This window comes from Cyprinus carpio, chromosome A23, assembly GCF_018340385.1.
Source record: "Cyprinus carpio isolate SPL01 chromosome A23, ASM1834038v1, whole genome shotgun sequence".
In the NCBI taxonomy this organism is placed as follows: Eukaryota; Metazoa; Chordata; class Actinopteri; order Cypriniformes; family Cyprinidae; genus Cyprinus; species Cyprinus carpio.
The window spans coordinates 11165771-11454128 of NC_056594.1; the positions used below are offsets into that span (position 1 = coordinate 11165771).

The 288358-nt window shown below is 36.2% G+C and overlaps 9 protein-coding genes and 1 long non-coding RNA gene across 45 annotated transcripts in view; 7 read left to right on the forward strand and 3 right to left on the reverse strand.

Annotated features, from left to right (window-relative positions):
• The first annotated feature begins 2817 nt into the window (after positions 1–2817).
• On the forward strand, positions 2818–8502 carry LOC109055097 (putative beta-lactamase-like 1). The gene is made up of 7 exons (XM_019072334.2): positions 2818–2988; positions 3152–3290; positions 3850–3959; positions 4105–4262; positions 5004–5242; positions 6344–6449; positions 6598–8502. Exons 2-7 carry the CDS (start codon positions 3185–3187, stop codon positions 7574–7576), a joined length of 1698 nt encoding a protein of 565 aa, XP_018927879.1. The 5' UTR covers positions 2818–2988; positions 3152–3184; the 3' UTR covers positions 7577–8502.
• Positions 8503–9735: 1233 nt separating this feature from the next.
• On the forward strand, positions 9736–46919 carry LOC109085048 (eukaryotic translation initiation factor 4 gamma 3-like). Of its 9 annotated transcripts, none has more exons than XM_042713106.1 (35): positions 9736–10479; positions 14746–14833; positions 18558–18731; positions 21346–21438; positions 21734–21766; positions 22987–23007; positions 27746–27925; positions 28121–28235; positions 29039–29142; positions 29368–29493; positions 34041–34170; positions 35235–36005; positions 36088–36167; positions 37034–37253; positions 37343–37467; positions 37803–37922; positions 38313–38468; positions 38638–38835; positions 39032–39178; positions 40536–40772; positions 41336–41440; positions 41899–42037; positions 42155–42243; positions 43289–43385; positions 43536–43653; positions 44141–44352; positions 44457–44575; positions 44695–44867; positions 45177–45302; positions 45385–45466; positions 45544–45642; positions 45750–45896; positions 45977–46058; positions 46156–46302; positions 46466–46919. In XM_042713106.1, exons 1-35 carry the CDS (start codon positions 10316–10318, stop codon positions 46645–46647), a joined length of 5199 nt encoding a protein of 1732 aa, XP_042569040.1. In that variant the 5' UTR covers positions 9736–10315; the 3' UTR covers positions 46648–46919. The 9 variants fall into 9 exon arrangements, with proteins under 9 accessions (XP_042569040.1, XP_042569039.1, XP_042569046.1 ...); XM_042713105.1 differs by having other exon boundaries at positions 9737–10479; positions 37340–37467; XM_042713112.1 differs by having other exon boundaries at positions 9737–10479; positions 18558–18665; positions 37340–37467.
• A 3374-nt stretch (positions 46920–50293) lies between these two features.
• phc2a (polyhomeotic homolog 2a (Drosophila)) lies at positions 50294–86329 on the reverse strand. Of its 7 annotated transcripts, none has more exons than XM_042713115.1 (15): positions 86179–86329; positions 69494–69722; positions 67866–68009; positions 66156–66233; positions 65754–65915; positions 64619–64771; positions 64203–64515; positions 57799–58160; positions 57549–57681; positions 53540–53739; positions 52577–52706; positions 52003–52117; positions 51788–51911; positions 51420–51693; positions 50294–51338 (listed from the first exon to the last, which is right to left on the reverse strand). In XM_042713115.1, exons 2-15 carry the CDS (start codon positions 69656–69658, stop codon positions 51184–51186), a joined length of 2508 nt encoding a protein of 835 aa, XP_042569049.1. In that variant the 5' UTR covers positions 69659–69722; positions 86179–86329; the 3' UTR covers positions 50294–51183. The 7 variants fall into 7 exon arrangements, with proteins under 7 accessions (XP_042569049.1, XP_042569050.1, XP_042569051.1 ...); XM_042713116.1 differs by lacking the exon at positions 86179–86329 and adding an exon at positions 76134–76266; XM_042713117.1 differs by lacking the exon at positions 66156–66233.
• A 7244-nt stretch (positions 86330–93573) lies between these two features.
• LOC122135085 (solute carrier family 2, facilitated glucose transporter member 1-like) lies at positions 93574–108354 on the forward strand. Of its 2 annotated transcripts, none has more exons than XM_042713119.1 (10): positions 93574–93660; positions 103372–103467; positions 104417–104577; positions 104671–104911; positions 105043–105205; positions 105279–105466; positions 106639–106743; positions 106839–106940; positions 107030–107233; positions 107328–108354. In XM_042713119.1, the coding sequence occupies exons 1-10, from the start codon at positions 93589–93591 to the stop codon at positions 107514–107516; spliced, it is 1521 nt and encodes a 506-aa protein (XP_042569053.1). In that variant the 5' UTR covers positions 93574–93588; the 3' UTR covers positions 107517–108354. The 2 variants fall into 2 exon arrangements, with proteins under 2 accessions (XP_042569053.1, XP_042569055.1); XM_042713121.1 differs by lacking the exon at positions 93574–93660 and adding an exon at positions 101064–101289.
• Positions 95039–100413, reverse strand: LOC109096127 (hereditary hemochromatosis protein homolog). Of its 4 annotated transcripts, none has more exons than XM_042713124.1 (6): positions 100208–100413; positions 97759–97804; positions 97355–97606; positions 96156–96428; positions 95719–95976; positions 95039–95575 (listed from the first exon to the last, which is right to left on the reverse strand). In XM_042713124.1, the coding sequence occupies exons 1-6, from the start codon at positions 100223–100225 to the stop codon at positions 95433–95435; spliced, it is 990 nt and encodes a 329-aa protein (XP_042569058.1). In that variant the 5' UTR covers positions 100226–100413; the 3' UTR covers positions 95039–95432. The 4 variants fall into 4 exon arrangements, with proteins under 4 accessions (XP_042569058.1, XP_042569057.1, XP_042569056.1 ...); XM_042713123.1 differs by lacking the exon at positions 100208–100413 and adding an exon at positions 98624–99340; XM_042713122.1 differs by lacking the exon at positions 100208–100413 and adding an exon at positions 98615–99339.
• Positions 108355–117842: 9488 nt separating the features above from the next.
• On the forward strand, positions 117843–206976 carry LOC109110193 (rap1 GTPase-activating protein 1-like). Of its 14 annotated transcripts, none has more exons than XR_006153309.1 (27): positions 135011–135180; positions 145526–145561; positions 164784–164877; positions 172761–172796; positions 174424–174471; positions 174908–174946; positions 175072–175257; positions 176272–176375; positions 178613–178691; positions 178918–178971; positions 179976–180059; positions 181024–181124; positions 182284–182413; positions 184449–184604; positions 184694–184765; positions 185504–185590; positions 185803–185940; positions 188689–188832; positions 196493–196570; positions 198258–198367; positions 199010–199105; positions 199547–199666; positions 201195–201327; positions 201555–201711; positions 201796–201890; positions 203156–203203; positions 204235–206976. XR_006153309.1 is itself a non-coding variant. In XM_042713127.1 (27 exons), the coding sequence occupies exons 1-26, from the start codon at positions 135137–135139 to the stop codon at positions 203162–203164; spliced, it is 2385 nt and encodes a 794-aa protein (XP_042569061.1). In that variant the 5' UTR covers positions 135014–135136; the 3' UTR covers positions 203165–203203; positions 204235–206976. The 14 variants fall into 14 exon arrangements, 13 of the variants coding, with proteins under 13 accessions (XP_042569071.1, XP_042569060.1, XP_042569065.1 ...); XM_042713127.1 differs by having other exon boundaries at positions 135014–135180; positions 201555–201666; XM_042713137.1 differs by lacking the exons at positions 135011–135180; positions 203156–203203 and adding an exon at positions 117843–118022 and having other exon boundaries at positions 201555–201666.
• Positions 206977–234306: 27330 nt separating this feature from the next.
• LOC109070489 (SPRY domain-containing SOCS box protein 1-like) lies at positions 234307–250210 on the reverse strand. 4 transcript variants are annotated; one of them, XM_042713143.1, is made up of 4 exons: positions 250002–250210; positions 243341–243389; positions 239882–240758; positions 234307–235327 (listed from the first exon to the last, which is right to left on the reverse strand). In XM_042713143.1, the coding sequence occupies exons 3-4, from the start codon at positions 240573–240575 to the stop codon at positions 235200–235202; spliced, it is 822 nt and encodes a 273-aa protein (XP_042569077.1). In that variant the 5' UTR covers positions 240576–240758; positions 243341–243389; positions 250002–250210; the 3' UTR covers positions 234307–235199. The 4 variants fall into 4 exon arrangements, with proteins under 4 accessions (XP_042569077.1, XP_042569078.1, XP_042569076.1 ...); XM_042713144.1 differs by having other exon boundaries at positions 249985–250210; XM_042713142.1 differs by lacking the exon at positions 243341–243389.
• A 13295-nt stretch (positions 250211–263505) lies between these two features.
• On the forward strand, positions 263506–275274 carry LOC109056833. 2 transcript variants are annotated; one of them, XR_006153311.1, is made up of 5 exons: positions 263506–263875; positions 267757–267965; positions 269059–269146; positions 270300–270351; positions 274549–275274. It is a non-coding gene; the product is annotated as an uncharacterized LOC109056833 (long non-coding RNA). The 2 variants fall into 2 exon arrangements; XR_006153310.1 differs by having other exon boundaries at positions 263508–263860.
• Positions 275275–278778: 3504 nt separating this feature from the next.
• On the forward strand, positions 278779–284373 carry LOC109056834 (G-protein coupled receptor 157-like). The gene is given in 4 exon segments (XM_042713145.1): positions 278779–279617; positions 281900–282143; positions 283088–283282; positions 283447–284373. Coding segments are annotated over 4 exon segments (1002 nt in total). The 5' UTR covers positions 278779–279270; the 3' UTR covers positions 283663–284373.
• A 3734-nt stretch (positions 284374–288107) lies between these two features.
• LOC109056847 (solute carrier family 2, facilitated glucose transporter member 5-like) overlaps positions 288108–288358 on the forward strand; it is a gene marked incomplete at its 5' end in the record, with an annotated part of 6292 nt that continues 6041 nt past the window's right edge. The window contains 1 exon segment of the mRNA XM_042713147.1: positions 288108–288152. Within this exon segment, the coding sequence (XP_042569081.1) occupies positions 288108–288152 (45 nt within the window).

The following is a 288358-nucleotide window of genomic DNA, read 5'->3' on the forward strand; positions in this document are numbered from 1 at the left end:
AAGAATATGGAACTGACATAAAGGAATCTAGGATAATTCAGCCTCAAGATGAGTGAGCACTGCAAAACAGCAGACTAGAAAATCCAGGGGTCGTTTCCATGGAAACCTTTGCCCAGGGAGATTGGCGACCCTCATGTCTACTAATGCTAGCAGAGCGCAGATTGTAGGTCACATATGGCACCAACAACCCAGTCAGGTCTAATCTGTCTTGACTTGTGGGTCATGAATTGAACCATGAAACTGGTTTTTACTCTGGCTCATATCACTGACTGTTATATATATATGTATCGCTTTTATTAATACAAGACCCTGAAAGACCAAGGTTAAACCAATAGGGGGAATATTGATTATACTACAGTTTTAAATTGCATTCAGGTGTGTTTTTAATAAGAGAACAAAAGCTCCTCATTTAAGCTAACAAAGATATAGAAGAGAGCACTGGCATCATAGTGGTGACTAAAATGGTTCATTCTGCTTAAAAATTTGAATTAATTACATCTCAATGGGCTTTATGGAAATTTTCATTTCATTTTTTCTTTTCTTTTTTGTCACTTGGAAACATGCCTACAGTATCTTCTCTTCACTTCCACTCATCTGTGTGTCAGTGATGACTGGGTTATTTTGGGAAGTGACCATGTGTCTGTCAGGCTCCAGTGTTCAATCAAAATGTTTATAATTAAATATTTTTAAATATTTCAAATGTAATCATATTAACTTAAAAAATACAAATATATTTAATATAATAATATAAATATATAAATATATTTATTTATAAAATATTCAGTAATGCATGCACACACACACACACACATTTAATAACATTAAAGACGTTAATATAAATACAATATCTGATCAAAATATTTAATAATACCTGTACAAATGTAAAGTTCTGAATAATAATACTATCACATTACTGTTTGTATCCGTGATTCAGCACTAAAGTCTGAAACTAAACAAGCTCAAAGAAGTCTTATTCCAAACTCTCCGATGAGAGCACAGACCCACAAAATACTCTCTTTTGTGAGTGTAGAAACCAACATGACACCCCACTGTGCCATTTTGATGGCTTCTGATTATAACGCGCACTGATACTGGTCTGGCTTTCTAATCCTGCTGCTCTAAATTGGAAAAATTGACCTTGCTCACAGAGGTGACTCAGAGTTTTCTGTTAAGAATCTGAACAAGGCCTGGAGGATGAGCAAATATTTCATGAGTAATTTAATATCTGGAGCATGCACATGGTCTTCTGTGAATTAGGCTCTGAAAATAGTCAGAGGGTATCAGTTGACAGCACCCCAAGTCTTCAATATTGGGGAAAGTCATCAAGGAGTGGGCTCAAAGAATGTATGAAAGAAAGAAAGAAAAAGAATAAGCAAATGGAGTAATGAAAGTAATATAATGGTCTGGTAGCTAACAGGTAGTGCATAAACTCCCTATCTCATGCTACTACATTTTGGTGTCACATAATTGATTTTGTCAGGTATAAATTAGCAGGTTGACATATGTTTATGTTATTAGATATGGGATCGTGTGGGCACAATAAAACCACCATCAAGCAGTTACAGCTTGTGCAGACAGGCTGATGGTATTGATCTCACTATCGGTTTAGACATGCACCCCGAGGGCAGGGATTTGAAGAGCAGCTCTCTGCCATGCTTCAAAAACAGGAGGACAAGATCAAATAAGTAGTTCAGTCAAGCAAATGGCTGCCAGTCAATAATTCTCTTTTTACGACACTGATATCCACTTCATGCCTGAATCATTATTGAACTGGCTCCCAGGCACACAAGCAATGCTTGATATTATGTCAGCAAGGCGATTAAATTACTTTTATAAAGACATATGCAATGAGTTATTTTTTATTTTTTTTTGCAAATATTTCTTTTGAATCGTTATTCTGACTGTTGCCGGTCATGCTCTAGTTGGGATTTAGGGTTAAACAAGACAGATATTAAATAATAAAATAGAGTTTGCTGCCCTCTTGTGACAACTGTTGAAAAAAAAAAAAAAAAAAAAAGATTATCTGCATGTTCAGCCATTAACTCATATTCTGCTTCATGAAACAAAATACCTTTGGCATGTAACAAATGTTTTTTGTATGAAATAATGTGATGATATATGAAATATCTAAAACTACTTTTCTCAAAATAACATTTTTTCATTAAGACAAATAGATATTGTCCAAATGGTGTTCTGCGTAATTGGCTAACAGCTTACATTTTTTAATATTTATATAACACTATAATATTAAGAATTAAAAAATATATAAACTAAAAGAATTACAACATTATTATATTATATTATGGTATTATTATATTATTATATTATATTATATTATATTATATTATATTATATTATATTATATTATATTATATTATATTATATTATATTATTCAGTCAATCACTAAATAATTAACAGAAAGGATTTTTAGGATTTTTTTAAGTTTAAACAGAAATGTTATACATGTTAGGATTAAAGTTAGTAAATATGATTTACAATCTAACATTAAACATCTGATTTAAAAATTAAACTAAATAATAAAATAATTCTGACATTATATCATACTGAATAAATAAACAAATAAATAAAGTTTAGGATTATTGAGAAGTTTAAACTAATAAAATTTATGAGTTAAAATTCTAACATATATATAAAATAAAGAACATAAAATATAAAGTTTAAACTGAATGAACAGAATGGATGTGTAAAGATCAGAAGTGAGGCTTTAAAGAAGGATATCTTCAGATTATGACGTGCAGGCCTGCAGTTGGCCGAGAGGATGCTGAGAAGTCAGTGCATGGGTTAATAGTTAAGATTAAAGCATGGCTGCTGAGTGGTTGGTAAGCTCTGGTTATGTCTCTATGTTATCAGCTTTAATGGAATTCCACTTTGAATGTTTTTTTAAAAACAAGCCTCTGCGTGGATAGGAACAGTTGTGGCAGGATCATACGGAACTCTGATTTTGTCTTAAAGGAGTAAACCCTGGGGTAAGACATCTTATTATTTATCCTGAGAATATTACACCATTATTATGATTTTTGTTAAAGATTAAATATACATTATGTATGTGCAATATATGTGATGTGGCTAGCCCATATAATATATAACATTCAGAAGGTTGTGTCTGTGAAACTGTCCTTTCTAATTAAGCTTGCCAGAAACGGAGTCCACCAGACTGCAGAGATGAAAGTGAAATGGACAAAGTTAGGAATGGTTTTCTTTCTGCTTCTCTCCTTTGTAATGACGGGCTGTTTCATTTGGCAGTACAGCCTTCCCAAAGCAAAACCAGGTAAAATGAACCAAATTAAAAGGTCTACTGTACTGTAGAAAGATTCAGGAAGTGGCCATCAAACCTAAATGAATGGATGCCAAATGTATACTTAGAATAAAAGATGCGTTTTACTCTCACAAATAGAAAATCTTGTTCTGGGTCTATTTTTATTTTTATTTTTTAGAAATGCCTAGATAGCACTTACAGCATCAGGGAACATCCTTACATTTGGCTTTTCGATCTCCTTGTGTCTATGGATTACCCAGAGCTTGACATAGTAGCTTGTAGATTACTGTGTGCTGTAAAGCCTGATTATGACTGGGGGGAAGGGAAAAACAACTTTGTGTAAAATACATGATTATGGACCGAACACCCGCCCCCATGCACCATTATATGTCAAATGCACTATATTATAAAATGATAAATGTCATATGAGTGATCTTATTTTATGTTCAGCCTCAATGTTTTGTGCCACCTTTAACTCAAAGTAGTTCATATTTTTTGTTGTTGTGTCAATCTGGCAGTATATGTTTACACATATTAGTCATTGCCTACATATGATCTTTTTACTTTACAGTGGATATAAGATTTGCAAAAGAAGTAAAAGTGGAGAAGATGTGCCCACGTTTCCCTGAGCCTGTGCCATTGGAGCATCCGATTCCTGTTCTTATGGAAGCTTTGGACAAGGTCAGACCGCTGAAGTCAAATGATGCATAGAAAATTAAAGTAATTTACAAGTTCTTTCTGTCTAGATCCCTTAGACAATTCTGATTAGAACTGTCTGATACTGAAAAATATGTTTGACAGCTATTACAAATATGATTTACTCCAGGTAGATGTGCTTTTGAGGACCAGCATTGATGCCACAAAACTGCCAGCCATCTCTGCCATTGTAATATTTAATGATTCTGTATTGTGGAATGGGAACTTTGGCAGAAGGAATGGAAGTGACCCCACGTCTCCCCCAACAAATGAGTTCACAGTTTACCGGTGGGTTATAGTGGCTTTGCACAGTTATGATTTGATGATTACTCTCTACCTTCTCATGCTTCTGGGCTTAGGGCTGATTCACAACTAATTAAAGCTTAAATCGATCCATCACGAAAATTGTTGTTTTGTTTAAATGTCTTTCCTGCTAACAGGAAACATTCTCAGAACTGACAACGTTCTGGCAAGGTTTTCTCAATGTTTGTTAATAGAATGTTCGTTCAAAGATATTAATTGGTCCTTAATAAAAATAGTTAAAATAGTTGAATGCTCATCTAAATTCTTTAAACGTTAAACCATAGTTGGTTCAAAGAACATTCAAAAGTAACTTTCTCATAATGTTTGCAAAATGATAACATGGAACGTTTAATGCTTTCTCTAACATTTACATAACAATGAAAGAAACATTAAAAAATTGACGATTTGAATGTTTGGTTAACATTCAGAAACAATGTTTTCGAAACTTAATGGGAATGTTAGCAAAATTTTCTTAGAGCATATTTTTGTTAGCAAATGCATTTGAATGGTTAGCTAACTATGCTATAAGAGTGCAATGCAAAAATTTATTAAATTAATTTCATATAGTGACAATAAATTTTATTTAAAAGTTGATGCTCACCCCCTTAGAAATTCAAATATAGATATACTGTACATATTTACATTTATAAATATTTAGCATTATACACATATGCTCCTATGTGCTTCTTTTTATGTTTTTTTTTTTTAATGGTTTTACCACCAAAGAATTGCAAGCCTGTCTAAAATCTTCCCCACCTTGATGCTGTACAAACTTTGGGAGGATGGAAAAGTGGATTCCTTGGATGACCCTCTGGGGAAGTATGTTAAGAACTTCTCCATAAAAAACCCTCTGGGGAAAAGAATGGATCATGACCTCAAGTCCGTCTCTGATGGCATGAGCAGTAGAGAGGCTCAAGTCCATGTCTCCTCAGTTACCCTGAGAAGGATGGCCAGTCAGCTGTCAGGTGAGGACCACAGTATCTCTAACTGACCTCAACATGGTGTTTAGATCAGTAAGAGATTATTAGCATGTACATAATTAGGGCTGTAAAAATAAAGGTCAAACCTGTAATTAGATCAACTGTTTTTAGGAGTTTCCATGGCTACCCTAATCAGCTCTATTACCTGACATGACTAAGTGGGTTTTCCTCTAGTCTAGGATTAAACACGAAGGATTGGCACTAACATACTGGACTCAGCTTACCCCATGCATGCTGATGTTCATATAATGTGCCAAAAAAAAGTGGTGCTGATTATTTTGGTATAACTGCATTCAGAAATAGCATAAGTTGATTTGACAGGAAATTTACATTGGAATATTTTTCTGGCATTAAAAACCAGTATGTAATGAAAAACCACCTGCCTTTGAGATATATAGCTATTATGTATCTATCTATCTATCTATCTATCTATCTATCTGTCTGTCTGTCTATCTATCTATATATAAATATATATATATATATATATTATATTATATTATATGAAGCAAACCACACATTTTAAGGTTGTACAGTATAATTCATCAGCACCAAAACAATTAGTATCTGATATATATATTGTTTGGTTTGTTTGTTTGCATTATTCAATACTGGACACATCAACCTACTGTATATTTGATATTAAATTGAACATGCTTATTTCCCCTTCCATTTACCTTACTTTTGCTGTTCACTTAATCTTTAAACACATTTAGAATTTAATGACACTTTTAAATGTGATATTTATCAAATATATACATTTTTCATAATGCACATTATTGTAGTAATGTAGCACTCAAAATGACAGATTTTTCATTTTTAGTGTTTTCATTTTTTATTTAATTGAGACAAAATAGTAGCTATGTATTTTTAATATCTGACATTTTTGGGTTATCAGCCATAACATGAAAACAATGAGCTTGAAAATGAATATTAATGCCTCAATCATATTAGATCCTCAATCATTTTACTTTTGAATGGAAAACTTCAGAATATGAGAATATGTTTGATAATGACTCTTTGATAAGGTTGATATGGTAACACCATATCAAATAAATTAATATATTTCGGATTTATTATTGACTATAGGTTTACCCAGGCGGCTCAGGGCAACTACTTTACTGTGGAAAGGCAACACTCAGGCTGCTGTGGATTTATTACAAGATGATGTTCTTGTGGCTGACCCTGGAACAAAGTAAGCTAGTACAAGTATATTTCCCTCTTCAAACTTGTATTGAGAGGATGTTTAATGAATGAAAGGAGGTGTAAATAATTGATGATGCAATGAATGCACTTGTGGATTCTCCCTGGAGGAGGTAATTCTAGTCCTCTGCTGTCCTCAGATGCCACTACAGCAACCTGGCCTTCTCCCTGCTGGCCCACGTGATGGCAGAGAAGGTAGCGGGGATGGATTATCAGCGATGGGTGTCTGAAAATATCCTACAGCCGCTTTCAATGGAGGACACTGGATTTGAAATCACCTCTCAAATAGAGAACCAGATGGCGATAGGAGTTTACCCAAGTGGGCGCCCTGCACCCCTCTATGACCTTGGCTGGTATAGACCATCAGGGCAAATGTACTCCACACCTGCTGACATGGCCAAACTGGTGATGATGCTTCTGGGCGCATACTACCGCCCGGTTCTCCAGCCTGACACCCTCAAAATCATGTTAACTCCTCTGTTTCGCTGTGAAAATAGTTACTTTGCAGATCAAACTGGCACACCGTGGGAGGTAAAAGAACAGTTGGACTATGACGTAATCCGCAAAGATGGAGATCTAGATGGTTATTCGGCCTCACTCTCCCTTGTTCCTCGCTTGAAGCTCGGGTTGGTCCTCCTAATGGCTGGAACCAAACCTGAAGATGAGGATCTTGTGGCTAAAGTCTACAGTTCACTCATCCCTGCCATGGAAAATGCCTTCAGAGATGCACCTCCTGTTCTCATCCCTCCTCCGGACCCTGTTCCCTACATAGGTTACTTTAGTTATAGCAACATAACGTTCTATGAGATCAAAGCAGATGCAGATGGAGTGCTGTCTCTGGAGCAGACTGGACCTCAAGTCGACGCCATGGTTCCCATGAAGTACAGAATTTTGAAACTCAGTTATCTGCAGGATAGGGTGTTCAGGGTGGTGTTTGAGAAGGAGTACCCCTGTCAGCTGAAAGTTAACGCTGCTTCTGTGTCTCTTGAATCTCAGGATGGGCAGCTTTTTAACTTTTACATCTTTAACAAAAAGGGGCTCTCACCAGGTTTTGATGTTCCAGGGTTAAACACTTATAAAGTCACACGGATACCTCGCAAACCGATTTTCAGCGGATGAAGAAATCAGTTGATCATGCTTTTGAGTCGTTAAGCTAAAAAGTACTCTCTTTGAAGAAAGTGTCAAATTCTTAGGAACTTCAACCTCTGCTTAAGTACATTTTACTAAACATGTGTCTCAAGATAAGAGCTGAACGTATATGTAGAATACTTTTTTCTTATTTTTATTTTGACTATTTTGAAAATGTTATTTTTTATGTACAGTATCTCTTGCTGCTTGATTGTTTTCCCTTTTTTTTCAGAGGAATATCACGGCATCAACCGTCCTTTATGTGTGTTTCTGAGAAGCTCGAATTGCATGTCTTAATTAAAAGTAAAGTGTGTGCCTTTCCTAAGCATTTGCACCTGTGCATCAGTTTCCAAAGTATCCAATTTTGTGTGACCTTGATTAGCACATTGCTGTGTTTTTTAGCTAGAGGTGAGTTTAGCTAGAGGTGGTTTCAGCATATTCAACTCTAATACTGATACGTTGGTTTAAACATATTATTTGACTTAAAATACAAACCACTGTAAAGGCCTGTTCACACCAAGGATGATAATTATAACAATAATTATAAAGTTTTTAAGCATTCTAATTCTAGGAGAAAAGGGGAATCCATAACACACACACAAAGATATTGACACAGACAAACAATATCATTGGAATCACTTTCAGAACTATTTTTGCCAGCGGATGAACACTAAAAACATAGACAACCAATCAGAATCCACCTGACTCTATCATTTAAAGGGGCAGATGACAAAACTGCAGCGTGTGATTAATAGAATGTTATTGTGAGTTGATGTGGATGCTAATACAGTTATATTTTTCTTTATAGTTATCGTTCTTAGTGTGAACAGGCCTCATATTGGCACCTTGATTTTTATCAATAATATAAATGTTGCTTTTTTAAATCTATATACTCTTACACAGTCCTGTATATGCACTAACCTAAACAAATAAAATACATATATTTAACAATATATATTAGAAAAGTAAAAAAAAAAAAAAAAAAATAAATATATATATATATATATATATATAGATATATATATATATATATATATATATATATATATATATATATATATAAGAGAACATTTTGAAAAAAATAATCTATATAATATATATAAATGTGGGACGCTACATGTGTTTTGATTGTACCAGTAAGTTTGTATTCTCCAAAAACTGAGATGTTAATGTAATAATAACCAAATATCTTTTAAGAGAACATTTTGATAATGTTTCATAACTTAATGGGGACATTACCAAAACATTATTAGAATATAGAATCATTGTTGCACTGTACGATGTAGGAAAACAGGATATACTTTAAAAATGAATTGTGACTTACCAACTGAAAATGCATTTAGTTGTGCACACAAAGTCCATCAAAGGCCTGAACATATGGTCTTGCTGAGATTAACACTAGCTCTAATCCGCTGGCATTGCTGTGTTGTTTCTTGGGAATCAAGTCTTGAGGATACTGAAAATCAAGCTGTACATCACTGTTGACCTACAAATCTCCAAAAAACAATAAGTTAGAGGACAGTTCTCAAGTAACCATTAACTGAGCAACTGAAAAATATGTGACTTGTAATATTGTATTTCGTCTTTCTGTTGTCCAGGCAGCACAATAAAAGTATATCAAATTGTAAATCATCTTACAATTTATTATAACGAAGGATGCAGTGTCACTTTTAAAATCTTTCAAAACAGGGTGAAAAGAAAAGAAACAAACACTTTAGACTGGGCACAGAAGTTCATTCAATGATTAAAATGTATTGGAAAAAAAAAACATTGTTACCAGTCATTCTCCTCCTTATCTTCTCTTAGGATGTTCATGTGAATGTTTTTCATCTTGTTTCTGGAATCCTCCAGCAATTACATGTACCATGCAAGATTCTGCAAAATTAAAGAATAGCTTTAACTTTAATACATTTATACTAATAGATAGGCTACTAAATGATCTATATGGAGTCAATCAGGCTATTCCTTTTATGAATAGAAATGTGTTGAAAGTGTGTGTGTGGTTATAAGAAAGCATTTTTAATTTATAAATTATTACTACATTATGATAATTATACTGCATATGGAGGCTAGGCTTTAAGTCAGTCTGGAGTTTTTCTCTTGAGCTTGAACTGAACTGCGTGTTTAGCTGTAGACGCAAGATGTCACTGTAACAGCACAAATCGGGGCCAAACTGCTCCACAATTCCGGATAGCGCATTCCGTACACACTCGTCGCAAATTCCACACGCCGAGGAGACACGAAAACACCCGAAGTAAACCGAAAGCTCGGTCCCGTAGGACTGCCGGAGGCGGCCACAGCGCCATGTTGAACGGAATCATCACACTCCGTGGAGATACTCTCGTCAAAGAGCAGTTGTAAACAAAGTGTTCTTCATTTTCCAAAGGGGGCTCACCTGTCAAGATCGCCCTGGCAAGAAGAGGCCAACTAGATCCTCGGAAACCCCGGCCGGGGAGGGGGAACAGCCCCCCAACCTTCAGCAATGAAGATAAACCACAATAAGCGCTAGCTGGCTAACTTTAGCCTGCTATTCTATCAATAAGCTAGCTAGCCTGTTAGCTCAAGCTTTTCTATCCGCTCAGACACCGGCAACCTGCTCCTAAAAGGCCCGGTGTTGACGTATCTCGCCAGCAATATTTTTTTTTACGTGCACAGTTTAGCCGCTAGCTAATTTATTATTGTAAATATCTGTAAAGCCGTGCGTTTGTTTTGTTTTTGTTTTTATTTGCGATGAGTTTGCCGCCGAAAGTGGTGCCGAAACCAGCCGCTGCCGCCGCCGCTGGAACTGGACCTGGAACCGGGACGTCACCCTCGAGTCAGCTGCGGGCCACCCTGACCCCAGTCCCGCTAACGTTACCGCCGGGAACACCGGTGGCTCAGCAGCCGCCGACACAGTATCCTTCTCTGAAAGCATCTTCCTCCATTACAAATCTGTATCTGTGGTTGTGTTTCAAAACCTGGTGAGCTGCCTACCTGGACAGCATTTTTAAACACCATAGGCATTTTGATTAGGTGTGCAAGGCGGTCCACTAGCTTTGGACCACTGTGTACCGGCTCCGCAGAACTATATGTTTGATTTGGTGTGGTTGTGGCTTAAGTCTCGTTTTGTTTCTTAACATGGAGATGCTATTAGTGTAGTAACAGTGTTTATGTGGCTGTCAAAAGCCGAGCTGTCAACCAGCAGCCGGTTTGCGTGACAGTGCCAAAGCTAGCTCTCTTTTTCTGTCTCTCTTGAGAAGTCAGATTTAAGCATTTAAATAACTGTGTCAGGATTTACTCACTCTTTATGTTGTTATAAACCAGTGACTGAATTTCCACAGCGAAACACGTAAGAAATGTTAGTCAGAATGATATCTTCAGTCACCATTCACTTTTATTGCATCGGTTTCAACACACTGACAGTGAATGGTGACTGAAGACGCCATTCTGACTAAAAATCTCATGAGGGTTAGTAAATTATGACACATTTATAATTTTTTTTTATTGTATTTTATTTTTTTGTTGAACTATCCCTTTAATCCAAGACAATGTGAATTGGGTAAACTAGATATCACCATACTTACATTGTTTATTAATTACAGTGTATTAAGAAGACACAGTACATGTTTGGTTTTACAAGTTTTCATTATGCAGATGAGGCATTTAATTAAAGCCAAGATCAAAATTCTTGTTTCATTTTGTTAACATATTAGAAGGTGTTTGGGGTATCTCTTATCACTCACAAAATAAATTAGACAGTCCATGTTATATAAATCAGCCAAATGATATACAAACTCCTCTATAAGACCCTTCAGAATATAGATAGGATTAGAACTGTGAAGTTTGGTGTGTGTAAAGTAAGTGCTCCTGAAGTGTAGATTTGATGAGGTTATTTATTTATTTTTATTTTTTTGAGAATGCTGCCTTTAAATATCATTATGCATTTAAATGCGTGCTATTATGCGTATTTAGTGCAATTTGGATGAAGTGTATACTCAAATGTTTATTTTGGAGTTTTTTTTTTCTCCATTAGTCTCAAAGAAGACACGTTATGTAAGCAAAATATTCCAAAATCTCAAACTTGACAAGTGCATAAAAAACATCGGCCTGTAGTGTCGTGCCTTAAAGGGGTCCTTCACCCAAAAAAATTAAATTCTGACATCATTTACTCTCAAGTTGTTCAAATACTATGGAATTCAATGGTTACCACCATCAACTGTTTGATTACCAACATTTCTCAGCATGTCGTCTTTTGTGTTCAACAGAAGACAGACACTCATACAGATTTGGAACAACTTGAGGGTGAGAAAATTATGACATAATTTCCATTTTTGGGTGAACTAAAACATTTAAGATTATTTCACATCTTGGTAAGCTGTATGAATTCAATGCTGCCCACATATACCACTTACATCTCTTCCTGACAGTAAGGTAGAGTGGACTAAACAGTGTTCAGTTTATGTTTTCTCACAGAGATGAACTGTCATACTTTGTCTTGTTGATATGTCTTAATGGCATTAAAAAGCTTAACGCCCTTCTGTCGTAACTGTCCGTGCCCCTCTGTCAACATCTTGGTTGCTGGAAAAACAAGCTGTTGTTTGACTGTGTGGGTTTAAAGGGTAGTTTTTGCATATCTGACTTCTATAATTTCCACTTGTCATCACAAGCAAGGAAATAACTTGACATGTTGGTCTGGTATTTGCAGTGAGTCACTTAAATCTATCAATTTTTTTTGGGGGGGGGGTTGAAATAACAGAGCTAAAGACTAAATTAGACTGTGTACATGGGAAAATAGTGCTAACAATGCATAATAATACAGTCAGAGACAATGATGGCTTTCTCTAGGTTTTTTTTTTAATTATTGTGTGAGATTCCCCAAATGCATTTACAGTTAATGCTTTCTGTTTCTGTTTTTGTGACTATATAAAAAAAAATGCATCCCCACTGGACTGGTTTCATTTACTTGTTCACTGACAGGAAATCTATTTTCAATATTTCCTAGATGAGAATTATCTGCTGCAAACTCTTGCATGAGATCAACCTAAGCATTCTTACATGCTTCTTACAACAACATGTTGGTTAATATTTGGATTTATTTTTATTTTTATTCATATAGCGCTCTGATTTAGGCAGGAGGTGTATTTAGACCATGATGCACTGCATAGCTTTTTAGAGTGTTTAAAGTAATTGAGGATCATTTTGAAGCGGAACACAGCGAAAACAACTGTGACACTGCAAATGTCTATCTTAGTAAATGAGACTGGAGCACTCAAAATAATCTGTAACCTACAAACCAGTCGAAACTGTGACTGTAAAAGGATGACATGGTTTTAAGCTTGAGATTACTGTGAACGTTTCATGGCAGGGCGCCAAAGGAAAGTTAAAATGAGTAACTAAAAGCTGTTGTTTTACCCCGGTTACTGTAAACTGTACATTATCTCTGTTTGAACTCTCTCTGCGTGTATGTGCCTGTGGTGCAGTGGAGGAGGAAGGGTTTCCCCGCCCTCTTAACAGTAGCCTGGTTGTAGAGACAGAACTGAGGTGGCACGGCTCTGCTGCTGGGCTGGAGATGGAAGACGCATCTCTATCCTCTGTACTCCAGCAGCATGTTAATACACAATCAGCTTCTCGTGTATGACAGCCTTGTTGAAACGGATGACGTTTTTCACTTGTGGGAGAACCTAATTTCTTTGAGGAATGGCACAGTATGGCTCCATCATTCAAAAGACACTGTATATTCAGTAATGTGAAGTAGGTTGATACATGGAGGAATTTTGAGGACAGTTTTGAGCACAGTTATGTAAAGTTTGCATTGTTTTTTCCGGTGTGGCTGGAAGTTGTTAACGCTGATGGGAGCTGGCATGTCTTGACAACAATATGAATTCTAGTTTGTGCCACTCAGCCCCTGTGTGCCGGACCCCACGACTGCTTATTAGCAACAGGGAAACACTGCAAAATGAGTTAGAGTAGAAAAAATACAAGTTTCTTTCAGAATGTTCCCTTCTTTTTAAAGACACGGGTGGAAAGGAGAGCAGGGCTTGATAATAAGTGTTTCACAGGGCCAGTTTCAGGTCAGATGATGGCTAGATATTGGGCCCAGAACTGGTTGTCATTAGGTTTGTTGATTGTGTATGTGTTTTTTTTTTTAAGTCTTGCAAACCTAAATGTTTGTACTTCTGTGATATATTGAATATTGTAGTTTAAGATATTTAAAAGGTACACATTTTATTAGTTCATGCTTTCCTTAAGAATTACACCTGTGTCCTTGGTGTTGCTAGCAAAATGGTTTACTGTTTGGGCAACAGGAATGTGTCACTTAAACTAATTTAAATATCAAAACATATTTAAATCAGCAAAATTAAATCATGCTAAATAATTTGAGTAAAATATATATATATATTTTATTGATATTATGTGTTCATTAAAAGTATATTTAAAAAGCATATAATCAGCATATTTAAATAAAACATCTATCTGTATAGATGGTTTGTGATAGCTATCATTTAGAATGGGTTGAAAGTGAAAAAAGTCATCTTTCTGTAAAGTGTAACTATATTTCTAGCTGTTTGTGCTTAAAATTGTTTTAAATTGCTGTAACGTTTTGTAAAGAAAATTTTAATGTGTATTTTTTATGATATATACACAACAGTTCAAATGTTTTATAGAAGGATCTAATACTTTTATTCTGTAAGGATGCATTAAATTGATTAAAAATGACTAAGAACATTAACATTGTTACAAAAAAAATATATATAATATATATATATATATATATATATATATATATATATATATATATATATATATATATATATATATATATATATATATATATATATATATATATATAAGTAAATGCTGTTCTTCAGAACTTTCTGTTTGTCAATGTAGAGCAAATGCTGCTGAAATAATCAAAACTTTCTTCAAAATACAAAATAAAAAAAAAACACAATTTAAAATTGAAAAAAAAATCAAAAACATTTTGCACCAAATCAGCATATTAGAATGATTTCTGATGCTGACGACTGGAGTACTGATGCTAAAAACTCAAAAATTGTAAAAAAGAAAACAATTATTTTAAACCGTAATAATATTTTGCAATATTACAATATTTCCTTCATGCATCATGTGTGTTTTCCCACCTTGTTGCTGTGTTTGGCCTTAAGTACTTTCTGCCCCAGAGTTTTCCTTAATATCCCTTCTAGGAACCCAAGAGTGCCCCTGGATGATCGACTCTTGCCCTCACAACCCGGCACTGCTGTCTTCACTGTGAGTTGAACGCTCCATTCTCTTCGCTGACTTTCACATCTAGATAAAAATCTGTCATCATGGTGGCTTCACTTGAGGACTGCCCCTTTTGCTATAATCATTTTAAAGGGGTTATGATGACATGCGTATACAAACATGTTGTTTTTCCACATGTATATCGTCTGCCTGGCATCGCAATCTTTATTGTAAACAACTAGCGACTCCTTCAGACCCACTCGCTGCATGTCGACTGGACACCTGTAGGTGTGACAACGATGCAATGATGCAAAAATAGGCATAGTTTGGCGGTCATATGCAAACAACTGTGCCCAGGTCACCCCACCTTGTCCCTCTGATCCAAAACGAGACGTTTTCTGAGGGTTATTACATAAACGCTTTTTTATTGATGATGAGGACATTTTAAGTTTTGATACTTGCAGGATGTTATTAAGTATACAAAGACCTCTTCTATGTCGAAAGATCAAGGGAAATTTCGTTTCTCATGTCATGATCCCTTTAAAGAATATAACAGGTTCTTTAAAGCATGTTATATAGAAATAACGCAGTTCTCATACATTGTATGATTGCTTTGACTCAAACTTGGGATCAGACCACTTTTCTGTCCCTCAGATGTCTTATAACATTGAATTATCTGACTCCTAACCACAGTGCATTTCAGTCATCAACATGAGGACCACCTTATGTACGGGTGGAAGCTGTTTACTGCTGTAGCTGAGTAATGGTTCAGGAGAGCAGGATTCATTTTTTCTTTAGACCACAGACATTTGAATGGTAGTGTATATTCTGCCACTGGAAGTGGAGAAAAAGCATGACATTAGTTATAATTAAAAAAAAATGTATGCAGTTTTGAGAGCACTAATAATAAGTATATTGTTTTTTTATATATAACAAAGTACTTTATATATTTTAGATGTCCAGTGTTTCATTTGTATACGATTGCGTTTTGAGAGTGAAAAAAAACATAAGTCGTGTCTCACGTCGCATTTTATTAGCCCTATTACTTTTCGAAACAATGAAGGCTAAAATGCCTGTAGGCTAAAGCAAAATGTTTACAAACATTATAAAAACAGTTATTAGCTTCTCTCCAAAACAAATCCTCTAAAGTTTAGGCTATAAAAACCTCAATCCAAAAACAAATTAATTTAAGGTGAAGCTGACTTCTCTCATTCGGCACGAATCCAAATGTTTCCATGTTCCCGATGTATCTTGATGCTAAAATATTATTTATTATACAGTGTTTGTACTTTCATCGACTTAAAACATCATCCTTCACATCAGCTTTATCAGCACAGTGAGGCGCGGTCACGCTGAACGCAACAAATTTTGTACAACGGAGCAGTGTAACATTTTTATTTGTTTCTTTAACTCTATTTAATTTTGATAATGAACAAGCTTCAATATAGCAAAATTATGTTGTGTGTGTGCGTAAGGCGTTGGTGGGATGGTCATACCAACCCTGGTTGGTGATACAGAAGCAAGACGTTATTCAAAGCTGTCAAGCTTTTACAAAATAATTCAAACTGCAAAGCTTTTGCAAAATAAAGAAAACTACTCTCTGCTGTTTCGTTTTTCCTTTCCGAAACTTTGGAACGTGTCACAATGAACCGTAATTTAGCACATTTTTTCTTTCGCTTCGTTAATCTGTCAATATGATTTAAGTGCAATATAGTGTATATGCCTATATTCCTTTTTATGTAAGCCTGTAGTTTTTCTGTTTTCTCCATTCACAGAAGCGCTGCAGGTGCGTGTGATCTGTTGAATTCATCTTACACTATCCTCAGATAAACTCTAAGAGTGACTTGCCTATGATGAGTTCACAGCTGAGCGGACATTTCACTCGTTGGCTTCAGCGTCACATTTGCATAGACAGTACTACTGGAATTCATGATTCGGTGACAGCCAATTTCAAATATTAAATGGAACGATATAATAATGTTATTAACCGGTTAATGGCCATTTCACATTTTTGATTTGTTCGGAACTATAATTTCGTTTATTTCCAGTTTTCGTTCCTTGAACCGGTTCAGATCCCTGTTTTATTTCCAGTTTTCGTTCCTTGAACCGGTTCAGATCCCTGTTTCAGATGCTGAAAAATTTAAGTTAAATTTAAACAAACTTTAAGTTAAATTCAAACCAACTGCACTACAATAAATCTTTAAAATTTATTGTCAATAAATCTTCAAAAAGTCAGGCATGGATACAGTGTGGTTACAAAAATTGGCCAAATTGTAGTTTTCTTAAATTTTCCTAAGTTATGTATTTAATATTTTTTCTTAATATTGTATTCTTGGCCAATCTATTATATTTGAATATTTAATTTTAAAAAATATTTGACACAAATAGAGGGCATGCAAAGTGTTTTATATTGTTAGAAATTTGCCCCAGAAGGCAAATATTACCCGTTAATAAGAAAATAGCTTTCTGACAGCAAGCTGGACTGACATGAGGTTGAGTGAGCAGGACTGATGATGTCTGAACAGTACTGTAGTGAGGGAAGTGGAAGGGTGGGGTGCTTTTTTCTGCTGAGTTGGTCTTTCTCCTGTTCCTGCTTCCTGTGTTTGGTCAGAAAGCCCCTCGTTCTGGGAGCCATAGGGCTGCGTGTGTGATCTCACTCACCCCTTCTTAGCACAGAAGCACCCCACCCTGGAAAAGCCCAGGCTGCTGGGTAAGCTGCGTAATCTCTGCAAATAAGTGGGTCATTCTCCACCTGCTGATGTTGCCTGGGAAAGCCAGGAAGCCAGTCATGCGAAATTTCAGGTGTTTAGATCAGACTAACTGATTGTCCTTGAATACATGTGTTGTACGACCAAGGCAGAGATGTTTGTTTTACTGTAAGCTTCCAGATGAACACGTGTGGCTTGCAGATGCCCTCACAGTAGGTAAAAACAGGCCGCTCTCTGTTTGAAGCCTTTGATCTGCGAGGAAGACGACAGGACTGCAGGTTTCTTGTTTTCTTTAATGAGTTATGGAATAGCTCGGGCTGCAGTCTCTTCCGTGCAACCACCAAGTTAATCTCATTATCAGTTTCTGGCCCGCATTTGCAATTTTTAATTACAGCAGCAACTTTAAAAATCCAGGGAGAACTGACAATGACACTGCAGTCTCTCATATGCCTGTATAAGCAACGATAACGGACTATAACTGCTGTTGCTGCTGCTGTAATGAGTATTCAGGAGAGTTTTATGCGGTGGCTGATTGCTATTTACATGTAAGCAGAGCTTGTTTGTTGTAATAGAAAGAACCGGTTTATTAGATGTAGTTCAGAGTACACAGGATAAAGCTTAATATCTATTGTTTAACACTATTTCGGATTTGTTCACAGTTAATTTGACCATGAAGAAAGCTGCCTCAAATGATGGCGTTTAAATTCAATGCATTTAAAAGGATTTGCTTCCTTAATGCATGTTTCTGGTATTACTGAGCATGATTCATCAGTTTTTGTCTTTCATCAAAATGTAATATAATCTGAAACGAGGTAAAGCCTCATACTCCACTTCATGGTCACAAGTTGTGTGGGAGAGCTAGTCCTCTAGACTAACTTTTTGGTCCCTTCTGGTATTTATGGCTCAGTCACTTCCAGTGCACCCCCTATTTTCATATTGTTACCAAATAAAACATTATTCAACATTTAGCATTACAAAAATAATTGTTAATGTCATTTCATATTGACTTTAAAAACAGTAATTTTTTAAATGTTGACGCAGTTTTCCCTTTGTTTTCTCAGGTACAGAGACCCCCTGGCCCCCTATATACAACACATGAAATCAACAAGGGACACCCTAACCTAGCGGCCACACCGCCGGGTCATGCCTCCTCCCCTGGACTCTCTCAGGTATCAGTTTCAACAATATCCACTGCGCATCTGTATCACCCTAAAGGCTGGGAGGCAGGAGGAGGGGTGAGTGCACCCGCACAACTGCCTGAGTCTTTCTGTCTGTCTAAATGTGTCTTTTTATGTGTTTGTATGCCTGGTAGGGCTGGGCAATATATTGAACATTTGTAATATTGTTATAGTGTAAATAAAAGTAGCCAACATTGTGACCACTGCAGAGATTTTATTGCAACTTTAATTTGATAGTTAAGTTTTTAAAGAGGTGAAAAATGAAAAAACAATTTTTTAAAGAAACCTGAGAGATTTCTGTACTTCCATTAAAAGTCCATTCCACCAAAAATACTACATAAAAAAAAAACAAATGCATAGCTGTTGTGATATGTAATGAATATTGTCAAAAGGCTCAAAATACTGAGAAACAAAATATTACATTTTAGCTATATTGGTCAGCCCTAATGCCTGCCACCGTTAACCAGCACATCAGTGTTTGGTTGTCATGTTTTTTCTCACAGATGCATTACACACAGATAGAGGGTCTTTAGAGGTCAGATGGAAGGTATTTCACATAATTAGATGCATATGCCAAAAATTTCCTATGACACACATGATATAAATAATTGATTTCTGTGGTAAATCATTTCTGATCTGTAGTAACACTGATTTCTTAGACAGGATGTCAAGCCTAGTGTGTTCGCTTGAGTTAAGACGGATTTGATCGTGTTTTTTGCACTCAGCAAATATTTGTTTGAGACCTGAGCAGATAGGATTGTAAGTTTACATAATCTTTGGGAACCTGCTGTGCTGGCTGTCAAACAGAAAGCAGTGCATCTTACTGTGATAATTAAATAAAGCTAGCAAACTAAGAAGATGCTTGACGTATAGTCGTACCTGTTCGCTAGAATCCTCTCTCTGATGTGAAGTGCTTTGCAATGGTCTGTATTGTTAATATTTGATAGAGACCTGGCATATCTGGGTATGCCGGATGTTCTCTATCATAATTAGCCTGCAGGTAAGATTTTAAGTGTGTGTGTCATTGTGTAAGTATGCCCATTACCAGTGTCCATGGGTGTATAGAGGTCCTCCGAGCTCATGCCTTGTCACGCAACCACACACGCAGCCACTCACGCACATGCACACTGTGCCCGGCTGACTCTGCCACAGGAATAGAAAGACTGTCAGGGTGACTCAGCTGTTCTCAAGCTTGTTATCTGTCTGAGATCAGGGCTCACATTCCCACTCTACGCCTGCACCACACTGCCAGCGCAACCGCCTATTAATAGGCTAAGAGTGTTTCAAAGGCTAAACCTTAATTACGCATCTACACTTTCCTCTATCAAAACCTGTGCATGTGAATGTAGAGGAAGAATCAGTGAGGTCTGTGGATGTCAGAGTTGGAGAGAGATATATCGGCTTCTATGTAGTGGTTTGAGGTCTGATTACTGTTAACTGCTTTTGTAACTGGATATTGAAAAATGAACACAGATGAGGTTTTTCCATGTGGGTGGCAGTGACTCCAGAGAACAAGCATGCAACACTCAAAAGGTGGAATAAAAGACTCTTAGCATTAAATCTTGTTATGATGCAATCAATTAATCATTGAACACAATCATAATTGTTCTGGCTGCATGCAAAAACAAACAGACAGCTTGATCAGTGTAGTCTGATTTATGAATGAATGACTCTGAGCTGGCTCTTTTCATGATTCGGTTAAAACACTCACAGACTTCCGTTTTGTTGGTTGGTAAATCCACCAATTCAGTGAAATTAAACAAGAAGTACAATTAAAGAAACTTCTAGAGTTATGCATATGCAAAATTGTTAAAAATGTTGAAAATGTATCAGAATCAAATCAGAAATCATTCTAATATGCTGATATGGTCACGCTGTCAGTGCAGTGCAGCAATGCATCAACTGATAAAATGAAAAGCTTGAATGCAATTTAAGTCACTTTGGAAAACCGTCTACCAGATGCATAGATGTAAAGTGAATGTAGCCCCCCCACACCTCACCTCTATCACACTAAACTCCCCCTCTACATACTGTCCTCTCTCTCCCACTTCGCTTCCTGTCTACATACTGTCCTATGTAAAAGGCAAAAACAAATCCATTAAAAAATCCACTATTTATAATATTTATTATATATATATATATATATATATATAAATTGCTTTTGGCCAATCATTTTTGAATCCTTTCAGGAAAACCGAAAGGTTTTAGGTTTCAACCCCACACTGGACAGCTCTCAGGCCATCACCATTCTTCCCCTTGAGCAAGGTCGACTGACGGTGAAATAAATGTACTGTAAGTTGTTTTGAATGAAAGCAACTGTTCTGTCATCCTGTATAGTTCAATATATCCCAAACCCAGTGGCACACAAATGCTCCGTTTGCGCCCGCTCACGTCTGCTCAGGACTACGCCTCTATTTCTCTCTCCCTTTCTCTGCCTTGAAGGCAGCGTTGAGGAGATGGCAGATTTGTCAGTGTCAGCAGACCGCAGTGTTTGCAGCGGCAGGGAGTGGACACACTCACTCTGTCACCCACACTCACATAGCACATGCTCACTCAGCTGTAGGGATTTTATCAGAGAGGATAATACTCACATCCATCCTAACTAGCTGTTTCTCTTTCTCTGCCGGTGGTCGTTCCTCCTCGACCTCACTGGGACCCCGTGACTCTGCAGTCTCCGTACACACTAGGGCAGAATGCCGGCACAACCCCTCTGGTCTACTCTTCACCAACCCAACCAATGAACGCACAGCCTCAGAGCCGCCCGGTGAGTGCCTGTAATTCCATGTCATCTTTTCAGATCAGAATTCTGTTAGAAATGCTTCCATTCTGCTGAGCGCTATGCTGTTGTTTATGGTGTGGTTTGTGGTCATTAGTAGGTGCTGTGTATATATGGTACATATAACATGCCTTGTGACATAGCTTCCTCTCAGGAAGTGCACTACATATTCCATGCACAGTTTGTGGTTTATGTGTTTGTGGGTGATCATACTTACCTCTCGCTTCTTTCTCTCTCTCTCTGATTCTCCCCCTCTGCCATGCCACTCTTTGTCTTCAATCAGTTTGCCCCTGGGCCTCGTCCTACCCATCACCAGGTAATGTACGCAAATGCATGGCCTCCTTTCTCACACCTCACAACTTTCTTAGACTAACATAACACATTGATCCTGTTCATTGCGATTATTTGGAGAGATTGTTTACAGCTCCAATACATTTAGGAACGAGAAATGTTGTCTTTCCAACATCAATCCATCATAAAAAGTGCTCCACACGGCTCTGGGGGCAGGGGGGGGGGGGTCAATAATGCGTTTGTGTAAGAAATATATCCTGGACAATATAAACATAAAAAACCATAATCTATAAAGTTGCAAATACATATATAAACAGAGAGATTAGGGGTTATAAAGTTGCAAATATGGATATTTTTCTTACACAAACGCATCTATTAGCTTTAGAAGGCCTTTATTGGTGTCTGTAGTGGTCCATTGTAAGCTTGACTAGCTACATGATCTACTACATTCAGGGATCAGCCTTTCTGGCTCTTTAAGCAGTTCTGACACACAGACAGAAACACATAATAATAAAATAAATGTCTGGGAACACACTGTTTACTAACATATGCATTTTAGAATCGTTTGTATAATTTGATTGAACTTTGAAGCTCACTGGGAATTATTGGATGTATAATTCTGCGTCCTGACTCCACAGTAATGGCCTTTTCATTGAAATCTGACCCTAAAGGCCATGTAAACATTAAGTTAAAGTCAAAAGGTTATTTTTCACTGTGTCAAATGAACATTCACTGTGTAATACGATGAATCCCAACTCTCTTTTTTTTTTTGTATAACCCACTATGACCTAAATGATTTATTTGAAGTACCCGCTGTGGTTCTAAAGAGATCCAAAATCCAAAAATGAATATTCATGTCATTTCAATCCTATATGGCTTGCTTTCTTCCATGAATCACCTAGAGAGAAATTTTGGAGTATATTGTCAAAGGAACTCAATTCTGTTTGAGACTATTTATCTTCCATCTAATTTTATCAGTTAATTGTGAGCATCTGTGAGAGTTAGTGTATTTCAGATCCCATTTCTTGAGTGCCGCCACATAAAGATGATGTCATTTGGCTACCTAAAAAGGAGAGCATAGTGCCCTCTTGTTTTGTAAATGGCTTTCCCTGAAGGAAGGGCTCTTTGCATGCTCTGTACTGCAGATCTCTCCTTAAGTATGTGTGTTAGTCTCTCTCTATCCCTCCATACCAGTTAGTGCATTATCCCATTAGCTTCTCTCTCTTTCCCGCTTCAATATTCAAGGGAGGATTCAGAACCATTCAGGTAATTTGCAGTTTTGAGGAAAATGCATGGCATGAAGTCCTCTGTTTCTCTTTCAACGTCATCTTCTCGCTTCCCTGCCCACTCAACAGCACTGTAGCCACCCACCCTAAAGACAGCAGAATCCTCCATTTCAGTTTACCTCTCCTCTGTATTATGTTCATGTTGGTCTGATTGGTTTTAAAGTGCTTGCTGTATTTGTATTTTGTTCGGTTTGCATGTTGACTGGATTCTTTGCATTCTTTCTATATGCATTGATTGCTTCCTGTTGGAAAGGGCTGCAACTAACGATTATTTTGCGATTAATCGGTCGATTATTTTTACGATTAATCGATGAATCGGTTTATGTAACTTATATTTTAGTTTTGCCCATTTTTCCCCAAGTAAATTATTAACAAAGGGTTTATCATTCAACTCTGACTTTTTAGAGATTTTAACCATTTGGCATTGTCATATCCTCATCAAAAACATACCTGGAGTTGTGTTTTATTATGTGTTCTTTATCCTTTGTCGAACTCTTCTGCAATCAAAACACTGACTATACATACTCTAGCAAATTTCACAAGGAGATTTCAAATAATGACCATGGCAATCCTTAGGGCTCCTAAAGTAGTTTAACATCCCGAACAAAGCTTATTAAGGAATATTTCAGAATTATTTAAAACATGCAGTAAATTGCATTTATTATTTTTTTTTTCCTGTAAACACACACCTTCCCTGGGAAACAGCTGTTATAGCATTGTAAACATCCTTCCAATAAAGTGCCAATGGCATGAAACCTGAATGGAACTCACATTTTAAAGTAAAATGTAAAGTAAAATCCATCAGAAGGTTGTCCAGAAAAAAAATTGGACACACAAAAAACCTGCTGTGTGAAAAAGTGAATGCTTAGAAAAAAGTGCATTTTTCAAATCATTTAAACATTAACCTGGGTCAGTCAGTCATAATTATGCTGCATAACTGAATTATGAACTGCGACAAAGCTTTAAATGTTAATTGTTAAAAAGCAATGTTATCAGCTTTAAATACTAAACATTTGCAAAAACATTGTACTGCAGAATCTGCACAAATAAAAGTCTTTGCACACTGTGATTTTCCATCGGATTTAAATATGTAGTGGTCCTTATAACAGTGCAAAATTCAAAAATGTAAATAAAGCGATAAATTTAGCTTATGCCTGAACTGACAGGAATTCGACTACCTGTGGGAAATGAGGCAGCAGAACACTATTCACTCATTATTTGAGATGAAAAACATTGCAGTGCAAAAAGGTCAACATGTCCCAAATGTTCAGGGCTTAACAGTTATTTTGGATGAATACTTCCGCTTTTTTTTTTTTTTTCTTACTCGAGCTTACTTTCACTGCCGCCTGCCTCAAAATCACGCTGAATGCTGCAGACAGAGAGACGCTGTGCGGGAAGCACGTGACATAAAACGAGGCCAGCTATTCAAATAAGTAAAGTATGTTGAGTATGGTCACCGCAAGATTTAAAAAATTTTAAAATGAGCTGGAGCGTAAAACCTAGGGGCTCATTACTGCCTACACTTTACGGCAATAAAAATGAGCCGCTTATTTAGCAAACGAATCGATTACTAAATTAGTTGACAACTATTTTAATAATCGATTTTATCGATTAAATCGATTAGTTGTTTCAGCTCTACATTGATACTGCTAATGTCGACGGGTGGATTCACTGCTCTGCAATGTTGAAATACTCTAGGAAACATTACTGCTAAAATGCAGACATTGAGACTCTGTGTGACTGTTATAGGATGATTTTTCATGCTTCATTCTGTAATCATTCATTCACTACAGCACATAAATACTATACAAAAAGAAGAAATAAAATTTACACTAGAAGACATAATTATTATAAAAAAAGAATAAGATAAATATAAAACATTCCATACAACAACAAGAAAACAAACATTTACCAACAACAGAAAAAATGTCAAAAAAATAATAAAATAATTATAATATTAACAAGCAATTATAATCTCAAAATATATAACACTATCGTTCAAAAGCTGGGGAAAAGGTAACAAAATATATAACACTATCGTTCAAAAGCTGGGGAAAAGGTAAGACTTTTAAAATGTTTTTTAAGGAAGTCTCTTATGCTCACCAATGCTGCATTTATTTGATCTAAAATACAAAAATACAGTAAAAGTATTAAACAACATAAAAACAAAAAAACAAAATATATAATATATATTTCAAAATGTAAAAGATAATCTTCAGTGTCTAAAGATCTTTCAGAAATCATAATATGCTGACTCAAGAAACATGTCTTATTGTCAATGTTCAAAATATTTGCACTTCTTAATATTTTTGTAGCCCAGCACATGTGAAACATTACTGTGGTTTTACTTTGGACTCATGGTTCTGTCGATCCTGAATGTGACACTGTGGTGTGTTTAGGTATTATTTATGAATTATAAACTGCTGTTACAAGCTGTCACTCATGACCCAAGAACCAAAGTTTCATTAACCATATTTTAACATAAAAGGAATAAATTATGAAGTAATTTAATGATGTGATGAAAGAGTATTGCATTAATATGCCGATTGTTGTCTAAAACTTGACAGCATCATTTGATTAAAACAGATTTTAGTCTTCTCATTAAAAAGCATCATTGTCTCTGTTTATGATAGACCGGTCAGAAGAAGATCTGTTCCACTTTGTCCTTACAATTTATGTAAAAAAATAAAAATAAAAAATAAGCCGCTTAGCAGAGTGATATTAAAATAATCTCTAAGCTTGTAATGTTAACTTAATAATGCGATGTGGCATTGAGACTGTCAGGAACTCATTCTTCTGAGTAAAATGGATGGACTGCAGAACTATTATGTTAAAAGTAGTTTCAGGCCAGGGATGGAAATTCAGTTCAAAAGCAGTCAAAAAGAGGCAAATTATTACATTCACACTAAGAACATCAGTTCTTAAATTACAGCTTGTTTTGTAACTTTCATAGACTTTCATAACATGTTTTGTGTTAAGCATTGTGCTTCAGACTTCTGCTGCAGGTACTTACTGAGATAGATCAGTGAAGCCCCCCCCCCCCATTTTCATTGGAAGTGTGCCTATGATGCCTTGAAATGCTGCCTCTGTAGGTAGAGCTGCTGGCTCCCGATCATCTGTGGCAGATAGAGTAATGATGCATCTGCAGATAGTACAGCTACTGTCTGTGTTCAAAGAGCTGCATGCTGACTGTCCTTAAGGGAACTCTGCTCTATTGGCCACACCCACATTCTCCAATTACTGCGTGTTTTGGTCTACTGTCAGCATTAGAGAGTTCAAGACTGTTTGCCTATGACAGGCTTCTCCCAACTGCTTAATAATTAAAATCCTTTTCTCGTCACTGCAATTCACTGTACTTTAGGGTATGCTGGTTCAGACATTGTAAATGTTTGGTATTTTTTTAATTAAGGGTTTCTGTTGGATCAGTCAGTCTCCATGTGCTCTATATTTGGTCTAATATAGTATAATCTAATAAAAATTATTATATGTCTAAATATATGACATGATAAACATATAGCAACAATTTAGCACACGGCTGTAAATTTTTTATGGTCTGTTTTTAAAAAGGGTGTTAATGTGTTCAAACATTTGGGGTAGGTAAGATTTTTTCGAAAGATTTCTCTTATTCTCACCAAGACTGTTTTTATACAGTAAAAATATTTTGAAACAATTACAGTGGTTTTCTATTTGAATATATTTTATAATGTGTGATGTTTCTAATGTTTCTGTGATGGTAAAGCTAAATTTTCAGCATCATTTCTCCAGTCTTCAGTGTCACATGATCCTTCAGAAATCATTCTTATATCCTGATTTGGTGCTCATAAAACTTTTCATGTTGTTGCTTCTTAATAAATACTTTTTTAATGATTCTTTGTCAAACATAAAGTTCAAAAGAACAGCATTTATTTGAAATAGAAATCTTTATTGTCACTTTTGATCAATGAATGCATTTTTTTTCTTTCTTATTGACCCCAAACTTTTAAATAGTAATGTTTTTTTTTTAATCAAAAATAGCTAAACTTAAAATTACAATATGGAACGAACAAGCATTTTCTGGAATGACTTCTGTTTTCCATATACACACACAATGACAATTGTTTAAATGTGGCTGTCCCTTCTAAAATGTTACAGTGTGACCTTTGTGTACAAAACATAATTAAGCACCCAGAATAGGAGTGACACCCGTATTTAACCGCAGTGTGTACATGGCTCTTATGACTCACATATTTCCTCAACAGTTAATACACTGATTCAGTGGGAAGCCAGTTGTATGGATGAAAAACAATAATTCACTGTTGTTGTCTGGGAATCGGTACACAGTCGCAAGAGTGAGATGCTTGTGTCAACAGGTATATTTGAGGGATTTATAAAAATAAATTTCTCTTTATAGTATAGCAAAGAAGCTGATTTATTTTACTGGTGGTGTTCGGACTTGAAAAGAAAAAGCTCAAACACCCTGATGTGATCTGTTGTGAAACCATTGTAACAGAAGTCTTAGTACCTCGGTTTTGTTTTAAGTGCATGTTACTTAGGATGATGTGTTCTGTGTTTGTTTCTTGCATGCTTTTACATAAAGAGTTGTACAAATATGTTTACTTCTTCAGTGGACGTCTTCAGATGCCTTCTTAGATACACAACATGGCTGAAATGTTGCACTTACCAGTTTGCCAGCCTTCCCAAAGGTAAACCACATAACTGTTCTATCTCTCTCCTCACAGTTTTTCCAGAGGACGCAGATGCAAGCGGGGCGGTCCACCATTCCAAGCAACAACCCTTCTATTCGGCCCACATCTCAGACCCCCACAGCAGCCGTCTACCCCCCCAATCAGCCCATCATGATGACCATGGCCCCCATGCCCTTCCATTCCCCACAGACAGCGCAGTACTACATCCCTCAGGTCAGACAGCACAAGACTGCAGACAGGAATCACATTACACTTACTATATCTGGACCATGTGTTTACATCAGGATGTTTTAATGTACTAGACTTTGTTGTGTTGTTTACTAGAGTTTTGTCCAGTTGATGTGTTATTTGCAATTATATATATGTGTTGAATTGTCACTCATTTGTTTGTCATGTGTGACTCTACAGTACCGTCACAGTGCTCCTCAGTATGTGGGGCCTCCTCAACAGTTCCCAGTCCAGCCCACTGGACCCAGTACCTTCTATGCTGGACCCAGTCCAGGGGACTTCCCAGCACCTTATGGTGAGTTTAGCAACCGCCTTCCTGACTGGTCGGCCCCCTGTGGATTGCAGTTGACTTTCTCATGTTGTCTGCTGACTTACCTTGTTTCACTGTTTTAATGTAGTGCAGTAAGTCTAAATTTTTAGAATGAAAAACAATATTTTAAGATTAATCATCCTGCTGTGTTGGTTTATTTATTTATTTTTTTTCAGTTGTGAAATGGTTTCACAATTTTGGTAGCTGACAAATTTGTAAAAAAAGACATACAAATAAAAAATTATATATATAAGAGAAAAGGGAATGAATTTAATTGCACTAAAAGTGCAGAAAAGGGAAATAGCAAAAAAAAAAAACTATATATATATATATATATATATATATATATATATATATATATTGTTTTGTTTTTTTTGCTATTTCCCTTTTCTGCACCAACTATATAAAATACAGTTTTAAAATAAAATGTAAAAGAAAAATTGATGATAGTAGGCAACAGATTTCATTATCGAATTGCAAACATTTTTTGGTTTTATACATTTTTAATGGGAAGTTATATAATTAAATAAAAAGGGTTATTATATTTACAAAACAATTGTGCACAAACTGCATGGCATAGCCTATTCATGCATTTATATTTGTATTCATAGCCTTTAATTTTATTGAACATTAGGCAGAACATTGAAATTATGTTTTTCAGCTTGTACAGAAAATAAAATTAGGCTTTCTTATCGGATAAATCAATTAATCAGAAATAATCAACAAAATAATTTCTTTTGGTGTGAATGAGTCTAAGGAACTTGTTGTCTTGTGCGGTTTGTGAGCAGCAGGAACTTCCTACTATCCTGGGCAGTCCATCTACACACCATCTCCACCCATCATAGTGCCTACACCACAACAACCTCCACCTGCTAAGAGGGAAAAGAAAACAGTGAGTGTCATCATTGCATACACTGAGTATCTTAATACCAGAAAAAATACTTATATAAAAAAAATAATGCTTCAAATGATAAAACATTGAAAAATAAAATTTGTATGTAATTATCAAGGCTTGAGAAATGCTGAAGAGGAAGTAGATGATGCTTCTGATGTTTTATCATTTAATTCTCAGACTCTTTATTGTCTAAGATTGTTTAAGTATTGTTGTATTGTTTAAATCCGTATCCGAGACCCCAACCAGGGTGGCAAGGATGTGACAGAAGAGATATTATCAGGGGTGGGCGGAAGTCGGAACCCAACCCCACCGGTGGGACGGCCCTCCTCTACTCCTACACCTCCACAAGTAAGACAGCCAATCACAGAGACCAAATCAAACACAAAAACCCATATGCTCACATACAGATTTAGCTGGATATCACTCCCATTCTAATTTCTGCACCTTGGGAATGAGTTCTTTTGACTTGAGCCAGTAAGCGATCACTCAGAACACCCTAGCAACTGCATATTTATCTTCTTATCTAAAGCCACAGCTTATGTCCGTGGGTCAGCACCTTTACTTAAGAGTTTGATCTTTTACCCAGAGGGCCACCAATTTTATGCTATGCATTTTTAATGCAGAACTTTGTCACGCGTGTTGTAGCTCTGCCTCATGATTGTTTGTGTCATCCTGATCCCTGTGTGTTCCCTTTACAGTGACTCCTCATCTACACACTCTAGAATATCTCTAGTCCTCACTGTGCCTAATCTAAAAAGGGGTTTTCAAACTGGGGTCTATGGGCCACAAGGTGTCCTTGTCAAAAGTGATATAAAAATGTTTTAACAAATATAAATAAACAATTATAAAAAAAATCACATAGTATTGTAAAAAATAAAATCTTTTAGATCTTTTAGAATATAGATTTTTACTATATTTTTATCTTTATTTTTTAAAGAAAGTAATACTTTGATTCAGCAAGGACACATTAAAATTGATCAAAAGTCTTAATAAAGACATTTACATTATTACATAAAAAAACTTTATGCATCAAAGAATCCTGGAAAAAAAAGTCATGGTTTCCACAAAAATATTTAGCAGCACAGCTGTTTTCAACATAGATAAAAGTGAATAATGACCACCAAATCAGCATATTGAAATGATTTCTGAGTGATCATGTGAAACTGTTTTACTGTATATTTGATCAAATAAATGCAGCCTTGGTGAGCATAACAGATTTTTTTTTCAACATTTTAAAAAATCTTACCAACTTATATATATAATTTGTGTTGTATCTTCTTAGGGATTTTTTTCTTATTATTATTAACTTTATCTTGTGTTGTATCTTCTTAGGGATTTTTTTCTTATTATTATTAACTTTAGCTTGCTCATTACTTGATTTGTAACAATATTTATTATGCAAAGTGCTACACAAATATGAATTAAATAATTCCAACCGTGTATATGAAGGATATGTTTTATACATTAAGTTAATATTTATGTTAAGTAAGTAGTTTACAGATAAAACCCAGTCATTTCTTTTAATTTTAGTCAAATCTATGTATGTGTGTGTGTGTGTGTGTGTGTGTGTGTGTGTGTGTATTAAACACTCACCTAAAGTATATATATATATATACATATATATATATACACACATACATACATACATACATACATACATACATCAGGGCTTGACATTAAGCCTTGACGTGCTTGTCCTTCCGACAAGTAAATCGTTCATTCACTTGTCCGAGTAAAAAAGTGAAAAAAAAGTTTTTGTTTGGCGTAAATATAATCTATTCTGAAGCAATAGTCTCATCCCTGCTTTATGAGGTCTTATTTAAATTAGCATTTTTGAGATATTTGCCTTAAATTGATTTCTACGACACTTGGTTGTTACCATTCAAATGAAATCAGAATCAACAAACTCCATCTTTCCACTGCGGAGGAAACTGAAGCTGTATCGAAAGTGGCATTTAGATGCATTTACTCAGACTTTTAAATGCATTTACACAGTAAAATTGCAAATGCATGAATAATGTTATAAGAATAAATGTTTCACTTTTTTAACATAAAAATACGAAATGTTGGAAAAATGAAATAATACTTTTAAATATGAAACCAAACCACCAGTAGGTGGCAGCAAGTCACTGTCTTAATGAGTGAGTCACTGATTCAATCAGTTCATTTAAACGGCTAATTCATTCAATAAATAAAGCAAGTGACTGTCTTTATGAATGGCTCACTGAATCATTGACTCACCCGATTCACTCAAAATGCTGAATCATTTAGTGATGAAACACCTCTGTGTGTTGCTCGGAGATGCGCGACTGTTCTGTTGTAGCTTTGCTACAGTCAATAATGTGTTTAAAATGTAAGTCAGTTAACATTAACTACTTGTTTATTTTACTACTGTTGTAATAATATCAATAATGTCACACTTGCAATCGTGCTGGTGCTTGGTCGTGTGATGTTGCTTACCTGTATCATATGTTATATAGAATAAGTATCTTTTTTCTACCGCAGTATGTTTGTTCATGCTTGTTTCTTTGTTTGTGTTGTTGCGCCTATTAGTTTGGATTTTTCCGTGAGTCAGACAGACAGGTGCACGAGCCTCAACTGACGCAACCTTGATACTGTCAATACATTATTCATCATCAGTCACCGCTTACACTAAAAGTAATAAAATCAGAATTGTTCTTACCAAAGTTTCAGTGCTGTCCTAGTTATTGTTTGTTATTGATGTTTTAATCAGGTTACTTGTCCGGACGGGCAAGTCAAGTCAGGGCCATAACCACCATAGACATTGAGGGGGACAAGTCCCCCCCAATAATTAAAAATGGCCAATCTGTCCTCCCAAATATTTGAAACTCTCGCATTGATCCACTGCACTACAGAGCAATCTGTTTTTAATGATGACAAAAAGGTTTAAAAGTTACATTGTCAGCCTGCTGAAAGAGAGCAAGGTGAGATGGAATGTCACAATAATTGAGGTGGCCAATCTAATCAAAGTAGGCGGGGAATACCAAACAAAAAAGCAGAGTGCGAATTCCAGAGCGAAGTGTCAGTTTAACGGTGAAAGAGAGTGAGGTGAGATGGAAGCTGCAAATCATTTAATATTAGTCAACTGTTTTTCCATACAAATGTTTAATGATCACTATATGATGCCCTAATGAAACAAACTACATGATTTATTCCCTTAAATATGGCCATTTTGAGAGCGAGAGGATAAAAATTGTGTATGTGAATTTTCTGTTCGTCTCAGTTATTTCATGAAACACCTCGTAGCTGTTGAGTAATGTCTTGAAACTTTTTTATTATTAAAAGGCGAGGGATAGTGTTGACAACATTTGTGCTGGCTTCTTAGGGCTCTGAGCTTACTTTTTTTTTTAGGAGCACTCGTAGATCTAAAAATACTTAGGAGCACAGTCAAAAAATTAAGGAGCCTTATCATTACGAGGTGACATCTGACTCCTTAAAGTGATTTACAGTAAGGGCATTTTTCTAATTTTATTACAAGTACCCTAGGCTATGTCAGCTATTATGTCAAATTCAAATGTGTATAAGCTTTTTAAAGTCCATTTAAACCAATAGAATAACAAGTAAGTATAAGTTAGCAATCATATTTAAACATTATTAATGATAATTTGTAGGCTACTAGGTGGCACAGAAGAAGACAAGAAGTGAATTCTAGGTGTGTAATGAGGCTCAGAAGTGGCATGAGTGCAATTCAATTCATAAATTTATGTTGAGATTAATGTTTTAAATATAACAATTTTAATAGGCTATGGAAATATTCAGTGATTGAAATGACTGAAATTATACTTTAAAAATGAAACTAAAACTGCTAGTAGTGGCGGCAGGTCACTAAATTTATCATTGAATGATTATATCAACTGATTAGTTCGAATGGCTGATTCGTACAGGAATGAAGCAATTATGAATGGCTAATCACTAGTTTAAAAACGCATGTTCTTTCATAAACAAAACACCGCTGTGTTTGCTTTTAGAGATGTGCAGCTTCTCAGCTGTGACTTTGTTTCAAACTATTTTTGTTGACAAAATCAAGCAATAGTGTTATAGTCAGACAATGCAAGTCACTTAATATTTCGTTTAGTGAATTGTTGTTTTAAATCAATATCACATTTCAAACTCCCTTAATATTTAATAAAAGCAGCCACTCCCCATAGTTCATCGCGATCTCACAAAGTTCCATTATAATCAATAGCCTACACGTGCAAAAACACGTTTTAAGTAGAAACCATAGACTCTCCCCTGATTACAAACACAAATATGCTGATCGGGTCAGTCGCACTGGTGCTCCTAAACATTTTTTGCATAGTCACACGCAGTAGTTTTTAGTCACAAAATATAGGATATATATATATATATATAAATTAGTCGGTTCCCCCCAATGTTAAAGACATGGTTACTGCCTTGAGTCAAATTCTCTTTCACTTGCCCCTTCACAAAATCGTTAATGTCGACCTGTGTGTGTGTGTGTTTGTGTATGTATATGTATAATTGTAAATTTTTAAATTTAATTTATTAACATTTAATTTTGATATGAACTTTTCACATGCACAATAAATTAGTCTCTGTACAAGAAAAGATATAGTTCTTATAATTTAGGACAGGGATAATTTTTTGAAGATCTTGGCATAAAATGGTTTAAAAACCCCTAATCTAAGGCACTGTCCCTGTAGATGGAGCACTCACTATGTTTTGACACTTCCTCTGTCTTCTCTCCCTGAACGTTAACAGTGTTTGTCTCTCCTCTGCTTTCTTTCCCCTTTTCCTCCCCATGTTTCTTCATTTCTGCCCCTCTCTCTCTTCTCCATTCTCTGTTTTTCTGTTTTTCCCGCTCTGTCTGTGTGCTGCATATGCGCTTGTGCCTTGTGTCTCTCTGTTGCTAGTTTTTATGTCCATACCCTCATTATCTACACTTTTTGTTCTTCAAATCCCAGCAGCTGAACTGCCAGGTAGCGAATCACGGGCACGTGGACAGCACGCAGCTCCTTTCTACACCCATCGACTTGAAAGCAGGTCAGGCTTCGCAGCAGTTGCCACCACCTCCTTCTTCTTGTTTTTAAAACCATGAAAGTATAGTATTTGCATTTCATGTCCAATGTCAAATCTGGGTTCTGAAGCAAAACTAGTTGAGAACCACTGATCACTTCTTCAGCCTTTTAATGTTTCTGAGGTTATGTAAAAGGTCACATTAAAAGCACACAGTATACTACACAAATAAAAAAAATTATTTATTTATTTATTTTGTAGATAATAAAAAGCTAAATTAATTTTCATGATTTAATAATTTTATATAGCCAACAAAATCACTGCAGATACTTTATATATTAAGTTATTTATTCATGCATGAATTTATTCATTGAAGCATGTATGTATTTATTTATATTTTAAATAAATAATATTAAATATGATTTGTTTGTTTCATTTTATTATATTTTATTATTTAATTACTGAGATGAATACAAGTACACTGTTATTTAATTATTAATTCATTTATTTATAGTTTAGTATTTAATTAACTAATACATTAAAAGTTTAAGATCAACACTTTCTGCAATTTTTTCTTAACTTTATATTGCCAACAAAATCACTGCAGATACATTGTATGTTATTTATTTATTAATATATTTATGTGGGTTTTGTTTATATTCTACTATTTAAATTGGTTTTACTTTTTTAACAAGAGCAGCACTTTCATGATGTTGCTTACTTCATATTGCCAACAAAATCAGTGCAAATATATTGTTTATATTATTAATGAATTCATTTTTTATATTTAGTGTATATTCTACTGTTTAGTTTTTAATGATTTATCAATCACATAGAAAAGCCTAACATCACTTTATAACTGTTGCTTTCTTTTATATTGCCAACAAAAACACTGCAGGCACATTGTAAATGTTTAATATATCACTTTGATATTATTTTTTATATGATTTTTGTCGCCAAAACCAAACTGGGAGAAAAATTTCTGTATTCTCAAAATATAATTTCTATATATATAACACAATATATTTTGTTTGTTTGTTTTTGTTTTATTTACCCTACTCTGCATTTCCTTGTTTACTTTATGGCTATAGATGACAAGCCAAAACTAGAGTTTGCCTCGCAAAGGTTTGCATCTCCAGGATTGCGGCCGCCAGAGACTCCATTGGAAAGAAGAGATCCTAGCAGCCCAGTCCAAGCGCCCTCTCCCCCACAGAAAACTGAGCTTCCCCCCTCCGGCCCAGAATCGGCCTCAAGTGTAGCAATAGCCCCAACTCCTTCCATACCTGCCTCAACAGTGGAGTCAGCTGATGCTCCGAGCCCATCAGCTGAGCCCGGCCCCACTAAAGCTATCACACCAGAACCTGAAAGCTCTGAGCCGGAGAAATCCTCCTCAGAGCAGCCCTCACCTCAGAGCCTGTCTACGTCCCTTGCCCAGCCTGAAAAGGTCATCAATGGGCTGACGGACACCGATGCTGCTCCCTTGAGTGAAGACTTGGAATCCCAACCCAGGGAAGTCTCTCCATTGCTGCCTACTTCCAGCGTGCCCCTGTGCCCCAGCTCGGAGCCCAGGCCCATCACACCGGCACTGGAGGCCGAGTCTGCGGCGGGAACGGCGGATACTCCCTCGCCTCCTGCTGAGGACAGCACTGGATGTCCTGTCACCCAATCCACCTCCGCTACTGCTGCTATCTCCACCACACCTGCTCCTCCTCCAGGCTTCACACACCCAAGTCAGGTTTCTGGAGGATCAGCCAAGAGACCCTCTACAGGAGCAGAGCTCAAAGAAACAGGGAAGGAGACGGAGCCCTTGCCGGACGAGAGAGTCGAGCCCTTCTTGCAGTCCACAAAAAGTTCAAGTCAAGGTGAGCAGTCGAAGTATACACCTAAGATGGATTGCCATGATGTGGGGGTCGTTCAAATAACACACTTCTTTTCTTTGTGCAGCTACATCTAGTGCACCAAAGACCTGGAAGAATCCAAAAGAGGACATGCCTGTAGGGCAAGATCAGTGTCCAGACAAAGAGGTAAAATTATTTCGCATATGTGCTTTTTGGGTCCATCATATTAATACAGCTTTTATTATATTTATCTATTATAAATTAATTAATTATAATTAATCACAACAAACAGGTATTTTTCATTGAATTTACAATCTTTTAAGTATTTCTATTGTTTTAATTATTTTATATTTATAAATGGATAATATATTTGTATTTTATATTATTACTTTATAATATAAAATTGATATTTAATAAAATATAACAAGGGCTGTCAAATGATTAATCACGATTAATCACATCCAAAATAAAAGTTTTGTTTACATAATATATGTGTGTATACTGTGTATATTTATTATGTATATATAAATACACACACATGCATGTATATATTTAAGAAGAATATGTTATGTTTATATATTAAATATATTTATATATAATATAAAATATAAGAATATAATATATATATACATGTAAATATTTTCTAAATATATAATTTATGTGTGTGTATTTATATATACATAATAAATATACCCTGTACACATACATATATTATGTAAACAAAACTTTTATTTTGGATGTGATTAATTGTGATTGAAAATTTCAAAAACCCAATTATTACTTTATAATATAAAATTGTTATGTTATAATATTTAATATAACAGCGTTTATATTACTATATTATTATTTCAAACTTGCAAAAATTCATAATCATGACCAACTTTTGTTTCTGTTTTGTCTCTAAATGCCAGGCATATGTGCAGCTTTGAAGTTTTCCAAGAATTTGAATGTGATTTGCCAAATCCAGCTGCTTATATTCAGATTAGTTTAAGATAGGCTTAAAGTCATTCATCAGCCCTCTATGGAACCGTGTGTGTGTGTGTGTATGGTAGGAGGACATGGATCAGCCCTCTATGGAACCTGCTGCAGAGAGCCCCAGTCCGCCTCCTGTGGAGGTGGAGAGGGTCCCATCAGCAGGAGCTGTGCTTGAGGAGAACGGAGAACAGGAAGTAGAGCCTCTGAGAAATGGTGCTGAACACACCTCTGAAACTGAAAGCAATGACAGCATCCACCCGCCTGCAGTCAAAGAGCCGCTGATCAAAGCAGTGCCACGTAAGGCCATCTCTCTACAGCGTTCTCTAGTTTCCCACATGTGTATCTGCCAGGTTTTTACCACTGAATGTCTTTCTGCTCTTCAGCAGAGCCTGTAGAGAAGAATGGAAAGAAGCAGTACGACAGAGACTTCCTGTTGGGCTTCCAGTTCATGCCTGCATGTGTGCAGAAACCAGAGGGGCTTCCTCCCATTTCTGATGTTGTTCTAGATAAGGTTAGCCAATATTACACAGACAGTTCATTAAACAGCCTTTCTACTTATACTATACTGTATAAACACATTAAATTGACAGCCTTTGTTTGAACATACATATCATGCTTTTCAAAGTAACGTCTATTAAAATAATAATTGAAAATTCCCATAGAAATTTCTCTTGTACCAGAATTAATTTGCACCGGATCATTAAATGGACTACTATGGGAATAAAGGGTTATTGTAACCTGATTATGGCCTTCTGTTAAATCCTTGTAAAACTCATTACTGCTCTTGTACAGAGCGTTAAGTTGTTCTTTAAGTGAAGCCTAATGTGTTTCTGCCTCACTGAACAGATTAACCAAAATAAGCTGCCCATGCGGTCGGTAGACCCACGTGTGATTTCCAGAGGCCCAGACTTCACGCCAGCATTTGCAGATTTTGGCAGACAGATTCCAGGAGGCAGGGGTGCACCGGTTCGTCCCAACTTATTCTCACACTCATACAAAAAAAATACATAATTTAATTTAAATGTATTACTTCACCCATGAATTAAAGCATTTTCAATTTACATTCCCTGGAGCACACTCTTACAAAAATGTACATATAGTTATTGTACTTGAATCTATATCCAATATTGTGCGTAAGTACACATACAAAAATCATTATTTATTAAAAAATTAAATAATATAAAAAAAATACTATAACTACAATAAGTCATTTATAATGCTCTCTGTCTTAAATGTAAATAAATTCTAATACATCACTTATGAATAAAAGCCATTTAAATTGATAAGACTTTAGATAAGCTCTTAGAAACACCTGTTATTCTTGCCTGTACTACATGATTATTTCTGTTCCATCAGCTGCTGAATGTTAGCCTGCGTCGACCACCTGGACGCAAGATCATCACAAACGTGTCGGTGAACGATGAGGTGCAGCTGAGGACAACAGAGAATGCCTGGAAACCTGGCATGAAGCGGGAAAATGTCATTGAAGATCCAGAGACCCTGACAACTCAGGTCCTTATTTTGCTATACAAAGAAAGCATGCTGTGGTATCCAGATGTTCAGCTATGATCAAATAATTTATCACATCATTACTTTCTCTAACATGGAGAGGAAATGGTGCTTGGGATTTATTGTTGCCTTGGAGGACATTCAGTAAAATGTTCATTAATATTTCTTACAGGAGCTTTTCCGAAAAGTGCGTAGTATTCTCAACAAATTAACGCCGCAGATGTTCAACCAGCTGATGAAGCAGGTGACTGACCTCACCATCGACACTGAGGAGCGGCTCAAGGGTGTCATAGACCTGGTTTTTGAGAAAGCCATTGATGAACCCAGCTTCTCTGTGGCCTATGGCAATATGTGCAGCTGTCTGGCCATGGTGAGTCAGACCTTTCATTAAAACTGAGGTCTGTTCAAAATGACCAATGATATACAAGTTTAGTAGATCACTGATTTATTAAGGAAATGTTTATTTGTGATTTTTGGCACAAATGGAGATTGGAAACTAAGTGTGTTTAGCTTGGAATACAGCATGGTGAGTGCAAGTCTAAATCAGTCACGTGCTGTGTTTGTAGTTAAAAGTGCCCATGACGGATAAACCCAGCAGCACTGTGAATTTCCGGAAGCTGCTTCTAAATCGCTGTCAGAAGGAGTTTGAGAAGGACAAGGTGGATGACGATGTCTTCGAGAAGAAACACAGGGAGCTGGAGGCAGCTACCTCGGTAAGCTCATAATAACAAAAAATATGAAAAAAACTACTTAAATGGATCACAGGCCATTCAGATTGCCTAGAAGTAATTGCTTAGAATAACATATACTATGAGAAGGTTGATTACATTTTCTTATTTAAATATCATACAAAAAATATCCATTAAATATAAAAATGCATTTTCTTTTTTACTGATGATACAGTAAATCAAAAAAAAAAAAGTATTGCTAATATTTATTGTACATAAGTACAGATGCAAAAATGAATCATCCATTAAATATAAAATGATCATTTAAACTTATTGAATACATTATTTTTTATAATTATGTGCTTAAGAACAGTTACACAATTACTGTCATCAACCATCGTGTTACTCTCGTATGATTTTTACCATAAAAGCAGTCAATATGAGTGCTGTTTTAGTCTTTTAGAATCATCCGATAGTTTTGTGTGATGCTGTGATTATCTGAAAATCTAGGTGGCATGACACAATAATTCACCTGACCTATTTTCTAAATGCGTGTTATTTTATCATACTGTGAATGATTCTTCCATACATGTTTGATTTTTTTTGACCTTGTAATTTTAAAATTCTCAAAAAATAATTTTTCGGCCAAAATAGATTTGAGTGCCGTAATATTTGACCGAAACATGATGCATGACACGCTTTGACTTTTATTTCATGCATACAACATGGAAATGCTATAACAGGTAAACGTTGTGGACACACTTCATTAAAAATAATGCTTGAGTAGCAATATGTAAAAAATTTAGATTTTGAGAGAAACTTACTACTATTTAATTAATCACCTGATGACACGACACTATAAACTGTGTACCAAGTTCAGTAAACCAAATTTTATTACTGAAACCTTGTTTCCGGATTCAGTTTAAGATAATGAAACTTTAATTTTGGTTTTAGTGTTTCAGTGCATCACCGCTTCTCTCTGGTGACATATGCTGGATTTCTCCAATCATTTAGTCTGCTTAAACCCTACTCTTTTCTGACAGTTCACTGCTAGCTTGCATTTATAGTAGATCTCCTTTTATCCAATTAGCAACTGATGAATTGAACCAAGTCCTCCCCTTAAATTTTTTGCTTTTTCGATAATCTTCCACTCTGATATACTGTACATCTCAACACATCTATCTCTTCAGTTAAATCACAAATAAATATGAAACAAATTCCAAATTGCAGTATTAAATTTTTTGCAATTAATAAAATAAAGACTGAAAGCTCATTTAATGTTGAAAATTACTATAAAGGCTTCTGAATAATCTCCAGTTGTAGTCTGGATGCCGATTTTACTGCAGCAGGCACAAAGTGATCATTTCTGACACGTCTTCTTCTCTTTCGCTCTTACTCTCAGGCTAGCGAGCGGGAGAGGCTGCAGGAGGAACTGGAAGAGGCGAAAGATAAGGCCCGCAGACGCTCCATCGGCAATATAAAGTTTATCGGCGAGCTCTTCAAGCTGCGGATGCTGACAGAGGCCATCATGCACGACTGCGTGGTGAAGTTGCTGAAAAACCATGATGAGGAGTCACTGGAGTGCCTGTGCAGGCTGCTCACAACTATTGGCAAGGACCTGGACTTTGAGAAAGCTAAGGTCAGTGGTTTGTCCTAATCGGAAGGATGTCCTCTATAATGGGCTTTAAGAATAATGTCCTCCTAATTCTGTTAATTGCTGCTGCAGTCCATATAAATGCACAATGACTGTTGCTCATTTCAATGCAAATATGCAAAGAAATAAAAGTGTTGGCCACTATTTGCACTGCAGTGGTGGAGCTCTGCATAAACTAGTATTCTTTGGCCTCTTGCATCCAGAAAGCCTGGTTTATGTCCTCTCTGCTGCTGCCATGTGCTGTTTGGAAACAAATCCCGAATGAGTCATTTTAATGTGCTCTGGTTCCAAAATTCACTTTGGATTCAGCTGAGAACATGACTGTGAGAGTGGTGCCTAATGCACTTGAATGGATAGTTCATCCAAAAAATAGAATTCTGTCATTATTTACTCAGCCTCATGTCAAATTTTTTTAAATTTTTTAATTAAAGAAAAATGTCAGTTCATGTCAGGCAAAAAAATATATTGGATATGGTGGTCTGTTAATGTTTTCAGGTCTTTTTTGAAGCTTGTGAATCTTGCCGATGGTTCTTCTTGTTCCTTTTTAGCCACGAATGGATCAGTACTTTAACCAGATGGAGAAGATAGTAAAGGAGAGAAAGACGTCTTCACGCATTCGGTTCATGTTGCAGGACGTTATTGACCTGCGGTTGGTGAGTTTTGTGTTATTTGTTTGATGTTCATGTTTTCAAGATGTGATCAAGGGAACGTTTTCAACTACAAAAGTACAAGTTTTGATCTGAATCTCAAAAAATATATGTGATTAAGATCTATTTGCGTAAGGGAATGAATTAACTACTTCTCATAAAAGCTTCTTCATTCATTCTTCATTCTAATATGCTGAATTAAGATTTTTTTTTTAATTTTTTTAACTGAATTTCAGAATTTTTTAGTCATTGACTGATTTGTAGGTAGGGATGTGGGGGACATGATCCTTCTGTTAACCGGCCAAGTAGACACTGTAATCTCAAAATAGCGAAATATTGGTTTAAACCTATTTTTTTTTTATAATTCAGTATTGTTAATAATATTTTGAACCCTGTTGTCGTATCGTATTTGGCAGTCATGCTGGTATTTTCAGGTCATATTTTGTGTTCTTCCCTCATCTCAGCACAATTGGGTGTCTCGGAGAGCTGACCTGGGCCCCAAGACCATTGAGCAGATCCATAAAGAGGCAAAGTTGGAGGAGCAGGAGGAACAGAGGAAGGTCCACCAGCAACTTTTATCCAAAGACAACAAGAGGAGACCAGGTCAGAAAGAGACTTCTGCTATAGGCTAATCCTCTTTACAGCTTACTCGGTCCTGTGGACCTCCTTTACTTTTTTCACTGTCTGATGAAGTAGCTGTACTTTCTCTTCGTGTTGCAGTGGTGCAGAGAGAGGAGACCTGGAGCACTGTGCCTATGACTAAGAACAGCCGAACAATAGACCCCGCTAAGATTCCCAAGATCTCAAAGGTATAGTCCAGAAGTCAAACTAAAAACACATTTTCTGTCTAGTCACATCTTAAGATAGATAGCATAACTGAGTTTTAGAAAAAGACATTCTATGTCTGCTATTCTGCATTTTTTCCATACTCCCCCCATGATCTGTTTGGAAGTAAGGAAGCTGCATTTTCATGTAAACAATTGATCTTATCAGCTGAATCACACTTATGGAGGTTGTGCAAACTACACCTTGCTACATGTAATCTACTTCTCTAAATAATTTCACTCAAAAAAAAAATACACATAAAAAAAATAAAATAAAAAAAATATATATATATATATTTTTACATTTTATATTAAAAAGAATGAATGACAAATGAGTGATCAATTTTCCAGTTATTTATATATATATCTTTTTTTTCTTCTTCTGCATCTGAATGTGCTAAACAAAATATTTTCATATGTTTTAAAGGACTATTCTACTAATTGGTTTTAATTGGAGGCCCTGTATAACTAACTAGGCTTGATTTTACTATGCAAACTGTCTGACAGCTGAAGCACAGCATAAGCACAATTAAAACACTACCGCAAAACACATTCAGACCAAAACAAAAAAGATCTGGATGAATTTTCTAGCTCTATTGACAAATCTCTTGTAAGCATTAATATTACAATATTTAGTGTGGCGTAATGGTATTAAAATATTTCTAACAGGAAACAAATCAAAATATTAAGGATTTATTTTTTTGTAGTGTTTGTTAATATGCCAATTAACTGTTTGACTCAACAGCCCCACCTGATGGTTTTTCTGTTTGCTTGTGTGGTCGCATCTTAGTATCTCATTGACTCTTAATTGATCTGGGGATCTGCAGTTCTGCCTATTTTGTACCTTTTCTTACAGACCAAGTTGATGAAGCTCTGCTGATTTGATTCAAATGTGGTAAATAAGGGAGGGATGCAAAGTGTACAGTGCTGCAGGTCCCCAGGACCAGGATTAAGAACTACAGATCTATATGAATGCATGAGAAAATGTAATATGATCTTGCTAAAACCAGTTTTGTGTGTTTTTCTTCAGCCAACAATAGATGAGAAGATTCAGCTGGGACCAAGAGCTCAGGTGAACTGGATGAAGGGCAGCAGTGGAGGGGCTGGAGCCAAGGCCAGTGAGTCAGGTGAAGTAAGACCGATGCAGTCAGACTGGGCTACTGGCTCTGTCAGCTTCGGCTGTTTTATAGTTTATGCAGGATTTTCTGGCTTACTTTGTTTACTAATGCGAAATATCCTCCCTTTTTTCCCCCTGTCCTGCACCCTTTTTCTTTTAGATGTCTCTCGTCCCAGCGCTAGTTTGAACCGTTACTCACCCCTGCAACCCTCAGCGCCCCTGGCCTCCTCTTTACCCTCTACATCCCCAGATTTTGATGCCAGGAGAGTTCTCAGCAGGTACTGTACATATGTATAGTATAGTCACAGAGAAAGGGAACATACCTTTTCATTCTTACATTTTGTCTGAGGTGTTTAGCAATATTTTATATACATCTCAGACGTAGTTCTGTTATTATTACAAATTATAAGTATTTATATTTAATTATAATTATACTTTTACTTTATAGTTATTTAATTATATAATACATTTTGATTATAGAATTAATTAAATAATAAATGTATTTTTTACATTTTTATTTTATATTCGAATGACAACTATATTCATATGATTATCTAATTATATAATACATTGAAACAAGTTATTTTTCGAATGACAACTATATTCATATGATTATCTAATTATATAATACATTGAAACAAGTTATTTTTTTTTTTTATAATTTTACATTTTATTATTATTTTTCATTTGTAATGAATTGAAGGAAACACTTTTACATTTGGAAATTCAGGAATGTCTGTATTTGTGTGTTTGTGAATTTCTCAGTCGAGGAAGCTCAGGTCGAGAACGCATTGACAGACCATTGAGTGCGGGTCCCGCTCGGACAGGGCCCATCTCATTGGGTAGCAATAAGGAGGCTCCTGAGGAGTCGGTCCAGGAAGTGTCCCGCAGAGACTCGAATGCCTCAGACACGCCCAAGCCGCACGCCAGCACTGCAGACAAATGCAGACTGGAGCGTAGCCAATCCAGGGAGTCTGGTGAGCCGCATGGATACCCTCACACACATTGTAATGTTGCTGGTTACATTATGGTGAAATACATAAAATGAAAATCCAAGATTTAAGGCTGTCTCTCATTGCAGCTGTTAAACTTGAAGTACTGTCAGGACCCTCTCCAGATAAGCCTACATTAACAGAAGAGGACATGGAGAGGCGGTCCAAGTCCATTATTGATGAGTTTTTGCACATTAATGATTACAAGGTTTGTACCCATTTTTTTTAAATCGCCAAAATTGCTATTTTATGCACTACATAAAGCTGTATCTCCTAGTCCACAATAGCAGTAGAGGAATTTCTAAGCGTAGTATACTTGTGCTGCAGGAGGCAGTGCAGTGTGTGGAGGAACTAGAGCAACCTGCCATGCTCTATGTGTTTGTGCGGGTGGGTGTGGAGTCCACGCTGGAGAGGAGTCAGATCACGCGAGACCATATGGGTCAGCTGCTCTACCAGCTCCTGCAGGCTGGAATCCTCCACAAACTTCAGTTCTTTAAAGGGTGAGATTGCAGTGCTTGCAGAAATACAGAAGAAAGTTATAATCTCTGCATTAGCAATGTTATGTGTGCTTTTGTGTACTGTTGCAAAATGTAGTAAGCAACCTCGCTATCCATTATCTACAAAGGTAGCATGAAAAAAGTAGGGATAGGTGATACCAACCTTTTTTATTTCAGTATAATAATGATACGAATACTTTTTGTTACAGTTTTAACAATACTGATACTGATTGTTTCTTAAATGGGTATATGAATTTTTTTTAATAATGCTTCAAAATAATATAATCTTGCCAAATCAACTCCTTCCCCCAGGTTCTCTGAAACTCTTGAATTAGCAGATGATATGGCCATTGATATTCCCCATATATGGCTGTACCTTGCGGAGCTGGTGACCCCTGTGCTTCGAGAGGGGGGAATCTCTATGAGAGAATTATTTAGGTGAGGTGTTATTAGATTCATACGACTCAACAGCTTTAGTAATTGCCTTTACATGTTTTATTTGCTCATATTGTGTCTACAGTGAATTTAGCAAACCATTACTCCCTGTGGGAAGAGCTGGGATATTATTTTCTGAAATATTGCACCTTCTATGCAAACAAATGGTAAGCTGAAACATTGGAATCAAACATTTTTTAGTGTGAGAATAGTGAAAAAAAATGAATGCATTGTGTGTTTGCAGAGCCATAGGAAAGTAGGATCATTATGGAGGGACTCTGGGTTGAGCTGGGCAGATTTTCTTCCTGAAACGGAAGATGTGCACAGCTTCATCACAGAACATGTGAGCCTCGATCTACATTCTCTTAGATATCTAATATATGCTAACCATCAAAACATTCACCGGTTAATCCGCTGTCCCATTACATTTATGATTTGACCTTCCAACAGAAACTAGAATTCACACTTTCTGACGGCTCAAACCTGACCGAGGCTGTCTCTAAGAGAACACTCTCGCCTGAGGAACTGAACAAGCAACTTGAAAAACTACTACTTGAGGACATGGCTGGTGATGAGCGAATCTTTGACTGGGTTGAGGTACATTTACGTCCAGCTCCTTATACTTGTTTTATCAAAGGATGTGAATGATCTTGTCATTGATGTGTGATGTATTACAGGCCAATCTAGATGAATCAGAAATGAGTTCACCTCCTTTCCTCAGAGCTTTAATGACTGCTGTGTGCAAGGCGGCAGTGAAATGTAAGTGAAAAGTTGAAGCTTGTGTTTTTATTTTTATGTGGTACAGTTTCAACCGTCAGAATGTCAAATACTCCAATCTTGTGTCTTCTGTCTGCAGCCGAGGGCTCCTCATACAAAGTGGACTTGTCCATCATCCAGAGGAGATTGCCTGTATTACACAAGTACCTTAACTCAGACACAGAGAGACAGTTGCAAGCACTTTACGCACTTCAAGCATTGATAGTAAAACTGGACCAGCCTGCTAGTGAGTAAAACCTTTCACATTCCCATTTATAAACTCTCACCGCATGGGATATTTGTGTTAAAAACGCTATTCTACAACAAATGCTATTTTTTTTTTTTTATGTCGATATTTCGAGTAATCACCAAGAGATTAAAATAATTTTATTTTCTTAATATTTTTGCAGATTTGCTCCGGATGTTCTTTGATTGTTTGTATGATGAGGATGTGATATCTGAAGATGCATTCTATAAGTGGGAGGTCAGTAAAGACCCCGCTGAACAGCAAGGCAAAGGTGTTGCCCTGAAGTCAGTCACCGCCTTCTTCACGTGGCTGCGCGAGGCAGAGGAGGAGTCAGAGGACAATTGACGAGGGGACAAACGGACACATTTGCCAACTAGTTCTGAAGAGACAATAGTCACTGAAACAATAACTGCATCAAATTAAAAAGTAACATAACAAGCAACACATTATGCATCAGGATGGATGGAGCGCAGTGAGATTTGGAATGGTACGGTTCACTGACATGCAGTGACCCTATGATGACTTGCAATTGCTGGAGCACTAAAAAATTTATTATTTATAGAAATCTTGCATTTAATTTTTTTTTTTTTTTTTACTTTTTAAGAGGACTTTAATAATACAGACATGCAACAATGAAACAAAACATACGTTCAGACTCGTTAATTTATTTTTTTTAAGAACAGCATACACAAAAGGGTATTTAACATTTGCAGAGTCACAACAGGCGGTTATTGGTGGATAGAGAAATAATGATAATTTTATTATTAATATAATTACAGTAACTAATTAAACAACTTCCGTGATTTTAAAATTGTTTAAAAAATTCTTTAGCTTGCTCACAGAGAAAAATTTAATATCTCTTAGTACATCAGTACTGAAGTGTTTAGTACATCTTTAAGGTTATTATCTCAATAACCGTACCAAATGTTCCTCTGCTTTAGCTTGCTCTTTGTGAAACATTTAATCTGGCGGAAACTTGCAGGAACTATGCATTCAGGGACTGCTGGGATGACATGACGAGAGCTCAGAATGGAGCAGCAGATGGTGACGTGTACAAAACCACTAAGGAGATGTTGCTGAACCTAAAGTGCTTGTTATTCTTCATACTGATAGAGCGAATTTAAAGCTTGTAAATAAATGAAAGACAAAAAAGATTCATAAAAGTACAAAACCTGGTGATGGTGTGCATTTTCTACAGTGTTGTCAGTTAGGGCCTCGCTGGTTTTGTGTTACAGCAGTCCAATCAATCTTATTCAGGCAACAAATACACTAATGTTCAAAAGTTTGGGGTTGGTAAGATTTTTAAAAAACTAAATAAAACAATTATCCTAACCAAACAAAGGACTGCATTTATTTGATCATACAAACAGTAACACAATATTGTGATAGAAAATGTATTATAATGTATTATGTGTCAATACATTTTAAAATGTTACTTATTCCTGTGATGGCAAAGCTTAATTTTTCAGCAGCCATTACTTGGGTCTTTAGAGTCACATGATCCTTCAGAAATGTTTCTAATATGCTGATTTGCTGCTCCAGAAACTTTTTTAACTATTATCAGTTGAAAATTATCTTAATCTTTTGATTAATTTAATGCATCCTTGCTGAATATAAGTACTTCTTTTAAAACTGAAAAGAACGGTAGTGTATAAGTAAATTATTGCAAAAAGGGGGGGGGGGTTTGTTAACATTAGAAATGAACTAAGAATTATGAACTAAAACACTTTAACAGCATTTATTAGTCTAGGTTAGTTCATTTATAAATGTACTATTGTTCAGTAATTCATGTTTAATGTATTATGATCAATGTTAATTCATACCACCTTAAACGTCAAGGTTATGTTGTTCATTGTTCATGATAACTAATGCATTGAATTAATGCACATGGCAACTGAATGGAAGCTGACATACGGTGCTTTAAATGATTCCAGCTGATTTCATTTTCTAATTTAAAAATTCTTTGTGCCAATGTAATATTTTTTACACTGCAGATCCCGTTCATATGATATGATGATTTTCTAATAGTCTTCTTTAATGATGTATGGTGCGGGTGGCCCTTCATCGTATTTCGCCATGTTGAAATAATGGGACCTGGGGTGTAAACATCAAGAGAATCTGAACGCTCATTGGCTGCCACATAGGCTTGTAGCATAGTGAAGTTTGGTGAAAAATGTGAAAATGGAACAAACTTATTATTGTGTTTTACCAGCTGAGACAGAGAGCGAACCAAAAAAGGGCAGAAGCCAAAAGAAAAAAAAATTGTTAAAATCCACACGGCACACACAATGTGGCAAGATTTGACAACACAACATCCTGACTGGTGATACCCTGGGGGCATCGTTTTGTTGGACAGGTTGGGGATTAATTTTTGTGTGAACCGCTCTCTAAAACTACCATCAAAGTAATTTACATAAAATAAGTAACAGTTCGTAACCCTGGTTCTCTGAAACAGCGAATGAAACACAGAAATGAGACATCAATACACAGATCCAAACAACTGCTTTTTAAGCTGCTTATTCGGCAGGTTTGCTCATTTGTGGTACAATTTTTTTATGTTTTGGGAAACACATGGGCCAAAGCCTTTATTGAACTTGAGAGAGATGAGCGAGGGGAGCTGTATGGTGACACTGCTTGTGGACCACCTCAAAGAGAGGAGCCGTCGAGAAGGCCTGCATTGTCCTCGTCCCTGGAGCTGGGTGGCCCATCGGTGAAATGGGAATCAGCAAACAAAATATCCTCAAAGGGAGACAGGTCAAATTGATTGACCCAGCTCAGAGAGGCAGCACCACGGGAGGCCCCCAGGAGCACGCCGGTGTCAACTTTTTCCCCATCAGAGTCAGACAATCCCAAGTCGATGCTCTGAGTAGCGGCCACCTTGAGCCTTCGATGCAGGAGCTTCTTAGGGAGCACCAAGCAATGGCTACAGTTCTCTAGGAAACTGATGGGTTCTTGAACGTGTTTAAGACCCATGCAAACAATGCAAAAGGGATGGGGATCCCTAGCGGCTATTAGGGCACCGTACGCATCTGGGCAGGCTGGCGACTGGTTGTTCACGGGTGCAGCCGGATTCCATTAAAAAAAAAGCCATGAGTAGCAGACAGTAGATGGAGTGAGGAAAAGACGAGGTAAGAGGCGGGCAACCTAGTAAAAAGTGCGAACATGGACGGCTTGCAGAATAAAACAGCTGACCTGGTAAAAAATGACAAACCCATCTGGCAGAGGCTGATCCAAAGATGTGTCGTCCTGTAGACAATAGTGAAGTCAAAAAAAAAAAAAAAAGCTGTGAGTAAATTTCCAGAGGCCATGAGAAGCAGATATCAACTGAGGAAAGGTAGCATGTGCAGGGGCTTGGTTAATGGTCCTTTACCTGCCATTGTGCACACACTCCTGTCTTCTGCAGAGGTCAGGCATGGATGGCCTTCCCATAGGTGGATCTCGAACACGAAATGATGAAAGAGAACTATAATTCTAACCAAGGTTAGGTGGTAGTGCAGTGTCTATGGTGCGTTCAAGTCATGTCAGAAAGATCATATTTACGAGTTGAACACACATGAACACCACCATGTCGAATTGGAAAATATTCCCAAATTGTGAGCTTGCCAATTTGAAGAAATTATCAATTTGAAGAAAATGTACAAATACAATAAAATACATATACATTCATTTTACAAAAAACTTAATTGAATTAAATTAAAAAAAAAAAAAAAGCCTTTAGAGAATTTCTCCGCCATCTTGATGGTAAATACAGACTTTCCAAGAGGAATTAAACGCACAATAACACTGTTGGTATCTGCACTTAAATTACATGTAGAACAGTAATGCTTAACGTGGCTAGTTACTTAACTTCCGAATGCAGTTAGGAAAACATCCAGTAATCAGTTTTAACCACTTAACAGTACAGTTAGAAATAAAATCTTATTCATCCACTTGCTCTTTGATACGAGGATCTGTGAGGTTTTGACTCGTTGGAAACTTTAATGTTGACAACTTTAATGTTTTCTGAGTTTTATTTTCAAATATAAAACAGAATCAGAGACTTGCTCTCAATAAATACAGAAATTTGATCAAATGATGAATGTAAAATGAGTTCACACATTAATGCTCGGGATAACAGTGATTTATGAAAAATGATCCCAGTTCATCATATCATACCAAGATGGGTTTTGAACTTAAATGTAGTGATATTACTGGCAGTCCTTGAACTTGAATACTGGGAAATGGGTTTTGGAAATGCTGCTTTCACTTGAACTAAAAACATGACAATTGTGTAATCTTTGGGCTATTTAGAAAATATTAGGCACATCTTGGAGAGTCAAAGTTTTAATTCCTGTTATCCCCGTGTCAAAAAAAATGCCACATTTGACTACAAAATCTGATGTGATTTGAGGAACATCCTGTGAGATGAAGAAACCTGAACAGTTTACTACCTACAAATAATGGCACACTGCAAGGCTAAAGGTACAAAATTTTCCTTAGCTAACCAAACATCACACGTTGCTGTGACAATGAGAACCAGAACTACGACAGATAAATCACAAAGTCCAGTTCAAAACAGTTAAGAAACCGTAAACCTGTTTCCATGCTACCATAAGATGAACATTTGTTTGCACAAATGGTAAAGTACTTGTGCTTGTCTTCCTGACATGATGGATTGTCGCCCCCTCCCAGGCCTGGCACAGCTGAATACACGAGAAATTCTTAATCAAGTCACATCATCATGCTTTAGGGATGAAACCATTTGACTGTGAAGAGAACTATACACAAGTTTGTGGTTTTGAGGAGCAGCAATCCCCAGGACCCAAAGCCACAATGGGATGAGGAAACCAGTGCAGAGATGTTAGGGTGTCCTTTCCAAGCTATGTAAGGCTGTGGGAAAGGCTATGAGTCCTTGAGCATACTGATGCGGGCAAAGATTTTCAGTGCTGGGCCCAGTTTGATGTTCATGGTGCTCATGAGATGATCCTCTTTGAGGAGCATCAAGGCCTGGCCATCGATCTCCTGAGAGCGAAACTCTTCGGCGATCTCCTGGCAGCCTGATGCAAAACAGAGATTTTTAGTGACTTAAATTATTTGTAACACAAAAAAAAAAACAACAGGAACATTATAGTAGCTACCAGGCAGAGAGCAGATGAATTCATAGACGTCCTCGACGTTCCACTTGGTCGGGTCGCTGGCCAGGAAGTGCTGCGTAAGGAGAGGGAGCTCTCTGCTGTGATCGAATCTTTCCTCGTTCTGAAGCCTTTGGGCTCCAAAGCTGGAGTTGGACAGTGGCGAAATGGGCTCTTCGAAGCTGGACATGTCTGAGCACTGGCTGGACTCACCGTGACTTGGATGAGAGGGGTGTGGGGATAACAAAGATGCTCCCATGGTTGTCTGAGTGCTTGGATTCTATGAGAGAACACAAGTGGGACAAGTAAGCACATTTCTGCATAGACAAACCCAATGGGACACTGCAATGAGACAGGAAGAAAACAGCGATTACCCGTTTCCTGACATCCGTGCTGCTGTTATGATGATTGGTGTTAGAGGCTTTCTGTTTCTTTGGGTTCTCCGTGGTGGATTTTCTTGGGAAAAGTCCCATTCGCTTTGTGCATCCAACATTATACCTAGTAGAAAAGAAAATCAAGTCACACAACCATACAAGCAAGTGTTGATACAAAAACTTAATGTATATGCTACAGAAGATCTCCCACATACCTCTTTGCACACACCGTAGAACAAAACCTCTTGGATCTCTTGAAGTTATATGCAAAGTCTACATTCCCACAGAATTCACATGACAGCATTGGCTCGGCATTCTGATTATTCAGCTCTATGAAAGAATTTACACGGCTGATTGGACAACAGTCAGAACATCAGTGATCCATCAAGTGTGTAACTAAAGGCTGGAACACATTACACGACACTACACAATCTGAACAGATTTTAAAACACTAGACATCATATATTTGGTGACTTTGTAAATGGTTTCATCGAAAGCAGGCATCAGACCCTAAACGACACACACTATCAGACTTTCAAGTCAATCCGAACACAACGAACTCACACTGAAACATTAGACTGTTGTTAGTAGACACATGACAGATGAAAATAATAGGTGTTCAAAATAAACACTTCTGTTATTGTCCCACTGAATAGAATTATGAGTCTGTGAAACCTGTCAGCCCATTGGCAGACTAGCTCTAACTTTAGGCAACTAGCGGCATCTCGTCCAAACTGTAAATCGTGACAAAAGTCTTGTGGTGTAATTCAGCCTTAAAGTGACCTTTACCTTGCTGTGAAAAATCCTCCATCTCAGAGTCTGCGTTTTGAAAGGTCTGAGACCGCTTGTCTAGGTCTGAATAAGCCTGATGCTGCTTCTGCTTCTTCAGATTCTCCATCAACAAGGATGGACGTTCAACCTGGATAGATCCACAATTTTATGTTGCATAAAAACATTTTTCATTACACAAGGACATATACTGCTCAAATGTACCCATGTACAGGATACGTGCTTGCTCACTGCTATTGAAACTTCTACCAAAGTCTGCAGATGTAAATAATGACTGTGGTATATTGTCCACTAGAGGGAAGTGTGCCTCTTTTAATAAACAAGGACTTAAAATGAATTTAATTTATTTTAAAGCAATGGTTTACCCAAAACTCATGTGACTTTCTTTTCTGTGGAAGCCAGAATATATCTTTTTAAGAATATTAATTGTATGAGGACTAGGGCTGCCACCCTCCAAAATGACAGAAAAAGTGATATAATTTTTCTATAAAACACTACATTCCAATTATTTTTGCTGTATTATTTGACAGTGGTGCTTTTATTGAAGCTTGACAACTTAAGTCCTCGATTCATTGTAATTAAATGCAAAAGGAACTACCAGCACATTATTCAAAACTTTTCAAAGTCAAAAATGTTACTAGCAAGCGGAGTGACTTAAGCTGGACATGTTTAAAATACCACAGATTTACTATTGTAACACTGACTGCAGGAACTTTAATATTTAGGCTTTTGCAGCTGTAGCTGTTTCTAACACAAATAAGTTCGTTTTACAAGTGACATTTATTTAAATATAATAATGAAAATTAAACATAATAATGAAAACCACCTCAATAAATATAGTTAAAACACTATAGTTTTATTAAATACATTACAAACTGTGATAAATTATCATGAGAGGACCCGAAACAGAAAAGGGCAAACGTAAACACCCTGACGGGATGGACTGAAATAAACAGCACTCACGGGAAACGGCTCGGCTCCCTCCTGAATCACGAATCCCTCGATGACATGCGTGAGGATGTGGGGCTTCACTACCGCCTGTGGCGGCGGTTTACTCTCGCCGTTTTGCGGAGCGCTGCCGGTCACCGTGGGCGCATTGTTGCCGCTGCCCGAGGTCATGGCTGGAGGTGAGCCCACACCTGCCTTCACATTCACTCTGCCTGCTGAACACGAGCACAACAGCATTGATTAGAAACACCATAATACGGACGGCAAGTCCGACTCATTTCTGCGAATCGGTTCTTTCGAACAGCTCGTTTCAAAGATCCGGTTCAGTGATAATTCCGTCATCGTGCGCCCCGTGACATCTCACCGTTGCATTTTAACACCGTTCCAGAAGCCGTATGTGGAGGTATATATCGCTGTTTAGTTTACTACGTTTCAATACTTATGAAGTTTATAGTGATTTCGTGTGTCATTCCATTTTGTTGTTGCGATGATTTCATAATTTCGACACTAAATACGATAAACAATGGTGAAATAAATTTACATTTCTTTGCCAAATACATTAAAAAATTTAATTTTTTTATTAAAACTAACCCCATTTCGCGCATGTTCATAAAACTGTCACACGATCGCCTAATAAACATTTTCAGTGTGCTTTATCTTATTCGTTACTGGTTATTAGAGAACCGCACCGAACGCTTCAATACTGTTCGTGGTCACAAACCGTTCAGAACGGATTTATACCCGACTCAAAAGAACGACCCATTCACGCGGATCCATGACACTCTCATAGTGGTGACCAGTGTGTTTATAAACCGTGCAAAAGGTCAGCGTTAACACGCACTGTGATATGTATATTCATGAAACATTTTTAAACTACTCTCGCATTATTTGCACACATGCAGTTGTGTGATACTCAACTATATGTGTGTGTGTGTATAAAACACGTTCACGCCACCTTGCAACCACTTGCTTATTTCTCCAGCTTCTTCCATCTGATCTGTAACGTCTGCACACAGCAATCTGATTTATGAAGAGCTATGCGACTATTATTATATACCATCTAAAAAGTTCCAGATAAAAAAAAAAACAGAAGTTTCTCAGTATTACCCATTTTGAAAAACTGCCAAATATTACGCTTGTACTGTAGCAGCTCTATTCCCATGCTTCCTGGAGACGGTTCAAAACACTCACACTCGCATTCAAAAAACATATCGGCAAAGACCAGTCGCACCCCTCCGTCCCAGAACAAGTGGAGAGGAACTTTGTAACTTTCTAACTTTATATAGCGAACATTTGTCAGGGTTTCACACTGCCGACAAACGCTCACGCTCAGGCGTCCTGGTGATTGTCAACAGCACACGCCTTTGTTCCGCTCACGCACTCTTTACTTACACTTTCAAGCGCCAAAAGAGGAAAACACTAAAGTGAATTTAGCATTCCAACGCTTCCGAGTACACCTCCATAATCCACTGGTGTTATATACAAAGCAGTACAGCAAATGATCCGATCTAAACTTGTTGTGCGCGTAGATTTGTTTGTTCTCACCGATTCCCTCAGTGCGAGCAGCGGGGCCGCACACTCTCTAATCCTCTTTGTATGGGGGAACTGAATAGGAAACATTGCGTAGCTACGATTGGTCCCACACGCTTGGAATTCTGTCCAATAGCAGGTCGCATTTAGAACAGAGCCGTTCCGTGATTGGTTAAAACTTGTGAGCGGCTCCATGACAGAGGCTCACGTAGGCAGAAAAAGAGCATCTAATAGTCCTTGGCTATCTTTGGAATAGCATACTAGCATACTACTCATACTATTTTAGCAGCATGGAATGCCACCTTGCAGTACGTTGGACTTTCTGATTAATAGTTTTATGAATAAGCAGGAAGCAATATCTAAATCTAAATGTTTTTATAGTATAAAAACAGTGAATTAAACTTCAGAAAATAAAATGTGTTGTAAATAAGGTTCTCTCATTAACTAATTCATCTATATTCTACACTACTGTATATGTCCAATACATCAACTGAAAAACAAGTAACTTTAAAAAAAAAATATATATATATATATATATATATATATATATATATATATATAATATATATATATATATATATATTTTAAAAGCTGCTTTAGCTCTACTCTGTATTAGTTGCAAGATTATATCGGATTGAGAGCAGACACAAATGTTTGATAAGAGGGGTCTAGGGTTCCTTAGGGACAAAGGAAGACCCAGGGTAACCCAGGTGCATGGATAGTGAGTTTATCGCTCGTAAGATATACAATACCACTCATGTGCCACACTCAGCAGCTGGGAGTCGAACACAATGGAGTATCATAAGCTAAACCCAGACATGTCTCACACTGCAATGTCAATGTCTGAAGCCATTATATTTTATAGATTGCAAGCTATTGAAATGTAGTAATTGATCAGGTATAACCATAACAATTATTTCCAGCTAACATGGAACATTCTCAGAACATTCACTCAGAAACATTCTTGCAAAAGTTCTCTCAAAATTATGAACATACATTCTTCCTGGAATATTAATAGAACCTCAGTTCAAAGTTTCCTGGTCTTTAATAACGTTTTTAAAGCGTTAGCACAAAACCTCATCTATACATTGTTAATTGAATGATTTTCAGAACATTTTTGATTGGACTTTCGTCTAAGTTTTTTTTATTATTATTAATATTAGAGTTAGATGGTTCACAGAACATTTAAAAGTTACTTTCCCATAATGTTTGCAAAATGACAAAATGGATCATTCCCTTCATGTTTCCTCTAACGTTCACATAACCAATAATTTTTTTTAAACACTAAAAACAAAAACTACACATTTTGAACATTCAGAAATAATGTTGTCATTTCTTAATGAAACGTTAGCAAAATGTTATTACTACAACATATTTTTGTTTCCTGGATTGTTGTCTGCTATAAAAAGAAGACTTATCCCACTTTGATCAATTCAGCTCTATACTAGCATAGAAATACTCAGTTAAAGTATATGCTTTTTAATCCCACACATGAAAAAACACGAAATGTGTTTGATCTAAAACAAAAGATGCATTAAAACTTTTATGAATGCACCATATTAATTGAAATTATCTGATGCCATTTCCGTTCAAGAGCAGTTTATAATCATTCAAAATTTAACTTCTGAGGTTAAGCTTCCGACACACCTGCCAGACAGCCAGAGTGTGTCCACATTTATTCTCACGGCTCAACTGAAAAGAACAGAGCTCAGACCCTCACCCCTAATTATAGCAGAAGCTGTCACACTATCACAAGTGCAGCGAACAGACAGTAGACATTTCGGGTGTGACAGACTTACTCTTCCACTTGAGGGGAGAGCTCGCGTTGACGGCCTTTATGTTTTGTGACTGGCAAACCTACAGATAGTGGTAACATAGTAGGCACTCTGTGTCTGGCTAGGTCAAGATTGCTGCAGGAGTCTTTCACTCTTGCTTTTGCAGTCGGTATAGCTGGATGTGACCTGGATGTTTTGATGTTTCATGCCTTTTTTAAAAGATTTAGCATTGTACTGTATTTTATAGTGTGATATATTTGTGATATCTAAATCTATAATAAAGTGTTTAAGATGAAAAAATTTAATGGTTGATGTGACATTCTCTTTTGAGTTTCAGAGAAACAGAGTATGATAAATCAGCTACACTGAAGAAAAAAAAAAGTTGGCGTAGAAACAATTTTCACTCAGAACTCAGACTCCACAAAACCCCCATTATCTGCATCCTGGTATTTGAAATTATTCAAAAGTTTGATTTTCAACTGTTCAAGCTGTTTATATTGTGGCTTTGGTGTACTAAATATATTCATCCATTATTCATTGTGATTACATTAAAACAGAGAGAGCCAACTTGGCTTATATATGTATTAATCAAAACATGAACAATGCTTGGAGGGATTGTTCAATTAAAAAACAGTATACAACCCTTACCCTTTTTGAGCTAACAAACTAAATAAATGGAAGATGAAGATGAAGCAATGTAACAACAAAATAATCAATACCTTCTGCGTCTGTCATTTGACTTTGTTGAGATTGTTTGACGTGGGTTGGCACATGCATTGATATGGACAGCATCTGCGGTTCGAGAGGAACAGGGGTGTCCTTATCAGACACATCCTGCGTGGCTACTCCCAACTGGAATTAATGTCAGAAGAGGACATGGTCAGAATAGAAGCAAATAAGTGAAACTAATACAATTAGGATACATACAAATCAAGAAACGGACAAATGCATGATGTTCAATCCACTTACTTGAGTCTGAACTGGATGGATCTGGACATTAACTGCAGTAAGCTGTAGAGGTGCTGCTTTGCTCTGGCTAATGGGTGGCTGTCCATTCTGGTCAAGTGCCTGCTGACTCACAGTAGCAGAATGGAAGATGGTCGCTTGTTGGCAGGTAACAGGCACTTTGGGTACCAGAGGAATAGGGCACTGTTGAGGCTGAACTGGCAGGGCAGGTTGAATGGCTACAGCTTGCACTGTGTGAGGATGAATGGTGGTGGCCTCTAAGAGCTGCGCGTGACCTCTCTGCAGTATCTGAGGCTGCTGCTGCTGTATCACAAACTGCTGCTTGTGCTGCTGGAGCAGCTGATGGGTCTGAATTTGGGTATATGCTGGAATAAATATAACAAAAAAAACAACAACTGTATTTAATGGCTGATGTTTCAGTTTCAGAGAAACATGCAGTATGATAAACCAGCTATACTACAGTAGATAGACTATACACTCTTAAAAATAATGGATTCCAAAAGAGGGGTTTCATAGAGATGCAACAAGGGCCATTTTGGATTCTCCAAAGAAAAAAAATCAGCGAACAATTCTTAAAAGATTTTTTGTGAATAATGTATGAATAATCTAAAGAATTAGATTTTGTGCAATGTAAATCAATTTTCCAAGGATGTTAAAGGTTCTCCATGGAACCATTGATGCCAATAAAGAACCTTTATTTTTAAGTGCATGAAAAATAAGTACATAAAAATATGTTCTGCATCAAACTATCCACATAACTGGTATTTTATTCAAGCTTGCACCATCAGCTGTTGGTTGGGTTATTGTGTATAAGGAATTTCCACTAAGTAAATTAATCTGACAACAGAGAATTCACAACTGGGTTCAAATTCTGACCCACCATATATACTTTATGTTCATTTATATCACCTACGACCCATAGGACAATCAATTTGGAGATTGGATGTGTATGTACTTATTATAAAACATTTTGTTTGGTTGATTTTATATATAAAATTGCCCCAATCTAAGTCCCAATATACAGTATAATATATATATATATATATATATATATATATATATATATATATATATATATATATATATATATATATATATATATATACAGAAAAGTCTCAAAAAAATACCTGAATTCACCCCATATACATTATACATTCATAAGGTAAAATAATGTTTCACTGTAAGATTTAAGACTATAGCACTACATTCTAAATGTTATGCCTGTGAGAGTCTCGGAGGGGTTTTCATTGTTCGAGCAGGTTTGTCTTGCTGACTTGAGGTTAATGGGTTCATTTGGCTGGATTCAGCTTTCTGATCTAGAATGTCAAATGTAAGGTGTATAAAGCATAGCTCTACTCATCCTCTTGCGAAGCACCATATGACCTGGATGAATCAGATGGCTCCAAGTAACCTTCAGCTAGACATACTCTGACAGCCTGTGCTGTGGTAACTCAGAGGAATGTCAGCCTAATTTGTGCAGGACCTTAAATGTGCTGTGAGTCATTTCAAAATGTTGAAACTTTCTGATCCAGTCCTGAAGAGCGTAAACAATGTGGCACTTTTAATATTACTCTGTTTGGCTCAACCAATTGTTTAATTTGGGTGGCGAACAATGGAAGACAGTTGTTTTGCACTGTTTGACATAATTGCACAATTTCACTTGATCTTAAGCCTTCCACACTCTATATTAAAAGACTACATTTGTGTTACTAAGTACTGTTGAGACCGATAAGCATTATTACTCCAGAAAATTAGATTCTCATGGCATGCTTTGCCTCAAAGAATAAACTTCTGATAAGGCAAGCGATCAAACGTAATGGTCTTGATATCAAAATCTTCCATACAAACAGAGAGTCTGTTCAAAGGTAGTGCATAGGCAAGACTAGGAGGGACTGCTGCTAGAGGGCCATGGCAGCTAATTCAAACAATCCAAAAAATATGAATACTAGACCTTGAGGAAATCAAACTGGGAATGGATTTATTAGAGGCAGAGTTGACAAAAGAATATATTGGAACTAAATATGAACAATACATACAAGTTTTCACAGACACATCTAAGGATCCACAGAATGACCAGGTGGAGGTAGCGTACATCATCCCAAGAGAGTTGCCAGCAATTATGATAGCAATGAATAAAATAATTGAAATGGGGCTAAACAAAACTCTAAAATGCTCAGATTCAAGTTTGGCCTTATTATACCTGGATGCTCAACAGTCAGAAACTAGACAAGATATTGCCATGGAGATACTTCTGATATTATATATGTTGCAAGTTGCAACAGACAAATAAGATAACTTCGTTTGTGGGCTCCAGCACATACTGGAGTGGCAGGAAATGAGGAAGCAGACAAATGAGCAAAACATATGATGACAAGGGAAAACATAGATATGCAAATTTTGTATAGTAAAGGAGAACTCAAATCAATAATAAAAAGGGAGATTAATAAAAAATGTCAATCTTATTGGGATAATGAGCAAAAGGGCAGGCACCTACATTTAATACAAACAATGGTAGGAGAGGAAGGAAGATTGTATTCTTATTCAGTGTAATAGATATACAGAGGAAATAAGTATACTAATTGACGAACTTAAGGAGAAAGGTAAACAGCAATTACATTACACCTTTTACGCTCTTTAACCAGATGCAGATTGTGTGCCACCTCTGCATTGCAAACACAAATTTTGTTGATACTGATTTCATTTGACTGGTAACAGGCTACAGCCCTATAGAGTCTTAGTATTTGAATTTACTGATTAAATGTAAGAATTTGACACAAAAGATGATGCATATATTTAATTAGTTTAGACAAAAATTATAAAGGTAAAAATGCCCATAAAGGGTAAAAATCTATTTAAACTTATTGGAAAAGTTAATTTATGTTACTCCTGCAAACTAACCACCACACAGGATATGAAGAATATCAAAATAATATATATATAATATAATATAATTTTTTTGTCATTATCATACACACCTAAGTGGGAGTGTGTTTTGTATCATCTATGTGCTATTCTGATAGTTTCAGAATGAACATATTATTAGATAGTGAGCCATATTCACACAATCCTCTGGCAGCCTGTTAAGTTCAACACATTCATAGAATAACAACAGATGCAGGCCTTTCTTTGAGCACCGAATACCACACTCTGGTTTAAGTTCCACCTATGTTGATAAATAATTAACTGTTGCCCTTTCACAGCCCAGTTTAATATGACAAAAAAGAAACTTCCTGGCCTTTGAGGCGTAAGTGCTAAAGACTAGCATTTCCCTGCACTTCAATACTGAGTGCTACTTCAAACACAAGTAAAAACTAAAAGAATTCCATTTATGTCTGTAGCAACATATACAGTTTTCTTTTCTTGTAAATATGCACTAGACAAGTGTTTTTGATGCTTTTAGTGTATTGCACATACTGGCCTTTTCAAGACGTGTTGATATTCAGCTCGAGTCAATTCAGTTAAATAAGAGTATTGATGTTCATCAATTATAAAATGTTAATCAATTATAAAATGAATTTGATTCAGCTAAAGCAGCTCTACAGAAGACACAGACTCTTTAGTTAACTTCACGCTGCCAAAGTTGCTTTTCGCGCTAAAGGGAAATCGTCAAAAACATCAGTTTGCAGCAGAGTTCCTACAACCGGCCCTGGGTTTAGCTCAAACCCTGATCAAACTGACCTACTTGTAATTTTCTAGTAACTATGAAGAGTTTTATTAGCTAGGGTTGAAGCTGAACTCTGCAGGACAGTGGCCCTCCAGGGCTGGATTTGAGGAATCCTGGTTTAGACAAAAGGGTTGGTTTGTCCTGAGTGTGACGTGTTGCTATTAATACATAAACAATTTGAAAACAGCACAGGTTTTTTTCTCTCTCTCTCTCACTGACTATTGATTTTAGTCCCGAAGTGAAGGCAGAGTTCCTCTGTTCATATACAGACGTTATTGGTCTCTGAAGGAAAAGCTCTCCCAACCATTGTTCATTACAGCTGATTAAAGAATCTGTGGGTCCACAATCTCAACCTTGATCAAAATGCTTCATAGAGACCCAACACTTCAATTCTGGAGTGATAATTCCAAGAAATCTGAGTCTGGTCTTACTTTGGTTTCTCTCAAGTCATGGTCCAAATACTTTCCTGCCAGTTTCATGCTCCTGGCTATATGCTTTTCTAGTTTAATGAATTCCTTATGAAGAAAACATGGGCAATGGGAGAGTAAGCCATTCAACACACCATTTACATTTAGCAATTGGTTTTTCCATAGACTTTTCCTCTCTAAATATTGTATTTCCACCAAGATTTACCATAATAACAGGTTTTCTTTTTAGGAACTACTAGAACTGGGCAGATGTTTAACACATCATAATGCTATTTGTAGGTACATGAAACTCATTTAAGCAACAAGTGTGTAAAGCAAAATATACAGATGGCTGGTGTTGCCAGTAAGTACTGACCCTTCTCTTGGCTCCAGTGGTTTCTCTGGGTTTGTCTCTATCATTTCTGTGTGTATACTGGGGCTTTAACCCTCTCTGTCAAGCTTTCATGACAGGAAATGGTCAGGTCTTACCACATGCACAGAAACCCACAGAAACCCACACCCACAAATACATAACACATAAACCCGCTTGTGGTTGCCTTTTGTATCGAACTGGAGTGGTCTGAAGGGTTGGTTTGTCCTGAGTGTGGCGTGTTGCTATTAATACGTCTGTGACAGATGATGTGTTATGAGATTAACGGACAAGAAATTCAAGAAAAAAAAGTGAAATATCTTGAAATATCTTTGAAAAGTATCTTTCTTAGGAGCCGTTTACACAGGACATTTCCTTGGTTTCGAAAAAGGACTAGAATAAAACAGAGAACAGTGGATTTCAAGGTGCATATTTTATAAGTTTATCTGGTTTTTATTTGACGTGCTGTCTTAAACCCTGCATTTGTTTCATTCCATGACATCGTCTCACATTTTTAAGTGAAAAAAATGCAATGAAAATCAGGATGAGAATGGGTGAGCTTCTAAAAGTCTATGGTTAAAAACATTATATTAATATGACATTCATAAAATATTATACTATTTAGTCTAAATAAATGATAATCAAAACACTAAAAAAATTGTCATGACAATTCATTAGCTCCACCCCATTATTAGCCTTGTTAACCTGTGTATACAGTATATACCCCTGTGTTTGCCTTGTTCAGTGTCAGTCATTGTTGCTTTCCCGTAGATGCTCACGTCTTGGTTCCCTGGTCTTTGTTTCTGTTCTGTGTTCCTGATTTACTCGTGTTTGTTTCTTTATTTAATCCGTAAACCTTGCTTGCATGTGGATCCGCCTCATCTCACTTTCCTTCGACCCTTCATTAAACTGATATTCTGATATAAATTATTAGTGTTTTAGAAGATTAAAGGTGCTGTAAGTTTTTGACTAAAGCATAAAAATACCATAATATGTTTGCAGATATTTAAGAAACATGCTAAGTTAACATACTTGTTTATTTGAAAAAAAATGCTTCAGTCAGTTATTCTCCTTTGAAAATGTGTGTTCCGGGCTGGAATATCGATCTTTGTTTTGGTTTATAAAACTCGCCCACTGCCAGTTTACCCAATTGTATTTCGGCACCCCGGGTTGCCAGTTGGCGGGAAACACAATGTATTTCATTTCAGTCATCGTCAAGTGCACTCGTTCGTGTTTGTGTCGTCAATCTGGCAACCTGCATGTGGGTCAAGTCTGAGGAGGAAGGGCCGGGTGAAAAAAACCCTCTCCAATATTTTGAATTTGGACTGCAATACCTAGTTCAACCATTCTTTGTCAATCCTACATACAGCACCTTTAACTCTAAGTAAGTGTTAGATGACAGCAAGCAATTGCCATCTAAATGTAAATTTAAAAATGTAATTAAATTACAAAAATAAAAATCTCTAATATCAGATGATAACTGATATGACACCAATATGTTGTGCATCCACGGGTATAATGACTCACTAATTGTTTATATTAAATATATTGTTGATGTATATCACTAATGGAGTGTCAGTAATTTGGGAGTCACTTTATGAGCATCTCACTTTTTGGAAAATTGTGCTGCTGCACCAAAAAGGCTATGAATCTGTCACTGATAAAGGATATCATTTCAGAGAAGCCTGGCTTTGGGGGGCTCAAACAAATAGAGAAACCCACCAGCCACAAATACACACATAGCAGGTGTGTTATCATGAAACACTGCCACCCAGTGTGCTCCTCAAGACCTCTGGCACAGCAACCCGACACCCCGTTTAACGCTCAAGGCCAGATGTCCCTCACACTTGAGCTTTCCTTGTTGCTTTCACTCCTCCATTAGGAAGACAATTGAGACGCTACACTTTCACTACATCTGCCCCTGCTGTATGCACGTTAAGACAGCAACCGGGCAGTGATGGCTCACCTGTGCTGATGAGAGGATGGCCCGCCACCGAGGTCACATTGGGACACACGTTAAGTTCCCTTGTTGTGAGGTCACTGGTTTTGTAGTTTTTTCCCACAGTATCTGAGGATGTTTCTGCAGGACTGCCCTTTGCAGAAGCTCCTTGAGAGTTCAGCTCCGCTCCAGGACTCTTCAGTTGGGCTACTGGTTGACTAGTCACAGAGAGATGCGCTGATACCCCAGGGGACTGATTCACACTCAGGCTCTGTAACTGAGACTGAGAGTTGGATGAAGTCAGCGCCCCCTGCTGGCCACGAAGAGCCAAGTTTTGCATCTAGGTAGAGAAAGACAGAAATGACTTTGGTGGGGCATCCAAAAAAAAAAAAACAGCATATATTGGTATAGATGTAAGTCAGGCTGGTGTATGTCAGGGTTACCTGTCCGTTGGTGGGTGGCGTGTTTATTGACAATGCAGAGGCCTCCGGCTGAACTGCTGTGACTGAGGCAGTTGGGGTGAAAATAAGCTGAGAGGACAAAGGAACTGCTCGGCCAAGGCTCCTTGCTACTTGCACAAGATTGGTTTGCTGTGCCTGGAAATCACACCAAAAATGACTGCTTTATCCGAATGTATGAGTCACATAACAAATGCTAGGCTATAAGATTTGACATCAGAGAGAGCACTTGAGCCATTTCAGCTGTTAAAGTGCTGAAAGGACTGCATTTCAAATTTTGGCAGATCTCAAACAGCTCATTTACTGCTAATCAGTTCCTAGCCAAAACTGTATTTGAAAAAACAGAGTTGATGTGCCAGTGAAAACATTTTGGTCAGCATCCTTAATGGGTTTTTTGAAAGAGCTGCAGCTGTGCCAATTTTACTATCCAAGGCCAGATGAAAAAGATGTTGTAAGATGGCAAGTATGAATACAAAACACACACACACACACACACACACACACACACACACACACACACACACACACACACACACACACACACACAGACAATACAGGAGAAGTAAAAGCAGACCACTGTAAGTGCCAATTATTTTTCCATTTTCAAGGAAATTACTATTTATTCATGAGGAAATCTTGAAGAAGACTGTCTAGTAGCATTTTTGTATAACCCACACTACAGTCACTGCTGCCATTAGGGAACCGTTTATATGTAGGATTTAAAATGGGACCACTCCACAATTCCACACAGTGTGTTTGGGTTTACTTGACTATATTTTGCCTCCATAAGTTGGCAAAATATGGCAAAACCTTCTTTTGGGCTAATTTAGGGACATTATTGTTTGAAAAATACTTTATTACATTATAGTAATATAGATATTTGCAATGTTCACTTAACATCCTTTAGCAATATTCCTTTCACTAGTTTGTTAGTGACATTATCCTCCAGGACAAGTAAAGTAAAATAAAATTATGTTTAATAAAATAAAATGAGTCATGTTTAATCTGTGCTCATTATAATAAGCATTATGTACAAAAGAATAGAAGTCTATGGTATGTCTCTTTATTTAGCACATTTGTATAACATGTGGTTGTGTTGTGTGTGTGTAAGAGGATTTACCATCTGAGCTTGTAAATACATCTGTGCTTGGCTGGCGGTGAGTGTGGGTGTGGAGGAGTTTCCCAGCAGCACGGCCTGTTGGGCAATGCAGACTGGAACGGAGCTCCCGCTATGGGCTCGACTGATCAAATGAGCTGCCGCTGGGGATGTGGCAAGGTTTATCTGTTTCAACAAGGAAAAATCTTAACAACATATGCTTTTTACTTTCTGAAATCTATGTAGTCAAAATAATTCATCATAATCTTGACCAAAACATTACAATTATCTCAATCAGCTAAAAATTAAGGAACCTGCCAGGTAAAAAAAGCGGTTTCCTATACAGTAAGTAATACCCACTGGCATTTTATCTAGTACTGGAGACTTGTAGAGTGAGATATCAATGTCAGGTTTAATAATACTTACAGTGGTTTGGGAGGCCACAGTCTGCTGAGATGTAGTGCCATTCTGACTACAGCTTTGTCTTCCTGCCACTATACTAGCCTATGGGGAATGAATGAATGCCAGAGAAAGAGAGAGAGATGGTAAAAGAAGGAAAGACATAGAGACAGGTCACAAGTCAAACCCAGCACTCATTATTCAATAACAACAGCACCGAGCAAGAGAGAAGGGAAGAAAGAGAGAGAAGCAGGAAACAGATCTCTCATTCCCATAGCAGAGTGTGAACAGCCTGCCACTCAACGCTACAACCACACAATACATTCAACCCTACTTTACTCCCCAAAAGTGATTTCCATTTTGTGATCCAAAAAAGTTTAAATCTCTAAATATACATTTCTTAAAAAGAAAACTAATTGAATATAGGTGTGAGTTTTAAATCGTTTAGCTAGTTTTGGTTTGAGTGAATAGCTATTCCTATTTTTACCATGTGCACTTCTAACTAACTAACAAACATGAATAACTGGCAATTTATTAAGAAATATTAAAGGTTTTCTTCTTTTTTTCCAATTTCTTTATTTAAAATGTTTTAAACAAAAAATGCTTTCTTTGAAGTATAGTTCAGGTAATAATTTTTATACTCCAGTGTTCTCAATCCCACTTTTCATCCTTGAGCAATATTCCTTTAACTAGTTTCTTAATGCATCCAGGAAGTAACATCATTCTGATGTGAAAATAACAGCACAAACCTCAATACTGGCAAAGTATTTGAAGAATTCTAAGATGTTTAGTTTTCATTTAATGAAATGTGTATGATATTATGAAAATTTGAAAAGCTGGTTTAAAATATAAAAATGATTTTAAACGTCAGTTACTTGCTTAGCAATGGCTTAGCTGACTTTAGCGCTTTATTTCTGCCTGTTAATCTAATTCACAGCAATATCCATTGAACAAACAATACAAACTTGACATGCTGGCCAAAAATATAAATCAACTCGTTCCTTAGGTGTTAAAAAATGCTTGTTCCCCTTGGTTTTCTCAAATATCCACAGGATGTGGCTCTGCCAGAGCTGATTTTTGTTAAATGTTGCAAAACATGCCTCTGGGCATTGCAAAGAATCCCACATCAATACTTGTCAAAGAGATGAATGACCCTGTACATGAGTTACTGACTGCACAATTCATAAAGAGCCCTGAGTGATTTTTGTTAGACCTTATCTGCTTTTATCGTCACACAGTATTGTATTTAAACCACTACCTCACTATCTTCACACACAGTGAAGCACTACCTGATTCAGAGCATGCTTTTCTGTTTGCATTTCTGTTTAATTAGCATGTTGAGTGATCGCTGAACAAACTATTTATCTCTTCTTCTGACTGAAGCATTTTAAAAAGAGACAAACATGAAAAATCTTGTCTGAGCTGATCAAATATTAGAACAAGAATTAGTTTGTTAGATCAGAGAATCATTTTGAGTAAATATAAAGTACCAGCATTGCCTGTGAGCTTGAGCAAGCATTTAACAGATGCATATGCTGATGTATGGGGTCCAAAAGTCTAATTCCAAATCTAAGAATCAAAAGAATCAAGATCCTTTGTGCATCATGCTGGAGAACATGATCATCATCAGGATTTACACAAATGTGAGGAGTTCTTGCAGCTTAAGTGCAGCCTAGAGCAAATCAGTTTTAATAGCTTTTGGATTCTACTGTATATGTCTATGACATGTGTGCCCACCTGCTGCACAGCAGCCAGACTCAGGTGCTGTTGCTGTAGTGCTGCTGTCTGTAGCATGAGGTGTTGTTGTTGAGCTGCATACATCTGCTGTAGATACTGAGCTGCCGCTGTGCTGGGCTGCCTGTTCAAGGCCTGCTGGATGACCTGAGTAAGATGAGATGGGATAGAATTATTAAATGAACGTGAATATTATTCTGCTCCTAGTCTACTAAGTCCTTTAGGGCATATATTATTCATGGTGTATTTCACACCACAGAGGTGTAAAGAAAAACATTTTGTGTTGTATAATGTGTAACCAGCACATAACATTCCATGCAGAAAGAAGACCAGAGCAATTCCTTTGTAAACACAGTGGGTTGCTGGGTGCACTGATATGGCATGTGGGGTCACTGCCATCCATCACAGCAGCCTGACAGCATTCCCTTCATAGCTATAGTATCCCACCTAACATGATCTTTACACACTGTCCTTTAGGTGCAATCACTTGACTGTAAACCACTGAATATCTTAGAATACACTTGAAAAATAACAGAACCACTGCTTTTAAAAGCTATCACTCGTGGTGAAATTATTTGCATTTGCTAATCATTTTGATAAAAGCATCTGATAACCAAAACTAACAAATACTTCTACCACATTTCTTAATCTTAGCTTTTTGTAATTTTAACACTTAATAAAACATATCTAAAATCAAGTTTTATCTTTTAGCATTAGTTAGTGCACCGTGAACTAACATTAACAATTGTTTTTCTATTAACTAACATAAAGATTAATAAATGCTGTAAAAATATATTGCTGACTGTTAGTTTACATTAGCTAATGCATTGACTAATGTTAACAAGTGGGACCTTATTTATTATTTATTAAGTGTTACTGTAATAATTATATTACTTTTTATACAGTAAATCTATTAATACTAAGTAATATATACCAATTTTGATTGCAGCAGTGTAACCATTTTAACTTGACAGACATCTTGCTGAGGAAATAAGCACTAAAATGGAGAAGGAACTGATTTTCCTTATATCAGATTAGGGATAGATATCTATAAAACAAACCTACAAAAGAAAATAATCAAAAAGTTCACATTCTTATTAAGAAACAAGATTACATGTCTCACAGTCTCTTATATAATATCAGCATGTTTAACAATGTACATACTGCCAAAAGAAAAGCGATTTTACCCTGTGAAGGACCAAAAGTTGAGCTCTCTTGAATAAATCCAGCTGGATCCTTACTGACCATGTGCTCAGTGTTAACCATATACTACCATTCAAATTCTGCTGACATCAGAGATCTTGTTTTGTGCAGCCAATCACTGGTGGTCAACTGTTGACTCATTCTGATTCACAGAGAACTTCTGGACTATCATTCAGGATAGTTAAGGATCTATTTTATGGCAATAACACTTATATTTATTTTAAAATACTGTGTTACTAAATAAACAACACTAAATGCACGTGACTAAAAAAAGATCACCACATTAATGATGAATGAGACCCTCATGCTGATTAATTTTAGAAGTACTTGCTCCACATGGCCTGTAGATGGTACCAGAGGATAATGCAAATCTATGTGGCACAGTAAAGAACTTGCAATTGACTGACTGTGGATATTTATTTCTCTACCTGAACGGCCTGTCTGTCTGTGATTCCTCCATAGACTGATATCTGAGGCACAGCCTGCTGTCTGCTGGAGCAGTTTGTTGTAGTGTTGCTGCCGGTGGAGGCTGAGGTGGTGCTAGGGGTGGTGACACTGGCACTGGAGGCCACGCTGCCCTGCTCCTTCTCCATGGGGGGCCTCCGCCTGCCTGTGCCCGATCCACGGTTACTGTCGATCCTTCACACTCCCCTCCAGCTGAGAAAGACAGAGCAGCAACATTTCCATCATTGAAAGCCTTTCTTTACATTGCTGACAGTGAGTAGTACGTCATTAGAATAATCCCAAATAGTGCACTCACACACCACAAAACAAAACAAAGCAACATAAAAAATTCAAGTAGTGTGTTCACACTGAAAATTCCAAAAAGAAAAAATGCAATTTAAATACCCGGATGATGCACTTAAATAACCGAAAACACATAGTGTGGAATGTTGGACACTTCATCCACTCACCTGTCAAAGCTTTAATTACATAGTGAAGGGGGAGGGGCTATCAGACTGACAAGAATGACAACCTTATATAATTCATACTCTACATGGTTGAGTACATAGTGCATAAGAACACAGTGTATAAGTGCACAGTGTATAGTCATTTGGGACTGAGTTATTGTGAAAAGGTTTGGAACTTGGCAGCATCTTTTTTTTTTTTTTTTTTTTTGACAAAGTAAATTTTGTCACTGCTGCTCATAAAAGTAAATATTTTGTAAAAAGTACTTTTTTTTTTGGTGAACTATCCCTTTAAAACTAAAAACCATATTCTGCTACTATGTGAAAATGGCCTGCTTGTGTAAACATGTATAAGTATTTGAAAAAAAATTCCATCACCAATTATATCATTAGCATAATAGTTATTTTTCATTAGCATTGGCTGCTAACTTCTATTTTTTGGTCAAACTGACAAAGATGTTAATTATTTTCAAAATATGGCTGCTAACTTCTATTGTATTTTGTCTAAATGTATTAAAAATAAAACACTAAAAACTAAAACCAACTAATCAGGTGAATTTAGGCATATTGTAATGTTGAGACTTGCTAAAGATTACATTTTACAGTATTATTAAATTGATGGTTTTAACAGATTAGGGTTAGACTGCACCTAAATATTATCTTTCAGTGAGCGTTAGATGATGACAAAGGTCCTATAAATTTAAACATATGAGCATGATAATTAAACCCACCAGCGGTTTCACATGCTACAGTACTTCCAAAGCTACGAACAGTTTCATTCAGATTATTTGCAATTAGCCAAGCTTTCTGCTACCCTCAGGGGAGTCCAGGGCTAAATCAGTCACAGACTTTCACATGTCAGTCTCACATTGAGTTCCATCTAACAGGATCATGATTTAATCCATCCATAGGCACTTAAGTATCTTTTGTTTTCCTTGTTACATACTCTCCTTTTTGCCCTCTCTATTCCACATCTATCATGTGTTTCCAATACATTCCTGTTGTCTCTCAACAATGCTCTAACATCAAACACAGACGGCAATGCAATCTTACTAACCTGCGTCCTATCTGCACCTCTTCTACTGCACCTCTCTCTGGAATTGTCAGTCAGCCGTCAACAAAGCAGACTACATTCCTGCAATTGCTTCTCAGTCTACTCTTAGTATCTTGGGCTTGACTGAGACCTGGATTCGTCCAGAAGACTCAGTAACCCCTGCTGCTCTCTTTAAAAACTTCTCTTTAGCCCCTTTCACACTGCACGTTGGTCACGGAAAATTGCTGGAAAATTGCTGGAGTGCCTTCTGTGTGAATGCAGACATGTCCTGGGATTGATTCCGGGATCGATCCCGGGTTGGGGACCTAGTAACATGCCCGTGTTCAGTCCTGGACCGAGCTCTGTGTGAACAAAAGCCAGAACCAATGCCGTAAAGGGTGTATCGTAGTGATGACGCACGTTATCGTGCGACTGTTTTACTGAGTGTTTTGTGACATTTTACTGGGTGTTCTGGAGCTGAGATTGTTCGCCAGCTTTAGTGATACAGAACGCGTCACATTACATGTCACATCGTAATATCATGTGTCTTTATGGGATCTTTACAGGATGTGTGTGAACGTACACACAGATTCCAGAAAATCACTGGCCGTGTGAATGAACCACAATCAAACGATCCTGGGACACATTATCCATGTATTTACCGGAATATCTGTGTGAAAGAGGCTTTTCTCTCACACCCCCCGTCAGGTTGGGAGGGTTGGGGGTACTGGTATCCTCGTCCCAAAAAACTTGAAAAACTCAAACAACTCTATAGCATCTGCTAAAAAGGTCATCTATATATTATGTTATTACCGTAACAGCTCCTATAAATGTTGTCCATGTTGTAGTAATTTATTGCTTCTGGTCAACTGGGCACCTTTATAGAGGAGTCTGATGGGCTTCTGTCCTCATTCCCTGAGGATGGCAGTCCACTTGTAGTCTTTGGCGAGTTCAACATCTATCTGGAGAAGCCTTACGCTCCCTTTCACCCTCCTATCTTTTCTCTGAAGTGTCTTGCTCTCTTCCCTCACCCACCCATTTCTCATCTCTGGATAAAAATGCAGCAACTGATACTTCATGCTCCACTTTAACTTCTTGTCTGGACTACAGTATATATGTCCTCTCTCCTCCAGGCCAGCATGTGTTACTTCTTACCCCTGGCTATCCGATGTTCTTCATGAGCATCGATCCAAACTCAGGGCAGCAGAGAGAAAATGGCGCAAATTAAAAGAACTGTCGGACCTGAGTATGTATCAGTCGTTGCTTTCATCTTTCTCGCTTCTCGTCTTCCCTGCCACTCTGACTCTACAGCATGATTTCACCATCCAGCTAGGTTTATCAACAATTACCCGATCAAATTCGGTAAGATCTTGGTGTAATCTTTGATGGCCAGCTGACTTTCAAAGACCACATTGCAAAAACCGCTCGATCATGCAGGTTTGCATCGCACAACAACAGAAAGATCAGGTCCTTCCTAATGGAGCATGCTGCAAAACTTCTTGTTCAGGCCCTTGTCAGTTCTAGGCTGGACTACTGCAATTCTCTCCTGGCTGGACTTCCATCACGCGCAATCAAGCCTCTACAAATGATTCAGAATGCAGCAGCACGACCGGTCTTCAAAAAACCCAAAAGGGCCCACGTCACACCACTCTTTATCTCCCTGCACTGGCTACTGGTTGCGGCTCACATCAAGTTCACAACATTAATGCTTGTGTATAAAACAGCCACGGGCTCAGCACCCTCCTTCTTCCACTCACTCTTATGAATTTACATCCCCTCGAGAAGCCTGAGATCTACAAGTAAGCGACCATACATTTTCATCCACTGTTCCCGGTTAATGGAATGATCTTCCCAACCCTATCCGGAATGCTGAATGCCTGACAATTTTCTAGCAACAGTTGAAAACTCATCTATTTTGTCAACACTTGACTGCACCTAAATATTAAAAAAACCTTTGCTTCTCTTTACTTAATCCTTCCCTGTCTAGTTTGTACTAATCTGAACAATGTTTGAAATTTTGTATTACAAGTGCTCCCTGTGTTTATTTGCCTCTAAATGATGAATCACTTGTTGTTTTCCTCAATTGTAAGTCGCTTTGGATAAAAACATCTGCAAAAATGCAAATGTAAAGACTGATCTGCTGGAACAACATAACGCAGTCATAACAACAGCACCGGAGACAGCCCCAGGCTTTGATCCATTTGGGGATCTCATAGACCATAAGAGATATATCAACAGGCTCTATAACATGCTGAAAGCGTGATTAATGCTTTGATTTCCACTCAGGTAAAACTGCTTTTGTGTCTTTGGAATGCAGTTGATAATGTCACACTTGAAATGGTGATTTTTTCTCATTTAGAAGTAATCAAACATGACAAGATGCATACTAGGCCAAAACATTTGCACTTGGAATGACAGAAAGAATACATTCTCAGAACTGTGGCTAATGTTCTGTAAAGGTTCTTTCAAAATGATAAACGAACCATTCTTGCAGTTCACTCTCAGAAAAAATGGTACAAAAGCTGTCACTGGGGAAGTATCCTTTCAAAAGATAGTAATATGTTCCATATAGGTACTAATATTTAAACTTCTGGCACTAAAATAAACCCTTTAGGGCAAAATTGTTCCTTTTGAAAAGGTACTGCCCCACTTACAGCTTTCTTACCTTTTTTTCTGAGAGTGTACATTCTTTCAGTGTTAACAGAGGCTTTAAAAATATTATTATTAGGGGCCAAGCCCCAAAGGGCTTGTTAGTTTTCTTCACTTAATATTCTTCTTCTTCTTCTTCTTTTTTTTGAATGGGGCGTCTATGGCAGCCCTATGAACCGTAAGTAGGAAAATGATGAAATTTGCCACACTTGTAGTGATGGCCATGTATAGTGATCTGACCAACTTTGGGGTCTCTAGAACCAACTCAATAATGCCACCACCAGTTCAAAAATTCAACATTCAAATGTTTATAACTTTTTAACTCTTTGTTCTAGAAAAATGAAATTTAGTTCATCTAATTCTTCCTAAAATTGGCTCAGCTGATCTTTGGACCGAAGAGCAAAGAAATGACTGAACAGATTTTTGATATTCATTCATCTTTGTTCAAAAGTCTCATACTTAAAGTTGACCAAAATTTGGTTCCGAGACTGTATCTCGGCCAAACTTTGATCAATCGAAACAAAACTTGGAACACTTAATCAACCATATTCTGAGGGTTCATGCCTAATTTGGCAACAGCGCCACCTATGGATCATGAGACATGAAAAATGGCTATATTTGCTAATAACTTTTGAACAGTTAGTCAGAAAATCATAATCTTCTATGGATTCTTTGGGTCATGCCGAATTTGTGGATGTCAATTTTGCCAGGATTAGACAATGGCCTGTTTGAAAATTGTCATAAATTGCAATATCTTTTGAACCATTTGACATATTTGCAAATTTGGTAGGGAAGTATCTGAGAAGTTTGAACACAGCACCACTGTTCCAGAAATGTAAAATTTTTTGCTAAAACACTTAAAACATTTGAAAACATTGTCCAAATTGTGTTATTTGTGTATCCTTTCATTCTGTGGGTTATGCAGATTCTGACGATATCTCATTTGTCATGTTCCATTAATGTGCTTGCCTGCCATATTAAAATGAATGAAAAAAAGTTTTTTCAGTACTCCTCCTACAAAATTTGTCCAATTTTGTCAAAAATCAGATCGGATGATATTTGGACCGAGCCGCAAAGAAATTACTGAACAGATTTTTAATATTTGCTACCATTCCCAAGAAATACCTCTCCAAAGTAGACCGTGGATGTGTTTGTTGACTTATGGTAGTTAGCTTAGCATACTAAATTGGTTAACATCTTTTGGTTGCCATTCTTTCTAAAGGCTGATTTATACTTCTGCGTTGGACCTATGCCGTAGCCTTTACGCCGTAGGCTATGCGTCAGTTTTCATTTATACATCTGTGTCGTTGTCCACGTCGATGTGCAGTGCACATGCAGACCGCTAGTCTGCATTGTCCATGGGCATGTTGCTGGTGTAACCTACAGAACCATGACAAAAGCCGAAGAAGAAGCGGCTCGTCAGAGAAGCATTATAGCCGTGATGGCGGCAAATAAATATCAATCATTAAATCATCTTTGTGAACTTCTATCTTCCCAGTGGCGCAACAAGATGAATCTTCTTGGATTAGAAATAAATGTATTTTTATTCATGCTGTGTTCATTTTCATTTGAACTTCTGTTCATTCAAGTTAATTATCCTCTATAATTCTGAAACGGCTGTTTTTTCACTTTCTACTGTTTTTGCTCTTCCTGCTCTGCACTGCGCCATATTGTATATTGCAATGCTTGCAGCTATATTGTTATTTTTTAACAGCATGCTTAAGTTTGTTATAGAAACAACCACATCTATGAGTTAATGAACCACCTGCAGTTAAAGGACTGAAATTTCTTTACAATGTCCTTAAATTTCACCCTTTATATATATATATATATATGCACAATGCATTTAAAAATGGAAAGAAAAAAGAAAAACAGAACAAATATATATATATATATATATAGATAGATAGATAGATAGATAGATAGATATATGCACAATGCATTTAAAAATGGAAAGAAAAAAGAAAAACAGAACAATATTATTGGTTGATATTTTTGATAACATTCATGACATCAGAAAATAATGGTAATTTTAGAAGCAGAGAAACAGATTAAAGTCTCATTTTTAAAAAATGTAACATCTTTTATCGTTTTTAGAATGCTGTCATCAGAATCTGAATCTTTATTTGTCATTATACAAAAAGTACAACGAAATTATATGCAATCCTATTCAGTGCAAAATCAATCTCAGTCTACCACCTTACAACCAATTATCCTATATGCAAAATAAATAAATAAAAAAATCCTATATACTAAATATAAAATATATAAATGCATGATACACTGCAAAAGATGGGAGACGAGAGCACATAAAATTGTTAGCTGAGAAAATTCCACAAATGTTTTAACTGCAGCTAATTCATTAATTCATGTATGTAGAGCATAAAATTACTAGCAGGGTACTCTCTAAAGTCAAACTTTAAAATGTTGTTAAAAACAGTTCACAAGCCAAAACCCAGTCAGTAGCACTGTACTCACTCAGACAGTTTGACAGCTTCCACCACAACTTATGACAGGATACAACTGGCAGCAAGGAGAATCCAAACTCTGACTCTCCTGAAACTCCTCCCATCACAGATGACTGGGACCCAATAAAGTCATTAAACAAACACACATCAAAGGCTGCTGCCGTGGGAAATGAGCTGGGGTTTTCTTCTTGGGGGCTGGGAGGACACTTGTTGATCAAAATAGACCCAGACCCACTTCCTGTACTTAGCAGAGGAACAGCTAGACCAACAGTGCGGCCACTGAACCAAATGGGAGAGATCCTCTTCTATAGTGCAATACACCTGCTGTAATGTGTCTAACACATTCAGACAGACCTAAAATGTTGAGTTATTTGTGTTTGTTTGGGTGCACATAAAGAGAAAAAGAGACATACGGTACTAAAGTGAGATTTTCTATTATAATTCTAGATATTGAAGTCATCAGAATACATTTGTGGAATTTGTTTGATCCCACTTAACCTTCCATTAAATGTGGAATCCTTCAAGGACATAAAAGCTTAATACAGTCCATTCTCCATTACCTTGAAAGGGAGACTTGTCCTCTCTTTGTAGTTCTCTCTCTCTCTCTCTCTCTCTCTTTCTCTCCTCTCATCCCACTATCAAACCATCAAAAAAAACACCAAAAAAACAACTCAAACAAAATTCCACTCAATTCTCCATCAAATACACACCACACAGCACCACACAGCTCTGTAGCTAACTGAACGTCCAGTGACATCATCATCCGAGTATCCTCCCGCAAAACCCTCTCACAGTCAGTCAATAAATTCAGTTACACTCATTGAACACCAAAGTGCTTTTTGTGTACCAACCAGGATGCGAAGTCTGCACTGAGAGATACAAACAGGATTAGCATGAGTAAGCTGGAGCTGTAAAAGTTTGTTTCAAGGCGTTCAGGTAGAGATGGGTTATCAGCACAATGCAGAGGCCACATCAAACAATCAGGGCTAAACCCTTAGGGTGAATGACTGCAGATGGATGAGACACCCAATCTGAGCCTGTCTGGACAGGCCATAGCCAGGTTAAACCAGTCCGCTATAGGATCACAGCAACCTGGCCATCAAAAGATGTTGAGTAACCGCTAAAACCAGTTGTGTGTCTTGTCAGGCATTTGTCATGTCATAAACTGACAGCTTGACTGAAAAGAATGATTAATGGTCAGTCACTGTTCTGAGTACTGTGTATTCACATGTCTTGCAGTGTTACATTCTAAACTTGTATTTTAAACAGTATTTTGATATATATATATATATATAGTGTGTGTGTTTATATAAATATATATGATAGATAAAATAATAGAAAATATAATAAATATATTAGTGATTATAATAAATTATATATTAATTATTAAATTAATATAAATTAACTATTAGTTAATGCAAAATAAAAAAATTACAAAATATAAATTATACTAATATAATTTAAAACAAAATTAACTTCATACAGTAACATATATTGTACATATAGTCTGATATATTGTGACATATTTTAATATTAATAATAACTGACTATTGGTTAATGCAAAATTAAAAATGATTATAAAAACATAAAATCCAAAATTTGTTATTACGAATTATGAATGTTCATGAATTTACAATGAACAAAAGTATATTTCTAAATAAACATTACTTAGATTAAGAAATGCTGTGGAAAATTATTAATTGTTAGTTCAAGATAACCAATGTGTTAAATAATGTTATTAATGTATAATTTATTTTTTTTGTGTGTAATATTGTTTTGTTAGATTGTTTATAACATTATGAATTGATAAAGCACAGTGGTAAGATTTATTATTATAATGGTCCATTAAAATGATCTCACATGTATTGTAAACATTTAATCTAAAATTAGATCTGAAATTAGCATTTCATGCTTACCACTCTGCTAGTTAAACTAACAGTCTCTCAGGAAATTAGCTTCATCACAGGATTTTTGCTGTTAGTTTTGGCACCTTTGGCCAAGTGTGAGTAAACAGTCAAGCAATTAGGAGTTTCTACAGTTAATGGATACGTCAGACATGGTGTCACCTCGAGAACTGACACTTTGGAAATTCATTCTGTCAGATTCAGTGGTGCTCAGTAGCACAAGAGCGTATATCACTCAGAAAGATTTCACTGCAGCGAAGGACCTTGACAAAACGTGCACTTAACAATGTGCCTGTTGAGCATACATCAATGCTTGTCGTAAATCAGAGACGTGGAGAGCTGGAAAAAATAGAGAACACAGATGGAACCTCTAGCATGCGTGAATCAGTAACATTCTCTTCTATTATCATCACCTATCTCAAACACATGCAATGACTCAACAGAGCAATTCTTCAGTACTTCAGATGAAGTTCTCCTCCTTGAGTTGCTCACCAAACTAGTTACCGCAAAACAGTTCAAAGTGAGAAATTTATCTTAACCTTGACAAGCCATTGTTCTGTCCTGCCAGAACTCTCTCTTCTCTGGTATCCATCATTCTCCACATTAGCACATTCCCCCTATGTGGCAACCAGGCAGAGGAGATTTGTGGCCCTCATTTCCTTAAGATCCACCATAAAACTGCCGGCTTTGTCTGCAAGGGCCACATCGTTGTTCAACTGAGAAAGCATGAAATATGACCCCCAGTCGCCTTGGTATCAGTGTGAAGAGCCCAACAGAAGGGGGTTTCTCTGTCTGGCAGCTATCACGAGTGTTTTTAGAGGTACTGTAGTTTGCATGACCCACCTTTAAAAAATAAAGGTTCTTTATTGGCATTGATGGTTCCATGAAGAACATTTAGCATCCATGGAAACTCTCCATTGCATAAAATTTTCTTTATACTGGAAAAGGTTTCATTAGATTGTTAAAATGTTCTTCACACTAAGAAATTTTTTTTATGTTATTTAAAAAAAATTATCACTGAAAAGTTCTTTGGGAGACCCAAAACTGTTGTTCTGTGGCATCGCTGCGAAAACCCCCTGAGTTTATGAGATGACACAATAATGTCAGATAGGATTTGAACATAAAAGCCAGACAGAATTTTCCACATGCAAATATTCAGGCAGCTGAAAAAAATCAGGGCGCCCACGTTGCATGTAAATGGAAGGGGAAATGAATATGCAGACTGTGTGTTTGCATATTTAAATATTCCAGTTTAAATATAGAGCTAGCTTATCATCAGCGACTGAACGGGAATGCCAAGTATGTGGTGCAATTTCACAATGATTCGGGATTCTGTGCATTCAAAGCTATCATTTAAGATGGAGCCATTACCATATAAATTAGGTGCTCACAGAGCCAGATAAATTGGAACAGTAGCATGGTTTTGGCTATTTTGCTGTTGTTTTATTCAGCCGAGTGCACACAAACCAGATGTGTATCATTTCTAATTATCACATGGAGTCCAAGCGTGAAATAACCTGAATTCAACATCAGTTTCCTCACTATAACAACGCAGGCCTCCCGGGCACACAGTCGTTAGCACCATCTCATTAATATGTTTCAATCAAAAAAATAATGCCTTTAGTTGCACAAAACCATTTAAAAACATTTAAACAGCGTTCTTGGGAGGCCTGAGCTGTTCTTAAGGCATGCCTGAAACTGATAGCTGACTGTAGCACATTAAATTTCTGCTTTACTTAGGATTACGAGAAGAGTCGGTGTAATAATATATCAAAATATTCATGCTGCTGATATGGAAATAGACAAGCATTTTGGCTTTGAAAGGATAGTTCACCCAGAAATAAAACAAATCAGTCATTATTTCGTCTTCATATTGTTCAAAACCTGCATGACTTTCTTTTGTGGAATACAAAAAATGGATAGGGAGATTAGTCATAAAAATGTAATTTGACAACTATGGTCACTCTTCACTCTCACTCGATGGAAAAAAGAAACAGAAAAAAAAATCATACAGAAATTTAAAAGACATGAGTAAATGAGAGAGATGAGAAAATCTGGGGTGAACTATCCTTTTAAATGAAACATGAAATGATTGGTTTGTGTTAAAAAAGTCACTAATCCAGCTCATAGATGCTCTCACACTGGGACTATAAATTACCGTCTTCCTGCTAAAAGAGTGAGAGCTTTTTGACTGTATTCTTCCCTTTTGTCTCAACATAAAAAGACTGCAGCCAGCACAGCAGCACACAACACAATCTAAAAAAACTACATTACCACAGGGAAGGAATCAGATACACAGATGCCCCAGAGACCACTCAGTTTACAAAGCACCTCAAAGCCTTCCAGCCTATGAGTTATTACTGACAGAACCTGAAGAACACAGGTGAAAGTCAGTTTGTACTTTTTCTTTGAGTGCCAAAATTTAAAGCTGAATTGTGTCATTTATGATACCAGCATGACCAGAAATTATTGTTGCAAACAGGTTTCTCAAACTCAAAAATGTTGGGTTTTGGAAGAAAAAAAAAACATTTTCCAATTCCATTTCATTTTCTCAATAAGGGAATTGATTTTTAACAATAAACCATTAAAGACAGACCTAATGTGAGATATGAGACTGTTAATAGTATATGGTATAATAGAGTCAAATACCCTCTATTTTGCAAAAAAAATTACACATTTCAGTTTTAAATGTGCAGTTTTTTAACTTTTTCCCATTTTGAAGAAGCATATCAAATATTTTTAGTGGATGTTATGTTTCATAGCAAATGGTGACTGGTAGTTTTCCAGTTGCACACATGGCTAAAACACCTGAGCAAACCATGTTCTTGTGAAACACAACCACCTGTCATAGCCACATGTCATAGCGTGAAGCTGTCGGACAGTACTTAGCAAACGGGGAGGAAAAGATGACAGATCCTGTATGTAATTTAAGCCCTCAGAGTTAAACTGCCTCTCTGATCTTTGATTTACTTCAGTCCTGAGGTGAAAAGTCTAGAGCATAACGTAAGAATTGAAAAGTGACTGTAAATATTGAAAACCTCAGAACTATGAAGCTTTCACGTCTTAAGAAGCTTTGTAACTCTAATTTGTCTAACAATGTCTAGAGATGTAACACTCAAAAAATCCATTAGCCCTTGAGTGGTAAAACCTCAAAATTTGATAAGAACTGACAACATCTATGTTAATTAAAAGACTCTTGAATGACAAATGTGCCACTATAAAGTTTTCCTTCTTTGTAAGAGATTTAGAAGTCATAGAAAAATTAATATTGTGGTATTTTTTATCGAACACACCTTTAAACATTCCTCTGACTTTCTGCACCTGACCAGCAGATTATTTTGTTATATGTGACAGTGTACATCTTTATATTATTATAATAAACTGTGATTTTTAGTATGTTGTTGTTGTATCCCTTTATCTTTTTTTCTCTCTCTCTCTGGAATGCTTGATTCTGACTGGTCGGTCAAAGCATTCATCTGTAATTATTTTATATAAAGACCATTATATAAAGACAAAAAATGTATATTTGATCATTGTCCCAAAAAAATGTTTTAACTGAGATGTTATTTTCCAGTACTGACCTACTGACTTATATCTTATTTTAGATATGCAGAGGGGGAAATGTGACTGTATTTCAGCATTTTTTGGAAATCCCAAAGTCAGGAGTCATGACATCCACAGAAGTGAAATATTTAAATGTGGATGTTTTTACGCATATAACCCTAGCAATATGAGACAGTCAAGTGTTTGGAATATGGGCCAAATATCAGTGGTTGCTGCCCTTGCTGATGAGGAACCAAATCAGTAATGCCCTAAGCTTTGCTTCTCCAAAAAAAAAAAGAAAAAAAAGAAAAAGGAGATTTATGTCAAGCAGCTGTGTAGCTGTCGGCTGCTGAGCCGTAGAGCTGAGTGAGAGGGAGAGGAGGACAGAGAACACCTGGGCATGGAGCTCAGAGGCAGGGAAGAATCACTTTCATCTGCCCAGGCAGCAGTGGAGGGAGAGAGAGAGTTGTCTGCACTCACTTTATACACTCTCAAACAGTCACTACAGGCTGTCAGCAGCTCTCACACATTCTCATTCAGACCCTGGTCGGCTTTACTCTTGGAAAAAATAGTCCCCTCTGCCAGGAAAACGAGATCTGTGCATTTTGAGAAAACTGTTTTACTCATTATACATTAGTCAGTTCCGGCTCTCAAATTTTATTGGTCAAGAAATGTTACAAGAGTGCTGATCACTGTGAGTTTTTGCTGTTTGTATCACACTGCTTGTCTGTGTTAGTGGGTTCTGATGAACAGTCTGTGTCCGCAAGTTTCATTGTTGCACCAGTAGGTGGCGACAAATGACTGTTGTTAGGAGTGAGGCATTTATTCATTAATTTCATTCATTTAACCGATTTGATCAAACACACTGATTCATTCAGGATCTAAACAATTGCCTGTTGTTATGAGTGAGTCATTGAATAATTCACTAAACTGATTAATTCAAATAAATTATGTATTCCAAACCCAAATATGTAAAAAGGATCCACAGCCAGCCATGTTATGCTAAAAATGAAGGTTACTCAATATTTATTTCTTGTTTATTGAACTGTTGTTTGAAATCTATATCACACTCATAATCATGCTGTTGCTACAGCACTCTTGATGGTATTAAATTTCTTATAAAATATGGAATAGGAAATACAACAAAATGTATTCAATTAAAAGTAACTAAAAAAAGTTACCTCTCCATGATAACTAGGCATGATCAAATGCTTGTTGTTGCAAATATTGCCAAATTTAGTGGTGCTGACCTACTGAACTCAGTGACTGAGAATTATCAGTTAGTTATGCTGATGCAGCACTCAAGTTGATTAATCACTTTCAGGGGTTTTGACACTTGAACCAGGTCATCCCAAGCATACACGCATTCTGCAATTTCTCTAAGGGCAAAACTTGTCATTCTCAGGAAAGACAGGAAAGAGAAGAGCAGTGAACATATCTAAAGGTCGGATAAGTATCAGAAACTGTCAGAAAAGAAAGAGAGAGCCCTGACATGAGTTTGTGTAAATGGTTGAGTCACACGGGAGCATCATCAGGCATGACAGAAGAATGTCATGGTGAATGCTAAGGTGAATGCGTTCACTTGCTGGGTCTGCATCTCATCTTCACGAGGGCTTGGACAGCGCTGTATGAAAACATCTTGGCTCATCTGTTACTGTTTCTTACCGCTTTCATCGCTGGAGATGGATTTCACCATTAGATTCCACATAGCACATATTGTTGAGTCCTGTATAGCTCATTAGAGATCAAGGGGTTACTGCATGTGCTCAAAAACAGACCTCTTTCTTCAAAAGAACCATCACCAGCGTGTGATATATGGCCTAAACTGGACTGCTGTCTGTTAAAAATAAAAGCAATTGTCTACTGGTGTTGGTATTTGGTCTACTGAAGAAGATGGAAAAAATGTATTGTCAACTGGACTTAATAAATTTAATCAATCAAAATTTCTCTAAAACATGGTAGTGATACTTCATCACAATAATAAAGAATACAAATACCCATATTTATAATCAAAATCTAAATACACCTTAAATTTAACAGAACTACAGACAAAAATCAACCCCAGAATTTTCAAATAAATGGAAGTAGTGACAGATCTTTTCTTCTGTATTGTGACATATATCCGTATGTAGCAGATTTTCAAAAAAGTAAAACATGTGGGCCGGTAAATTGGTACTATGCCTCAGTTGTTAATTGTATTTTAGCATGTGAGCACTACATGAATGTGAAAATGTATGAGGTTTTGCAGTTAATTGTAAGGGGCAGAGTTTAAATGAAACTAAATAATTTGAGAAAGCTGTAATTTTCACTGGAAGTTTGAGTTATGACAGTTTGATTAAAAATTAGAAGTTCAAAAAAGAAAAAAAAAAACTTTAAATTTAAATACATGCATATCTAACATCTATAACATGAATTAAAGGAATTGTTCACCCAAAAAATTTAAGTTCTTCTATCAAAAATCATTTACTGACCCTCTAATTTTCATTTTTGGGTGAACTATAGATATGGTTTGAGGGTGAGTAAATAATAGAAGAACGTTAATTTTTCATTTTTTTCTAACTGTTTCTAATTTTCATTTTTGGGTGAACTATAGATATGGTGATTTTTTTCATTTCAACATTAGACACTTCTGTAAATACTTCCAAAAGCAACTCAGTCTGCAATTGCCCATATTTATAGGTAACTTTATAGAGAAAAAAGCTAAAAATCACTTATAATAAGTGAACAAGGCAGCACTAATAAACTTCTACCTATATTTTTTATTTTCCTGACTACATTAAAGGCATTTTTATGAACTACCTGAGTGCACTCAAGTATCTAATCACTTATTGCAACATTTGTTTCTTCCACAGAAAATATCAGTCTTTGAGAGAGAATAATAAAGGAAAAACTTTGCATGAGTGATAATTTCATTCTATCTGTTCTCTTTGACTACAGGAGCCTCTTGCACTACTCAACAAGCCCCTCATTTCCTGGTGCTTCAAGGGGGACCGGAGTTGTGTCCCTCATGTTTGATTGATTATTAGAGTGACCTGAGGGTGAGGGTGAACTACTCAAGCTCATTGTGAGGCCCATGACACAGGAAAGGCAAGTGTAAAACATGAGGGTCTTACCCCAATTACCGTACAGAAGTGACCTGCCCATTGGCGCTTTGAGAGCAACAAGCGGTAACACTTTATAATAAGGTTCCATTAGTAGTTAATGTATTAACTAACATGAACAATGAACAACACATTAATTACAGTATTTATTAATCTTTATTAATGTTAGTTTATGAAAATACCCATCATCATTAGTAAATCACAATTCACAAACCACAAAATAATGTTAGTAAATGTTAAAATTTAAATTATATCTAAGATTAATAAATGCTGTAGAAGTATTGTTCATGCTTAGTTCATTAACTAAATTAAAATAACTATTGTTAACTAATGAACCTTATTGTAAAGTGTTACCCAACAAGCTTTGCTTGATTCATCTACGAAAACCTAGAAGTAGGTCACCTTAGTAATACACAACACACAACATGAAATGATGAACTATAAACTATTGCTTCCTTCACTCTACAGCACAATTGCAAAATAAACCATAGCATATAATTCTATAAAACACATATCACATATAAAGCTACCACACAACAATTAACTATTAAAAGTGTCCAGATGTTCAGTGTCAAATTCATAAGATGACACTGGCGAGATTACACACAAGCGTCACTCCGCTTGGCTTTGTTTACAGAGCACTGGGTCACACTAGCATGTACCAAAAGAGTGCAGATGGTCTTGTTATTTGAGAGGCGATAGGTTAAATGAACTGTATCAGCACTAGCTGTCAGTCAGTCAGTCTACTAGCGCAACACTCCCCTGTCCGGGAACGCATTGTCTCCATTTAGACTTACGAGAGGTCTAAAAGCTTCTTGTGTACATGTGTGCTGAGCAAACTCATTGTGCATCCATAAAACATTGCAAGTGATGTGACGCATGTCTACATAAATCACTCACCTTCAGCTTTGGCAGAAATACTACAGTCATAGTACTTGTCTTATTGATAATATTGAGTAATCATCTTGACACATAAAAGGGATAATTCACCCAAATATGTCTCACACTCTAAACATCCTGAAGAATGTTTCAACATCAAAGTCAGTGGGGTCCAAAACAACACTGGACCCCACTGACTTTAATTTGAATTGACAAAACAACATGATTATGAAAGAAACTCATACAGGAGGGTGGGTAAATAATGACAGAATGTTATATATAGTATAATTTGAAAGAAGGGTCTCAAGTTCCTCAAGCCCACCTAGATAATATCTATCAGTCTTTGCCGCTTTCTCTGATGTTAATAACCGTAATGAAAGCAGTGGAGACATGTGGTGGAATTCTCCAAAGTAAACAGCTTTCATTGTGCCGAGACGGACATGCACAGGCATACGCACATTTATGCACTCTATTTAACATACAGACCACACATACTGTTGATATAAGGCACTAAGCCTAAAGAGACATATAAATATAAGTATTGCACAATATAATCCCTGCACAAGTGACATTTACAGTCACATATGAAGCCAAAAACAACAGCACATCTTAATAAAGCTCTACGTACCCTCAACACAGGCCTCGTCTCAACTTCAATCGCTTGTTCCTTTCCTGATATCCTACACCATGTCTGAGGTCTGCTCTATCCGACAGGCACAGACTACACCAAGCACAGAGGAGGAGAAAAAATACAGCATGAATTAGCATTCCAAAAGCAATCATGTGACTTCAAAACACCAATAGGCCACACTGGATTCAGTATGATCCACCTCTAGCTCCTCCCTTCTCTTCTCTCGTTTCGCTCTCTTATAGAAACCCTTTGACAGGATTGTGATACATGTGGTCTGTTGATGCACCTATTTTTGCTATCAAACACTGAAAATCAGATACTCACTATGCATAATGCAACAAACATGTACAGTATATAGAAGAGTATAGAATAATAGTATAATCAAAAGACCACATTTAGGGTTGTAAATACTGTAATATGTGAATGAAATCCAAAAATGATGTCACAAAGAGGGTTTAAATGCAAAAAGTGTGAAGCAACAGTTTCTTTTTGCTATCAGAATTCTAATATTGAGAATCAGACCCTCAGTTTGCATACTGAAAGTTAATATATACAATATAGAGAATAATAAAAATCACATATTTAGTGTGTTCTATGTGAATGAAAGTGCAAAAATTAATTCACAAAAAAGGTGGAAATGCAAAAAGTGTGAAGCAGCAATGCATGTCCCTTGTCATAGATGCTTTGAGAAAGCAGTTCAGCCTCAGTGGGGAACAGAGGGAGGAATTGCAGTCTAACAACAGCTTGCTAATGTCCTGTCTGCAGGTATGCTCTATCCTCCATCTTATTAAGTCTCTGTGTCTCATTAGAGCCGGTGGGGGGTGAAAGCCTACAACACACCTCTGTTGCTTGACCATGACTTTTACGAGCCCACCTCAACAAAGAGCATTAAACAGCAATCATGGCTGGATGCTAAACACCTCAAGTACATGATTGGACTGGTCTCGCTCAAGGGTGATTCAAACAGTATAGGTTTTTTTGGTTGTGGCATGAGGCAATAAAATGGCTGGATGTGGAACAGGATGCTGCGATACTAAAAGCCGTTAAGTGATGGGAGGTGTAATAGTCTGGGACACACAGGTGCATAAGCAGCTTTGGCACAATTAAACAGGTCAAAGGACAGCCGGGAGAATGAAGGGGGTGATTGTTCTATATTCTGCTCTGATAATATGTTCCTTATGCTTCTGTTATGTCTGTCTGTATGTGTGTGTGTGTGTGTGTGTGTGTGTGTGTGTGAGAGAGAGAGAGAGAGAGAGAGAGAGAGAGAGAGAGAGAGAAGACCGTTATCCCGTAATGAGCCTATACAGTGTTTTATGTTTTAGAAGTTAGAGCAATTTAAACCAGGGAAATATATCAGTGTTTTTAACTCAGATAACATAAATGATCAGTTTTATTTGTCATTGTAGCAAAATAAATGACTAGAATATTATTTGAAAAATATTTGCTTATTTTAATTTAATTTCACAAGTTCACACTTACATATAATAGAACTGAGTAAAGGGTTATGTGTATTTGGCCTGCTGTCTGGGGAGAGGGCTTCGAGCTCGGTATTTACTCCCGAGCCCGGGGTACTCTCCCTGCCTGGGGACGGGAGGCCGAGCTCGGCGTTTAGCCCAGACCCAAGCGCTCCTCCCCACCGAGTGTTCCTCCCTGTGCTGGGTAAGGAACGGGCTGAAGGTGAGGAGTCAGAGTGGTGGAGGGATGCTGAAAGACAAGAGATAATGAAGGTAGGACTGCTTTGATTATTTATAGGGGTTCTCTCTTGCACTGATTGGATAGATGGATGTGATTACTAATGATGAATTGGCCATGTTAATTATCTGCGCGTGCTCCTCCTGAAATTTGTTAATAAAACATCACTTCTATGTTTACGCTGTCATATATAAATAATACATTTTTCAACCCAGTGTTTGAATTTGAATACAATTTTCAATTCAAATGTATTTGCATAGTAATTTTAATAACATATGGTTTCAAAGCAGCTATAATATAAGAGAAAACAGAAAATAGTTGTTCAACTAGTGAGCATGCTACAGGTGACAGCTGGAATAAAAAATAAAAAAATGAAACATACTGTATATGCATACATAGTTTTTGCTTTTTAAAATTTCATGAATAGCAGTCTCTTGCCCTGGACCCCAGTTTGAAAACCTTGGATTTAGTTCATTTGTGGTTGGGGGAGTGTACAGTATACAGTACACTACAAGTCTTGTTGATATGATTCTTAGTATAAGGTCTAGCCTTTGTACTTGATTTGTATTAGCAACTACTGTAGCTAATAACTAGTACAGCTATATGAGTATCCACTTTGGTAGGAAAACATCTGCCAACACCATAAGAAAAATGGAAATCCAAGATATTTTAGAGTGTATTAAAGGGGAATACAGGAATTCAACCCAGATATTTTAGCTCCTAACATACATGTAAATCAGACGAGAGTTCCTTGTGGTTCGATGTGGCAATACATTGATTGAGGTTTTCCAACACATTTTACTTAGGCAACTGAGTTTGCATGACCAAACCATCCAGATAGAAATTAATCAGGTGTGGTCACAGTTGTGTATTATGTCTGTTTTATTAATATTTTATGCAATAGTTTTATTTGTTGAATTTTTGTTTTGACCATGAGATGATTTTAGTGAAACTCTTTGGAAACTAATGATCCCTGGGTCAACTATGTTTTAAATGTGAAAATCAAGTTTACAACAAGCAAGCCAGCAGGACCGCGATTTCCGCTCACAAGACGGGAGCATCTTTGTCCAGCACAGAGGTGAACGTATGCCCCTGAACTTGGGAGGACGCTGGACGAACTGAATCCCATAGCCGAGTCTGATGGTTCTCGTGAGCCAGCGAGATGGTCTGGGGAGCACTAGCCAGGCCACCAGAGACCGAACAAGTGGAACTAGGGGAACCACTGATGTACCCGTGGTGGGGCAGCGAGGCGGAACATATGGACCTGACCCGGAAGGCACAGCATCCCGGAGTGGGGTCTGAGTGAGTGGTGTGACTCTTACCTGGCTCCCCGATTGGGCAGGGGGCGTGTGAGAAAGCAGAGCGTCCTCAAATCGGGCCCTGCTGCCCACTGGCAAAAAGAGAGGGGGACGGGAGTGTTAAGGCTGCGCCTCGTGAACGGCCATCCTGGCCCTCTTGAGACACAGAGAAACAGGAAACTGCTCTTTCATTGAATGTTTGGGCACCACTGGCTGGGGAGCCAGTGGCGGAAAAAAAACCAAAAGGAAACAAAAGATTCTCCACCCGGCCCTTCTCCGGGGGAAGGAGCGGTGCCCTCACCATCTCCAGAAGAGCAGGATCCTGATACTACAGGTCGATCGTCTCAGGGGCGCTGCTTGCCCTGCCACTTTACGGGCCGGGGCAGAGACGGCTGCACCGCTTGGTGGCCTTGAAGGCTGCTGCTGAGGCCAGGCTGGAGCGTTGGTGGAGGCAGCAGGAGGGTGCCCTCTGTGATGAGCAGGCGGAGGGGCTGCGGCCAGCGGCGAGGTGTGGGCCGCCGGGGCAGGATGTGTTTAATCGCCTCCGTCTGCTTCTGTGTGGCATAGGACTGTTGGGCGAAGCTCTCCACTGCATCGCCGTAGAGGTAAGCCTGGGAGATCGGAGAGTCCAAGAAACTGTGCTTGTCAGACACCCTCATATCTGCCAGGGTAGGCCAAAGGTGGCGTGCCTGGAGCACTAACGCAGAGATCGTCTGACCCAGGGACTGTGCCGTGACTTTCATTGCCAGTAGGGCAAGGACCGTCGCAGTGCGCAGCTCCTGCATCACACCTGGGTCAGAACTACCCTGGTGCAGCTGCTTTAACGCCTTGGCCTGGTAGACCTGCAGGAGGGCCATGACGTGCAGGGTGGAGGCGGCCTGTCCAGCAGCTCCATAAGCCTTGGCCGTCGTGGTGGACAAGAACTTACAAGCCCTGGACGGGAGGCGCGGATTACCCCGCCACACACAAACCCTCATCACAAAAACGTGCTCAGCTGGGGGGATCTCCAGTTACCCCTTAGCCACCCTGCCGTTGAGGGTAGTGAGGACGGAGGAGGCACTAGATCTGTTTCGGGTAGAAAAAGGTGCCCTCCAGGACATAGTAACCTCCTCATGCACTTCCGAGAAGAATGGAACCGGAGGTGGCTGCCAGCGATCGGCACGCGGCACCCCAGGAACCAATCATCCAGCCTTGAGCATTTGGGAGATGGAGGGGCCTTCCATGCCTCCATGTGCTCGAGGCCCAGGCACACGATGCAGCAATCGTGACCATCAGATGGAGCCGGAAAGCGACCACATACAGAAAGGCACGAGTGGAAAGACATTTTTAAAAAGATGCCGCGTCACTTGTGGGGCTCTTTTAGTAAATTGCTCTTTTATGAAAACACCGAAGTGTTGAAGCGCCCAGGAGGAGTTGCAGCGTGACCGCAGAATGGGAAGCTCCAGCACGACGAGATCAAAGCAGCAGCACTGGCAACCCCCGCTGTGGCACAGTAACACCAACACTTGTAAGAGAAGGCTGTCTTGACGACACTATTACTTGGTAGCTGAATGCCTTGGCTCCGAAGCGAAAAGCTGAATGTGCGACTGCACGTGCTCTCCTTATATACCCGCATTGTGGGGCAGGGTGCACGATCCAAATCTTGCACGCCAACATTCATTGTCTTGTTTTGTTAACACTCAAAGGTGATTTGTCTCTCTAGCGAGATCCCAGTTCGACAGTCACTGACGTAACGTCGAACGTGACTGACTGAAAGGGAACATATATTGCAATGCAAGGATGATTCAGAGATGTACGAATAAATGTTTCTCAAAAGCCTGAGGTATCATATTTGATATGCATATCTCATGGTTTTTCTGAAAATTTATGTACGGATAATGAAGTAAACCTATCTATCTATCTATCTATCTATCTATCTATCTATCTATCTATCTAAAGCATGGATAAACTCAACAGCATTTCTTGTAAGACTCAGAAATTGAGCTGAAAAGACTAGTTTAGATTGTAATGAAGTTGTTCTGATTACCAATATCATAAGTTCAGTCAAATTAAAGTGGCGCGGTTTGTCATATAATTTTATTCTAGATGTCACTGATGCAATAGGAAATTGTTATTAATAAATCCTGTACGGATTAAAGAGCGTAGGCCAATGCAGTGACCTGAATCCACTTTATATGGCTAATATGAACCAACATGAACGGCGCTGACATCATTGCTGCCACCACACAGGCACATTCCTTCTCAAAATTACCAACAAAGACACTGATAGATGATTGGTAATTTTCATAGGAATTCACCCGACCAGCCAAGACAGTGAAGTTTCACAATGTTGCAAGATTCCCTCAAGAAAACAGTGAAGGGAGCATTAAATTGAGAAGCGGTTGAGTCACACATCTGTGTATCCGGTTAATGAGAACATCCCATTTCAATTTCCAGAACAGGAAATACTGACACTGGATTAGCAGAATCCATCACACTTTACAAAGCTGTTGTTGAGGTGAAAAAGAGCTAACCCCTACTCAGTGCTGTTCCTTATCAGCAGTAGCCTAAACGCCCCAGCGTCACTGTAATTGCCCCCATATATACAAGACACCCACCCCTTTCCATCCATCTCCCTTGTGTTGAGCTGTAAATCACTCACCTCCTCTGAATGGGGGCAGACTGCTGCCTGTCCATCCGCACACAGGCCATGGACAGCCTACTACCTATAGACATTCACATTTGTAATAGCAGGACTGATTTTTTATTTTTACTAATTTAACTTATATTTTTCATGGTTTCATATGGTGCAGTGTCTTTTATAGGTTATCTGTGGTTAATGCGGTCAGTCTGGCATGCACTGGCGAAAAACAAAAACAAAAAACATTTTCATTTCCTGCAGTGAACACCACAAAGGTTCAGATGTCATAATCAATGTTTACATGACATCACACACAATTACCGTCAACATGATCCATTATGCAAGGCTTTCCCTCTGAAATATTAATGATAAGTACAGGAATATCCCTGAGGTATTTGCTCTACTTCTTTAGAATAATTTTTAATTAATGCAAATATACACTGTATAGAAAGTAATAAGTGAGTAGAATTTACCTTTTGAAAGCCGTTCTTAATGTCCATCAGACACAGTATACTGTAAATACAGAAAATAGACATTTCAACCTTAGTATTTTACTACTGCCATCTACTGGCGAGTTGGTGAAAGTTCACTTCATTGTACAGCATGTTAGATGCATCTCTGCACATATTACAGTCTTTAGCCTTTGTAGATATTTACAAGTGTGTTTAAAATGATGGACTATTTCACAAATGATTCTGTACATAACCCTTTTAAAAATAAAAAGGTTATTTCAGTGTAGGGATGGCCTGCCATTATATTTGGTTTATTTACACTCAGTCAGAGGTTTTCAGACTTTTTTATGCCACTGACCCCCAAAGTATTCCTTCAATAGAATATAATAATCTTTTGATTTTAGAAAATAAATTGCAGTATTAATATCATTTGGTAAAAATCTAGGTTATTTATTTTATTATATTAAAATTACTACTACTATTTTTTAGATTACAAATTATAGAATTGTTTTTTTTTTTGTATTATTATGTAGTACTTTTAGTGAAAAGTTTTTGTTTGTTTGTTTGTTTACCATTCAAATGTTTAATGTCAGAGATTTTAAAAACAAAAATGAACACTATTATTTATCAAGGATGCATTAAATTTAATTATAATAAAAATAAATTTATTGATTATCAAATCATCATATTAGAATGATTTCTGAAGGATCATGTGACATTCAAGTAATGGAGTACTTCAGCAATGGTAGTAGTAGTAGTGCTGAAAATTCAGCTTTGCCAACACAGGAATAAATGACATTTTAAAGTATATTCAAACTATTCCAATTATTTTTATTATTATAATAATCATATACAAACTGTTGAATAGTACCGTATTTTGAATTATGCATACCATTATGTAGTGTTTTAGGGTTGAAAGAAATGTCTGGAAAACACTAGTAATATTTTCCTTCAGATTTATTTATTTATTTGTTTCTTACAGTGTACTGTACATGAAGATGACTTTGTTGTCATGGTAACCTGTGATCAGAACAGGCAAGGTGCAGAAACTTCCAGTAGCTTGACTGAATTAAACAGTGTGTATAGGAATACTGTGTAATGTATGTCTGAACAATGAGTAAGCCTTTCCAGTGTGATTTGTTCAAATGGTGGTCAAAAGCTGATGACATGGATATTTACTCAGTTGCTGAATGAGGCATCAGGTGATGAGAAGCATGTAATGGGGGTGTTTTCATGTATGTGATGAATGATATGTGGGTTGTGGCTTGTGTTTTCTTTTGTGCTGGAGAAGCAGACAGCTGCTTCTCATTCTGTGTTCTGGTCTCTCTTTTTCTCTCTCATCAGCATGACCACCACAAACAAGACCAAACTTAACGAGACCACCAGCTTGGTTAGGCCGAGTGATGACAGCAAACAGGTAAGTCTCATTTTCAGCGTCTTAGTATTTTGATGAAAAGCTAATTTAATTATGAACAACATTTTGATTCAGAACTGTTTGCATAAAACATTTACACTAATTATGTGCTAATGGTTTATATATATATATTTATGGATATATTTTTGTTGTATACTGGATTATACAGAGGCCTCAAAAAGTAAGACACATAAAAATGAAGGATATATTTTTGTTGTATACTGGATTATACAGAGGCCTCAAAAAGTAAGACACATAAAAATGAACAAATTTCATTTTCAATTCCAAATACTGTATGCAGCAATTCAGAGTTAAAGCTAATGAGATAATTAGGTGATTAATTAAGTGATGATTGACCTTTATTGAAGACACCTGATGTTAACAAGCAAAATCACCAAAGGAGAAAAAAAAAAAAGTCACCATTATTGTGGTTAGTGTTTGCTTTAATTGGGATCTTGACCCTTAAATTTCTAACATTAGATTTTGTTTGGTTGTTGTAACTGTGTTATAACAGCCAGACAAACCAGATGAAACGTGATCATGTGGTGCTGATTATGCTTTGAAATAATCATCATGTAGAGACCAGAATAACTGAGTTAGGTTTTTTTTTTATTGATTACGCCAACATTGTGAACAATATCAGATCTGGCATTTTTGGTATAATCAGTATAATCAATAAGTTTTTAAAGCTTACTTTGATCAAAAACTTCAAAAAATACTTTAACTTAGACACAGACATCAAGAATTAGCGTGAGAATCACAACAACGGTATATAAAAGCATAAACAGATTATTCCAACAGATGCTTTTGAACATTTGTAGTGTTTTTAACTCAGCAGAGAAGCTGATTTGGGCAGGGTTTCCCCTTCCATTTGTGTTGAGTGTGCTGAAGTGGTCTGGACAGAAGTGGTGCTTGAGGTTTAATCAGATTATTAGATGGGACTGCATGTGCCTTGTAGCTCTTAAATGCCAGGCCAACCTGTTATCATAATATTTCCATGCAGTTTTCAATTCTGTGGTCTTTGGTTGAAACATGATCAGTGCTTGGCATCACACATCAATTAATGTTCACATTTCTATCCCAGAAATGATATCAAATCACAAACCTTTCATGCATATTCTTGTAATGTAGTAGTGACACTGCAATTAATGGAACAAACTAATTTGATATGCTTTGTTATGTAATACAGTCAGGGACAGAAGATACTCTGATAGGCTAACTTTAATATAAACGTTAGATTAAATCTTAAACTTAATTTTAACAAAATCTTAACCTAATTTTAATTTATTGGAAACTTTTGTCTCAAAACAGAAAATTAAGCTTAACATAAAATCTAATTCGGTTTAGTGAATCAATGTAATTCAATAATTAACATGTGACCTCTGAGCAATATATTTAATAAGCTTTTTGGCTGAATTTTGGACAAGTGTGGATCTGTTTCATCTCTCAATAATTAACATGTAAAATCCATAATTCTAGCTAATAAGATCCAATTTCCCTATTTTACAAATATAAAAATCAAAGTAATAAAACAAATGTTAAGGAAGACAGTCAACATGAATCTCATATAACATAAAACAACAATAAATTAACAAAACAATATAATAAATTAGAAACCAAAAAAATTAATTTATAAATATAAAGTTTATCATATAAATACCATATTTATTTATAAGAGTTTTATACAGCAAGCCTTTAGGATGACAGTGAAAAAAATATAATATTTAGAAAATAATATATAATATACTTAAAAATTACCCTACAATTATATTACATTACAAATATACATTTTTATTCCAAATTACACGCTTCAATATGAAACAAATAAGAACTACTATAAGTGTAAGCATTGTGATAAGTCCTGCAATTAAACCAATGTGCAGAGACGTTTTTTCATCAGTCATAATTGAGGAAGCATCTGTTTATGAGGGAAAGCAAGAAAGATCAAGTCATACTGATGTCAATCATGTCATAACATACTGCATACTTATTTTATATTAAATAATATATATATATTTTAAATAGTGTATTATCATAGGAATGTTTGTGATCTATTCTTACCCCATGTAAGGACCATCGGTTCTTGAAGACTGCTGTGCTTTATTTGACAGGAGTAGTTTTGTGTAGCGTCAGATAACAGAATTGTCACCTGAATTTGGTATGTTTGGTCATGATTTGGCAGGAGGCCTGTTGATATCCCATCTAAGGCTGGCTGTCCATTAACCATCCACTCTACAGTGATTTCTTTAGGGTAAAATCCCGTCACCACACAGTTCAGAGCTCCAGCACGCTTATGACTGATCACAGCTTTAGGGCGAACTGTAAGCGCAGATGAAACACAAACAATCAACAAGATTATAAAAATACATTAAGCTGAGTACAATGTGTTTTTGTTAAACGTAAAACCAGTTTATCAAGCTGTATGTAACCTGGTTGGATGCATGAATATCTATAATCAACAACACTGGATACATTTAAACACGCACAAACACACTTGCCTTTCTGGTCAAGTATTGTTCTGCTGTGTTCATAGAACTTCTTGAGCCGAGGAACACAATCACGATGAATGTATATGAGATTATTGTGATTCCAGAGCTCAAACCTGTTTAGAATGTTCTTAATGTCCAGATCCTGTGGCAAATATGAGTACCATTGAGGGCTGTCCATATCCATAGAGAGACTATACTCTCCATCGGCTGAAAAATGATACAGTCCACTTGATGTTCCATTATGGCTCAGCTGACAGCCATACATTAACTGCAAGAGTGGACCTAAAAATACAAAATCATCATTTAATTAGAACTGGAACCATTTTTAGGAATCTTTTTCATTCCTACTATGCAATAAAATATTAGTGGAGGACCAATTTGCTGCAACGTTGCGGAATATTGGTCTCTATTGAAAAGGCAGACAAAAGCTATTGTGATTTTGAGCGTAGTAACTCTCTTCCCATTACATAGTCTTGGATTAATGTAATATTTGCAGTTATTAAATCTACAACTCTGTGTGCAGAAGCTGATAAATTTGATGAATTCTTGTATGACAACCATACTGTAAGCCTAAACACAGTTATTTTATTTCTGCAAACATACCCAACTAAAAGTTTTAAATTTACTGTTGAATATTGTGAAGGTTATGCAAGTTAAAACTCTTTTTCCTTTTCTTTTTTATAAACAAGTGACTTTGATTTTGTTTGTACAATCATAGTGTGAAAACCTTTCTTCAACATAAATTTCTGTCCTCTTTTTCCTTACATAATCATTTTGTCATTTTATTAATATTACTACAAAAGTGTTTCAAGATATAACAAGACAAAATTAAATGAGTAAAATTTCTTATTTAATCCCAAAAGCTGCCAGATCAGATTGGTGCTGTCTCACAAGGCCACTACGCCACCTACTGTTTAAAACATGTTTAAATTTACATAGTTCTTGATGGGATAGATGACTGAAGTTACAAACTGTTAGTCATCTATAGAGATTATGTGGAAAATGGTTGTTTATTGGCAATAAACTGTACCTACAGCATATCAATATTATATCATTTATTAAAACACCCTCATACAATGCACATTTTTGTCAGTCAAAATGTGTATAATATTATACTAAAATTATTTAGTATAACAAGTATTCATATATTTATTTTCTTCTGGTTGATAGTGAAAGAGATTAACAAAACTACCAGTAACAAAACCTACCTTTCAACCCCAAGGTTAAATTTGAATATCTTGAAAACAGGTTGAAATAGCCCGTTTTAAAGTTCGTGCAATCCCTAAGATCTCTCCAGACAGTGGACAGAGATTCCAGTTGGCCAAAGGGATGTGAAAATACATCAGTGGTGCTGTCATAAGTAAATACTCTGTAATCGTCAAGCATGCCATATGATGAGTATTTAGGTAGATATTGATGACCGGGAGCAAATGTCACATATATGATCAAACTGTGATGTCCTGTGGGGGGAAAAAAGACAAGAAAAAAATTATACATTGCTCATGTGACAAGTATTTTATAAATACTTTGCAGTGCTTATGAACTTTTGTGAAGCTTTGTATATTGATGATTATCTCACGTTGACTGCTTTAATCATAAATGTACAACCCACCAGAATATTCTGCATGCAAAGCCACCAGGGAGGACAGCAACAAAAACTGCAATAATATTCAGGAAAATATGTAAACAGAAAGAAAGAACTATTGAGGCAAATATGTAAACAAAGAATGCAAAGCCACCAGGGAGGACAGCAACAAAAACTGCAATAATATTCAGGAAAATATGTAAACAGAAAGAAAATTGTATTGAAAATGAATATATTAATATAGTACTGTTGAAGTGTTCATCTTGTTGGTAGGCTAATTGTTCGGTTCATTGTTATAATAATTTTTTTCTTCTTAGAGGAAGCTAATAATATACAGCCTAACATTAAAACAGTCCACATTTAAGCTCAAATCAATGTCATTATGTCCATGTATTTATTTCTTTGGTAAGTAGCCAAAGAAAAACTAACTATCGAGATCGAACATTTAAGACTAAACTTCGAAAAATCGAAAGGCTATAATAATGGAACGGTAAAAAAAAAATCTTGGAGCAACAAAAGGTGGAAAAACTAGATAAGAAAAGATAAGATAACCGCTTAGATTGAAGGTTGTTTTTAAATGTAACATGAAAAAGTTAATAATTCAACGGTTTCAGAGCAGGAACCCATCATGATTTACTCGAGGTAGGTTTGCACAGATGCTGTCAGTGTCATGTGATCTGAAACAGGACGACAGTAGGTTGTTCAGACACGGGAATAAGCTATCAAGTTCCAAACAGCACAATAGCTTATAAATCTGATGACATTTTGTCATGTTATATGCCTACTTATAAATGCTAATACAAAACATTTGAGCAAGTATTTTAGTGGATTTGCAAAAAGACTACATGATATTTAATTATTTAGGTAACTTAAGTTGCCAAACCTGTCTTACTCGTGTTGACATCGTGTCGTAACATCCAGTGATAGCGCAGTACAGATACTTTTGTTTTCGACGCCCCAGTTTACAGAACACAAACGGCAAATTTACCAGTCCATAATCTGGTTGAGACACTCCCACTGATAATCGCTCTGATGTCGATGCACTGTTTGCACTGTCTAAACTTGTTGAAGCAGCTTCCAACAGATAACCAGCATATACAATATCACAAATCCATCCTGAGATGTTGCTACGATACAAGGTGCGGTTAGCAGCCAGCGTCAACATTTGCTGAAATCCTATTGGTCAAACGCTCTCCATATTTGGGTAATTGACGTGACATCATGGCTTTACTGTCAACCACGATTAATTTCAAGATACTCTGATATTGATGATTTATGTTCCTTTTGTGAAAGTAAGAGAGACCTGTTGACTCATTTGTTCTTTGAATGTAAAATTGTCCAAAACTTTTGGATGGGATTGGCAAAATTTAATTATAATTTAGTAAAGGTTAATTACATTTTTACATTAAAAGATATTATTGTGCATTATGAAAACAAAACTAACAAATGTCTTGAATACATTGTTAATTTATTTATATTGCTGGCAAAATTTTATAAGCAGAAAAAGTTTAAATGAATCCCCTTTGTTTGTTGTTTATTGTTCAGTTTGATTATTTTATGTCTTCTTTGAAACTGATAAAAAAAATCAATTAATATGTTTAAAATATTATGATGATATTTTTGGATCCCGTTACCACTTAGACTATTATTTAATGCTATGCTTTGTTCGGTACTTGTTTCTCCCTTAAATAATAATAATAATGATAATAATAATAATAATAAATAAAAATATAACTAAATACTTTACAATTTATCAAATTTTTCCATTAGTGTTTTTTAATTTAGCTGCATCAAGCGACATAGTTTCCATGGGCTCAAATTAAAAGATTAATTAATTAATAAGAAAATAAAATAAAATATTTTATATTTAAGCTTTTCCAAAAATCATTGTATTTAACATATAAACAAATTATGTTATATGTATGTACAGACGTCTGTGCCACGTGCAGTCTTGTCTTTAATGTTTAACTGGAATCTGTTTGGTGTTGGGTTACTGATACGATGACAAATTCGGCTGTATAAATAAGGCAAAATTGCTTTGCATCATTGCGCAAAAAAGGAAGTTCTGTTTTAGGACATTTCAAAGTAATCATGTGATTACTGCTCAAGTGAAAACAGAGAAATCAGCTCGTATGACTCAATACTTGATTACTACAAATGATCTCTGTTACAACTATTTAAGGTATTTATTATCTGAGAATTGTATGAGAATTGTTTCTTCGTTAAGTATTTTATTTTACCATGAAAAAAAAAAAAAAATAGAAAAAACTCGGACCTTTGAATCTTTACTAACTACCCACTCCAACAAATTCTTAGCAGTACACATCCAGTTCACCAGAGGGCAGAATTACACAGTGCTAAATAAGTACAGTCACCTATCATTACCTACTTAGTACTGTCTTTTTGTGCCTGAGTTAGTCATAGAAAGATTTCTTAGTCTATTATGATGTGAGTTTATTTTTCCATTTTTGCTTACCAAGAGGAAGAACAACATTGCCTTGTTGTCACCAGTTATTCACCAGGATCGTGGGGAGTCGTGACATCTCTGAGTCCAGTTTTGTTGTCGATTTGTTCTCTATTCCCTCCCCTCAGCAGGGTTCTTATAGAAAATATTATTCCTTATGAATAAGAGCCTGAAGCTCAGTGACTAGACCGGAGAGACTCTCTCTGTAAAAATAGATAGTGGAGACGTAATCTGTCCCTTATTGCATACTTCCTTCGTCAAACAGTCCCACCCAGATGAAAAAAAAAACAAACAAAAATAAAAAAAAACCGGTAGGTGGAACTTTTACTTAACATCTTTTAATTATGCAATGCACTTATTCATTTCTTGCATCATTTGTCTTTTAATGCTTTTATGTAATCCTATATGCCACCTGCGCCTTAATCTATTATTAATAAGTCTCAGTTAATTAAGGATAAATTTGCATGAGTGATAATTATTAATAATTTAAAAAATATATATTTTTCCTTTAGAGTGGGTATAGCGTTGTCACACGTAACTTTTAATGCCTGTCTCTTACATTTATTAATTATACACACACACACACACACACACACACACACACACAAATTTGCGTCACCTTTTTGAATAATATAGGCCTATATATCATGTAGATGCTCAAGTTAGATTGTTTGTGTCCAGTGTCTAGATTACAACGATTAAAAGTCGACGCATTTGCGTCACCTTTTTGAATACGTGCAGTCAATCGGGACCCGTTTCGTATCATGCGTGTACACATCGTCATTCGGACAGCGGTAACTAAGCAACAGCCAATCAGAGCCTGTGAGAGAGTTTATAATAAGCGCTTTACTCCACTGATGGCAGTTCTCTGAGCGCACCTGACAGACTCAAAGACGATAAAAGATCGACTAACAGAAGACATGATGACGAATTGAATGATACATTGTGGATTTTAAATTGTAATTTATTCGCTTTTTTGTTAAGTGGATTTTGGTACTGCAGTTTTACACCACAACGAAAAGAAGAAAATAATTATCCCGTCTTTTTTTTTTTTTTTTATTTTTTTACCTGCCACAATGGAGTCTAATAAAAAGGTAATGTTATATTGCCTGCCTTACAACACTAGTGTAGTGATAGTTTGCCAGTAGTAGACTACCAGAGGAATATGATTAGATGGGAGAGAGTTTCAGTAAATACATCCAAGAAAGAAAAACTAGATTTGTCTTATTCTGTCATTTTAAAAAAGAAATAGAAAAAAAAGAAAGAAAATGAAAGCACACTTCATTTTGACTGACAGAACTGATAAATCTCTTTAACGCTCATTTATATTTTTGAGTTGAGGTTTGTATGCGTCTGTACCTAGACAAATAGTAAAACTTTATTATTTTTTTTATCAATCAAACAAATCCTGTTTTTGTCTCCAGCAACAAAGATTTCATGTCATTAGATTTAAACCCTTAAGTAATGGAAATGCGTAGTAAAGCCTTCTAAGACCTCTCAAACCACAGACTTAGAGGAGAAACAGATGAATTACATCAGCCTTTTGTGTCATTGATATAAGACTCATTTATCTTGTTTGCCAGGAAAAGTAAAGTGATGAAAATACTTTGTAATTGATTAATGTATATACAAAAACAAAAAAATTAACAAATAACAATAAAACAATGACAATCATAACTTATCAAAACTAAACTAAAAGAAAATAGAACATAAATTCTCTTAAAAAGTTATTAAGTGTTAAAGAAGAAGTGCTGCTGTAAACCCTTTGAAGTCTAAACCCCTTTGATTCAGTGGCTTAGTGGGGCTTGCATTGCTTATTTTCTATATGTTTATTTATTTCATCAAGAATGTTAAGCTTCTAAGGACTTGAGGATAATGTTAGTCAGTAAACATTGGCAAATGCACATCAGTTTAGTTGTTTTTATGCATGCAAATTATTGCAACTGCAATTAATTTCATGTATTAACCTGTGGTTACATAATATTTAACAAGCTTTAAGTGTTACTTGTAAACACAGGCGCTTCAGTCTGTGGTCGAGTCAGAACTGTACCGAGCATGAAAGCCAGGGGGCGCAATTCTCCAACAGTAAACCTGCCATGACCGTGATTTTCTATTACAAGAAACACAGCGTTTCTGCAGTAGGCAGGGGACAGATTAAAATACTATTACAAGGCTACTGATGTAACCTTCTTAAGCTTGAGAATAACTAGTGTTTTCTACATATGACAGGTAGAGGGCTGGATTCCCAGAATAATATTCAGGCCTATATTCTCAACATTTTTAGTTGAAGGGTTTTTGCTTTTTAATACACAATTGTAGAGTGTTACTCCAGTTGAGAACAGAACTGTTATTTAGGGTAAGAATGCTTAGGAGCATGTTTGAAATCACAATGCCGGGTTTAGCAGTATTTTATATTGTTAATCCAACCCACGATGAAGTCATTGTCTTTGAAGGCCTGTTGAGCCTGTTATGTAAAGACCTGTGGTTGTTGGAGTGAATTGGAATAAGAGGCTGGAGTTGTTGGGGTACGTGTGCGTGAGTTGGTTCAGGTGCTGCCGGATCTGTAACAGGATCATAATCAACAGGGTTTCCCTCATTCAACATCTTGCATGTTGCTGCTTAGTGGGTTCTCGGTTCTGTGGAATAAACCATTGTTCACGTGTAGGTTAAAATAATAATAATAATAAAAATTTGAACAGTTAAATTTTTTATTTATTTATATTCTTTACCCAAACAGCAAAGCTGTGAAAGGAATGGAAGGGGGTCCGTGTAACGCTTCACAATTCAATTTTCAGACCACATGGTGCAAATGCAAAAATGCAAAAATGAAGAATTCTGTAAAACAGAATTCTGTTTTACAGTTTACATCTCACAATTTTTATTTTGTTTCTGCCACAGATTTTTTTTCTCACTATTGTGAGTTTATAACTTGCAATTAAGATTTTTCTTCTTAGAATTGCAAGTTTATATCTATTATATATATACCATTTTTATTCAGTGGCAGAAATATGCTTCCATATTTTAGTAGTATAATGCTATAAACAGGAAAATTCTCTATATTGTTCATTAAAAATCAGCAGGATTAAATTGTTAATTGCGAACCAAATTAAAATATTTCTGTATAGTTTAACTGAAATGCTGAAATTAACTGAACTGAAATTCTTCTACCTTTATAGCAGTTGACTCTTCAGCTGCTGATGGCTGTTGGGACTGCTGTGATTGGCTCCTTGCAGTTTGGCTACAACACAGGAGTCATCAATGCCCCTCAGAAGGTGAACAATTTTAAACGTTTAACTACAGACATGACACATAATTTGTCATATAAGCACTTAGGTATCAGCATATGGCTATTTGACAAATAGATATTTGGGTATGTTCCCCTATATTCATTTTTTGTAGTATTGTTGCTGTTTGTATGTTAGTGTTATTATGTAATACATCTAATTTTAGATAAGCTGCAGACTGTATGCTGTATTAGTCTTCCTTCCAGCATAGCCTATTAAGATATGCTGATTCACACGTGCAGAGCGTTCTAATAATAGACCAGCATTACCGAAGTAGTAGGCAAATAGATTTCTCTTTCAAAGATACTTTTATGTGCATGACGTAATAAAAAGTTATTAGATTTCCCTTTAGTTTGCAACAAATATGTTAGTTTTTTAACCATGAACGATGAATGAATAAATGTAAAAAAATTAAAAAAATTTATGCATCCTTGCTTAATAATTCTATTTATTTATTTATTTATTTATTTTTCAAATAAATCTGACCCCAAACTTTTAAATGGTAGTTCACATGTTCAGTGTAATAGCATGCAGGAAATGTTTAGTAGTGAAGAGTTTTGACTATTCTTTTGTATGTTTTATTTTTTTCTTGTTTCATATTTATTGAGGAAGAAACTGTTAGGTCGCAACAATAAGCCGATGTTTAATCTAGATCATAAGCCTGTTTTTACAGTTTTGTATGTTTGATGATTAACTTAATCAAGCTTAATTAAGCAGCTTCTTATGCAGTCTGTTCTGACGCTGTAGTCAGTAAGTACTGCTCCCTTTGCTGACTCTAATGTAGAACTGCTGGAGCAAATGACTGTTGACTGAAGTTGCAATGTCAAAAAAATCCAATTTATTTAATAACAGAGTGTAATTCTTACTTATTCAAGTGAAATTTTGCATTGAAATGAAATATCAAATAATCACCCTACCTAATGATTTTCCGTTTTAGATCATCGAGACTTTCTACAATGAGACGTGGCATAAAAGGTATTCAGAGTACATGCTGTCAACCACTCTAACTACACTCTGGTCCGTATCAGTGGCCATTTTCTCAGTAGGTGGCATTTTCGGCTCCTTCTCAGTTGGGCTGTTTGTAAACCGCTTTGGCAGGTAACTTGACTATCCAACCAGAACTTTACAAATACTTCACTTTTATCCAGAATTCATGTGTCTTTAAACTCTCTCTTTCTGATCTTTCAACAGGAGGAACTCAATGCTCATTGTTAATGTTCTGGCCTTCATAGCTGCTGCGTTAATGGGCTTTTCCAAGCTGGCTGAATCCTGGGAGATGCTTATTATTGGACGCTTTATAGTGGGCCTTTACTCTGGCCTGTCCACAGGCTTTGTACCAATGTATGTCGGAGAAATTGCCCCAACTTCATTACGTGGGGCACTGGGCACACTTCATCAGCTTGGCATTGTCATTGGCATCCTCATAGCACAGGTTAATTAAATAATTTATTTTATTTTGAGAACACCTTTAGCAATCATTGAGACTTTTACATTGTATAGATAGATAGGACCTTTGTGCTTTCTTGTGTACTTCATTAGAAACACTCCTGCTTTGTTCTGTAGATCTTTGGTATGAAAGAAATCATGGGGACCCCTACAATGTGGCCCTTCCTATTTGGCTTTACTTTCATCCCAGCCTTACTCCAGTGTGCCCTGCTGCCTTTCTGCCCCGAGAGCCCACGCTACCTCCTCATCAACCAGAACGAGGAGGCCAAAGCCAAGACTGGTGAGTTTTTAATACTCAAATTAAGATGTTTCCTAGGGTTTCTCCAGTCAGCCTAACACACTGATTTCCACAGTGCTGAAGAAGCTCCTTGGCACTGAAGATGTGGATGCAGACATGCAGGAGATGAGGGAAGAGAGCAGGCAGATGATGAGGGAGAAGAAGGTCACCATCCCTGAGCTGTTCCGCTCATCGCTCTACCGCCAGCCCATCTTCATTGCCATCATGCTGCAGCTCTCTCAGCAGCTCTCTGGTATCAATGCTGTACGTTTTCCTGTTTATTTCTTTATCTAGGATTCATCTGTAGTTCCATCTATCTACCTTTCAATTAAATTCTATTGCTTGTTGTATTAGAAATACCAGCTACTGAAAAATGATAAATCCAAGTTTACCAATATGCCAGTTAATGCAATAAATAAATAAATAAATAAATAAATATAAATATATAAGGCAAAATAAAACAATAAACACACATAATTTGATATGTAGTAGTATTGTTAAGTACTAATAAATATATAATATAAACCCATTATCAGTCAAAAGTTTGGAATAATTGAGATTTTTGAATGTTTTTGAAAGTGCGTATTAGAATGATTTATGATAATGTGACACTGAAGACTGGAGTAATGGCTGCTAAAAATTCAGCTTTGCCATCAAAACTAAGTATACATTACATTTTCATTTTAATATATGTGTCTTAAGTCACTGGGGTATATTTGTAGCAATAGCCAAAAAAACATTGTATGGGTCAAAATTATCAATTTTTCTTTTATGCCAAAAATCATTAGGATATTAAGTAAAGATCATGTTCCATGAAGATATTTTGTAAATTGCCTACCGTAAATATATCAAAACTTTGATTAGTAATATGCATTGTTAAGAATTCATTTGGACAATTTCTAAGGCGATTTTCTCAGTATTTTTATTTTTTTTGCACCCTCAGATTCCAGATTTTCAAACAGTATCTCAGCCAAATATTGTCCGATCCTAATAAACCTTACATCAATGGAAAGCTTATTTATTCAGCTTTCAGATAATATATGAATCTCAATTTCGACTCAATTTTTGTGGTCTAGGGTCACATATATTCTAATTCTAAATTGTAATACGTAATATGTAATATGTCACAATTTTATTGTTTTTATTGTATTTTTTCATCAAACAATTGCAGTAACATGAAACATATGTTTGTTTGTTTACAAATCATTTATTCCAACCAATTAAAATAAATAAAAAAAAACACATGAACTTGCATGAGATGTTTGTTTGTTCATCTACCAGTAATTTGTCCCAGCTAATATAAATAAATAATATTACAGCGAATTACAATGCTAGTTAGTTGGCCATTGGTGCACCTATTAATATTCAGCTATAGCTGTCAAGTCTCTACATTTACAGTGATTTGCATGTTAAGTGCATGTAATTGTGTTTTTCAGGTTTTTTATTTCTCCACTGGTATTTTTGAGAAAGCAGGGGTGTCTGAGCCGGTCTATGCCACCATTGGTACTGGAGTTGTTAACACAGCATTCACAGTTGTATCTGTAAGTTAGTAACAACATGATTCCTGTGATTTGTCCTTTGTTGAGGCTCATGACAGTGTTTTGGTTGAAAACGATTGTATTCCTCTCTAATTTAGCTGTTCATAGTGGAGCGAGTTGGTCGAAGGTCATTACATCTTATTGGGCTGATGGGAATGGCTGTGTCTTCTGTTCTCATGACCATAGCTATGGCGCTACTAGTATGTACATGCTTACATTGATGTACTATATTCCTGTTAATGTGTACACTGGTGTTTAATGGTGTTTATTCGCTAACCGTCCTTTGCAGGATCAAGTGAAATGGATGTCGTATGTCAGCATCATAGCCATCTTCAGTTTTGTGGCATTTTTCGAGATCGGACCAGGCCCAATCCCATGGTTCATTGTGGCAGAACTCTTCAGTCAAGGTCCCCGGCCTTCTGCCATCGCTGTTGCTGGTTTCTCCAACTGGTTTGCTAACTTTTTGGTGGGAATGTGCTTCCAGTATGTTGAGGTATGGAAACATGAACACAGTTATAGTCTTTCTTTTCTCGTTGTTCTCACATTTCTTTAAATGCTCAGGTTTTTTTTTCTTTTTCTGTTGATAGGAACTGACAGGCCCGTACGTTTTCATCATCTTCACTATCTTCCTGCTGATATTCTTCGTCTTCACCTACTTTAAAGTTCCTGAGACCAAAGGCCGGACATTTGAAGAGATCTCTGCGAGCTTCCGCTCAGGGGCAGAGAAATATACCCAAGATGATCTGAACACACTGGGGGCAGATGCCCAGCTCTGAGTGCTACGTCACGTTTATACAGTAATGTTATAAACCAAGTGAGTGTCCTCGGCTATAGCATTATGGGTATGTTCAAAATGGCAAAGTACTATATTACTTCTAATAGGAATGCAGTAGGTTATGAAGTGTTTACTATGCACTAGTGATGTCACGATACTGAAATTTCTAACTTTAATACGATACCTTGAAAACATCAATATACAAAACCATTTTTGATATCACAGGGAAAAACTGCATAAAATTTGAGATTTTTATTAAAAGATAATATGACAAGGCTAGAACATGACAATTATGTATATTCTTGCATTAATGAAATCTTCTTGAGGTGGTAAAACACTGGAGAAAAACTTACACTGTACACTGGAAACAAGCTTATGGATTTACATATGTTTACTTCCTTTTTTATGAGAAGTATTATTTTTGGTATTTTGTTACCCAGAATAGGGTGGTGTGAGCATTATGGAGTGCTATAAACACATGTAATGCAAGCATTTAATACAGTATAAAATACTGTAAAATGATATATTTTCTGCCCCATTCTGTGATGTGAAGTGAGTTTGGAGTTGGTATCGGTGTATCGATACTGTGGAAAAAGAGTTTTAAAACCGTCTTATGATTGAAATCGTTTCAGATATTTCAGTATTGATATGTATCGAAAAATACTACTATTATGCAGATTTTCTGATTACATTGAATGCTCATATGACTTTACTACATTTGACAAACTGTGCAATATTTGACCAGTATACACTGCCTTTCAGTAGTTGCTCATTATTTTACTGGACTGACAAAAGTATGAATATTTGTTTACAAAATTGTATTAAACATTGCAAAATTACCATATTTATTTCTGAGATTGTAACCAAAAACCTCTCTCTAACGTAAAATATCCGACATTGTGACAACAGTGTACCATACTACAGTTAAATTTTTTTTTTTACATACCATACTATTATATTTTTACATATCATACTGTAAAAATAATATGTAGCATACAGTATGGTTTAGCATGCAGTATGCAGGATTTTAGTATTCCATTCATAACTTTCCCACTGTCTTCAGATACAGTGGCACAGGAAGTCCTACTTTTTTGCTCACACCAACTGTTTTCTTAATTGTTTATTTTCTCATACTGAAATGGAGAATATTATCTAAAAATAATAATCACAATTACCACATGAATATGAATAAGAAGATTAGTGTACATTTGTGTGCTATTAGATCATTTGAATGATTCAGTTCACACAATTCATCTTATATATGTATATTGTAACATATATATATATATATATATATATATATATATTATAGTATTAATTTAGAATTTTAGATTTGTTTTGCTATTGTCCAGTCAACAGTTGAACTGTAGCTTTACAAATGAGTATCAAGAGCTTAACTACAAAAATAATTCAATCTCAAAACATCTACATCTACATTGCTGTCCTTCTGCTTTTCAGAAGTGTCAATTAGGGTTTCCAATACGATGAGGTTTAATATCTTTTCAAATCGGACCAATCTTATTTTGACCTCCAGTAAATTAACTCAACTAATATTTTTGAAAATTATATTTCAGATTTGTGCATAGTGTTTGATGTCTGTGTGATGAGGAGGATTTAGTATATTGTTTATTTTTCAGAAGTGCAATAATTGTTCACGTCCTGTCTATTTATTCCACATATTGCTAAGCATTATGAATGAAACAGACTTCTAATATGTCTTATGTAAAAAAAATATATATATATTTTTTTGTATAAGAGTGGTTTCACTTAACATGGCATAGACTGACAGAGCCATTCATCCAGAGGATGAAAATATGTTCAGGTTTACTAAAGCATATTTTTTTAAATAGATGTGCTTAGTATTTTAAATTTTCTAAACTTCCTAAAAGATGCGATAGGGTTTTGTTCGGTATGTCAATGAAATTGTATTAGAAATCCAAGACAAATGTGCCAAGACATTTTTGTTAAGTTTCTGTTTGGTTCAGTGCTTAGCAAAAATGTCACATAAAGGTGTTTAAAACATTAAAATGCATAAAGCCACAATTATGCTCAAGACCAAAAGATGGCAGCATTTCTCACTGCAATAGTCCTGGCTTTTGATTGTGGGATGTATAAGAAACATTTGGTTCTTCAAAGGAACTGATTTGGAGAAATTTGACATTACAGCACTTGCACCAACGGATCTTCTGCAGTCAATGGGTGCCATCAGAATGAGAGAAAATGTGCATTTGGACCTACTGTAGTTAGAGTTTAGTGTCCAGTCTGTCGATTGCTAGCAAAATCCTCTTAACATAATGGACAGAGACAACACCATCGGGTGTCTTGTGATTTTGTTATAAAGCGACAGATTGCAGCATCCTGCCAGAATAAATAAAGGCTTTTACTATGTGTTGATGGGATATCAACAATTCTAGTGGGAACTAAAATATTGTAGCACTCAACACTGGCATAAATGTTTACACTATAAAATCCAACAGTTATCATTGTACCATGAATTTCCTCAGGGACAAAATCAATGAGAAACAGAAAAACTGATGTCCATTCTATGCCATATTAAAGATAAAACAAAGCTTTAAAATGCAGACACTGCAGATTGAATGCTGACATAGTGTACATAACCTGAATTGATTTTTCAAAATAAAATAAAATAAAAAAACGGGAAGAAGAAATCCATTAGTCTGCATGCTGTGCAGTCATGCAGACACAGTCTCCTGAAGAGATTATTAATTGCTTTTTCTCTCCAGCTCCTGTTCTCATTTTCAGCTCCACTCCTTTTCAAATCAGAGCATCATAGCCAAAATCCCACCACATTACAGTTTCATAGCAGCGGAAAATATTTTCTCAACCCCTTTCAAGATTAGAGGAACAAACAAACAAAATCCTTAAGTAAATAATTTACCTTAAGTAAAGGCTATGCCTTGAGGCAGAACTAGGCCACAGAATGCATTGCGTATAATGAATCTAGTGAGAGAGTTGTAGTATGACTTCGCTTTGCAGTCCGCTAATTAAATTTACTCCTTAGTTGGATGTACAGCTCGAGACATGGTCCTACTTTTAACAATAACCTAACCTATTAACAACAAACCATAAAACCCATAAAAGACAGACTATAAAACCTAAGAGAGAACACAGAGACTGAATTGTGAATTGCATTGTGCTTTATATTACAGCATTTTCTCAATTTCAACTTTTGCTTCAATGTATAGTTTTTATGTATTATTTATTTTTTGAATTTATGATTTTGTGAATTAGTTCAATGTATTATGTCTAAACATGTACATAAACATCTACAGTACACACACACTGAAATATTATTTGGTTTAAAATGACATTCTTTTACATCTTTTAGTTTGCCTTTTATATTGTAAATTAATATTCACATGGAACATATTTTAATCATTTTATTTGCAGCTGAAATTATTTAGAGAACCTTTAATATTTCTGTTTGTTATACCACTCCCTTAATTGAGAATTGGGAGAATTCTTTTAAATATTATATATAAATATGTGTCAGAATGTGGAAAACAAGGTGTGACAAATTAAAGTAAATAAAAATATATTTTCTTCATATTGGTATGTTGCTGTGTACTGTCTAAATATGGAATCAATCAATTTAACTTTGTTACTGACTGGCATAATGAGAGATTTAATGCTGGATTTAAGTGCTAGGCTGCTGACTGGTGATCTGAAAGATAGACATTAAAGGGCTTTTTTGTTTAAGTGCTTTCCTACGAATATCCTCCAGCCATGTGAAATTCCCACAAACCACTTCAGATCGCACTTCATGTAATGCCACAATGAGATTGCTTCTTGATTCAAATAAATAATATCATATGCCATCTACTGATCTTCATGTGATCTTCAAGGTGAAATTATTGAAATAAAATGTGAAATTACGAAAATGTTGCAGGTGTTGAATTCATATTTTTTAGACTGAAGAGTGGAGTGTTTTGATACATTGGTGCTTATAATACTATTAAACTTTGAATACAAAACTCAAGTACAAATACTAAAACTGTTCAATGAGTCAAACAAGATTAAAGCTGCTTTGTTTTAGGCACCATGATTGACTTGAAACAGAGTATTGTGGTTACTTTATTCAATCTCTCAGAAAGAATATAAGATTATTCTGATAAGTTGTTAAAATCAAACTGCAGCCATGACTTAAATATAAACAGCTATCTTTGCTGGAGATAACTTTGATCATTTTACTCTGAGAGCTTCATTTGCATATGAGGAGAGGTTCGTTGCATCTTCACAGAGCTGGTGGGGCACATGGATGATGCACTTTCTCTTGACCAGATGCCTTTTTAGTTGTTCTTTATATTGAGACCAATGTCAGATTCCAGAGATATGTTTTTGCATGAGCATCCACGTATGTGTTGGGCATTTAAATATTTCATGGTGTTTTCATTATTTATGAAACTGCAAGAACAGTGTGTGCTTCCCGCTCTGCATTTCAGCTAAAGGAACTCATGCTAAGTTGCTTTTATGTAATCGTTCTCTCTAGCTGTTCATTTCATTCACTGTGTGAATTTATTCTCTATGATTTCACCCTATAACAACAAAAGGCATACTGAACATTACAGGAATCCAAAAACGTTGTAGTGTGAAAAATTTCAAATGTGCTTAAATAACTGAAATGACACAAAGAGACATTGGAAAAAACACTAAACTACGCTTCACTTGAGTTCATTTTATAAATAACAGCAAAGGAGAATGCTATATATCGAATTAATACATATACTTATTTATTTTGATGTTGTTTACTAAAATTAACTGTTTTATATAATGTTTTATACATATTTTCAGCTCTATAGCCAGGCACAGTTGGATGGAAAAATGGATGGAAATTATTTAAAAGGACAACAACAGTCAGGAAAAGAAACAAAATTGAAATATATACCTAATCACAGATACATTATACATCAGCACCAAAAGCTATTTAATGACTAATGTACTTGTGGTGCAAATGAACTCACTCCTTTCTTTTCCAGCATCAACAATTCATAGCGCAAGTGCCTTTTCCATCAAATATACATTAAAATAGGCCAGCCTGTCTTGGATTGCTTCCTCCCAGGAAGATCTGGGTTGAGGATGAATGATGTCCAAAGTTGGTAGAATAGGAATGCTCAAAACACCCTGCAATACAGATACATACAGTAAAATAATAAATAAAATAATACAGAAAAACTCCTCAGTTCTTTATTCATGCATGAGGAACCAAATAAAGTCAGATTTGTTGCCTTCGCACAATTGCACTTGTTCAGGAAGGCAGTCTTGACACTGACGGCGCTGTAATTATTTCCTGATAATTACAGGGTACGGTTAAAAAAAAAGAAAAAGAAAAAGATTTTCCAACTCTCTGGATGGCAGCAATTATAAGAGCAATTTGTATCATGTCCTCCAGTCCCTGCCATGCAACAAAGAGCTTTGACATTATTGTCTGGTACTCCTCCGCTTCTCTACGGCTCCAACGAGGAAAAAAGCTCTGAATTTCATTAAGGCAAAGATAATGACTATGTATAAGACTGGTTCAGGGCATGAGAGGTGTGATTAGCTTTCTCTCTCCAAATACTGAGCCGTAGGGCTGGGCTGAAGGAACTGGGGGAGGGCACATGTGTTAGAAGGTTTGGTTGTTCTCTATTATGGGCTGAAAAGCACTCCTGAGGGGCCGTCTTTGATGTGTGTTGTGGAGGTCAGAGAGTCAGCCAGGGATGATGTGAAGGGATTAGAATTGAGATAAACACATGAAAAAAAATTCAATGACTTTCACTGTACAAGCCCATCCACTGCTGTGGGTGGAGTGGAACTGTTAGATTGCTTCAAGCAGAAGCGTGTCCCCCACATGTCCCCTCAGATTTCAGAGTCAAGTGGATTTTAGTTCAGTGATGCATCTTATGAGTACAAATAGTGAAAAAATGCATTTATTCACCTTCATGTTGTTTCACAACTGTATGACTTTCTTCTGTGGAACACAAAAGAAAATACTGTCTCTGAAAATAGTGTTTTTTGTCCATACAATGTTGCTTTAACCTTTGAGAAAAAAATTCTTCAAAATATCTTCTTTTGAGTTTTGCAAAAGAAGTCTTACAGGTTTGAAATGACATAACCGTGAGTACAATAACAGAATTTTCATTTTGGGTTAAATTACCCCTTTAACCCTTATATTATGTTCTAGGTCAATTTGACTCAAACTCATTTTAAATTGTCAGAAATACTGGTTAAACCAGAATGCCTTTTTCTGTCTTTGTGGAATCTGCAAATTAATTTGACCTGCAAATGTCATGGTTAAAAAAAAACCCATTTGAGGATATTTATATTAGCATTTATGATTTTGGTAGATACTTTTAATTAAAGAAATGAATGTTGTGTTGAAGGCATAAATTTGTATCAGTTCATGCATGTGAATTTGGCTGGGATTAAAATCTATGATATTGGTGTTGCATGCGCTATACTATTTGAGCTTCAGGAAAGCACATGCACAAAGCATTCTAAAGTTTAACTTTAAAATGAAATTTTAAAATACTGTTATCAATATTTCTTTTTTTTTAAATCATGGTTTCATTTAACGTGTGAGAAGTATTAATGTTAAAGGTTTACTGTTTTTTTTTATTTATTTTTTTTTTTATAAATAATAGTGTGATTATTAGAGAATTGTATTAGGGTCAATTTAACCTGTAACATAATGATCATACCTATAATTTTAAGATAATACAGCAAAGACATAAATGAAAACTATGTTTAAAAAGCTCCCACACTCACCTCAGTCCACCATAACACTGTAACCAGTGTGATCTCTCGTGCATAAAGGCAAGGTCTGTGCACTGTATTTGACAGGAGCCTGTGTGTCTATGGATACAGATGTGCATTTCAAAAGGAAAACCATCCTATTATTTCCATTTGTGATATGCTGCACATGAATTTAAAATTGACGAATGCCAAATAATAAATAACTCATCACCTAAAATAACAAAAAACAAAAAAGAAAATTGAAAAAAAATTGATAAAGAATGCATGTGTAGTCATATTGTACATGTGATCTAGCTGGCGGCAATAGAGTGAATACGTCATGTTATTGAGCATCATAATGTAATAAAGAATGATTATCCAAAGATGATGAATGATGATCAACTAATTTAAAAATATATATTCTAATCAGAAGCACTGTCCATTTTTACCATTAAGACCAAAACATACTCTTCACAATACTTGAACACAGTCACATCTTGCTATACAAGATCCTTTTTGAGTGCAAAATGTGTCAGAGGCCAAATTAGTCCACTTCCAAAATCGCATAGTCTCAGAGTAGGTACTTATTTTGAATAATTAAAAAAAATAAAACAATAAAAGTAGGTATATATAGTATGATTGTGTGTAATATGAATGTAATCTGGACATACTACATTCGCCATATTGTCATCGTCATGTGACCTACCAGTATTAGTTGTGTCCACATATGTAATAGATATATTAAAAAAAGCACCCAACATGGCAACATGGCAGATGTAGTATGTATCGGATGTAGTTTGTTCGAATTTCATTCATACTGCCCATATTCGTACAATATAGAACATACTTTTTTAAAAGATGTGAAGTAGGTTTCAAAACAAATGTAGTAACTACTAGACAGCATAAGCGATTTCAGGCAGATTTTTTTTTTCAGGTCACCTACTGCCATGGAACAGCAATAGTTTGAAGAGAATCTTGCTATGCAAATTTGTATTGTTTACGCAACTTACAGGCTCAAAACAACAGTGATCATTCAATGGCTGCTGCATGATTAAGCTCTGGTGAGGCCTTGGACAATTATGTGATAAACTGAACAATCCACAACTCTGATGGCAAATATGTGGGCATAGCTGTATGGAAAAAGAAGACATGATTTTGCAAATATGGCATAGCAAACTTAAAAGAAAGGAAAACAAACCTTTCTGCAAAAATATGAAGTGACTGCATTAGCCAATGACTTCTGTTCCCCACTTTTGACCTAGCAGTACGCACATTCATTTTTCCCTGGTGAAGTTTATATATCTTTTAAGCTTGTTAAATAACTTTTTCTCAATCATTTGTCAAGAGCAAGAAACAAAGAATTAGCTGCTTCTTTTTACATTCAAAGAATTGTCAGAAACATAGCCTACTGTGGAGACAGTTACTGCCATTTCAGAGAATAATGCAATTTTCCTGGAAAAGTAAATCATATCTAATATCACCACCTTAATCGCAAGTCATAAAGCATGCAGCATTAACTCTTCACCTTGTTTTTGTTGGTACCACTGATCATTAAATAAAATGTCAGAGTTACTTAGGGGTTTAGTGGGTCATTTCTCCAGCTCAGCACTCACCTCAAAACTGCAAAAGATGCAACGCCTTGACATCTGAAATGTCAGCGGCAGTGGTGATGTCATGTGGTTGCAGCTTGGGTCAGGAAATTTTATAATAACATACCTGAGGATTTTTAAAAGAAGAGAGCAATCAAGGATGCATTATTTCACTCATGGATACAAATTGGTTACATTTGATAAGTTAGAAAAAACAAGTAAAAAGTAAAAGTCTGAAATTCAGAGCCAAAAGCACTTTGTAGTGCAAGTGTATGTCCCATTTATATATGGACTAAACTGTAGTACTTAAACTCATGAAAAATAGCTGTGTTTCAAAAAACAATACGCTCACATAAGTGCTCAAAAAGGTCTCTTCAATATGACAGATAAATAAAATAATGTTAAGTAAAATTTAAAAAATCAAAGGCTTCTTGCACTAGCTGTGCTGGTTTCGGCCTCATTGCTGGCTGCAGTAATGTCCTCATCTCGTACAAAACACCAGCGATTAACAGCTACCTGCTAATGCACTCGCATTCACATAAAGAAGCCTTATTGACAAGTTTTGGTGAGTAAGAGCGAAATACAAAAGATATAGTACCTGTAATGCCGTGTAGATGGCAATATTGCTTTATTTGTAGCAGAAATAAACTGCTGCATTAAAAGCTAGGTGTGATGCAAAATGTAAAGAGAATTGCATGACTCATTACAAATGTAGTGGCGTAAAGAGTACATATAGCCTACCTCTTAAAAAAAGAGTAAAAGTTGCTAAAACCTTTGATACTCTGTAAAACTACAAAGTAGCCAAAAAGATACTCAAGTACAGTAAATAATTACATTTACTTAAACACTTTACATCACTGAATGGTGCAGGAATATTCAATTTCCACGATCATGACATCCAGATGTTCTCCTACAATGCTCAGTTGATAATACAAGTCTCAAGAAAGTCGATGCATAGTGTAGTAAAGTACATGTTTACCTTATATAATATACTCCAAAAAAAAAACATAAAATTCAGTATTGTAGTATTTCAGTTGCCTTATGTTGTGTCTGTGTAGGTCTATAGGCTAGTTCCACCTTTATTTGTTCCTCATAGAACGTTATTCGGGTAAACTATGCTCACAGGTGTTCTGCAGGCTCCTTTGTAATCCAGAATGATGGAGAACAGAGACGCCGCTGACGTGGACATCCGAAATATTTTGTTTACACAACCATTGAAAGCCCAGTATTGCATGTTTTGAACACTTCTTGAAATTCACCACGAAACTAGAGCCTACAGTATATGCATCCTGAATTTACAATTAATGGCTTCATAAAAACACATTTTAGGTTGAATCCCAATATCCAAAATCACATTTTTTGGTTTGCAGAGCCCTTGCACATCACAGCAGATCAGACACTAGATCTGTGAGGATAATTTGTTTTGAACAGGTTTCTGACCTTTTCCACTTTATGCTATTTTGCAAAATGCTCTTATGTCCTTCATGGAAAATTGTAAAAGGGTTGTTAAAATGGATGCCACCCATTCACAACAATGACAATATGGAGTTAAAAAACTAATTCAAACAAAACCAAAAAAATCAAACTCTAAAATGGGAATCTGGTGGTTAAAATCTCATTCCATCACATACATACACACACACACACACACACACACACACACACACACACACACACACACACACCACACACACACACACACACACACACACACATATATATATATATATATATATATATATATATATATATATATATATATATATACTGTATACACACACACCGTATATAATGTATATTATAATATAAACCGTGCATAGTAAAATTGAAGGGATTGGAAGTCTCCAGGGTTGATCACTATTTAAGTATATTATTCTGACAGCAGGACAATCTAAAATGTCAGTGGGTCGAACTCGGATCAGGGCTGTCAAATGTAGATGTCTCTACTCTACGGTGTCAATCTGAGAAGGAGTAGCCTACAGTTGTATGTGAGGAAGAGGAGAGCTCTGTATAATTCAGTAGCTACATCGCTGAACCGTCCTGCTACACCATCATACTGTAGCAGAGCATAAATGGACCTTTCCGTTGCTTGTGTTCTTACAGATGGTCTAGTTTAAGCGCAAAGTGAAGTCACCAGACTTCACATTGGTGACAACAAGAGAAGTAATCAAAAAAGACAGAACAAGGTAAGCCGACATACTTTTTATGCTTTACTATAATGTGAAGTGAGATATGGAAAAAATAAGGCAGAGAAATACAGCTTACGCGAGAGCATTGGCTTCTTTTTAAGCTTTATCTGTAATAATACAAAAAAAAATCTTGATAGCCTATCGGTGTTACATAGTTTTATTCGTATGACTATGATTAAAATATAGTAAGCTGCTTACATAGACCGTGTATTTTTTGAATGATTAGAGATATTCGTGCGTTTACTGATTTGGTAACCATAGCCTACTTCAAGCGCTCAAACATGCTGTCTTAGTTTTGAGAGACCGTCTAAATTCGAGTGCGTAGACTGTTATAGAATTATCGTGGATGTTTCTAATGACAGCGTGGCAGATGAATTTGGGTTATGAGGGTAGACTCTACCTGAGGCTGGTTTAATTTGATTATTGTCTCATTTTGACTTACAGGGTTAAGGCATGACATAAACACTGAGTTTCAGATGCTTAAGCCGTTTGTTGACTCATGCAGTGTACTATACAATACTACACAGTTATAGTGCGTGCTGTTGTGTGGATTGTCTCAAACAATCTATAATATTTTTCAGTGGTCTACTATTAACTGCCATCTTAATTTAGGATGAATTTACTTTTTTTTCCTAAAAGGACCAACTTTATTTTATGTGTGATATTTACTATTTACTAATATTTATTGTGGATAAAATGCACTTATTGTGTACATACACGTTTTTATGTTGTACTTATATTTAAAAATATATGTGCATGTAATTACATCTAATTAATTACACTGTTGACCCTACACCTTAACCCACCCATGAAACTAACCTAAACTGTATCCCACCTCGGTAGAAACTAAAGTGTTTTTTTTCCAGTCAATACAAACATATTCTACAATGACTTGTACATGCAAGTACACCGAATATAAAGTGGGACCATTTAAAATATTATTTAATATAGGCTATGAATCATCCTGACTGTTGGTTTGCATCATTTTTAAGGAATGGTTTGTCATTATTACTCATCTTTGTCTTTTTTCAAAAACATCTGACTTTTTATGCAGAATGCAAAAGGTTATTTTTCTAAAAAATATCCTGGTTGCTATGTTTAGTATAAAGAAACTGAGTGAGGACTGGGGCTGTCATGCTCCAAAAATAAAAAATCAAATAACTGTAGTGCATCCAAAAAGTAGTTCATATGACTCCTATATTTCAAGTCTCCTAAAGGATCAGCAGACTTTGTGTGAGGAACAGGCTGAAATGATGGTCGTTTACTGATAATCTTCGTCTACAGAGAGATATTTACTTTAGAACCGCTGTGGCTGGAGCATCTCAAGAACCTGATCAGTTGCAATGGAGAATGAATCATTTAGCCTGTATAACGGTATAAACCTTGCCTGTTTCTACATGAAACTATTACATGACTTCAGAAGGAGTTTTTTTGGCATCCTTTTTCAAGCTTGGTACGCTTCAGGGTTCTGAATGACATGAAGGTGAATAAATAATGACAGAATATTTCTATTTTTGAGTAAAATATTTATTTCAACTCAGTTCAGGTAGCAGTGTAATTTTCCAGTGTAAGTGCTAAGGAGATTATTGTAGCTGTCAGTCCACAAACACGCTACTTCTGTTGAACTAAGTTTGCTCCTTTTTAAAGATTTCTGAATTTCTGTGCTTTCATGGAGAGTTTGTAGTGAGTGTTTCTGAGCCTTTCTGTTTGATGCTGTATTCCTCTCATCTCAGTCACTACACAGAGAGCAGAGCTGCCTTTTGCTTGTCAGTGGTATTTCATAGGGGAAAAGGCACACTCTTATATTTTTCCATTCCCTAAACCATCTCAGCTGAAAGAATGATGGAAAATTAGAAGGTCTGTGGGTTACTTTCCATTTGCCTGAATATCAAAATATAGCCTATGGGGCATGTCAGTATGTTTGTTGTTGTTGTTGTTGAGAAAAAAAGATTCCATTTCTAATTAGCTAAAATCGATTTTAGAATGGATTTAATTCAGTCAAGTAGTGGTTGGTAGCAAGGACAGAAACTTTCTCTTTGATTAAAATAAAGCTTACAAGAATGAATTCTTTCAAGATGTGAAATATTCAACCTGGAACTCCCTTGAGAGATGTTGCTTTGTGGATACTGAATCTACAGTACATTATATCTATATGCAAATGCTGTTAAGACAAAGATACACACATCAAGTTGTTGTGTGGAGTAGAGAATTGTGAGACTGTTTGATTGGAGACTGTGGATTGAGGGAAGTGTACTCTTCTCTTGCTCTGATGCTCAAGTTTTAGCCTTGAGCTTTGCTGGTTTTCCAGAAGCCACACGAAAAAGGTTGAGTAGTCGAGATACAATTTTATATAAAATGTATAAATAAAATATTGTTTATCAAATTTATAAAGTATATATGTAATTAATTATATATAAATTATTAATACAATTAATAATTTATATTAATATAATTTTTATATTTATATTAATAATATAATTGATATAATTAATAATTAATATAATGTACTGAATAAGTTAATATTATAATAAAAAAAAAAAAAAAAAAAAAAAAAAAAATAAAAATAACACAAAGGGTTACATTAAAAGAAAAACTTTCAAATGTATCTGATTTTTTTTAACAAAAAAATATATTGTAATAATAAATATAAATATATATAAATATAGTGTATTTATAAAATATATTCATAAAAATATGCATGTAATTATTTAATTGTTATATTTATTATTATTATTATAGATATTTGAATGAATAAGATTGCTATGAAATTGCTCATGATTTCAATAGACTCATCTCACCCCCATGTTTCACAGTCCAGAAATAATCATCTATTTAATTAAAAAACCTTTGTAGACTCCCTAATTAGCTCTTTTTATTCCAAGCATTCATAATTTCGACAGGGACAGAATTAAATTTCACTCAGGGTCAGTGTAGATTACATCCCTCTGCTCTTCTGTTTGCTTAACATTTAGAAATTAATCTCTGGCATATTCAGCATAATGCTTGTCCCTCAGATATTTATAGGCAGCAGAATGTAGCAGAATCAGTAGACCCTGTGTTGTAAAGATGGCTGAATTTGGACAACTGAACAAGCTGTAACTTTATGTGATTCAGTGGAATAGACTGTCAGGCACATATCTAAGATGTCCACACTCTTTGTACATAAGATGGAGGCTGCATCTTTAGTTACTATTTCTGTGGTGAAAGTGGATATCACATGGTGTAGGACATCTGCTTCCCTGCCTGTTGCGCTCAGCTGTGATTCTGATCCGGCTTCAACGGTAGCAGAGGATCTTAAACAGTGTGGCTCATCAACAGATAGTCTGACATTCTACCTCATATGAACTTGTGTTTTCCAGTGACTCAGACAGGAAAAATTATTCAAATATTATTTCTTGAACTGCTTGCTACTCCTTTTATCTCTTTGGTTTTGAAACTGCAGCCCTTTCAAGTACGAAGAAGAGCATTTAAAGTCTATTTTAGCAGTTTTTGAAAAAAAAAAAAAATAACACCAAGACTCCATTTATTTGATCCAAAATACACAAAAACACTAATACCGTGAAATATTATTACAATTTAATAATACACTGTTCCACCGCTGAGGGTGAGCTGAGGCAGGACCCTGAGGATTTAATAGACTTTTATTCAGTTATCCCCAGTCTTCCATCTTATTCTGAAATATCTGCCTGTCCTGTTACGGCCAGTGAGGCCATTTATGAACTCCCTGTAAAGTCTGAAATGACCATGGAGGTCTGTTTTGAACTGTTTGTCTGCCTGGAACTATCTGCCTGTCCTTTCACGATCATGTGGAAACTGGCAGACCCGCAGTGAACCCACATCTCTGATAGTGGGCTGAGGGTGACAGTGGGGCTTACAGGAGACAGGACAGGGGTCATTTTCATTTTTGGTTGCCCTATCCCTTTAACTTTGAGCTTTCATTTAGTGAAGAGTGATTTTTTTTACTAGAATAATAGCAGAGTAAGAACCAAGCAAGAGCCAGCAAAAGCTTTGAAAAGAGTGACCGTTTATCTCAGAGAGTAAGATGCATCCTGCAGAAGTGACATGCATGGCTGTTGTCCACACTGGAACTGCCTACTGTAGCCAAAGCACAACAAACTCATTTAACCTTTTCCAAGGCCCATATTAACAAAGTATAGACTTCTGAGAATTCATACTTTGGTCTCATGAGACCAAGTCAATCATTTTGCATTTTACAGCATCCAAAAAGTTATGGTGTTGCTGGAGGAGTACAGTGAGAGTCTTGAGCACCTGTGGTGGATTCTGTAGAGATAAGTTGAGTAACACTCCCCATTAGTTTAAGGAGTTTAAGGGTGTATAAACACACCACAATATATTAATTAAACAAAACATATTTAAGGGTGTTTAAGGAGATCATCATTTAGGAGTTAAACAGGACAGATGTGACAATTTGTCATGAGCTTGTATACTCAGTGCCAAGCAGGGTCAGAGCAGTATACTTAAAATAATGGAGGTCATACTAAGTACTAGAATATTATTTATTCAAGAAATATATAAAATGAGTAGGCCTACTCATTTATTTTTGCTGTGCACTGTGTGTCTATATATGATTTTTTTTAAAAAATCACAATTTTTTTTTTGTTGTCTCAGACAACTTGTCTGAAATCAATAATTGTATTTTATATATAACCCTAAATAATGCATTCATATATACACATATACATATACACACACTGAAATATTTCCATGGGAAGAGACATTGCTGTGTCCCTTTTGACTGCCCAGCATGTCATCAAATAAAATGCTTGTCTGCCATACAGTGCACTCAGCACTCTGCCATGTTTGTACACTCATCTAAGAGACAAGACCTCCAATTCCTCAGATTCCCAGGCTCTGTTAGGACAGCTGGATGAATAGTGCTGCTGTAGGTGGTGTATGAGTTTGCAGTAGCTTGCTCTTCATCAGAGCTGAACTTTAAGCAGGAACAGATCTGTCACCCTGGATCCTGTCTGAGATGCATCAAGCTGCCTCAGGGCTTCAGCTAATTGGCTGCTGGATCTCTCCAGAGGGACCTAAAGTGGTACGCTGGAACCTGAAGGAAACGCTTTTGAATGAAAGAACAGCGCACACATACTGTAGCCTTAACTGACTCTTATCTACTATTCAGTTGGTCCCAGAGTTATTTCAAAATAATGTCTCTTGTGATAATGTAGTGTACAAATCCCGGCCATTAACACTTTAAATTTGAAAAATGGACGTACTGTACAGTACACTATTCAAGTGTCCAGCAGGCTGATGGTTAACATCCTTATCGTTATTTTCAGGCCATACATCTGTTTCTCTGTATTGCAGTGATTTATTGTGCTTTCTGAGAACACTTGCTCCCTCTGTGATAAATGTTGTCTTTTTTGTTCATGGCACCTTGCCAGTTTCTTCTAGATGCTTAACATCTGGAATGAGCTCTATAAATCAGTGTCTGATAAGAAAACTGCTGTAGAGGTTGTTAGTTGAAATATTATAGCTGTTTGTTACAAGAGGAGATTTAAACACTTTCAAAGTTACTTCTTAATTGCTTATTCAGATTTGAAGCATATCGTAGTTGGCTTTTAATTGGAATATTTGGAAGTCTTTTTGTTCCTGTTTTTAATTCTCCCTTTTACAAACCCTGAAAAACTTATGTGGCACAACAGGTCGTTTATTCCATAAAAATTCCATTTTCTAAAGGAAACCTAACATTCATTTGAAGAACTAGAATTTTGATTTGTTGGTTGATGGTTGGCAAAATTTTCTCTGTAAAGAGAATAAACTGTATAAGGGATAACACAAATGAAAAAATCAAATATGGAGTATGGCTTTCAGCTGTAAACTTTACTTTTAGCAGATCTGAGCCTCTAGATTGAACAGGAAGTGTCTTAACAGCAACAACTTGCTGTTTGTTGATGGAGAATTGATTTTGTGGTTTTGTGTTTTGTTTTAAAGCACATTGTCATTCAATGTGTGTATATGGTCATTCAAGCTTAGAATGAAATACTGCAGCCTTAGTTTTTTTTCCCACATGTTTTGATCAATGTTAGTAATTATGTTCTATGATTCTACATATACACTACCATTCAAAAGTTTGGGGTCAGTAAGAAATATTTTTTGAACATATTAGAATAATTTCTGTGGGATCATGTGACACTGAAGACTAACATAATGGCTGCTGAAAATTCAGCTTTGCCATGACAGGGATCAATAACTTTTAAAATGCATTATAATAGAAAACAGTTATTTTAAATTGTAATATTTCACTGTGTGTTTTATTAAAGGGGTCTAGAACTGAGAAATCAAATTTCCCTTGATATTTTGACATAACAAAATATAATGTACTATAAAAACATCCTGTAAGCTTCAAAACTCGAAACTTTAAACTTTAAACTTTAAACTCGTTAGTTTAAAAACAGCTTTTATTGAAACCAAGCTCAGAAAACGACTAATTTTGGAATGTGCCACTTTATGATGTAATAGTGTGGCTGAGCCCCACCTCCGCAGGAGAAGATCAATAGCCCCGCCCACTGATATTAGGAAATACTAGAGACGCAAACACAGGATTCATCAACAGAGCCATACAGATGACATTACAAGATTACAAGATACTGTGTAGTGCAAGCTGTGAAAAATAGTCTTTGAATTGCCTTTCTTGTGTTCCTAACACCTTTTTCACATTTCCGGGTTTCTCAGAAACAGAAGTCGTCATAGTAGGGTAAAATTCTATAGCAGTGAATAGGAGACTATCACAAATTTTTGCATTCCCATTTGCTCAAATTGCAAAAGAAAAACTATGTGATAGTGTTTCATGACTTTCAAAAAAAGGAAAAAAATAGAGACTGATCATGGCGGTCAGTAGAGAGAACAATGTCAAATTTACTGTCACTCCCATAGACGCTATTAGAAACACTCTTGCATTAGCATGAACTAGTTTTTGTAATTTGATACAAGTGTAATATAATATAAAATATAGTGTTATAAATGTACATAGATTTAAAAAAAATGAAGATACAAAACTCTTTGGAGGATTTACGATGCTGATGACTATTGAAATGCATCATCACAGTCTTGTGAAAAGGGTCCATTTCCAGCACTTTGAATATTGTGGAGTGCCTATTTTTCCTCAGATGAAAGTTATAAATTTTCATTTTTATATCGTTCTCTAAAAGCTACCCTAGTCTAAAAATTTGGATGATAAGCCCTTAAAAATCAGTTAAAGTAATTTACTGTTTTGATTTGCATACTGACACAATCTATTAGAGCATGTTTATTATGTTCTTGATTATGAAGTGTGCAGTTCAGAAGCTTCTTCATCTGTATTTATGGATTCTAGCAGTGATGTGCTGCCAATTTCAGTTAGCAGCTTGGCTCATTGTGGATCCCCACCGTAATGTCACTAGTGTAAGCTATGCCATTTGCACTTCATTTCTTCGGCTCTTTGAAACTGCAGAGAAAAATTAAGTCAGCATTCATGTCATCTCTGTCTGCGGCATGAGTAGAGTGAGCAGATGGGATTGGAGTCTATTATTATTGGTAGTATTTAATTTTCAATATTTAGTTCGCAGATCTCATTCTGTTTTAAGTAAGATTTAATCCTGTCGCTTAGATTTTAAAAGAGACACATGACCCCACGTCCCAGCATGACCCCACGTAAGTGAGTCTTTAATGAAGAGCTAGGGAGGTTTGAAGGAGTAAAGGTCTCATCCCTTTCTCCTTCACCCTGAGAGATGTTGAGTTCTCTTTAAGTGGAATATTTCATTCAGCATTTTTACTTTGCAGGCTGGCAAACAAACAGGGTGCTTCTATGTAGCTTTGGCATTTTAAGAAATTAAATTGCCCATCTAATTGCCAGTAAAGCACTTTGTTTGCGATGTGATGTTTTCCTGGTTAAAAATGCCAAATGCTTCATTAATAGAATGGGTTTGTTGGCTGTAGAATGCCTGTTGACATATGCTCAGTGCAAAAGCTTATTCTGTTTATTTACTTAAGTGGCCAGTGGGACCACTAATTCATCATTGATGTCAACTTCATTCTTTTGGAAAATAAACCAATCTGACATTCTGTTGTGATTGCTTGGAGGCGGGACCTCCAATAATAATTAGAAATGGCCAAGTAAAAGTTGTTTGAAATTCTTGCATTGATCTGCTGCACTTCCTTAAGCAGCACTCTTGTTTTTAGGATGACAAAACCTTTAAAAGTTACACTTTTAACCTGGTCTGGCCCAGCGGTCTAACAGCAATCTTCAATATCAAAATGACTGAGATGGCCAATTAAATCAAAGTAGCGGGGTTTACTGTTCACAGAAGCAGAGCACAAATTCCAACACGTCAGTTTAATGTTGAAATAAAAAAACATAAAAATTAATCAACAAATCAATAAAATAAATTAACTATTTAAAAATAAGTGACTGACAGCTATATGCAGTGATGCAAACTACTTTACCTTTTTCTCAAATATGGCCTTTTGAGAGAGAGAGATGAAAGTTGTGTGTGTGAATTACCTGCGTCTGCATGTCTCTCATTGCAAACAATGAATCTGTGAGTTTAGTTACTTCAAAAACAGTGACTTTACCCCCTTGTTGCTGAGAAATATAATGTAGTGATTCAGTATTCGAAACCATTTTATTAAGCAAAGTTGTGGGGCAGCTTTGACAATAAGTTTCTGTGCTCCTGGATGTGTCTGTGTTTGCGCAGCATGATCTTAATCTCTGTGTGCAAGTGAGGTGTGTGTGTCTGCCAATGAAAGCAGCACATTATCGTAGAACGTTACTGTTTTGCCACCACAAAACAGTATTGCAAACCATTTTACTTGCATTATTTGATGTTTTACTAAGTGGAACAGATGTTTAGAGGGGATGAAAAGACCTTGATGTTCTTTTGAAATATTGTGCACCAATAAACCATTCACAGTAAACCCCAAAACATATGCTAAAAAGTAATAACTTTAAAGATATTCATTGTGGGTAACTACATTTCTGAACTTTTTGAAGATTAAGATTTGAGATGAATTAGCGTGTGCTAGCATTTCATATATAATTGATTTAATTTGAGTAGCAGGGAATATGAGATATTGTAAATGTGAGATATTTGCTTGTTTTGTTTTCACTGCTCAGCTACTGTCATCTGTTATGTTTAAAGTCACCACAAAACAGCACTGCAACCCATTTTTCTTGTATTATTGTTTTTCCGACTGGAACAGGTGTTTGGAGGAGATTAAAGAACTTGAAATATTGTGCACCAATGAACAATTCACAGTAAGTCCCAAAACATATGGTGAAAAGTAAAAACTTTAAAGATATGGATAATATTCATGGTGGGTACCTACAGTAAATTTGTGCACTTTTTTTTAAAAAAATAGCATTTACTGGCATTTGATTCTCTGTCTATATAACTGATCAAAATTTAGTGAAGTTTCCATTCCTGTGTCCTTTAAATTCATAAGATGAACAGGCAGTATGAGTGTGTGCTTTCATCTTCATGAAGTTATCAGAATGCAATAAAAGAACAGTGCTCCAAGCCGTCAGAGCTCTGAGAAAAATTATGTCATTTTATTTTGGAAAACTTCCCAGGCAGAAAAGCCACAGTAGGTGAGGAAAAGCTGGGTAAACCGGATGGCCTTCGGAGAGTGACAACCTAACTGAAAATAGAATGGACAGACTGCGGCTGACAGATAGCTTCTACTTAATGCCCTGTCCTCTTGCTGAGCTGAAGAGCCTGCTTTCACTGAATGATTCATTAAGATGACACTTACACGGGAGCCAAAACCTACTGGCAGGCTTCAGTGATGGACAGTCCAGCATTCACTTTCTTTGGCTTTTTACACTTGGCTGTGTCTTGTCTTAGACTCTCCTGAACCCTACAGAATTATTTCCTGTCTCATTTTGTTCAGGTTATACAATTTTTTAAATGTTATTGGTTTTATATCCTTCAAAGTAGAGCAGAGAGAATACTGAATTCACAGAGGGCAAGTTGGGACATCCTTCTAGACTGTAATAAGAGCAAGCAATATTTAAGTTTCAAAACATATTTTTAAATATATAATTAAATGCACAAAATTAATCTTTTTATTTTTCACATATTTATGTCAAAAATGATTTATGTCAAAATTTTCATTTTGGGATGGAGTATCCCTTTAAAACAAAAACAAACAAACATTTGTTTGGAAACAGGCAAGCAGACTTTATGTGATAATTTTAAATATTAGATATTTGCTATTTTATTGTGCATTCTTAATTTTACATTTATACATATTAGCATTATTTATTTTGTTATTTTAACATCATTTTATATACCATTAGAATATTTATTAATATTTAAATTAGCTTCATTTTTTGAGGTGCTTTTATATATATATATATATATATATATATATATATATATGTGTGTGTGTGTGTGTGTGTGTGTGTGTGTGTGTGTGTGTGTGTGTGTGTGTGTGTGTGTGTGTGTGTGTGTGTGTGTGTGTGTGTGTGGTGTGTGTGTATGTGTTTAAAACATGTTAATGTAATTAATTATTTATGAAAAAAAAAACACGTTAAAATTTTTTAAACACAGTTAAACACATTCATTCTGCCCCACGTATGTCATGATTTGAAGACCGATCTGTGTTTGACATCGGAGTACGGCAAGAGCAATTCCAAAGCATGCAGAGCAGTTTGCTCTCTATAGCTCTCGTGGTACTTTGATGTCAAACAGCGATCAGTGTGTGCGCAGTGCCGCTTCAAGTCGAACACACTACAGTTGACTGGTGACGAACATGATGCGGAGCAAAAACTCACTGTGTGATGGAGCCTATAGAATGTAGTTATCAGGGTTACCGCAGGTCTTTTGTATGGTATTAATTTTATTTGTTAAAAAGCGGAGTTAAAAAGTCTTAAATTTGATCTTTAAAATCCTGCAGATATCCTGAGTTATATGCCCCCAAAATTCAAGAGAATGGGGCAAAAATGCCCCGTATGAGTTTTTGTCTCATATATAGGCTATAGCTCTATCATACGGTAGAGTTAAGCAATATGACACGAGTGCTGTTTTTGTCCCAAATAGCGTGAGTGCAAATGTGATATTGATTTAAAGCTAAAGCAGAACTGTGCATCTCCGAGCAACATACACCCTGTGTCCGAAATTACCCCCAAACACTTAAATAGAGCACTATTTGAGGGGACAGGCATTTTTAGTGGTCTTCGAAACCTTAGTGGACATTATTGAGTGCACTTATTCACTCCCACAATGCACCGCAAAACCGAGTGTACAGCTGATGAATGCTCAAGGCTAGAGAATACCCATAATTGGATGAATACCATAATCATAATTGGATTACCCTTAAAGGGTTACTCCACCCCAAAATGAAAGTATTGTCATTAATCACTTAAACATGGGATGGAGTATCCAACAAAAAAAAAAACAAACAAACTTTATGTCAAAATTTTCATTTTGGGATGGAGTATCCCTTTAAAACAAAAACAAACAAACAAATAAAATAGTGGTCCATACAACTTACATATGCGCTATATTTCAAGTCATTCAAAACCAGACAGAATTTACTGTGAATAATGACTTACACCAGTTATTCATTTGGAATATTATTGTAATGTATCACTAAAAGTTGCATTTATTTTCCACATGCTCTCAGAACTGAATGTTCTTCTGTTAAAATGTTGTGTCCATGTATCTCAGAGGATTCATCCACATACTATGTGATCATGCACAAACAGCATAGCACTTGGCAGTCATGGCCGCTTGGGTCTGTGAGTCAGAGACTACAATTTAGTGCACATGCATACTCCCTCATCACTTTTCCCTGTAGTTTCATGATCTGCCAGTAGGTGCCAGTGTTGCCCTGAACAGACTATACTGACACTTTTTCAAATCTGTGTACAAACGTAAATGCATTGATATAGGAGGCATATATCTGTGTAAAAGAGATGGATTGCACTATCAGCCTCAAAAGAGAGAGAGATGAACTCTGGTTGTGCTTTAGCCTTTGGCTGTAGGTCTGGTCTAGCTGGCATAGGAGTATCGTGGCACCAAGCATCCATTATTACTATAATAGATGTTCTCTTCATAACAAAGAAATCGATGGGCATGGGAGATGTGATGAATTCTGAATCTGTTTTAGAGAATGCCTCTTCTTAGCATTCTAACAGTACACTTGACAGAAATTGTGTAATGTGTGTGTGTAATGTCTGTGTGTACTTTATACATGAGAGGATCATCGAGGTGTGTTTTGGCAAAATTCAGACGAGCCTTAATGTTCTTCTGTGTTGGCAGTGGTTTTTGCTTCACCACTCTTTCATGGATGCCATTTTTGGTGAGTGTCTTTTGGCTAGTGGATTCATGAACAGTGACCTTTACTGCTGCAAACAGAGGCCTGCAGTTCCTTCGATGTCATCCTTTGGTCTATTGTGAATTCTTGGATGAGTGGTCGCTGTGCTCTTGGAAGAATTTTGGAAGGTCGGCATGCAACTTCTGCAAGGTTTGTTTAGTTTTATCCATTTGGAGATAATGGCTCTCACTGTGGTTTTTTTGAAACCCAAGAGCCTTTGAAATACTGTAGCTTTGTAATCCTTCCCAGACTGGTGTATTTCAGTCACCTTACTCATCATTTCTGGAATCTCCTTCATGTCTGGCCCAGTGTGTTAATATGTAAGATTTTTAACCAACTTCATGCTGTTGAATAAGTTCTATTTAAATGTTGATTTAATTGAAAAGGGTTGGCACTTGGCAGTAACCAGACCAGCTGAACCACATTTTGAATGCAGTTTCATAGGCTGTGTCCAAAAGCTGAGAAATGATGCCTCCACAGGCAGTAAACGGAGGTAGGAAGGCATCAAGGCATGTCACATCCTGTCTACTGAGATACCTGCATCTGATCGATTTTTGAAGGCAGCATAGATGTATCATTTGCTGCCTTTAATATCCCACAATCTTGTGCATTCAATTCTGTGACAGTTGAGCTAAAAAAATTAAGATTGCATCTGAAATTTATGGTTGATTGTCAATGTTTGTGTAAAGGTTTTTTTTTTTTTTAGCAGTTTTTCCACTTTTGATAATCATTTCTGGCAAGAAATTAGTATTAATTTCAAGAGGTACCTTCATGTGAAAATGCTGTCTGCAAAGCCATTGCCTTACTGGACAGCAACAAGTCTTCTGCCTAAGCTTTCAGACGCAACCTTAGATTTGGGAATTATAAACTATGGAGGCACTTACAGGTCCAGTTTGTTTTAGATAACTTTGTTGCTTCGATAAGTAACATTATCATTTAAAAACTATATTTTGGGTTTACTCAGGTTGCCTTTATGTTATGTTAAAAGGATGGCGGCAAACACTTTTTCAAAGCACTGTACATTTTTTTTATTATATTCTAAACAGAATATGTTTCATATCTGTTAAGTTGCTTGTTTTTTTTTTAATAACTCATTTCCATGTGTGTCCAGTTTTTCTATGTAAGCTTATGGTGTGCTTGAACAACCGTTTCTTTCTCAGTGTGTCTGCAGTAGTACACAGAGCTCCAGTGAAAGAGCGCAGTGTGCAGGAGGCCATGTCTGCTTCCGTTGCTGGGACGTGGGGTCATGTGGACACTTCTAAACATCTAGTACATCTACGGCCTCTTTAAACATCACAAGCCCATGACTGCCTGTGAAAAGAATTTCTGTTTAATTTTTTCCATCTGAAACAAGCTCCAGACACAAATAGAGTTTTATGAGTAAAGTTTTACAGAAAGTCATCTTCTTTTAGAGTGACTGACTTGCAGTGTGAAAGTCTGATAAAAATGAAATGCAGGCGAAGATAAGCTGTAGTTTATTTCCAGAACAATTACCTTTTATACCTGCCCCCATTAAATCATCTCTTCTCCATTTGAAATATAGTATTAGCCTCGGTCGAACCTTTTTTATATGCTGTGGCCATAAGCAAGGTGTTTATCATGAGACAAAGTAAGTGTTATGGTGTAATTAAACCTCCCGTCTGAAGGAAAGCAAGCTTAACCTTTTCACGTTGCAGGATCAACAGCTCATAAACAACTACACCACTGTCTACACTTTTTCATTTGAGCTGAAAGCAGATCTTTGATGGAGCTGTACTTTCAGAGCCTCTTTGTAATTACAGGAGTTTTCAGACTACAACCTATGAATTTTCACCTCAGAATTTTGGTCTTCACCAACATGTTATAAGTTCAAACCTCATATTAATGCCTTGGTCTCACTGCTGAAAATCCCATTTGCTCAGGTGCTGTAAAGGACATGAGGGTTTATTGGCTTTTGAATAGGACCTGCCACGTTCATTTGTTTGAGATGTGACTGATATGGCCTCTGTTTGCCCCTCAAACAATAATCATTCTCTGTGGAGCATCTGGGTCTGTCTCAAGCCTTGAACAGTGGTGGTCCGAAGCAAAAAACATAAGAGCTGCGTAAACAGTATTGTCGTTTGATCAATGTCTACCTGGCAGTTTATTCCCTAAGAGCAAATGTCTTTCAGTTGAGAGCAGCCATCTGAGTCAGTGATGACAGCCGTTCCACTCTGCAGACGGATTGTCAATATATCATGGCACATGTCAGGGCTTTCATTTAGAGGAACTTTCTTTAGGTGGATAAATCCATTTCATTTGGTTAGCCAGTCAGTCACCAGAAAGTTAGATTTGAATTGAAGACTTTGCCCTGTTTCACACTGAATGTATAAGCAGTACATAAGCAGCTGCAAGTATATTTATATGTGTGTGATATAAACATATGTAATGTTGTATTGATACACATAATATTATATATATAAAAAATTTAATAATAATTAAAAATGTCATTTGAAATGCTATATATAATATATAAAAATACAGAATGTAATAGTATAAATATAATTATATACTAAAATATAATGAATAACTATTTAAAAACATTAAGAATATATTTAAGTATTAAGATAATAATTAAAAATATTTTTATATATAAATATATATATATATATAGAGAGAGAGAGAGAGAGAGAGAGAGAGAGAGAGATCTTATATAAGTATAATATAAAGCTCAACGTGTGTCTTTTTTTAAACAGTGGGTGAGTAGTTTGTTGTATTTTATATAGCTTTTAAAGTCTATTCTGCTAAAAAAAAGTTTAAAAGGTTGACAGTAAGTTTTTCTGCTGATTTCAGCACACTTTACACAACCAAAAAAATAAACGATACAAAAAAAACAAAAACAAACGATATGTGCTACAATTCTGCTATCTAGCACTTTAGTGTGTATGCACACAATGTTAACATGTTGTACCTGTACGGATGCCACATAGGCATAAATATGAGCTGTTTACGTGTGCGGTGTGAAACAGGCCCATGTCTTTGTGTGCATGAGTTTCATCTTACAGATCTTTGAGTCAGTGGAAAAGTGCCAAGTAGTCATTTTATCAAACTTGTTGTCATAAACCTGTATTTTACCCATGAATCAGCAGTTTTACACTCTTTTGTCTGTGTGATTTCAGTCGCTGGCTAGGTGTGTCAGACCGTTTGGGTTTGAGAGCAGCATGTCAGGTTCAATAACGACTATCTGAGGAGATCTCAGCTTTTGTCCAAGTCCATTTGCCATCCACTCCCGATAAAGGACAAAACCATGTACCATGTACCAGCAAGAGTAGAAGAAGATAAACCAGATAAATCCTGAAACTCAACCATGGTGAGCAAATGTGTTTCGCTCAGTAATCAGAGAGACATTATTGCCAGACTCAGACTTTACTGTCCCATAAGACCTTTTGTGCAAAATCTCTTAATGACTGAATTATAGATACACTTCTCCTTTGACTCTGTCCAAGGCCCTTTTTTTATAAATGCTCACAACAGAGGAAGTAGGTATGTGCAGTTAGGTAAATAGTTAAGTGACTTTTAAAAAGAACACAAGTCTGTGTCAACAGGTGGCACAACGCTTTTGTTTGAGCAGCTGTTATTATGAACGGCATGATCCCTAGTGTTTTTCTCCAATAGCATTACCAATAATTATAGATAAACATTAAAAAAAAATGTATATATATAAAAAAAAAAAATAAAATTAAAATTAAATAAAATATTATTTAGAAAAAATGTATATATATATATAAATATAATATAATTATATTTAAATTATATAAAATATAATTTATATATATATATAATAGTCACATATATATATATATATATATATATATATATAATATATATATATATATATATATATATATACCCCCGTTAATTTTATTTTTAATGTTGGCCATTGAGTGGTTATTGCCCATAACAAAAAATTATAATCATCTATAAAATCATTATTGGCTTTTCTGTATTAGCCAGAATTTTAATATTGATGCATCCCTAACTGATTGTTTTGAAACAGGTTTGCAAAACACACCCCACGTCTGCAACTGATCAATCAAACTGATAGTCTTGCCCCAAAATGTGTGTGTATGTGTGTGTGTGTGTGTGTAAAATTAATATTATATATTTATTATAATATAATATTATATAATAATTATAATATTATATAATATTACATTTTACAAGAATATATAATTACATAAAAATATAAAAATAATTGTTTTAATGAATCAAACATTTACATTTTGTATATGGTGTATACATGATCCATTAAACCAATAGTCATGCCATTGTTTAAATGCAATGTTGCTGTTATGGGCTGGATAGGTGAAAAAAATTTGCTTTTAATTTTTTTTTTATTGCAGAGTCTATTTAGTGATTGTTTTGCAAACCTCTACCTGAAATCTCATTCAGATGTAATGAGTGTATTTTAAAAGACATTATGAAGACATTAGGTACTGCTCCATTTCTGCCTGTTTACAATAGCGCTGATATGAATAAGAAGTGGGGAGCGGTTACCGGGGCGACTGAAAGTGGACAGAGCCAGCGTCTCAGTCCCTTATTTGCCAAGGAGGCGTGAGAGAGAGGTAGCCAGGGAAGTGGAAAGGAAGGACAGCGTGCTGCATGTGTACAGTTACACACACACACACACACACACACACACACACACACACACACACACACACACACATTCACACACATACCCAGTCAGTCCAGGGAGACAGAGGCAGTGCTGGTGTCTCTGTAGAGTTCTGTCTCTCTGTTTTTCACAGCTGTATGCATTAGCCAAGATGCCGCAGAGAAAGAGGAGTTTCACTTTTGGAGCATACGGCGGGTAAGAGCAAACGCTGTTTACCAAAACATTTCACATTCACTTTTCTTACTCTGTGCTGTTAAGAGTGATTATAAATGATCTGTTGGGTTATCAGCAACTGTGGTTACGGTCTTAGTAGAGATATATGATATCAGAGTGTCTGAATGCTAATGCATTGTAAAAGCGGAGTGTTATGGCTACAAGCAGACTTGATTTCATCACTGGTATATATTTGAATGACGGGACTAGTTTCTCGGAGTGCAGTGCATTACGGCGGCTCTGGTGTACTGCTCTCCTGCAAGTAAACCCTGTTATTAAAGGCCATTATCCAGAGAGGGTAATTGAGTTTGGATTGAATTAGACACTGCAGTTGACTGAAGCAGACACACATCTAGGCAGAAACCTTGCATCTGAGAAGCGCCAAGGGAGGTTAACGTAATAATGGGCTGTTTACTCTATCAATCCGGCCTTGAGGATTCGATTAAGCCCGCTTTAAGTTATCTGTTGATTCAGTAGGGAGGAATTCAAACCCGAGAATTTGTTTGACTGAATACCCACAGACTCCAGTGAGATTCCTCTGTTAAGGGATCCTGTCTGCTCAACAGGTGCAGGGCTGCCATATTTCAGCTCTGTGTTGTCAAGGACAAGTGTTATCTGTGTCTGCATGGTCACTGATCTGATCTGATCTGATCACAGGAGTGCTGCAAAAGACACATTTAACCTGTCCCACCAGAACTGTCCTTAAATAGATGTATTACCAGTCAAAAGTTTGGACACATTTCACTGAATTAGTTTTTCTTGGTCTGTTGATGTAAAAGCTTATGCTTAAATGATTGAAAATTGTTGAGGACAACAATATAAATTGTGCCTACATATGAATTCCTTTAAAAAAAAAAAAAAAAAAAAAAATTAAAAAAAAAAAGTATACTGTTACACTTAAGACCAGTTCCTGGATGGAAACAGTTATCAATTTATTAAGTCATGAATAAAAAATATGATTGAATAAAAAACTTTTCAAACTGACAAATAGGTATTTTTAATTTATGTATCAGTGAAATTATATGTAAAGCAAATCAGATGTAGCCTAGCAGTAAAATAATTTAATCTCTTTTCATATTGACAAAAAACTTTAAAGTCCTGTTTAAATATTGAAAAGTGATTAACATTTTTATGTTTTTCAATTAAATAATACACTTATTATTAATATGTTTGTTTAAATAATTATTACATTTGTTACTGTGTGAATCTCTCTCTGTGTGTGTGTGTGTGTGTGTGTGTGTGTGTGTGCGCGCGCGCAACACCAGTGTGTTTATTGTCAGGCTCCTTGAACATACAAAAATATCACTGGATTATTACAATGAATGGCAAAAGGAATGTGTGGTAGTGTAAACTGATAATTCCTACTGACATTAATGCAAAAGATAAAGAACCAATTTTTTAAAAACCATTTTTTGTTGGTGAAAATACTAGTGGCCTAAGACTTTTTGTACAGTTTTGTGTGTGTGTGTGTGTGTGTGTGTGTGTCTATACAAAAAATAAACAATATATACATATATTTAATTCATTATTTTTTGTTCACAACATAATATTTATTTGCATAATACTATATTATTTTGTTGACTTAAAATGTATACAAAATATTAAAATAATAATATTTAAAAATAATTGTAAAGAGTTTGACTGGTAGTGTATATAACACTTTAAAGGGCAACTTGTACTTTTACACATTTGCTTCATTGACTTTGATGGAAGGAAATGATCCGTATTGATCCTTTTTCTCGTTTTGCTCAGTAAATTGTCTTTGGCTGTGTTTTGACAGTTGCTTGGTCCTGAAGATTGTGACATCTAAAAGCCATCATCAAAAATTGCTCCAGGTGTAGATAACAAGTGATCAGATTTGCTTTGTAGGTGATTGGTGATTACATGGCCTCATGAACATGCACCTGTTTACAGAACCTAGACAAACACTGTATAACTCAATGTGATGTAAATGCCTTAGTATCTCTTTGAGATGTTTATGTATTTGCCTTTGATGACAGTCCCATGTACAATTACTCATTTGGCACATAATTCATGGTGGCTTCGGTTTCCAACCAAGATATTAAAGCCACAGCCATCTCCATCCCAAAGAAGCAAAGATTTAGCCTCTGTAAGAATGAAAATCTCATTATCCAGGTTCAGAATACAGTTCTGCATGTAGATGGTCCCCTCAGGTGACCTCAGAATGAAATACGGAGTCATTTTATAAATGAAGACTGGTGATGCTATGTTAGTCCATCTCTCTGGCCTCATGAACTCTTAATAGAGTCAAATGAAATAAACAGCAGGTCTAGGCTTTGCCCCAGATCATGAAATGCTTTTGCTTTTTGTCTTTCTTTCTTTCCTTTAGTCTGGCACCTGGGTTGATTCATAGGACTCTGAGTGGTCCCTGTTCAGAAACAACCATGAGGAAAAGCTACTTGTTTGCAAGCAGTGGTGCTGATCATTGTTTTTTGGAGGTCAGCAGATTTTTTTATGCCCAATTTCAATGTTCCAGTGGGGCAAAGAATGGGACAGGGAGCAAACCGAGAAGAAGTGCAAAAAAAAAAAAAAAAAAAAAAAATTGGTGTTAAAAACCATTTTCACTCAATTGCTAGTCAATTTCACAAATTGTTACAAAGAAATGGCAAGTAACACATTGCATTAAAAGTGAAACATACTCCAATAATTTTTATTTTACCTCAAAAACTCATTTTTACAGTCTAGTTGGTATGAAAGATTGACTCGAGGACAGGAAATCATTGATTACTGATTCACGCCATTTTCCTTTGGTTCTACCATGTTGGTTTGTACATATTGTTTTCCATTAACACAGATTTAGTTAAATGACAAAGATTAAAGGTGCTTGTCAGCATTAGTTTTTCTAATCCTGTTTGTTTACTGAGTGGCATTTTAAAGAGTCAGCTGAACCGTTTTCATTAGGATTTGCTTTGCATTACAAAGACCATGTGTGCACCTCTCAAGGATCTGTGATCACTCATCCACCTCTCTCAGGAAGGTCGCTAACCCCTCTGTCCTTCATCTGAATTTACAGTCACGTTCACATTCAGTGGCTGTATCGAAGACGTGATTGAAGATGGCTGGATTAATTTTAGTGTTATTTGAGGAGACAAAGACTGTTGATTAGTTCTGAAGGGCAGCTGGTAGACACTTCCTGTACTCACATAGATGGCTGTAATGCCACATAACTCATTTTAAGCAGGGGGGAATTTGCTAAGAATGAATTGCACCCAATAATAGTTTTTTTTTGTTTTGTTTTGCTTTGTTTTTGCTGGCTTGTTTTAGCACTTGATTCACTAAGGTGAAAATGTATCTGGCTTATGCCATTTACTATCACATCATCATGATTTGATCAGTTGCTGTTATTCAGATTGGTAGATAGAAAATACACAAACATTTTTATGATATTGTGTTTTTGTGAATTTAGAAATGAATGTATAATATTGATATATGTATTATAATATTGGTCAGTATTGGATATTACATTTTTTTTGCCATAATCTGACAATGACTAAATCAAATGTAATGTTTAAAAACAGAAAAACATTGATAAATGTAATCTTTTCTCAAAATGAATATCAATTCCATACTGTACATTAAATCTGTGATAAGAATGTAAAATGTAAGCAAATGCTTAATGCTTTTTTTTATTAAAAACTTTTTTAAAATAAATCTGTTGTTTATTTAGCAAGGATGCATTAAATTGATCACAAGTGAGAGTAAAGACATTTATAATATTATCTGAAGGATAAAACAAGCAAAATTTTGCTTTGACATCACAGAAATAAATTACATTTTTTAAATATATATATAAAAAAACATTATTTTCAATTGTAATAATATTTCACAATATTGCTATTTTTTCTTCAAATAAATGCAACCTTGGTGAGCATTAAAGACGTCTTTCAAAACAAAAAAATCGTACAGTAGTTTGAGAAAACAGCATAGAACTTTAATATCGCCTGTTTGTCGGTTATCTGCCACAACAAACAAATAATTTTCAGCTTATCTGTATTTAAAGTATTTTCATTTTGCTGCTTTCTTAATCACTACTCAGCCTAATTTACATTTATTTAGTGAACTTACCCCAGGTCAAATTTCTAAACGCTGTCACACGTTGGATACATTCCAGCCCTCTGTGTCACATGACAGGTGCTGCTGCTGTTTTAATGGGTCTCTGCACCTGTGCTGTTGTGTAACAACAAATGTGGACATTACAGCTAGGAGACACACTTCTGCTGAAACCTGAAGAGCTGCGAGACAGTCTGCATGTGTTAAGACACCCGCGTGCATTCATCTGGCTGTCACATTGTAGACTCGCGGCTGGTACCACTGTGTCTCACTACATCCACTGTACTGTTACTCTTTACTGTATTTCAGTGGCTGCTTTCAGATGTTGAATGTTGTGCTGGATATTGATGCCTGCTTCGCTTCACACTTTGTGGTTTTCATTTGATGTATATCACTTGAACATTATTCATTATTTCACAAGAAGACAGACACTAAAACATGTGCTGTTTATACACATGGTCTTTTTGCTGGGGTATTGTTCCTCTATGTTCCAGAGTCATGAAAAATTGATGGGTGTTTATGTAAGTTTCTTGTTATGGTACACAGTGTATTGACAGTGACTAGAGGGCTGTTCTCTTGGTAAACTTCTGTTCCCAAGACAGCAGGTGTAACTTCTTCCTCCTTAAATACTCACATACTAAAACATTAAAGTATCTGTCAACAGTGACATACTGTTTTCCCACAAGTCCCTTGCATCATTTCTTAAAACACAACAGTATTCATAGTCTGAAAAAAACAAACATCTTTCTTTCTGATGTGATATATCAGGAATGTCTTATGTTTACTCTATTGAAAGATTATTGGCTGTACAGTGTGCTTGCTGTACTGTACATTCCTGTATATTCTTTCTAGGTATACAATTTTTCCTGTCAGATACCTGAAACCTACATAACATTTATTTCTGCATGAAGCACAGTATTCAAGAGGAAGGAAGCCACCTGATGTTGTCAAGATAAAGTTCAGTGTGAACCGTTGTCACATTTTTAATTAATTTATAAGTGCAGATATTTCATTTAGAATATTTGCAAAAGAATTGTGATGTCAAAAGATCATTCATATTTTCAAGCAAATATTTGGTTTAGTGTGTGTTTAATACATCTGTTAATTTTAGCCATCTAATTATTTAAGTCTATCATGCATGCTGTTGAGCCGTAATCCTCTGCGGATATTTTGGCTCAGTCAAAGCTTGGCTTCAGAGTTTTACCACACCCAGACTCAATTTCCCCTTTATGAGGATTCTGTGTAACAGGAGAGGAGGTGAACGTGAGTCCAAGGATGAAAAAATATCAAGTTTTATGATTCTCCTGTGGGCTGCTAACACATGACTGGAGTTCTGATCTTTTGTTGGCAGTGCTGATTTGTGACCATTTGACAACTTCATAAACGTCATAAATCTTAGCGCTCGTGAATAGCAAACAATAAAATGTTTTGATCTGTCAAGGCATCATTTACATACAGGTTGATGGCACCATAGTTTGAATCTCTCGTGGTCTTTTGGGCATGTTTGAGTGATGTGCCGTTTATGTGTTTGAGCAACTGGGGCTTTTACTGTTTATTTGTGGATATGATGCGAAGCTAATTAAACTGGAGAGACTGAGCGTCCTCACAGTACAGACATCAGAACTGACAGTAATTATGTTTTTTAATCCACACTAGGGATATGACGGTATCAAATTTTCATGTTGCGATTAATTGCTAATGCTTTTATCACGGTATATGTGAAATTGAAACGTGGTATTGAAATTTAGTTTAAAAAAGTGGTCATAATACAGTATAACAGATTTAATAACTTTTTTTTTTATAACAAAAATAACTGAACATCTAAATACAATAAAGCAATACAGAAAAAGATATAAAATATATAAATTATATAAATTATATATATAATTATATAATTATATAAAATATATAAATTTAAAAGTTTTACACTTTACAATAAGTCCTCATTAGTTAACCATTAACATTCACAATAAGCAATAGCTACATTTGCTATAAAAGTTATTAATCTTTGTTAAAAAAAATACAAGTCTTCGTTCATGTTAGCTCATTAAATAACACAGTTGCAACTTTCGGTTTTAACAACATGTTATTAAATATTGGAATACCTAAGATTAATGAATGTTCAGAAGAATTTATCGTTGGCAGTCCATGAAAGGTATGAAAGTCGACGTCAGAATACTCCATCTGCCATCAGACGTGCAATCTGGGTTATATGAAGTGACGGCAACACATTTTGTAAGCGAAGAAAACAAAAATAACTTTATTCAATAATTCCTTTGTCAGCGATCTCCTCTGTGTCTCTCCATATTGCCGTATGATGTGTATGCTCTTCTGTATCATCCGCGCCACAAGGATGTGCTGTTTCTACTTGTATTTAGCTTTGATTTAAAATAAAAGAGTGCATCCTTGTGGCACAGATGACACAAAAGAGCATACACAGCATACGGTTATAGGAAGAGACACAGATGGCAGACGGAGTATTCTGACAACGACTTTCGTACCTTTTATGGACCTTGACACTGTTATTTACTTGGCAGTCTATGGGACAGTCTCAAGCCTCCAGGTTTTCATCCAAAATATCTTAAATTGTGTTCCGAAGACGAATGGAGCATTTACGGGTTTGGAATAACTTGGGGGTAAGTGATTAATGACAAAATTTTCATTTTGGGATAGAGTATCCCTTTAAATCTATTTAAATATGTTTCAGAAAGTAGCAGCTGCTTTATTTATGGGGTTTCCAGGCTGCATTTTCTGCAGTTTAGCGCCATCTGCTGTCAGAGAGTGAATGTGCTTTCATTCAGCTCATCTCTCACGTGTTACCCCATGTGGTTCTCATGCATGATTGTTTACATCAGAGCGCACACACGTCTTTCAAGCAGCATACAGCGGTGTTGTGCATTTTGACCAGTTGATGGGAAAAGTATACTTAAAATGCATTCCAAATTCTGAATAATTTGTAATATATAATTATTTACGGTATTTAGAATAGAATAACAATATCGTGCATATTCATTACAGTGATATATCACATTACCTAATACACAGGAACTCTGTCTCTTTTTGTCAAACCGATTGTGTGGATTGTTTGAAGTTTGTGGACTGTTCTTATAAATGTATCAAACTATAAAATAAAAACCCACCAGCACACACACACAAATCAATAAAAACAGCTAAGTTGCTCGAGGTCTAGTTTAGAATACTTGTGTATGCTTGAAAGAACTTAAAGTAGTATACCCCAAAATTAAAATGTAAAAAATAAAATGCTATTGTTTTTTTTTCTTTGTTGATAATCTCATTTGAGATTTTTGCAATGTGTTTCTGTTTCAAATAAATGCTGTTCTTTTGAACTCTTTGGTTATCAAAGAATGAAAAATTGTATGACAGTTTCAATAAAAATATTAACCAACACAACTGTTTTCAGCATTGCTAATAATAAGAAATGTTTCTTGAGCATCAAACCAGCATATTAGAATGATTTCTGAAGGATCATGTGAAAATGAAGACTGGAGTAATGGCTGCTTTGCCAGAGGAATAAATACATTTTTTAAATTATATAAACAGAAAACATTTAATTTAAATAGTAATATTTCACAATAGTACTGTTAAATTATATATAAATAAATGCATGCTTGGTGAACATGTTCAAAAAAACATATCAACCCCAATTTTTGAACAGTAGTGTACATTGAAGAGGGAGATTTATTTAAAAATCCATTTATTTGTTTTGCAAACATGTTGTATCAGGTCATGAGGGTGAATAAATGATCTTTTAACTTTAGTGAAATGTGAACCGAAGGCACATACTTAAGGCTTGGTGCCTAAAAGCAACAGAGATTTAAGCCAAGGCTTCACTGTACTTTAGGTCACCTACAATCAATAGAAAAATTAATAGAAATAGAAAACCTAATGTATTTCAGTTCGGCTGAGGGTTAATTACTGAACCTACTGATCTTTTATCAGTGTTTGCTTTTGTTCCATTAATGAAACAGCGAAACAAAACCTCTCTTTAATAGAGAGATGGATCTTTTATCAGACTTTTCAAATGACTTGGTTTAGGAAGCCATCTTTTGTCTCCCTTTGTAATACACAAACAATGCCAGACAAAAAACAAGCCATGAGTCAGAGTGAAGCTGTGAATGAAATGAAGCTGTGGCAGTATATATGACTCTTTCTCCTAAACAAAATACTTTGCTGATTTTAGGCCGCCTAGAGAACTCATGAGAACTGTGACTACGATCTTGTGATTGGCCTTTATTAATTTTGAATAGTAAATCACAAGTGTAAACAGATACAGATTTGTGGCACATTATCATTGCTAGCAAAGCTAAGTAGTGTATATTGCCTGTAAAATAAAAAAAGGAAACTATGATCTCCCTTTTTGAAACCCCACACTGCCTCTGCTCTCTCAGTGCCATCAAACATGTATGGACTTGCAGTGAGGATATACTATAAATAACAGGTAACATAGTTTTCTTTTAACACTATACCTTTATAGAAACACCCGTTGATGTACTTGACTCTGAATGCCACTAAAGGTGTCAGCGTTTAACATCAGCTGTCTTATTGGAAATGAGAGGCTGTCAGAGGAAAATCAACATCCGTGACCTCGATGGTCCTCTTGTCTATTATGAGGAGGTGAGGCGGGATAGTGAATTCAAAGTCCACTGTATAGCAGCTGTCAACAAAACACACACACACACACACACACACACACACACACACACACACACACACGCACTCACGCACACACACACACACACACACACACACACACACACACACACACACACACACACTGATACTTTCAGTCAATTTACATTGTGCTAGTGCTAAGAGCTAGAGTCTCAGAGCAACAACTCTATTTCATCTATTTCTGGCTCTAGGTCTGGAATACCACAGATGAAAGACAGGTTCCTTGAAAGATGGATTGCCGTAAAGCTGTGCACTCTACCGCCTGTCTGACTTAACAGGGAGATGTGCACTTTGAGTAAATCACACTGGAAATATGAGAGTATCTAAACAGCAGCAGGGGAAACACATACAGAACAACTGATACTGTATGTCTGGAAAAAAAATTAACAGTTGCCGAGCATATTGCTTATTTTAGTTTACTGTTTTAATGTATGTCCCATGTGTTATGCAATATAAGTTGGTAAGCAGTTTTAATCTTCTGTGTTACAGTGATGCATGTAAGAAGTGCAAGGTTTTACATTATAATTCTTCAGTTGATAAATTGAATGTTGCATCACAACACCATCTGCTGGTGTCTAGGATCATGCCTGAGTCAACATTTTCTCCACACAATGTGTTTTGGCAGATTTTTTATATAGTATAAGGAAAAAATAAATTATTTAAATATTAACATCTGTTTCAGTCACTGCTAGCTGTTTTTTGTGTTTTTAGTGGAGATAGATTGCTTATAAATGTCAGCCGAGAACAAATGGTTCTACTTTAGAAACAAATTGCTCAAATGATTTTATTTATTTTATATGTTGTTTTATTCTGCGTGGGAAAGGTCACCCCCTTAGGATGACTGCCATGTTGAGATCACGTATCCTCCCTCCACCCCACCCCAGTATCACTTCCCCTATTACAAGAAAATACATTTTTAAATACAGAATAAATGATAAATTATGACTATGCCTGCAGAATTCTCTTTATTTCTAAAGGGGCATTGGTAACCAAAAAGCTATGTGTTTTCAATGAAGGGATGCTGATGTGTTTATTTGTATATTTATGCTCACAATTTTGGACTATATTGTTAAAATGTCTTTTTTTTAGGATAGTCCCTAAAAAGTTTTGAAATTAATTACCATACAAACAACTGTGATGCCAGGGCAGTATTTTATTTATTTTTACATTTACATTTACTCATTTAGCAGACAATGTTTTATCAAAAGTGACTTACAAATGAGAACAATAGAAGCAATCAGACCAATGAGAGAACAACAACAGTATATAGGTCCCATGACAAGTCTCAGTTAGTCTAGCAGGTGTTTTTTGTTTTGATATATATATATATATATATATATTATATATATATATATAGTATATATACATATATACATACATATATATAAGTGCTAGTATTAGTTGGTCAAGTGAAAATGAGTAAAGACTCAGCTGTTCGAATTGAGATTGGGTTACAATTAAGAGATTGAGATTTTTGCGATTGGTTGTACTATGTAGAGACAAAACAGGTGCACGGAATTGTCTTTAACTAAATTTTTTTTTTTTTTTTTTTTTTTTATTTCAGAGTTGACAAGACATTTTCCAGAGCCAGGAGTTTGTGGTAAGTGCTGTCTTTTTCATGTAACTTAGCCATAGCCTGAAAGAGCCGTTCCAGCAACCACAAGCTTTTATGTTGTTTTGCTCAAGGGTATCGGTCTGGACACAGTTACAGAGGAAAGACAATTTTCTGTCTGCTGTAAGTGACTTGGAAGGAAACCATTCAAAGGCCCTTGGTGTTGTAGCTGCTTTTTCCTTCATTATACCATTTATCATTTACCAGCTTATTGCCATTTTAAAGCTGCTTTTAAAAAACCTTCCTGGTTGCAGGGATGTGCACCATTCAGAATTGAATTAAGATTTAAATTTTAATTTAGTTCCCGAGTTTTAATTAGGTCAGAAATATCAAAGAGTATACAGAATTGCTTTACAAATAAAAAAAATGAATGAATTTAATTAATTTAAAATTAATTGAAATTCAAAGAGATTCATATAACTCTAATTTGTTTTTATCATTTTTTTCTCAAGGAAAGATTTAAATATTGGCATAAGCATTGAAATAAGCATTGAATTTTAGAGATGGCCTAATGGCTGGCTGGGTGGGTGGACAGACAGACATAGATAGACAGACAGACAGACATAGATAGATAGATAGACAGACATAGATAGATAGATAGATAGATAGATAGATAGATAGATAGATAGATAGATAGATAGATAGATAGATAGACAGGCAGTCAGTTGAATAAACCGATAGATGGATAGGCAGATATATAGAAGGATGGATAGACAGACAGATAGATTGATAGCTAGATGGATAAAATTAATAGACAGATAGACAGACAGATACAATATATAGTGAGAAAAACAGATAGATGGATAGATTCAAATTCCAGCTCATGAAATGATAGATTTTTAAATTTTAGCTTGTGTACTGTTGGTTGTAACTCCTAAAATCTTAAATGTCAAGATGTGGGATTGTTTGACTCTGCTCAGGGAGTGTCACAAAGCCGTACAGAGCGAGGACAGACATATTAAATGTTTTTGATTCAGTCAGAGGTTTTGGGATGAGAATGGTCCGGAGCGCAAGAGGACACACTGCAGTCCTGCTGCCTTGTTGCCACAGCGACGGAAGACAGCTCTGCAGTGTTGGCAGGACAAACTGGCTGAGGTGCACATGCGACACTCTCACGCCCCTGTCTCTGTGACTGAGAGTGTATGTGTGTGTGTGCTGGCAAGCCGTGTGTAAAGGCCTTCTTAGGATGTCAGACGTAGATGGACAGCAGCCTGAAGGTCAGTCCTAACGAACCCATGGGATAAACCAGATTCCCAGCACCAATGGCATCCGTCCCTCCACGTGTAACCTCAGGACCCTGCCTGCATTAGTCTCCGCCTCTGTAGCAAACAGCCTGCAGGAAGAGAGACCTACCGCGTCCATCCTTCTACACTGTTATCTTCTGAAGGCACAGAGCAGTTGAGGACACTTTGAGGATTTCTTCAGATTTATGGCACTGATTTTTGATGGCGATCGCAGCCTTTAACATCACACTTCAGTGGCTTTGTGATGGGACTTTGATAGCTAGTCCATTGCTGGAATTGCGGTTTGTTTATATATTTTGGAACTTGTGCAAACAGGATATAAAATATGATCTATTGTCAAATATACCAAAGTAAGATAGAGAACTTACAATTATAGAAAATGTATCTTTTTTAAATTTTTAATGGTGAATATATAGTGGTAATTCATCAGAAATATATGCAAATACATGTATGATACTTATTTTGAGTCTTTGAAAGAGTCTGTGAGGAAGAAGACACTTAAAGGAGGAAGATTCATTAGCTTGTCAGAGTGAGACAGGATCTGACTACTGTGATCCAGAATTAGGCCATAATCCCGTCTGTAGGCCTCTTGTAAGTGACTGCCTGAGACCTTTAGTAAGGATAACAGATCTCAATTAGTCTGACAGATCCACAATGCCTTGCTCTCCCTTCCGAATCAGGAGGTCGAAGAAGTTCTGGTGAGTTTGAATTCGAGAAGGTCTTTCAATGGTCAATCTGAATATGAAAAGAATGTAAATTTTTCGGCAGCGGTGCAATGAGTGTTTGTTCAGTGGTCATTACATGTGGATTGTGCTCTTGGATGTGGCCTACATTAGCATGAATGGATTTAGATTGGTTTGCTTAATGAATGCACCTTGCTCAGCGTCACAAAGCAATCTTTGCGCAGATCCAGCAGGAATGCTTCAATATTCTGCAGTGATGCTGCATTAGAGGAATGGTCCTGCTTACTGAGTGTGAATCAAGACACTTTTATCTGTTGGTAAGGCATCTTTATCTCCCTGTCTCTTTCACTCATGCTTTCTCTATCTCTCACATTCAGACTATTTTTCTTTCTTTGGTACATTTGAGCAATCTAGGTCACTGTCATTATGTGCATATAGCAGCATTAGTTTTAGGTCTTGTGTTAAAGACGGCATGAAATTGCCTGACTAGCATAGTTTTCATTCCTGTCTTGATGTATTTTGTATTGAAACAGAGTTTGGGACATACTGAAGTGACCCTCTCTTTAAAAAAAAAATACCCAGTTGCCTTTAGTTTGTCAGAGCCATGAACCTTGCTACTTTATAGGTCCTGTCCCAAATCGCACCTTAGACCCTCGCAATCTTCCAGAGTCCACACTTACGTGACGTAATGCCAACTGGGGCACTGGCCGCAAAATAACCAAAACGAGCATGATGAGAAAAAAAAAAACAGTTGAATCTATGGTACACTATTAAGAAGTGCTTACCTGCAAATATTATCTAAGGGAGATAAATTAAATTTCATTTTATCACTGTAACCTAATTTATAGGTTAATTAGGTTAATATTTTTGGGTTGAATAAAATCAAATAAATTAAATGTTACCATGAAAAATTGTACATATTCAATGAATGACAACACTTAAAGGGACTTAAAGGCTTTACTCAAATAAAAACACTTTCATCATCCTCATGACAGTACACATGCTGGTTTTGTCTCATATCTAAAGCAGTGTTTCTCACATGTGGCGGCACTTACCCTGGGGGAAATATATATGCATATTATATAAAGATAAAACAGCAGATGGGCTTACTGAAAGTGCAAATTCATTCTCTGCCAGCAGGAGGCGCATTAAGAGTGGCAGAACTAGTGGTTTCCCTGGTAATGGCTGTAATCAAAATAGTGCTGCGCTCATGAACGCTACTTTATCAGGCATTATAGGAAAGATGAAATGAAAATGACACCAAAACTTTTCTCAAGACAATCGGTTCCCTTCAAAAAAGATACATTGATGTAAAAACACCCATGCCACGTTTTGATTTTGAAACGTACAGTGCTCATGTTTATTTAACGAAACAAATAAGTCAATGTATGGGAAACCCTGCTAAAGGCTACAACACACACCAGTTTTGTTCCGTGCTGAAATAAAAAAACAAATCATATAAATATACTCATATAGTGATAATTGATGTGACAAAATTAAACCAGACCTGGTTTATACGCTTTTATTAAATAAAAAAACAACAAAACAAAAAAACACTAAAAAAAATGAACAAAAAAAAATAAATAAATATACGCATACTTACAATACGCACTTAACTCAAATAAGTATGAAATAATAAAATAAATAACTAGAGAAGGCTGGCTATAATCAGCTTGCTTTCATTTAGTGGGATAAGCCTACTCTTTAATTAAAAAAGCTTGTGGTCTTCAATGATGCAAGTACAAAGTTTGAGCATGAACAAACAATATCTGAGCAAGAGCAGGGCCAATTGATAAGAGAATACTGTCTATTTAAAAGCACATGTCCAGTTTTGTGTGAGAGCGAAAGGAAATCCGCTTGCGAGTGACATTTGTCATTAAGATAACTCTATAGAAACTGCCTAAAATTATATATAAAAAAAAGTATATAGAAGAAAGACACCTTAGGCAGCCACCTAGCATCTGCCACTGATGCAGTTAGAAATGTAATTAAAATACAAGCGAATCGTAAGACACGTAGTAGGGGGCCCACCTGGGGTGGCCAACCAGATTTCAGTGGAGGCTGGTGCCACCCCTGGCCACCATTTGGACATGCCCCTGCAGTGCGGGCTCAGCAAAAGTGCACATTAAAGGCGCATTATGACCGCAAAGGGGGTGCTCGCAACCACCCTTCTGAAAGCTAAAATGCCCGTTGTAAGTCCACAAGAGCACATGAAATGCGCAATTCGGGAAAGGGCTATAGTAGCTAGTTCGTTGTATGTGGTGTTAATTATTGTAGACAGCATGTGATTGGACAAAAATCTGTGTAGTGCAGGATGAGTCATCACTATTTATTGTCTGTATTCCTAGAAGAGAAATTTTGCAATTTTTCTTTAAAGCAATCAATACCTTTACTCAGCAAGACCACTTCCTTGAACCTCCTATTCATAAAGTATCCTGAATTTTTTTTTTTATCACAGTTTCCACAAAAATATTAAACGGCACATTGATAATAATAAGAATTGTTTCTTGAGCACTGAATCTTTAACATTAGAATTATTTCTGAAAGATCATGTGACTGGAGTAATTTCTGCTGAAAATTCAGCTTTGCATCACAGGAAGGAATTACATTTAGAATATATTAAAACAGAAAAAGGAAAAAAAAAAGAAACTACAAATTTTGAATGATAGTCTAAATTTTCATTAAAAATTGTTTAAAGTAAATTATTTAAAGGCATTGTTCTTTTACTCACCTTTATGTTGTTCCTGAACTATGGAATAGTAAAGATGTTTCTGTCCATGCAGTGGTTTTCATTGTATGGACCAAAAAACAAAACAAAAAACTTTCCTTTTGAAAGTTTCTTTAAAGATCTTCAGTGTTCTGCAGAATAAAGTCATACAGGTTTGCATAGGGGTGTGTAAATGGATTGTCATTTGATCCCTTTAAGTCAGGGGTGTCAAACTCCGGAGCCCTGCAGAGTTTTGTTCTAACCCTGCTCCAAAACTCATACCATGTAGTTTTCAAATAAGCCTGAAGGTCTTGATTAGTTGTATCAGGTGTGTTTAATTAGGGTTGAATCTAAACTCTGCAGGGCTCCGGCCCTCCAGGAATTGAGTTTGACACCCCTGCTTTAAGTTAATGATACTGTATATCAAACTCCAAACTTTCTCTTTCTCACTCATGTAAACGAAAGCTCCAGCTGCTCTGTACCACATGGTCCTCCTCTTCACAACAGCATCCCTAATACCAGGCCAGTGCTAAATCTGGAAGCACTTAGTACACAATATTGCACTCAGATTACAGGCTGCTCGTCCCACACTATATCTAACCCCATCTCAGGTCAGCTAAACCCATTCAAGGTCCAGAGAGACTCACCTCTCTTCCTGTAGAGGAAATAATACACACTCTATATTAGTGATGCATGGATCATGGTTATATCCGCGGGTGCTGCGGATAATCCGCAGGTTGGGTAATAAATAAATACATTCTGATTAATTGCAGGTGGGTCTCGGGTGGATGAGACAGATCATTAATGATGCAAATATTAACTACATTCTCTAAAATATGAATGTTTTAAATGCATCTTTATCATCAGGCAGACAGACGGGCTCAACAATTTTAATTTGTGTGTGTGTGTGTACGCGTTCACCTGTTCGGGAAGTTGCAGTGACAGAAACTGTGACATTCCAGTTAAAGTTTGAAGGGAGCCTGTGTTTATGCTATTAAGAAAGTGTAGGCTAATCTGGCCAAAGAAGAACTTTTGTTTTATATAAACGTTCATTTAATTGCAGCCTATGATCAGTGTATTATGTTACTCTTATCCTTTACGGCTCCGACAAGGTTTTGTTCCGGCCTCCACGTGGTGCCAACTCACAATAGGAGCGAAGCAACTGGATTCGCAAGATTTATCTTGATTTTTTTTTGGGATCTTGATCAGCTCTGGTGGTCATGTCGAAGCCATAATGTGCCGCAGACTTGTGCAGTGATGCGCAGACCAGTTCTAGCACTGTATCTAGAAATGAACCATCCATTCATCATATCATCATGCAAAACTAAGAATTAGAATAATTGTAATGTGACAGTCGGGTGCTGGTCGGGGCAGATATCTAAATCAGAGAAAAATATAGATGTGGGTGTGTGGCGGGTGAATATTTTGTTTAAAGCAGCGGATTCAGGTGACGTTTGAGCTGATCCGCGCATTTCTACTCTATATATTTTTCCCATTAACTCAGTGGACTTTAGCTACTGTACATGCCTTCATTAATCTTAGAATGACCTGTGGCTATGAGAAGACTGCTGACATTCTGAGATGTTTGAAAGCAATCAAGTGTCTTTCCTGTTGCCCTTTTTTACTTCTCTAACATCAAAGAGACATCCCTGGGTTTGATAAAGTATCACTGAAAAAAGTGCAGAAATATGTCATGTCAATACGGAGTTACAACGGTTCATTTTACTTTTCTTTCATCACAATATGCAGGTGTCACAGTGAGGAGAGACACGGTTTCCTCAGACTTTCTGCTTTTAAGACAAAGTCGATCTTTTCATCTGGAAGTTTGCTGGCATCGCGTCCTATTTCACTTTATATAATTGAGCACGTTTGTCTAACATATGTGGAGCCGAGTTCTGTCTGGCGTTATTAAACGAGAGAGAGGGAGGCTGGTTTAAAATAATACAATGAGCCATTAAGGGCACATGCTCTCTTGTCCTAGACAGCCTGTTGCGAAACAGGTTGTGTTTGACGAGATTGATAGAGTAGAGTTATGTCCACCAGAGCAAACAGCCATATACAATCATACATAGACATGGGCAGACTGTTTTCACCATAGGCTGTTTTTTTATTTAGCTCTGTTTTGGCAATTATGGTACGTTCAAGTCATCCTTGGAAGTTCGTTTCATCAGCATCACTTTATGTCATCAGGTGCATTTAAATCTGAGCAAGATGCTGATATACAGTATGTTTTCTACAAAAAAGTACAGTAAGTATTTTTAAATTTTTTTTAAAAATGTTAAACTGTACTTGTATAGAATGGTGAAAAATGTGTTATTTGTACTTGTTTCTCACTCATGCAATTGAATGAAGTCATCTGCCCTCTAGTGGTGGTGTAGATTTCTCCAAGGGTTTGTTTATATTCTAATCTTCATGTCACTCATGTCAAAGTTGTTACTTAGTACCTAGTGAAAATAGCAGTACCTTTTTTTTTATAATTGACAACCCAAGTTCCTGTATACATTCATGCATGGAATAGAGCAGCTTGAACCTTCCTATCCTGTAAATCTTCTTTTGTGTCCATAGAACCAAAATCATACAAGTTTGGAGTGACATGAGGGTAAGCAGACAGTGAACTTTCAGAACTATCCCTTCAGATCCTCTAAATTAGTCTCAGAGAAACAGAATGTTGTTCAATCCTCTCTTTTGTCTGTAATGATTCTCCTGAGATGTTTGAGAACTCTGATATCTGCCTGAATGATGTGCTTTCTCAACCAGACTCTGTGTGCCTCCACTGTTTAGAGCAAAGAAGTGGCCTCTGTTCTACTTTAGGACTATATTTGTTTAGTTTTTCATGGTACACATGCACAAGAACACATACAGATGAGTTTGCTTGATCTTTCACACTCATGTATCTCTGTGTGTTTTTATGGGAATCTATCAGCTAGAGTTTCAAGGAGAAGGGAGGAGAGAGCTGTCAAACATAATCAGCCCAGACTGTTTCTGTGTGTCTCTTACATGCAACTGTCTGACTAAATATAGCAGCAATGTGACAAGCAAGTCCCTGATTCTCTGAGACAACATTTATAAATGGAAACCCATCGAAATCACATGGTGCACAAAATGCATATTGAAAACAACCTGATGCTTCCATGCCAGGTCAAGATTTGCAGAAATATGCACATTTAAAAACTCTTTAGGTGTATGAAAAAGATCTTTTATGATGAATACACCTTGATTAAGTCTTACTGTATCTTCTATTAATCACATATTCTGGTTGGGCAATTAATTGAGCTTGTAAACGTGCATGTCTGCATTTTTAATTCATATCTCTGTCACAATGAGAATCTGTGTATAATGACTGTTATCAGATTGGCTGAGAAATCTTTAACAAAGAGAAGACAGGTCATTATTCTTCCTTTACACACACACACACACACACACACACACACACACACACACACACACACACACACACACACACACACACACACACACATCTTTTGTCACGTTGCTGTTTTCTATACAGTAGCAAGGGTGCTTTCATATCTCTGTCACAATGAGAATCTGTGTATAATAACTGTTATCAGATTGGCAGAGAATCTTTAACAAAGAGTAGACGCACCTTTTGTCACATAGTAGCTGTTTTCTATATGGTAGCAACACACACACACACAACAACACACACACACACAAACACACACACACACACACACGCACCTTTTGTCACATAGTAGCTGTTTTCTATATGGTAGCAAGTGTGCTTTATAGTAACACAGTAAAAGAAACAGTGTGAGCTTCAGGGACCTTTTTAAAGCCTTGGAATGTTAACTGAAGCGTGTGCATTTGTATAGTTGATGGAAAGCAGGAATAATCAAGCGACGCATGAATACACTCCCATGGGTCATAAAAAATGTGATTATACAATATTCTCACATTTTGAGGCAGAAGATTCATTGACTCACACTTTTGACTTTTTATTTTTCCTTATGACAAACCACTTAATTTCCAGAGAAGACAAAGATATATAGATCCCCAATATCCACATCACTCTTTTTTACTTTTTCAGCTCATGCTGAGATGTCTATAGAGGAAAAGTTATGTGAAATGATGATGGTCTGGGCCTCGGGGAAAGCAGCTAGTTTATCAGTGTGAATACCAGCACTCATAAGAATATTAAACCCTAGCATGCTGTGATGTACAAGTTCCCCCTCCTCAAACCGAAGCTGCCCATTTGGGTTTATTCCATCAAAATACCTTCAGGGGTGTTTTGATGGCAGAGACATGGGGAGATGAGAGGCATGTCAGATTGATGTGCCACGCATCAAAGCTCAGTCCAAGCTCACTTCTGGAGGTTCTGGCAGGCAGAGACTCATCTGACCCATCACAGACTCAGTAAGCAAGCAGCTAGTGGAGGGCATCAGCTGTACCCAGAGATAGGCATAAATACATGAAAATGTATTTAAAATTAAAATACAAAATACATTCAAAAAAAAAAAACACAAAATAAAAAAAATTTATTTATTTATTTATTCAAAGGTTTAAAATACAAAATACAAAAAAAAAAAAAAATGTGTATTTCAAATATGTATTTTAAATAGATGTATCTGAAATACTGCCCATCCATGAAAAAAAAAACAGAATAAGAAATTCTGATCTCTCAAAAAATATATAAACAATAATGAGTATGTAAAGAAAATATATAGAGTGCTGGGCTTTCTTAGAAGACATATGGTAATATACAGTATACAGCATTATGATTGTATTTTTCTAAAAATACATGTGTATATTTTAATGCAAAAATATAAATAAAAGATTATTCTATAGTAAGTGCTGGTTTTACTTAAAAGCATGTTTGATAACATATATTAGCATTATGATTATATTTTATAAAATACATGGATATTTTTCAGTTTTTTATGATCATTGTTTTCTGGAATATATGGATTATATTTTTAGATTTTTTTATTTATTTATTTTTTATTATTATTATTCTATAGTGAGTGCTGGGGTTTCTTAAGAAATATATGGCCATTTACATAGCATACTGACTAAATATTTTTCATATGATATATTCTTATATCAATTTATTATGTATTTTAATATAACAATTTATATATATATATATATATATATATATATATATATATATATATATTATTAAAATACATATTACTATATATTATCCATCTACATCTATCTATTTATAGACAGATGATAAATAGATTATAGACAGAAGATAGACATTTTAAGAAACCCCAGCACTCCCTTTATGGGACATCAGATGGGCAGGATGTTGTTGTTGCTTCTGGCCTTGGCAGGTTGAGGAATGTCAGTGTCAATAGTAGCCAGCTTAATATCAGAGCAGCAAGCAGTGCTCGCCTCAGACGCCCTTCTTACTGTCATCCTCTGGGGCCTTTCTTAAAATTTCTGCTGTTACAGGAACCATCTGCAGTAACCTGATAGGTTTGTACTTTTTCTAGTTTTCTTTTGAATAGGCCCTCTTAGAGTAGATTTACTCCAGACAGTTTGCATCAAAAGAGATGTTTGCAGAATTCAGAATTTAAAAGTTGCATAATGCGTTTTTAAATAGTTGTTGTCAACACGAAGGAATTAGAAGTTAATCTCAGATGCTGCTGCTTGAGTTTTTAGCAGGGCCAGCTGGGGACAGGTGATGTATAGCTGTGTTCTCCTGGGGCGGGTCATTTGGGTTCTCATCCGCAGAGCCAGAGAGAGGAGAGACTTTAATTGCTGTAAATGGTGGTTTGGGTTCGTGGGTTCATCAGACACCTCATTCGCTCTCTCTCTCCCCAGCTGAGAGAAACACTGAGTCATGGTACAGTACATGCTCTGGAGTTCACATTCTTTTTTTGCAAAAACAAAGATATTAATATTATATGCATAACTGTATGGATATTTTAGAGCAAATTCAACTGATACGTGGTGGAATTAGAAAAATTCAACACATGCCATGGATAGTTTGTGTGAGATGCCCTTATTCTCAAAAAACATGAACACAACTACTCAAAGTAAAATAAATTCTGAGTCAGACTACATTTAAATGTGGTTTCACATGCAGCGAGAATGAACATGGTGTGTGGCGTAATATTACTGTTTTTTTTTAATCAAATAAATTTAGCCTTGGTGAACATAAGAGTATATTTGTGTGTGTGTGTGTATATAATACTTTTGTTTCATAATCAGTTGTGCTACTTTGTTTTCCACTTGATGTCTTTATGGTCCAGAAGCAAAACCACTTGAGAATATCCCATCTTGCCTCAGTTGTGTAAATTATCCTGAAGCATTACAGGAGATCAGATAGAGTAGGCGGAAGATATACTGCCTTTATATTTCTTTATTGTTAATCCTATGCTTGTCTTGTTGTGGAAGTTCCTCAGTATAGATTGGAATAGATAGATGTAATCAATGTCTCCATGTTGCATAGGCTTATATGTACTAGCAACTTTGTTAAAGGAAAATCAATGTATATAGATGAAGCGCATAGGTTAGCTGCACCTGCTCATTAGGTGGGTGGAGTCCAGCTTAAATAGGTGTCGTCTTCCCAAAGAGTGTTTACATGTCAATGGGACCTTCAAATCCTGTGTTTCTAGAGGTTGTTTCCTGGACACACAGCATTAGGCCGTCATGAGTTACATCATTCTGCCCTTGAGAGGATGAAAACATGTCACTTCATCATGTGATGCACTTGTCATCTGGCCCCTCTATGACCACACATTACTAGATCACATTTTATATTATGGCTAAAAATGAAATCCCATCATCTGACTTATCCAACAGCCAGATCATACAAATTGTATAGAGGTGAGATGCGTTGCCTCTGTGAGAATGTTTTTTTAAAGCCAACCACCCACACGGGAGATGAGCAGCAGTTGTGATCCTGTTGTGTAAATGTTTTGAACATGACTCAGTTTGGCTCCAGTGGAGCTAGTGCTAATCTGAGTAATGTTTTCTTCACGAATGCATAAAGGAACTGGGGAGAGGGTGGTGACAAAGAGCAGGGGGTTTGCTGAGGTTATGCTGCATGAATTTGTCTTAAAATATGTACAGATGAGTTCTGTGGCTGATGTGATGTGATATTTGTTCTGGGCTTTATTTTAGTTTTGTTTATTGATTCGTTTCCTTTTTGCTTTTGGTTTGGTTTGGTTTGTTTAAGGCTTTAGTTTTGCTTCTGTTTTGTTAATTGAAGCTTTAGGTCTGTGACAGTTTAGCTTAAACAGTTCAGTATTAACAGACTTTGAATTGAAAAAAGACACTGTGCAAAACTGATTATTTTTTTTAATGTTCAATCCATTATAACTGATACTTTAGATTATTACAAGTAGCTCTTGTAAATTCGACAAATTTCAGTTGTTCAGAGCTTTAGTTTATTTTTGTAGTTTAGTTTAGTTCGGTTTTGTTTTGTTGTTCAGGGCTGGAAAATGAGGACACTGTGCAAACCTGATTTATTTTTTATTTTTCAATTTCAGTAAAGATTATTACAAGTAGCTTGTGAAGTTTGGACAAAATCATGATCATCATAAGTAACATTCCCTTGGTGAAGCATCTTTAAGTTTGCAAAGCATAAAAATCAAGACTGTAATCAATGATTGTATGGCATAGTGACATTGCAGCACAAATTACTTTCCTGAAATTTTCTCACTCTGGCTTTATATGTCAAAAGAGAGAAAGAGAGGAACAGAGTGAACTCCTTTGAGATTTTCCTCCTCCCCTGTGCTTAAATTTGGGTTGTCACATTATTATTCATATATTCTAAGGCATTTTGGATTATCACTTGAATAGATTAATATTCTTGGAGTATGCAGGCATGCACTTCAGGAGGAAGAGTCTTTAGTGAGCCTTTATTAGTCAGAACGGCACAATGTATTAGTAATGCTGCTGTCAGATTTTGCCACATTCAAAAGCACCTAAAAGCTCACCTACACTAAATCCAAGTATCGTTTTGAGATCTTGTGGTCTATGTGATTTAGTTTACAGTTTTAATGTGCCAAATATGTATTTAGTCTGAGTCATTTTGCATTTGTGGTTTTGTCTTTGTTTCCCTAAAGACAGATACTGAGACATGAGCAGGATCTATTTTATGGCAGAAAAACAACTTTTTCTCTGAGGCTGTTGTCTAGGCTTACTGACTGATCTCTTTTTCAAGATCATTTTTTGTGCTGTTCTTCACCTCTCTGAGGACAGATGGAGATGTTGAACACCTGCAAGGCTCAACAGCCAACATTAGAAGAGGTTTAAGTTATAAGGAAGAATTAGAGATCAGATATGAGCATGACAGCTGTCGTGACAACAGTCTGGGATGACACATTTAACCTGGATGTGCATTAGGAGAAAAAACCTAACCAATGCAATAAATGCATACCCTGTTTTTTTTTCTTTTAGAAATTCTTTGTGAAATACACAGCGCAGTTGAATAAGGTCTCGTAATGCCTTCCCATAGAAAGCTTTGGACTTTATTAAAATATAAGAGGTGGCATGTCCCAAAGAGCAATATTCTGACAGAAAATTACATTTGGTAAGGAATATCATTTACATCCTGTCCATTTTTATTCTGAAAATCTTCTTTCTATGAGGGTATAGAGTGCAATGTTGAATATTTTATAATACAATTTTAAATAATTACATACATATACTAATTCAGTCTCTGAAATTAGGTGACAAACAAATAAAAAACATAAATAACATACATAAATTACTTTCTTTTATAAAATAATTTTGACTAACTATACTTACCATTTCATCTCTTTTCACATTCAATCTTCAACATCTTATTCATATTCTAATAACAACTCTTCCAGTTTAATGTGATCTTCTTTATTCTCTGAATGAGAAGTTTTTCAGCTTTCCAAGGCCAGCAGATTATACTCACTGTCTCTCAGAGGGGTAGGAGATTTCCTTCTAATCCTGCATTATCTCTTTGAGTTATGCTGTGGACAGCAGTATTTTGCTGTCATATGGTACACATGTGTTGTGTTTGCAGACATCTGATGCAGTGAGGAACTGTCTGTTCGTTAAGCATGAGCTTATTTGACTCAGTTAATTGACGTGTTTGTAGGAGCTTCTTAAAGAAACAGTTCACAAAAAAAATAGGTATTCAGCCTCATGTTGTTCTAAACCTGTATGAATTTCTGTTTTCTGTGGAACATTACTATAAAAAAACCTCTAAATATAATATAAATATAATAAATATATAATAATAAATATAATGAAGCTCAATAAGGGTTTGGGCTGTCAAAATAAATAAATACAATAAAATAATAATAAAAATAATCATGAAAAAGTATCATAAAAGTGTTTCAAGTGTCTATTTCAAGTCTTCCGAGGGCTCTTTTGTGGGTTCATGTGTTTGTGAATAAATCATTGTTTTGTTTTGTTTTGTTTTGTTTTGTTTTGTTTTGTTTTGTTTTGTTTTGTTTTGTTTTGTTTTGTTTTGTTTTGGTTTGGTTTGGTTTGGTTTGGTTTGTTTTTTGGAGACAAATCATCCTTTTGAGGTGGATCCTTTCAGTTGATCAGTTTAATCCAGCTCATAATCGGAATATAGCACATGAATCATTTGGACAACTTTTAAGATTTATACCTAAGCCAATATATATAATTTATGATATCAATTTAATGCAATATATATGTATAATATTCCGAGTACCAAATCAGCATATTTGATTGATATCTGAAGGATATCATGTGGCCTTGAAGACTAAAGACCGAAGATCGCTAAAAATGCAGCTTTGACATCATAGGTGTAAATTGCATTTTAAATATATATTAAAATGGAAATATGTTCTTTATATTACCGTTTTTATTGTATTGTATTAAAAAAAAACTCAATTATTCCAACCTTAAATGTGTATAGCCTATATATAGACACACATTACATTATACAAATGTACAATATAAAAAATATTTTTTTGTGTTGCATGGAAGAAAGAAAGTCAAATGGGTTCGAAATGGCTATACCATTGCTTTAATTGTTTCATCTGCGGACCATGTCACCCCTCTGTTTTGACAAGCCGGGATGCTCTGTCAAGATAATACTTCCTACATTAAATTCCCCATAATGCATTCATAAGAAAATTACCTCTGTTTCCATGGTTTCCCATTCATTCATCTAATCCACTTCCTACATTAAGCGCTTTTAATAGATCCTTTACTTAAGAGAAACAAACCCTTGAATATATGAAACCCCCTGGAGGCTCAAGAGCGGATGTCAGGAGCAGACAAAGACAAATTTGTTTAAAAAAAGCATGTTAAGGTAGGATTACAGTTTTTAAAAGGATATGGGACATAATTTGTTAGTGAATTGGTTGCCTGAGCAACAGTCTGTGATGGGGAGGTGTGTGTTTAATTAAGACAGAGCACGATGAATGCAAATTACAGCCCAATCAGACAGATCAGATGGACAGCCCTCAGTGTTTGAGTGAGTGGGGGAGGGGACGGGACGGGCGTGTAAGAGCAAGAACGGGGAGGGTGAGAGGCACATAAAGAAAAAGGAGAGAGGAAAAGAGCAGCTGAGTAAGAGCAAGAGAGCGATACAGACAACAAATGAAGTGATAGTGGGAGGATCAATGCTTTTTGCAGGGGTGCGACTGACTTGAGAAGCTCACTGCTGCCAGATGAGAGAGGAGATCCTACATCCGTCCACACGCAGTGAGTAATTGCACTGTATATGTGTATAGGAATATTAATTGTGACAGTTGTAAGAGGTTTGGTGTGTCTTGCATGCATGAGATTGGCGGGACAGCCAGAGCATCTGGCAGGTGTGTGGTGCATGAACGGTGACATGTAGAATATGCTTTTAGAGAGGAGCAGATTGCCAGAGTCTTCATTAACACATATAGACGGATGCTGGGAGATTTAATACAGCTCTGAGTGAGTCTGCTAGCAGTATGTGACATTCGTTCATAGCTCGCCGTTAATTTCCTAATGGGTGACCTACCAACCTCTTTAGTTGTGTTCCGAGCATCAGTGCTCAGGAATTGACTTGTGAGCTTTTAGTGCTTTATACTTTTCTTCAGCATCACATTTGAGACCGTAGTTCATAATTCATTATAGTTCCTCCTCCTTGTTTGTGCATTTCACCCTGCATCTGCTGTGGTTACTCAGACTCGCTGAACACAGAGGTTGGATGCTAATGAAACATTGCTGTGTGGCAGAACCCCAGGAGTGAATGGTTTATGTAATTTCACATGGAACTGCACACCTCTCATTCGCAGACTTTTAATATCTGATTTACTCTCAATCGAACTTCGCTCAAGAGGAAAGCAGGGGATGGGCGGGGGTGTGACAGAGAGGGGTTTCATTTGAGTCTTTAGATATTAGCAGCCAAGAGGAAAAAGATTTCATGTCTTCATCAAATCGACAGTTCATATGTTTAATAATTCAGATGTTTAATAAAATACAAATTAGAGATTGAGAGATGTGTATTATGAAATTGTCTGCTTGGAACTTTTTCATTAATGTCAACTTAACTTAACTCTTGTGTAATAGTGATGCAAAAATTGTGTAATAGTGATGCAAAAATAAAACTTTGGGGTCATACCATTAAACATAATTATATAAAATTATGATTCTTAATTAAACTATTAAAAACCAATGTCAATTTCATGGTGTGTATTTAAATTCGATACTGTTTTGTCTAAATAGAATGACAAAAAATAAAAAATACTAAAAACTCAATTTTGACAAAAAAAATGTAATCAATGTGTTTTTATTTGAATAAATTAATTTATGCATCAACAGTTTGATGTACAGTATAAAAAAATGATGTTCAGTTAGAAATTTCCAAAAGTTATATTTAACATTTTTAAATTCTTTGTTTTTAAAGATTAACTTTAAGTGAGCATTAATAATGGAAACTTATATCCATATTTATCAATTATGGATACTGATCCATTAAGAAACCTCTTGGTCAATAACCAAAATAATACTAATATATTTTGTGCATCCTTATTCTTTAAAAATTATGACTAGTGTGTTTTTGACAGAAATATTGAAATGTTTTACTGGAAAATGTAGCATTATTTTAATGAAGTAAACTTTCTTATACTGAACTGCATCAAAAAGAAAAGTCATAATTGATTCTTTGGCACTAATACAATAGTAATCGTTTCTCCATGATGTAATTTTTATCAAGACTTTTGAATGCCAAAACAGGTTGTGTTTGAGCATTAAATAATGATTTATATAATGTTATGCATAATTTCATGGCTGTACTCCAGTAGTGTAGTTCACAGGACTGTGATGTCTGCAGACTTCAGTGAGGATTTTGTCTGTTTGGTGCATGGAATTGGTTTTTGGGCTGCTCAGCTGTAGGGAGTGAAATAATGATCCCAGTTGTGAATGCAGAGTGTTCCCTCAGCAGTCCGGTGGGAATTTCTTGCCTATGTGGGAAGAGAATTAGTACATAGGAATTAGAATCACTCCGTACTTTAATAAACCAACCAGATCTGTGTCAGTTTACCAGTCCAGTAAGATACCGCTAAATTACAATAATTCACCACCACATGCTGAGCCTATAATAATCAATTTTTATAGCTAAAGTGGGATATGCACTTCCATGATCCTTTCCTTGAAGTTAATTTAAAGGATGTTCAGTTAACGGAGGATGGTCTAATTAAGGATATCAGCACAAAACCGTATGAAACAGCAGAGCTTTCTGAGAATAGAGGTTTTCTTTTATCATTTGTTTTGGAGCTGGGCTGGGGTTCATTTAAGGTCTGTGTTCCAGCACTGCCGATCACTCCCACATTACATCACATTCATTATCCACAGCAGAAATCTACGCCACAAGACATTTCTGGATCAGTTAAAGGCAAAGGTTCACTTGAACATCCATATGTGGCTTATAGGGCAATCTGGAGGTTAATTTAAAACAAGCCTCAAATGATGGTTTGTGGTAATGCATTAATGTGAATGCTAAAAGCCAAATGGCCATGTCTTAAAAATCTCATTTACCTTTAAAGTAGCTGTCTGGTTTTGATGGATGGTGTTGTTGGAGGGGATAGAATATGCAAGCAATGGGGCAGCTGCTGTAGGGCTCAGACTCTGGGTTTATTTCCCACAACAAGCCGTAATAGGCATCACTGAAACTGACATGTGAGATATCGAGGAGTTACAAACTGTGAAGTTGCCTCTTTGTTTGAGTGATTCATCACAGGTCTCCTTTTGACCTTCTCTTACAAACTACAAAGATATCAGCAGTGCACATTTGAAATCGTTCTCAACTTTAATAACATTATTGCAACCCCTCCTTGATGTCAGTAAGAGGGATTTTCCCAGATATGGATCTTCAGACAAGTCTTTTTGCCAATAGCAATATAAGCACCAAAAAGGTCCTGAGGGGCAAATTCAGTCAAGAGTCGCACCACCTTTTTACCAGATGCTAAATGCACAGAAATGCTGTGTTAAAATAGAAAAAGGAGTCTATTTAAATGGAGAAAAACTATTAGAAACACCATTTGCTTGGCACATTTAATTCTATTTTTTAATTTAATTTTTACATTTATTTCATTTTATTTTAACACAAAGATTGTGAATTGCACTGCAAATTCAGTGCTAATTTTTATGTGCACATTTGCTCTATTAGCTTATTTGCATAAAATCCCTTAGTGGTTCTGTACCAGGTATTCTTATTCAAATCCCCCCTTAATCTTTTGAGTAATTTTTTATGCAAGTGCATCGTGTGTTTTGTTAGTGTATTAGCATACAGTTTCCTGTAATTGTACTCATTATTTTATATTATATCCATATCCATTTCCTAAATTACCATAGAGGATATGTGTTGCAGCAATCACAGTAATCTGCTAGAGTTACTGCTAGAATGTCTGTCAGGATACATTTTCATGAAAACATTTAGGAAAGAATAAATTCACCAGTTGTCTTATTATGGAGCATCCAGGGTCATTCTTTAGCTCACTTACATTGCCTTGAACCGTATTTAGCCTGCAATGTAATACAATCTTTTTCTCCTCAACTAAAGTATAATGGGAAATCTAATCATGGCCTCATGTCAAACAATAGGAGAATCTGAAAAAAATTAGATTATACCAGCCCCCGCATATTGCACATCACCTCTTCAACTCCATGGAGCCTTGCACAGATGGAGACACCTGCTAATCTAAATGCAAAGCCTGCTCAGAGGTGCTGCCGTACGGCCAAGTAGAGAGTGATACAATTGTCATTACTCAGGCTATCACAATGCTAAATCTCCCTCTGCTGTGACCCCATGGCCTTTGGCCATTTAGAGCAGTGGTTGTCAACTAGTATTGGACATCAAGTAACAAAATGTCCTTAAACTCAAAAATATATTATATTAAATTATATTATTCAGTACATTTGACAGATGAATTCGGGGATACAGGAAGCATTTTCCTCCCTATAATTTTTTTTTTTTTTGTATTTTTTTTTTATTTATGGCTGAAAAGTAACATTAATTTAATGTTTAATTATACAGAAAGTGCCAAACTAAAAATCAAGGCAATTAATCATTGACTGACAGGTGTGACCCTTTTTAGAAAAATGACTGGTGTGAATGTGTGTATGTGTACATGTACTGCTGGACTGAAGCGTGTCTGTCATTATAGGAAACAGGATGGAGGAGAGCCCTGTGTTTCTAACACACTAGATCCTTCACTGTTTCAGCCCTCACTGCCTCACACCGGCCCTGTGTTCCTCAAGGTACAGTATCACAAAACTCCTGCCTGCTTGCATGCTGAGCATCCTCTCATCCTACCAGTGCTTGACTTCTGCTTGCTGAGTCTGTCTCACCTCTCCTGACCCATCTGCTCCATTACTGTGAGCCTGTGTAGAACTAATACTGATTTGCATGAGGCCATTGTTTGGAGGCATGATTACGGACTTTTCTGTTTGTTATTAATACACATGATTGACATGCCATGCAGTTAAATGAGAGGGATGTAATTAAATGCCAGATGCTATTAATTAACAAATGTCAGGCCGGTTTCTCAGTCACACCCCTTATTCCATGAGACAAACTAATGGCTGTCAAAATAGCATTGATCAAGAAAGGTCATTTATCCACTGACAGTGACTTACAGCTCCAGGGATTCAGCAAACAGCTCTTATAACCATTAATGGAACAGTTCAAACAAAATGAAAAATTTGTTTTTATGTATTCACCCTTATGTTGTTCCTGAATGTCACTGAACACAAAAGGAGACATTTTAGAGAATGTGCTCTTTTCCACGCAATTACAATCGGGGGCTTTCAAGCTTAATAACTGGACTGTCATAAGTGGACTGTTAAGCGACCGGATTGTTGAGTCAGTGTGAAATTTAACTGCATGGTTGAACTTTAGCTGATGGAAAACTAAAATCTCTTTTTAGTTTTTTTCTTTTTATACTGAGCTACTGCATGAATCAGATTTATTGCAATTGAATATTTGCTGATCCACAGATAATCAACCACTCGCAACAGGCTCCTAAGAGAGATAATACAAGGTCCCTCTAAAGCCCCTTTTGAGTTAAATGTTATTAGTTTCATTGTTGAGCCATATTTTGTTTGCCGATCTTGGAGATTGTGTCTGACAAAGTTAGATTTGAGGGTCAGGTTCTCAAAGTACAGGGCTAAAGAATCAGATCCTTTGTGTATTGTGTGCAGTGTGTAAGTAGTTTGAGTGATCTCTATATGTGTAGGAGATTTTAGTGCTTTTAAACTCGGTGCACTGAGCCTGCGATTAAGAGGATACATTTTGGGTGATGTCAGAGAGCTTTAATGGCATCCACAATTCTGCAGCATAGCTTATCTACAACATAATAGAGGGTAATCTCACACGTATTAAATGGGAGAAAGAAAATTAATGGAAAAAGAAAAGAGAAGAAGTTGCTGCTGTTTGTCATTAATTTTGAGTCTATCCTAGTTTTTGGAAAGGAGCTATGAAAGCGTCCTTCACTGTGTTCCATGAATGTGTATTCAATTTTATTGCTTGGTTCTCGGTTATGTTTAATTAAAGGGTTAGTTCACCCAAAAATTTAAATTCTGTCATCATTTACACATCACCATGTTATCATGTTGCTCTAAACTTTTATTACTTTTCTCTGTGAAACATGAAATGAAATGTGCTTTGAGGAACGTCTCTCTTTTTTCTTTTCTTTTTTCTTTTTTTGTCCATACAGTGGAAGTCAATCGTAACCAAAACTGTTTGGTTAAATAATAATAAAAAGTAAAATAATAATAATAAGTGACAAATAATGACAAACTAAACCCATAAAAGAGTGACAAACAATCACAAATGAAACCTATAACCAACAGAACAAACATAAAAATTATCCAAAAATATATTATTATTATTATTATGTGGATAATGGTCAGATAATTGCAGACTTGTTCTGAGACACTGTTCTGAGAATTGCAGACTTTTGTAACTTCAGCAAATCCGAACAAATCTCTGAAGAGAGAGTCTTTTCTCAGGAGATTTAACCAAAAATCATTTTTTTCAATTTGCTGTCCATTTTACTTCATTGCTGTCTAGGAAAATATTTAAAATTATAAAGAGAACGCATTTGTACTTAGGTAGGTTATGGGTTTCATTTGTGATTGTTTGTCACTCATTTATAGGTTTTGTATTTGACTATTTGTCACTTGTTTGTGCTTATTCTGTTCAGTTTTCTTAATTTTCAATTCAAGACCTGTTTGTTGAACTTTATAGTTGCATTGCCAGAGCGGGTCTCTGCTGGATTGTGCTTTCAGCAGTTTGATGTCATTTGCATTACAGACTGCCAAGTCAGAGAGGATTTTAGTTTTACGTGCTGTCTGAGATGCAAGTCTTTTTTCTCCTCTGACGTACATGCTGCAGGCCTGAGACGCCCTTCTGTGAGCTGCTGTTGTTACAAGGCTAATGGGAATGTCTCAGTATTCTTTTTCATTGTTTTAAAAGCACAAAAAATTATCCAAAGTTACGCACAGTAGCAACAATGGCCTGCAGTGTTAGAATGTGTTAGATCAACTGTAAAACAGGGAGCATATGGGGGCTGCTTGCCTCCACATGACACTCCTCTAGAGAATGGACACTAGCAACTTAAAACTGAGATGATGGGTAGCATCTCCAACGATCTAAATTAAAAACAAATGCATTGCCACAAACTCATGATGTGTAAGAGCTCCAGTTCTCACGTGGCTCTGGCCTGTGTAACATTCCCTCACTCTCTCACCAATAATTTCCTGTTACTGTCCTATCTGATCTCAGAAAAATATTAAAAAGCCCCAAAATCTATATATATATATATATATATATATATATTATATATATATATATATATATACATACATACATACATATGTATGTATGTATGTATAACATGATCCTATCCATACAGACCTGTGACACCAGTTGTGAAGCATTATTTTAGAGGGCATTGAGCTGCTCTGGGCCTCGTGGCCATGAGAAGAGATATACCGCCTTCTGCTAGTCTGATAGCAGCATCTTCTAAAGTTAGATTTGATTTAATTTGTGCTGAGCTGAGGATGATGGTGGATAGGACAGAGAGAGAGTGACTACAGGATCACATGAAGGGGATCATTAATTAAGGATTGGCCTGATTTCACAGTGGAGATAATGCCTCTGACATCCATGTGTATCAGTTCAGTAAGTCCATCAGTATGTATTTCTACCTATGAGCTCCACTGAAAAACAGGCGATTCTTCACCACATGTTTGTCCAACAAAGTTTTGTGAAGTTCATTTTGATTACTAGATTGATTTTCTCATCTAGATACAATGGCCACAGATAGTACACTTTAGCCACTTTTAAAAATGCCTGAATGTCATTACTTGCAGACTAACTTCACTTTTCTGAGCCATTTTTTATTTTTAAATTTTTTTGCTAATTGGTCCAAAGATGATTGTTAGTAGATGTATGAAGTTATTGCCCCTCAAGTGAAAAGTGTTGGATAACCAGAAAGTTTCCAAAGACTTTTTTATCTTCATTTGAACACTCAAGTATTGTTTTATCTTTTGAAATGTAACCTAAAACCTGTTTCACTTGAAGTTTGTTTGCAGTATCATTTCTAAAAATAAATGCCATTGTTTGGATATTTTGTTATACATGCAATGACATTCTCTTAAACACAACATGTGACTGAAGTGTTAAAATTGGGACATTTTATCTGATTGTTTTGTCTTAATATTAAATAAAAAAATTACTTGGTATTTTTTGTTGTTGTTTGGCTGAGGCTGAAACATCGAAAACCATGCAAGCTCTTTATCATTTCTTTTAAAATTTAGTCACAATGTCTTTTTAGACAAGTTAAACAGATTTGCTCATTTCTGCTGATCCCTGGAGACATTTCCATTTCCGAATCCACTCGCTGGCTTAAAGCTATATTAGAATAGACTGCCAGTTCTGTCTGGCAGGTTGGCATGAATCATAGATAACTATTTTAAAAAAAGTTCCTCCAAGCACCTTGGAAAAAAGTCTTCTAATCACTTTTCTCTAAGCACTCTAAGCACAGTCACTACTACAGTACATTCCAGCCCAAATGTGCGGATTCATCTGTGTGCATAGCTCTAAAATGCCAAAATTGCCATTGATTTATTTCTAGTATATTTAAGCTATTTATATCAATTAATTTGATATTCAGTAAAAGATCATTACTATTATTCCGCCTATTAAAGAATATGAAATATGATATGATTATTCTGCATCTTCAGTGAGCCGAAGCTGTTTATTTATTGATTGATTGATATTTGATTGCAGATTTGGCATTGATTACTGTATGTGTCAATGACTATTATTAGGCTATTAGAGTAGGTAGATTGGATTGGAAGGTTTAGGAAGATTAGCTTACAACGTCAATGTAAACTAATTAATATTTACGAGCTTAGTCTTTTTTTAGATTGTTGTTCCAAAGGATTTGTTACTTTAGATCATAAAGGCAGATAATTGATCAAGCAAGGTTGTAATATTTTAAATAGATTAAATAGTAACAGTGATTCCTGTAATTGTTGTGAACTGCTTCTCAGAAGGAAGTAATGAAAGATCAGTGGGGCTCTGCTCGAATCTCCAAACAGAGTTGAAGTGTTGAACGCCGATTAGAGTTGACACGGCTGGTTTAAACTGGACGTATCGCTCTAATAATAATGCCAGTCAAACTAACAACAGACCTGTTAAACTGACATAATAAGAAGTCTGTCTTGCACCACAATTATGTCTATCACTCCCTCACGTCCTCTGAGACACTGGCCAACATACTATTCCAACAAGCATATATTGATCACACACATAACTGACAGCGTATACTTAAATATATATATTAATCCTGGATTAAGTACATGAATGTTTAAAATTGTGTGAAATCAATCCCAAGCCCTGTTACAGCCCTGTTATATTCTACATAGAAACAGCTTAACATAAATTGTTAATAATTGATGATAACAGTGCTATGCTCTTACCCAGTATACCAATTTATGATTCATGACTGCACATTGGTGACTCACAAGAGAGCTGATATGTTGATACCCACCACATTTGATTTGCACCCGCATTTGGTAGGTTGGTGGGTGTTAACTTTAAACCCTGATTAAGATGTTGCACTAGGTTTTGGAACAGTGTTGACGAGTAAGGAAGATTCTGCTCAGGCTTGTCTGACTGAAAGAGAGCAGATCCAGGCTCGGATCAGCTCAGTTTTATCCTGAACTTCTGCCAGTGAAAGAAAGAAAAAGTGCAAGATGGAGAGAAAGTTAATTCTGTTGGAATGCAACATCTCCTCCACAATTCACTCTGTTCCCTGAGAAAGGAAAGACTCCAGAGCACCTGGAGATAAAGGATCTTAATGCTTAAATACACAATTAGACACCTCCCAGAGCACACACAGCAGTCTAGTGCTGCCCTGCTGGAGTTTTTATTTTTTATTGACATGGAACCTGCTGCAGCACTCGGGGCTGGATGTTTCCTCTCACTTCTGAGGACAGAGGACTTTGTAGATGTGAAGCTTTCAGACAATATTTTGTTTTTTGGCTTTTGAAGTTTTGGTTTTACTTTTTGAAAAATGTCTAAAAGTCTTAATGCACAACTCAGCCCACAGCAAGTGACAGTTGCTCACTGGAAAAGACCTGATACAGTAAGTATGTGAAATCTGCAGTCTGAACAAAAATATTGGATAAACGCTGGGAGGTAAATATCTGATTTTGTAGCAGAATTTGAGTTGAGTTCATGTCAGAAAAAAATAGATTTTTTTAATAGTTAATTCTGTGCAGCAAAACAACCAACAGCAATTAATAAAAAAAAATCTACTTATAAGAAAAGATTATTATGAGTGTGAAGAGAGCAGGGTATATTTCATTTATGCAAGTTCTGGCATCTCAGAATATATTTCATGCTTACCTGATACATTGTTATGTTCTTACAGCGAAATATCAAAGGCTTTCCTTTTTCTTGCACAGCAATTTTTTTAATGCAAGCAAGAAAAGAGAATATGGATTTTCTCCCATCACTGACACAGCTGCTATCAGTGCAGACTTTTCTTTTTTTTTGTAGTACAGGATACTGTAATATATTTCTGTATTTTATCTTTTCATTATATTTACAGTATTTCTGTAATCCGATAGGTGTTCATCTGTGCATGTTTGTTTAGGGAGGATACTGTTACTTTGAACCATAAAGTGCATATAGTTCAGTTTAATATTATTATTAAATTACTTTACGATCGTGTGTTTTGGTAAGTCATTTGGCTGAAGAGGCTCTTGGTAATGTGTTTGTGTTACAGAACTGAATCGTCTGACCTTGTGTCATGTTTTATTATCTTGTGTGATTAAGTTTCCCTGAAGATTGTTTTCGAGGCAGCAGTATAAGGAGTGTTTGCCGATGGTGGAGGACTCACACAATGTGTTTAAACAATGTGCTACAGTACACAAAGTATTTGTTCAAGACTGTGAGAAATTCATCCAGTCTTCATTCTTCACACATTGAAGATAATTGTTTCCACTCTCGTTCACGTTGTCTTTGGGTCCGTCCCAAAGGCTGGACAGAACTCTGCTGTCTGTGTCTTGGAGGATCTCCAGACTAGAATACGCTCACTAGAATAAACTAGAGTCAAATCAACTGTCAGTACATAAGAATATGGTAATGGGTGTGGGAATAAATCAAATGAATAGTGTGAAGATTTAAGAAACAAAACAAAAGTTTTTGAGATGTAGTTAAATATTACACTTGATCCTCAGATTTAAAAAAAATTGCCTCATGTTGTGAACGCTGTGTCATATTGCTAAATGGCATATGAATACGTAGGAAATGATTGCAAAGTACTTTAACAGCCAATTATAACAATTATATCCAATTATAATTTTAGCCCACTGTAACCAACTTGATTACTACAAAGACAGTCAGCTACAAGCATTTTATCTAAATATGAGTGCCGTTAATTCAGTTATGTATCTCTATACTTTTTCTCCATACTTTAAAAATTACATGCTGCCATGAAGCTAGAGAGGAAATGCCAGTTCCACCATATCCTGCATGTAATGCATATTGGGCCAAAACTAAAATTACCACCAGCCAATACTGAGTGTACTTGGCATTATTAACTCATGGCTTGATCCAAAAACAATGTCATGTACCTAAAAAAGGTTGTGCTGATGATAAAATCAATTTAATGTGGAAAAAACGGTAACAATATGGTCTTTTAGTTAATGTAAGTTAATGCATTAACCAAACAATAACCAACAATAAGCATTACAGTATGTTACAATATTTATTCATCTTTGTTAATGTTAGTTAACAAAAATACAGCTGTTCAGTGTTAGTTCATGTTAGTTCAGGTCCATAAAATTATATTAAAAGATACAACTTTCGATTTTAACAATGTATTAGTACTGTACATGTTGAAATTTACACTACAAAGGTGGCACAGAAGCGCTTAAGTTGCATTAATGTGTCTTTACAGACTGTTTAACTGACTGTTTGACTGTCAGAAGAGGCATAAATACATTTATACAGCGATCACATCTGTATACTTTGATACTGAGGGCTTAGGTGGGTCAGAGCTGGTATAATTAAATCTGGCCTTTTTACAACATTGCATCTTTACACTGAATTTTAAGCAGGCACAGAGCAGCCTTAGCTTGGCTGTGTAAAGACATCTTAAGATTAATTAATGCTTTAGAAATATTTTTCGTTGTTAATGTAGTTAATTAAAGGTGTCTTTACACTGCTAAGTTAAGACTGGTTTATGCCTTTGTTATGTTGTAAATGTTAACAGCTGTAAATTGTAATACAAGTTTTACACCTAATTGCCACTTCAGAAGCACTTCTGTGCCACCTTTGCAGGGTGAATTTGCCGCAAGTTTGATATGTGATGATGTTAACTGGTTAATAAAATGCAGTGTGCTGTAAGTAACAGAATGGATGCGGTCTGAATACTTTGAATGCCTGATTCCTGATTAAGTCTGAGTGGGATATATTAAGTAGGCAGCTGCAGTTAGATGTATCCTGAACTGCAGCGTGTTGTCTGTGTTGTTGGCCACACCCCTCTCATATCATGAGAATATAATCAGGGGTCAACACCAAACTCATCTCATCTCATCTCATCTCCTCTCATTTCTTCCAGACACCTGATTTATTTGAAATGATTGAGAAAATGCAGGTAATGTGTTTCTTTTACTTTTTTCTTTTTTCCTTCCCTCTGCCTTTCATCTCTGATGCAGATATTTTCCATTAACCTCTAAATCAGCTGTCCTAACTGGCTACATAGTTGCACTTGCATGTTTTTGTTGTAGCTGAAAGTCATCACTGTAAATGTTGAGGACATATATTCATTATAAGCCACAAGAATGACCCAACCAGTGCTGCACTGAAACTATACTGTATCTTACATTCAAGTACATATAAAAAATATATGCATATGATTTTTTTTTTTAACTATGGCTATCTGGTTACATAATAGTTTCTTCTTCTTCTTCTTCTTCTTTTTTTTACAGTTATGGTGAAAAATATGCAAATATTTATTGTTGTGCCCTGAATATCATAGTCATACAGTTGCCAAATCTGCAATGAGTATGTTTGAACTAGGAAGAGAACAAATTCTCTAGTGTCTCTGGTGCTGAAATACAAGAAGATCCTGTTGTTGGGTACACAGAGACATATTGATCTTAGTCATTTGATATTGCTGTTGTTATCTCTAACTAAAGATGGACAGATGTCTATGCAGGAACTATAATAAGGGCACTAAATGCACCATAATGCTTCGGAGAACAGAATATTATTTATTTATATTTATTTTTTGATGATCAGCACTTTAAGTTAAATAAGTGGACAAATGGTTTGATACTTGCAAATTTAAGATGTTATATTTTGACTGTAAAAAACTTTGAAATATTTGAACGTGTTCACCCTGCATGCTCACAATCATGCTTTGATCTAGTGTTCCACGGTCTGCCGTATTCTTAAAACCTGATTAAAGAGAATAAAAAACAGTTCATTGTCTAAGACAGATCTTTAGGCCTTTTCTGTCTTTCAGCTTGTCTCCCTAAAATAATGTGCTCTTTTCTACTATTGTTTAAATGCATGTGAACTTTCTTTTAATAAAATGTTGTGGTCTTTCATAATCATTTTATGAATGTCACATTATGCTGTTTAACTTTTTTCCCCCAGGCTATTGTGTGTTTTCCTTGCACTGAGCTTTTTTTATGAATTACATAATATTTTGTTGTCATACTCAAATCATACTCATAAAATCATACTTTTAATGTGAAATAATTTCTTAAAATTTGTTGTTGTTTTTTAGAATACACCCTCTTTAAAAACAAATTAAGAATTACATTAATTAGTATATTTTTATATTTGCTAAGATTGAGTTGTTTTGCTCACTGTGGGCAATATAATCCACATTTTTATAGAAATGAAGAATACTTGCATTAAAAAAGTGGAATTATTGTTAAACATTTACGATAGCCTCTGAATTATCTGTGCTTTGTGAATAAGACTCTATATATGTGTAAAAGTTAATTGGTCCTAATAATAATTTTTCTAATATTTATCCATCATGTGTTATTCTCAAGATATATAATTTTAAAGAAATTTCCAGAATTCCCATAGTTTATAAATTGAGATTTTCTTGCATATGCGTTTCATTATTATTATTTTTTTAAGGCATGAAAATATAATCAGATTCCTCTTCCTCAGTAGATCTAACCTAAGTGTTATTTTTGCTTTCACATGTGGGCTGACAGGGCTGCTATAGGGCTGACAGATTCTCTCTTTTTATCTTCCAGAGCAACAGAATGGACGAGCAACGATGCACTCTTCCTCCTCCTCTCAAAGTATGTTCACCGACTCTCTTTTGTCCCTGTACTCACGCACACTCACAAAAATACAAAACACTTATTGTCTGAGAGCCACAGACTGCTGTATTTATCTGCAGGCAGACAGCTTCGAATAGAAGAGCTAGTTATCAGTCAAGCTGGTGCGTCTACTTTTCAAAGACATCCCTAGCCCACTTTTCCTTGCACTAATGGAACTGCAATCAAATAAGATAAGCTGGTGCTGAGCAATATTCTCTGGCCTAAAGCCATACTGCCTGTATAGAATCATACTGATCACACTGAGTACATATAGTGGGTTAGTTCTCTTAAATAAACCAGCAGATGAGCAAGCAGTGTGTTTTTTGCTAGTTGAGTCATTGGAGTTTAAAAAGGGTCTGTTGCAACCAAATAAGTCTACTGCATTTTTAATGTCTTGAATGTCATCTCCTTACAGACCGAGGAAGACTACATCCCTTACCCCAGCGTCCATGAGGTACACCAGTTCAGAAAAAAAAAGCTGACAGAAAAATTGTTTGCTGTTGATGTCTTAGAGGAATTTATTGTGCACTTACACAACTTACCGTCACCATAATTGTTTTAATTCGCTGTCTCTGTCAGGTTCTTGGCAGAAAGAGTCCATTTCCCTTGATTCTGCTGCCCCAGTTTGGGGGTTATTGGATTGAAGGGACCAATCATGAGCTGAGCAATGGGACTGATCTGGACCAGCTTCTGTCTCCCAATTCACGCTTCAAACTGGAGTGCAACACCACCGCTAAGATCTACAGGAAGCATTTTCTGGGCAAAGTAAGGATTTGATTAAAGTAATAACTCACCCACAAATGATTGTGTCATCATTTTCTCACAATGTCGTTCCAAACCTGTATGACTTTCTTTCTTCTGTGAAACACAAAATGTGAATTTCTTGCCAAAAAATTTAAGTAAAATTGTCATAAAAGTGGTCCATACTACTCAATGCACTATATGTTTTGTGCACTACATTTATGCATTATTAAGGGTTTTCCACACTTGAAATAGTAACCGTGGGTAAAAGGAATCCAGGATTATATTGTTTCACATTTCACAGTGTTTAGAACGACGATAACCCGGGGTTAAGCACAGTGTAAAAAGCCCTAATGTCTTTTAAAGTCAATAGCTTTGTGAGAAGAACAGCCCAAAATGCAATTCATTTGATTAACTGCACATGTGCTTTAGCACTCCTTGATAGTTCTTGTGAGTTTGAAAAGTAGGAATCTCAAATTAACTAACAATCTAATCCATAAATTCATAACTGAATCAATGATTAACCCATTAATCCAGTTCACAAAACAGCTCATAAATACTCACTAACAAATCGGACTGTTTGGGTTCTCAAATTCAACTTAATGACTCAGTGATTTGCCCAAAACAGTTCACTGGCGGTAAAGATTATCAGTGAACGACATGTCTTCAGAAGGCTAAATATAGATCATGAGCCCCCACAAATGAAGTTGAAAATGCATAGAAAAAGCTGAACATTCAGAATGAAATCACCTTCAGCCCATCCATTTGAATAAGTTTCAATAATGTAATTGTTAACAAATGTAACCTAATTACATAGGCCAATGTGACACTGCAGCAGTCAGACATAATGAAGATTTATTAGGCTTTAGCTTCAGTGGGCTTAATGTATTCACATCTAATATCCATTATAAATTAGACTAATGTGCATAAAGAAGTGGTCGGTTAGCCCTTAGATCTGTGGGGGAGTGTTGGTACTGAAAACCTGAAAGTGTGAAGATGAATGTGCACTCACATCTTTGCCTTCTGTTCCTTCATTAGGAACACTTTAATTACTATACAGTGGACAGTGTCCTGGGCCACCTGGTGTTCTCCATGAAATATGATGTTATCGGGGACCAAGAGCATCTCCGCCTCATGCTCAGGTGTGACCTTCTCTCTTCTAATACTGCTTTGTGTTCCCCATCCATTCTAGATTACTTCTCCCGCTGTCATGTCTTATTTACTTTTCTTGAAATCACTTACTTGTCTCCTGGCCTTGTGTCCTTCTGAACGTCTCTATTGTGTAGATGGGGGCAGCTAATAAAGGGCTTAGTGTCTGGCACAGTTTCACTACTTTGTTTTGAGCTTTGGCTTTTATTGTGGACATTAAACGGAGCACACTGATATCTATTCCTTGACAACAACTGTGAATGTTTCCTGGGACCCACAATACAACCTCTTTTCTCACAGATTAAACAGGCCAAATGTACACACCACCCTCATTTCCGCATTAGGCACCAGATGGACAATATAGGGCAATGTGAGTGGGTGGAGGGAAGACAGCAGGATGTTCCTGTTATCAAATCCATGTGACACATTTAATGATGCCACAATGACACTGAACTGAAGACTGTTAGTAAGTGTTACTGTTGTAGGTCTGGGCCATGTTGTGCTTAAATTCCACTACAAACGTTTTTTGTCGTTGCAGTTTTTAAGCCGCCAGAGATGAGGATTTGTGTACTTTTTGATGCATTACTGAAGCAAAGCAAAACTAAGAATGATAATAAATCTGGTTTTAAGAGAATATATGTTCACATACATTTATTAAAACAGGAAATAGTATTTTCTTGCATTATAAACCACACAAATGCAACAATTCATCCCAAAAAAAAAAACAAAATCAAATAACAAAGTAAATACTGTCTCTCATGAAACAAAGCAACATTGCATATTATAGTGAATACAATACTGTATTGTATATGCCGTTGCACACCAATTGCAAAATTCAAACCAAACGAGGCATTTATCCTGAAACAGACACTTTGCCTAAACCTGCGCTGGAAGTTTGAAACGCTGATCAGCCATCAGACACTCTCCGTAGGAAAGAGCGGCGATTTACACCTTTCTATTTCAAACACCACGATGAAGCTACTGAACTGCCCCAAACCCCAACCCCCTCCAAATGGACTTAATGCAGTCACAATGCTGCATAGCCTAATATATTTTGCTCAGTGTAAAATGGAAATGCTCTATCCAAAAGGAAAAAAAGAGTGTAGCATAACGTTTAAACCAGTGTGTTTAGAACTGCAGAGTACACACAAATCTCTTTTTATCAATTTGTATGTTTTGTGTATTTCTTGTATTAAAAGAAATAAAATCTAGACAAGTCCAGAATTTCCCTTTTCCAGTAGCGTGTTTGCGCATGCAAGGGAAACACGCTATTCATTCATCTCACATCATGCAGTGGCATCATGCAGATCATTTTTGTGTGTTTATTATAGTCCAAAGAAGTTAAGAATTTACAAAAAAGCACCTAAAGGACCCTCAGACTTTGAGAAACAAGATTATCTGGTCTGATGAACCTCAATTCTAAGCATCATGTTTGAAGGAAACCAGATCTGCTCATCACCTTCAGAGTACCATCCCAACAATAAAGTGTGGTGGTAGCAGCCTCATGTTGTGGGGCTGTTTTTCAGTGGCAGGGACTGAGGGACTCGTCAGAGTAGAAGGAACGCTCAGTGCAGCAAAATATAGATATAGCCTTAATGAAAACCTCTTCCATATGCAGCCTTAATGAAAACCTAGTCCAGAGCATTCAGAAGCTCAGACTAGGCAGAAGGTTAACCTTCCAACAGGACAATGACCCTAAACACACAGCAAGAGTAGATTATACACAACTCTGTGAATGTCCTTGAGTGGCCCAGCCACAGCCTGGGATTGAACCCAGTCAAATATTTCTGGAGAAACCTGAAAATGTGCACCTGCCCCCATCCAACCTGACAGAGCATGAGAGGTGAAGAGCTCTGTGAATGTCCTGAGGAGAAGGATTGAACAGATAAATTGCCAAATGCAGATGTGCAAAGCTTGTCACATCATACCCAAAAAGAATTGAGGCTGTTAAGGTTCTTCAGCTAAATATTTAGTTATGGGTATGAATACTTATACATTTCTGTTTTTGCTTATGGAGTGTAGATTGAAAAAAAGATTGGAAAAAAAGGTAATTTAAAGCAGATTAGCATAAGGGTGCTTCATAACAAAATGTGGAAAAAATGAAGGGGTATGAATACTTTCGCAAGGCACTGTATTTATACATAAACACACACACACCTTGATTATATACTTTTTGCAACAGTATTTAGCTTCAATCTTATGTTTACTAATGTCTTTCCTTTTTTTACAGAACTAAAATGAAAACATATCACGACGTGATTCCAATATCATGTCTGACCGAATTCCCCAACATTGTCCAGATGGCCAAGGTGAGAGTGAATCATGTGAGGAGGTGGTGAATGGGGTCAGCACCATTGTTTTTAGGCCCTTCAATTCATCACACTTCTTTCCGAGTGACATGACTGATTGTCTCACTCTCCCATGAGCCTGTTCTGTCCTGCCTGGACAGACAACCATAGTGTTGCATCACTTTTGCAAGATCAAATGAGAATGAGGAACGAATCAATAAGTGCTTTCTCTTTTCATTATTATCAGCTCGTCTGTGAAGAGGTGAACGTGGACCGATTTTTCCCTGTGCTTTACCCAAAGGTATGCAACCCTACACAACACAATTTCAATCAGTCTTTTTGTATGACCCACCTGCGCCAAAGTGATACGCTTAACTCAATAACACATAATTCTGAATCATTTGTCCTGGTTAATTAAAGCGTGGCACTGGGAAATATGCTAGTTTCTGCAAAAGTATTGTTCTGTGTCTCTCAAGGGTTTGCAATGCTGACAAAGCCAAGGGCGTAGCCATCATTTCAGAAGTGAGGGGGACAGAAATGTCAAATATAATACTTTTTATTTATTTATTTATCTTTTTGCTTATTTTTCTCTTATTTCTTACTTTTAATTGGCAAAGAAATAAAATGCACTCCTGGACAATATAATATTTTTCTTATATTATTGTACATATAAACATTTTTTTTTATTTGTTTATATACTTTTTCCATTTTTATCACTGAATAAGGCAAAATCATTTTTATACTATAAAAAATGCTATTTCAATTAGCACTGCATTATTTATATTCTTTATTTATTAGCTGGAGATAACTTGAAAACACACATAAAATATATATTGTCGCAATCATGTGTTTAATGTCTTCATATTTCATCAGCCAAAACATTTCTGCTTTTTATTCAGCTTATATAGTGATAGCTGGATGTCTTTGTCCATATTAGGCATTTCCTGTCACGTCATAAGTTATTACTTCTATGAGTCTGTCTTAGACTGTGAGAGAGCACACTACGGCTTTGAGTATGAATGAAACATACACGGCATGAGAGTGTTTAGCGCTCCATAATGTTCATATCGCCTAATTCTGGATCTGAATAAAATATCAGAACATGCACAGACTATCCTATCTCTTTGAATTTAAATCTAGATTTATTCACACCAGCCTTTGAAAACCTCTATGTGACTTGCCCGAAAAAAGTGTGGGGGACGAATTTACGTGTTATTAAATGTTTGGGTGGGGGACACGTCCCCCACATGTTCTAGTACTTAAAGGACATTCATCATTCTATTGAAAACATCTACTCTCCCACAGGCCTCTAGGCTCATCGTCACTTTTGATGAACACGTCATAAGCAACAACTTCAAGTTTGGAGTCATTTATCAGAAGTTTGGACAGGTGAGTCGCATGGGAAGACTTATGTCTGTTAGCTTCTTCACAACTGATTTCCTCTCATTTAGCAGATGCACAGAGATGAACCAGTGCTGTAACTCACCATCATAATTCATTTTTATTTAGAACAACACCTTCGATCTTTTGAATCAAACATCTATCAAAGTAGCCCTTCCTCCTTTTGACCTCACAATGGCTTCTCTGCTTAGACAACAATCAAGCCGTTGTCTTCATTTGTCTTTTATTAAAATCATGAGGCTATTGTTCCCAGAGGAGAGCATTTGGTTGCATTAAGACAGATCCTTGACCTTTAAGGCTGCAGATAGTAGGCAGAGAGTGAGAGGTGCCTGAGAGGACAGTTGCCAGCAACGCCCTTAGCATAATAGCATGACAGCGGAGGCTGCAAGATGTGCTTGAACAGCCTCTTCATCTCACGGATTGGTGTGTTTACACACTCAACCTGTCCAATGTGGGCAATAAGAACACTGAGGCCCTTAATGGGACATGCTTAAGTTTATAACACACCTTATGGATCAATCCTCAAAACCTCCGCTTGCCCTCCTTGACTCTAAATGGGAGACTATGTGTATTCAGGGGAACGATTTGCATATTCATCAAGCTAATTGACTCATGATGAGCCATTTAGGTTTGCTCATTTTAGAGTTTGCTTTTGTATTCATCAAGATGTTCTTGCTTTTGTGTGTGTGGGTTCATTTAATTTGGGGTTTGTTTAATGTTGGGCTTTGTGCTGTAACATAATGTGTCGTCATTATGTGTTCTTGTTTTTGTGATTTGTGATTTTTGAAAGGCTGAAATTTAATTCAGTAATTGAAGTAATGATAATGCATGAAGCTTCTTTGTTGAGATGACCTTCTATTGTACCTGATGGGTTACTGTGTCTACTGCCAAGGGCACAATACAAATGTTTGTATGAAACTTATAAGTACTTGATGTGTTTTTATCTGTGTAGACCTCAGAGGAGGAGTTCTTTGGGAATAACGAGGAGAGTCCTGCTTTGGTAGAGTTTTTAGAGTTTCTGGGACAGAAAATCAAGCTCCATGACTTCAAAGGGTAACACTTATTAACAGAACCACTCTCTCTCTCTCTCTCTCTCTCTCTCTCAATATGGCACAAGCAAGAAGTAGACTCGTGAGATGAAATGTTTAACAGCATGAATTAATTAAAATAAAAGCTTTGGATGTTGGAGTTTTTATTTGTGCACTTCTGACGAGAGATTTCACTAAGAACGAACTACACTTTCTTATAATGCAGTGAATTTTCACACACTATCTGCATTGTTTGAACGTTCAAATCACACAAAAAAATGTAAAATGTAAAATTTATCCTTCATCTGATTAAACTAGACTAAACCAGTGTTGTTGTTAACTAACACAAAAACTATTTAAAAAGATTCTGTTTATTTAAAAAAAGATTAAATAAAATATAAATATTACACAGGAAACTTAAAAAATGTGAGCATAAATTTTAAATATTGCCCTGGCAACTAACCGAAACAAAATGTCGACGCACTAAAATTACTCTGAAATAGAAATATTAAAGGTAAAGAGAAATATTTAAAGAAAAACTAAAACTAATAAACATGACAAAAGTGCATAAAATTACCAAAACTTAATATACAAATAAAATGAAAACGTAAAAAATATTAAAAATATATACATATTAATAAATATATGAATAAATACTAATAAAATATACTTAAAATATGTAATTGTATATAAATAATGATAAAATAAAACTGTAAAGAACAAGGAGAGCCACTTAAAAATAAAGGAATTTAATTTATTTATATTATTTATTTAATTATTTCTTAAATAAAAATGTAAATAAATCACATTTAAATATATTTATTTTAAATAAATGTGTTGGTTTAGTTAATGTTAATACATTTTTCAAATTGACAGATTAATAGACATTTAAAACCAATAGGTTTTCTTTATATTTCTTTTTATCCTTTTGCATTTTTTAAAGTTAAATCAATAATTTATTCCTTAATTTTAGTGAGAGACTGAGTAATTTATTAATGAATAATAAAACACAGCGTGGTGAAATATCATTGTGCAAATTTTTCCCTGAATGTTCTTACAGTATGTAACCTTTAGAGAGATATCTATATCATAAAAATTTGCATTAATTGTCTCTATGAAGTTTAATGCTAACAATGCCCTTCATATTTGACTACAAAACACTTGAATATTCTGTTTTCTGCTAGGTTTCGTGGAGGATTGGACGTGACACATGGACAGACAGGCTCTGAATCTGTATATTACAATTTTCACAACAAGGAGATCATGTTCCACGTGTCAACAAAGCTGCCTTACACAGAGGGCGATACACAGCAGGTACTCACATTTAGGGATGCACCGATACCATTTTTTCAGAACCAATCCGATACCAAAAATTCTGAGAACTGGCCGATACTGATCCGATCGGATAGCGCAGGGTTTTTTTTTTTTTTAATCAGTGTAGAATTTCTATACCTCTGTGTTGACCTGATAATCACTCTTTAGTGTGTTAAACACAAACTGCTAATTAGTATAGGAGCCGATACCGATACTGAGTATCAGATTGATGCATCCCTACTCACAATGCTGTGGGTTCAGTGAGAGGGTTACTCATAGCACATTTCCCTGCTTCTAGATCCTTTAATCAATACAAATGTGGTAATCATTAGTGTAACAAAATATAATCAGTTGTCCCTGATTATCCGTCTTTCTAGATACTGGTCTGATGCAAAATAAAAAAAAACAAGCAACATAGGTATAAGCTATCTGGTTTGACAGGAGGGGAGAAATCCATTCCTTAGCACTGGGGCAGATGCTGTTTCCTGCAGCCACACACTGCTGATATGCTGGCAGATGATTGTTGACTCACAAAGTGACCTTTATTCTGCACCTTCACTGGCAGCGCTGCACCCTCTGAGGAAGAGTGTTTTTAGAGCTCACTCCTCAGGGAATCTTCTACATTTAGAGCACATGAAGCGTGCTCCTCTCTCTCTCACTCTCATATGTGCACACACTCTGCAGTGATTGGAGGTTGACAGCAGATCAGGTTGGTGAACTGATGTCCATGTTTAAATGAGCGGCAGCAACCTCTGTGTTTGCCCTTGACAGCCATCTGTTGAGACATGTTGTGAAAAACAACTTCAGCACATGGCATCACTGACATATAAATTAAATCCCAAAATGAATGGAATTTATCATCAGATGTCAGCCAGGAGAGCATTTAATGACACTCATCGCAACTTTGGGTTTGTGTATTACATCAAATATGTTTGGACATGGCTCACTACCATATTGATTTTATAAAATGGCTTAATAAAAATATTAAAGATGCAACTTTTCATTAAAACAGTATTTTTTAAAGCTAATTTATTATGTGCTATTATAAAAAGTGACGTGACATACAGCCAAGTATGGTGACCCATACTCAGAATTCGTGCTCTGCATTTAATCCACCCAAAGTGCACACACACAGCAGTGAACACACACACACCATGAACAGCCATTTATGCTGCGGCAGTCGTGTTATTGCCAGCCCGAGACTCAAACCCACAACTTTAGGGTTAGGAGTCAAACTCTATAACCTTTAGGCCACGACTTCACTTATTCTTTGGAAGTACACTAATGTTCAAAAGTTTGGGGTCAGTATGATTTTTTTTTTTTTTTTTTTTTTTTTTTATGAAATTAATACTTTTAGTCATCAGATACAGATTAAATTGACCAAAAGTGACAGTAAAGACATTTATACTGTTGCAAAAGATTTATATTTCAAATAAATGCTGTTCTTTTGAGCTTTCTATTCATCAAAGAATCCTGGAAAAGTATTAGAATGATTTCTGAAGGATCATGTGACACTGAAGACTGGAGTAAAGGCTGCTGTAAATTCAGCTTTGCCATCACAGGAATAAATTACATTTTATGCATTAAAATATAAAATATTAATTTTAATAATATATTAAAATATTAAAATGAAATATTTTTATTTATTTGTATTTTTGATCAAATAAATGCAGCCTTAATGAGCATAAGATACTTGTTTCAAAAACATTCAAATATTCTTATATACTCAAAATATCTTAACTGTATGTAGGTGTTACACATTAATAGTTGGCTTTTTATGAAACTAATGTGAACAAGTGTTTTGCATCATACCTTACTATATTTTGTATTTTAATAGACTGCAGCACTGTTTTGACCAATCAGCGTCCACCCAGGACTTGAAAGCTGCTAATACATTTAAAATTATCCCAAAGAAATCTCACTTTAACAGCTGTTTGGTATTCGATATTGCGTACATGTTGAAAGTGCAAGTGTTACATAAGGAGATTTTAAATGAAGGATTATAAAAGTAAACTGTCTTGTTTTGTTATCACAGCTACAAAAGAAGAGGCATATAGGAAATGACATCGTGGCCATCGTGTTTCAAGAGGAGAACACTCCATTTGTCCCAGACATGATTGCCTCCAACTTCCTGCATGCCTATGTAGTGGTGCAAGTTGAAAATGCCTGTTCTGACAACGTCCTGTACAAGGTACATTATCACAGTAGTACTGCAATCTAGCGCTTCTGTAACACTTCTCTGTAAGTCAGTAAATGATACACGTATCTGTCATTCTCTAGGTTTCAGTAACAGCCAGAGACGACGTCCCCTTCTTCGGACCACCCCTCCCCAGCCTAGCCATTTTTAAGAAAGTGAGTTGCTGAATCTAAATAAATGGAAGTGGAATATTTGTGCTTTGTACTAGCAACATCATGATCATGGGTTCACTTCCTAAGTAATGCAATGATGAAATAAATATAGTAAATAATCTTTGAATGGCATTTGGGGGGGGGGGGGGGGGTGTATCTGCTAATTACAGTTATATTCAGTTCAAAGGTTTGGGGTCAGTGAGATTTTTTTTTTTTTTTTTACGTTTTTGAAAGTCTCTTATACTCACCAAGACTGCATATATTTGATCAAAATACAATAAAAAATATAATTTTGTAAAATATAGTTAATTTTTAAAGCAAGTGTTTTCTATTTTAATATGTTTTGAAATTTGAAATTTATTCCAGTAATGGCAAAGCTGAATTTTCAGTGTCACATGATACTTTAGAAATCATTCTAATATGCTGATTTGGTGCACAAGAAACAATTAATATAATTATTTTCAATGTTGAAAACAGTTGTGCTGGAAACCTTGATATTTTTTAGGATTCTTTGATAAATATAAAGTTAAAAAAATAGCATTTATTTGAAATAGGTTTTTTTGGTAATATTTTAATGCCTATCACCGTAACTTTTAATCAGTTTAATGCATCCTTGCTGAATAATGTATTTTTAAGAAATATATATTTTAAATGGTATTGCTTGTAACGAAAATACTTTCCTCTCCTTCCAACTGTATTTCTCTCATTTGCTCTCCATCTACACCTTTCTGCATCTCTCAGGGCCCAGAGTTTCGTGAATTCTTGCTTACCAAGCTGATCAATGCTGAATACGCTTGTTACAAAGCTGAAAAATTTGCCAAATTAGAGGTGAGTGTCATCAGTGCTCATGTGTAACACCAAGGTATGGTTTCAAATGTGATGTATTGATAAAATGTACTTTATGATAAATGTGACTTACAAATGCATACATGTAAATGTCCTTAAAAATAAATTTACAAGCCTCATCTAACATTCATTTACTATTTATATTCAAATGTATTTGCTATACAAGTACACTATCCCACTTTCATCATCATTAGGAGCGTACCCGGTCTGCCCTGCTGGAGACGCTGTACGAGGAGCTGCACATCAACAGTCAGGCTATGATGGGAATGGGAGGAGAGGAGGACAAACTGGAGAATGGAGGAGGGGGAGGGGGCTTCTTTGAGTCTTTCAAGGTAATCCTCTGAGGATCTCTGTGAGGGCACTTACATCCAGAATAGAGGAGGATGGGGATGTTCGTGAAGCATTAATGTGGCTTGTGGGTGCATTTGGTTTGTGGTCATGAATATTTTTATGACATGAAATGAGTCATTGAATCAGTGTAGTGTTATTTTACTATCATTATATAATATTAGGTTTTTGTTTTATAGTTTTACAGTTTTTCTCGATTGCTTAAACACTATAAGCAGGCTTTTGAGCTAAAATTTCAAGACCATAACGCCATTTTTCAGAAAGCACACCCATTTTGCTGAACTATAAACACTGTTCCCCTGCTTTAACACATGAGTCAGATTTGGTTAACTATTACTGCAAAACTCTACACACAAATCCCTACATTTCTAAGTGCTTACACCATGTGGTCATTTAGAAAGCACTAGCATTCAATATTGTTCACTTAAGTCAGCATAACTTGAGCTCAATTAGCACACAGATACCCACGTGGAAACACTAAGAGTCAAAATTTATCACACGCCAGTCAGAACCTTCAGTAGACAGATAAAAGAGCCCCATTCAGTTCATTCAGTTTTGGAACAACGGATCCAGAGAGACGTGATTGAAAAGGTAGAGGACACCAGATAGAAGGAAGAGGATGAGCAAGAGCAAGAGCAGTAAGGAGTGGAGGAAGAGGTTAAGGAAGAGAAAGGGATGGGATGAGGATGATGGGGCAAGGAGACAAGGAGTCTCAGATGAAATTTGTGCCACTAGTTGACCATGTTCTTGTCCATGGTATGACTATGATTGAGGCTGGGCAATGAGTTCAGCCAAACTTAAGTTGCTTCTCCGTCGCCTCGATCATAAGAACATTCAGGGAGGAAAACAGGTAGGTGTACCTCAGTGTACTCTACTGTAACTTTTGAAAGCTGTACTCTGTTACAACACACGCATCAAATTGCCTTACATACAGATAGAGTTTCTGTCTGCTTCCATTTTGTAAAAAGTACTTTTGTAAAATCAGTACTTCTATTTGTGTAGGACACAGAGACGATGGAATGGAAGAAGCCTGACTAGACATTACAGTTGATGTGTGACAGGGGTGGATCAGTCATGCAAGAGGATTTTAACCCCACTGCCTGGCTAGGGCCAGTATAGCCTGTGATGTCTGTCCCAGACCAAAGATGTGATGCTGGGGCAGAATATTTTTTTGTTGTTGTTTGGTGTATTGTACTGTACAGTACATAAAGGAATATAAAATTTGCCAATGTACAGTATACACGTGTTCATCCTGTGAAATGTTCCATGAGGGGGAGAACCACAAGCAACAACTTATTACTGGTTTTTGGTTTTTGTAGTATTGTTTTGAATTTATCTCACCAGTGTGTAAGACTATGTTGTAGTGTGTGTGTTTTTGAGGGCTTGTGTGTGATGTCTGAGGGCAAAGTTTGTTTTTTCAGCGAGAGTTAATGGTTTTGAGTGTAGAGCTTCATTTTGACCTGAAAATAGGTTGTTTGGGTAATTGGGTGAGACGTTATGGATTCGTGTTTACTGTTTTGAGAATATGAGGTATAGTTTCAAGAAATGTGTTTAAGCAATCGAGAAAAACTGTAAATAAGATTTTATTTTATTTTTCTATTTTCATTTTATTTAAAGTTCTAGTAATTTTGTTTTGCTTGTCATTTTTATTAGTTTCTGTTTTAATATGTCTATTTAGTGTTAGTTATTAGTTTCTATTTAATTTAGGTTCAGTTATTTATAAAAAATTATAATAAGTTTACATTTTAGTTTTAGTATAAGTTAATGATGATAATAACTCTGGTTTAGACTGGTCTTTTCGTATCTTGCTGCTATTATTCTTTATGAACGGTAGCATTTTTTTCTCTCTTGTGATTTAGATGGTGGTGTCTTTATGACTCCAGCTTCCAAGTGATGTAACCGATGCTACTGTACCTAAATTAAATTACTCATTACCGTAATAAACACTAATTAGTCCTGTTAGCACATTGTCGAGCATAGATGCACTCCTGAGATTTATCTTGTGCTCAACAGTGTTTTGCTTCCTAAAATACTTTGCAAATTAATCAGTAGTACATGATTGATCATACACGACATATTGTATACAAATATTTCTCTGTAAATGCAGCATCATGCCTGATGAGTTTTTAGAGGTCATTTTTCAAGTAGACTGAATTTTCCATAGCTATAATTCATTACAGACAGACTCTTTGTATGTGCTTGGGAGCCGGGTTTATGATTGAAAGTGTTCATTGGTGTTCACACATTGATTGTGGTCATCCAGTCATGAAAAATCAATCAGACTTCTCATAAATCATTTTCATTATCTGTCTTTTAACCTATTATATTTGCTTCAAGCATCTTCCGCAACCACTTATTCAAACAGTTTTCATCAACAGCTGTCTATAGCCAAAATTGTAAGCATAGACACAGCTCATCTGTGGTTGTGGCATTCTGGGATTTTCCCTTGAAATCGGCAGCACTTTAGTGGATGATATTTAATCAATATCCATTAACACTCTCAGGCAGTTCTGCTCTCTAATGGTTGCTGGCTTCAGCATAGTGACTTCCTGCTAACTTCATATCATCAGTACTCCCTCTGGCCTTTTACAAACAAAACTGCACACTTGGCTCAGGTATTTTCCTCGGGTTGTTTTAGCAACTTGATTCATTGGCTTCAGACCCACTCTATTGGCCCACCCTGACCTGCCGCTGCTCACCGTGTCTCCTCCTGATCTCTCCCTGTGCTATAGCGGGTGATCCGCAGCAGGAGCCAGTCTCTGGACACCATGGGCCTCAATATCAGGAAGTACACAGTCTCCAATAGTCACAGCGGCAGTTTCACCCACAACAACAACAGCCACCACTCACCAGAGTCCCCCAAACCCCCTGGGATAGTAAGTAACCCCCTGCCCTAGTGGCTTTCCAATAGGCCAAACTATGCTATGCCCCTCACTTCCCTTCACTATGAGGTAAAAAACCGGTCCTGGTTAAATATACTTCACTAATTCATGTCTACAATAAAATTTAAGCACATGCACAGATGCTCTGAGTTGACAAACTAAAAACAAACAACACAATGCAGATGAAATAATTAATGTATAATCAACCAACTTCGATTTGATTAATAATTGTCCTCATGCACCAGTCCCTTTTTTTATCCTCATTTTTTTTTAATCCTCATTCCCATGATGCTTTCTGTCTGTCATCTCTGCAGCCACTGATCTTATTCACTGGACCTTTTACAGTTTATCTCAGGAGCATTTCTTAAAAGGGTCACTTGCACTGGTCTTGCTCATGTTTTCTGTTCTAGCAACAGTCAGTATTTCCTGAGTTAAAAGGGTCAATGACATGAAGTTTTCTTTTAAAAATTCAATGCACTGTGAGATATTCGAATGCCATATATATATACTGTATATATATATATATATATATATAATATATAAGCACACACACACACACACACACACACAGTATATATACAGTCATGGTCAAAATTGTTGGTACCCTTGATAATTCAAGAGGCATTTATTTATCATTTGCATAGGTAACACTGAGAAAACTGGGCACTGAAATGCTTGTGACGAGGCTCAGACATACAGTGACAATAACAGGACATAAACAGACATAGACGTACGTGGAGGGCACTGAGATTTTGAGTGACTTCAGTGACCATAGGCAGAACAGAAACAGACAGAGCATTATATACAAATAAGTGGCAGTAACAGATACAATAAGGGTAGACCGTGTTAAGAATTATAAGTAGTCCTGAGGTACTAATATAGATAATTGGGGTAGAGCAGTGTCTAAAATGTCATTGTAGAGTGTCACAGAGCTACATGAAAGAAAATTAAAGTGGCAGTGCAGATGCAATAAATAAACTTAAGAGCACCACACATTCCGATTTTGTATTTCCAAGTATAGCAATGTCCAAAATGTCATTGTAGGGTGTTACAGAGCTACATGAAGGAATATTAAAAAGTGGCAGTGCAAGTACAATAAAAGTAAACTTAAGATCAGCATGTATTTTGGTTTTAGATGAAGGATAGCTGGATTGTTAAGCAGTCTGATGGCTTGAAGATAGAAGCTGTTCTTCTTCAGTCTGGTTGTCCGTGATTGGATGGATCATAAGCGTCTGCCAGATGGCAGTGTGGTAAACAGGTGAAGAGCAGGGTGAGTGTGGTCCTTGATGATGCTGCGAGCCTTTCTCAAGCAGCGAGTCTGATAGATGTCCTCTGATGTCCAATGATGAGCTCTGCTGTTCTCACCACTCGCTGAAGTGCTTTGCGGTCAGAAGAAGAACAATTACATAAACATAAATTTACAAAAACTTTCATAATTAACTCCATATATACAGCCAAAAGTTTTGAGAATTACATAAATATTAGTTTTCAAAAAGTTTGCTGCTTAACTGCTTTTAGATCTTTGTTTTCAGTTGTTTCTGTGATGTACCTGAAATAAATTACAAGCACTTCATACGTTTAAGGCTTTTATCGACAATTACATGACATTTATGCAAAGAGTCAGTGCAGTGTTGGCCCTTCTTTTTCAGTCTGCAATTCGACTGGGCATGCTCTCAATCAACTTCTGGGCCAAATCCTGACTGATAGCAACCAATTCTTTACTAAGAACTTCTTGGAGTTTGTCAGAATTAGTGGGTTTTTGTTTGTCCACCGCCTCTGAGGATTGACCACAAGTTCTCAATGGGAGATCTGGGGAGTTTCCAGGCCATGGACCCAAAATTTCAACATTCTGGTCCCCGAGCCACTTAGTTATCACTTTTGCTCCATCGTGCTGGAAAATGCATTGTTCTTCACCAAACTGTTGTTGGATTGTTGGAAGAAGTTGCTGTTGGAGGGTGTTTTGGTTACCATTCTTTATTCATGGCTGAGTTTTTGGGCAGAAGTGAGTGAGCCCACTCCCTGGATGAGAAGCAACCCCACACATGAATGGTGTCAGGATGCTTTACTGTTGGCATGACACAGGCTGATTGGTAGCGCTCACCTTTTCTCTCCGGACAAGCCTTTGTCCAGATGCCCCAAACAATCGGAAAGGGGCTTCATCGGAGAATATGACTTTGCCCCAGTCCTCAGCAGTCCATTCACTATACTTTCTGCAGAAGATTTTTTTTTGGAGAGAAGTGGCTTCTTTGCTGCCCTTCTTGACACCAGGTCATCTTCCAAAAGTCTTCGCCTCACTGTGCGTGCAGATGCACTCACACCTGCCTGCTGCCATTCCTGAGCAAGCTCTGCACTGGTGGCACTCCGATCCGCATCTGAATCCTCTTTAGGAGACGATCCTGGACTTTCTTGGACGCCCTGAAGCCTTCTTTACAAGAATTTAACCTCTTTCCTTGAAGTTCTTGATGAACCTATAAATTGTTGATTTAGGTGCAATCTTAGTAGCCACAATATCCTTGCCTGTGAAGCCATTTTTATGCAATGCAATGATGGCTGCACGCGTTTCTTTGCAGGTCACCATGGTTAACAATGGAAAAACAATGATTTCAAGCATCGCCCTCCTTTTAACATGTCAAGTCTGCCATTCTAACCCAATCAGCCTGACATAATGATCTCCAGCCTGTGCTCGTCAACATTCTCACCTGAGTTAACAAGATGATTACTGAAATGATCTCAGCAGGTCCTTTAATGACAGCAATGAAATGCAGTGGAAAGGTTTTTTTTTCACTCTTCATAATTTTCATGGCAAAGAAGGACTATGCAATTCATCTGATCACTCTTCATAACATTCTGGAGTATATGCAAATTGCTATTATAAAAACTTGAGCAGCAACTTTTCCATTTCCAATATTTATGTAATTCTCAAAACTTTTGGCCACGACTGTATAGTGCAGCGGTAGAAATTTGACATGATGTTAGAGGAGATGCCAAACCTCTTCAGCCTCCGCAGGAAGTAGAGACTCTGACGGGCTGTTCTTACTATGGTCTCTGAGTGTAGGCTCCAGGAAAGATCCTCAGAGATGTGAATGCCAAGGAACTTGTAGCTCTTAACTGTCTCTACTATCTCTCCATTGACGTGAATGGGAACGTGACCCTCTCTCTGTGACTTCCTGTGGTCCACAATCATCTCCTTGGTCTTGCTGACGTTTAGAGGGAGATTGTTATCAGCACACCATGCTGTGAGTGCATTAAACTCATCTCTGTAGGATGTCTCATTGCCATTAGTGATGAGTCCTAGGATAGTTGTATCGTCAGCAAATTTGAGGATGATGTTGGAGCTGTGCTTAGCAGAGCAGTCGTAAGTGAACAGGAAGTACAAGAGAGGACTGAGTACACATCCCTGTGGGGCACCAGTGCTGAGTGTAAGTGAGGAGGATCTATGATTGCCATTTCTAACCACCTGGGGTCTGCCGGTCAGGAAGTCCAGGACCCAGTTACATAAGTGACTGTTAAGACCCAGATCTTTCAGTTTGGCTATAAGTTTGGTAGGGATGATGGTGTTAAATGCAGAGCTGTAATCAATAAACAGCATCCAACATAGGTGTCTCTTCCCTCCAAGTGTTCCAGGGCAGAGTGTATGGCCATTGCAATGGCGTCATCAGTGGATCTATTTGAGCGGTAAGCAAATTGGAATGGATTCTACGGTGTCAGGTAGAGAGGAGCAGATGTGGGAATTGACTAGACATTCGAAGCACTTCATGATGATGTCGTTTTTTTGGGAACAGGGATGTGAACATGGATGATGGCAGTTGCTTGAAGCATGTGGGGATCACTTTTAGTCTCAAGGAGAGGTTGAAGATGTTGGTGAAGACATCTGCTAACTGGACAGCGCAGGCCCTCAGGACATGTCCGTGTATGTTATCTGGACCTGGAGCTTTCCGGCCGTTGACTCTCTTGAAGGCCTTACTCACTTCGAGTGTGGTTAGAACCAAAGGGCAGGTGTCAAGGTCAGCAGGTATTTTCACAGCAGGGAATGTGTTGCCTGTCTCAAAGCAAGCAAAGAACATATTGAGCTCATCTGGTAAGGAGCCAGACAAAGACCCAACACTGCTTTTCCTTCCTTTGTAGTCAGTGATATAGCACAAACTGCTCCACATACATCAGTCATCATAATTATGATCAAAGAAGGCTGTGAAAATAAGTCTGCATTGTTTATCCATTTAATCTTTCATTCAAAAATCTTTAATTGAAGTTAAAAAAAAAATACAGATTTAAAGTGTGGGAAATAAATATTTTTCTCTAATATACAATGTCCACAATCACTGGTACCCGTAGAAACCCATAGTGGCCAAAGACTCTCAGAGGATCACAGCTGGAGAACGGCAGAAAATAGTTGTGTCTTGGGGTCAGAAAGCCTTTAAAAAAAGAATAACTATTAAACAGCACCTATCACCAAATGTTGTTTTGGAAGGTTTCGAGAAAAATCCTCTGCTCTCATTTAAAAACAAACTCCAGCATTTAATTTGCCAGACACAACTGGAACTTCAAAGGGGACAGGGTTCTATGGTCAGATGAAACTAAAAAATGAGCTTTTTAGCTCATAAAAAATCTAAACCTGAATGCCTCTGTTAGAAACAATCTGCTGGCAGCAGGGTTGGTATCAGAAAGCATAAAAGAACAAAATAAAGCTCCTGCATGGCCGTCCCAGTTCCCTGACCTGAACCCTATAGAAAATGAGTGATGGCCGTCCCACTTACCTGAACCCAACACAAAATAAAATAAATGTGGTGAACTGAAGAGAAGAAGCACCAACATGGAGCTGGGAGTCTGAAGGGTCTAGAGTGAATCTGTATGAAGGAATTTTCTCTGATCTCTTGCCAGGTGTTCTCCAAACTCATCAGGCATTATATTAAAAAGAACTCAAAGCTGTTATATTGGCAAAAAGACGTTGCAAAAAGTTGAGTGAATTAGAGATTCTTAAAAAAAAAATAAGATTTTCCCCCATTTTAAATTCTTAAAATAAAATATTTTCACAGCATTCTTTGTTCATATTTACCAAGGGTACCAGCATTTTTTACCATAACTGTGTGTGTGTGTAAAGACATATAAGTAAAATAAAAAAAAAAAAAAAATAGCAACTGATTCACTACTAAATTATTATAAATAAACTGTTTAATTTTTTAAATAATTCATCATTTAATTATTTATTTAGCAAGGACCCCTGAAGACCCTCATGACTATATATTAAGATCAGTATGTTTCTTAAAATATCAGATAAGATTAGTTCAGGTTGTAAATGTGGTTGTTCATGTGGTGCAAATATATTTTTATTTTTTTTAAATAACTTGTAAAATGCCTTGAAAATATTTTTAAAAACCTTTTTGAAAATAATGATGGTTGCATGGCATTTGTTAAATGATATTTCTTCAGGTCTTTTTATTTCCTTTTGTTTATTGCGGACACTTTTACTGTATAAATATGTCATTGACCCAAAAGCATGTGATATGAATTTGAGCTTTCCCCAGAGAAGGCTGTTACTCCTTTAACCCCCATTATGATCACAGGAGGTGCGTGTGTGTTATGGTGGAGATGAGGTCCTTTGAGTGCATGACATAAAGTGGTCTGGAATGTGTTGCATGTTGTTCATGGGGGAATGAAATACTGTCAGATAGTCTACAAAGGGTCATGTGAGACATTATTTTGTTATTGTCCTTGCAGTGTCCCTCAGGAATGAATATTATCTGATTTTGAAGTAGGATAAGGCGGCCTGCGGCAGTGTTAGTATAAAGATGGTTGTGAATGTACTGACCTTACCGCATCCCCCACAGGATCAGATGCACATCAGCACCACATAAGGACCTGCTGGTAGCATTACATATTTATGTGTGTGCACGTTGAAAGGATTCTGCTGTACTAATGTTTTAATATGCAGGTCTCCTGATGGTAAGTATAATGCTTGCACAGGTTAAGTGCAGAGGCAGTGTCCTTCGGCCAGCCAGCTCAAGTGCTCCTTGCCCTGGGGACTATCACACACTGAGAGCCATGCTAAGTCATGCCAGTGCCCCTTGTGAGCACAACCTATGTGAGTCTAGTGAAATCCCACTTTCCCCACAGGGACTTGCACTGGAACAGACTTCAGAGTTACTGAGCCATGTCTCTTGTCACAGTTAATGTTTCTGTTATTTAAAGCACATGCCACATGCATATGCCATGTCAGTCATATGGACGTTTTGACCTTCATACAGTTGATGCAGTGGAGAATAAAAACCCAATGTTAGCACAAATAATTTTTTTGGCTATTGAGACTTGTGGTTCTCAACTGGTATTCCCGAAGGTTACAGGCAAAAATTAAAAATCGCGTATAGTGATTCATACCCCTCTCCAACTGGTATAGCTTCAGGACCCAGTACACAAAAAGTAATAACACTAAAACTGACAAAATCGTGGTTCTCAACTGGTATAGCTTCAGGACCCAGTACACATCAAGTGACAACCCAACAAATACCAAAATTATGTGTATAAAGTAAATAAAAATGTCTTTAAAATCACACTGAATCAGTCCATAGGTCTAATAATATGGAAAATTATTAACATAAACTGAATACTAAATTTTACAGTGTTTTTGTACATTTTTATTTTGTTTGTAGCTATTTTATTTTATTTTTGTACGATTTTATTTTATTGTAATTACAAACATCCATGAAAGACATTGAAACTGCAAAGTGTATAGGTCCAACAATATGCTAAATTAATGACATAAAGTAAATAAAAACTTTAAAATCACACTGAAATTTGCATAGGTCCGATGATATGCAAAAATGAACTGGATAGTAAAATTGACAGTTATATAAAAAAAATACAATTTAAATTTTTATTTTATCGTATTCTATTTTTTATTTGTTTTTGTAAATTTTTTTATCACAAATAAAAACATCTTTAAAGTCAAATTGAAACTGCAAATTGCTTAGGTCCAACAATTTGCAAAATTACATAAGCTGGATAGTAAAATTTTAAATTTTGTACATTTAGTTTTTTTTATTTTAATATTGAAAATTGTATTATTTAATTTTATTTTATCATATCATTGTTTTCCCCTTCTATGTGAGACCCTGATATGAAAATGGATTGGCTTCAACAGGCCAATCCATTTTTACATCACGACCCACCAGTTCTATGAGCCACTGATCTATGATATAACCTGAGTTTGCATAGCTTGCATTTTTGCAAGATGAACATGATATCTGGCCCAATTAAAGAGAGCACAGTTACCAAAATATTGCATAAATCTTTATTTAACAGCATGACGTATATTAACTTCTTTGTCTGACTAACCTGTTCCAGTAATGTTAACCTGACTAACTGTTAAGCTGTGTTCAAATGTAAACTGTGCAGTTGTCTCCAATCGTGTGCTGTGTGCTCCTACTTCAGCTTTCTTGTCCTTCACAGGTCCCTGTACCTCCTGAGGTTCCTCCGGCCCTTTTTTCCTTGTGTGGCTACTCTGTTGTGCTCATGACAGCTTTTTTCTTGCTGTTCGTGCTTTGATGACTGTCTCTCCAGCAGATGTTTGTAGGCTACTTTTTTTGTATAACACATAACATGCTGCATGGACTCATGATTTCTCTCGTTCTCTCTTTCTTTCTCTGTGGGCTCTGTGCAGTCATTGCTTGTCCCAGGCAAAAGCCCAAGTAAATATGGACGTCGTGGCAGTGCCATAGGAATAGGAACCATAGAAGAGGTTCATGTATAACTCTCACTCCTCTCCCATATGCATCATTTGCTCTCACCGCATGTTAACAGAATGATTGACACTAGTGTATACAATAATACACCCACTGAACAGACTATGTTTACTCCAGGGTTATTATACAGTAGTTAACAACAACTTAAAACTCCATAAAAAGGCTTTCATTACTTTCATTACAAAAAAAATAATTAATTGAAATAAAATATATTGAAAATTTTAATTAATTTGATATAGTAAAATACCTAAAACTAAGTACAAATTAATAAAATCTATATAGACATATTTAAAACAAAAACTAATAAAAAAGACAAAAAAACCTATAAATTTCACAGTTTTTAGTTGTTTTCAATTAAATATGGCGTTTTACCCTGACTACATCTACAAGTCTTCATCTAACATTTTAATGACATCTTTTTCATTTTTTTAAATTTCATTTAAAATTATTTTTACATTGTATTTTTAATTTATTGCAATAATAAAATATGCCTGATAACTGATAAATTGTCCATTAAAATTCAATACTATTTTGCCTAAACAAATAAAAATATTACAGAATTGCAGTGTACTATATGCAAAGTATTAATTTAGCAAAGTATTACATTTAAAGTGTTAAATTATTAACTCAAATTATTAGTATTTTGTAAAGATGAACTTTAAGTGAGCTTTACAAGATGGCAGAGTTCATCCATAAAAGCAGAGGAAATGGGCATGCACAATTAAATATCCAATATCAGCCAATAACGATAAAATATCTTTAATATTGGCCAATAACTGATATGAAACAAATATATTGTGCATCCATCATTTTAACAGTTATCCAAGCAGATATTCTTGCCATACTATCAGGTCTTACTAAACAGGCCATATTCCTATTGTAAGCCACTTTGAAAGTTAAGCATTGTTCAGTCAGAAAGTCATATTGCACATTTTTATGTCTACAGTATTGCCACTGTTCTTTAAAAGGATCCATGTACATCTACAGTATGTGTAGCAGCATTGTTTCAGTGTTTATGTTCATGGTGAAAAGTCACAGATTTCATCATAACTCCCCTTCCAGCATCACTTCCTGCATGTAATGCATCTCTCTGCTGCGTTTTTAATATCCAATGTTACTTCTTGTTGTGTAGTATGTACTATTCTGTGTATTTCTGTCCCCTCGTCTGATAATTGTACACTCTTTGCGAACTAATAGCATAGAGACACAAAGGAAAAAGGTAACAGAGTCTTTCCGAAGCCTTTGAAGCCATTTTAGATAAAAGCCTTTTTGAAAGCCTTTCATTTGAAGTCATAAAGCAGTAGCTGTAAAATCCCAGCGCTCAGGCTTGAAGAGAACAAAGTGTCCCTAGCAAGAGCACAGCGCCCAGTGAAGCTCAGAAGATCCTGCTCCCATCTTTCATCTCTCAGTTCAGGCTGAAACCCTCAAGCACACACTTCACATCCACCTTGCCAGTCAAGATACGAAACAGTGTCTTTTGTTCTCAAAATTGATTGGAGCACGCCACAGATGTAAGAAATAATAGATCACAATTGCAGGTGGTATAACATAGACCTGACTTATAGAGGATGTATTATCCTTTTCATGACTATATGTTTTCTTTGAGACCACATAGTGACCATCACAGTGTGAAGGTGTATCTGTATGAATCCTTCTCACTGATCTTCTTGTTCTCTCTTACAGTCTTTGATCATTCCTGGAAAAAGCCCAACTAGGAAAAAGTCAGGACCCTTCAGCTCTCGACGTAGCAGTGCTATCGGCATTGAGAACATCCAGGAGGTCCAGGAGAAGAGGTAAGAAGATAAATGCAGCCTTAGTGAGCATAAGAATCTTTATAAACAATAAAAAAAAAGTTGTACCAACTCCAAACATTTGAATGGTAGAGTATGTGCGTGTGTTTGAGTAAAAAATCTAAAATTTAAAAAATCATACATTTATTGATCATGCACATGTACATGCAAAAACAATACAATACTTGTATGTATTTAGTCTTTTTTTTCTTTCTAACAAAAAACATTTAATTCAAATATAAGAGTTAAGGCCCATTCACACCAAGAATGATAAAGATGTAGTTTTTAAGATCATTTTAAATTTAAAAGAATAGCCACACCACAACTATAATGATAATTACACAGTGGAACAATGATTGGAGTCACTTTCAAAACTATTTTTTTCCAGCTGATGAACGCTAAAAACATTCAACACTTAAACAGAATCCAAATTGCTTGTGCATTTAAAGCAGCGGATGGCATAATTGCAGCCTGTGCTTATAATAAACAGAACAATATTGTGTGTGGACACAAATATAGTCATCGTTATAGTTATCTTTATGTTATCGTTGTTGGTTTGAAAAGGCCTTTATTGGCAGAATATACAGTAAAGCATAATATTCCAACTGAACTCCCTCCTTTTGTGTGTGTTTATATGTTTGGTGAAATTGCTGCTCTGTTGTCAGAGGACAGGACAGTCCTCTGTCTTTCTCTACCCAGCGTCACTCTCAGGAATGGGAGGCTCGTCGTGGATCCTTCCAAGTATAACTGCCACCATAGAATGATACCTCTTTAACCATAGAGTAGCTGCTTACCTTACCTGGCCATAGAAATGCATCTGAAATGCTATGAATTATGGCCTTTAGCACATTATAACTGGTCACACATGCAAAATCAACATGCTAACTGATTGGTGGTCTGCCGATTTTTCAGCCAATCAGTGTCTGTTTTACTGATTTTGCATGAACTGGCCTTTGTCATATGTGCTGTAGTACTTACAGGCCCTTTGAATGACGTTGCTCTGAATTGATGTGTTTCAGTGTAGTGATGTGAATCAGCATGTACTGTTGTATCGAATCTAACCTAACTCTTGAGTAGACTGCAGTTGGACTCCGTCATCTCACCTTTGACTGTAGAGTTGCTAACACAATGCTTATGCTGCCCTCTGATGGTGAGTGTGTGTGTGTGTGTGTGTGTCTGCAGCAGTAGAGAGTGCTCTCCCAGCACACAGAGGATGCCTGACAGTGGCCACGCCTCCCAGGAACCCAAGTCTGAAAACTCCTCCAATCAGAGCTCTCCTGAGGTCCTCATCACTAAGAACAGGTAAAGTGAAAAGCATTAACCTGAGTGATGATTGACTTGATTTGTTCACATATATCAGTGTGGATCAGACTATAAATTTGCCTTAAACCATATTTTTTATGTCTTAAAGGAATAGTTCACCCAAAAATGAAAATTCTGTCAGCATTTACTCACCCGCATGTCGTTCCAAACCTCTATGAGTTGCTTTCTTATGTTGAACATAAAATAAGATATTTTGAAGATTTCTGGTATTCAAACAGTCGGTGGTTGCCATTGACTTCCAAATCATCAAAATATCTTCCTATATAAGTCAATGGCAAACACCAACTGTTTGATTACCAGCAATCTTCAAAATATCTTCTTTTCTGTTCAACATAAGAAAGCAACTCATACAGGTTTGGAACGACATGAGGGTGAGTCATTAATGACATAATTTTCATTTTTGGCTGAACTAACCCTTTAAAGCGGGAAGTCATGGCCTAATGGTTAGAGAGTTTGACTTCTAACCCTAAGGTTGTGGGTTCGAGTCTCGGGCTGGCAACACCACGACTGAGGTGCCCTTGAGCAAGGCACCGAGCCCCCAACTGCTCCCCGGGCACCGCAGCATAAATGGCTGCCCACTGCTCCGGGTGTGTGTTCACTGCTGTGTGTGTGCACTTTGGATGGGTTAAATACAGAGCACGAAACTTGTCACCATACTTGGCTGTATGTCATGTCAAAATTTAAACTTCTTGTTATATGAAGATTTTTTTACCATAACTTTATTTTTTGCTATATTTCATTTGTATATTAATGTATAGGTTTTATTTTTCTCTTTAAGTTTCCATCTTAATCAATGAAAATGTATTAAAAAAAACAAGAATTATGAGAATGTGAAATGATTTTATTTACGATTTATTTTTGAAAATCATTATTTTATTGAGAATATTACATTTAATAAAATATAAGAGTTATAGGCATATATTGAAAACTGTTGTGACCATTTCCACCACAACAAACAATTTTGCCCCATAAACTTTTTTCAAATGTTAGTGTACTTGCTTATTAAGGAGACAAAAACATGTTAATGAAGAGCATCCTTGAGATAATGATTAAGGTAAAATTTTATAGTGTGTTTTGTCCTGGGTTTTTTTTTTTTCAAATATGCAAAACGTGAAAAATATTTAATTTTTACAGGTTTAGGTACAAAAAATAATAAAATGTCATTACCATCACTTCCATAATTTTAGATGTGGTGGAAATGTTTTGAGAAAAAAGGCTGAAAATATGTCCACTGTTGGACATTGTTAGTAGACAGAACTTGTGAAACACCCTATTAGTGTTACAGTTCCCACTGCATTTACCTGCATGCAAGAGAGTCTTTTATTTTTTTTGCCAAAATCAGTTTTTACTCACATTTGGTGATTGATAGGGTTTGCTATTGAACCCTTGCTGTGTGTTTTGGTGGATGCAAGTGATCTGGCAACAAAAAACTATAGGAAGTTCATGCTCGTTACGGGCGAAGGCATTAAGAACATGTGTGTGTGTGTGTGTGTGTGTGTGTGTGTAGCTCAAGCATGTACTGCCGGGCTCCCTCCATTCCAGAGGCTCGTGACCTGTCCCGCTCCTCATCTAACGCCAGCAGCTTTGCTAGTGTGGTAGAGGAAAATGAAGAAGCCACAGAGGACTACGACACTGGCATGGTGAGAACAGCACACATATCATTAATGCATTACAAATAATGAACTAGAATCATCTCTGGAAAATAGACAGTAATTGCGTGCAAACTGTGTTAGGGATTAGTATTTGTTCACAGTGGAGACCACCACTTTACATTTTTTTTTTTCTTTTTTAAAAACACACTAAGATAGACTTCATATGTTTTGTCAGTATGCCTGCTAGAGCAATCTGTTGTATTTGTCCCATTCAGGAGAGTCTGTCGTCAGCAGATACTCCTCATAATCGAGACTCGTTCACGTACAGCACATGGCTGGAGGACAACATGAGCACTACCGGTACAACCAGCAGGGGGAGCTCTCCTGGTGAGAGAAACAAGCTGTACAAAATAGTTTCACTCACTTAACATGGTTAGAAAAATAAAACAATGGTATATATGTGTAGTAGTGTAGCTTATGTGTCTTTCTATTAACTACATGTTCTTATTTTTTCAGCTCCTGGCAGAACGGATGGTGGAAAGAACCAGGACCAGAACCGTTCAGACATCCGCATCAAACTTGAGCGACCGAATGACCACAAGTCCTCATCTGTGAGTTATACTAATCTAGTCTATACATAGTGAATTTTAGTGTTGTATTTGCTTCAGTGTGAAGGTGTAGCTACCGTTAGTAGCCAAAATCTTATTGACCCCAAACTTTTGAACAACAGTGTATATATTATGCATACAGTTTGCACATAAAGGATGGCAGCTTCTTTAGTCAAGTGTTGGGCGAGTGTGACGAGTCTGTCTGTGAAACCAAGCCTAAATGTCTGAGCATTTTCAGCATGCTGTTTAACCATTATACATATTATATATATATTAACATTTCAGCATGCTGTATAATGGTTAAACTGAGATATATATATATATATATATATATATATATATATATATATATAGATATATATATATATATATTAACATTTCAGGTATTGCACTTTCAGCAGTAAGCACAAACCAACAGAATGTGAACTCATACACATGGTTTATTTTACCTCATCTAGTGTACTGATTTATAGACTATTTAATATATAAATACATATCAAATACTTAGATATGTACTCTCTCGGTCTACGTTATGAAAACTGGCAAAAACAAACTAAAAATATTATAACATTGAAATTCATAATAGTAATTCCAATAATTCCAAATTGCAATAATGTTTCTCTATTAAGACAACAGTGGTTGAGTAAGTGCATTTATTCAGCAGCCACAATCGCAAACAAAATAGTCGAGATCTCATGACAGAACACAGACTGGCTGAATGTCACTTTCATTTAAGCTGAACTTCTCACATGGAGATCGCTAAACTTCAGCTTACTTGTTTGAATGTGTTTTCAGATCATTGTCGGCACTTCCGCAATGATGAGTGAGCGCATGCGCATGATTGACAGATTGCAAAAATGAAGCCAAACACCGGGTAGAAAATTTATCCTTTTAACAGAGACGCTCTGATATGGTGATTTGAACTCTTAATATCTGGCAACCGCACAAATGAACACTCGCGTAGTAGAGGCACGTACAGCAGTCCGCAATAATGTTTTGTCTCCTTTTTTTCAGTGAAAATAAAAAGAGACTTTTGTATAGTTTTTATTTTTTTAAATACATTTTAGTCATGTCTTTTATCATCAATGTTATGGCATGTTGATATAGTCACAGTTATGGTTTATTGACCTTATTGTCATCTCATCATCGTCTCTTTTCAGTCATGGGAAAAAAGCTCATCAATGAACATTTTTCATCATAGTTTTTGTTAACAAAATTAACACTACTGTGTCTGTTGTAACTCTTTTACTGTGTGTGCATTTATGCAGAACTGCTAGCCCCTCCTGCTTGACTGCCTCATGGACATCCATCAGCAGGTTAGATATACTATCATGACTGAATTAATTTTCTTTCATCAACTAAAGATGTAATGTCATAATCTGTATCTTACATTATAATATTATGACACACAAGTTCTGCAAGTAAATGATAATAAAAATTTTCACTACCACTTTTGATTATGGAGCACATATTCACTATTAACTAAGAGTTTTCCCTCGATAAACTAAATATTTGCTGCTTGTTAATAGTAAGGAAGTTGTTAAGTTTAGGATTAAGGAATCTAGAACATGGTCATACAGAGTAAGGCATTAAAATGTGCTTTAAAACTACTAATAAACAGCCAATGTGCTAGTAATATGGATGCTAATAAGCAACAAGTTAATAGTGAGAATTGGTCCTTTAAATAAAGTGTTACCAACTTTTCCATAATAGGAAAAGTGGTGCATATTTTAGATCTTTTACATATGAATGATGCTATTTTGAAAGAACAAATTTTAGAAAACTTACAGAACATAAAATACCTAACTGTTTTTCAATCAAAATCATGGAAAATATTTTGAGTTATTGTTAAAGTTTTTAATATTTGCCAGAATTATGAATAATTGGTACAGAAAAATAATACATTTTTTGCTCGGCAACCCAAGTTTTTTTACGTGAAAAAGAAAAAAAAAAGAAAAAATTATATATATATATATATATATATATATATATATATATATATATATAATTTACACTACTGTTTAATAGTTTGGGGCCAGTAAGATTTTGTGGATCATGTGACACTGAAGACTGGAGTTTGCCAACACAGGATTAAATTACTTTTTTAAATATATTCAAAATGATTTTTTTTTTTTTTTTTAATAATATTTCACAATATTACTGTATTTTTGATCAAATAATGTAGCCTTGGTGAGCATAAATGACATAAATAAAATTTTTCATTGATAATGTATTTAATGTAGTTTATGCAGTGTTTATGACAACTCTAGTGCATATTTAGTTTGTTGTTCATGCTACTGCAGAGTCAGTGACCTGATTATTGTCCCAAACCTTATTATCCAAACAGTATTTCCATTAGAAACACCTTAGAGAGAAAAGGAGATCTTGATGAAGAAGAGGACGATGACAACGGTTGGCTGAAGAAGTGACAACATGTACATGGCCCAGAACCACAATCATGTGACCATATCTCCATCAGGCAATGACTACCCTCGCAGACTTGACCAGAAACAGGAAGGAGTTTGTTACAGGCAGTCAGAGACTGTGCACTGGCCCTCCTTCCAACTTGTCCTTCACCCTCCTTGTGAGTACATCAGTAAATGAATGAGAACCTCCTCTGTAGCAGCGTCTACTGACAGGCCACTGTGCTGGTGAGTGGCTTAACTAGCAGGTTATTTGAGGTCCTAACACTGTGCTGAAATTCAATTCTGTGAAGTTTGTCTCCAAAAGAACATTTCATCTGCTTGCACGAAAAATGCTTTTTCAGCTGTCCCAACTGGTGGACTCTGCAACAGCGATAGAGTATGTTTCTGAAACCTAAAATGACAAATGGGACGTGGTACGGTCTCGATGACTTCACTGTAAGTACAGTACACATCAAATGTGCTATTTGGCACAGGGCCGTAGAGACCAAACCATTTATCATATTCTGATATTGATGTTCTGTCATTCAGATTTCAGGTGTGAAAATGGTTAATTTGATATTCATTGCAGCATTGTAATACGTCCTTTGGCATTATTTAAGAGTAACAGCACTCAAAAAGTTTTCCTGCAAAAAACAAAAAAAAAGATCTGTTGCTAATCAACGATTGATAGTTCAGTTAAAATATGTAGGATGCGCCAATATTAAAATTTTATACTATTTTGAAAAGAAATAACAAAATAAACTTTTTAAATGCACCAAGTGTGAGAATGGACATTCATTTTGAGATTTGCTAAAGATTACATTTAACAATGTTATTAAATTATTTGTTTTTTAAAGATAAACTTTAAGTGAGCGTTTGATGATGGCAAAGGTAATCTAAAAGTAAAAATGTAGTAAAAAAAAAAAGCATGAACAATTATATATACAATATCGGCCAGTACTTGTACTGAATTAAAACATTTCTAATATATATATATAGTGTAGCTCATTATACCACATATTTTTTGGTGAGAATTTCTCAAAATTGAGCGAAACTGGAAGGTGCCGTTACTCTTAAATAATTTATTTATCTGCCATTATCCCTTGTGCATGGGAGAAATAGGGAATTATATAATGAGTGTAAGTCAATGAAAATGTTCACATTTGATTAGCATCAAAACATGACTGTTTTAAGAAGTGTGACAGAAGCCCTCTAATTATATAATATTAGACATTGGAAATGCTTTACCTTACCCTCAAACAGATAAGAAGTTCAGCCATGTCAGTGTTACAACAACAGTGAGTTAACATACTAATTCAGTTTAGTTTCCTGACCAGCTAACCAAGCAGGACTAACCGTAAGTTATGCTTTATGCTTAGCTTTGTTTCACCAATTCGACATGTTGATTATTTATCTGTTTGCCAATCAAGCAGCTCATGATCAGGGCTGCAGGGTCTCGAGTTTTGTTTCTTATAGTGACTCTTTTTTTCCAAACTTACTAAAAATCTAAAAAATCCTAGTGGAGATCATTTTCCTTATGTTGACTCATTTCAGTCTGGCTCTTCTTTGCTTTGTGTTTGAACGTACAGATGGTTTGATGTCTGAACTGTGTGCCAAGGTGACAGTCCTCTTTTAAAAACTCAGTCTAGACAGGACTTTTGAGTTAAAACAAATGTGCTGTTGCTAATCTATAAACCAATCGTTAATGCCAAAAATCAGTCAATATGATGTTTGCTCTTTGTTAAAGGCAAAAAGCATTAAATGAAGCTTAAATATGGCAGAGTGGTTCGAGGTTGCCTTACTGTAAGTGTCCAAATATATGAAGGGAAAAGCTTAGCAGAATTTTTTGTAACCTATTTATGATAAATGATTGGCCTTGGTGGCTTCAATTAAACTAGTCCTCATTGCTGATCCATGTTTGTTTTATACATTTCCCATAACTGATCCGTCCTCATGATACATCAGACATTGGCTGTCTGAAATCTGAAAAATGCTTTGCAGGATCATGTGGCACTGAAGACTAGCACAACTGCTGCTGAAAATTCAGCTTTGCCTTATTAGCTTATTTGAAAAAAACAAAATAATATGTGTCTGAAAGCAGTTTCATTATGCCTGTGATGTTTTAGACTGATTAGGCAGCTGCCTGAGGTTTTGGACTCTGCCACTGTGAGATGTTGCATAAAAAAAATAAAAAAAAAATATTTGGGTTTTTTATTTATATTTTTATTTTCTGTTTTATACCGCACTAAAAGGCTGTACATCATCACAATAACTACAGGGAATTACTAACACACTAAATACAACCCCTAGAGGTCATGGGATCAGTTGCGTACCAATAAAAATGTTGGAAATATGGTTTTAGTCAGCTTTTGTTTGCGCTGCGCAGGGTTTCTGTGCCCCCTTGTGGTGAGTTATGATTCTAGCACCGTTCATTTGCAGTGTCCATGTACATGACTGTAATTGCTGTTCCTGTACAGAAGTCAAATTTGTCTTGGAAATAAAAGATGCAGCACAAAATCCTTGCTGATGACAGGGTTTACATTTTTAGATGTTGTTATGCTTTCCTTTTAGCTGCTGCTTCTGTGACCTTTTCCTGTGCAATCATCATTGTAAATACTGCTTTTTTTGTACATACTGCCCAAGAAATCTGAAACAAATAAACTTGAGTGTGATATTTCATGGAACATACATGTCTAGTTTCTGCTTTTCAAATTTATATAGCATACTGTATGTATGAGGAATTATGCATGTGATTTTTGTGTGGCCTACTGGCTCTAATTAACTTGCAAGTGCATTTCCACACCAGCAGAGGGCAACATTTACATAATTCAAAACATCATTTCAGTAAATAAATTCTTTCAAATGCAGGTGCTGAAAACATAAAGTAATTCATAACCCATGTAAAATAAAACAATTAAAATTAAAATAGAAATAGAAAGTGATAGAAAATACAGTTTGGACCATATAAAAAACATTACGTCTATGGAGAGTCCCCGTAAACCACAAATGCAAGTGTGTGTGTGTGTGTGTGTGTGTGTGTGTGTGTGTGTGTGTGTGTTTGTGTGTGTTTTCAGGGCTGTCAAAGTTTTTGTGTTCACTAAATAATTTAACAGATTTGATATTATTGGCTACCAAGCCTAATAGTAAGAAAAAAAAGCTATGCTGTCAAAACAATACTAAAATAACATTGCATCATAGAGGATACTTTCACTTTGATACACAGTATCTACAGTGAATGAATACTTCAATATGTCCACTATGTGTGCACAAGGTCAGAGGTGGGATGATGATGTGGACAGATGTCAGACACAGCTGGTAAGGTGTGAGGGTGGCCATGAATCAGAGTTTGGAGGAGACACATTCTCACTTCCAGCTCTTGTAAAGCAGTGCTGTTCTCCCAACCCCCCAACTGTGAAAAGTTCCCAGGGTCAGAACACAGACTTACGAGCAGCGCCTGTCAACACGGCTCTGATGACTAGAGCTGATGACAGTTTAGAAAGAGAACAGTGGAATAAAAGCAGCATGATTCTGCACTTATTTTCCCTTTTGCACTGGCAGTGTATTATGCTGATTCCTTAAACTTTGTAAAACTAGACTCAGCGTGATGTTTTCTGTTTATAATATGCATACCAGTGAACAGCACAAACTGGTGCAAATCACATGATCACATATCACATGATATACTATTTGAGTTCAGTACATTCCTCGATTACATATTTCTCATACTGTCACAGAAAGGCCAGACTGCCCATCTACATTACATCTTCCAAACCTGTTAACCCTGTTATGACGTGATCTCCTGGTACATGTAAAACTAATAACCCCAGCTGGTTTTCTCTCTAGGTTTGACCCTTACTTACAGGAATATCGTGGGTTCAGCAAGAGTTATGCTCAGTCAACAGCATTTGTGGCATAATATTGATTACAAAAATATATTTATTTCAACTTGTTTTCGAGGTTAAAGTGAGGCACAACACAGTACAATTTTGAGGATTTAAAAGCAGAAAGGAGAAACTTAATATATTAAAAAGTACTTTTACATATGTTTTAGGATTTTACATTGTCATGGCAACATAGTATATCAGGCATATCATTACAGAAAAGGTTCAAATGTAATATTTTCATGCTAAAATCATGCTAAGACATATTTGTTTACATTTTGTGGCTGTTTTAGAGTTAATATTTTAATATTTTTTGAGGTTACAGTGAGGCCCTTACAATGAAAGTGAATGGGACCACTCTGTGACAAGTCTAAATAAATATTAAATAAATAAACATATTTATACTGATACTGACACTCAAGTGGAAATTAATTTTTAGTAGAAATCAACATGCTATGCTACAAATACTGATAATTGAGCTAAAGTTGTATTGAACCTGGAATTTAGTGTGAAAATTTTACTGTGTAAAAACCTTTTCTGTGTAAATTTATACTTCATTGCCATGACATTTTAACACTTACAATCATACAACATTAAAATTATTTATACATCATTGCAAATCCAATAATGTGAATGTTTTGACAGAAAATACATTTTCAAGCTTCACATTTCTGTTTTTAACTCACTGAACGTTGAAAACAAGAACAAGTCAAAACGAATCAATGTTTTTTTGAGGTGATCAGCATTATGCTACAAATGATGTCAACTGAGCTTAACTTGTATTGAACCTGAAATATTCCTTTAATATTCCTTTACTCCACTTCTTTTAGTTGGCCAAAGAAAATAGATTGACTGCCTTGTAGATCCTGTTTTGTCCACAGAGTATGGATATCACACAGTTGCAAGCAAAAAAGGGAGAGCTGTTACATACGTTGTGTTGGCATGTGTGTTTAGGCAGAGAACTGCAGGTTTGAGTCCATGTGTTTGGAGTGTAGATGTGCAGCGTGAGCAGCTGGCCGTGAGTGTGAAGAGACTGTGCAGGATGGAGCCGATCATTTCACACTTTGTCACATAATATGATGAATAATTCACACTGCTTTCATCAGCCCTCATTTAATGGCTCGTTTTTCCCCTCACACCCATGAAATCCTTGCTCACACACTCTTCAACGCCTCGCAGAGTCTGGAGGACTATCGAGGCTAATTAAGTGGCTTTTTACATCCTTTAAAATGTTTAGTTTTCATCACAATATCATTTTGCTTCTCACTTTACCATAAGAGGGTTTAAGCTGACACAGAGGTCCTCTGTTTAAACCAACAACTGATCTCTTCAGTTTAACCATGATTTGCATTCACTGATAACATATATATATATATTAATATATATAGATTATTAGACGTTTTACAAGACAATACTATTTCAAGCTGTATTTATTTTATATATATATATATATATATATATATATATATATATATATATATATATATATATTATATATATAGATTATTATACGTTTTACAAGACATACTATTTCAAGCTGTTTTATTTATTATAGACAATGTGTGTGTGTGTGTGTGTGTGTGTGTGAAGAAGAACGTTTCCATGTGGTCTGTGCAATAGTAAAGTCTGAGCTGAAGTGGACACGTAACTGAGTGCACGGACATGGAAAGACATTCCAGGAACCACATGGACAAAATAGCATGTAACTTTACACAGCTGATGGAAGGGTATATTATAGCAGTCAAAATATACATAAAAATAACTTCTAGCCAACTGTGTGAGAGACAGAATCTGATGATGTGGGCAGAGTTTGCAGTTACAAATAGACCAGTCTGATAAAATGATGTACTCGAAATGCCAAGGTCTTTGCACAGACGTCAGTGGGATGGACAGGATGGTCTTACAAGAATATGACGTAGAGGACCGTACTGGAAGTTCCAAAGACAGTAAGTGCCAGGCGATCAAGGCTTAGCTGGTTAGCATGGCCCTGTAAAGTTTTTGAAGTCTATAAAGCTCAACAAGGTTCCATTTATTTTTACAGTTAAATCAGTAATATTGTGAATTTTATAGTTTAGGATCATTTTACAGTTAGGATCATGATGCAAAGCTGAATTTTCAGGAGTCATTACTCCAGTCTTCAGTGTCACATGATCCTCACATGAGAAGTCATTCTAAAAAGCTGAATTTCTGCTCAAGAAACATTTTTATTATTATCAGTGTTGAAAACAGTTGTGTTACTTAAAAGTTTTCAGAAACCATGATAAAAAAAAAAAAATCAGGATTCTATTGTAAATAGATAGTTTAAAAGAACATTATAAGTGTCTTTTTATGACTTTAGGTCACTTCAATGCATCATTGCCGAATAAAAGTATTAATGTATTTTTTTTTTTTAAAAAAGTCTTACTGACAGTAAATCTTTGAATTGTTGTGTACAATTATTTACAAAAATTTACTATGTTTTAATTATTATTTTTTTTTATTTAAGTAGAATTATTTATATATTAACTAATTTAACTTTAATTATTTTTATTTAATTATTATTTTATTAAATTTGTAATTAATTTATTATATTTTTGGCAATTATGCAGGGGAAAGCATGTTTCAATACTGATGGCTTTTCAATAGTAAATGCATACTCTGGCAATAATATTAATTAATTAATTAATTAATTAGTGATGTCACAAACCCAGGAAGAAGCTCGTTGTAGTCCCTATCAGCCTGTGTGTGTGTGTGTGTGTGTGTGTGTGTGTGTGTATTCCTTAAATAGTGATTTCTTCAAAAGAAAATATCTCCCGTTGCATAGAACTTTGTGCATCGTAACTTTGCAGACATTGTTTATGCTCTAACAGCAACATTACACACAATTTAAAAAAGTGAAATCATAATCAACCACACCTTTAATATCAAACAGCTTTGAATAAGTAATGAAGAGCCCACCCACACTGTCTCATCAGAGTTTACAGATTACACAGCCCCCACTGACTTTGACTTCAACCCAGTGTGTTGTTAACCTTCATGTTCACCTCTCTCACAAAGCACTTTTCAGAACATCTGGCTGAGATTTTCTCCTTATTTCTTCCATTTGGGCAGCATTCAGCAATGTCCACCTCACTTTAGCTCAGGTGCAGGCTTCCTTATTTGACACATGCTCAAATTAGAGAACGTCTAGACGCCATCCATACTGTTTGCATGACAGGTAGGAAAAGCTTGCCATTTTACGGAAGGGAGAGCTGTTGTGGTTTGTGTGCCACTAACGACACAGGGAGTGTCTGGAGGTTTAGACAAGATTGTCCACACTAAACCCCCAACAAAAGCAATGCTTCCCTGCCCCCTTCTTGCAGGTCAAGAGTTCCTCTGTCCAAGAATCTTGGCCCCTCTTGTATTTGTCTCTGTGCATGAATATCAGGTTGGCGGCTGTGAAATTTGAAAACCATTCCCTTGAACATTACAGACTAAACTCAGCGTCTAAGTCTCAACCTCCGACAGGAAAATACATCATACTTTCACAGCGGCTGAGGTGACTTTGAAGTAAATCAACCCTCCATTACAGAGGAAGGGGAGAGGGGTTAAACGCACATCTTTTTAAACCTCCACACAGTGTGTTATAAAACCTCACACAAAGATGTGATACTGTTGATTTCAATGTGAGCTTCACAAAATGAAAATATATTTGGTAACACTTTACAATAAAATTAAATCTGTTAACATTAAAGAGGTAGTCATTTACTCACCCTCCACTTGTTCCAAACCTGTATGAGTTTCTTTCCTCTGCTGAACACAAAAGAAGCTATTTTCTGGTAACATTTGATTGTAGCCATTGACTTCCACAGTATTTTTTCCATATTATGGAAGTCAGTGGCTACTGTCAACTCTTTGGTTATCAAAGAGTATTTATTAACATTTACTACTCTAGATTAATGTTAATTTCTACATACAAATTTTTGGCATTTCAAGTAAAAATATATGTTATTATGAATAAACGAACAATAGTATAACAAATTTATCAGTATCTTACTTATAATACAATATATAAGTGTTTGTCGAGGCTTTTGTAACAAACACAACATGCTACGTCTATTATCCAATATGTATTTCTATTTGTCTGAGTTAAGAGAGGAATGCTTTGCCATTGCAGTGTCCTCTCAATTACACCGGAGAATTAATAGACATGAGATCAGCGTATAAAAGTGTTTGTCCATTCAGATTAGAGGTAGTTCACTGCATACACTGCAAGTCTCCACCATGGATTATTTGTTTATTTTACTGTTTTAATGATAAAAATATTTCACTTTCACATTTTTGGTGCAACATTGCTTAACAATTTTGGTCATAATTCCACTTTCATTTCTCAGCTTTTTCAAAATTTGATGACTTTACTGTTATTTTAAGAAGTGGAAATAGTTATGATGAGTAGTGGCCAAACTTTTAACTGGTAGTTAAAGCAGTGTATATACTGTACTTAAAATAGTTATTTTATCACCTCTATACCTTTAGTTAGTCTAGAGTATAAACAGTAAAACTTTATTTGACCTTCTTGCTTAAACTTTTTTTACGCAATTGCTTGTTTCGATTCTCACGGCCCTCAACAATCATCAGAGTTCATGAACGGAAAGCAGCGGAGGACATAAAAGCAGACATTCAAAGGAAATATCTGTGGTCTTCCCTTAAAAACAGCAGTAAGTGAATGAACTCTGTCTGAACGCTCCAACTATTAGATCATGAGAACCTGCAGCACCGGCTCTGCCTCATTATACCCAAAGAAAGCAAGAGGAACAGCTGCAGGCTGCAACAGTCCCGACATACTGAGACAGAGACAATAAGTGAGTGAAAGAGAGAGAGAACCAATGAAAGAAAAGGGCATTGCATTTGTCCTCTAATTGCCTCTTCAGCCAGGGTCACAACCCTGTGATAGATTGTACACTAGATAGACTCACACTCTCTCTGCCTCTCCTACCAGACAGGAGCCCATCTGAAAGCCTGTGTTTTTTGGCACATTGGAAAAGTTATGATTGGACGTACAATCTGTGAGAACAGTGATGAAAAAACACTAAGCGCTTAGTTCACCGCAGTAACACGTGGCCCGTATTATGATCTACAACAATTTCAAACCCTTTATCCTTTCTAAGTATTTCTCATGATGACTAGCAATGTTGTAATGACTCTGAATATGTAAAATATTCCAACTCAAGCATTGACATTACATTCACTAAACTGTGAGGATTTACACAATCTTAAAGCTACAACTAAATTATTAAAACCAACCTGCAATAACTCATATTCAAAGAAAAATCCTGAATGATTTGTGCATTGATTTGTAGCTGTTAGTAATGTCTGATCAAAAGCTGCAAAAGTATTGGCATTCAAGTGAAGTCAGGAAAATTGAGCTCAGAGCATTTGAATAACCGAGCGAAGACATATTTGCAAGTGGGAAACATAAATTAATGTAGATGATATATGAGTTGGATGTTGAAAGGGTTGAAACACTGATCTATAATATAGATAATATAGTCTATTTTATATATATATATATATATATATATATATATATATATATATATATATATATATATATATGTACAGTACTTATAGTCAGTATATATAGAGATAAATGAGTGGAAAGCAAGTCTTTAGTGAATGGTGTTAATCTCTTGATTTTCATGGTTTGCTTCACATTTAGTTGTGATAGCATGTATAAATGGGTGACATGATTTTAAATTCAGATGTAGTAATTTGGGTTTATTGTTCACAATACAGTTGTTTTGTTTAGGCTACTTCCATGTTTCATTTCAGACTTGAATGCATGACATTTACAGTAACAATGAACGCCTTGAGGAATGAGTTTCCCAGGTGCACTTAAAAGCTACATATGTGCTGGGTATAGGCTAAGCTAAGATGCTATGCTATGCTAGTGGTAGCCTAAGCTAGCATGCTGAGCAGTTGCCAAATGTAAGCTATAAAAACATACTATTATATACTATTTTATGTGACATATCATTTATAAGACATTAATGGTCATAATAATGTTCAGATAACATCATAAAGGCTGCATCCAAAACTGCATATTAAGATGAAAAAAGTATGTAAAAAGAGTGGTCCGAGTAGGTGAAGAAGGTCAAAACTGTTATCGTACACAGATATATGTGAAGTGACGTGACATACAGCCAAGTATGGTCACCCATACTCAGAATTCATGCTCTGCATTTAACCCATCTAAAGTGCACACACACAGCAGTGAACACACACACACCCGTAGCAGTGGGCAGCCATTTATGCTGTGGTGCCTGGGGAGCACTTGGGGGTACGGTGCCTTGCTCAAGGGCACCTCAGTTGCGATATTGCCGCCCCGAGACTTAAACCCACAACCTTAGGGTTAGGAGTCAAACTCTCTTACCATTAGGCCACGACTTCCGCATGACTTGCAGATAATTTACCACTTCCTTTGAGATGCTGAAGTGTGCATCTGATAAACATTATAAGTGAGTGAGTGAAGTGATGTGTTGCCAAGTATGGTGACCCATACTCGGAATTTGTGCTCTGCATTTAACCCATCCAAGTGCACACACACAGCAGTGAACACACATGCATGGGCAGCCATATTGCTGCAGCACCCATGGATCAGTTGGGGGCCTTGTTAAAAGGTATCACCTCAGTTGTGGTATTGAGGGTTGAAGAGAGTGCTGGTTATTCACTCCCCCCACTGTCAATTCCTGCCGGACCTGAGACCATAACCTGCAACCTTCGAGTTACAAGTCCGACTCTTTAACCATTAGGCCACAACTGCCCTAAGAGAAGCTAAGAGAAGAGTTGTGAAGTGAAGCAACTGACACTGGTAAGTCACATGACATGACAATGACAACATGCCGGATGTAGTACACACTATATAGAGCATACTTTTTTAACAGTCACAAAGTGCTTATACAATATATAGGGTGCAGCCAAAGTGATATTTTAGGATTTCTAATCAGGCACTAAACTATCTTTAGCCAGTGGAATCACTTTGTGGTGCTTGGTGGGCAACGGTGGACCAAATCATTGATACAAGCAACCGTTGTTGATTTCAACTTAATTCTAATGAGCAGCGACATGGCAACTGGGACCTCCATACAGCATTTCAAGTGCACCTGGAAAACTCGTACCTTAGAGTTATACCTCAGGCATTTGTTATTATGAGATGTCACACATTAAAGTTGGAAAAATAACATGGAAGAAGCCTAAACAAAACTATTCATCATAATTAACTACAGAATTGATTTCAGCTCACTGATCTCTACTAGATTATAGATATACAGTATTAAATAGCTAATATTGTCTATATTACAGATCAGTGTTTCACACCCCTTCCTACGTCACAACTTGAGTGTCATCTAGAATTCCCACACTTATAATTGTGACTCTTCAGATCAGCCCAGAAGTGGGAGGGGCTCAAAACATTAATAATCACACATATTTCAGTGGGATCAACATGACTCTATGTCATTTTCTGGGCAAAACTGGGCATGGAATTGCTGAAAATGTTGCTATGAGCTCTTTAGTCCACTTACGGAGTGTCACAGACAGTTTTCCGACTGTCGTAATCCCTTCACATAAATTGAGGCTGCCTTCTTTTTATTTATTTTATTTCAAGTATGCAGGACAAGTTTGGTGGCTGTGGTACTGGGTTGCTGGGAGACGGTAAGTGGGGCTGAGACTCAAACAGAATGAGGTTTAGGAGAGAAGGACCTCACCACCTGCTTGTTAAACAACCAGTTTGACAACCCTCTAAAGTTTGCTGTTACAGCAGACTAATGTTTTCAGTTAGCAATGGAGCATGCCATGATAATAGCTGCTCTAACATGAGAGCTAGCTGCACCAGCATGGAACTGAGTGCCCTGTTTATTCAGTTGGGCCAGGGATAATACCGTTGACCCGGTGTTGACACTTACTGTCAGATGACTGTTATGATGTGATGCTGTCATAACAGATAGCATGATAAGTTTGCTGCAATGTAAGCAAAGTACTACTGAACATTTTTGCAGTAGGTCAGTAGGTTGTGAAATATAATAACTGCCCTCTTCATTCTCAAACATTTGTAATTTGTACCCATAACATAATAATGACATCATCTGTTATATACTTTTAAATATAAGTAGTTTCAAAGTAGTTCTACTTTTAGTTAGTAGCTGTAGTTAACTACTTGATCATAAAGAAATTATAAGGAGGAGGAGATGGTTCTTTATATAAAAAATGTCTGTACTCACACACTTACAGTATGTACTTCTTTTGATTGTTCTATATGCAGTATTTTCTATAGTATGAACTTGATGTGGACGTACTACATTTGTCACATTGTCATTGTCATGTGACCTACAGTACTAGAGTAAATTGCATCACTTCATTGCAATTCACAACTCCTCTCCCATGGCCTCATGAGATGCTAAACTGTCCATTGGATGTGCTGTAAAGAATTTTGTTAGGAAAACAGGAAGTACTTATACAAAAGCAAGAGATGGAATAATGACTAAATTAACAGGACACAGGTGAACTGAAACAAAGCTAAACAGGAGAACAGGAAATGGAACACAGAAATCCATAATTGTGACAGTAACAGAGTAAATTGCTTTTAAATATATCATATTGACATACGTAGCCCCAGCAGGAGGGTTCTTCAGAGTGCAGTTCAGTGGGAGCTTAGAGAAGGGAAAGCCCATCTCATTCATAGCTAGCCACCAAACCACAGCAGACCTTCTGGGAAACAATGCTCCTAAAAGAAACCTCTTGTTTCTCGTAAAAATGTCCATAACATTCTAGTCCTTAACATAATGAATTAGTCTATCATTTTAGTAAGGCTGTCTGCGAGCATTATTAAAGACAGTGCCGAGGCAATGTGGTCAGAGTGCTGGGACATTTTCTGATTCTGCTATAGTCCATAAATCCAAAGAGTTCATATGAACAGTTTTAAGGATTGTAAAGCCTGAACCGAGTAATTGTAACACATTTTAATGTGTTGACAAAAGACTTTAAAATATAGTCTTATGGACTACTTTAATTATAGTTTATGGTACTTTTTGCTATTTTGGAACTAAACAACCCCACTCCCCATTCACTTTCATTATAAAAGACTAGTCAAGATGTTCTTCTCAGAAGATTATTTCTTTGTTTCACAAATGAAAGAAAGTCATATTGGTTTGGAATTAATGTGATGACAGAGTTTTCATTTCTTATTATTCCTTTAATGCTGTTTAAGCCCTTTTCTCCCCATCTCCCCAAGTAGACCGTGTTCCCCTCTGCAGTGAACCGTGATTCTATTTGCAGTGACATGCCCTCTATTCTTTCTCAGAAACATGATCTCACCTTGGCCACATATACTCTTGAATGAATTACCATCACAATAGCCTCTATTCACAAACATTTACTGTCATCCTTTAAATTATGTGCTGATCTCTATTTTCCCCTCCACTTGAATAAAATCGCTTTTGTCCTAGTTGTGCGTGAACCCATGGCTCTGTACATGGTTCCATGTGGCCACATTCCAAAAAAAAAACGCCATTGTGTGAGGCTGGGGTAATATTCATCCAGTAAGAGAAAACAACTGTATCCTGTGTGCGTTCTGAAGCCATCATTTCTAAATCATTCACAGAAAATGAAGTTTGCGAATAGAAAGTCTAAAACCTCTACCACAGTTTCAGCAGTTCAACTGTGTGTTTGTCTGAGAGTGTACAAATGTGTTTTCCTGCCCTTAGCCAATAATTGCTCATTAAATTAAATTAAATGAGGCTATTTACTCTAATGCCTATTAAATGCAACTGAAAGAACCTCTTTTTCTCAGTTCCTTTATCCGTAGGTCATTATTTGTTTACCATCTCTTGCTGCACAACATACCAGATCTAAAATTTCCCCTGACCATATGATGTCTTGTCACTTGTTTATGAATACAAAAAGGTCAGAGGTCATTTTTAAACTCATCACTGGAATGATGGCCTAGATTTCATCTCAATACCTTTACTGTTGCATCATGGATCTCCAAACTCAAAACAAAAAACAAATCCATGTTCTAACTTAAAAATGCAGCACTTCGGTTAAGGGGACTCTGATGTCCTCCAGAACATGTCAAGCAACATGTCAAGAAACAAATAAGCTTATTTAACAGCATTAAAATAATTGCATTAAAATAAGAACATTAATTCACATTTTAAATGAATTCTATTTTTTATTAATTTTAAAATAAAATAAATAAAATGATAAAATATTACAATATATAAAACAACTATTTGGTTTAAATAAATTAAAAATAAATAAAATTAAATAAATGTTAAAGTTAAAATGAAATGAATTTAGGTTTCAAAACATATAGTTCAATGTGGATTTTATTTATTTTTTATTTTTATTTTTTTTTAATTCCAAAAAGGTCCAGAAGTCATGACCTGGAGCATTTGGAATATTTGAACATAAATTATAAATTAATTATTTTAATAAAGCCTTTTTGACTTGTAAGGCCCACATATCTGAAGGAGAGCCTTAATTCATAAGGTCTTGTTGACTTGTAGCAGGGGTTCGACAAAGAGCACATAAACAAGGCAGGCACATCTGTTGTCTAGAAAGCCAACCATTTCCAAGAATCTTGTACTGCCTGCCTTGTTTTTGTTATACACACGCTTTGATAGGCCTCTGTAATGCATATTATCTTTATTAAATTAGACCAAACTTTTTTTAGACTTAGAATTTACTGTTTGTGATTTAAGCACAGACCTCAAAATTGACTGAACTGAATTTAATTTACAATAACAGTTTCAGGAAAAGACTCAAACAGAATAGAGATGCTATGTTTTGCACTATGCAACTCTACAGCATCGTCATATATCGTGTCATATCCTTTGTTTGTAATCAGTCCGCCCAATCAAATAACTGTAAAAAAGAATGAAATGAATAAAAAAGAATGAATTCAATGAACCAAGGAAACCTAGGACAACCAGAGTGATATAACATTTAAGAATTTTACAGCCACTTAAACAGACTGACATTGCGACCAAATTTTATAGTCAGTCAATTCAAAATTCAATTACTGTACCCAGCAAAAAGATACACAACATAGACACAAGTAATTGTACTTAACATTAAAAGCTATAAAGTGTAAGTCGTAAAATCATGAAAACAATGCACTGACACTTATGGTGGAAACATTCCATCTTCCACTGCAGTTTATGGACAATTATTTCATGAACCATACAGCAGATCAGTGCGTTCCCCTCAGAAATCACTTGTGCATTGAATACAGATACCCTAATTATACAAAATAAAAAAACACAAAACTAAATGAACTACACTGTAAAAACAGATTTTTCAAAGTTGTAAATAAAACAAATATTATTGGAGTACATTTTACAAAGAAACACTATTTCCGTTTTTCTCATTCAAAATTCACATGTGACTACAAAAAAGTATGCATTACTATATAACATACCCAATAAATTAATAATACAATGGATACATTTGATTCCTCAGCTATACAAACAATTCTGCAAGATCCATAAAGTTGACCATTTATTACAAAAATTCTATACATTTAGACTACAATCACTAAATAAATTTAAACTACCCATATGACTAAATTATCATGGACTGAATGATAAATGAGTGTGACAGTAAGGACTGACAGATAATATCTGTACAACTCATAATAAATGACGCAGTCCATCCCAGCTATGAGACAACTAATCTCTGCCCCATAACAATTACGTCTGCTGTCTACACTCTCAGAAATGTTGTCACTGGGGCAGTACCTTTTCAAAAGGTACAGTAAAAGGTAAAAGTCATTTCAAAGTGTATAACACTTTTTGGGTTCCAATAAATGACTTTTATTTTAAATAAAAGTCATTTCAAAGTGTTGACCTGAAAAACACCCCTCTCTATTTATATAATTTGAGTCTTATATTACACAACATATCAAAAAAAACCTACAACAAAACACATAAATCAACCGAAGTAATGAATAAACCATTACAACTCAGACATGCCAGCTATGCCAAAACACTGACCTTTACCCCATAAACCTAAATATATCTTCTGCAAATCAGTTATAATGTCTGCTATGAATATGTTTCCCATCACACTTCAGCTTCAGATCTTACATTTTAATTTATGGAATTAATGTCAAGGTTCAAGCACTGAACTAACTCCGAGAGAGTTTAGTCATGTCTACACAATCAATAAAATCCACAACATGTTGAATGTTTCTTCACAGATCACTTACTTATATATGTGTGTGTGTGTGTGTGTGTGTGTGTGTGTGTGTGTGTGTGTGTGTGTGTGAATATATGAACCTTACAAGCAGAGTTCCGGAGAGTTAATCTTAACCATCTCACAAATAACCAAGCTTTAACTATCGCTGCAAAGACTATTAAAGGGCCATACAGGCACCCACCTGCATGCATATCACATTACACCCATATCTATCCACACCTTTGACTGCAAAACACAGTCCTTCTGTCTGGAGTTACTTACAATGTCCCTCGGTAAAACATGAGGTTTACCAGAGCATGAGTCTCAAAATCAAACGCTCATGAGCAGAGACTGAGGCAAAACTGCTCAGAGATTACATCACAAAAGAAGGTCCATATTACAGAAGATTACACTGAAAAATCCCTAGGCCTTGATCAGAACTCTGATAAATTACATCTTTGCTTCCGATCTGGTGTTCAGGCAAAGGAGGGAAATAATACATGTAGAAATCTAGCTGTTAATATTCCCATTTATACAACACCTGTGCATTACAATGTAGGCTAGTTAAAACCTAAATGAGCCCTAATTTGTACATGACTAAATACTGAGCATTGCACCATTATGCTTAGTCGAAAAATTAACCCTATATATAAACAGGCCTTTAAAAATATGTATTTGAAATCTATAAATGCAAATAGATAAAGTGTTATGAAATAAACACTTAAATGTGTATTTTGGAGGATTTCCTAAAACTAGTTTGAATATATATATATATATATATATAGTATATATATATATATATATATATATATATATATATATATATATATATATTAGGGCTGTCAATGATAATCACGATTAATCACATCCAAAATAAAAGTTTTGTTTACATAATATATGTATGTGTACAGGGTATATTTATTATGTATATATAAATACACACACATAAATTATATATTTAGAAAATATTTACATGTATATACATTTATATATTTATATTCTTATATTTTATATTATATATAAATATATTTAATATATAAACATAACATATTCTTCTTAAATATTTACATGCATGTGTGTGTATTTATATATACATAATAAATATACACAGTATACACACATATATTATGTAAACAAAACTTTTATTTTGGATGTGATTAATCGTGATTAATCATTTGACAGCCCTAATATATATATATATATATATTATATATATATAAATATATATATATATATATATATATATATATATATATATATATATATATATTTGTAATACATTTAGATGAATATTTATATATAATTTTTACAGGGATAGTTCACCCAATAATGAAAATTCATTTACTCACCACGAATTGTTACAAACCAGTTTCTTTTTTCTGTTAAACACAATAAAAATATTTTGAACAATACTGGTAACCAAACAGTTGACTGTGACCATTGATTTTTTCCCATACTATGGAAATCAATGACTACCACCAACTCATAGAGTTTTGGAACAACTTAAGGGTGAGTAAATGATGAAATTATTTTTTGGGTGAACTATCCCTTAAACAGGAAATCAAATTAAACATTGACAATTACTCATACATTGTTTTTAAATGGCCTAGCTTTTCACATATCTTTTCAAAGCTATAGTATATTTGCGGCACCTACTGTATACCAGCAGGAGCTAATGGGGCTATGCTAACCAGCACAACCACGACCCCTCAGTTCGGCCTTATTCCATTACATCACAGTTTAAGAGAACAGACTATTAGCAATCTTTTTAGCATGCCAAAACACAGTCTATCATGATTTTATATACCTCAGCAATCATAGCATACTGAGAGAACTAAGTGGCTCTGCATGCAGTCACTCATTTCACATGGGACTGGTCATATCCAGCAGCTCCGAATCCAAAGCTGGGGAGACCAGACATCTTCCCACCAATTCGGGGTGAGAGACACACAGCGGGTCCTGCCCACACCATCCCATCTGCCACACTCTTTTGCATGGATTAATGCAGCTAAATTACAATTTGTGGTCAATGCAGTGAAAATAGCTGAAAAACAACATGTTGTGGTGTCTGGCTAGGCGTTGTGATGTCTAGCCGATGGGAAGAGCTGTGAACCACAAAAGGCTGTGAATAATTCTGCCACAGGAAGCAGGCCTGTTCACATCAGCTCCCAAATCTTTCCTCTACCTCCTGCTCTTGAGCACATGTTCTCAATCAGCACTCGCAAAACAAAGACAAGAAAAAGAATTCAGATCTGCCTGGGATGAAAATCTAATGGGGTATTTCTAGCCATGTCAGAGAATTGAAACAAATGTTCGCAGCTGCAGGGTGCATTTAAGGACATTGCTTATTTCTATTTACTGAAGCTGCATTTATAAAACTTTGCCTTGGTCTAACAAAATTAATTGATAAGATCGGTTGATATCAGCTCCACCATGATTGTAAATATTTGTCTATAACAAAGTCAGTTTTGGTTTTATGCCTGTATGACTTTGTACCGTGATATTTTTTTTTTTTCTCGATATGATTCAGAAGTGGAACTTTGCACATTAGCACAGTCATCAGACCACACTCCTTCATGCTATAAAAGCTGAAATGTTTTATAGAGGCATGGTTCAGAAAAGGGACTTTTCACAGTAGCATGGCTATGTTATTCTCTTAAAGGGATGGTTCATTCAAAAAAAAAAAAAAAAAAAAAAAAAATTCTGTCATTATTTACTCATGTAATACTTAACCTGTATGCTGTTTTTTCCATGAAACACAAGAGGAAAAATGTAGAAGAATTACACTGATATTTCCATACATTTTTTTCATACATGTTGGGCAAGCTCTGAAAAGGACCAAAAAACGAGCACAACATCTTTAAAAAAAAAAAATCATTTTACATACATTCCAAATCAAACATCTTATGTACATTTTCTAAATGTCTATTTAACTTCTGGCAGGAAACATTTTAGAGACGTATTGCAGATGAACAAACATCCTAAATCATAGTTAAATAATTCTGCACTAAAACTACTGAATTTACAGCACATCAGTGGAGTCTAACTCCCAAACAAATGACTCTTATAAACTGGTTCTTTTTAGCGAATCAAACACATAACGCGCAACCAGTGTAGTGCGACTCCCACAAGAATGACTCTTATGATTCGGTTCTGTTTAGCGAATCAAACACATACATACAGCACAAAACCAGTGTAGTCCGACTCCCACAAGAATGACTCTTATGATTCGGTTCTTTTTAGCGAATCAAACACATACAGCACAAAACCTGTGTTGTCCAACTCCTACAAAAATGACTCTTATGATTCGGTTCTTTTTAGCGAATCAAACACATACAGCACAAAAAAAATGACTCCCATGAAACTCCTCTACTCTTATGATTCGGTTCTTTTTAGCGAATCAAACACATACAGCACAAAACCTGTGTTGTCCAACTCCTACAAAAATGACTCTTATGATTTGGTTCTTTTTAGTGAATCAAACACATACAACTTGACGGGTGTGGTCCAATTGCCCAGTGACTCTTATGGGCCGTTTTTTAATAGTGAATCACACACATTCAGCACATTCATTTTATAAATGTCTTAAGTAGACTGTGAAAATCATTTAAAGCCTGATTACTTCATCATTTTGCAATGGAAGTGCAAACTGTTTTTTTTCCTCCCCCGAATACACATTTTCTGCTATTGTATGAAATGAAACATCACTCTTTATTCTCAGCACAACGTCTTCAGGGCTTATATAGAGCCAACAATTACCAAAAATGTCCTTACTAACCCTTACAGTCAAAAACGTGTCATCGAAAATGCTGTATCATCTTCCCTCTTACCACACAAACACTTAGCTCACGCCCGAATGATTAACACAAAACTGTTGCAAGACTTAAAGTTAGTTTCGAGCGAGTCAAACATTGTATTACTGTAGTGAGTAAGTCGGTCTGTTTTGATGAATCAGGGGAATATACTGAAGAAGCTGCGGCTGTCTGAACCACAAGCTCCCTACACGCTTCAGCTATCATTCAACGGCCTGACCCTCACTATCACAGCATCACCCATACCCTCTACAGCCTCACACATATTGAAGGAGTGGAGTAATTACTGCTGCTAACTATGATAAATTGACTGCCTAATTAAACGGGACACTTAAACAAACAGCCTCTTTATTAATCAGTCTTGTTCACTGTTTTCCACTTTCAAGTGGGCTCTGGCAGCCATTTGTGGTAATTACATTCTTTTCCATGACTGGGATTTGCCACTTTACGCTCAGGGGTGCACCAGGCGTGGGTTCACCCAGCCTTCTTCTCTTCTGGGTGGTAGTGCTCTAGCAGTGCCCTTGAGCTGGGCAGAACATATGGCCAACATTATCCCTCCTATTTTAGCATGGCATTAAGGAGCTAAATTGTGCAAAGAGTGCATTTTCGTCATGCACAGCCCTTTAAAATGAGGAAAATAAATTGTTTGCATTTCAAGCTCACCAGTAATTACATTCATAAGGAAGTTGATGATTGTGTCATGAATCAATGCAATGTTTGATATGGATATCAAAAGCTTTTTTTGCTTATTGCAAGATATCTGGATCCACAGTCAAACATCACAATAAATGTCATTTTATGTCTGACTGAGAGAAGAGTTTGTTTGCAGATATTTAGCAACATATAAAACAGCATTTGGAATTTTTTTAATAATTAAATATATTAAACATAAAATTAATAATGCTTCAAGATTATTATTAATAGCATTTTTATTTAATTTTTTACCTGTAGTAAAAAAAAAACTGACTCTTTTACAGATATTGAATAGTCCTTATATAAAACTGATGGTCACAAACAAATTTTGAATAGTCTTTGAAGTGTCAAGAATTAAATTGATTTATTTTATTTATTATTAGTTTTTATTTGTTTGGGGTAGTGAAGCAAAATTGTCACTTATTTATATAAATAAAATTGCTAAGGTGCACATCCAGGGATATTATCATTGACTACAACTAAAACAAAAAATAAATAAATAAATAAATAAAACACTTAAAATAAAATGAACATTAACTGAAATAAAGTAAAACAACAACAACAAAAAAAAAAAAACGTTTAATTTAAACTGCTACATTTTATTTTAGCTAGTTGCCAATGCATTTCTCATTTTTGTTTAAAGTCGAAGTACTAAAATAACTCAAATTAAATACACTAAAACTATACTGATATGTAAAGAAAACAAAAAATAAAATAACAAACTAAAAACTAAAATGACTACAACATTAACTAAAAGTATAATGAAAACAAAATCTAAAAATTAAACTGAATTCAAAATAAAAAAAATAGTTGTATATCAATTATACCAAAAGAACTGCTCACATCCCAAATATATGAGAAATACAATGCTATGCAAAAACAAAATTATTGAAATAAGTACTGTACCACTGACTAATTTAATAATATTCATGATAATGCTAAATAATCCACTATATTATGAGGTAAACGTTTGGTTTGGTGTCAGTTAACTAAACTAAAATTTCAACTATTTTTTCCGGTTTACTAAGTACCACAGCGATAAATCTAGTATACGAAACTTGTTACACATTTTGCAGTACAAGATGCTTAAACAATAGCAGTAAAACATGTAATATAGGACAGGCATTGTCCTATAATTATGCTGCTGACCCGTTTTTCTCATCAAATCAACCCAGACTAAAAAGGGTCAGACTGTACTTATCCCAGGTTCATTAATACCTGGCAGCAGCGATGCCCCTGTACATACAGGGAAGGGAGGGAGAGTTAGAACAGCAGATGGTACTGAGGCCACAGTGACACAGACGCTCTATAACACTTCCTGTTTGGCTCCAGACACCAAATGCAGACACCATTCCAACCACCAGGACACAGTTTGGCCCGTATCTTAAGTCACAGCATTTTATTCCCATACACGTCACTCCCATGGTTAACCTACATAGACCTTGATTAAATGAAAACACTGGTTATTGATGTTTGACATTTTCAGCAGTGGAACTGTGACAGTCCTGCTGTCCTAGTACATCAAATGTGAAATGATTACCTTTCAATGCTTTAAAACTTCTCTTAACGGGCTCAGCGTGTGCACATATGGATTTAGAGCATAACGGAGCAGCAAGACGATCAGACATTTCACCATTTGAAACAGTCTTGAAATCGGACATGCTGCGTCTTGTGTCCCCCTGCTGACATCAAAAGGCTGATGAGGATCAGATGCAAGGTTGAGATGACTCATGGTGTGTGCTGAAGCTTTTCAATGTTTCATGAGAAATCATTGAGTGATCAAATATGTTTTGAAGGAAGCCAAAAATATTACTCATCTTTTTGCCCCTATAAGCAAGCAGGAAGAAAAAGGACGGTTCTCAAATCTTGTTTAATTTCACACGTTCATAACCAAAGAATTTGTTGCACAATTCCTTCTCATATGAGGGGTTTTCAAGCTTTCTGAGGCCAAGGATTTCCAAATATGATGATTGCCTTTGTGGTGAAAGAACACCTTCATAAGAGAAAATATTTATTTGCATCTATGAATAACCCATTTATACTTTTTTTGTTTCCTTGACCTCGATGCTTTAACTATTTCTTATATCCATCCCTGTTCTAGCTCGTTCTATTCTGGACAATGAAACTTCTATTGTATTTTTAGAACTTCTTATGTTATTGCCTCTTTAAGATGAATTGCTTGCTGTATTCCTCATTTGTAAGTTGCTTTGGATAAATTAATAAATATAAATGTTAATGTAAATGTAATTTTAAAAACAGGAATCAAAATTAAAAAATTGTATAAAAATATTAGCTTTTTATTAAAGGGTTACTCCGCAAAAATAAAATTTTGTCATCATTATTCAATCACACCAAAACCTCAATCTCGCATCACCAGGAATTAGTTGCTTTTTGTTTTCTTCATGTACAAAAAGTAATCTTTCAGAGCAAATCATATGAAAACCTCAATCTCGCATCACCAGGAATTAGTTGCTTTAGGAATTATTTACTATTATTGATTGATTACAGCTTCACTCAGTTTAATCCTGGGGAACAGTCTGGTAAGGTTGCATTTATATGAGCAACATATAAAGACGTTGGATAAATCCTTTGCCTGGCACAGGGAGAGTAGATGGAGTTGTTTTGGGGGCCCAGGCTCTCAGAGGGGTGTCCCTGTTTAGGAGGCAAAGGCCCTGTGAGATCTATTGGCATGGAGCTCAATTCAAGTGTGCCAAGAGAGCAGCTTGAATCTAAAACCCTTCCCAGCCTCCATGACTACTCACTCCACTATGAAGCATCAGGCACTGGCAGCAGCCATGACGGACTTGGCAGGTGTTGGGGACATGGATGGCGTGCCTGAAAGACAAGAGAGAGGAAAAAGAGAGAGAAAAGAGACATTCTTTGGCACAGACAAACCAAATGAAATCTCTGTCCTGTCCGTACTGTGTATCAGAAAATCTCAATATAGACTGGCCGTCATATTTTCAGTCTCAGCTAATGATACGACACTCAATCAGTCATTTTTGAAAAGAGCCAATAATGGGTTGCAAAAAGACAAAAATATGTGTGGAGTAAGTGAGGAAACCTGACTCATTTTGAAGATATTCAATGGGGGACTATCAGTTTACCCATCTGTTATCACTGAGCAGAACTATAAAAATCATACAGTGGTTTTTAATATTCAGGATTCACAATATTCTGAATCTTTGTAACATGACAACATATTTTGAGAAGTCCATTATATACAGAATGTTTGGGTGTCAGTAAGATTTTCTTTTCACAGTAATTATTTTAATTTGACAAAAATGCAACAGTTAAAACGTTTGCATTATTACAAAAATTATATTTCAAATAAATGCTTGTTTCTTCTATTCATCGAAGAATCCTGAAAAAGGGCACCACAGTTTTCACAAAAATATTAAGCAGTGCAAATGTTTTCAACATTGATAAGAAATGTTTCTTGAGCACCAAATCAGTATTAGAATGATTTCTGACACTAAAGACTGAAGAATGGATAATGGATGCTAAAAATTCAGCTTTGTTGTCACTTGAATAAATTACATTGTAATATATATCAAAATGAGAAACAATTATTTTAAAGTGTAATAATTTTTATTATATGTTGATTGGTGCCTCAATTTTCTATTTCAATAAAGGTGTGAGACAAAAGTCTTTTGAATATTTATTTTCTTGCAAGAAAATGTGACAGTCATACAGTCATTACAGTCATGGCTGCAGAGTGTGACCCCAAATAACACTCTGACCCATCCAATCATAATGCATATTCAACATGTGTCCATTTAAGGTATCTACCTAGATGTCTTTCTAAGTATTTAATGCAAATTATTTTCTAAGAAGCTAGGTATAAAATAGCATTTTCCTTCTCACACTTGTCTTGCACACACACAGTTGAAATAGATTTCCTGTTATCTCTCAGCTCATCAAAAACTCAAGAATATTAAAGGGGTCATATGATGCGATTTATATTTTTCCTTTCTCTTTGGAGTGTTACAAGCATAAATAGCTGCCCTCTACTCCGGGTGTGTGTTCACGGTGTGTGTGCACTTTGGATGGGTTAAATACAGAGCACGAATTCTGAGTATGGGTCATCATACTTGGCTGTATGTCACGTCACTTTTACTTTCATAAAGAAGTTCTTTAAAGTTACAAAGAGAAGATTTGCATAACGCCACACAGATGTTCACACAATTAAAGAAGGCGTACCTTTTCTCCTCCACATATCTACGTCACTATGTGGGAAGATTTGCATAACGCCACACAGATGTTCACGCAATGAAAGAAGGCGTACCTTTTCTCCTCGTTGTAGTATTATTGTCCATGTCGTATAGATGCTGTGTATTTCGTTGTGAAAGTGAAACTACTTTGTTTGGCCTTCCAAAAGAGTACGATACCCATTTCGTCATGCCTGGAGCTGATCCGTGCTGGTCATTGAGGAAATACATCAACTTTGCACTGTGGATCACAGAATCAGCTTTCACCGTGGACGAAACGGATTCCAGCCCGGGGTCATCACATGTGGTTGCCGCAAGCCCAAGGTACGCTCCTTCATAGAATCTGCCTGCCACACTGTTTTCAAGCCCGCCTGCCCCCACTCACTCTAGGCCGCGGTGTGTGGCGCTGTTTCATTGAGAAAGTGAAACTACTTTGTTTGGTCTTCCAAAAGAGGACACGACTAGAAATCATGTTTATATCACGTTTAATGGGTTTTATGTTTATGTCTCGTCGCTCCGGCTGGACAGGGCATTACAATATGTTAAGGGGCGTAACATTTCTGTCACACACTTGAGGCATTCAGCCAATCACAATGCACTGGATAGCTGGCCAATCAGAGCACACCTTGCTTTTCAGACTGATGAACTTTGTAAAAATCGACGTGTTTCAGAAGGCGGGGCATAGTGGAGAAACAATAATGTAAAGTATGTGGAAAATAATGTTTTTTGAACCTTAAACTGCATAAACACATTTCTTACACCAAATACACAAAATAATGTTCTTTTTAGCAGCATGACCCCTTTAATGCAAACTGAAGCACTCAGAGTCAGTCTTTAGTAAATTGAAGCAAATAATAACGATAAAAATAATGTAGAGAGAACATTTAGAACAAGTCCTGAATGGTAGTATAAAATTATATTAAAGAAAATGATAAAAAAAAAAAAACTGACTTTGACATTAGGTGACTTGCCAAAGTATAAATATAATCTTTTTATAATTAAAAACATATAAAATCATTTTACTACATTCTGAATATTAAACTGTTCCTTAGGTGATTTATAAAAAAGTGAATATGTGCTACAAAAATTGGGAAAATTATTTAATTGAATTAGTAAAAATTGTTTCACATACTCCCCAATAATTTGATAGCTTAACCCTTAGGTTATGCCACTAGACCAACTTTTGGAGAAGTCATATTTCTAAAGATGTGTTATTGTCGCATTGTCATTTCTTATTGCCTAAAGGACATGTTCACTAAAAAAAAAAAAAAAATATCACACATCTTACCCCCACTTGCCCCTACATTTGAATAGACTCAGGAAGAGGATGACCTGTCAGCGTTCTCCTTCAAGCAGACCAGAGAGAGGTGATTCTCTGGTAACTTATTACCATTCTTCCATGAGCTAAATTCCCCACCGATAGTTACAGGACAGCTATGGCATTGTTTCTGCAGCTGGGACGGCTTGTTCACACAGACTTTGAGACACACGAGAGCCTTTCCACATGTATTCTATCACTCTCTGCCACTTTTTCCCCTCAGTCTTTCTTTTAAAATTTCACCAGCATATATCATCGTTTGGAAACAACCTGAAAAGATCTAATGCCAGCCCCTATGATGAAGTCTCCCTCCCTGATATGGCTCATTCCCAGCCCTGCAAGTGGTTAATGGCTGTTTTCTTTTTCACTGTCTCTCACTTTACCTTTTAAAACCTTCACATGGTAATGATTTTCAGTGTCTGGTTTGATCTGGTATACCCCTCCGGCCCATCTGAAACAGTCTAGTCTAAACTGAGAGTTTTCCCTTTGATTCAGTCCTCAGAGAACCAAGCATGAGTGTTGCTCATTTATATGTCTACATTGTTTTATTTGAAACTACAGGACAGGAATCCAACGTACAGAGTAGCACAAACTGTATCATGTGAATACAACTTATTTCACTCCCGAGAACACTTGAGGGACCAAAAATATTTACACAAATGAACACAGGACATATCAGATTAGTGTCTGAAGTAACACCTCATGAGTGTGCTCAAGCAGAGCATCATATTCTTCCAATCACACTTTTCTGTCAGTGCAAGATCTAAAATGAGTCCAGTGTACAATAACTCATTTTCTAAGTTGCTTTTTGTGATCTCACGAGAATAACTATATTCTGAGATACTTTTTAAACTTTTAAAAAATACACCATTTTAATGGATGCTTCCTGTTATCTGCACCCGAGGCCAATGAAGCCCAGGGAAAGTGAAAATTTTTCTAAGGTGTGTTAAAGACACCATTTGCATGGTATCCTGAAGCTCACAAAAATAAGCATGGTGCTAATGCCAAGGTCATGTGTTCAGTTGCCAGGGAATGCATGTACTGGCAAAAAAACAGCATGCCTTAAATGTAAAAAAGTTGCTTTGAGTAAAAACATCTCTCCAAAGCATAAATATAAATTTGTAATAAAAGTGCATTTTAGTGGTTAAGAGCTATGCATTTGACTGCATTCCGTTTTGCCTAGTCACAATTATGGTTTCACACCAACCCAGGGACCGTTTACAAAAAAATTTATGGGATTTGTCCATGTGATTTGACATTTATTTTGCAGTCTACAATGAAGACATCCCACATTGGACATATCATCGAGCTGGAATGGGCCATTCTGTCCCTTTAGCATCCCACTGGTCGCCTTCTAGATGAAAAGATCACAGAGATGTGACTTTCTGATATGACATGCAACCCACACTGCTGCAACATTCACTGTAAATTTTAATTTGTAAACTTTACCAAAAAAAAAAAAAAAAAAAAAAATTGTCTCAAAAAAAAAAAAAAAAAAAAAAAAAAAAAAAAAATCCAGTTAAGGTTACTTAGTATATTCAAGTTTTCATAAACTATCTTCTAAGTAAATTTGGATATATTAAGGCAAGGAGTGTGCAATATTTTTTCAAGTAATGTTAACATTTTGAAAATTACAGTGTTACTGGCAACACCCAGCAGACACCAGACGGTTAATTCCTAACTAAATAAAATAAAATACAAATAATAATAATAATATTGTTATTATATTGCTAAATAATAAATATTAGCACCAATTATAATACTTTTAAGATTGGTATTATTTTACCAGTTTCAATTCCATTTCACAGATTTTCTCCCTAAATTTATCATAGGAAATATTACAAAAACTCTGTCTTGGCTTGTTTGTAACAACTGGTTCAAAGAATCATATGGTGACAGAGACAAAAAATGGATATGCATCATATACTATATTAGTAAATGCTGAAGAAACAAATACAGAATAGCAAGTTCCTTGAAACACGACTTCAGTTCACCACAGTAAAGTCCATTGAACCTCCTGAACCTACAATAGTTCTTCAACCGATAACACATTTCTTCAGTTGTAAGCCAACTTGGACCTTTTTCTCTCATAAAAAGTATACACAGAAACTCCCAACCTTCACCATTTTGAAAATATTAGAGGGAGGAATGTGCCGTTCCAGACACCCAAACAGCATACTGTTCCAGCCAAGCTGCATACTTGAGATGAGTGACCTCATGCTGAAGCTCTAATGCTCTGTGTATGCAAACACATTGCCATGGCAACCGCCAAGTCAGGATGACAGTGGGAACACTGATATGAAAATCCACTCCATTACACACAGCAACTCATTTACCTTGGGCTTGACGCTATCCGAAGATTGCAAACCTAAAACAACTGTCAGAGGAGATGCTGTTTGCTAGGAACAGATTTTCCTTGTTCTCGTCTAGCTCCAGAGTTGTTATGTCTACAGATAAAGTTTCCAGTGTTTATGTTGGAGAAATTAATAAAACGCTTACTGACATCAACAAAATAAGTTACTGAAGAGAAGCTCTTTCAAGCAGAGAAACAGACGTAGCCTGTTGGTAGGGTCACCGTGTATCATCTAATTTAATTTCCGTCTCTGGTGTTTTTGTAAATAGTGCAAACATTCTACAATAAGACAAAACCAGATTTTTGCTTTACATTTTATCAATTTGACCATTTTATGCTGGGTTACACTAGACGTCATTTTCAACCCACTTTGTAACGTTATATTGTTGATAGCATTAGTGAATGAACAATTTTGTGACCTGCACAAAGATATCCCTGTGTACTTGTCAGTTTATTTTTGACAGCTCCAGGGCTTTTCACAGATATTCTGAATCGATCCCGGTGTATTATGGGTGTTAAAGGTTCCTACCTTTTTCCTGTAGTCATATAGCACAGATTTATTAACTTTATTTTTTAAATTGCATTTCTACTGCATACACAGCTAACTTTTATTAAAACCATTTTGTCAGCAGTGAACTAACCCTTTATTGGCAAGACAGACAAATCAAATCAAGGCTTTCAGTTCATGTCTGTTAGCTTTGACCCTAAAAAGCAGATATATACATACTTAAATGTACAGTCTTCACTTCTAAAAACAGTGATGACTCATCCTGTACAGAAAGCCATCTAAACAAATGCTCTCTAGAATGTCCCGCCCCCAATAACATTTGCAACTGCAAATCATGATTCATGTCTGTAACAATTAAATGGAAATTTAATAAAGATACAAAAACATCCCAGCCAAACCTCCTGTTTCAATTGCAAAGTTATAAAATGAAAGAAAAAAAAGAACACACACACTAAATAAGCAAATTCATGTTTAAGGAACATAAAAACCACAAACAGAAAAGATGTCAATTATAATAAACTTTATTAGATAGTTACCAATATTATCTACATCACTGAATACAAAGAGAATGGTGGTCTGCAGGCAGAAAGGATTTAAAAACGGAACCAAACTATACCCCTCATGCTCAGCAAAACAGCTGCCAAACATGAACTACATTTACACATCTAAAAGACTAGAATGGGGGAAAAAAACCCACCTGGAAAACAAATGACAATCAGCAATCTTACCTTCCCTGCATCAAGACTTAAAAAGAGCAAAGAAACATCAACATTTGCCGTCATGTCACTTTTGACATGGTTTTCTCATAGACAAGGCACCACACAACAGTGTGACTATTCCATCCCTGCTTTTCTCAACAAAATCAACAAGTTAAAAACAGTCCTCAAGAATAAAACAGGCAAACATTATTATAAGGATATTGACATTAACATAATTTCAATTACCATTACAGAATGTAAGCTATACAACCGCTTTTTGATTAATGTATGCTACATAGTTTCACAGTGATGCAATATTTAATTTAATATAAAAAGGACTTCAAATCATGGCTTTCTCTTAATATACCAGTATCATGAGCCAGGCACTTCAGATATTGCAGTGTGATTAGAGGCAAGAGACTCGTTGAGTGCTTTAAAAAGCTAGCATAACACTAGCCGTGGTTGTTTCCATGAATGCTAGTCTCTCAACTCCCCCCTCACAGACGTCAATGACTGTTTTTCCAGGCCAGACAGTCAGACTTGCAGCTAAAACCAGGCTATTTTTAACCTGCCAAGAGTGAGCAAGGGAAGACATCGTCTTAAGTGTCATCTACTTGCTAACCATGGCCACAGATCTGAAGTTGACTCAGCTACTTTATTATACAGACTGCAAGGGTAAGAACAATTGAAAAACGTATAAAAATGTCTATCAACATAAAAACTTGCTGGTTGTTAAGCCTAAAGGTCTTGAGAAGGTAATGTATTTTGCATTGCCTGCAGAGAGTCACTATATGGACCCTTATGTTAATGACATGATACAAGAAAGCCTAAGGTATGCAAACAAAAAAAACGGATGGAGTTAAAAAAAAAAAAAAAAAAAAAAAAAAAAAAGGAAAAGGCCTTGATAAACAGCTGAAGTTTCACTAAGCCATGATTGGAGAGGAGAAGGGTTCTTGTTTTCGTATCTGCCATTACATTCTGGCGAAAGCCTTCAAGGTGGATTTCCAGTATATGAGTTAAGCAACGAGAGACCATGCCACACTTGATCCTGAAAGCATCAAGCAAGAGACATCCTCAGTCTGATTTGTAAAAAATATTGTTGGTACCATGCCCAGTGACCAAGAATGGCACCGAAAACAAACAAAGATGTAATGAAACAGGCTTGCCAGAAAGATTAATCCCAGAGAGAAATACAGATGGACACTATGCCTTGAATGGTAGTGAAGGCACTACTATCATCATTGGTAGAGCAAGTAGTTCTTAAGAGAAGCAGGTAAGGGCAGTCCATGGATTTCACTCAGTCGCTCTCTTCCCAATGCGACCCGCACCGATCGCCTACAGAGGTCCATTAACGGCAAAGGTTCAGCTACAGGGGAGAAAGAGACAGACAAATTCATTAGTAAGGATCATCACAAATACTGCACAAGCTTGTAAAGCCAGGTGTGGGCTGTCCTTCCCAGTAAGATCTTGGGGTAAATGCCAAAACAGACTGTACAATGGGGTTGTGTGCTAAACTGGTTGTTTTATCTCAATTGTGTTCTAACTTTATTTAATTACACACAAAACTGACATGGTACAGCACAAGCCCAAGACCTTGCACAAATGTTAGGAACGCCCGGCGTCTGTGGCTGGGCGAATGAAGAGCAGACATGTGGATTTATGGTTCTTAAGGGGGTCATGAAATGGAGAATCAAAATATTCTTGATATGTACACGTAAGAGGTCTACAATAAAAACACACAGCAAGTTTCAACACTCAAAACTAACCCACCGGTTTAAAACATGAATTATCTTTTTCTACTCTTCTGAAAAACCAGGATTTGAAATCTGGAGATCATGATTAACATTCGCCATCATCATATAATAAAGTTGAGTTGTGAACAACTCATGTCTCACCAATCACAAGAGCGAAACTGCTGTTAGGTAAAGAAAGACCTTTTTCACAAAAAAAAAAAAAAAAAAAAAAAAAAAAAAAAAAAACACTTGCAAACTAACCTCAAGAAACAATACAAAAATATGAAACTGCATCTCATTGCAGCCTGCGGTTGACATCCAACCCGGCCCACATCTTAAAGCATGACGTCAGATGCTACACCACATGAGTCACATTCTCATTAACTTTGAAACAGGAAGAATCATAAATCCTGCAAGTGTTATTTTTATTTTATATATATATATATATATATATATATATATATATTTCCCAAAAAATATATATATTTACATTTTTATTTATATTTTATTAAATTTAAATTATAACACAAAAAACAAAATTAATACACTTTACAATAAAAAAAATTAACACCGAATTACAAAAAAAATAGTTAAACTAGTTACAGCATATATGGGGGATTGACAGTGCCATTTTACCCTAGACATCCTTAAATAAGAAAACGTGTATTAGTAAAATGAAAGAAAATTGTATTTAGATGCCCTTTCACATGCAAAGATGTTAGCCAATCAAAGCAGTGGGTGTTTATATTGGAAGGGGCGTGTCTGGTGGGAGACGTCAGAGCGTTTAAATCAAAGGGCTAAATTTAGGCTAGAAAATGACTAAGTGATTTTTTTTTTTTTTTTTCAATTTTAAAAAAAATATAAGATAAGTGCACCTGAGGAAAAATTATGAAACAACTTCAATCCATTTCATAACCCTTTTAAGAGCAAGCATGTGGTACTATAGCGTTATGATATGGCATTTGTTGTAGATGTTGTCTAAAAGTCCACAGGCCCAAAATTTCTTCAAAGTTGAATATATATTAATTTATGTATAATATTTGACCCTTAGGTTACAAAACTGACAAATCTTTATCGGAGCGAATAAAGACTGCCGATTTTCTTTTACAATTACCAAGAGAAGAAAAAAAAAAAAAAAAATCATACAGTGTGCACCTGGCTTAAAGTATTACAAGTTTCCCCACAGGTCCCCTTTAGTCCAGCCATATAACAACCCCAAGTACTTTGGACTTCAGAATGGTTTCCACACAGCACCACCTGTTCGGATGTTGAGATTACTTCATAAAACGCACACTTTGCAAACGAGACACTGGGGAAACCAAAGAGAGTGATGTAAGGGATAAATAACAGCACAACTATACCTCTGTTGACCGCAAGCATGTTGAGGAATGCTTTAAAGGCACTGACACAAGACGGATACAAAAGGAAGCCAAGGCCTTGGAGTCAGAGGCTGAGTAATACTCTGGCTACTTTCTCACACATAGAAGGGATGAGAATTCTCCAAAAATGGGAACACCTGTGTCCTGAACTGATGCATTAAGGCTGCAGCAATACTTCAAGTCAGACCTTCATTAAATGTTGCTAAACATGGCACACTCAGGAAAGACATTTAAGAGTCATTCCATCACCTGATGGTATGCAAAACATCAAGGTGATAAAACATGTATTCCATTGGACAGGGCATCATGAGTGGCCCGGAGACCGTTACCATTGAGAGCAAAGTGGGTTACAGCTGTCCCTGTGAAGCCCAGACATGAGTAAGTCTGGCCCTCACCTGCATCCTTTCATTATATGACCACAGAATGATAACATCACCAGAATGTCCTCCAAAACTGACTCATTACAGCATGCTGGGTTGAGGAAATGAGTCAGATTCACAGAAACTACATGCAAAAACAGCAACAAAAAAAAAAAAAGTTATGTAACCTGGAAAATGCAATTTTAGGAAAGACATTTCACACTAACTAGTTCTCATTTGCATGACTGAGTAATATATATAGCCCTTTACACCTTTTCTCAAGAAATTAAACTTGGGGGTGGGGGTGTGCATATTATCAGTGTCGGCTTCTGCGTCAGCCATATCATCTTTCTAGAGCAAAGGTTTTATTAAACTTTTTAATTCAAAAGGACCCGTATTCCTAAAATATAAACTAAAGGCAGCTATGCATTAGAGTAAAAATTTTTACAGTGCAAATAAAACATTAGGTGTGATAAAGACATGTTCCCAAAACTTAAACAATTGGCTTTGACTTCAATCTACTAATGTCATAGAGAATTAATATTGTTCTAGAACAACTTACAGCAATTAAAATTCTTTTGAATCAAATACACATTGTAAGTTTTATCTTCAAAATCACCATAAAATCCAAAGAACGGTACAAAATACTTCTAAAAATGAACAAAATGCAGTTTTGTTATATTTTACTGTTAAAACTAGGTCGGTGGGATTAATCGAAATCGTAATAAAATCACGATTTGAGTGTGCGTGATTTCTAAATCGCTTTATAGCACGATTTTCCGCGGTCCCAATCTCCCGCAGTATGCTATCCGATCCAATCAGAATGCAGCGCACCTAAGACAAACTCGACAAAAGAACACACTACGCAAATCCATAACCACACTCTCACACTCAGTCTGTGATGCGTATTTTTTCCGAGCCCATGTTAATGGATCAGAGCGTTCACACTGCACGCGGTAAAAGATGTGAACAGAAAAGGTTAGAAATCGAGAGGTGCGAAAAGAATGAATATCTAGCGCATGAGCATAGAGAAAGTTGTGAGTGAGAGGAGACACGTTTTAATTGCGCGCACTCTCTCCGGATGAGAGCAGCGTGTATTTGAGCATGCGTGTCAGGTTTTGTGACAAAGCAGAGGAAATCTGCGAGTGAGCGGAGAGAGTCGCGCTCGCGCATTATTATAATGCGCTTTCAATGCTGCTTCTGAACCGCATACACATACTGTATACGCACTGCAAACGGAGTATGTGTGAACCTTGGGCAATAAATATATTGCAGCACCTGAGTCACCGCTACAATGAGCTCTATGACCAGAATCAGAATGAGCTTTATTGCCAGGTATGTTCACACATAGGAGGAATTTGTTTTCGTGACAGAAGCTCCGCAGTGCAACAGAATGACAGCGACAGAACAAAAAACACATAATAAAGAATAAAAAAAAATACAAAAAAAAAAATAAGTAGGTAAGGAATGACAATGCATGGCAAAAAAAACAAAAAAACAAAAAAAAACCCCTGGACACGGGTTTTATTTTTTATTTTTTTGCCATATGTCTCTAGACATTTTGTTTGAAATCTTTACTTAGTGATTATTTTGACTTATGTCTGTTCTAGAGGCATGTTACTACTTTGTGATAAGGCTCTCATTGGTTTTCTTTTGGAAATATGTTTCAAATTTATACTGAATGCATTTATGACTGTAAAGCATGTCTGTGTGTGTCAAAAACGTGATTAAAATTGAAATCGCAAAAATTGATCAAAAAAATCGTGATAGTTTTTTTTTTGTCCATATCGCACAGCAGTCACCCACCTAACAATGTCAGATTACGAAAATGTGTTAGAATTTTAGTAATACCACGTTTACTGGCACTATCAAATCCAAAAGTGAGAAAATGTGAAAAATACACCAATAAATCAAAAAAATTCTCAAAAATGGCACTATCAAATCCAAAAACAAAACAAAAAAATTGATTTATTCATCGAAAAGACCGTCATAACAGAGTTTTGAAACTGACTCCATTAAACAAGCATAGTTCTCTCACATTCTCAAATAACTGGCCTGGCCAATCACTAATTTTCTGTTAAACAAAAGCTTGCTGCTCTATAGTAATGGATGAAACAACTTATATTTATAAAAACAAGAAAGTCTGTTCTTAAATGTTCCACTGGTAGTGGAATCTGATCAAGACGTAATAAGGACAGAGCAGAGCAAAGCAAAGCGGCCAGTTTAATGATTAGCTTCCAGGACGTGTCCAAGATAATGAATGACGTCATTGTCTTTATCAGGTAAATGGAGCTGGTTTCACCGAATTAATGGATGAGAAACAAAGCCTTCCATAGACACACTAGCTCCAGCGCTATCCTTGTTATTCAAGAGACGACTGGAGGAGCCATGCAAAAACAGACTCAGATAACATAGGCAAATTCAAACAAGCAGAAAGGATGATACTTACGATCAAGTCCATTGATGTACCGGATTCGGATTTCACAGTGTCCCCACACAGCACTCACTACAGGGTATAGCTTCTTTCCTTTGAGTCCTCTGAAAGCAACCCCTAAATATTGTCCATCAACGATAAAACTTAAAGTCCCCTCATCCATGTCCAGGACCACCAAAAATGAGTCTGGGACGATAAAGGTTTCATCAGGCTCAAGAAAAGCTGGATACGTCCTACTGGGCTGGTTCTTGCCATCGTGATGGAGTTTGTTACGTCCCAGGTCCCAGCCCCAGGACTCGCTATTGTTTCCTACAAGTGCAGTGTATCCTACAGAATGCAGCGGGGCTTCACCCGTCGCAACGCCAACAACTGCATGGGTGCCCCGCTGGCGCATGGCCCAGCTGATCTCCCACACATGCAGTCCCCGTGTGTATCCCACTTGGCCCCGGATAGCATCTGTACTCTGCGCTACAGGGTGCCGGTGAAATATGAGTTTATTGTCCTCTTTAACAAAGATGTTTAGCGACCGGTCATCGTTGTTCCACGAGTGCTGAACTTGGACTTCCTGTGAGGCTGATGGCATGTCCAACAACATATCCAGGCGGGAGGGCTTAATGTAGTCCAGGGCCTGCAGCTCTAGCTTGAGAGGCCGAAACGCCGGGTCCCGCATGTCCACAGTCTTTATGCCTCCCGGAACCTTCTGCCCCATGCTCTGGGTGGTCTTATTAGCACCTTATTCCCCCTCGTTACAAAAAGTAAATAACAGAAAAAGAAGGCAGTTAGGGTCCACTCCTTCACCTATGCCCCTCCACCAATAAGGAGGTCAAGGCCGCTGTTTTTTTGCCAGTGGTTGCTGGGAAACCAAGTCAAAGCAGCTGTTAGTTAGGCTCACCTGGGAAGATAAAAGGGAGATAAAAACGAGAGGCACACAGTTAAATGACTGGGATAAATCAATGTTTCCTTTTCCCATAACACAACATAATACATTATCATCATCATCATCATCATCATCATCATCTTCTTACATATTACTATTAATGTAAATGTATAATTATTAATATCATTTCATATATTATATTGTTTATAATATACACAATTATGAATGATCATTTAATATACCATTTAATATATAATTTATCTAATATGCACATTAAAGAATACCATTTTAATACTATGTTTAATATATACTATAACAGTTTAATATGCTATTATAATTCATGTAACATCACATTATATAAATAATGTATGAATAAAATATTTATAAATGATAAAGCAGCATTTTATTTTATTTTAATATAAATATAGCATTACATACATTTATATACAGTACAAATTATAAAGAAAGTAGCAAATGGAGAAGCTGCAAAACAATTTAAATTTTTACATGCCCTCTATAAACTCAGCTATTTGATTCTGTAACTAAACAATCCTGAACTAAGGTTACACATTTTGTAAGATTCTAAAGAGAAAACACCATCAGATTATCTTGATTCGGTTCACGCTTGAGAAAACACACACACAATCTACACTCCTCTAGAAACTCAGACAACTGTGGACTGTTAATAGCACAGCAACTGAATTATTCTGTCAGTTGCATGCTCAATGCCTCACTTGTGAGTGTTACAATATGGTTTATTGGTCCAAGGCCCTTTTCAGGCCCATTACATCACATGACAAAGCAGAGAAGAAATACATTTCTAGCTTTACCACACACAACCCGCTCCAGTTGACCATTTCACATAAAGCCCTTTAAAAATAGGAAATAAGGGAGGGTAAAAGATAGGCCATTTCCTCTTTTAAACTAGTCTAGTCTGAAGATAACAGGAAGAGCAATAAAAAGTCTGTCTTCAAGAATATGGAGCCAAAATGTTTTCAGCAAAAACTGCAAATTCACATAAGCAATATTCCGCCAGACAAGGTCAGTGGCAAAACAGGCTACGAGGAGGGGGGGGTCGTTAGACATGCTTAGAGACTAGTGCATTGCAGTGTGTGAAATCCCGACTGGATGCCCTGATTTCTAACACAATTCCTGCCCTCCTAAATTACATCACATTTAAATCTGATATTCAACAATTAGGGCAGTTGGCTACAAACAACTGCAAAAAAAAAAAAAAAAAAAAGTCCTATGTTCTTCGCGTACAGTGCATAAAACTCCAAATTGAAAAACAGCATTTCATAACGAGCTGCTGAAGCGGCCCAAGGGTAATTGAATTGTAGACAAGAGTTCATTGAGGAGCATCTTAGCCCTTTCTCTGATACAAGTAAACAACCTTTTAAAGGGGTCACGCCTCTCCGCCGCTGGACTACCCGAGGCAGAGGAACACCAAGAAGTGGGTGGCAAGTTTGTGAATGCCAAACAATACAGTCTTCAATGGCTGTCCAACCTTTACAAAGTAGTAAACATGTTAATTTGCACACTCTATGCAAGGAGCAATTAAGCTCCGTGGCAAAGCACCAACAAACACAGACAATGGACTTTTACAGTTCTGTCAGAAACCAAAGACCATTTTAAATGATATCACATTATTGCATGATATTTAGGGGTGAGGTGATGTCTTTCAGCAGGATCGTCTCCACTCTTTGCATGGTTTTGAGTTTATGAGGAGGGGCTTTGCAGGTAGTTTGCCCCCTCTGTGCAGAGCTGATTGAAATGCGAATAGGGGTTCTGGGGGATTTTTTGGGCCTGGCTTTTGTCTTTACTAAATGTAATACTTATACAAAACTGGGCTTCCCTAGATTTTTCTGCTCCCGTAAAACCTTTGACCTGCCGAAATCCCAACCTTGCACCTTTAAGATTTCCTTATGTGCCACTCATAAGTGCCTGTAAAAATAAATAAATAGAAATGGAAGTGCATCACACTTCCTCTTTATGTTATGTACAGTAGTCCAGCCAACAAGTAGCTGCACAAATGTCCAACATGGTAAAAAAAAAAAAATTATATATATATATATATTATATATATATATATATATATATATATCTATATATATATATATATATATATATATATATATATATATATAGATATGCGCATGTACATATAACATTATACTTTGTATTATATTACAAAGCATAATCTTCAACAGGGTCTAATATGATGGGCTTACAATGCCAATGTCTCTTGGTTTGTTTTTTTGCCCAAAGTGGAGGATGCATTTTCAAGATGAGGGATGGCACTCTGAAACAGGGTCATAATCTTCAACAGGGTCTAATGACACTGAGGCAGGGCAAAGCAGGACCGAGAAAGTAGATGACGACAAATCATGGTGTCAACCCAAATGTCACACGGATGCTCTATTCATACAACACCCATAACCTGAGAAAAAAAAAAAAAAAAAAAAAAAAGTCAGACACATGGCACTTTTACACAACTCAATTAAAGAAATGCAAAAACCGCTTACCTGAGAGACTAACTAAACCCTAGAAGATATTTAAAAATCATAAAAAATAAAAAACATTCAGGTAATACTCACATAAATTGTTTTCTGTTATTCACACTGTAAGGGAGACCAAAAGCTGCATCTGAAGGGGTATATAATGCAACGCCATTAAGGTGGCATAAACACAGAAGCTACAACAGCACAAATAACGTTACAAAATGGTTTTAAATATGAAACAATGTTGGAGCAGAGACAGAGGGTTGTGCATAGTTCATACCATACAAAAACATGTCTCGAACCCAGTATCCCCCTCTTTCTCCCACTCCACTTTCCTGCCAACTTTCTCATTTAAAAAAGGCAGTAATACAATTCATATTTAAATTTATATAATAAAACCAATTTAAAAAAAAAAGAAAAAAAAAATTATACACATTGATTGGCTTTATAATATTTTCTTCTTTTTTTCACAAGATTAAGGCAATAGCCTCCAAGCCTTAACTCAGCTGTGCATTTATAAAGTTAGCGTGTTAATGCACGCACATGTGTATACACACACACACACACTAACTTTAAACAAATTGTGGGCTAAATTGCATATTAGCAAATGGAATTTGGGGGTTAAACTGCTGACAATTATTATGTTCATAATTACACAAGTTCTCTAAATGCTTTAATCTCTGCTTTTTAGAAAAACAGGTTTGCAACAGCATAAAACATCAGTAAACCAACAACAGAGTGAGCCATAAGTTTGAGGAAAAGCATATAAGGCCTAATTTGTTTTGAAAGATAAGGGCGTCTTTATATTGACACTCCTTTCATGAACTTGGACTCACCCTGGATTAAAGCAATCATACTGTTCAGTTGTCTAACAGGGTTCTGTGGGGCTGACAGCTTTCAACACAGCAGTTATGAGAGAACAGGAGTGCTCTAAACCAGCGCTTACCCACTAGACAAGTCCAACAGCTCTAGGCAGAGCCACAGCAGGTGCCATCCCGTTTCATGCTTAACAGAAAAGGACAACACCCCTGCACAAATACACACCACAATGCAATCTGATAGGAATCTTCTGATCGTTGCTAAATAGCACACACTCCTGTAGTCAAAACAGGTCTATGTGGAGACCAAAACTGGGTGATGCAGTTTCTGCCCAAGATGATGGTAGGGGAGACCTCCTGTTTTTGACGGCCCGGTGTTACCCACCGGAAAACCAAGTCTATATTTCGGAAATGAGTCACATCCACTCTGTATGACTTTCTTCTGCAGAACACAAATTATTTTTTCCAAAAAAAAAAAAAAAAAAAAAAAAAAAAAAAAAAAAAAAAAAAAAAAAAAATACTTTCTAGTGTTGTTTTGGACCCCACTGACTTTAATAGGATGGACAAAGATAATTTTGTGTTCCAAAGAGAAACCTCAGTCACAAAGCTAAAAGGTGATGCAGGACAGGTTGATGTAAAAAGCAACTTGACTTTATGCAAGTATGGGGAAATGTATATGAAACCAGGAAGCGAGAAGCATGGGTGTGGAATAGGTGTTGTGGGGGAAAAGGGTGTTAACGTAGAGGTTTTTAGAGACCAGTGTGAATAAATCTAGATTTAAAATTAAAAGAGAAAAGATAGTCTATGCATGACCTGGCATTTTATTTGTATTCAAAATGAGGCAATGTGAACATTATGGAGCGCTAAACACTCATGCAGTGTAGGTTTCATTTATAGTTGAAGCCAGAGGACACGCTCGCATAGAAAGTCCAAGACGGACTCATAGAAGCAATAACTTATGACATGCCAGGAAATCCCTAATATGGACACAGGCATCCAGCTATCACCAGTGATGGGCAGTAACGCATTACTTAGTAACGCGTTACTGTAATTTGATTATTTGAGTAATTTAATGCATTATTTTCAAAAAAGTAATTCGAGTATAGTTACAAACCGAGGTCTCTATACTTTACTGCCGCATTACATTGCTGACAGAATGCAGTGTTTTATAATCTAGAAATGCTGAAATTTGCATGCTCACGAATCCTCTCATTATAACACATGAATTGTAGACATTATGAAAGATTCATTATGCATATTTATTGTGTTATAACAGATTTGTGAGATTGTGATTAACATATGTCTTTTAGAGATTATACATGCAGCGCTCTTTGCTGGCATGCCATGCCAAACCATGCACGCAGCAGCCGCTTGCTTTAGTTAAAAATAAGTGTTCTGTGAATGTTGACGCTTTAAAAAATATTTATCGGGGGCGTGTGTTGAGATTTCATAAATTTCATGGAGAAAAAAAAAAAAGTAACGTAACTTGTAATGTAACTAATTACTGTTGAAATAAAGTAATCAGAACAGTAACGTGATTACTTTTAAAAGGAGTAATCAGTAATTTGATTACAGTGTTGGGCAAGTAACTTGTCCAACACTGGCTACCACTGTGAGTAAGCTGAATAATAAGAATTAAAACAAGACAATACATGGACAATTGCAACAATATATGGTTTGTGTGTGTTTTTTCTAAATCATCTCCAGGTAATAAACAAAGTATCTGAATAATGCAGTGCTAACTGACATAGCATTTATTACAGTAGCATAGAGAAACTATAAAATATTGTCTGCCTTGTGATAAAAATGGAAAGAAAGTGTAGTATAAAAACTACAAATCATAAAATTGGCATTAGGAAAAATAAGAATACTTCAGAATACAAAATGTTTTTTGTCCAGCAGTGTATTTAGCCAGTTAAAGGAGTTAGGAAAAAATTAAAACCTGTCAATTAGAAAAAAAAAAAAAAAAAAAAAAATTACATTTGACATTTGTCCCCCTTACTTCTGAAATTATGGCTACGCCTCTGGTGAGAAGCAACTGAGACACCACGTATGAAAATTTTAAGTTAAATCACTACGATATCTATGAAATATCACTTCCTTAGACATACTAATCATGAGCAGAGATGAACAGCTGTTGAAATCTCAATACATGAACAATTCTCACCCTCAACTGCACCAGTTACCAGATATGAAACTATAACTCAACTAAGCAGAACTAAAAATAGATTTAGTACAGCTCAGCATTCCGTAGATTACAGTAACGGCTGCATGTCAAGACCTGCAGTATTGTTAGCCTAATGAGTTATTTTACCAAATTAGTGAAGTTACATAAGCAAATTAACTGCTCAGTGTAACAAAGCCAATAGAACAACAGATCATACAGTTCACAAAGAACCCCAATGATCTTCATTTATCAGACAGTACTGGGAGCTTTAGGTTGCAACAACAAAATAGCAAAAGTTATTTAAATGGCCTCGATCCCCCTTGAATGTGAAAATAAATTTGCCAAACAAATACTTTTCTGAACAAAACATTCATGCTGATATTCATTCAGAAGCATGAGATGAAAATAAGCCAACTCAAAACAGGACAAACTGAAGGACTTCAAGTTCACGCCACTTGTGAACCTGTGATCCTCACCACACAGAAAAGAGTCCAAAGGGATGTTATAGGAAACCTGGGTTACTAAAAGACTGACATCAGTGTGGTTTATGCAACAAACATCAGGCCAGCTGCAGTAACAGACATACTTGTGTAACATTAGGCTTTATCTCAGCAAACACAGCAATCGATTCACTTTGTGACTGATATTGCAGAATACTTCAAGCACAAGGCAAAATGACTAAGCTTTTGATCACAAATGCAACTTTGAACATAAGAGACTTATGCTAAGATAAGAGAAAAAAAAAAACTAAGTCTTACCGATCCCAAACTTTTGAACAGTAGTGTATATTTTATAGATGGAGTGAGAGAGTGAGAAGTTTTACAGTCAAATACCATAACATTAAAGGATTAGTTCACTTCCAGAATAAAAATAACCTGATAATTTACTTACCCCCATGTCATCCAAGATGTCTCTGTCATTCAGTGGAGAGAAATTAAGTTGAGGAAACACTCCAGGATTTTTCTCCATAAAATGGACTTCAATGGGAACCAACGGGTTGAAGGTCCAAATTGCAGTTTCAGTGCAGCTTCAAAGGGCTCTACATGATCCCAGCCAAGGAATAAGGGTGTTATCTAGCGAAACGATTGGTCATTTAAAAAAAATTAAATAATAAAATGTATATACTTTAACAACAAATGCACGTCAAAAACCAGCCCAACTTCCCACACCAACTACACACTAAAGAAAGTTAAAACTCTGTCTCATTTTCTCCTCCAAACTCCGGTTCAGAAAGTCATTTTCTCCTCCAACTCAATCATCTGACATTGTTGTTTGCTATGTAAACACTGGGTTGGTACTTCTGCCTACATCACGCGTGACCTTTCCAACGTGACTACGTAATGAGTGAAGTCGAGCTAGTGCAAGACGAGCATTTGTGGTTAAAAAGTATACAAATGTTTATTTTAAGAAAATGGGCTATCGTTTCACTAGATAAGACCCTTATTCCTCGGCTGGGATCGTGCAGAGCCCTTTGAAGCTGCACTGAAACTGCAATTTGGACCTTCAACCCGTTGGTTCCCATTGCAGTCCATTATATGGTGAAAAATCCTGGAATGTTTTCCTCAAAAACCTTAATTTCTTTGCGACTGAAGACACAAAGACAAACATCTTGGATGACATGGAGATGAGTAAATTCAGGATTTTTTTTATTCTGGAAGTTAACTAATCCTTTAAGATAATTTAAAAATTCTTCTTGAGTTCTTCCTGAAAAACATGTTCTTTAAAGAAACAATACACTAACCTGAAGAACCTTTAAATGTATCAAGAGCTTTTTATTCGCACAACGATTCTTGATAAAATAAGGGCCTATGAACCACAGAAGAACCTTTAGTTTTAATGGTTTCATCTCTTAACCCTTAAAAAGCCAGGCCATACCACATTAATTAACCCAACCCAGACAAGCAGTCTTAAGGCCAGGACACACCAAGCCGACGGTCGGCGACGGCAAGCTAGTTTGTTTGGTATGTTCCACTCGTCGGCTCTCATAGGTCTCACGTCGGCGGTAGTTTGCAGTGTAGATACAGAAGGCTGTTTAAAATGTTTTGGATCTTTCCCAAACATTCTAATACCTAAATGTTTTCATAACAACATGAGCCACTTAAAATGACTAAAGTTATCAACATTACTGATAATCAAAATGGTGTGTCCTGGCCTTTAGTGAATGGGAAGGAGAGCAAATCACACTTAAACATATTAACTTTCAACATTTGCACTGTTGTAATCCAGGTCAGTTCAGTAGGATATCCTCTACAGCACCGAGTCAGAGGAGTTACCTGTAATACAGTCCTACAAACATCTGTGTGCAGTCGGGAGCATTTACTGTAGTACAGACACTGTTAACTCAAATCAGTCCTACGGTTCTTGCAAACACAAAGGCAAGATTAATCTGCCTTGAATACATCAACCAGAGTAATCGGACATTAAATAGATCAAACACAGAGCTGATGTCTCTGCGGGTCATCTCAACACCCATTGACGAGAAACCCCTTACAAACCTAAGTTACCATTAACCAATGTTTCCACTGAAATACTTGCTAAACTAAAATTTGAGTTGCAGCAATAAAACTAACTTCATATTTATGGCAGTGATATGGCAAAAGAAAATAAATGACAGTGACAAAGACACTGACAGGAAGACTTCTGTATCTTTAAATATAAAACGCGAGATATTTTATTAAAGAACTGCTTAAAAAAAAAGAAGTTAAAATTGAGTCATTTAGATTTAGACAAAAATTTAACAGTTATTTATCTTTTCGGCAAAAAGAAGCCAAAGCATTATTTGCTTATTATCAAGCAACACAGATCAAAGTCCGGCCTGTTACATCAGTTGACTGGAGCGGGACAAAGATTTCCCCTTTCCCCTCAAAGCTTTCTGAAGTCACTCCGCTTCAAATCCACTCCATGTTTTTAAGTTTCCAGCTCGGAGAGCTCTGGGGTGAGTGAAAAAAAAAACAGCAATGCTAATCTCAAAGGCCCACTCCCAGCTGCAGGTAAATGCAAATGATTCCACTTATTTTACAAAAGAACAAATTACTTCTAAATTGACAGTGCTGCTATTAATTAGCACTCTTAGAACACCAAACAAATAACTTAAAACAGGCCTAATAGTAGTGAGTATACAAATCCTAAATAGACGATGACGTCGTCTTCACTTATCATACAAGTAGAGATAGCTTAACACAAATGCCTCCAGACCAAATGCAATAGGTCTTTAAGACCTTAAACCGAAAGTAAAGCCTCTCCAGCATTGTCTGGGACAAACGTCTTTACTGTCGTGGAGTACAAGTTGAAACGGCTACAAGCACAATTCTCATGTACACACACCAAAGTAATTAGTGCATTGCGACTAACGTTACCTGGCCTTTCGCAGAGAGGTTAAATGCAAGCAACGAACAAAATAATCAGCCACAAATCTCCTGATGCTGCCAAACTAGTGTTTGAAACTATTAAATGTAGGTCCACGAGACATCTTTGTCGGTTTAAGAATCCATTTCAGACTCGTTACAAACGCAGGAAGTGGTTGTTGCTTGGTGTATGTTAATTCATTATTTACACTGAGATGCAATAGGAAACGTGCCACAGTCTAGCGCGTTTATATCGCATTTCCCGTTTTATAACTTCGGCTTGTTGAATGAGCGCGTCGACTGGATGTTTGTATTGGGAAAGCTTGGGAAACCGCGACTGTGTGCATGTGAACACACAACAAAGAAAAAAGACAGACAAATGTGTTAAACCGTAATTATTTCAGACCGTACCTGCAACTGATACATACCGGGAAATAAACCATGGGCGAAGGAGTGGAGCGAGTGTTCCTTTCAGTCGGTATTCCCGTGCAAATCCATGACTAGTCTATTATCTCCTCTCTATGTCTTTTTAGCACAGGCTTGTATTGGGTGAAATGATGGCTGCTAACAGCGATAGAAACGTCTATTCAGTCACGTGGTCAAATAGCTTCCAGCTGCTGCTGAACGTCCCTCCCAATTGAGCTGAGTTGTTGTTTAGCACATTTCCCCTGATAAACCCTGCTAATTGTGGACTACATATTGATGGCATAATCACCCTCTATGTGCATGCCAGATATATATTTAGGCGCTAGAACTTTCTTTCATTTTTATTTTAATTTACCATCTTTGTAGTCCTAATAGTTAGCAAAGCAAACGCAATTGTTTTATTTATGAGCCACTGACTCACCCTTTATTATTAAAGTGAATTGAATATGAACCATATTGGTATTTTAGGTCTCTTTGTAGACGTATTACCCAGTATTGGTGTATCTCTCTCTTTTAATGGAAAAAAAAAATGGTCAGAAATGGCCAAAAATATACATTTATATATAATATATAAGTAGACATGTTTAATGTGCCCTGTAGCAAGTACCCCTGTTTATTAATTATCTCAAATTTGATATATTTCATAATTTTTTTTTTTATTATTCTAGGGCTTTACAGCTACTTTAATGTAGTATTTATATTACTTTCATTTTTTTTTTCCAGAGGTAAATATTGCCTTTTAATAAATAGTGATTTTCTGACAGCTTATTTAGGCAAAAGTAGTGATTGATTTATATTGCTTTCCAGTGACCCCCAATCTTGAATGCTTGGTCACATCCTCTTTTTCGATTCACAGTAATGTCTGCAATTTCATATTCACTTTCAGACTGACTGCACTTCGACCTAGAAGTTGTTGCACCCTTTTGTGTGATGACTGCATTTCCATTGAAGACACTGATTCATGTGGCTCCTCTCTATGTGACTCAACAGAGAATGAGGCATCTTGGCAACCCAAACTGTCTGGAGACACATAATAACTCCTCCATAGACCTTACACAATGTATCACTCCTCCTGAGCCCATCTCTGTGGTCGCTAGTTTTCTCAAACCATTCTGTTATAGGGTGGAGTAGATATTTTCCCTCTGATGTAGACTTCAGTGACAGCGAAGAGGTAAGCAGTGATGGTAGAAAGAAATAGCAAGTTATATTAAACTAGCTAAGAATCACATTCTTGCCTTAACCATATTACCATTGGCACTGAGGGACTTGTGAAGTATTTTACTGTCCCCTTGTGTTCACTCTGATTACTCACAAATTCAAAGCGTCTTTGACATGCCTAGAACAATCACATAACAGAAAGGCATATTATTTACCAACAGAATCCAAGATCTTACAAATCCTTTTGTTTCCTTATTGTTTTATTGGCCTTTCTTGCACTGGTTTACATTGGCTTTGCTTCTCAGTAGTTTTCAACCTTCTCAGTACCGGGATCTCATGGACCTTCAGTGTAAAAAAGCTAGATTTTCTCAGAAATACTTTCAAATTTTTATTAAAAACATTAAAGCAATTGTTAACCCAAAATTGAACATTGAGAAATTCAGCATTGCATCACTTGCTCACCAGTGGATCCTCTGCAGTGAATGGGTGCCGTCAGAATGAGAGTCCAGACAGCGTATGAAAACACCACTATGATCCACAAGTAATCCACACACATTAAGGCATTGTTTAACTTCAGATAATTTCTTCTGGCTAGATTAGAGCATGATATTGCCTTCTCCAGTAAAAAGAAAAAAATATGTCTGATTCATGAGAGAAATATGCACAAATCATGTGCAAGTGAACACAGGTAAAAAACAGTTCTAAACAAATATTTAAATGGATTTTGATGTAAGAGAACAAGAGAGGATGGATTTTTTATTACTGGAGGAAGCTATAATAAATTATGGACTGATGTGTTGCTGTTAAAATGTCTTAATGATGCATTTGTGTCTTATAAACATGCAGCTTTTTCCTTCACATAATGTTAGTTGATGGACTGGAGTCATGTGATTCACTTCTGGATTATTGTGATGTTTTTCTCAGCTGATTGCACTCTCATTCTGGCGGCACCCATTCACTGCAGAGGATCCATTGGTGAGCAAGTAATGTATGCTTTCTCCAAATCTGTTACAGTGAAGAAACAAAATCATTTACATCCTTGATGGCCTGAGGGGTGAGCAAATTTACAATTTTATAAAATTTACAATTTTGGGTGAACTATTCCTTTAACGAACATTACATAATAGATATAGATATGTTTAAAGTTGGACGATATACACTAGAAATGTATTTAAAATTAAGGTTTATTATGTGGTTTTATTTTAAACATCTACTTGGACCCCATGGAGCACTTTCAGGGATCCCTAGTTGACCACTCTGGGTTTAGTTGTTTAAGATTTACATGATTAGCCTCAGTTCTTCATGCCAGACCAAGTGTGTTTCAATAAGGCTGAATAATGGCAAGCATACTGAAGTTGCACAATACCACTGACTGTTTTTGTTTAGCCAGACAACCTCTAAGAGCCACTGCTACCTTTCACATGAGAAAAAGCAAACACATTCGTCTTAGCTCTTTGTTTCTTGCTCGGAAAGCCACACTATCCGTATATAAAACTAAATAAATGTCACAAACAGTCAGGCTTGGACTCCAGTGGAAAAAGTTACTGTGTACTTTCTAAGAATTATGCTGCCAACTGTGGAAAAGGATTACACAGTTACAGTTAAAATATTTAGGAGACTATTACTTTTAAATCAGCCAAACAAGTGTTAAAATGGTTATACATGATATACAGAATCCTCCCTAAAACTATTGTTGCATAACAGTTTCTCTCATACACAGAAAAGCACATTTTTTATCTTTTAAAACCAGCTCTGTTGTATTTATATACCATTGCAGTTTGGTTTCCTTTTCTACCAGCAGCAACAAACAAGTGCTTGATTCTGAGGGACTCACCTGCTATGTTTCCTCACCAAAGCTCCAAACATCTCTGCACAGGCACCTCATTCTTTTCAGGAACTGGAACTGAGAACAGGAATGTGAGCATGGGTTGCGTGTCATAAGGAAAAGGAAATTTACTGTGAGCTAATCCCACCGTCACAAAACACTCTGACACATTTACTCTCTCTATGCACTGAGTCATTCTTACAGCAGGCTGGGTAAACTTTCTCCAGCACAGATGCTGTTTATTTCATATGGAAGCCATAAGTGAGGCCATGCTGTGAAATGAAGGACTGGCATACTGGTGAATGGATATTTCACTTTGTTGGCACAGCAGTAGTATACTGAAAAACAGGCTGATATTTTTTTTTCAGACTTAAGAGTTTTAGTTTGGACTGAAGTATTTGCTTGTGTAGTTTTAAATTGTTGTGCTGGTTTTTGCATATATTAGCGCTTATTGTCTTTACAAAAGATTGCTGTTAAGAGCTCAGCTAAAACTCAAATTTGGTCAGGAACATATGCACGTTTTTGCATTTAAGTGAAATATATGGGCTTCATTGTTTTCCTTTATCCTAATAAGCTACAGTGCAGTCTAGGCCTCATTTTTACAGGCTGATTATTTGCTTAATGTTACTACTAGGTTTTGACATTCAAAGCAGCTTTGGAAGGTGAATGGAGGTGGTGCGGAAAAAGGAGAATTTGTTATATTTAATTTTGTTAAGATTAGTCAAAATCATTGTTCTTATGATTGTCGTTATGAATGAACTCTTGAGCTACAGAACAATAATGCACTGTGATGGCTTAAGACAGAATAAATTAGGGAAAGACAGCCCTTTCCTGCCACCTTGTGTTTAGAGTTGCATGGCACAACTGCAGGAAGCCTTCAAATATATTCTTAAATGTCCTGAGAAAATATGAAAGAAGCGCAGACAGTAAATGGGTTTTTTAGGTAACAGATTTGCCGTGCTAAAATTCATATAATGTAGAAATATTTAATTAAATCACTTTATCTGATTATTAATGAATGATTTTTTTAGTTTAATAGATTTTATAAAACTATTATAATTTATAAAAAAAAAACTGAAATATTTTATCATGTTATATTTTGTTATATTTATGTACATAAATGTATTAGTATATAGTTTGTGTAAAAGCTGGTAATCGTGTTATGCAGCATGATTCGAGATTGATCCAAAAAGCATCTTTAAAGTGCTTTAATTGAAATGAGAACATTTATTTTCTGCCATAAGATTTCTTTAATATTACTTTGTTCAAAATCATAAATCTTTCTGTTCATTTCCAAGTTTGAATTAGGTTATAAATCACTTTTCACTTTTGTGAACATTTGAACCAAAATTTCTTTGTTTTTATACGCATTAATTTGCTGATCAGATTTCTGCTTGAGCATTTTTCAGGAATAGTTTTCAGCATTTGGCATATGTAATTTCCTTAAATGCTAACTGCTCTTATTTGTCAGTCATCCTTTATGATCAGATGAAAGGTTGTGTGGTTTTGAAGGTTATATGGCTCGTTTTACACTTCTGGCTGAGAGAGAGTCCTGAATTAAATTACCCAGCACTCAGCTGTCTCTCAGTGAAATTCACATTTTCCTGTGCAGTGTTAGCACAATATGCTGAAGATGCTGATTACTGCCGGTGAGCATGCAGACACTGCTGTGAGCGGGCAGCTTACATCTTCTCTTTTTCGCTAACCTTTTAAAACCAGTAATTTCAAGCTAATCAATACACAGTCCCACCAGGCAACCTGCAAATCACTCCCCCTCTATAGCAGAGCATGTGTGGCTGACAGCGGGTTTGACAGCCCATAGTAAACTATCAACCCCAGAACCGGAGAAGATAGCTCATAGTAAAAAAGCTTTTGTCATTCACATTGTGGAGTTACAGATGCTTTTCTTTAGATGTGCTAGGAGTGTTTGAGTATAACATGATGAAACCCAGTTTTAAAAATCAATCTGCTTTGTTTATTAAACAAAAATATATAGAGATATTCATTCATATTAATGCTGTAAAAATATTTTTAAATCCTTACTATTGCTTGTTTTCTAGTAAAATATACTTTATGTACTTGAGAAGTACATTTATTTTGAATTAAACAAATTAACTGTTTCTCTTGTTCTTAGCATAAGCCTCACTAAATTTAGTTAGATTTATGCTTAAAAAGAATTCAAACAGTCACTGAATACAAGTTTGCTCAGTTAAAATTCTTACCTAATTTAAAACAAAAGCAAAATGATCTTGATAATACATTTTCTGAGAATATATCCGAAATTTAAAAAAAAAAACCCTTTAAGCTTTGTTTTTCTTGTTTTAAGCATAATCCTCACTAAATGCTCTTAGATTTATGCTTATTCAAATTTTATTACATTTAAAATTACATTTACTTAAGGACATCACCTTATATAATGTTGATCAATTTCAATTTATCTTGATAATACATTTTCTGAGAATATAGGCTATCTAGAATTAAAAATAATTTTTTTAGCTGTTTTTCTTGTTTTATACATAAATCTCACTAAATTTAGTTTGATTCATTCTTAGAAAATTATTACAGTTGTATTACATTTAAAATTAAATTTAAAAAGATATCACTGTAAACAGTTTCGCTCAGTTTAGATACTTAAATTAATTACCTCATTAAAAATAAAAGTACATTTTTAACTAAAAAAGCTAAGACGAATTATGCTTTATTCCTGTTAAAAGACCTGTATATCGTTCAACAGAGACAAAGTACTTCGATAATATTCTGAGTCTGTGCTCAGTGCTGCATTGTGAAGATAATTACAAGTGATAGAAGTGCTCACCCAGAGCAGATACCTCAGCTTTAGGCTAAAGCCAGAACATCAGTGCAGCATTGCAGCTGAGAAAGAAAGCGTGTGAGTGTGCATGCATAGGGCTGATGGTATGTTGGGTGTAAATCACAGCGGTGCTTGTTGTGGGCACGTGTGCGGGATGTGTGCTGCAGTAGAGGCATCCCCCTCAGCTCAGATCGTAGCTCATTTGTCAAATTGCCTGCAGGACTTGAATGCTGCATTGCTGCTGAGAAAGAGAGAGGCGATCAGCTTTTCTCCATGGTTGGGGGTGGAGGAGCACAGGAAGGCCCAGGGCAGCATGCTTAAGCAGTCTCCTTGCTTTAAAATGTGCGGTGGACACAGAATTGGTGGCACTTGTGTGAAGGTCACTGCCAAGTACATAATACTTTGATGCAATTCCATCAATTAATCCTGTGCATTAGTTGTATATTTGCTTCTCTTCTACATGTGTTTTTGTGTCTCTTGTTTTTTCCTTTCTTTTCCTTGTTCCTTTCTTACTCATTTTTTGTGTCCTTCTTTGTTTCTTTCTTCCATCTTTCTTCTTTCTTGGTTTCTTGCTATTTTTCATCTTTCCCATGACAATTTCCTATGCCTAATTTCTTGTCTCTTTTCATCTTTTATCTCTTTATCTTCATTTTAGCAGATAGAAGGCTCATTTTAAGTGTGCCTTTAGTGCCGCTGCCAGTTAGGATTAGTTTAAGAGCAGCTCTGTGGATACAGTCCCAGGTGCAAGTGTGCTGATCAATTCAGCTTTGGTGTTTTCTCTCTACAGCAGCTGGAGCAGGTGCCAACTTTGCGGTACATGTACAGTCCTGTTACAAAAAACCATCTCTGCAATGTATGACGATGAACAATAAATAGTTTTTTGTCCTCTGTTTAAATCTAAAAATAACAATGTTTTAATCTTCATAAGGTGTGTTGGGGGTACTTTTGCAATTCAAAAACATTTTTGTTTTTCCCTAAAGGCATGAAATGGTTACAAAATTTTTGCAAAATGCATATTCATAACACTGTAATATCTGTGACCTTCACTGTTGCAATAAATCTCCTGGTAAAAAATGACCTCAAAAGGTTCAAAGTGTACAATTAAATGCACTATGAATCTTAATTTTGATTACAGCCTCTGGTTTTCATACACTAAAAGAGAAACAGACAAAAGACTTCATGAGTTTAGATGATGATGGTCTTTTTATTTAAGGGAATTAAATAATTGAAAGTTGTTAAAGTGAATAAAGAAAAGGAAATAAAAATGGAGACATTTTAGGTCTATTTTTAGTTGTGAAGTATTCAAAATGAACTATTCATTTATTGAATAATATTTGATTTTAAAATATGCATAGAACAGTTTGGATATTCTATTATCTTTTCACTTCTGTTTTTCCTCTCTTCTGACTTTTTTGGAGTGTTGCAGCCATCAAAATCAACATGTGTTTATATTTACAGAATATAATTAAGTTAGTCTGTGAAAACAATAGAAATCTTTTCTTTGAAATATGCATTTTACAATATGTCCCAACTTTTCTGAAAATGGGATTGCAAATCACATAAATGATAGCATATTTTTAATTAAAAACAGTGAAATTTTAGGGGGGAAAAAAAGAGTAGTTCGCATCTCTGGATACTACTGTCGGTCCTTTAACATTTCTACTGTAAAAGTGACATTGATTGTCTATGACAGTTATGGCCCTGGTGCAATAGCCAAACAGGGTAAATGATATATGAAGTTATAATAATCAAAGCGAAGTCAAACGGTGCTAATTGTTCGTAGTGATATGATGCACTGATCAAAGTTATAATACCTAAATTGGCATTAGCAGCTCCCTGTTCTCCTTTAATGAGCTACCTAACTGTGGCACATTTATGCAAATACATTCTGTGCAGGTCTTTCCAGGCAATACTGTACTGTCCCTTTAAGCATTGTACTGCAAAATGTTCTCCCTTGATGGTCCGCAAAGCAGCAGAACTGTCCTGAGCTTCCTCGCTGGGGAAAGACAGAATTTCTTAAGGAGCAATTCTTCGCTGCGTGCCCTTGAAATCTTTTGAATCTCTCATTTTATGAACATATATTATTCTCATGGCATAACGGCCTTTAATGTGGATTACGCATTATTATAATGGCATTATGCTTGCATGTGACCTGCTCTGTGACTGTGACATGGTTCATCTGTGTAAAGCTGCATCAGCTTAGACCCCTGGAGCACCGGCCCCTTTAATAGAGATTGAAAGGGCCCCTCCAAATGCTCTTACCATCTCACGCAGCTCTCCAAGATTAATGATGCCAATCACATTTACAACATTCTTTTTAACTTACACAGAAAGAATGTGACTTGCAAGATGATTTTTTCTCCCCTTAATTTTTATTTTAGATAACTTTATTTTCATTTTTATTCATTTTATTCTAATTTTAAAAGATGTAATGTTTTTAATTTAATTTTAAATGTAATGTTTTTAGTTTAATTTCACAGGAATAAATCTTTTTATTTTATTTTTATTTATATTTTTATATTTTCTTCCGTCTAATTTCACATGTAATCTACTTTTTATTTTACATTTATTTATTTATTTATTTATTTGTTTGTTTGTTTGTTTATTTATTTATTTTGCTTAATTTCACTGTTCATATAATTTTAATTATATAATTTCATCATATAATTTGTACTCATCCCCAACAGTATAGGTAAGTATTGTTCTTATGATTAATTTTCAGGAGGACCGTTTGACGATCATCCTTAAACATATTCTAGGCCTATTGAATCTCTTTGAACTGCTACACCACTGCTGTCCTGGAGAGGGAGAGATAATGTTGCGTGACTTTTATCATGTGAGTGGTTGCACAAGATGGTGTGTGATGCTGTTCTCTTTAGCTCAGCAAGTCACAGACATTCATGCATCTCATTGAATAACATGCATAATGATATATATATATATATATATATATAGTATACATATATGCGTACATCAATAAGCTGCATTGTAGACATGTGATACACTCCCTCGCCATATATATATATATATATATATATATATATATGTGTGTGTGTGTGTGTGTGTGTGTATACTATATCTATACTGATTGTACAGAAAGTGCTGAAATGCAATTAACCGAGAAAAGCTGCTGCTGAGGCTGAATTAGCTAATGACTCTCTGCAAGCAGCGACTCCATGAAATACAGCGATATGTTTGTCTTCATTTAGCTCCCTTGTGTTTAATACAGCTCATGTGTCAGGCTAATTCGGGCATGTAATATCAACTTTAAAAATCAATGTACTGCCAGATATCATGAGAGGTTTTAAATGACCCATGAATGCTTGTATCATCGAGACTGCTGTGTTTAATACTCCAAAAACACAAGAAACAAGTGAATGCAGAATATTTTGCTGTCAAAAAATGACCCCGTACCTCGAAAGTTATGCGCTCTGAAATTGTGATTTGTTTAAATCAGGGATGTAAATGACTCAAGCTTTGACAGCTCATGGGGTTAAATGTAATTTTGTGGCATAAAGAAGCCATATACTGAAGTTTAGCCAGTGAGGGGGAGGTTGAGCCATCATTAGGGCGTTAATCAAATGTGCAGACAACTGCAGGCAGCCATTCTTCACCACACACATGACTCTGACACCACAACAATCCACTCCAGCCATCCACCTCCTCAACCACAGCAAATTAACATGCTGCCGTTATGTTTTCTCTAGGTCAGCGTCTCTCTGGACGTCGAGATATGGCACGTGTTTCAGACATCTTTGTTGCACACCTTCAGGCGATCACTGACCGGCCTTAGTCTGTTTTACGGAGTTAATGAACATAGCTTTTTGTCTAAACTCTTTTAAAGGTTCTTTTTTGGCTTTATGGTTCATAAAGAGCATTTAACATCCATGGAATCTTTTCATTGAAAAAAAAAAAAAAAGGTTCATCATTAAATTGTTCTTCACATTAGGAAAATGGTTCTTTAAAAAAAAAAAAAAATTCTTCTATGGCATCATTTCCATTTGGAACCTTTATTTTTAGGAGTTTCTAAGATTATTGAACTTTACTTTAGGTCTAATATGTCCACTATATTACTCAAACTTGCTCATGTAAGTTGTGTGAGGGGGATGAGCGGTTAGCATGCTAGTTTTGCTGCAGTCGTAGGCCTAGAGAGAGATCTAGCCTCCTTCAAAAAATGAGGTCAGCTGAGAGGTGGAAGCTCGTTGAATTCCTGCTCTCTGTCAGTAAGTTAATCCATTCAGCTGGTAGTGAGAGGTAGGGATGGGATGAATGAGAGAGGGAGAGGTGAATGGGGCTGCAGCTAAACTCTTCTGGAGGACAGCTGGCTCTGTCAGTCCAGAGCGTAGAGCGGGAGATGCAATTTTACACAGATGGGTTTTCAGTTAGGGTTAGAACTTCCAGTCTGAGATCTGAAGATCAACCTCAGTGATCTGTTAGAGAATAGATGTGTTTTGTCTCTTTATGTCTCTGATTGTATTGCTGTAAGTATTCCAAGCCAAATTTGCATTAGTAACAGTCAAACGACTGCCAAAAACTCCACAGAATGAAAATGATATGTGTTTCTTCAACTGTAGGCACTTTTGGCTCTGTGCAGATTTAGGAAATGAAATTAAAAACATGTTTTTCACACTCTGAGTAGTTTATGAAATTTGTCTACTAACAACATCAACTACATTTTGAAATGGAACTGACAGTGGTGGAATAGCTTTTTTTTAATAAATTGATACTTTTATTTATTAAAGGTTGCATTCAATTGATCAAAGGTGACAGTAAATACTTTTACATTGTTAAAACGTTGTTCTATTTCAAATAAATGCTATGGATTCCAATATATGTATATATATATATATATATATATATATATATATATATATATACATTAAGCAGCAAAAGATGTTTTCAACATTGATAATAATAAGGAACATTAGCATATTAGAATGATTTCTGAGAAGACAGGAATAATTGCTCCTGAGATACCAATTTTGCCATCACAAGAATACAGTACATTTTAAAATATATCAAAACAATCTCTTGGAGAGCAAGAGACTTCTTTCAAAAAAAAAAAAAAAAAAGAACAGTAGTGTATTTATGCTGTAGTATATATACAATACTTTTCATACTTTTTTAGATTATTTGACAAAATAGAGCTTGACTGGAAATTATACATGATGAAATTAAGTGTTTTACCTTTACTGTTTTCTTCACACATCATGTCTTGTCATGTTTCATCTCAAGCATACACTTACAGACACTGTCGTCTCCTCGGTAACCAAGTACACTAATTATTGAGTAAACTTTATTAGGGCAAAATTGTTCATTGTGGAGGAAATGATGATTTGATGGCTGTAATTTTAAACTATTAAAATAATCAATTGTTTATGTCTCTCTTTGTTTAAATCATCCTGAAGTATCAGTGCAGCCAGTGTACTCCTGGCTGTGAACAGTTATCGCATGCGGGTGATGAAGCTGCTGCCGTGGGTATTCACTGCCAGCTCTAATCCCAGAGCTGTGCGGAGGCGGAAGGGGACACTCTGACAGCTGACTCAGAGCGTCAGGTGAGGCGAGGGGTAATGTGATCAGCCATGTAAAAAGGCCCTTCACTCATGTTTTATTTATCAATGGAGATGCCATTACTGTACCCAAATGCACTGCTCATGAAGGAGATGCTGGTGAAGGCATTTCTATCTGTGTCAAAGTCAGCACAGGATGCTCAGCGGAGAGACGCAGAGCACCAGCAGGACTGAAATGCTGAGAGGTGTACAAAATAGTTGTGGCCCAATATGAGTTTTTTTACATTTTATTTTTTATGGGCAATGTTGATAGCAGTATGGATACAATGGTGATATATTAAACAATTGATATTATAATTAATACTATATATATATAAACATTTAATTCAAATATTTCTTGGTCATTTTTTTTTATCAAATATCTAGTAATAAGACATGTTTAAATAATATATAAACATATATAAATATAATACTATAGCAAGTTTATGTACTCTTTTTTTATTATTTAAACAATGATTTTACACAAAATGTACTAATACTTTATCAAGAAATATTTGAAATACAAAAGTCAAAATTGCCAAATAACACATCTATTAGCTAATCTGTAGTATTACATTTCATATAAAAAATATTAAAGTAATTAATATGCGAATCTTTTTTCATTTAAACACTTATTTTACGCAATATTAATTTTCTCAAGAATTATTTAAATAAAATGCAAATGTCAAAATGGCCAAATATCAGCTTAATCAATTATTTCAATTATTAAATTATATGACATTTTAAATAAGTAATAAATAAATATTCTCTGTTTGCTATTTCTCACTTGCATAACTATTCTAGGCTACTGTATACTTATCTGAACAAACTTTGTATTGCAGCACTTCTCACGTTGCTGTTTTCTTAGGATGAATTGCTGATGTTGGATTCTCATTGGTAACTAAGTTTGGATAAATGCATCTGCTAAGAGAAATGTAAATATAAAATATGAATGTATATCAGTATATCACTTGTCCACAAAAGCACCAGGAGGTGTATTCATCCAGGTTTTGTGTCCATGATGAGCATCTTTATTTGATGTCACAGATGAGAGAGAGGAAAATAAACACCATAAATCATTTGAACGGTTCAGTGAGGATGTCAAAGTTTTAGGATGTTTCATTAATACTTCCCCAATGCCCCAAAGTATGATTTTGAGATTTTTTTAGGGTCTAAACGATTTGAAGAGCAAACCGGAAAGTGCGCTCACAGCCATGCAGATGTACGAGATCAGCACAGAGTTTGTGCTCGATCGCTTTCTGTTCCACTGGACAAACTCGCAGGTCACCAATCAATACAGTTATGATGACATCTGCCATTTCTACCAAGCCTCCCTGTATGCGGCAGCCATTTATATATTATCCAGAGGTCATGGTCTTGTGAACTCAGCCCTTACCAGTGCACTCAGGATCATGTATTTCCCGTATTTCATAGAACAAGAGTAAAAGTAACTGCTCGGTGGGCTTTCTGCAGTAGTTTCTGAGGCACTTGTAGTAAACGCTTTCGGACTCAAACATCATGCTTTACAGAAAAAGAGTGGGAAAAATCTGCTGCAGGGTTGCAGCTCCAGCTTTGCTGATGCAAATACTTGCAATTGATTTACTGTACATGGTGCGGGTCAACCCTCTCGAAACCCCCTCTGCTAGAAGTTACGGTAATGTCAGATCTCTCAACGTGTAAGTCAGGATTTAGAACATATGGCAAATGGAACATGAAGCCTCAATCATCCTGATTGTCAAAACGCTTCGTGGTCTGTCCAATATATTGTTGCACACTGCTGGTAATGTATCTCTCTAACTCCCAGACAGTTGACCTCCTGGTTGCAATGGAAGCAACGATACACCTCAAACACCCCCTGATCTGGTTTCTCAAGATCCTGGTTTTGTATTTCAGTTTTTTTCGTCACCGGTACAAATATTTTCTCACAGCCAGTCTTTCATTCAACATCCATCATTTTTAATCCACCTGACAAAATCACCCACGTAGCCTTATTAGGCAAATTTGGGCCACTGTCAGTGGCTAAGATGGATGGTGTCCGCACTACAAGCATAGCACACTTTAGTTTTAAAAAGGGTCACCCGTTTAATCTGATGGAATTGAGGTAGTTTCTATCCCCCCCCCCAACCTCTTCATATTCTCCCCACCTTTTTATTAAGGAATGTCTTGACCAGCTGCTGTGGGGTAAAGTTGGGGTGGGGGGTTGGTGATGAGGCGTACACTGACCCTGGAGGTTGCATTCCCCTTTAAAAGTCACGGCACACTCGGATACGCAAGGCTCATGCAGGAGCTGCTGCGGCAGTGCGAGAACACTGCTGAGCTGTGCATTTTGTACTGCCAGTGAGCACGCAGAGAGGAGGAGGGGGAGCAAGAGATAGAAAAAGAGAGAGAGAGAGCAGGAGAATGAGGCAGGGAGAGAGAGTGAACAATGTCATTCCATTCAGCAGGCAATGCTGCAGTCAACTTTACTCCACCGGAGGAGAAGACACGGCCGCTTGTGCATCATCCCTGCAAGACCTGGAGGTGAGCGGAGGCTGAGTGAGTATGTGGAAGTTTGTCTTTTTCTACAGGGATAGAGGACACATGCTGAACTTTACACCTGTACATGGGGGGTTCAGCTTTGTGGGATGTTTCTGTCCGACTGCAGAATTATTCACTCACCTGCTCTTAGGTCTTAAAGGACCCGTTTGTATTGACCTACATGATGAGTGATCTTCTGCAGTCAGGCTATTGATACTTTAGTAGTCATCTCCTTAACCAATACTGGCCGGCTGTATTTACCAACTTAGTACACACAGATGCATGCGGAATACCAGCCAGCAAGAGCACTTAGTAAAGGAAGAATAGACGCACTAGCTAGAATTAGGATTAGTACTGGTACAGAACTGACGCCTGCAGACATAAATGAAAGATGTAGGCCAGACCTATTCAGCTTCAGGGTGCTGTACTTTTCACTGTGATGTCTTGCTCAAAGTACTGAAGCTGCAGTTTATTTTGCATCCAAAATGCCAGGAAGCGAAAGAGTTAAAAAGCTTGCAGCAGATGGGAAAGTGGAACTAACGTTTTAGGATGGCCTGGTGAGGATGTAACGTGTGTCAGCTAGCAACTGTCACTGCCATAGACTCCTAAGAGCGCTCGGACAGAAGCTTTTGACAGGACCGTTTAGCCAGGTGCATATGGGTCTCGGCTTCAAGTGTGTTTATGAACGTGTGTGTTTCACACTCACGGTTGGATGTTGCAGCACTCTTGCTAAGCGTCCCATCTGAGAATGAGAGAGAGTGACTGAAATAAAGTGGTAGGGGGACTCATAACTCTTTCACTGCAGGTCTTTTTCTGCTTCAGCTCACTCTCTACTCAACTATATACTAACATGCTTGAACATGGGAAATGCGGCATATTTTTGAGACTGTTGGAATTCCTGTTGGTTACAGTTTGGCTACCTACATGCATGAGCATCTAAAGTGTACTGGTACTGGAGCACTACATTCATGTTTATTTCGCCTAGCACTTTGAAATGTATTGGAGTTATGTCATAACACCTTAGCGATTCGTGTAGGTTTGCAAGTTGAATGTACCGCTCATTACCAGCACATGAACCCGGTGATGATAAGTTCAACTCAGGTTACGTGCATAGCCCATCTATCCCCACTGAACGCTGGAGAACAGCCGCGGTTGCCTATATAGCAAGCTATAAGGCAGGATTAGATCTGTATACAGCAGGAATGTGAGGAGTGATATATCACTGTCAGATCTGCTGCCTGACATCATTAGCAGAAACTGCAGTTTCTCATGGCGCTTACCAAAGGGGGGGTGGGGGGGGGATGGGATGAGGTTGCTGCTGCTCAGCCAAAAAGCATATTGCCGCACTCACCTTATGTTCTTAACACCCATCCTCCCATCTCCTCTTACTCTTTCTCCCCCATTCTCTCCAGAGATCAGCTTCGATGTACAGAATGGTGTGATCGCACGAACCTTACTGTTTTTTCCCTCAAAATTGGCTACTTTTTCTTCATCACCATTTCCTCCTGAAAAGTTACAGATTGAGAGGAACGAGAGGGAAAGCGGATACCCTGCAGTGTCCTGCAGCACAGTTCCTGCAGTACTGCCAAGACGTGGCAGCAGCTGCAGCAGCAAGAAAGACAGGCAGCTACACGGTCACGTGGATGATGAGAGAAAGAAACAGAGAAAGCAAGTTAACAGAGAGATGATATGAGAGTCTATTGCTCTTGTCTAGAGTTTGGCAGCCCGGAGTGTGGATATGCCCTCTTGACAGGATGAGAGAGAGAGAAAAGACAGAACAGCTAGATTAGTCTGCTTACTCCACCACCTCCCCCCACCAAACCTAACCCCCCACTCCCCCAACCCAATGGTGCATTGTCCCGTACTAGTGCTCCGATGATGTAATCAATGCAGCAAGCTTTGATCTTGCTGGAGTAAGGATTCCACTCGTGCCCTCCAACCTCTCGTAGTATTGCAAGCGTATTTGCACATGATGTTTAGGGATTTCCTTTATTTTAATGGCACAGAATTTAGTGCCATCCGCTAAGCTACTTCTCATAATCTGTTGACCAATTAGAGCAGCATTGTAGAACATTTCAGGTTCATGAAGGAATTTTTCTGATGACTCAAATGAAACAAGGCTCCAATGCAGCAGAGAGTAGGCCAGTGAGCGCCCTCTAACAGCCACTGCAGCATCTGTGTCTAATAGGCATCAGTCAGCTCTGACACACTCACATGCTCTTGTAAAACCAATAGGTACTGTACATGTCAAGCGTTCAGACAAGGATAGAAAGGACAAAATGGACACCTTAGAGTGGGGCAAAACAATCAGAAGAGGGATAAATGATAAGGATGAAGGTGAGCCACAGGACGGCGTGTACTGATAGAAATGGAAACGCTGGCATTTGTGACTCTGTTCTTTTTATTGGTAAGGTCATCAGTCTTGGACTGCTGCAATCCAGTGAAGTGCAGTCCTAGTACTGTAACATACAGTGGACCAGACTGCAGAGAGAGAGGGTGAGAGGGAGAGAGAGAGAGAGGCCACAGTGTTACATTTACTCTGGTGCTGAGCTGTGCTGCTGCACTGCAACTCTGCCTGGTGATGAAGTTTCTCTAGAGCGCTGTGCTCTCTGCGTTACTGCTCTGGTGCCTCACTTTAATTACGGGATTGTGTTTAATTGCTACATAAATCAGAGATGGCTAATATCTGAGAAATTATTTGGGTGGATGTCTATTCCACTAAGAATTCGGGTAAGTGTAAATATTTATGTAAAGGTTCTCTGTGAAAATTTGATTCGATTTGATTAAGCAATGCATAATGGTTAATTTTCTGTAGATAAGCCTAAATACTGCAAATTTTAAAATATTTGAAACACGCTATCTTTTTAAATCTTTTTTATGTTGTCAAACTAAAAAAAAGTTTAAAAAAATGGATTATTAATTTAAATTATTATTATCATTATTATTATATACAAAATATTTTAAATACTTATATTATTTTATATTTATATTATAATTATGAAAAAAATGTTTTAGTTAAAAATGCATTACTAATTTAAATGTATTATTACAGATAGTGTTTTGCAATATTTACATTTTAATTTATAACTTTATTTATTTGCTTAAAAAATTGTTTGAATTCTCGAAGTAGAACAGTACAGACCTTCGGTTTTAACTTTGGTGCAGTAAGAATTCGCCACCAGGGGGAGAAGTGCAGGGACCCTTAAAATCTCCCTCAGGGAACAAACTGAACTTGCTGCATGTCATTGACAAAAACAGATCCCCTCTACTGTACATGATTAAAAGTTACTGCATTAAGTTAAGACATTGACTGATCTCATGAGTTTTAATAGACTAATTAATTGTACTACAATTATCTTATGCCCTTTCTTATTTTATCTCTTGAACTAGTTTCAACTGAAATTTAAAAAATTAAAACTGTTAAAATAGCATAGTGAAATATATATATTTTTTCCTTTCCTGCTTTATTAAACTTATTTTGAAAATATACAAAACAAGGTGAGCATAGTGAAAAATTACCATTCAAATTTGAATGTGGCAAATACTATTCTTGTGTAAGCTTATGTTATACTTTGAACTTGAATCCCACTTATGTGAATGAGTTGAAATGCTTGTGTACACAAATAATTGTACTTGTGAATGAATATAGTAGTTTTAACACTGTAAATAATACCCATCATGTTACTAAATATTGTTGACTGCCATAATTGTTTTCTGTACTTAACACATCCTGTCTGAGTCACTTATTCATGTGCTGTTGTATTGCGCAGTGACTGTCTGAACATGTTCCTGCCTGTAAAGACAGTAGGCCTATAGTGACCTCTGAAAGAAAAGTATCTCTGATTTGTCCTGTCACCTCTGATGTTAAGTCTTAACTTCTCTCTTTGCTCCTCCTCCAGTTTTTGCTGCTGAAGCAGTAGAGCAGAGGGCGCTGTGCAGAGGAACAAGAACATGCCTTGACTTGTACCAGCTTGTCAAAAGGGAGTTAAGGCTTGTGGTCAGCACCAGTAACTGTATTTGCGTTCTCATCCAACTGACCGGCGAAAGACGAGAGCAGCATACTATCCACTGTAGAATATATGGATATTGGGACAAACTGAACTGATAGGTAAGTGTGTCACTTCTCAGGTGTGGCTGGTGTAAGAATAGAAGTGCTTTAAGTCAAAACGTCGTTTCTATAATTACAGTGCACTTACAAAGTACATCATTTCACAATGCATAAAATTATTTTCTAAATTCTTAAGTATTTCGATTTCTTTTTTTATTAAAAACACCTTAAATAGGAGAAACAAAACTGCATGAGATAAAAAGTCTTGTGTTTAAAGAATATGTTAGAATATATCTTGAATTATGTAGATTTTTCTTACGCCATAAGCAGTTTCATTGTTTTAAGCATGAATCTAACAAAATGTAAAGTTTATGCTTATATTGAGGGGAATTTTTAAAAAATATATATTTTTAAAAGTATGTTTAGATATTTTAATGGAAAGCAGAATATATACAGGTATGTGTGTATGTATAAAATATTAAATCAATATTTAAAATAAAAATACAAAGATTCAGAAATATTTTAGCAGTGTAACTTGCTACAAAATCAGTATATTTGTACAAAATGCAGTGAAGTTTATGCTTAAAATTAGAAAAACAATTTGCCAGTGGGGTCAACTAAATGTATCTTGATTACTTGTTTAGAAGTATTTTAACATATTTCTACTTGAAACCAAGACAAATATGGATATAAATATGAGAGAGAGAGAAAAATATTAATATGAATATTTAAATTAAAAATACAAAGATTAAGGAATTATTTTGCAGTGTAATTGGCAACAAAATAGATTCATTTCGATTCATGAGCTGCAGTTAAGCTGCTATAAAAGTAATCTTCTCCATCAAACTTTGTCAACGTCTAACGTCAAACTTTGCCATTAATTGTTTTCTTTAAGAGTCACATTCTTTCCGCCTCTGTGTCTAAATGTAAGCTGATTTTCACAGACATTATTGATAAATTGTTCAGTGACCCTGCACTCATCACCACTGGTGCTCCAACCTCCATCCGTGAACAAATACTGCTGACCTTAAAAATAGAGAAAATCGAACTAAAGCAATGGAAGAAGCACTTTGTGACTCAGTCTTATTTGTTATCCAAACACATATATGAACTGAATGTATAAAGATGGTTGGTTTTGTCTTTGATTGAACAGTCTGGGCACTGGATATCCCTTCTCTGGAAGATCCCTGACTTCACCACGGCTAATTGGTCTACTGATGACATGACCCCTGAGACAAAAGGTGAGAGGGTTTGTCTATCTGGTTTTAATGGACTGTCTGACGTCCGTACATTTATTTGGTGGCTACCAGAGTGATTACTTCCATGAACCAGTGGTTAACTCACAAGCACCTCTGCTGTTGCCAGAAGCATCAGTGTGCTGATAGTAATGTATTTCACTGGCTGAAAGGTGGGCTGTGTGAATTATTAATGCTTTCTAGCTCTACAAATAGAGCTTGCATTGATCAACAGTCCCTTGAGTAAAGTGATATTGTTTAGGAGTGCAATGTTTGCACTTTGTCTCCGCATATAGCCTTGCAAAGACTTGAGGTTCTAGCTTTTTCTTTTTTATTTTTTGTTATCAAACTGTTTTTCACCTGTCAGTCCCCTATGACTTTTTCCAGTTTTCCCGATCTCTTCTTTTATTTTAAGATTTGTATTTTCAGTACTGTTGATAGTGAAATGTGGTGGTCTTCACATGTCTATAAAAATGTTGGCCTATTTTTAGTCATTCTTCTTCTGAAAAAATAGCTACCAGTATCAGAACTAAACAAGGCTCAGGGCAAAAATGCAACTGAATATAACAAAACACCTCTAAAATAGAAAATATTTCCTAATCTTATGCTTTAGTCCTGTTTAATGACAATATGGCATAATATAAGGTTTTGACATGGATTTAAATTTATAGCTAATAGCTTAATTCATTTGCATTGTAAACTTATGAATAAATTTAATGAATAAATTCCATTTCAGTATTCGACATAAAAGAGTGACATTGTTTGTATTTTATATAGTTTGAAAGAATGTTCTCTATTAAAGGTAAATTACAAAAACGTATTTCCCTGTAGTGGAAAAATTCAACTTTATTAAGTTTCCAGCGACTTAACCTACCCTTGTTTTTTGTTGAAATATTCAATTTTTATAACACTTTAGTACCAACTACTTACCTAAAATCACAGAGGGGAACTTGCTGGCACAGAAATAGTTTAATTAGCCGAATAAAGAAAGTTTTGAAATTTTCCTCAGTGACATTCAGCAGTACTTTCCCTTTAAGATGATTAAGTCAGAGGAATGAAATGACTGCTGTTCTATAGACAGTGTGACACAACCGTGGGAGAAAGAGGGCGAGAAACCAACAGTGCAGACGGTGGTCAAATCATAGTGCTTCTTTTACAGAAACGTATCCAGATGTCCTGGAGAAGATGAGAGACCCTGTGTCAGCAGTAAGGTGAGTGTCTGATCCTAGTTATTCAATATGTTTAACTGTCCTTGTTGATATACATTAATCTTTCTGAGATTAGTTTCAGTACTAACTTTAGCTGCATTCTGATTCTGACATTCGGACATTATGAGATTTATCTATTACATATGTTGCCAAAAATAGGGAAAGACTACATTTAAAGGGATAGTTCACCCGGGGGGGGGGGGGGGGGCACATTTAAAGGGATAGTTCACCCAAAAATAAAATTTCAAAAAAGTGTATGACTTTCCTTGGAACACAACAGAAGATATTTTGAGAAATGTCTCAGTGTTTTTAGTCTATACACTGGACATCAATGGTCACCAAAACAGTTTGGTTACCAACATTCTTTTTGTGAACGTTTTTAATTAAAACAATGGCATAATTCTCATTTTTGGGTGAACTATCCCTTTAAGAGATGCTATATACATTAGATGCCTAGATATCTGCTGCTCTACTGCGGGTTTCACTCCATTTAATTTTATTTTTTTTACATTTTTTAGACATTCAGATCTTTCTGGTTCACTTAAACAGGTTACAGTTGTGCCCTCTCTGTATAAATTCAGGCAAACTTTGTGACCCGTAAACACATGAATTCTATCTGTTAGTTAATGCATAACCTGTGTATTTTGGTTCAAAGGTGTTCAGTGTGTCAGAGGTGTACAGGCACATGCCAGTGCCAGCTGGCAGATGTGTGTGTGTGTGTGTGTGTGTGTTTTTCCCCTGCTTCCTGAAAGCCTGTATTAGAGATTACATCAGACCCAAAGCAGCTAGGAATTCCTGCCATCATGTGGTCTCAGCAAGCCGTTGGCCTCACGAGACAGACACAGGGACACAACACTGCAATTTAGCAACTGCAGCAGAAAACAGATCACGAGGCGTGTGTTTGTGTATGAGTGTGTGTGTGGGCATGTGGGGGTCTGAATGCTTTTACAAGGCACTGCATGTGATATAATGATTTTCTACATCTGTGCTGATTCGGGTGGCATACATGCAGCTTTTCCTTTGATTTTAAAGATTGTCAGACAGCTGTGTGTTCATCCACGGGTGCGTGTGTTTACGTTTGTCTGTCCAAAGAGCCGATCAGATTTCCTCAAAGCAGCCTTCAGATGTGGTGTAATGATACTTTTGGCTGACAGAATTCAAAGCCTTTAATCTGATAATGTGTACCAGGGTTGGAGATGTCATCCTGTCATGTTATATCATACAAAACACCACACACTATGACGTGATAGACACATACAGTATCTAAGAAGCCAGCCAAGCAGGACTGACAGGTTGTAAAGTCTCAGACAAACAGAAATTATGACGTACAGTCTGAGGTTATAGATTTTACCAAACAAAAAAAAAGAGTTAATCAGTATTTCTGTGTTATGTTTCAGTGCAATTATTTAAAAATCTTTAAAATAAATTCCTCAAAATTACATTCAGTTGAGAAACAAACCTGCGGAAGATATTTGCATAAGGCTTGTTACATATTGCTTTACGTATTTTTCATTTTGTGTTTATTTAAAAATCTTTTGCATAAAATAATGATATATATTTTATATAAAAGTGTATATTGTTAAATCGATCTATATCTTTTTTAAGCCTCAATCTCTAAAAAGTTTTATAAAATGCATTCTTAAAAATTTGTTTTAAAACAAAAAACAATAAAAACAGTACATTAAAAAACAAACATATTTATAAATTTGTTTTTTATAAATATATTTTATCATATATTTTATATACAAGCATACGATGTTATACAAAAATATAGAAATACAATATTAAAATAAAATGTATCCAAAAATACATTTGTATCCGGTTTTAGATACATTTATTTTAATATACATTTTTTAATTTTATTTTAATATATAAATTAATATGGTTTATAAAATATTGTTATATGAAAACTTTTGGGGGGGGGGGCTTTTAGTCCTATACACATTAAGTGAGAAACTTTCCAAAACAGTCAAAGAAATCCCCCCATATCACAATTAATTTCATGGTTAATTTCAATTTGGGTGAAATGTCAAAGAAAAGGAAGCTGCTTGAAGTTTCTTCTAGGAAAGCCTCACGCTGTTTCTGTCCCCCTCCCGCTTCTCCACAGGGATGTCAGCATTCATGTGAGGTACTGTAGCAGTCAGCACAGGGTTGTTACCGAAATAGTCTCATAATTACAGGTGTGTTTGCTCAGACTCAGATAACGCAGAGGACGCAACGGAATATTGTATCAGCAGTTGCTGTAAAAAGGCTTCACTGGTGCCTCTCGCTCAAGACTGAAGAGCAAGGAACGAAGATAATATCACATGCACTACTTAGCCCTCTCTTGACCGCAACCTGTTTTCATAGGCAAATGCTCATTTCAAGAGCTAACACGCATGTGTGCGACAGGCGGATGCTCCATGTGGACTTTTATTACATGCCATAACTTGTCACCAAACAGCACTGCAGGAAAAAACATAGCTGGGTCACAGTATCCCTTATTGCTTCAGTATGGGATTTCGAGCATCTGATGACAGTGACTAAGCCTGGTGTGGTGCGCAGCTAATGCTGCAAGCGCTTCTACCGCATTTGAAGACCCTGATCTGATTTTACTGGCACCGGCAGCCACACAATAGTTTTTTCAGCACTTTCTTTCTCTCTTTCACTTTTTATTTATCTTTAATTGTGCCTCCACTTTTTCTTCCTCACTCTTCCGCTCTCCCACACACATGTTAACTCTCTCCCACTCTCTTCTAAGCCTTCTTGCTAAGTGAGCAGAGGCCCCTCTTCTCTGGCAGAGCCCTTAGGAGAGAGGCTGCCTGCCCAAAATAGCTGCACTGTGGGGAATACCAACAGATAGGGCCTTCACAGTGCTTGTGTAGGTAAACAACAAATCAGAGACCGGGCTGACCAACCCCCACCACCACCACCCATAATCTCACTCTGTACAACATATGACACACACATGCTAACGTTTGTGCTCTTTCACACAGTTTCTTACAGGCAAATATAGGCTGAACCCTTTGAACTTAGATTCAGCGTTTATTTGAGAATAAGTGAGTCACGGCTCTATTTGTGGTGTAGAGGGTGAGCATAGTTCATTTAAGTAATAAAGGAAGGTGTGCTGTCCCCTCCCTGAGGTGTGGCGGCCTCTCAAACTCTCTCTCTCTCTTTTTTTGTAGGAGTTGAGACTTTCTTTTTCAGATGTAAGCTTTAGAGGCTTGTTTACGTTGGAGGGAGAGCCTTAGCAAGCTAGTGTTACTGTCGTAAAGCATAGGGAGAGTTCTACGTCAGTGTATCCTCGGGGTTTGTTTTTATCTTGTGATTATTAAAGGTAAGTGTTATGAGTTCTGTCATAGGTCATTGCTGAATGCTAACCTGGAAGTCGATGACTTTGTGTATCACGCAGTTATGATGAAATGACATCATATGGGAACTGTAATTTTTGGTACTTTCTACTCTCAGTTATACAGTCATCATTGTCCCTTTGTACTTTGGTTTAATTTATCAGTTGCACTGCAAAAAAAAAACAAAGTTTTCTTAATCAGTAATTTTGTCTTTATTTACAGTAAAAATATTATAAAATAAATATAAATATAAACATTTATTTAAGACAAATTTAAGCAGGTGTTTGTTTGTGTGTGTGTGTGTGTGTGTGTGTGTGTGTGTGTGTGTGTGTGTGTGTTTGAGATTTATGCTTAAAAAATGCCAGAGTGGTATCTTGATTATCTTAAGATATATATATATTTTTTGGTATGTATATATGTGTGTATGTATGTATATATATAATATACTTGTTATATATATATATATATATATATATATATATACTACCTTTTCAAAGTTTGGGTTCAGGTACCTTTTTTTCTGAATAAAAATAATACTTGTATTCAGCAAGGACACATTCAATTGATTAAAGTAGTTTAATTTTTTATGCTTTATTGTTTTACTTATTCTATTTCTTTACTTATTATTTTTACATAATTATATATTTACTTTTATTTATGTATTTGTTTTATTTATTACTATGGGAAACAAATATATATTTTATATATTGTAAATTGTATATTTTTACCAACAAAAAAACACATTCTGATTCAGAAAATTTTCTTAAGTTTCATTTTCATTCCCTGTGTTACGTCACACAGTTCTGTTTTCACTTGCAGCGGCGGTGAGGTGTAAAAAACTGGAAGTATGAGATGTTTTGTGTGTTTTCAGGAGACCTCTCACCTACCATCATCTCTTGGAAAGCGAAAGCAGAACAAAGGCTTTTTCTTTAAGGGGAAATCTACATCTGTCCCTGGCTGCCATACAAGTACTGTGTGTGGACATTCCATGAGCAGAGTATTAAAGTGTCCAGAGCTCACCCGCAGGAGACAGGAGAATCATATACGAGGAGCCTTTACAAGTCACCAACAGCTGATAGTGAGAGATGCTGAAGTGATGGAAGAGAAGAGAGCGAGTGAGGGATGAGGGCCGCTGCTGTGAGTGGTTCTTTGGCAGTGTCTTAGCTGGTTGTTGTGTGGAGTGAGAACGAAGCAATCAGCAAGTATACTGCCGCAGAAACTCGTCACCTTGGGAGGCCCCTGCAAACGACCCCGCTCACGCACTCAGCTGCCCACCCGCGCTCAGCTGCTGGAGAGAGAGAGACGAGAATAGAGTTTGTACTCATTATCAAACTTCTCTTTCCATTCATTCTTCTTCTAATTGTGAGTGTCAGCTTCTGTTTATTGGCACCGCTGCTTGAACATTCACAGCTACTAGAGATTTTCAAGTGAAAGACTGATTCATGCTTACAATGTGTTGGATCATATTTTCTGTGACATTGTAGTCATAGTTTAGATCAATCCATTGGTTTTATTCTTTCTCTTCCATGAGATCAGGAGTGATTCAGTCAAGTGTTATTGTGAAAATCAGCTGACTAGATTTCACAGTTTCAGTATTGCCATAGCTTACAGTCATGTGACATATTCATATTGTGTTATGATGTGTTTATTTTGAAATTTGAAATTGTTTGTGTGTGTGTTTAATAACATAATAACTAATGGACCAAAACATTAATCCTTTTAATAGTCCAAAAATACTTTTCATATTTTGAAAAAAATATGTAGAAAAAAGTATATAGGAAATGGATATTGATGTTTGTGTGTGTGTTTAATAACATAATAAAACATTTTATAATAAAATGTTTTGTAATATTTGTATAAATGAATATTTATTTGAAAAGATTTTTAGTAGACTGTATTTTAATAGTAATTCTATGTGAATGTATTTTTTTCCAAATAACAGTAAAAACTAAAAATGTCATGTTTTATTTCTCTATTTCTGGTGTCTGTTTAGTCTTTAAAGCAGTTTTAAGTTGAGTTTCATTTTCAGGGAATTTCATTAGTGATGGGGTTTTGCTTGTTAATCATCAAAAGGGCAGTTTGTTTAGGTGAATGAAATTCCTGTAACTCACTTGAGGTTTCGATGTAATAACATCGGTGTGACAATAAGTTTCAACTTGTCCGTACTCCGGAAAGCTGGAAATCAATTTAGTAGGCTCTTTTACAATGTATTAAAGCAATTTGTTTTAAATCATATGCTAAAAGTGTGATTATAATGCTGTGCAGAGTGTATGTTGGACACCTTATATATTTTAATGAGCAATTATAGCAAATTAATCCAAATTAACTGTATGAATAACCTCAGATATTTGTCAGTTTAGTCACTTGCTAGATTGGATCTTAACAACGTGAATTATGGTTTTTTTTTTTTTTTTGCACAAAATGCATGATAAATGCCTGGGGCAAACTCCCAACAAACGTCTCTAGTTGTTTCAGTTGTATGATTTACCCAGACATAGGCAGACAGTATTTTGCATTTTATTCTAGTTTATCTCTGGAGTCTGTATTGTATTATGTTATATTATATATGATAACAGATTCAAATTGAACTTGAACATATCAGTATACAAAATAGATGTTTTTACTTAGTCCTTAAATGAATTTAACATTGAATTACACAACATAATAATATGTATTAAAACATATATTATTCAACACATTTAAAATATAACGATTCCCTCTGCTAAAGGCCTCATCATTTACGCTCCCTTTGAACAGACTTTAGACTGCATCTTCACACTTACTGGCAGAATTTGAGAATTCATTTAATTAATTATGGATGGATGCATGGCAGAAGAATACAGAGTGCTGATGTCAAATTTATGCTGGTGATGTCTGTCAAGCCTAAAGGTATTTTTGAGGGCAAAAAAGACACCTTTGCACTTTATTTAATCATAACAATCACATTGAGTAATGAGAAGATTAAGAGACACTGAACTTCCTCTAAATAACACTCTGAATGCAAGGCTCACAGAAGTGAGGGGAAGAAAACTTTGGATTGCTTTTAATGGAGGATCAAGCAAAGCATTGATTTTTCTTTTCTCTTCTCCACTGTCTTCTTCTCAGCTTTAAATAAAACAATGTACCGAATTGGGACAGAATGCTGCAGTTCTACAGGAAACAGTATTCTAAGAAAACATTATTGCTCTACTGGTGACATTGTGATAAAAGGAGATGTGTTTACCTAAAATTAATCCTGGCCTAAATAACAGACTGACATCACACTGGATGCTGAAATATAGGTTACGTGTGTGTGTGTGTGTGTGTGTGTGTGTGTGTGTGTGTGTGTGTGTGTGTGTGTGTGTGTGTGTGTGTTTATGTGTATGTGTGATAAAAGCACCATCCCTCTCCAAAAACTTTCAGTAAGATAGATCATAAGAGGAGTGATATAAAGAGGTTAAAGAAAAGAGACCAAGCTCTTGAAGCTTTATAGAAGTTCACATTGCGCCATCTAATGGCGTATTATAGTGATTGCATGTATTTAACTGTCAATAATTGCAGTTACATTTACAATGACGCATTCCTTGCACACATAATTTAGCATAACTCTAAACACAGTTCCAGTTTGAATGTTGGAATGCAGTTCCATATAATAATATTTCCGGATGAATAAAATTTGTTGACAAGGATTAACATTCTGAAGAAAGACTGTTGGGAATCTATGTCTACAGTCAGTATGCTACTTTGTGCTGGTGTTTTGTTTGTGAACTGGTCGTTGTTTCAGAATCAGTTTTTTAAGTGAATCAAATGTTTCATGATAAAAAAAAAAAAAAAAAGTTGATCTGATTTATTGTCGTTTGTGAAGAAAAATGTTAAACGTTTTCTCTGGAGTCTCTTTTAGTAAAGCTCAATAAGACTTATGTCGAGTGATTCAGTGTTTTTAACGAATCGACTGAGCAAATGGCTCAATGTCACCATCTAGTTACTGTACTTGCGTCACGTTGAAACCACCAGAAAGAGTAGCTAACTGTATGAATCAGTTAACGATTCTGTATGAATCTTTTAAGGATTAATTCAAATGATTCGAATCACTTGATGAATCAGTCCCCAACACTGGAGAATAACCTTCTCAACCTGTTAAAAGCAAAAACAACATTCGTGAGTTTGTCAGCTTAGATTTCAAGGCTGGGATATGAAGGTACCCTTACAAAAAATAAGTTTATTCAAGTGTGCTATTAGTATACTTCTTTTAAACTAAAAATAGGAAAGTATGTTTTTAGTTTACTTTTTATGTACTTCTCAGAAATGGGCTTTATGTACTTCTCAGAAATATACTTAAAATGACATTTAAGTATACTTGACTTATACTTACAAAAAGTCTAAATATATTTTATACCTGTGCTCCTAGAATCCGTGTTTTCATTGTTATACGGTAGAGGGCGCTAGTAGCTACACATCTTCTGTACAGAATTAAAAAAAAAAACACAAGTGAAAAAGTAACAAAAGATACTAACACATGTAATCTAACACGATCATCTGACATGAAACAGCATCAAAACTGTAACGTTATGGAATAAAATGTCGACCGATGAAGAGGTAATAATTACAGTCAAGCCGGTGTTGATCGACTCCATCTACATATTGATTATCATTCTGAATCCAATTCATAGTCTTTTTTCAGCTTTTTGTTCGTAAGAAAAAATGATTTGCAGCATTTTACTGTTACTCATAAGTGTAATTCAAATATTGTGAAACTGCAGCTCCATGCTAAAGCAAAATAAATATGATCTGCATTCTTCTGACTTCCATTTTACCGCGCTTACACTTACACAAGCCTGTGAACAGTGATTTGCAAACGAAAACAACAGTTTAAAGAACTCCAAAACGGACTGACTGGATAGAACAAATGTCTAAATGACTTGTGCATGTGGGGCAAAAAGTTCCCGAAATAAACCGATATGTATAGCTCAGTCTTTCTTTTCTCTGCGCTTACAATCTTGGCACAAGCGTGAGGGAGGGCGGGTCCACCACCTTCTTGTAGCCAATCACACGGGGCTCTCGCTGACTCATTTACTCTTATCCGATTGGTTTAAAAACACATAATATGCCAAAACATTAATCTTCATTTAGTTCCGGATCGTTCTCGCTGCCAGAATGGTACTTTTAATGTACACATAGGCTACATTAAAAACAAATATATACCAACTTAATTAAAACATGATACTTTATAAGTCTTATGTACACTTCCACAACTCTTACCCTGCGTATGCAAATCTGGGATACGTTTAGTCTTGTTTTATAAAGTCAATCAGGTATAGTGACAAAAATGGATACAAACTTCAACATGTTTTGATTTGTTGTGAAGACAGTGTTTCAATGCCTCAGCAGTTGTGAAGAAGCTGCTGCACTGGCTCTTGTGAAGCTTGTTACGCCGCTGGATCTTAAAGCCCGTCTAGTTTTTCATGTTAATGCTTCGTCAAGGGAAAAGAGGACTGGAAATCTCTTCGGGTTAACGTTACAAGTGTATTCGATACTTTAAATAAGAATTTACCAAACACCGAACAAACATACAATCGAGGCGCGGGTAGATTTTAAAGTCTTACAAGGGGAAAGAATGGCTGAGACGAACCGCACCGAGGTGCATGTTTACGAACAGGTTGTTATCCTGTCATCATGTGTACTTTCGTTTTTTGGCTCACTTTTAATCATATGCACATTTGCAAGATGGCCCGATCTGAGAACCACAGCAAGAAAACTGCTCGTGTATCTGTCTGTCACTGACCTTCTGTCTGCACTCTCTTACTTTTATGGAGTTTTGAGGAGTTTTAACTCTGATTCTGGGGATTGTATTGCGCAAGGAGCAATTTCCACATTCGCCAACACCAGCTCATTCTTCTGGACTGTGGCTATTGCCATCTACTTATACGTTTTTATTGTTAAGTCCAGCCAGATTTCTTCACTGCCAGGAAATTCTTAAAGAAGCACTTCACCCCAGAAATATTCGCTCGAAATGGTCCTTCTCAAAAAAAAATTAGCATATTGTGATAAAAGTTCATTATTTTACTTGTAATGATAAAAATTAAACTTTCATATATTTTAGATTCATTGCACACCAACTGAAATATTTCAGGTCTTTTATTGTTTTAATACTGATGATTTTGGCATACAGCTCATGAAAACCCAAAATTCTCAAAAAATTAGCATTTTCATCCGACCAATAAAAGAAAGTGTTTTTAATACAAAAAAAGTCAACCTTCAAATAATGTTTCAGTTATGCACTCAATACTTGGTCGGGAATCCTTTTGCAGAAATGACTGCTTCAATGCGGCGTGTGCATGGAGGCAATCAGCCTGTGGCACTGCTGAGGTGTTATGGAGGCCCAGGATGCTTCGATAGCGGCCTTAAGCTCATCCAGAGTGTTTGGGTCTTGCGTCTCTCAACTTTCTCTTCACAATAATCCCACAGATTCTCTATGGGGTTCAGGTCAGGAGAGTTGGCAGGGCCAGTAAACCATTTACCAGTGGTTTTGGCACTGTGAGCAGGTTGCCAGGGTCGTGCTGAAAAAAAATCTTCATCTACATAAAGCTTTTTCAGCAGATGGAAGCATGAAGTGCTCCAAAATCTCCTGATAGCTAGCTGCATCGACCCTGCCCTTGATAAAAAACACAGTGGACCAACACCAGCAGCTGACATGGCACCCCAGGACCATCACTGACTGTGGGTACTTGACACTGGACTTCAGGCATTTTGGCATTTTCTTCTCCCCAGTCTTCCTCCAGACTCTGGCACCTTGATTTCCGAATGACATGCAAAATTTGCTTTCATCCGAAAAAAAAGTACTTTGGACCACTGAGCAACAGTCCAGTGCTGCTTCTAGATGTAGCCCAGGTCAGGCACTTCTGCCGCTGTTTCTGGTTCAAAAGCACACGCGTGTGCACGGTGGCTCTGGATGTTTCTACTCCAGACTCAGTCCACTGCTTCCGCAGGTTCCCCAAGGTCTGGAATCGGTCCTTCTCCACAATCTTCCTCAGGGTCCAGTCACCTTTTCTCGTTGTGCAGCGTTTTTTTGCCACACTTTTTCCTTCCCACAGACTTTCCCACTGAGGTGCCTTGATACAGCACTCTGGGAACAGCCTATTCGTTCAGAAATTTCTTTCTGTGTCTTACCCTCTCGCTTGAGGGTGTCAATGATGGCCTTCTGGACAGCAGTCAGGTCGGCAGTCTTACCCATGATTGCGGTTTTGAGTAATGAACCAGGCTGGGAGTTTTTTAAAGCCTCAGGAATCTTTTGCAGGTGTTTAGAGTTAATTGGTTGATTCAGATGATTAGGTTAATAGCTCATTTAGAGAACCTTTTCATGATATGCTAATTTTTTGAGATTTTGGGATTTTGGGTTTTCATGAGCTGTATGCCAAAATCATCAGTATTAAAACAATAAAAGACCTGAAATATTTCAGTTGGTGTGCAATGAATCTAAATATATGAAAGTTTTAATTTTATCATTACATTATGGAAAAATAATGAACTTTTATCACAATATGCTAAAAGCACTTCACCACAAACTACATTTCTTCACTGCCAGGAAATTCTTAAAGAAGCACTTCACCCCAGAAATATTCGCTCGAAATTCTTTTAAAAAAAATGTACTGACCATTGTGGTGTCCCAAACCTGTGATATTTTTCTTCTGTGGAAAACAAAAGCAGATGTTTTAACAGTCACTGTTCACTTTAATTCGCGGGGAAAATGCGAAATACCCATTTAAAACTTTTAATGGTTGTTTAAAGTGCCAATTAAACGATTTTCTCAACATTATCTTTCAATTTAATAATAATATATTTATTAATGTATAGCATTTATTAAATTCGTTCATGCAGTTTCTCCTTTACATAAAATAAAATTCATACATTTTCACAATTCTTTTACATAAGGCCTTCCATTCTGATATAAAATTTACAAATTCCTTTTTAAAAGCGCAAATATTCCATATGTATGATATAAATGATATAGTCTAAAATCGTAATGTTGAAGAATTAAAATGTTCTTGTGCATGTCATGCTTATCTTTTATTTTAATTTACATGTAGACTGGAGATCATGTCTTTTCAGTTACACAAAGAAAAAGGGTTTTAGACAGTCTGTATTCATTAATTTCTAGATAATTTAATAAGGATTTCCTGTGTAATAAGGGAAAGGTTTGGTTTTCATGAACTGGCTTGTGCAGCCTTGTGGATGTCTGTTTGCAGTCTGATCTTGTGATTTGTGGTTTGTGTCAGCTGGGGCGTTCCTTTCGCCATCACTGTGGCAGCCCTGTCCCTGCACAAGATCGGCTATGATGCCTCTGAAGTGTCTGTTGGCTGGTGCTGGGTGAACCTCCAGGCTGAAGACCATGTGCTGTGGATGCTGCTCACTGCAAAGATCTGGGAATTCATTGCCTATGTCACACTGCCAGTCCTGTATATTCTTATAAAGATACACATTAACAGAGCAGTAAGTCCACTGCGGCTCATCACAGACAGTTTAACATTACAGCTTAGCAGAAGGTTACATATAAACTCATAATGTGTGCAACATTCAAGCAATAACTTCAATAACTAACATATCAAAAGTAAATAAGGGAAATATCATAATATCATAAGATAGTGATTTCTAGGCCTGGAAATGTCATGACTATTACTAAAATCTTTAAGGTCATGTAAGTTTGGGTCATCAGTAGATTTTACTAGTTGTGCAGACCTATAAAATATTAAAATATAAATAAAAAAAGACATTTAAAAATCAAATGGATAAATTGCGGAAATTAACTGGTAAAAATGGATGGTAACACAATTAAGTGCATTGCTGAGAAAATTAAATATTATGCAAATAATATTAAAGACTGGCCCACATTCTTGTCATAATAACAACTGCATTCTGCAAACCACATGCTGTAGTGATGGGGGTGTATGACAATGCTGTTTCCTCGCAAACATAAAAGAAAAAAAAAGTCTCTTATGCCCACCTAGGCTTAATTTACATTAAGAACAGTAATATCGTGAAATATTATTACAATTTAAAATAACTGGTTTCTATTTAAATATATTTTAATTTGTAATTTATTCCTATAATGGCATTACTCCGGTCTTCAGTGTCACATGATCCTTCAGAAATCATTCTGATATGCTGATTTGGTGATCAAGAAACATTTCTCATTATAAATGTTGAAAAGAGTAGTTTGTAGTTCTTTGCCTGATAGAAAGCTAAAAAAAAAAAAAAACAGCATTTACTTTTTTTTAACAATTGTCTTTTGGATTAATTCTTGCTGAATAAAAGCATTAATTTTATTCATTTAAAAAATCTTATAGACCACACAGCTTTTTTAGGTGAGATTTTCTGTAAGGCTAAATAATGTTGATCTCTTTTTTTATGCCATTTTTTTCTGTGATGTATTTAAGCATGCAGCCCTGTCCGAGTACCGTCCCATCCTGACCAGCAGCCCTGTCTCTCACTCGCCATCTTCCATGGCAGACAGGAAGCTCACCATCATCCCCATCATCTTCATCGTGCTCCGCATGTGGAGCACCATCCGCTTCCTGCTCCTGCTGACTGACTCCCCTGCAGGACACAACCCTGTGCTGGTCACCTTGCATGTGAGTCACCCGCTTCCACTTAGTTAGCCCAAAATGAACTTAATTTACTTCCACCTGAAGTCCCATTCATGCAGTTTATTTGTATACTTCATCAAAGTCATTTATCTGTAATGACCTTTATTGTATTCGGCAACCCAATAATTCTAAATTCATTTTTTTAATAGGGCATTGGAAACACCTTTCAAGGAGCTGCGAACTGCATCATGTTTGTGCTGTTGACTCCCTCAATTCGATCACGACTGGTGGCTCAGCTGTGCTGCAGAGGTCATGACAAACACTGGCATTCACAATCAGTGTCCCAGAACAGGACAAGTCCATATACGCCTTCACATAGGGAGGAAAACACCAGCCCCCAAACCTGGGAGAACAATGAGGGGTAAAAGCTGCTATGATCCTGCATCTGCACATTTAACTTATTTTGAAAGCATAAGGCTGGAGTGAAAGCTCTGACTTTACAGCTCACTGTTGTGGTTGTTGGAGTAACATCAGAGCCTTACACTCAGCCTTCTTGTTTGACCAAGTGCCTTCACGGATTACAGGGGACTGCGGTCTCATGCACAAAGCCGGCAGAGCATGGAACACAAACGCACTTTCTGTTACCGGTTTAGCTCAGCACTTTAGGCGAGTAAAACAGTACCCTCTGTTTTCATTCTGCTGTCGCAGATATCTCATGTTCATTTAAATAGAAATGAGATCTGTAGCTCAGGGGAAGCGAGGATACAGCAGTTTATTATCTAGTGACCAAAATGGCTAATGTACTGTGAAGTGTTTTTACAAGGGATTTATCCCCTCTTTCTCCCAACAAAGCATGTGCATTCTTAATGCAATGTTATTACTTTACATTACAAGTAATATGGATTTTTAAAGCATAATTTATGTGTATTATATGTTGTATTTATATGTTCAAATGTATTGGATTTATTTTGTGTTTATTATGTCATAATCTCATTCTTCTTTTTTTTCTCTTTTCTCTGTGTAGAGTCACATGCACCTAACAAACGTAACATGCACATTTATTGTTATTTCACACAGTGCCTAGATATTTTATCTACATATCAGTTGATTTCAATAAAGCAATTCATTACCTGTCAGATTCAGTATTATTATTTTTTTTACTATTATTGTTTTCATAAATATTTTTAATTAGCTTTTGTTTTTATATTTTAATTTTTTTTTTCAATTTTTATTTTAATACAATTTTTAATAAAATTTGTGTGTGTGTGTGTGTGTGTTATAAATCATACTTATAAAAAATATATATAATAGTGTGTGTGTGTGTGTGTGTTTAAATGATGTTGGCGTTTATTTGAGAATTTTGATTTCCAAGTTTTAAGAGTTCATACTTATATATAATATATTTTTTAAAATTATAAAAAAAAATATTTAATACATCATGATATGTGCTCTAAATTAGATTTTTTGTAAAACAGTTGAAATTCAATCTTAAAAACAGAATGACATATTGTGTGTGTAGACCCTTTTTAATCTTCAAAGATACCTTTTTATATTTTCATATTAACATATATTTTCTGACTTACGGCTGTTTTTTGGTAAGCCATATGATACTTACCTTTTCTTGAACCTTTAGGCTTGGGTGCGTTAAAGCCCTTTTGTGGGTATCTGCAATGACTGCAGAGGACAACAACCTAAAAAGAGAGCTTTTTTAAACCCGCACAGACCTGACTGTGAGGACACACACCTCACCACAATCCCTGGTGGGGTGTTCAGCCCTCGACCTGCTGAAATAAACAGCTGAGGATCTCTGTTTAAGTTGATGAGGTCCAATCAATTTGATTAATGAGTCGCTGAAGGAGGAATAGGAAAGAGAATCTGCAGTGCTGCACTGCAGGAGGGAGCAGATACTGGTCAGACAGAGACCCCTGCTGTCCGTGTCACGTTGATCAAAGTGTTTGGGGATGCTGCTTTTTCTCAAAAGTGGCTTTGTATCTCACGAAATACATTTTATGGAATAGACCTGATCTCTTTTAATCTTTTGAGAATCAAAATAATCATTTCGCCATTTGTATGGTGTTTTTAAATGTAGAGTTCCATGATATGAAAAAGCCATGTTAATGAGTTGCAATTGTAAACAAAACAAAAAATGTAAATTTAAAAATTATGCATTATGTGATCTTCGTTTTGCAGAATCACATTTTAACTATGCAATGGGCGTCAACAGTTAAAAATTAATTTGATATCTAATTTCCAAGGTTTTTATTTGTATTTTTTTTATTATTATTATTTTATAGTTGTTCTGTTATCAAGCTGGCAGCCCATGAGGAAATACCCTGGATCATGCCTCTTGCACGTGTCTCAGAGTCATGTCCCTGGATCATATCCCTTGACCATGTGTCTGCGTGATTGTCCTGAGTGCCCTGAGTACACTATTGGTAGCTACACAAGCAAACTACATTTGAATTAGCTTCACAGTAGTAGCAATGTGCTTTTCTAGACGTAACCAATCGCCCAGCACCTTTCAGATTGTATCCCTGTAAAGAAATACTGGACAAAATAATAAATCACCACCATCACCTGTTTTCCTCATGTATTATATTTGTGCAGAGACCTTTTTTGTTGGGAAGCAATTGAATATTTTAATGTAGTTTTTGAAAATTTAATAATTAAAGGGTATAAATTCTAAGTAATTTGTAGATTGGAAGTTTTAAAGTATCTTCCCCCACGCTGGTGTCAGAGTAAGTTTCTCTCAGATCTTGTGCTGTTTAGAGACTCATATCTGACCATGATGCATTTGTCAGAACACGACAAGAATGAAACTGCCATGTTTTAGATGTTTCATTTGATTTAAATTGTGTATTCATGTAAAATAATTATATGAATACATTTAGTGGTGCACCATTCTGTGCATATGAAGTCAGTTCTGTGACAAACAAAGCTTAGCAACTATTGATTTTAGTGGAGACCAACAGTCTGGGTCAGAGGTCACCAATTAGTGGGCTGAGGTCCACATTCAGATCCTGGATTGGTTCACTTCTCACACTTTATGCAAGGTACTATCTTCATAGTCTTTCGTTTCATGGGGTAATTTAATCTATTTGGCCTACTGTGTTTACGATTTATTATTTCATATATTGCCACCAACATAGACATTTAGAAATAAATATTCCTGAATTGCACATTATTTAATTGCATAGCCATACGAGATATTGTCTCCTGAAATAGTTTAAGTTATGATTGTCTGGGCCTTTGCTGGGAAGGAAATTTCGAGATCTGGATTCTTCAGACTTTAATTGGTTTAGGACCCTGGTTATGCTGATAAAGGGGAAAATACCACATCTGTTTAGCGCATAAAATTCAGCAAAATGTTTTTTTTTTTTTTTTTTTTTGTATATTTCTGCTTATTTTATCAACTCAGCAGGAGTGGGGCTGAGAAAATTATAAATGAATATTCCTTTTCAGAGTGTTACTGAAGTCCTTTTATTTCTGACTACAGTGTTTTTCCTTTAGAACATGACATTGAGTAATTATTCAATTACAACCTGCAGAAGTTGTTCTGATAAGTCAAGGGATTTATTATTTTCATAACTTAGGTGTAACCCAGTTATCTTAATTATAAATAGGATCTTAATTTAAATATGCTAATTTGCAGGCTGTGTGTGAAGTTCTGTTAGAGGACAACCATCATTTTGTATTTTAATTTATTTTATTTTTCAGAGACCTGAAAACACCAATAATTTTTTTTGTTTGTTTGTTTGTTTGTTTGTTTTTTTACATGGGAGTAGTTTGTTAAATGTTTTAGATGAGACAAAAACTGCTTGTCCTGTACACTTGCATAAACACTTTTCACCTATAAGGGGCGCAAATGTTCTCCAAAGATATATTTGTTATTTTTTATTCTTTATGAATTCTTTATGAAAAAAAGTAACACTACATGCAAGACAAACTAAATGCATTGTTTGCTAGTCTTTGTTCTTGCCAGCATTACCTTTTAATTATTGTAGCCCTGAAGGAACCCATAATACACATGAGGAACAGAAAGTTTATTTGTGACATGCATTAGTCTGTACATTCTCCTCTGCTCAATGTTTGCAGCAGGATATCCTCAGACCATTTCTAGAGAGAGGCTTAGCACAACGACCATAGTGTGCAAGCACATATAAACCAAGATATAGACTTCAGAACATCAAAAACACAAGGGTTAGTCAATATGAGATCTAAAAATAGACAAGAAATGGCACAGAAACCAGATGTTGACTGTAGTTAGCATATCTAACTTTGCAGAATAATAACGAGAGCTTGCTTTAAAATATCTTGCTATTTCAAAAGTAGTTGCATATGGTGATGTCACTAAACCAAGACCTTTCTAACTTCCTTTCTTGTCACCGAAATTATACACGCGCACACACACACACACACACACACATACAGTACACACACATATATATATATACATATATATATAGATATATATATGAAAAAAAAAAAATAGATAGATAGATAGATAGATAGATAGATAGATATAAAATTGAGTAAAACAAATGGAGTTTGTTTATTTCATGTTAAAACTATCAAATTCTGTTTTACCTTTTTTCTTTGATTGAATAACACAAAGGTAGGAATTTAAGCAAAGAAAATAAACACTTGGAAGTATCAGAAGGTCAATAACTGACATGATGTTTTTGAATGTTTTTTGTGCTAGGTGCAGATAAGTAGGTAGCTTACTTTTATCTGCTTATATCAGTTACTTTAATACCAAACAACTTTAACCTTGGTTTTTAGGGTCGGCTCCAATGTCCAAAGTACTATATAAAGAAAGAGCTGTCATTTCTTTTCGCTGGTGTTCTTTCTGACCGTACTGTAGATTTAAACCATAAAGGAAAAGATGGACATGGAGAAAAGTGAGAGGAAGGGGGTAAGTACTCTTGACAAACATTATATTTCTGCCTCAGAATCGTTTTACACTTATTTTGTTCTTTGCTTTTTGGTTTGCTAACAGATAGACAACTATCAACAAACAATATTTTTTATTTTTTTGTCTTTTCAAATATACTGCAGCTGCTTCCATATGACTAAAAATTCATTTTTAATATAGAATTTTATTTGCATTTACATATTTAC

Excerpts from the sequence above, each read along its gene's own strand:
- LOC109085048 (XM_042713105.1), top strand. The coding sequence starts at position 10,316 with ATGAGTTTGCCGCCGAAAGTGGTGCCGAAACCAGCCGCTGCCGCCGCC. Across the intron at positions 14,834-18,557 it reads CCGGCACTGCTGTCTTCACT|GTACAGAGACCCCCTGGCCC; the intron begins GTGAGTTGAACG and ends TTGTTTTCTCAG. Across the intron at positions 45,303-45,384 it reads TCTATGAGAGAATTATTTAG|TGAATTTAGCAAACCATTAC; the intron begins GTGAGGTGTTAT and ends TTGTGTCTACAG.
- LOC109096127 (XM_042713122.1), bottom strand. The coding sequence starts at position 98,896 with ATGTTGACGCTGGCTGCTAACCGCACCTTGTATCGTAGCAACATCTCA. Across the intron at positions 97,805-98,614 it reads TGTCAACACGAGTAAGACAG|TTTTTGTTGCTGTCCTCCCT; the intron begins GTTTGGCAACTT and ends ATATTATTGCAG. Across the intron at positions 95,977-96,155 it reads AACAATACTTGACCAGAAAG|TTCGCCCTAAAGCTGTGATC; the intron begins GCAAGTGTGTTT and ends CTGCGCTTACAG.
- LOC122135085 (XM_042713119.1), top strand. The coding sequence starts at position 93,589 with ATGACCACCACAAACAAGACCAAACTTAACGAGACCACCAGCTTGGTT. Across the intron at positions 104,578-104,670 it reads TTTGTAAACCGCTTTGGCAG|GAGGAACTCAATGCTCATTG; the intron begins GTAACTTGACTA and ends ATCTTTCAACAG. Across the intron at positions 106,744-106,838 it reads CAGCATTCACAGTTGTATCT|CTGTTCATAGTGGAGCGAGT; the intron begins GTAAGTTAGTAA and ends TCTCTAATTTAG.
- LOC109110193 (XM_042713126.1), top strand. The coding sequence starts at position 135,137 with ATGCCGCAGAGAAAGAGGAGTTTCACTTTTGGAGCATACGGCGG. Across the intron at positions 164,878-172,760 it reads CCGGCCCTGTGTTCCTCAAG|ACACCTGATTTATTTGAAAT; the intron begins GTACAGTATCAC and ends CATTTCTTCCAG. Across the intron at positions 174,472-174,907 it reads CTCTTCCTCCTCCTCTCAAA|ACCGAGGAAGACTACATCCC; the intron begins GTATGTTCACCG and ends ATCTCCTTACAG.
- phc2a (XM_042713115.1), bottom strand. The coding sequence starts at position 69,658 with ATGGAGAAGGAGCAGGGCAGCGTGGCCTCCAGTGCCAGTGTCACCACC. Across the intron at positions 58,161-64,202 it reads CCATCCTCTCATCAGCACAG|CATATACCCAAATTCAGACC; the intron begins GTGAGCCATCAC and ends TATTTATTCCAG. Across the intron at positions 51,694-51,787 it reads GCACGGATGTCAGGAAACGG|AATCCAAGCACTCAGACAAC; the intron begins GTAATCGCTGTT and ends GTTCTCTCATAG.
- LOC109055097 (XM_019072334.2), top strand. The coding sequence starts at position 3,185 with ATGAAAGTGAAATGGACAAAGTTAGGAATGGTTTTCTTTCTGCTTCTC. Across the intron at positions 3,291-3,849 it reads CCTTCCCAAAGCAAAACCAG|TGGATATAAGATTTGCAAAA; the intron begins GTAAAATGAACC and ends TTTACTTTACAG. Across the intron at positions 4,263-5,003 it reads AATGAGTTCACAGTTTACCG|AATTGCAAGCCTGTCTAAAA; the intron begins GTGGGTTATAGT and ends TTACCACCAAAG.
- LOC109070489 (XM_042713142.1), bottom strand. The coding sequence starts at position 240,575 with ATGGGGCAGAAGGTTCCGGGAGGCATAAAGACTGTGGACATGCGGGAC. Across the intron at positions 235,328-239,881 it reads GTACATCAATGGACTTGATC|CTGAACCTTTGCCGTTAATG; the intron begins GTAAGTATCATC and ends TCTCCCCTGTAG.